General features: G+C 46.7%; 2 protein-coding genes and 1 non-coding gene across 3 annotated transcripts; 2 read left to right on the forward strand and 1 right to left on the reverse strand.

The window, feature by feature from the left end:
• Positions 1-1,974: 1,974 nt before the first annotated feature.
• On the reverse strand, positions 1,975-40,518 carry CAT (catalase). The gene is made up of 13 exons (XM_074372181.1): positions 40,359-40,518; positions 26,697-26,868; positions 25,525-25,635; positions 24,114-24,244; positions 23,505-23,609; positions 22,798-22,923; positions 19,680-19,871; positions 19,070-19,222; positions 15,922-16,060; positions 13,034-13,164; positions 6,189-6,296; positions 3,012-3,095; positions 1,975-2,692 (listed from the first exon to the last, which is right to left on the reverse strand). Exons 1-13 carry the CDS (start codon positions 40,422-40,424, stop codon positions 2,627-2,629), a joined length of 1,584 nt encoding a protein of 527 aa, XP_074228282.1. The 5' UTR covers positions 40,425-40,518; the 3' UTR covers positions 1,975-2,626.
• On the forward strand, positions 21,756-21,828 carry TRNAV-AAC (transfer RNA valine (anticodon AAC)). The gene has a single exon. It is a non-coding gene; the product is annotated as a tRNA-Val (tRNA).
• Positions 40,519-69,394: 28,876 nt separating the features above from the next.
• Positions 69,395-241,881, forward strand: ABTB2 (ankyrin repeat and BTB domain containing 2). The gene is made up of 17 exons (XM_010964694.3): positions 69,395-70,710; positions 197,371-197,517; positions 203,968-204,181; positions 223,463-223,615; positions 224,866-225,031; positions 227,887-227,976; positions 228,542-228,643; positions 230,560-230,656; positions 230,913-231,048; positions 232,897-233,126; positions 234,509-234,687; positions 235,123-235,228; positions 235,445-235,547; positions 236,096-236,186; positions 239,386-239,454; positions 240,107-240,220; positions 241,546-241,881. The coding sequence occupies exons 1-17, from the start codon at positions 69,828-69,830 to the stop codon at positions 241,741-241,743; spliced, it is 3,078 nt and encodes a 1,025-aa protein (XP_010962996.2). The 5' UTR covers positions 69,395-69,827; the 3' UTR covers positions 241,744-241,881.
• Positions 241,882-246,696: the final 4,815 nt, after the last annotated feature.

Consider the following 246,696-nt stretch of genomic DNA (forward strand, 5'->3'; position numbering starts at 1 on the left):
AATGGTTTTGGGAAAACTGGACAGTTACATGAGAAAGAATCAAACCACACTACTCTCTCACACCATGCACAAAAACAAATTCAAAATGGATTGAATATTTAAATGTAAGACCTGAAATCATAAAACTTCTAGAAGAAAACGTAGGCAGTAAGCTCTTTGACATTAATCTTGGTAATATTTTGGGATATGTCTCCTCAGCAAAGAGAAACAGAAACAAAAATAAATGGGACTATATCAAACTAAAAAGTTTTTGCACAGCTAAGGGAACTATCAACCAAATGAAAAGGCCACCTATGCAATGGGAGAAGATATTTGTAAATGATATAATCTGACAAGGGGGTTAATATCCAAAATATACAAAGAACTCATACAACATTAAAAAAAAAAATAACCTGATTAAAAAGTGGGCAGAGGATCTGAACATACATTTTTCCAAAGAAGGCATACAGATGGCCAACAGACACATGAAACAGGCTCAATGTCATTAATTATCAGGGAAATGCAAATCAAAACCACAATAAGCTATTACCTCACACTTGTCAGAATGGCTATCATCAAAAAGACAACAAATTGCAAGGCTTGGTGAGGATGTGGAGAAAAGGGAACCCTTGTGCAGTGCTGGTGGGAATGCAAATTCGTGCAGCCACTATGGAAAACAGTATGGAGACTCATCAGAAATTAAAATAAAAGAAAATCACCACATGATCCAGCAGTTCCACTCCTGGGTATTTATCCACCAAAATTCAAAAGATCCATACATCCCTATGTTCACTGCAGCATTAATGATTTACAATAGCCAAGATATTTACAATAGCCAAGCTGTGACCTAAGTGCCCATCAACAGATGAATGGATAAAAAAAGATGTGATACATATAATGGAATATTATAAGCCATAAGTAATAATGAAATCATGCCATTTGCAACAACATGGATGGACGTAGAGGGTTATTATGCTAAGTGAAATAAGTCCGACAGAGAAAGACAAATACTGTATGATTTCACTTATACGTGGCATCTAAAAAACAAAACAAATAGACAAACATAGCAAAGTTGCCATAGGGGAGGACAGTTGGGGGCAGAAATAGGTGAGGGTGACTAAGAGGTACAAAATTCCAGCTGCAAAATAAATGAATCACGGGTATGAAATGTACAGTGTGGGGAAGATATTCAATAACTATGCAATGTCTTTGGTGATACATTATAACTAGACTTATAATGGTGATCATTTTGAAATGTATGGAAATACTGAATCACTATGTTATGTAACAGGAACTAACATAGCATTGTAGGTCAATTATACTTCAAAAACAAGCAAACTCATAGAAAAAGAGATCAGATTTGTGGTTACAATGAAGTGGGGAGGTAAGGGGAGGGGGGAATGGGATGAAGGCAGTCAAAAGGTACCAACTTCCAGTTATAAGGTAAACAAGTACTGGAGATGTAATATGTAACACAATAAATATAATTGCCACTGCTGTATGTTACATATGAAAGTTATAGAGTAAATCCTAAGAGTTCTCACCACAAAGAAAAAATTTTCTATTTCTTTAATGTTGTATCTGTACGAGATGATAAAGTTTCGCTAAACTTCTTGTGATAATCATTTCAGTGATATATGAGTCAAATCATTTTGCTGTACACCTTACTTATATAGTGCTGTATGCCAATTTTATCTCAATAAAACTGGAAGGAAAAAAGAAAAAATTAAATAAAACTCATAATCAGATAAGGAAATGAGCTAATGGACAAAAGATCTGAGGAGTTTGCTGTTTTCCAGACGGAATAAAGTTCAGGTCCCCTGTGCCTCAGAGGCTGTGTCTAAAAGCTACTGCTTTTAACAAATAACATACTTTCCTTGTGAAATTGGCATTTTCAATTTTAAGTGTATACATCTGATAGCAGATGATATGCAGATTAAGAGTCTCAGGACAGTCCAAGTTATATATGAAGCCTAAAAAAGTCAAATATCAGTCTTCTATTTTATGTATAGATCACTTTATTGTAAAAATATAAGCAAGTACAAATCAGTTTGTTGCAAAATCAATGCTGCATTAGCATAAGAGCAATTCCAAGTTTTAAAATATCTCATCAGTTCCAAGCAGGAATAAACCTTAGGCCATGATACTGAAATTATTTTCAAAAAACACCAATGCATTCAATGTGTTTTTCCTATAAGGAACTTAGAAAAGCTAAAATTCCTGATTGGATTTTTATCTTCTCTTCTTATATCATTATAGCCATATTTTAATATAATAGGCCAGGAGATGATACATAAACATTAATTTCATCAAGATTTTCTTCTTATCAAATAAAACCATATTTCTGCTAGAAACTTTCATTCTTAGTCATTTTAAGTGAATAATCAACTGTCAAAGGCAAATACATGTTTCCTTTAAATAATTATTAAGCCTTAACCTTCATTTATCCCTAGGAAAACAGCATTAAAAGCCATTATTATATTATTTGCTATAGAAATCTGGATTATCATTAGACAGACATAAGCTTGATTTTGCACGGCGAGCACAGGAGAATCTCCCATCCAGCGATGAGCGGGTATGTGTGTGAATACCATGCTTGGCCTCATAGGCAGACGGCAACGTGGTGTAGGATCAGGGCCCCTGACCCTCACAGGTTAGCCTTCTCTTTTGCAGACAAGTGAGAACCAGCCTGCGTAAAGGTGTGAATCGCGTTCTGTTCAAAAAAAAAAGACCAGCAGGTTAATTAACTCACTCAGCAGTAGTAACTTAGTATTTATCTTAGCTTTAATCTGTGCTCAAATCAAAATCCAATTCAGAATGTGTTCACCTTAAGCTGTCTTATATTGCCCTGGGATGAAATGAAGAGTATATGCTTTGCAGGTGAGTTAGTTCTTTACATGCCAAACGAGATTCTGAACAGCTGCTGAAGAAATCTAACAGTTGTCCCCAAGGAGACTCATCATAAAAGGAAACCCAGCTCCGCCCATCCAGGACACACATCCTCCGCCACAGCCGGGCTGCTCTGGGCTCACCTTCGGCTTCTCATCGTTGTATTTGTCCAGAAGAGCCTGGATGCGGGCCCCATACTCTGGGTGGACATCGCTGAAGTTCTTGACCTGAAATCAAGTGAAAATAATGTAAACACTACCGCAGCCCCTACGAGCCAGTCCCCGGTGTCTGCTCCACGGTGTTTACAGGGGAAGAAGCACACATCCACGGAAGCTCGAGCCACAGTGTTTACCTACATGAAGTAAGACCTGAGGGGCCAGTGAAAACCCAGACGCATACTGGCTGAGCAACCTTGGGTAAGTCATTCAGGCGAGCTCCACGCCCCATAAAAAAAAATGAGATAATTAAATCTGCCCCATGGAATATTGTGAGAAAAACACATTATGAGATGAGCTGCATCTACTGCATGTAAAGAGCTGACCTCAGAGTGACTCCACAAGTTATAGTCATTTGTACTAAGAAACAGGCCCATCAGTGGGATCCCTATCAAATTACCCAGGACATTTTTCACAGAACTAGAACAGATAATTCTACAACTTATATGGAACCACAAAAGACCCAGAATCGCCAAAACAATCATGAGGAAAGGGAACAAAGCTGGAGACATAATCCTCCCAGACTTCAGACAATGCTACAAAGCTACAGTAATCAAAATAGAGTGGTATTGGCTCAAAAACAGACATATGGATCAATGGTACAGATGGTCAATTAATCTTTAACAAAGCAGGCAAGAATATGCAATGGAGAAAAGACAAGTTCTTCAGCAAGTGGTGCTGGGAAAGTTGGATAAACAAGTGTAAATCAATGAAGTTGGAACACTCCCTCACTCTATACACAAAAATAAACTCGAAATGTCTTAAATATTTAAACATAAGACAGGACACCATAAAACTCCTAGAAGAGAACATAGGCAAAAAATTCTCTGACATAAATCTAGCAATGTTTTCCTAGGTCAGTCTCCCAAGGCAATAGAAATCAAAAATAAACAAATGAGATCTAATCAAACTTATAAGCTTTTATACAGCAAAGGAAACCATAAACAAACAAGTAAAAAAAAAAAGGACAACCTACAGAATAGGAGAAAATATTTGCAAACAATGTAACTGACAAGGGCTTAATTTCCAGAATATACAAACAGCTCATACAACTCAGTAACAAAAAAAAACCCAATCAAAAAATGAGCAGAAGACCTAAATAGGCATTTCTCCTAAGAAGATATACAGATGGCCAACAGACACTTGAAAAGGTGCTCAATATCACTAATTATCAGAGAAATGCAAATCAAAACTACAATGAGGTATCACCTCACACCAGTCAGAATGGCCATCATTAAAAAGTCCACAAATAATATATGCTGGAGAAGGTGTGGACAAAAGGGAACCCTCCTACACTGTTTGTGGGAATGTAATTTGGTGTAGTCACTGTGAAGAACAGTAGGGAGGCTCCTTTAAAAACAAAAATAGAGTTACCATATGATCTAGCAATCCCACTCCTGGGCATATATCCAGAGAAAACTCTAATTGAAAAAGATATACACATTACAATGTCACAGCAGCACTATTTACAGTAGCTGAAACTTGGAAACAATAGCCAAGACATAGAAGCAACCAAAATGTCCATCAACAGATGGCTAGATAAAGAAGGTGTGATAGATTTATCTGATGGAATACTACTTAGCCATAAAAAAGAATAAAATCATGCCATTTGCAGCAACATGGATGGACCTAGAGATTATCATACTAAGCAAAGTGAGTCAGAGAAAGACAAATACCATATCACTTATATGTGGAGTCTAAAAAATGATACAAATGAACTTAATTTCAAAGCAGAAATGGATTCACAGACATAGAAAACAAACTATGGTTACCAAAGGGGAAGGCGTTGAGGAGGGATAAATTAGGATTTTGGGATTAATAGATACACACTACTATATGTAAAATAGATAAACAACAAGGTCCTACTGTATAGCACAGGGAACTGTATTCAACACCTTGTAATAACCTATCATGGAAAAGAATATGAAAAATAATATATATATACACACATATCTGAATCACTATGCTGTATACCAGAAACACATTGTAAATCAACTATACTTGAATAAAGATAAATAAATAAACAGCGACAACAAAGAGAAACAGTCCCAGACACTGCCTCAACTGAAAGTGAGGTATATGAACACCAGCACCTGCTGGGTAACTTGACAGACTTTCCAGCAGGAATTCTGGCCATGGGCTGATCCCAAGCATTCGAGAGGAGACAGGGCACCAAGAACTCACAGAAGGCCTTGCAGCGTCAGCATATGTGAGAATAGAAGGCCAAGGGTTCGAGCCCAGTTCTGCTACTTACAAACTGTCTTATTCACTCTCATCAGTAAGATGAGAAGAAACCTGCCCCCCATATCACACAGCAGTTGTCAGACTCTGCCCGAGACAGCAAGAAGTACTAGCACCAGACGGACTTAAAGGGTTATCTTTCCTACGCACACTTGTTACGTCATGTCTATAACATCACAAGGGAGACAGTTACAGACATGGACCTCTGTGCACAGAGAGAGTGCCCAGCCTGCTGGTTACCTGTCTCCAGGCCTTAGAACACATGTCAGACAGCTGCCCCTACGAACAGCAACTGAGTCAAGGAAACAGCAGGCGCTCCTAACTCTACCAGAGTGACCCCCGTGGCTGGCCAGAAAACCACTAGTGAGCACACAGCACAATGAGCTGCCACTGGAAATACCCTGGCACCTCAGCTCAAATTTCAGCCTGAGTTTTGGAAGCAGCTCAGTTCTCATCCCAGAAAACACAAGTTTCAAGTTGTTTCAGATGGAGGGTGTCAAAACATCAAGTAATCAGGTACACCTAAAACCACAAAAATGTACTCTGTATTTTTTATCATCTAAAGTCTAAGCAAAATTTTGATGGACAGTACTCTCTTGCACAGAACTTGGTTACAGTCAAATTAAACAGCAGAGGAGACAGCTGACCCACTGGACAAACAGCTAAAGGTCAATGGATATGGCATATTTACTGGTGATAAAATATGGAGAGAAAATAATCAGAGGTTAATTTGTACTAATTTTCTAAGTCTCCTTAACTCAAGTACAACAGAAAGAACACTTCCTTTGAAGGGTTCTCTCACACAACTGTAATCTCTTCTCCTGCCAGCAGGTGGCACCCTTCAGCTGACAAAGCACCACTCACCGCTTTCTTCTGGATGAAGAGCTGCGCGTCTTTCAGGTGGCCAGCAATGTTCTCACACAGGCGTTTCCTCTGCTCCTCGTTCAGTACTTTCAAATAGAAATCCCGCACCTGCTCAATGAAGTTAGCGTGCAGAGACTCAATTAACCACTTTACCACGAACAAAACTCACCCAAAACGCCACTTTTGAAATGAAAATGTGAGATTTGTCATTGACATAAGAATGAAAAAGAATTTAAGAATAATTTTAAAATTACAGGTGAAACCATCACATGCTGAGTTCCTCACTTTTTATTTTATTTTAAGCAAAACAGGAAGAATTCAGTTGTTGGTAATAGCTCATAATTTCTTTTTAACAATGTCCTTTGCAGTCAGTTTATAAATCTATTATCAATAGAAGGCAGTGTAGCTTACAATTAAAAATACCACTAAAGAGTGGGGGAGGGTACAGCTCAGTGGTAGAGCGCGTGCTTAGCATGCATGAGATCCTGGGTTCAATCCCCAGAATCTCTGTTTTGAAAAAATGCCACCACACCTTAATACTGACAAGTACAGAATGTGCAAACCGTCGTCAAATGTAAGCTTAGCACAATATATTCTCTTTTCAATTCATCCAGAACCAAAAGGAAAACACTCTAATTCATTAATCTATGTCCTTAGTTATTCAGAAGCCAAGATTTCTTGGAGAAGACAGACGTTAATAGTGATATTTTGTTTAGCTTATTTGGCTTAACTCTAAAGTGATTATCAATAGGTTAAAATGAAAAATAAGAGCTTAGCATTAGGTCTATGAGTTCTAATGGTCCCTGCTTAATTCTGAAATCAACCATTTCCAGGTTACAGCTATGATTTTATTCTATCATTTCTTTCATTCATTCATTCAACAAATACTCATGTACCTATAATGTACCAGATGCTACTCTGTGTACTGTTCTATTAATGTTTATAAAGTCCAAAACTATCCAATGATCCAAAGTAGCAAATTCATAAAATGTCAAATATTCGTAGCTTTTCTAAGTTACCAAATATCAAAACAACATTTTTTAAAAATTTGAGCAAAATTTAAATCTTATGCCAAAGTTAAAAAATCAGTCTTTCTATATCAATGCAATCCAATCAAAGTACTGCATTATTGGGGTTCCTTCAGGTTTATCTTAAATTCACTAATTCTCTCTTCAGCAGTATATAACATATTGTTTAAACATCCACTGAGTCACTCTCACTGTTGGATTTTTATTTCAAAGACTGTATTTTTTTGTCTCTAGAAATTTCTATTTGGTTCTTTTTCAAATCTATCTGGCTTTGTTTTCTCACATTCTATTCTTTATAGATAATATTCCTTTCTGTATCTCCTTGAATGCTGCATACACGTCTATTTTAAAGCCCCTTTTAGATTTTCTATGATGCATAGATTCTTCCATCTACTGCTTGTACAGTTTCTCAGGGCATTGAATTTCCTTGCATGTATTGTAACTTTTCCCTGTGACTCATCTTCAACAGGAGTCATTCTGCAGAGGTACCAAATATGTCCAAATTGTGAAAGTTGTCTTCAGGGGGTGATTTTTTTTCATCATCTCTGCAGAGGACTAACAGGACTCACTGATTCACTTGTTTCTCAGCTTCCACATAATTCTAAGTGGGAGAAGGCCGCACGGACCTCATCTGAACACAGCATGGGAAAGGAGCCTCCGATTTCTCAGGCTTGACTGCTTCCATCTAGAACCCACATGCTTTCAAGCTGCATTCTCAGTCTGGTAGGTAGTAATTCAATGGGGTACGAGTTCCTGATTCTCATCATTATGTCAAGAGACCAGTTCTAGCTCTCTGCAACACAGGAAGCCTATGGCCTCAAACTCCTAGCCCCTCGGACAAGGCATAAAATCTTAATAAGATATAAACAGGGTCTGGTTACCCCCGTGAAATAATATACCTTCAGTGTTCACGCATTACTGTGATTCCTCTCTTCATTTCTGGGACCTGGAGATTGAACTTTCTTGTTAATTAGCTCAACTACATTCTTTCATTTTAAAATTTCTTTAATCTAGCATGTCTATGTGTGAGAAGTAAAAGAAAGTCCTTCTATAGCACCTCAACCTACTATCTTGAACTAAAAGGAATTTGGTCCTGCAATTCCACTGGTGTGCCAGAGAGAGCTTGCTCGTAAGAGCAGACTGTCAAGTTTTTAGGAATTTTGTGAGTGAGCTGTTAAACACAGTCATTATTAAAAATTAGATTATATAACAAATGAACTTAAATATAAAACAGAAACAGACTCACAGACATAGAATACAAACTTGTGGTTGCCAGTGGGTAGAGGGGTGGGAAGGGACAGACTGGGAGTTCGAAATTTGTAGATACTGACAGGCATATGTAGAATAGATAGACAAGATTATACAGTATAGCAAAGGGAAATATATACATGATCTTGTGGTGCCTCACAGTGAAAAAGAATGTGACAATGAATATATGTATGTTCATGTATGACTGAAAAGTTGTGCTCTACACCAGAAATTGACATAACATTGTAAACTGACTATAACTAAATAAATCTTTTTTAAAAATAAAATAAATATTTTTTAAAATAAAATGTTTTAAAAATTTCAAAGTTTAGCATTAAAAAATTAGATTATGTAAACTTATAATTAAATAAATTAATTACAAACAAAAGTAATAAACCCTTAAAACGTATCACTTCCTAATTAATACATATTACCTATGTTCGTGAAGCTGTCTGTGAGTATTCTGTCTCTGTGGTGGAAACAGATACAGCAGTGTGATACTGAACCACGTCCCAGTGTCACTGGTTCAGTGACATCATGTTGGTAGCTTAAAATCAGCCCTACGGAGTATTTTCATCATGAAAATCAAACACTATAAACCAGAGCTCTTTCCCCAGGGAGCCAACTGTTAAATATTTATCAATAAAACCCATATAAAACACTTGCTCTGGGGGAGAGCATGTGCTTAGCGTGCACAGGGTCCTGGTTTCAATCCCCAGCACCTCCATTAAAAAAATAATTAAAAAAAAAAACTCGCTCTGCCAGAGATTTAATTAATACACAGTTTTAAAAGGTTAGGAAAAAAGCACATGTACGTACACAAAGATAAACCACATGCCTACTTCAGCACATGACACAAGACGACCACAATGTCAATAGCTTGTAACCCTTATCCCCTAACTGTAGCTTCAGCTTCACCACCGTTCAGGAAAAGGCAGTTTGGGACTTTGAAGGCAAACTGAAGAAGTCTCTACAGAGATCTGAGTTGCCTCTTCTCATGCCTGGCTAACAACCCCCACCTATAGACAGCTGGACTGCTCGCTACAGGAAGGCATGGACTCCACACATGGGACGGCTGTTCCATATGATTAACCAGATGAAGATGCTGAGCTGTTTTATCTGCTTCAACACACTAACCACCTTTAGGAGTGGGACCAAATTCCTTTGAAAGGAAAGTCACATTTTTACTGGTCTATATGAAGTGAGAGAATGATTTTTTTTCTTTTTCAATGTAACATGCCTACAGTAAAGGGTACCAAACGTAAGTGTGAAATTCTATGATTTTTCAGTGAATATCAATGTGTCACAATCACCCAGATCAAGACAGAACATCACTCACACCTCAGAAACCCCCCTACCACACCCCACCACAACACGGTCATTATCGCCTTTCTCCAACTGCCTCCCCAAGGATAATTTTTTTGACTTCTAATACTATAAATGTGTTTTACCTCTTTTTGAAATGTACACAAATGGAATCATACAGTCCATATTCTTGTGTCTCGTTCTTTTGCTCAGTGTCATGCTTGTAAGATTCATCTATGTCACTGCTCCTTGAAGATGTCATTAATTTTCATTGCTATACATTGTGGGAATATACCACTGTTTATTCATCCAAGTTTTGTTGATGAACACATGGGTAATATGAATGAACCGTGCTGTGCATGTCCTCTGGTGCTCATGTGTACACATTTCTATTTGAGGATCTACATAGGTGTGCACATACGAGGTCATACAACACGTATATGTTTAGCTTTAATGGATATTGACAAACAGTTCTTCAAAACGCTTGAACCAAATTACACTCATATGAGAGTTAGAGTTGTTTCTTGTCCTCACGATACTTGGTACACAGTCTTTTTAATTCTAGTCACTCTTGGTGTGTATGTAGTGGTAATTCTTTGTAGTTTTATATTGCGTGTCCCTGATGACTCATGAGATAAAACACCTTTTCATGTTTTTCAGTCGTTTGGATGTCCTCTTTTGTGAAGTGCCTGTTCAAGCCTTTGCCAATTCTTCTATTCATTTGTCTGTCTTCTTCTTATGCTCTGTAGGAGTTCTTGAAATATTCTGTACATGAGTTGTTAGAGAAATTTCAGATCTCTTCTCCCACTCTGTGGCTTGCCTTCTGAGTCTCTAAATGGTTTCTCATAATGAAGAGAAGTTCTTTCTTTCTCTCTTCATGAGCTAGTCTTGATAATACCAACTGCTCTATCTGCCAATTCAGTAATCCTCTCTTCAGCTGTATTTAATCTCCTTTTAAGCTGATTTACTAAATTCTTAATTTTAGTTGTTGCATTTCCCAGTTCAGTATGTCCATTCTCTTTTTTTATAGATTGAAATTCTCTTATTAAATTCTACATATTTTCATCTATTTTCCTGAACATATTATTTGCAGTTATTTTAAAAGCTATATCTGACAATTCCATTATCTGGATCTCCAGTAGGTTTGTTTCTATTGTCAGGGTTTTGTTTTTTTCCGCCTTCTTGGTTTTCAGTTATAAGGTTTTATGTACTGGGTATGCCTAACAGTGTATTCTGAAAGCTGGACATTTGCATATGAAAAAACATAGAGATAATCTGAGGTTCTATTTTTCCTCCATAGACTTTAGTTTGCTTCTGGCAGACAGTCAGGATAGAGGTCGAGATCGCCTAAACCCAGTCTAAGATTACGCTGGTGCAACACTGGATTTGTTTTTGCGAAGGCAAGTTGATTTCAGGTTTGCCCTTATTTCTAGGCATGGCCCTTCAGGGTTCCAACTGAATGTCTGGGATGTTAACTGGAGACCCTCTTTCTTAGCAGGCCCTGAACTCCAATTTTTATCCCTCCAGACCCATGAAAATGCTGTAAACTCTGCTCAGCATCTTGGTCAGCACTTAACAAAGTCATAAATGCCTCATGAGAAAAGAAGACCAAATGTCAAGCTCATACCTCTGCACTTCTTTTCTGTCCAAAGTCCTGTCCCCTCAAATCCTTGGTGCTGCTCAAGCTCTCCAAAGCCCTCAAACAGATGCTTTTTGTATTTTATCTAGCTTTCTGACGTTCTCATGAAAGGACAGACCTGATACAAGCTAGTCTGCCGCAAGTCAGAGGCTTAGTCCAAGTGAGTCATTTTTAAGAGTATAAATCTGGACCTACTTATTTATATTTGATGTGACTCTTATAGGATTATGCCATGAAGCTCTAAGCAGTGTCATGGCTGCTTAAAAACTTGAGTCCTATATAGTGATGAGAAAATCTCTCAAAATAAGAATGATCATATATATAGTAAAATTCAACATGTCAGCAACAGCCTCGTTGCCTAAGTTAATTTTTGCAGAGGTTGTATTAGCTGCTTTAACATTGGAATAGACCTCATGTAGGCAAAACTCTCTGAGAGGCAGGGCTTGTATTGTTATATACTTGGTATCACTTGCATCACCAAGGATAAGGCAGTTACTATAAAAGGCTCTCAGGAGACGTTTAATTTCATCTAAATATGGTTTACATCCTACAATAAAGTAATTTCTTTTGTATATACATTTACACACATAAGTGCCTTACAAATAAAGATAGCTTCACAGTGAATTAATTCATGTGTTTAAGTATATTTTACTTGGAACCCACATTTACAAATTGAGAAGCCAGAATAGGTCCTATTCTAATTTAACTACGTTTACCACCAACTACCCAAGCAGAGCCCTAAGACAACTACACTTTGTAGCTTTATCCTCTTCCTGTGTGCAGTGTAGGCTGCACTGAGCACATTATGGAGGCAGCTGCTTTTAAAAGTCAGAGGGCCTCTTCCACTGCATCTGCTAAAAGAGCAGCCCTCAGGCAGCCGCAGGTGACTGAAAAGAGGGTGGGCACTTGACCCCGGGCAGTTAAGTGGCCAAAGGCCAATGAAGCAACCTAGAGTGAAAAGCTCAATCAACTCAATCCAATTTCCTCTCCAGAATCGCATATAGAAGTACTGAGAGAAGGAGTAAAAAGGCTCCCCCCCCCAAAAAAAGTTAACACATGGAGAAGGAAGCCATAAAGAAGAAGAGTTCGGCCATGGGCAAAGTAAAGCTACCACAATGTTAAAACACAGCTATGAGGAGAAAAGAGGGGGAAAGAGGGGAGGACATGGTAAGAATGAGCAGCTGGTGCTGGAGAGCAGGGGCAGAGTCACGTGAACGGTGTGCCCGGCACCGGAACCACCCAGACTATGGCCACTGAGGCTCTCAGAGCTATTCTGAGTCCAGTTCTAGTCCCTGAAACCTGGACTGTCCTCAGATCCTTAGATTCGGCTGTCCTTAAGCTTTACTTGCCCGTTTCTTAGATTTCCATGAGATCGCTGCTTCTCCAAAGGCCTCCATTTATACCCCCTCAATAAAATTTGGGAGAACGGAAATGAGTCTCCATACCTCATACCAAAGAGCAGAGTAACACAACTCTTCCACTCCATCTAATACAACAGGGACTGACTTATGACTATTAGAGGTGTTGCCCCTGCATTCAATTTAAGGCACTTTAAAGGGGGGAACATACGCAGACACTGACAAGAACGAGCAAGCGCCAGCCAGAGCAGACGAAGGAGCCATTACCTGAGTGACATTATCCTCATTGGAACTGTTGTAGCGCTGCACGTCCCCAGAATAGCGGGTGCTGTGTTCCAGGGCAGAGCGCTGCTGTTCCGGGGCACTAAAGCTGTTGGGGTAGTAATTTGGAGCCCCACCTTTAAAGGAAAACCACACAAATTCACTTGGGAAGATGAAAAGTGAAGCAAGTCTGCAAACAGTCAACAAAATAAGAAATAAATTCAAGTGGCAATTATGTATACATGCATATGTATATGCACACACACACACACATATACATGCCACGCACATATAATTTTTAACGCCCCATAGTTAGCTAAGGCAGTACTCAGATCCTTAGAGAACACTGCCATCTGCCAAATGCTCGCATGGACTGTCTCACTCTGCATCTTAATGAAGAGATTTCAAATTTCCTTTGAATGCTTCAGACGGTCTCATCTCTACAGTCTTCTGATGCTTATCAGTACAAATACATTTATACAGGTTTGGTTTGGCCCCCATAAAAGATGAGGCCCGAAGACATTTCAAGTTGGAAGGTTTCATTTGGGCATGGGCTCAATTCAAACATGGAATCTCAGCATTCTTGGGAGCAACTGAAGGTTCTAGCTCTGCTCTTCCAGTGGACACGTGAACTACACCTAGAGATGCTCACTGACTGCTGCAAGGTGACGTGGTGGTCAGCGGTGATCTGGGATTTTTGTCTTTTCCCTCCCAGCATGTACTACACTCCTATCACAGACCTCTATTCGCTATTCCTTAAGGTGTTTTAAGGTTCTCAGGGCATCTTCCTTTTACTGACCAAGACTTTATCCAATTCCAGCTTCACTTTCACTTTCTTCTACAGATAAATTTTCAAAATATTTTTCTGAAGTTTGATATTTCTAGTATGTCAGCATTCATTTATCTGGACTTACAGAAAAAAATAATGACAAATACAATCAAAACATTATTATGACTTCTGGAATAAGTTATGAGGCTTTTTTTTTCCACCTTGGCATGTTTATTTTCCCATCTATACTCTGATTTGGCTGATATTAGCAGAAGCTTGAATGATCAGAGCACATGCTGCCTAACCAGAAAAGGTAGCCTGGAAACATAGTAAGTGGCTTGAACAAACTAGTCTGGCATTAGAATTTCACCCAGCTCGCTGCCAGAATAGATTATCCAGGGTGAATAATCAGGAGATGCCTGTGTATCACACTGATCAAGGTACCGAGTGCATGGAGGAAGAGAGGGCACTACAGTACCATGGAGTACAGGCATCAGCCTAAGAAATTCATTGTAGGTCAGCCCCACCTCCATGAAAAGCAGAGTGCTCCAATAAGGAGCCACCGCAGTAGTTTTCTGAACGAAGAATTAGTTCTTTGAAACGTGCCAATTGAGTAATTTAAAAATTCTGTTCTCATAAGCTCTGACCTTTACTCAAAGTTGTCTTCAAGTCATTGACTACCTGAAACAATTAAGCTTTTTCATCAAACTGCAAGAGCACAGCCCAAATGTTCTACTTTTAAAACTAGGCAAAAGTGTGTCAAAGTAGTTTTTTCTTAAGTATGCCACTATCATGGTAAACATGAAGCAATTCCTTATTAATGAAGTTCCAAAATATACATGAACCTCTCTGATACAGCCACTCTCAACAACAAAAGGACCAAGGAATATAAATGAAAAGAAATCACTTCAGAATAAAAATGCAGAAGACAGACATAGCAAGTATCGGTTACTTTGAGTAATAACACACCTCATACTTCTGTAAACCTCAGAGAGCAGAAATATTGCAAACACCTAACACAGTTAGTGAGCATGTCAACTTAAATACTTACAAAAGGCTTAATGATAATGGTAGCAAATGCAAGACACAAACTTATATATACAAATAATCTTAAATGTACAGAAGTATTCACAGAAAAGACTGTCAAGAAATACAGCAAAATGCAACAGTTCTGGCCTCTGGATATTGTGACTATTAACGAGTTTTTCTTCTCCCTTCTCTTCCTTCCCTTATATTTTCCACATTTCCTTTAGGGTACATGTACTGTTTTTATCATAGAAAAATAAACTTTGTTTGAATATAGGTATTTATAGCTATGAAAATGAATAACCAGTAAAACTTCTGAAGGGATCAGATGCCTTCAACAGGAAAATAAAAAAAAGGAAACTGAGATCTATGTTAAACTGTGGAATATTAAAAGGAAAAAAACATTAATCAAGCATTCTCTAATTAGAATAAGTAATCAGAGACTTTTTGAACATGGCCAAAAAAGAGTAATGAAAAGAAAAAAATCAAATTTGACAGATGAGCTCCAAAGGACAAAAGGCAGTGGAGTCTCATCTCACCAGTTTCTGTGAATCAGAGAGGTGGGGGGAAACCCCTGGATTTACTCTCTCTCCCATCTTCTAACTCCTCTCCCCTCCCCCCCCACCCCCCACCCCCCCCACCCCCCCCCCCCGACTTCTAGCTAGACGTGCTCCTTCAGGGCCCCAGCAAAGCACAAAGAGAAACAAAAGATGCAAACTCTTAGCTTTTGCACTTCCAAGAGTCCTGGTGACTTGAGTGATTTTAGAGATTGTCTGCTTTGAGAAGAGGCTTTAAAGCCTGCTCCCTAGGTTGGATGATACCCTATAACAGCCAGTGTGAAAGCTCTTTCTCCCTGCCTTTCACTGTCAGATGGACAGCAAGTAAATCTGAGGTGGGAACTCTCAATAAAACATACAAAGTAGATAAAAGGACGGAGAGTCCTCAGGCAGTGTAAACCTTCAACGCTGGGCAAAAATACGTGGTTGGCAGGAGCACCCGTGGGGCAGCCTGGAAAGCCCTGGGCTGGTGCGGCCGCCGGCCCGCCGCCTGCTCAGCAGTGGCCCCGCACCCGCGAAGTGAGCTGCGGTCCCACACCTACCCTGATTGTCCAGCATGCACATGGGGCCGTCACGCTGGTAGTTGGCCACTCGAGCACGGTAGGGACAGTTCACAGGTATCTGAAGATAGTTGGCTCCCAGGCGGTGGCGGTGAGTGTCAGGATAGGCAAACAGGCGGCCCTGCAGTGATAAGTGAAACAGACGCTGTCTGTGTGCAGTAACATATAAAAAAGGAAAGGTCCATAAACTGCATTGTCAAGGTTCCAGCACAAAGCACCACATAACCCTGCCCATCCCCCCAGTAAAGGGCACAATCTCTTTTCTGTCATGCAGTGAGTTCTCCCTAATTGAACAGTCCTTAATCTTCCGTGCCATGTGGCCAGACATCCACACATTTTCACATATGTTCTAGATAATAACTCCTTTTTCCCTCAAATAACAAGTTAGTGCCCCTCTTGCAGTATTTCCTATTCACAAGGACATACTACACTGTAAGATAAATTTGCAAGAACCCAACTAACTGGAACCATGAACTAATTCCACTCCTCCCCACTTTCTCACTCCAGGGATCAAACTTTTGCTCTTAACAAAGGAGCAAATTTCAACAAAACCAACTGTAAAGACTAAGCTGTGCTCTAACTTTACCAACGAGACAGAAGATTCCCTTGAGCCATAGGCAACTCTCGGATATGGCCTCGTCATGTATTTCTGGTTTTGAGTCCCCTTATGGCTTATAAGGCATCTCCACTCCACCTGCAGGTCAAGACTGGGAAATGGGCCCAGCGAGGCCATACCCTGGCTCCAGCCTGAATGGAGGCCTTACCCAAGGCCTGAGCTCCTTGCTGGGCCAGGGTGAGAAAGCAGAACAAAGCTCTCCCACCCAAGCAGTCAGGCCAATTTCTTCGCTCCTGGTAAACTGCAGAGTATGGGAGTGAAGAAAGGCTGCGCCTGCATCACCAGTACTCAGGGGACAGTCTCAGTGACTTTTCACCGAGGTTGGGCTTACCGCTTTGATTACAAAGTGTTAATATTTAATGATGACCTTGTTGAAAGGCAACTGGAACATGGTCTGTTACTGTAATACAGCTACCACCCAGACACTCATTAGTTCTCATCAGAGTGATTTCCAAGTCCTCCCAGCTGGCCCTCCACTTCCAGCCCCTCCTCCAGCAACAACATCCTATACGTTCCCGCTGAAAGACGCTTCCTAAGGTCCCATGCAGGTTATATTACTGACCTACTCAAAAAGCCTTGAACAGTTCCTCACTGGTCATCAAAGGGCTAAACCCATACTACAGTCCTTCCCTGATGTGTGGCCCCTAACACGCTCCGGGGTATCAAAACTCTCAGCGAAATGACCTAAGGAGTTGTGTGGAAAACTAGGCTAGGAACTGATAATTTCCCTGAACCAACTAGAGCTCCTTCAAGCAATCTCAACAGAATGCCTCATACATTCATTTTCTCTTATGGTCGAGAATGGGTCTTTGCTTTGGGGTCCTTCTCCCCGGGGCCAGGCCTCCACCCAACACTTCAGTGCTCAACTAATTCTATTAGACTTGGTGTTGCTCAACGCCTCCAGGTCACACTGTGGTCCCAGAGACCCACACTTACCTGGATTCTTGTGAGAAGACTTTGGGTGACCTTTCGTCCCTCAACCTGTATCTTTAATACCAGGGTTTTGCAGCCTTGGCTCTGCCCATGACAATTTTGTGCCTTTTTGCAGTTCAGCTCCCTCCTAACCCCAGGCTCAACGTCACATGGTCTTGGCTTCCTCTGCTCCCTGGTTTCAATGCAAGAGCTTCTGCTTATCCTCTGTAATCTGCTTGACCTCCCTTTTCTATTCCTAACCCCCAGTTTCTTCTTTTCTATTTATCACCAACAGGAGTGATTCTACTTGATATATATGAAGAAAACTTTTCCTAGAAAAGACAATTGTACAAACTTCTCCTCAAGCATTAAGGTCCCCTCTGACATACACTCAATGTACCGCATCTTGGTTCCTCTAATTCAGGAAAGAGTGACTGTTTACAGTTTAAATATACCCAACACGGTCCACCTTTGTGTCTACACCCATGTCCCTCTCCTGCTCCATTTCACCACTGTTGAAAATAGAAATCCTATCCATTCTTCAAAAAGCCATCTCAAATGCTACCTTTCTCAAAATTTTGTCATCATCCTCCTATCAGACAAGACTTCTCCTTCTGAGTCACCACAGCATTCCGCCTTACATGAGAGTTATCTTGTGTTTTTATATCTGTTATTAGCAGCCAGAAGAATCTACCAGTAGACAGGTATTCAATTTATAGTAGTTAAATTGAACTAAAGACTAATTAAAACTTATTTTCTATAAGCAGTTCAGATGTTTCCAATGACAAAGCAAAAAAGTTATTTAAAAAACAAGGGATCTTAGGTTGGCTCCATGGAGAGTGACACGTGAACTGGAATCAGACGCTTACATAAGAAACAGCCGTCAGTCCCTGTGGTCTGATCCAGGGTATAAACTTTAACCTTTGTTCCATGGTCATAGTCCAAGAACACAAAAGATGGATTTATTCAATAATTATTAAGCCAGTTGTTTTCCTATTAATTTCTGATCCAAAGAAGAATTTTTCACTCTTTGTACTCTTGAAAGAGCACATTGGAGAGTGATGGAAGAATATCGTATGCCTAAGAACATTACCAAGACAGTTAAATTAAGCCACTGCCTTTAATCAATGGAAACATAAACTGAGTTTGTAAAAATCATCTCTGGGTCTCTTTTTGCACGTGGAAAAATTCAAGCATCACCATGGAAGAGGCAATGAAAAAACCTATGCTGACCAAGTGCTATAATCAATTAATGATAGTCCCTCTTGTTGACTGCAGACTGAAAAAGCATACTTGACCTGAAAAATACCTACAGCATTTCTAACATAACCTCTTCTAAATTAAGAGACTAAAGATCAAAGTCTTAACATATTGAAGGATGTAGTATGAAATTTGTTTTATGCTTTAATGCTCATTTAAGAATGTTTCAGTTAGTTCCACAGAAACTAAGGACCTAGATGAAATTTTAAGTGATGTCCTCATTAATTCTTTATATAAAAGATCTGCCAAATTATACTTGGGGTGTGTGTGTGTGTGTGTGTGTGTGTGTGTGTGTGTGTGCGCGCGCATGTGCCTCAGAACATCTCAATCCACCAGGTTTACCTGAAGCATTTTGTCAGGGCTAGGCTCAATGCCGGGTGGCATGTTGCTTGGGTCGAAGGCCAACTGTTCAACTTCAGCAAAGTAATTAACTGGATTCCGGTTTAAGACCAGTTTACCAACTGGGATAAGAGGATAGTCCCCGTGAGGCCAAACCTAAAAATAATATGTTCACAATTATCAGACTGTCAACAGAAGGAAATTAAAGTACCCATAAAAATATCAGCTTTCAAATACAATGAAGCCAATGATAATAAGTGAAAATAATATTTTTTAATCCAATAAAATAAAAAAGTAAGGTGAGCACATTGGTTGAATCTTTCACAACAGTAAGCAGTAAATATTGATACTCTCCCTGGACAAAAGCACATCTCCTTATCAAAATTTGCTTCCTGCTAATAACAATATACCAGGGCAACCAGATGAACTCAACGAACTCATCAAACAGGAACTGGAAGGAAGACCTCACTAACAGGCTAGAAAACTCTGAAGTGGTACGACTGTGTCTTGCACTTGACTTTCTTATCCTTATGAATGCCTGACTGCAAATTTTTTTTAAATTAGGCATGAAGACACTTTAAAAAGAAAACAATTTAGTTGTTAACTGACTCACCTTGGTAAGATCAAATGGATTAAATGGAAAGTTTTCTGCTTCATTAAATGTCATGACCTGGATGTAAAAGGTCCAGGAGGGATAGTTGCCTGTGGCAATGGCATTAAAAAGATCCCGGATGCCGTAGTCGGGATCTTCCTGGGCAAGTCTTGCTGCTTCTTCAACAGGAAGGTTTTTGATGCCCTGGTTAGTCTACAGAATGAAAGAAAGAAGCTCAAACTGAAACTTATGATCAAAATTATTAACCTTGAATCAGTAATTCATTGAAGCATTATGAGTAACACTACCCAAAGACTGGATTTTCCTCGTAACATGAATTCCACGGTTCAAATCTGATGCAAGTAAGAATCTGTCAACAAGAAATTCTGCTTGATTATTCTGATTCTTTTCATTGTCCAGGGAATCTACCCACACATTTTATATTTAAAATTAGCCCTATCCTTCCCTTTCAGTATTCTATATTATTTGAATTTTTAATTGTTGACATACAGTTTTTTCTCAATTTTTCACTCATATAAAGAATGCTGCACTACTGTCTTCAGACAAGCCGAAACATTTTGCTATAAAATATACATATATAATATAAAATTCACCATTTTAACCATTTTAGTCTCCAATTCCATGAATTTCTTTGAGTGTCTGTCTCAAAATGGAGTTGCTGGGTCATATGCTAATTCTATGTTTAATTTCTTGAGGAATTTCAAAACTGTTTTCCAGAGTGACTATTATTTGAATTTTTATACTCATGCTATACTTTTCAAATCAGAAAAAAAATCAAAATATATTTTTAAAATAAGCAAAAAACTAATAAAATTAAAGGATTTCCCCTGTTTTTTGCATGAAGTAATTTTTTTTATTACCTGTTTTATAATAGCTCAAATCAATTACTGAGGTTGTGCTCAACTAGCATCCCTCCACCTCAACTTTCTTCCTTTTTCTTTTTTAAAGAAATCATAGAATCACAGTTCATAGAGCTGGAAAGAACTTCAGTGCAGCTGCTCTGAACCAGTCCTCCAACTATGAGGAGCCAATATTAGTTTTCTGAGTTTCTGAACAAGCCTTTAAGACCCAGAGAAGTTGTCACTTTCACAAGTGCTCCTGTTGTCATCCCATCCTGCAGGTCAATAGACTTCCCACCTGCACCTTATTCTAAAAGACCTCTCAACAGGCCAAGCACATGGAAAGATTTCCTTGGAAAAAGTCAACCCTGGAAGGCTGGCCTACGTCTACCACAGAACAGCTCTCTCTAGCCACTGCAGGAGTTAAACCCTTTTTATTATTAGATCTTCAGGATTAAAAAACGGAGGTCACCAACTGCAGATCACCCAGTTAATACCTTAAATTGTGCAATAATATTGCAATACCTTTCTGACTTTAATTGAATCCCTTAGGCTTAGAAAAGAATAATCTTAGGCCAGAATAATCCAAATCGATGAATCGATGTAGATTTCATGCTACCTCAGGGCCCTCTGCTGAACAGACCCATAAGCAATCTGATCTTTCCAGGACCATAGACTGCTGAGACAATTATCCCACGTCTACAGAGACAGAACTGGAGCTCAGGGAACTTTTAATAATATACCAAGTCACAGTTATCCAGAAGAGGGAAGATCTGAGTTCAGATTGTTCTGTCTGCAAAGCCACCAACCATGCCAGCTGTCCCAGATACAATCATTTAGTCCTGCTCTAAGTGACACTACACTGCTTCCTTTTGGCAATTACAAGCCAATGGGTCAACTGTTTCCTACAACTGTTCCTTGACAAAGAACGTAAGTATAAAGTCATAAATATAAAGAGGGTGACAGTTTTCCTGTTTGAAATACCCATGTAAATTGTTCAGATAAAGATTAAGACAGGACAGAAGAAAACAGGTTTGGGGATTTCATTAACAGGAAAACTATACTTGTCATCAGTCCATTTCTGTCTCTGCTTATTTTAGCAGCAGTATTTGGAAACAAGTTCTTAGGCAACCAGGGGGTTTTTAACAAACTTCTAGAGTTCTCTGGCAATATTACTTATTCTAACTAATGCCAAGATCATACTAAGAGAGAACTCTTTAAAACACCTCATTTGGGAGGAGGGTATAGCTCAGTGGTAGAGTGTGCGCTTAACATGCACGAGGTCCTAGGTTCAATCCCTAGTACCTCCATGAAAAAAAAGTGAATTAAAATAAACAAATAAACCCAATTACCTCTCTCACAAATAAATGAAATTTCTAAAGAGCCTTGGAGGAAAAACACCTCAGTTAATTAAAAGGTTCACAAAAGCTTCCCCAAAGGTAACTGATCTACTCTGATGTGATTGTATGAAAGCAAATGGAAAAGCCAGAATTTTTGTTTTCTGACATTTGTAACTGATTTTGCATTTGCCTTGTTCATAATATACCCTCAATAAATGCTAAATAAATGGAGGGATGAATTAGAAAGTTAGGAGAAATGTTTTTGGAAAGATAGCATCAGATGCTGAAAATGAGAGTGAGGTTGGTATTACAGACAGGAGTGCCTGATTCTGCCTTGGTCCCCTCCTGGATCCCAAAAGTATCTGTGCTCAGAGCAGTGACTCCAGGCTTGGGAAGGCACAGCAAGACCATCCTTACTGTTTGCTAACACTTGACTCTAAAGTCCAACAAAGAACCCTAGGCTAAACCAGGTAGGAATCTCCTTTGCCTAGCTTGGAGGCCTGTATTATCTCATGTTTGAGCCCAGACCAAATCTTAGATCTTCCTTCTCCAGGGAGAAGGAAAAAAAAACATCAATGTGCCCCTGCTAGCACCAGAAACACTAAACCAGAGAGCCAGCACAAAATGAACATTTTTTCCAAATATGTATGGCAGAGCTCCCAGGATCCAAAAGAAGAAAGCTTGACTAGTGACAGTAGCTTTGTGCTCTTATTCTCCTGCCACATGAAAAACGACCACACATAGTTCTAACTGGGCAGCGTGAGTCTATTCACTTGGGCAGTGGCCAACAAAACAGTCATGGTCCTTATCAACTAGATCAATACTTATCCCTGAGGTCAGCGAAAGGTGGGAGGCCTTGATGGCTGCCCAGTCCTCAGGAAAGTTAAGGAGACATGGGTGGTGGGAGCCCTCCACCCCCTGCCCAGAGGCAACGCATACCTTGTAATGAAATTTGCAATAAACTGCCTCTCCATTCGCATTAACCAGCTTGAAAGTATGCGATCCGTATCCGTTCATGTGTCTGTGACCGTCTGGAATCCCTCGGTCACTGAACAGGAAGGAAACCTGAGGAACAGAAAAATAAAGCCTAGAAATTTTCAGTTTAAATCAAAACATCTTCTATCTTTAAGACAGTCCTAAGCTTCCAGGAAAATCACAGAACGTACTAGCCAAGTGCCCATAGGAAGGGTTACCATTTATAAAAATTAACAAACAGAACAATTTTAAAGCAGAATGATATACCAATCACTAACCTCATGGCTCAAAATTCTATAAAGAAAAGCTAAAACAAACTAGCCTAACTTGTTATTCAAATTTTAATTTAATAGAAAATTTGTTTGGTACTACTTTCTCCTCATTTCCCTAATACAAAGAGCTTTACTTCCTACTAGAGACTTTAATCCTTAATATTGCTTAATTTCAATTGGTGATGGTTCTAGCATCACATAAGGTCTATGAATGGGGGAAGATTTAAAAAATCAGTCATTATAAAACTCTTCAAGGATCAAGAAATCTGAGAAAGCCTCCCCCTCAAGAGTCAAAAAAACAATATAATAAAATAGCCAAAACTGGAGAAAAACTTAGGAGGCATAATTAACAGTTCCATATCCGGTGATACAACGCAGGGAAAAAAGAAGTGTTCCCACCTGATGCAGAGACTCAGGGCGCAGGCTCCAGAAGTCCCAGACCATATCTGGATCCTTTAGATGCGTTTGAGGGTTTCTCTTTTGGCTGTGGATAAAGGATGGAAACTAAATGGAAAAAGAGAGGAAAAAAAACAAAAATTGAGTTTACAGGAATTATAATGTCTTATATTACACATTGCCTATTACTAGGTTTATGGATTATAATTCTGAACAATATAACCCTAGAATTTTAAACTGCAAAATCCTAAAATGAAATTTACCCGCTACATGTTTCTAGGGCAAATTGCCTGTTTTTATTCATCTTCCATGCTCTATAAGGAAGACTGGATTACTCCCATTAAGTCGGTGAATCCTAAAATGCCAAATCTAAGACCAAGATAACTGTTGTTACTTGATCTTGTAAAAAGATATTAAATATAGAAAAATGTGTTTAAAAAGGCAATCTCCTCCCCCCACCAAAAAGAAAAGAAAAAAAGGCAATCCAGCCAACCAAATTCTCATCTTTCCACCTTTCCCAGGGCTTTTCCTCAAATACCAATCTATACATAGTATTTGAAATCAGTTTAAATCAACAAGTATCTGTAGAGTACAAAATACTTCATCACCTACCAACATGGCATCCCTGATGAAGAAAATGGGGGTGTTATTTCCAGTAAGATCCCAGTTACCATCCTCCGTGTAAAATTTCACTGCAAAGCCACGAGGGTCACGAACGGTGTCAGGTGAGCCTGATTCTCCAGCTAGAAGATTTAAACAGGAAGAATGAAGCCTACGCCAGAGTACTCTGCATCCAAGAAGCCTAAAGTCATAAAGAAACATTGGGATCTAGTCTTTCCAATTCATTTTCTAGAAGTAAATTAGGTAGTTAAGCACCTGGGCTATTATTTCAACCACCACCAGCTAATTCTAAGCCTAAAAAGTGACAGAAAAAAAAAAAAAGGAATTAATGGAGAGTAACTAGAGAATATATAAACAGCTGAAAAGATTATCCATTTAACATAATAAGATAGCTTTGTTCAAACAGGTAATTCAAATTTAAATTAAAATAGGGGAAGAGAATAATTATGAAGATTGAGGTAGTGAATAATGAACAGACGAGCTGTCAAAATTATGAGGTTAATATTAAGAAAATAAGTCAAAACATAAGTTCTTATTCTTAATTTCACTTATTTTTCCATTCCACAGTATTTTTTTTTATTGAAGTATGGTTTATTTATAATATTGTATTAGTTTCAGGTGTATACAAAGTGATTCAGTTATACATATACATATATATATACATTTTCTTTTTCAGATTCTTTTCCATTATAGGTTATTACAAGATATTGAATATAGCCCCCTGTGCTATACAGTAGGTCCTTGTTGTTTATCTGTTTTATATATAGTGATGTGTATACGTTAATCTCAGAATCCTAATTTAGCCTTCCCCAACCTTTCCTCTTTGGTAACCATAGTTTCCACAGTATTTTTTACATGCACAAATACAGACTCACGCAGAAACAGAATTCATCAGGCACTGTGGTGTGTTGAGATCTAATCTGACAGATGTAATTCTTACTAGCTCTGTAACATGAGGAAAAAAACACTAACTCTCTCTGAAATAGAAAGAATCCCACCTTGCAAAGTAGATCTGTGGATCAGAATTAATGTCAGTAAGGCACCAACCATGGACGGCACAGAGTTAACCTCAATAAAGGGCAGCTGTTACCGTGGCTATTGAGTAAGATGCCCACTCCATGCTTCCGCCAGAGGGAACAACTTGTAGGAAAAATTCTTTCCAAATGTCACAGAATTGCAGAGGCAACCTCTGCATAAGTGTGATTTCCTAAGACTTCAACAAACAGAACTGTAAGTAACTTCCTACATGTCTTAAAATATTTTTTTCTACTGTAACTCCTTGCTACTATTTGGAGAAGTGCTTGTTTCCTATTGTCTAATAATTTTTCTTAAATTCTAAGTGCCCCAGATAAGATACAGGGTTGAGTTAAGCAACACCAGTAATGCAAGCAGACTGACTTACCAACAGTGGAGAAGCGAACGGCAATGGGCGTCCTCTTTCCAATGTGCTCAAACACCTTCGCCTTCGAGTATCTAGTAATGTCATGTGTGACCTCAAAGTAGCCAAAAGCCCCTAATGTGAAAGACACAGAAATCCTCATTACAAGACCGTCACTCAGGCCGTCAGGCCCTCAATAGGCAACTGAGTGATGAGAGAAAACTGTGGTCTAGCACTAGCCTCCTGGGAGCTTCCAATGTGATGGGAGACAGGGGGACATCCAAACACAAAATGATGAGAGCAAAATGCAAAGACCTACGATCATTCAGCGCTAAGCTGAGCGCTACACAGCTGGAGCCAAGAGGAGAAGATGAATGGGGCCGGAAGGAGCTAGTCAATGCTGCCCCAGTGACACGGGGGCTGAGAAGAACTTGAAGGACCTACAAGACAAAGAACGGGGAGGAGAGAAGGAAAAAACACAGAGAAAGAAAGATTAAACACTGAGGAAGGACAACACAGAGCCAGACAACATACTTAACAGCATATCAAAGTCACGATGGAAAAGCCACGGGAAAAAAGCTGGAGAAGATGGAAGAAGAGGAAATGAAGACATTAAGAAGTTCTAACTGGGAGTGCAAGTAAGCAGGTTAGACAAAAACTTTTTCTTCCTTTCTATCAAGCTTTCTTTTTCCTTCTGAGTTTTCAGCTTTCTTTAAACACCACCCCAGTCTTTTATTTCTGTAATAAAAACAAGTTAAAGTTTTACAGTTTGGGACAAAAAGGAAAAATCGCCACAAACTCACCACACTAACACGACCATCCTAGATTTTGCCAAGTTCATTCCAGTATTTATCCAGTTACGTACGCCATCTAAATCTATTACAATTACAGCATGTCTGTGTCTGTATTTCCATATTTTTACTTTTTCACTAAACTACATTTATAAAATAATATAAATGGAAGATTACTTCTACTTTTAATAAAGCAAAGTATTTTACATATAAGGTCCAATCTGGGGAAATAATCATCATTTAATTACTGATTCCTCTACTGATGGACATTTTTTTTCCTCTCTCCTAGGAATGGAGACTTGGCACTTCTATTAAAGGAGAAAGGAGCTCCGAGCCACTGAGAAATAATTTTTAACCCAGGTGCTATGAAACAGTCCTTTCACAGCAACTGACAACAGTTCTCACCTGCTCCTTTAGCGTGCACAACTCTCTCAGGAATTCTCTCCCGGTCGAAGTGAGCCATTTCATCAGTGAAAACCACATCCTGAACCAGGAGGGGCCCGCGGGGCCCTGCTGTCATAACATTGAGTTTGTCTCCTACTGGATTGCCGCCCCCGGTGGTCAAGACATCAGGTTTCTGAGTGAACACGAGAGGAAAAGTGTGAGAGAGTCAGTACAATCACACCCTTCATTTACATGGCCATCTTTTTGCATTTTTTAAATCTTCTGTCCAAACTCTTTTTTCAATTTCCTGTGTCCAAAGTACTGAAATACTACAAAATATCCCACTGCCTGAAATTCATAGTCAGGTCTCAGAAATGCTAAGAAATGCTAAGAAATCTGCTCTAGGCTGTCCCTAGAGCAGGAAGATGGCTAAATAACCTGCCAATTTGCTCCCCTCCTGCTCTGGGGACAGCCCTTGGGCTCCAGATAGGGATCACCTGAAAAAAGACCACATGTGCTTAATACGAATGTCCAGACTCACAGTGAGAAGGTGGTCTCCAGAGAATCTGCCTGCTCATGCTTTACTCAGAACTCACAGATGCTGTATGACTGCTCTAGATGTTAAGGCGGGTCACTCCATACAGTGCATGCATTTCTCTCAAGCAGTGTACACCAGCTATTTGCAACGTCTTTTCAATTCCACCATCCCCTCTCCCCAAAAAGTCAATAAAGTGGCTTTTACTGTCACTGAAAATAAATGGGAACTGGTAAGATGGATGCTAGTATTAATTTTCTAAAGATGTCAGGTGTCTCTGAGATGGGATAGGTTGTTTGATGGTAATAATTAGTTTTAATCCACCCAGTTCTCCCATTTCCATTATATTGGAAGCCTCTCAGGGGGAAGGTGTAGCTCAGTGGTAGAGCACCTGCTTAGCACGTCTGAGGTCCTAGGTTCAATCCTCAGTACCATCTTTAAAAATAAATAACCTAATTACTTTCTGCCCCTCCCTCACAGAAAAACATTTAAAAACCCCACAAAACAGCCTCTCAGCTGTCCCTTATCTAGGGTAGGAGCAGCGTCTCTAAGCCCCTGATTCTGGGCAGCTCCCACTTCATCTTGTTCTGTGGTCACACTCTGCTTTTGACCACAACCAACTGCCTCTCCAAAGTCCTCCCCTGCTCACTGGGAAATCAGAGGAGCTATGTGGGTGAGGCAGAGCTAAGCCATCTCCATCCTGGGAGAACAACACAGAAAGGTCTACTGGTGCACGTCAGCGGTACCAACTTCACGTACCCAGAAAAGTGTTACAATCAGGATTTCCCCAAACCTGGAACAGAGGATGTAACTTTTACTCTCCATGCACATCTGTTCTGAATATTAAAATAAACACAATAGCTGCCTCTTCTTCTCTAGAGAGGATATGGCGGGGGAGTGGGGGAGTACTTTAAAAACTATAAAAGTACCATGAGCTCTTTGGGAAAATGCACCAAATAAAAGAGATCTTGGAATTTTCAAAATTAATAAACAAGAAGCTTTCACACACACCAGAGTTCTATCCACATCAGAGTGAGGAAAGGCCAACATGGCACCGTGGAGAAGCCATGAGTGCTGGCACTGCAGAGCCTCTCTCCAACCCCCATCTCTGTCACTTACCAGATGTGTGGCTACCAGCAAGCTACTTCCTATTTCTGAATCAGTTTTTCATTTGCAAAATGGACAAAAAAGAACTACCTCCCATAGTTAATACATGGATTAAAATAACTAAACGTGTGGAAAATGCGGCCACACATTAGGCACACATATGCTACTGTGGCCAGAGAACAGGTTCTTGCCTCCCACAGAAAAGAACTCAAGAATGAAGCATAGTAAAGTGAAAGCAAGTTTATTTAGAGATACACATTCCACAGACAGTGGTCCATCTCACTCGGAAGGGAGAGCAGCTTAGGAGATACACACTCTATAAGCAGAATGTGGGCCGTCTCAAAAGGTGAGAGGGAGAGAGACCGAGAGGTGTGGGATGTTTAGTTTAAAGTAAAAGTAGACACACACTCCATAGACAGAGTGTGGGCTGACTCAGAAGGCAAGAGAGTGATCACGAGGCACAGGGTCGTTAGTTTTCATGGGCTCGGTAATTTCATACAGTAATGAGTAGGAGGATTATTCCAACTATTTGGGTGAAGGAGCAGTGATTTCCAGGAATTGGGCCCCTGCCCACTTTTTGACCTTTCATGGTCAGTCTAGGCACTGTCACGGCACCTGTGGGTGCGCCATGAGGTTCAAGGTCTACTGGAAGCCGAGTCTTCCGCCATCTTGGTTCTAACTAGTTTGTCCTGTTCTCAATTGCTGTGTCTTTCCTTCAGTGGGTATGCCCTGCCCCCTTCCCTCCTGTCTCACTACCACTTTTACTAGCCATGAGAAAGCGACCTGACAGCAGAAGCAAAGCATTTTAGGTTTTATTTTCCTAGAAGCCACGACAAATGTGTAGGCATTCATTCAGTCTCTCTCACCAGATCTCACCAATCCAGTAACAAACCCTTCCAAACTGCACAAAAGTTTAAGGGTCTAGTTAGGAGCTCCCACCCAATCATACCACTCTCTTTTGAAGTTCCACATGTGATACATGTGACACTGTATACATTTTTTCATCTAAACCAGAAAATCAATAAGAAAAGAAAAGATTTAGTTTAAACCTAAAATCTTTATTTTTCAACCCTGGTTGTCACTGGAATCACCTGGGAGCTTTTCAAAGCATAAGGCTGCCTGGTCATCACCCTAGAAATTACTGATGTAATTAGTCCAGGTGAAGCCTGGGCATCGTTGGGATTTTTTTGAGCTCTCCAGATGACTCCTAAGTGAGGCCAGGATTAAGAACCACTGACCTAAAGCTTTTGGATGATCCACAATTAAAATCATAAAAAGTATGAGCAAACTAAATCTGTCTACCCTTTATATGCTCTTTTCATCCTATCAACAAGGCACTAAAGGAAAAATTGAAAAAAAAAAAAAAAAAAGGAGAGGGAAGAACATCCCATAAAGGAGAAGAGTATGAGAGAAGCACCAAGCTCAGGAAAAGGAAAGGTAAACAGGTCAGTGTGTCATTTACATCCCCGCATCCCGAATGCAGGAAGGAGCTGCGCTGAGAAATGAGAACACATCGCATGTCCCCTCCTCAAGACTAGGTCAGCATGACCAAGTCAAGAATGAAAACCATGCCCAAAGGAGGCAGATGCAGAGTAAGCTGGATGAGTGAATGAATGAGTGACGAACTAAAGAGTGAGATGGTCTCGCCTGATGACACTGAATCATGGAAACTTAGCGTGGCCAGGCTGCAATGTTGCCACCAGTGGGCCTCCCCTGACCCATCACAGGAATCTCCTCCATAATACCCATCCCATCAAGAAATGAAACCTAGGTTTGTAAGTTACAAATACAGCATTAAGCATTTCTTCTAATTCCCTGGTCTAATAGACCAATTGCCTTCATTTTTAATACCTTTCCTCACACAAGCTGATGGATATGCAATTTGCCTTTAAAACAAGTGTGATAGGAAAAGCTTCAACACAGTCAGCAAGACAGAAGGGAGGCCAGTGGGCAAAGACTAGGGAGAAAAAGAACCCCGACTTGCGGGGATGATTAGGGCAACATCAGATAAGAGAAACTGACCTGAAGCAAAAAGAAGAGTATTTACTAGAAGATGAGAAGGATGCAGTATATTCGCTGAGATGGAGCGAATTAATGCAATGAAGCTTTACCAAATAAAATGAGGGTGGGGCTGGGAAAAAACATGGAAAGCACATTTTTAAAAATCATTTCTGTAAAAAGCCAGTTGTGGGCAGTGAACATTGTGATCAACCCTAGGGAAGAGACCATTTATTTTCATTTTTGAAGTAGGAAGCAGTGAAAACCAGCCCTCCAGCGCTGAAAGCAATGACAGAAATATCCAGGAATGGCAAAACTCGGAAGATGATACCTATTTAGATGAGTACAGTCTGATGAAGCCACTCTCTGCACAAGCTGAGAAGGGCAGGGGTGACAGGAGGGAAAGAGAGGAGGGAAGAAGAGGAAAAAAATGAAAAATGCACAAACAGCAGAGGCAGCAACCACCTGGCAACAGTGAAAGACTAACAGGAGCTGGGAGAGAAGGGGCTGGAGGGAGAAATTAAGTCAGAGCTTGTCTGCAGGTCGAGGGTATAAAAAGCAGCCATAGCACCCCTGGGTCACGTTAGAAGTTCAGCAGTCCCAAGGTGGACCCCTCTGCAGGCTGGACGGTAGGGCCCAGGGCGGGAGGTGGGGCATTTAGAACAAGGACCCCTCAGGTGCACTCATTTCAACACTCACTCATTCACCAGGCATGGTCCCTGTCCTCCCTGTCCCCATGGACCATGGAGCCTAGCAAGAAGCATCCCTCTGTCTTGCACACACCACGGTCTAAGTCTGCCGTCTTGGAGGAGAGTGGAAACAGTGGACTCCTGAAGATAATGAATGCCAGTAAAACCACAATACAGCCACACCCTGCAGCCTGCACCCCTGTTTTTCACAAGCATCAGACAAGCTCTGGGCTTTCTCTAGAGGTATGATGGAGGGTGGCTATGCGGGTCCAAAGCTAATCAGAAAGGACAAAGACAGAATCAGTGTGGTTGAAAGAACTGTACATAGCTTCTCATTTACCTCTGAAAATGCCATTTCTCAAATACTTGCCACATGCAAGATCTTTTCCCGACTACCTTCTCTCTAGCCTCCCAATAACTCAGTGAGATAAATGCTCTGATTCCCATTTAACAAGTGATGCCACATGCTCAGACAATTTAACTTTATGCAGATTTCAGCGTGGTGGCACAAGTTTACCTGCCACATGTAACAAGTGTAGAAGGGCAAAGGTATGTCTTACAACTTCTGATTATAGGCTTGTCATTTTGTTTTTTTTTTAACTCAGTGTAAGATCACTTTAGAACACGAATTTTTTTTAGACAGAATAGTTTTTCTGTTGCCGGACAATTCTAAGAGCTCCGTCTCTGGAAAAGCAGCACTTGTACCTGTTAATGTGCTTACATGTTTCTGGCTGCTGATTATTCATGACCTTCTCACGTGCTTCTCCCAAACTGCTCCTCCGGCCCGCACCCTACACCACGAGGAGAAAGAGAGCCGGGAGCCAGGTCAAGGGCATCTTCTTGGGCCCAACAGAACAAAGTATTATAACTGCCTGTTTACAGCACGGTTTTTCCTCTCTACACAGTAGCCTCCTTTGCATCCATAGGCCTGACACCCACCACAGTGCTCAGTTACCAACAAGTGCACAACAGATGCTGTGGATTCAACGTGTGAGTGAATTAAACTATGGACCAATATGTAATGGTCTGTGCCACTCCGTGCGTCTCCCCTCCAAAAAATAAAAGGGAAATATTTGAATTTACAACTTCAAATTCTGATCAAACACCTTTCGACAAACTTATTATAAAACCTGTCACAGAAATTGGCAAAGAAGTAACCTGGCCTGGCTAAAAACTGGCACCATGATTAGAAAGAGGGACCCAAAGTTAAATTCCATTTTGGCTTTGCTGTTTGTATTTTTTGGCTCAAACTAAGTTACAGAAGAAATTTTCCTGGGAGGACTCAGGTTGGCTTTCTCTGGTGAAATACTTAATCAACACAGTTTCTCCACTAATTAGTGCCCTCTGCTCACAGAGTTTTCAAAAACTTATTAACCATCTTAGTCTTCCTTTTTTAAATTGAAAGAGTGGTAATACAAACCGTCCCTAACTTTCAGTCCTGGCGGGGTCATGACAACAGCGCTATACTCTGGGATCAATGCTGAGCACACCTGGTGTTCTAGCAAATCACTGCCTCACACACTTACTCAGCAAGGCTTCATCGAGTGCCCTCGATGCACACCCATACACAGACAATCAAAGACTGCCCTGGCCCTCAGATTTCTTGGAGGTGGAGAGATGACACTGGGGTACTCCAGGCCTCTGGTCCTGATCAAAGGAAGGGGAGAGTTAGGAAAGGGGCCCAGGCCACACAGGGCCCCCACAGCCTCCCCTTTAGAAGCCAGTGGCCACAAGCAGCACCCATTCCTCCCAAGGGGAGGCCTGATAATCTCCAGAGTTGTCTAAACACAAGGGTAAATAAATTCAACTCAGGGGTGCGGTCTCAGAAAGCCCTCTTGGCCAAAACTCCTAAGCCACATTCTCCAACCAAGCCTCTACCAGTAAGAAAGGTGAAACTTGAATCTCCTCTCATCCCATAGACTCCCTGCCTCTCTCTCAGCGTAGGTATGTGATGTGTGTGTGTGAGAAGCACTCCAGCCTCAAAATTAACAATAGTATCAGCTTGCTATGCAGGCATTGTTCTAAACTCTTTCCTCGGGTTATCACATTTAATCCACCTCTCTGAGGTAAGGACTATGATCATCTCCACTACACAGAAGAGGAAATTGAGGTGTGGAGAAGTTATTCAGCCTGCTCAAGGTCTCACCCACCAAGAATGAGGCACAATGAGAATCTGAACCCAAACAGACTGGCTCAAGGACCCAAATCTTAACCATATATTATCACCTCTCAAAACAGCGCAGCCAGCATATCCTGCACATGTTCTGTAGGCTGTGTAATTGACATGTATCAATTTACACACATGTTTTATTCAAGTGAATTCTCACAATAATACTGCCAGGTAAGAAGAATTATTATTCCGTTTTAAATACGAGAAACCAAAGGGAAGGGGGGTGAAGTAACCTGCCCAGTGGTGAAGCCTCATTTTGAACCCTGCTTGACTATAAAGCCTGACCCTTCGCTGATTCACTAAACCATTATAAACTTCGTTTACAACCGCCTTCGAGAAAAGAAAGATGGGCTTAAGAGACATAAAAACCAACACAATGTGTGACCCTTATTTGCATCTGGATTTGAACAAAATGTTAAAAAAAAAAAAAAAAAAAAGAGAGAGAGAGAGAGAGAGACAGTGTCAGGGGTCTCCAAGACCAGGTCCAGTTTCGGTGACTCCCTAAGACTCACGGCATCTAGCTATACTCAGGCCATAATTTATTACAGCATTTTGATACAAAGCAAAATCAGCAAAGACAAAAGGCACATGAAATCCAGGGGAAACCAGCACAAGATTCCAAGAGTCCTCTCCTGGTGGAGTCACACAGGACACGCTTAACTCCCCCAGCAAGTTGTGGCAATGCATGTGAAATCCTGTCTAGCTGGGAAGCTCATTAGGGACTCAGCGCCCAGGGTCTGTATTGGGTGCTGATCATGGAGGCACCTTCTGACTCCCAGAAGGAAAGCGTAAACCACACCGTTTGCACAAATGACTTAGGCACCGTGAGCCACTCTTATCAGTTAGGGTCCAGAGAACCCTCCAGAGATCCGAGGTCTGGACGCTAGCCAAGGGCCAACCTTGCAAGTGGGCCCTTCTAGGGACAGCAGACTCACTCCTGCATGCAAACTCTTTTCTGCACAGAGACAGTCTGGGAAAGCGAACATGCTGCCTGGATATTTGAGGATATTAAGTATTATTGTTCATCTTGTAGATGTGACAACGGTGTTATTAAAGAATTCTTGTCTTCTGGAGAATATTTACAGATAAAATGAAATAAGATCATTATTAAAGCTGAGAGACAAGGCACTTGGAAGTTGATCACACTATCCTCACTACTTCAGTTCTGGTTTGAAATTTTCCACAATATAAAGGTTTGGGGCTTTTTTTTTGAAGAATCAGAGAGAAATGCCTCATAAAAGAAGTAAGGGAGTTGTTGAAGCAAGGGAGAGAAACACAGGACTACATTAATAACACTAATACAAGAGTGGTAACTCTGACCAGGCTATGTATTAAAACCTTTTCATATATTAACACATTCAGTTAAGACAAAGAGCAGATGAATTCAGCACTGTACTTAAAATATACAATGGACCAGGTGATTAACACTGGCTCCTGCCCAGAGAGGGCTTATTGTGACTAGAAAAAGTGGAAAACCCCGACTTCTATATAGGCCATTTACTCCTCAATTCTGGATTCAGTTCTGATATGTTTTGTTTTCATCTCAAAACACTGTAAGCATCAGAGAGCGACCCACCTCAATACCACATCACACTAGATGGATTCTCAAGCACAAAATCAGTGAACTGACAACACTGGGAAATTTTTCTGATTTTCCTTAAAGACTGAAAACTATGCTTTCTGGGCCCCAAACGGCAAATTCATCACTGGAACGTACATCATCTTGTAAGCTGACTTCATCATGGTTAAGCCACCAAGTGCCCCAGGGTAAGTCAAGACCAGTGGGTCATTCTAAGCTCTGGAGGCGAGCATGAGTTTTCACTCTACTTTACTCATTGCCTAAGTTTTCCTATACCATCTGCCTAGGGAACTGTCACTCAATAAAATATTAAGTAATCTATAGTGGGAAAAGTGAAATCCGGTAAGTGTAAGAAAAAAATCAAACTGTGTTTGTCATCAAGAACACAAGTGGATCCTGTTGGTACTGAACAAAGTACACTGAGTGAACGCAACAGGACATCTCGGCTTATGGGACCCGGAAGTATTATGGCCTCAGGCTGACAACCATGCAGTAAGCCAGGAACAATAAGAAGCAACAGGCATGCAAAGAATTGCCTGTCCTTGGTGTCAAACTCCATCAGGGGAAGGGGAGCAAATGCCTGAAGAAAATCAAAAGAGTCCCAGGATCCCAGGGAAGGGAACGAGTGGGCAGTTTTAATTCCAGGGGAAACATAAAACAAAGGTTGCCTTTTACAAGGAAAATAAATGACAGGCTTCAAAATCACATGGCTGGACCTAAACACAGACTGACTGACAGCACCTCCTCCCTCACCCAAATGGGAAATGTTTGCTTTTCAAGTCCAAGGCTGTTTCATATTATTTTGTATGAGAGCAAACATGTCACAGTAGTTTCTTCTTGGTGAGTTGTCCAAATTTCTAGCAAGATATGATCAAAACACATTGCTACTGGTTTTCAATAATTAGCAAACACTTAGAATAATCCCACCAAGAATAAAACCTTGAAAATACACAGAATAGCTATTGCAAAAGAGGTTTTTCTCTGTCTTGAAAATGACTTTACTAAATAAGTCTGATAAGCACTGAGAATTGACCTAGTCCTTCGATTTTTTCAGAAAAGGGAATAAGAGAAGAGAAGGGCTCAAAAAATGAAGGGTAATTGATCTACAAATGTAAGAGTCCTTTACTCCCTGCAGTTGAAACTACAGTCGTCACAGTACTCAGAAAGAAAATAAAGAACAAAAATGAAAAAATAAACAAAAATAAACATTTGCTTGTTTTACATTTGCAATCAGACTCTCTTCTTACCTGGGAAAAGAAATATGGGGTGGTCCAGACATTGGCTAATAGACGTGAATGCTTAGAAATTTTGATTCAACTTTTCAAAGTGTCTGTCTCTCTCCTCCTGCCACCCTATGTCCCTGCAACTCCACTTCAAGATAGTTCCCACGAGAAATGAAAACACATGTACACAAGAAGCTACTCGGTCACCCCTTCCCCAGCCCGAATGCTGGCAGTGTTACATCAATGCAGTTATTATCAAGTTACCCCAAAACATACATAGACCCTCAAAGGCACTGTCTTATGACTCACTGATGGGAACGGACAGGCTAAGACCCAAGCTCTCCCCCAAGTAATAAGGGAACTGTTAAAAAAAAAAAAAAGGTAAGGTTTGAAATGCTCAAATTTTCCAGTTTCTAAGGGATCAGAGACTACTAATTACAGTTAAGTATCCCAAAGGAAGAACCAAGGGCATTCTAAGCAATAAACAACAAAGTTCCTGTCTAAGTTCCAAAGTGACTGGGAATATCTGCAAAACCACCTCCCTCCCCTCAATGTATTTTGAGAGAAAAAGAAATAGATTTTTAAGAAGATCCAAGGCATACCTATGAACATATCTGATTCACTGTTCACTTGTTAAAGCTTACAAAACTCCCAATTCGCTTGTCAGCAGCAAAATATGCCCACAAGGAGAGACGCCCAATAAATTGCTCTCACATTGGTTGACACTCTGGTTCCAAAGGAGGAGACACCCAGCTTGCCATGTGGCATCTGGCTCTTGAGGGAGGAGATTACAGGGTGCCCTCCGACCGAAGTTCCATAACTTCAAGTGCTCACAGTTCAGACAAAATAAAAACAAACTGGTGTTGGGGGTGGGGGGGAGGATACTGATACAAGGCTGCCCACTGCCCACTTACGCAAGAGGAGATTTAAACAATATATATCATCCTTTACTGTCATAATTCTCTAACAGAAAGAATATTTTAATGTCAGAAAGTAAAAAGGACATACTCTTTTGAAAGAGTTTACGCCTGTTTGCCCATCACAACACCACAAGAAAACAGCTAGAGATTTTCAGCACATGGAATGTATGTTTGAATACTGTAGTAGGGTTGGCTATCTACACACAAAGGTAGACTGCATTTCCTAGCCTCCCTCAAAGTTAGGTGTGGCCATGTGACAGAGTTCTAGCCTAAGGAATGTGAGATGTGACCTACACCACTTCCAGCCTGGCCTCTAAACCTCCTACCTACTCTCCTCCAAGCTCTTCACCTTCTGTGACTAGATAGTGATGCTGAAGGGGAAGCCTCGTTCAGCCTGCAGCCCTCAATAACTGTGAGCTACAGAGTACTCACTACCCCTTTGGCTAATCATGTAAGAGCAATACATTTCTAATGTGTTTATACCATTATACACTTTGGGATATATTATTACAGCATTTAACCCACACACGATTTTAAAATCATATTTAAAATATGGACTATGAATCAAAAATAATAAGATAAACAATCCAATGTTTTGAAGGACAAAAGATTTGAACAGATCTATCAAAGCAGCATATACCAGTGGTCAAATAAGCACATGAAAAGATGCTCAGCCTCACTGGTCATCAGAGCATTGCAAATACCACTTCCTACCCACCAGAATGGCTAAAATTAAAAGAATGACAATACCAAAAGATGGCAAGATGTGGAGCAAATGGAACTCTCAAACACTGTCAATGGAAATGTAAAATGGTACAACCATATTGGAAAAAGACTTAGCAGCTTCTCATAGAACACTCACTTACCTTATGACTCAGCAATTCTACTCGTAGGTATTTTTTAAGAGAAATAAAAGCATATATGCACAAAAGGACTTGTATAAGATCCCTTATAGAAACTTTATTCATTCTAGCCAAACACTGGAACGAGCCTAGGCGCCTGGCAACAGGATAAACACATGGTGGGATATTAACACAATGGAAAACAACTCAACAATAAAAAGAGCTACAGATATATGTGACAATGTGAAAGAACCCTGAGACATTTTTTTTCAATCTTAAAACATATTTGCTGAATGAAAGCAGCATTACGCAAAAAGTACAGGAATCAATGGATAAAAAAGTAAATCAACAGCGGCTGCCTGGGGCAAGACTGAAGAGGTTGCAGGAAATGCCTGGAAAACAGCATCAGGAATGCTCCAGGGTGATGAGGCTTCTATATCTCAATAAAGGAATGGGATTCACAAGTGTCTGTATTTAGTACACTTAGTATTTGTGTATTTCCCTGGATGTAAATTTTACCTTAAAAATACAAATAAACACTGAGTTCTGTTCATTTGCATGCTTAGTGTTTAGGGGTCAAGTCTATTGATGTCTACAACTTACTCTGAAATGCACCCCCAAAAAACAGGTTAATGGATGTATGAAGGGATAGTCAGCTGGAATAACATGTTATAAAAGATATATAGCAAAAAAAAAAAAAAGTGGTGGATAAATGGGTAGGCACTACACAATTCTTTCTACTTTTCTGGACGTTTGAAAATTCTCAAAATAAAGCACTGAAAACTTAAAAAGACTATGTGACATATGCAAAATTCCTTTGGGGGTGGTCACCTCAAAGAAATAAACAATATTGACTCAGAGCAGCTGAAAGCAAGGAACAAGACATCAACGTGACCACCAATCAGGACAATGTAAACAGTACACTAAGATGCTCGGGCAGAGGAGGCAGCAGTAGCTCAACTAGGAGTCCCCAGATTACAGGTGTGCTCTGTGGGCCCGCTGTTTCTCACATGGGCAACCATCTAGGGTAAGCCACCAGCAAGGTCTTAATGATTTAACAATAGTTAATGATTCTCCCAAACAATGAAGAGGCAAGCTAGTTGCAGGGGAGTCCTTTAAAGATGAATAAATTTTGTTTTACGAAAAACTTGCTACATTGTCCATATTTTTCTCAATTCACTGAGTAGTCATGAAAACCTCAGTGTGAACCAGGATGTGGCAACCCCTGGGTATGGACAGTCCTGGCCCCAGGAAGCTGAGTTCTAATTCTGACTCTTCCACTCACTAGCTGCTTGTCTTTGATTAGTAAGATTACAAGTCTCTCTCGTTCACTTTGACTAAGAACTCATGAAAAACTAAATACCCTAGTGGCGTACGATACAGGACAGAATGAGAAAAGAGGTTTTCCAGGCCCTTAGAGGATGGCTGTCTTCTCACAAATAGAGAACTCTAAGACAATCCACAAGCACTTGGCATTCATACCCCAGTTCCTGAATACTAACCTGGTTTTGAGAAAGAGCACGAGGCAAGAAGAGGCAAGATAACTAAAGGACTAGAGGCATGACTCTAGTTAGTACTCTCTCTGCCACTAACCAGCTGCCATGGGAACTAGGCAAGGACTCTGGGCCAATTTGACAAAAGAAGACTCAGAACAGATGTGCCCTCATCTAAAGATGCCCTTTAAGACTCTGCACTCCTGGGTACAGGCCAGGAATGCCTGGCCCACCACCACTGGGCTGAAATCCTACTCATCTTTAAAGCTCTTGTTCAGATGTCACCTGCTTTGACAAGCCTGTCAGCCCAGTCCATCAGTCCCTTTACACTTTACAGATAAGCTATATTAGAGCCCTCACCACGCTGGAAGGTAATCATTTGTTTATCTGTCTTGTCTTTCGGACTAGACTTTGAGCTTCTCCATGGCCAATTCTGGCCTCATTGGAATTTGTACCCCTCATCCCAGCCAGTGCCTAGCACATGCAGGCACTCAAACCATACCTGTGGAATAAACGCATTAATTAATCTGAAATGTCGCTTCCAGCTCTAAAATGCTAGGCTTGATGTTTTTAAGTGCAAAAGAAATCATGGATGTAAAAATCGTTTTATTTAGTCGCTTAATGCTGTGTGTACGGTGCTAGGGACACTGAGATGATAAAACACGGTCCTTGCCCCCATGGCGTCCCGCAAATATGAAAGCTGGTAGTTACTGTTTGAGCGGGCAAAGCTAAAGCCTGTTTCCACTCCCCCTCCCACCCAACTTCCCTTCTTGCAGCTGCAGCTCTCTGCCTCGTTCCCCGTGAGCCTTCACTCGTGCTTCCAGCTGCGACCTCTGTCCCAGATGGCAAGAGTGCAAAATTATGATCCAACAACCCACGCCCTGCGGCTGACAACAAATCCTGCAGGTCTGGCTGCCCCCGGCCCCAGAACCCTCTCCCCTCCTCCCCGCGAATGTAACAGTCCAACCGGACCGAAAGGCAGCCCCACCCCGGTCCCCGATCGGTGGTACAGTCCCCCCCCCCGCCCCGCCCCGGAACCGCCGCTCTGGAGAAACAGGGGCCGTTACTCGCGGTCGCCCAGCTTTGTGCGAGGACCGTAGGGCCGGCTCGGAGAGCGCAGGGTGTACCTGCGCGGCCCGCTGCTCCTTCCAGCGCTTCATCTGGTCGCTGGCTGGATCCCGGCTGTCCGCCATGGTGTCTGACTGGAGTCGCAGAACGTCGCAGGCGGCCTGGGCTCGCGCGTCTCCAGCCGCGCGCCTGAAGTAGGCGACTTGGGGCTCTGCCGCTCAGCTCCGCCCCTCGTCCCGCCCCCTCAGCAGGGCCGCCTCCTGATTGGCCGCCCGAGCGCCAGGCGAGATAGGATTGGAAGCCAAGTAGGGGCGGGGTTGAGGAGCAGGGACTCCTGGAGGAGAAAGGAAGGGGAGGGAAAAAGAGGCGAGATCAAAACCCCTGGATCGGTGAGCCTAGGACTGGGCTCCTAGTACCGGGACTTGACTTCCCGCCTCGGCTTATCAGCATTCCTTCAGGGTGCCCTGGGACGGGGCGGTTGGTGGCCTGCCAGTTTTATTGGGGGAACGCTTAGGCCCTGCTCAGTGGGGCATTGAACTCCTTAAATATGCTGTCAGCTCTTAAAAAGTCCGAAATCCTGGGCTGAATTCCTCTGTGCAAAGTGAAATTTTGTTATACCCTAATGTTAGCATTGTTTACAACTGAAGGATTGATGGAATTTAGAATGAATGCAAACACTGATTTTGCATTTAAGTATAATCAGTAGTCATACTCTCAAACAGTACTTTGTTTTTTCTTTGTCACACAGAAAAACGTGCCGTTTTAAAAAACATAGAAAAGCAAAACATTGACATTGTTCTAAATGATCTTAATACTCTGAAATACATAGAAAGAAAAGTCAGCCTTTAAGACTCCCTTTTTGACTTAGAAGCTCCCCTTTTTGAGTGTCTACTATGTGTTAGACACTGCTAGATGTTTGCCAGATTATGTCACTTAATCTTCACGACAAAAAGACAATAAAGGTAAATGAAGTCTCCCCACCATGACAGAGTATAAGCAGACGTCAAGAGGTTAGTTTGCTCCTGATGTAGAGTAATTTAAGTTAACTAAGATGCTCAGACCCACTGTTTATTAATAGAAATGCTGCCATAGAGTTTGGAATATGTCTTCAACAAGTTAATGGGACTAATTTTTGAGGGTTTTGAGCAGTGCAATATAATAAGTGAAATAGACAGAAATAGAATTGTCATATTCCAGAACAAAATTGCCCAAGAGCTCAAATATGCAAAAAGTTCTATAGCAAAATATCTTCAGTTGGGGTATGACTCATCTCAAAATGCTTAATCTGATTAGATGAAAAAAGAAAAGGGGACTTGCTGGTCCCCAGCTAGAGAGATTGTATACAAAGTTTGAAACAGTTGCCTCGCCACAATAAAGCTGGGGAAAATGGGACTCCTAGACCTCAACAGAGAACTGGATTCCTACAACTTCTCATCCTGAGGCCACACCAGGGATCTTTCTTCCACTCTGTTAATCTCCCACTCCTAGGGCATCATATTTACTCTTTACACCTTCCCTGCCCTTGATTGTTTCCATCCTTATATGGTCAGGGATTGTCTCTTTCCAGACAGGCTGTCACTCTTTTCTTTTACTTCTGCGTTCATATCACTTTTTATGCTTGGGGTTGTCTTTGAAATGTTAGCATACTGTTAGAACTCTAGTTTAGTCACATTTGTATGAAAAAGGATTTTTGTCGATGGATCTAGAAATCTGACCACTGTTTATAACATTATTTGCATGGGAATACGTCTTTCAAATTTCAATATAAGTGAAAGGAGCTAGGGAGGGCTACCAGAGATTTTTGCCAAGTCACATTATGATCACCAGACCTGTTAGAAAACCCTAAAGAAGAAACCAAAAAGTATGAAAGAAAAAAAAAAAAAAAACAATGCCCATAGAGAGATTTCAAGTATTCAATAACGCACATGATTTCTTCAGTGGTTCTATGTAAATCACATCTGCTGAACCCTGTTGCAGGTAACTCCATATCGTAAAGACTCTGTTTCCTGAGCCTCTGCTACTCAGTGGTAGGACTTCTGATTCTTTCTAGTTTTCCCCATGAGTCGGATCAAGTGCAATATCTCTCCGGGTCATCACTTAGCTTATCTGTGTCATTTGAAAAGTAGGCATTTTTGTTTGCTTCTCCAAATCCACTCTCCACCCTTCTCGATCTAATCTGTATGCCAGGAATCTTGATTTTATCACCCACTTGGCCCCACGATTCCCCGCCTTCTTGCTGAGTTCAGCCAATAGCACGCTAGCATGAGACGGGGCTCGGGGTAGGGGTGGTTAGGAAGAGAGAGCGGTCAAGGTATTCATTACATCAGCACCAAAGCCAGATTTACCATGAAGCTACTGAAGCTTAAACTTTAGAGTTCCCACCTACACACATTCCTTCTAAACCACTGGGAAGAGTCCTCACAATGTTTACATGCAGTGTGTTTTCATAAAATTAGAGTAAGATATTTAACCACAATTCAATATGACCATTGTCTCTTTCTATTCTGAATTCCCCTCTGTCACACTTCTTCTCTTATCAGGTGTCCCTGGAGTGACTGTGGTTATTTTTGTCATCAGGCTGAGGAGACATTGAGCTGGAGATTCATTTAGTTGGGTTTAGTGGAATATAATTATGTGCCTTTGTTCTGTGTACAGTTAGGCTATCGTTCATAAGGTTTCACAGGTGAGAAAAGGGCAGAGTTATGTCTGACTCTGCTGCTGAGTATCTGTATGGCCTTTTCTATGTCTGGTGATCATCACTGAGCTTTTGCTTTCTCTACCTAAAGGCATGGTAGCCCATCCCAAGCCTCCTGCCAACATTTGGCCCTCTCTTCTCACCTCCCTATCAAACTCCAGCACATTTTTGTTGTCTTGTCGCTTGGTCTTATCCCCCACTACTGCCCTGCCTGTTCTCCTTACTCCATTAAGCTAGGATTCTCAACTCTGCTGAACCTGGTATTACTCACCCTCTTCTCTTGGCTGGAAATGGTCTTTCCCAATCATACTCACGTGGGTTCTTACTAATTTCTAGCTGGCTTGACATAAAAGAATAATGATGATGAAAATAACATAAAATTCATGGTACAGTATCACAGCAAGAATGGTTCATACAGATGATCAGTTCAAAAAGTATTTGGGAGTAGACAGCACAAAACATGGGAAATGCCCTGACATCTTACAACTCCTACGTGAAAGCCAGTTGGTATTGATTTCCCCAAATTTGACAACTCATAAATTTTAAATTGCATCACCAGTAGTAAGTTGAAAGCAAAGTTGAAATGAAACTTTTCTGAGCAATCAATAACAAACACAAATTTTGATAAACTATACTAGAGGGAAGACTGAATGACCTTTCTATTCTCTCCATTGGAAAGTATGACCTTTTTGGTATATGAAGAGGTGATCAAAAACTATGCAGTCAAAATCCAGAAAAGTTTAGAGATGTGTCAAGCAGTTAATAAAATAGTGTGCAATTTTTCAGTAATTTGTGACATGTATCGTACTTGTCAGATTCCTCAAGTTTGTAAGTTATGATTTCTTTTACCATTGTAAATAAAGATTGGGTTTTGTGCCTGATTATTTTGTTCTTGTCCTTAAAGAGGTAGTGCAAATTATATAAGCTTTGGCTCCCACAAAACCTGGATCCACTCCTACCAAGCCCACTCCTCGCCTCCCCTGCCATGATTCCTCCATTCCTTGGAGGCAGCCGTTTTCTACAGCCACAGGTATAACTGGTTCCAGAAACCACTCTTTTTCTTTGCCTCTTCAGACCCAAGGATGGCACAGCCTGACAGTTACAGGTGCTTCACTTTCCCCCTGGTTTCCCTTAACCCTGCTTACTCTTTTTTGTATAGTCCCTTAAAGAAATTTTCCACAATTGTCCCTTCAGTGTGTGTGTGTGCTATATTTTTGCAGGGATTCTGACTGATACAACTCATAAAAAGCAAAATAACTTGATGCTTTTTTTTTTTTTTTTTTTTTTTGTGGAGGTACTGTGTATTGAACCCAGGACCTCATGCATGCTAAGCATGTGCTCTGCCACTAAGCTATACCCACCCCCATGATGTGATGTATTTTAAAGGTCACTTTCTGGAGATATTGCAACCCTGTGTTCCTCAGTGCTTGTCCTAACCAGCATGGGGTAGGGCGATAGTTCTCAAACTTTTCATCTCGGAATGCATTTACACTCTTAAAAAAGTACTGAGGACTCCAAAGAGCTTTATTTTGTTAATGTTGGAAATGCATATAAAATATATAGTTAGAAATTATAACTGAGAAATTTTAAATATTTAAACATTTATTTATTTTAAAATAAAAATAATAAGCTCAATGTATGTTAACATAAATGACAGATTGTTATGAAAAGTAACTATATTTTCCAAAATATTGGAGCAAATAATGGCATTGGTTTACATTTTTGCAAATCCTTTAGTGTCTGACATAGAAAACAATTGGATTCTCCTATCTGCCTTCACATTCCATCTATTGCAATATCACATGTCACTTTTGGAAAACTCCACTGTACACTCACGAGAGAATGAGAGCAAAAACATAAATAACATCTTAGTATTATTAACATAATTTTGACCCCGTTGACCCCTCCAGCTGGGCCTTGGGAACCAACAGGATTTTCTGGACCATGCTTTAAGACTCCGGTAAAGAGAAATGGACCCTGATTTGGGAGTCAGAATCCTTAGGTTTTAACTCTGCCATCTCTCAGCAATGTGGTCTGTAAGAAATCAGTATTTAACTGTTTAAAAATACAGTTTCCACATCTAATAAGTGAAGCATCCAAACAGAAGAACTAAGAATATTATTACTGATACTAAAATTTGTTAATTCTTTACTCTGTAATTTAATGTTTACTAAAAGAAACAATAACTGTCTTCGAGTCACTTTGGAAGTTAGTGAATGAGAGGCCAGTATGGTCCATCTGTTAATGGAAGCCAAGTGGATGGTGTTGAACTTTACTGCTGAAGACACGTATCAGAAAAATAAAGAAGGAAAAAATTGTAATATATCTAATTATGAATTATTCTGTTAAGAAGTTAATATGCATGTTGGAACTCTCAATCTCAACCTTGCCAAACATCATTTAAGATAGAATGTGATTATGATGAGGCATGTTAAAACTTCCTTGGAAAATTACAACAATGGTTTCCAACTTTCCATTAGCTAGAAGCTGAAAGGATTGCAAACAAGTGATCAACCTCAAAGATATTGGGCATAAATGTTTTGAGCTCTAAAACTGTAAACTGTGGACAAAACTATTATTAACACAAAGTGGAAGTGCTCATATCTTAAGAACTGAATTTAGGGAATTGCTGCTCACTGGCTGGTTTGGGCTAAGGGCAGGGATGGCTTTTGTAACTCTCCCCACCCTCTCTGGGACATGACTAGCTCATTGGGCAGCCTTATTATAGAACATCCAGTTAAACTGGCTCCCGGGGGTGAAGCTAACATTGCACTTGGACAATTTGAGAGCAGTGTGCACCGACAACACAATCTCTGCCTTTCCTTAATTTTTCCTGGGGCTTGATATTATAGCAGGACCCACAGAAAACTGCCACTGGCACATGGGAGTGGTGATGGTGGTAGATGCCTGGCAGAAGGGGGAAGAAAGAGTGTCAGGATCCACTAGAAAGTTAGTTATTTTTAGATGGGACACCATCAATACAATAGGCATCTGTTCAGTTGAGAAAAGACCTTTGTTTAACTTAATGGAGCTTTCAGTATAAATCATAAAACGATCTAACCTGTAGATGTGAGGCTGGAGTATTGGAATCCTCAGCCCTTACATCAGTCGAAGCTGTAATTGCACAATCTATATCCCTTTGTGGATCCCTCAGATGTGCACTGCTCATTAACTTTTAGAGTCATAGCTTAAGAGCTGTATGTAGAGTTGGCTCTGAATTGAATATCATTCTGCTGGCTAGTCAGCACTCAGTTGTTCAACATTCAACAGGTTTTTATTGGGGATCAACCTGTGCAGGCTCTGGGGATCAGCAATTAATAAATAGTCATGATCCCTGGCCTATGGACCTCATAATCTAATCTTTCTCCAGTTGGCAATATCACAGTTTCAGGATTTAGTCAATCAACTATTCCCAAAGGACAACTGACTGAGCTGGAAGGAACCATCCAACACCCTCAAATTACTAATTTAAAAATAAGGAGTTAAAATCCAAAATGCATGGAATCTAAAGAACAAAAACAAAAACAAACAAACAAACAAACAAAGCATAAATACAGGACAGAAATAGACTCATAGACATAGAATACAGACTTGTGGTTGCCGGGGGGGTGGAGCGTGGGAAGGGATAGACTGGGATTTCAAAATTGAAGAATAGATAAACAAGATTATTCTGTATAGCACAGGGAAAGATACACAAAATCTTATGGTAGCTCACAGAGGAAAAAATGTGATAATAAGTGTGTATATGTCCATGTATGACTGAAAAATTGTGCTGAACACTAGAATTTGACACAACATTGTAAAATGATTATAAATCAATAAAAAATGTTTTAAAAAATCCAAAATGCATAAGGAACTCCTACCATTCAATAGCAAAACAAACAAACAACCCAATTAAAAAATGGGCAAGGACTTGAATAGATGGTTCTTCCAAAGAAGACCTACAAACAGACAACAGGTATACCAAGAGGTGTCCCACAACACTAATATCAGGAAATAAGCATCAAACCCCACAGTATCACTTTACACCTTTTAGGAGGGCTATTATCAAAAAGACAAGATAATGTGTGATGATATGGAGAAAAGGGAACCTTGTACACTGTCGGTGGGAATGTAGGTTGGAATAACCATTGGGGAAAACAGTATAGAGGTTTCTTAAAATATTAAGAATAGAACTCTCATATTATCCACCAATCCCACTTGTAGGTGTATATCCAAAGGAATTGAAATTAGTATCTCCAAGAGATATCTGCAACCCCATATTCATTGCAGCAGTATTTACAGTAGCCAAGATATGGAAATAACCTAAGTTCTGTCAACAAATGAGTAGATAAAGAAAATGTGAGCACTGTGGAATATTACTAGCTATATATATATATATTAAAAAAAGAAGGAATCCTGTCATTTCCAACAACATGGATGAACCTGGAGGACATTAATGCTAAGTAAAATAAGCCAGATACAGAAAGACAAGTATTATATGATCTTACCTACATGTGAGATCTGAAAAAGTCAAACTCATCGATCCAGAGCATAGAATGGGGTTTCCAAGGGCTGAAGGGTGAGGGAGATGAGGTGATGTTGGTCAAAGGGTACCAACTATCAGTTATCAGATGAATCAATTCTGGATATCTAAAGTACATCATGGTGACTATAGTTAATAATACTATATTATACACTTGACATTTGTTAAAAGAATAGATCTTAAGTATTCTTACCACAAACAAAAAATGGTAACTATGTGAGCTGATGGATGTGTTAATTAGCTTGATTGTGGTAATCATTTCACAATGTATGCATATATTAAATCATCACTGGGTACACCCTAAGTATTACAATCTTTAGTTGCCAATTACACCTCAATAAATCTGGAAAAAAATAAACAACTGAGGTCCTCATAGATCATCATATCTGTGTACCTGGTGTTTAAAGCTAGTTGGAAACCAGAACTAGAATCCAGCTCTATGGACTCCTAGACTTTCCTTCCCAGTTCCACACGCACACAAAAAAGCCTAGCTTCACATTTTAGAGTCCTCAGACCAGTAAATATCTGCTGACACACGCAGGAATCAATGGCCATTGACTCCTGACTGCGTTGCAAAAGCAGTATATTGTTTGCCTTGTATATTTGCCAACTGCTAGAGTACAGTTGTTACATAAATTTGTTTTGAAACATCTTTATTTTTAAAACCAAAGTCCAACAGAAAGCTAATTATATGAGAAGAATTTCACATATGACTTTGATAGATCGATGGATTTAAATGGTAAACATTAAATAATGGCATTAATCTCTGCTATTTTATGTTTCAATAAAGTCTCATCAAAGCTTACTTTTCATAAACATGTAATATTCCTTTCAGTTGCCTTTTCAGATTGCCACAAGGATTTAGCATAACCCTTGTAATAGTGATTTTTAAAATATGCTAGACTGAGGAAAAGTTGTGAAATGTATTTAGGAGTGAAAAGGCAAAATAAACTTTCCTGTTTCTTTCTTCTCTTCTCAGGCACCCAGTGGGTTCAAGTCCTTTAGCCTAGTGTATCAGGTGGAGCAGTTGAAAATTTTTCCTAAGAAAATTTTCCAGTAGTTAATGTTCTAGTTGTCAAAATTTTTTTTATTTAATAAAGAAGATCCAGGAAAAACACTATCAATACAAAGCATCAAATGCTCATAGGAATTTAGATAACACCTAGAGAGTGTATTTTGCAGGAGTAGGGGGGTTGGAGGGAGCAAAGACAGAGAAGTAGGGAGATGGGAAAGCAGTAAGGAGTAAAGGAATCTAACATATGCACAGCACTGGAGTGACTTCCACACACTGTCGATCCAGCTGGGAAGAATACTGATAATTTCCCTATATCATGGACAAGGAAGACCAAGTTTGCTCTTGTCAATTGCCCAAGGTCACAGGACCAGAAGTGCAAAGCCTGATCTGATATATATTCTCTTTAGTACAAATCCCACATGCTTTCCACTACCCAGGTATTGCTGCTCTATCCATGTGCCAGGCACTACATATCCCATGTTATGTTTAATTCTCACAACATCCCTGTGAAATAGATCTTATTCCGAATTTCAAAATTAAGAAACTGCCTCAGACCGGTTAGACCATTTTGTTCAAGGCCCCACAGTAAAAGAGGGATCATTTAGTAAGTAGGTAAGTACAAAGCCATGTCCTATTTCATGGTTTCTCAAACAGACCCTGAGAGTCTGTGGACCAATTTTTAGAGGCCTGAACATCCTCTTCAAGAACCTTTAAATTTTGTATTTTTATTTTGAAGATAACTTTTAAAATTTAATAGCAACATATTTTGGATAGCCAATGTAAGGGAGGAAAATTTTCCCTTCTTCCTTCTAGGTTTTTTTGGCCAGCCTGATAATTCAATTGACATTAAACAGATTAACAGGAGAAAAACAAATTTAATTTCATATGTACGGGAATCCCAAAGATATGAGGCTCCCCAACAGTCTGGCAACTGAGGTTTCTATGACATCCTGAGCTAAGGAGAAGAGGGTAGGGGTCTGGGACTTCAAAGGAGGGGAAGGCAGTTCACAGAAAGATGGGAAGAGCAAATGTTTGATAAACAAATGTTTTGCTGGGCCATGCAGAAAAGTCTTTGTGATGAAAAAATTCTCTCTGCTAATACTTCCCTTCCTGGTATCTAAATTCTCTAATGAATTAAGGGAGGGATAAATAGGCCTCCTTCAGTCTGTTTAGACTTGTCTTCAGCTCAGAATTACCTACATGCCCAAGGTGACACTTCTGGGTGGCCAGCCCTGAACCCCATTACCACATAATGCAGTGACATTTCAGGGCAGACATTTGTGTTCACATTTATAATCATCATAACCTTTAAAGTCTTGGCAAACATGCTTGATTGCCACTGTGTTGGTGTTTCCTCTTGTCAAATGATAACTCTCTTTCATTTGTACCTATAGTTCATTCTTTGCCAGTTGTAAGACCAAACTTCTCTTCTGCAGTGATCATTTATAACTGAAAAATTATTAGAATAGTAGGTTATTTAATATATCAAGACAGTGGAAGCTCTGGAGTTTCTAGATAGGAGAGACTTGAGTGGCTTTACTGGGCTGAAATTAGGAGCAGCAAGAGTTGTCTTGAAGCTTCATTGACAAAGGAGTGATTTTCTACAAATAAACTGAATCCTCCACAAAGCACAGCTCTTTCCAAAAACTCCTTTAACACTTTCGTAAAATGATCATTATTCAGTTACTACTTAATCTCTTTCACTCTTGCACTTGTTTAAAATAAAGGACTTTTCACCCAGAGCCTTTTGTAATTCCTTCGCTCTAGTAACTTTGCGCCTTTCCTGATAGCTTAACTTAAATGTAGGAAACTAAAAATTCTTAAGCAGGGCACATGGCTGTGGTGCTGATTAGAGCTTTGCCCTTGGGAGTTAAATCAACACTAAGTTTGGACTGCCAAATGGATTAGGACTAGTATGGATTTTAATGGTTAAAATCACAGCTTACTATATAGAACTTTTGATTTTACAGCTATAACACACAACTGGATGGGGAGTGTTAGTTGGCTGGGTCCAGCTCTCTCCACACTGCCAAATTCCAGGGATGAACCGGAAGTCCAAGAATTCTTAAGTTCAACCTGGCCTACCACGTTGTTATTAAGGTATATTTGTCAACATAGGAGGACAGCACAAACTTTACTTAACTGTTTACTATTTTAATAGTTTGTTAAATAGCCAAGACATGGAAGCAAACTAAATCTCCATTGACAGATGATTGGATAAAGAAATTGTGGTGTATTTATACACAACTGAGTACTACTCAGCCATAAAAAATGAAACAATGCTATTTACATGAATGTACCTACAGACTGTAATACTAAGTGAAGTAAGTCAGACAGAGAAAGACAAATATCATATGATATAATGTGGAATCTTAAAAAAATGAGTCTAGTGAACGTATTTACAAAATAGACTCACAGACATAGAAAACAAACTTAGGGTTACAAAAGGGGAAAAGGGGGGAGGGATAAATTAGCAGTTTGAGATTAGCAGATACAAACTACTATATATAAAATAGATAAACAACACAGTTCTACCATATAGCACACAGAACTATATTCAGTATTTTGTAATAACCTATAACAAAAAAATGAAAAAGAATATGTATATATATACGTGACTGAATCACTATGCTATACACCAGAAACTAATACAACATTGTAAATCAACTATAATTCAATAAAAATAAAATAAAATAGTTTGTTAAATATTTAGACAATTGCTATATGAGCTTCCCCTCTTATTTCTGCCCTGCCCTGGGTTTGCAAATGTTAGGGGCAGAGTCCTACGAAGGACACATGCCTCAGGCCAGAATAAGCGTCCTATGGGAGCTGGATCCAGCCAGAATAAAATTTCACCAGAAATGTGCAGAAGTGCTGGGAAGGATATGCCTTGGGAGGTTTGAGCTAACTTCTGGATTACATTTAAATGTTTGAAAATTATCAAAATATGATAAGGCTGTACTCGATAAAAAAAAATGGCCTCTTTGCCAGAAAACTTACAATAACATTAAAGAACTTGTAAACAAAGGCAAGTAATACACTAGCCACAGTTTATTTCACATCTTGAAGCATGAGAGGAACCAGCCAACATTCAAGCAAATTAAATAATACCTAAAATGTTGAAGGTATTGCATCGCGCCTAAGTTTTCCAGCTAATAGAGAAATGGCAAAAACTAGAGAAAATTACCAAATACATTTCAGTGGTTCTGTATTTGAACTTTCAATGTGAAGGATTACAATAAGGTTACAAAACCACAGTCACATTTCTGTGTACACAGAAAACCACAGTTCCACTACTCTTTTCTTCACTAGGCCATAGGAAGTCCTGGCTAGTTAAATTCACAACATACTTGTTTTTAATGCCCATCAGATTATCTTTCTTATTGGCTTAGTGGCTATTAGAGCCCGAGATCGGCCAGGTTGATTAGGGGCAGCATGAAGTGTAAAGAACACTGGCCCAGGAGTCGGAGCCCCTGCTGGCTTTTAGTCTCAGCTCTAGACTCTAACAAGCTGTGTGACCTGGGGAAGCTGTTAAACCTCTCTGTGACCCGTCTTTAAATTAATACGACTATGAGGCCTGAGTGCACACATTCTATGAGGTCTATGACCAGACTATTATTTTCACTCTTAAATTACTGCTGCTGGTAGCACTATTTTCTACCACTGGAAGAAGTGACACATATCACAGAGTGAGAGGAGACATAAAGCAAATCTCATTTTACTGGTGAGAATATTGACACTAAAGTTCAGAAAGAATCTATATCAGTTAAGGCTCACTTAAGCAGAAAGGGGGAATTTCCTGACTTGGCATTAGAAAGTCTGCTGATAGACAAGGTTTTCAGATGCACACCCTTCCAGGTTCAAGTTCAGTGAGAGGAACTGGGAGGACTTCTCAGCCATCCACTCTGCATTCCAGGATCTTGTTTTAATTTCCCAAGAATCCCTTGAAGTAGGTAATATTATTCCCTTTATTAAATATGGATACCTACTTCACGGATTTGTTGTGAATTAAAAATAAAATCATGCATTAAAATAGTACTCAGCACAATTCCTGGCACAGAGTAAGAGAAATAAATGTCAGCTAGTTCATATACATTTATATATTTCATATTTTATTATACATAATAGACCACATATATTTCATTATCTACACTAGTAGGTTTTAAATTGTGCTCCAAGGATATGAAAGGCTCAACTAACAATAAAATATTTCTACCAATAATGAGAATTACTAAGTGAGGAGACCATTTATAGTTTTTTTTTTTTAATATATTTTATATATTCCTATGTTCCAGGTAAGACTTTGCTTGAAAAATGGGTTCCACTGCTAAAAATAGATTTAAAAAACCCTGATAAATTCCAATTCATTTATTTTACTGATGATAAAACTGAAGCACAAAGAGCTGAAATCCTTAAATTCTCATCTTTGAACATCTTCATACATCAGTTAGGACATACACAGTTGCAAATATGTAATAGAATAATCCATATTAACCGGTCTAAATAATAAAGGGAAACGATCAATCACATAACTAATAGGAAGGCCCAAAGTGCAGCCTATTTCAGGGTGGGTTTGGTTCAGCAGCTCAGTGATATCATCACTGCCTGTTTGTTCTGTTTGCTTTCACCCGTTGGTTTTATCTTGCACCTGGCTTTCCTCATGGATGCAAAATGGCTGCCATTGTTCCACACTTGAAGACCATCCAGCCCATTCAGAAAGAGAAAGAGTGCTTGAATGTCAGCATTCCCAGTGAGAACACTGATGGTCACCCTCCCTGGACTAGTTGGGGTCGTGTGACTACCTCTGAGCCAATTACATGTCCTGAGGGACTGACTATCCCATTCAAGGTATATTGTCCCCTCCCCCTTTGTTTTTTGTTTTGTTTTGCCAGGGGTTGTGGGTCAGGTAATTATTGATTTATTTTTAATGGTGGTACTGAGGATTTAATCCAGGACGTCGTGTGTGCTAAGCACTCAGTCTACCACTGAGCTATACCCTCCCCCAACCAAGGTACACTCTTGAAGTTGACTGGAATGTTGTTCACTTCTCTCCAGAGCACAGGCTCTCCATAGATGGGGTAAATGCTCAAAAACCTGGATACCATCAGGAAGAGAGGAAGAGGGAACAAATTTTCAGTGGGCAACCAAAAAAGTGCCTTAAACTGTGTAACTGAGTAAATTACTTCCCTTCCTTTATAGAATAAGGTGTTGGACTTGATCAGTGATCCCAAATTTTAACATGCATAAAAATAGCCCAGGTTACTCATTAAAAACTGCCAATTCAAAAACCCCATGCTAGGCAGTTTACAGTTTTTAATAAGCACTGTGGATGACTCTGATGTAGGTGGTCCACAAACCACACATTGAGAGACACTGGACAAAACCAGGGCTGTGCAAAGTGAGGGCCAAGGACATGTGTCAGTTCGTGAACTTTTACAGCTCTGGGATGAGGTAAGGAGATTGCCTCAGAAGACAAATCAACTGAAATCAACTGTGACGCTCAGCACACTAATTCAGTGGTTTTTTGTTTTCCTTTTTTTTTTTTGAGTACCTATTATGTGGCAAGAACTTGGCACTTATGGTACACCAGTTTTGAAAAAAAAGTGGAAAAAAAAAAACCCCAAAACAAAAACAAAAAACTATAAACTATGCCCTTGCATAGTTTGTTCTAGCACACCTAAATGAACCCAATTTCCCGTCATACTACATATACAGAATAGCAGAAAGAGTGAATTGGAGACAGGAAATACAGCAGAAGTGAGTTTATTTTAGCTGGAGCACAACTTCTTTTTTTTTTTTTTTTATGTAAGACTTCCTTGATGAAAGAAGCAATGCATTGATAACTGGACAGCAGTAGAATTTCATTCTCCCATATAATGGTTATCAAAGGGCAGCGTCTTTGCAGATGCTGACAACCAGGGAATAGAGAAGGTACATCTCATTGGGACATATAAGGATCCAGTTCATGGGGGTCCACAAGGCACTAGATGCTGCAAAATCCAGCACTTCAAGCAGCAGCATGGAAAGCATGAGGACAGGAACATTTTACATGGCCTTAGGGAACTTTTATCCTCAGTGTGCCACTGTCACCAACCAGACAATGTATTAACTTCTTTAATGTGAAGCTCTGGGATTAGGCAGCTGATTCACAAGGAAATGAAGTTCAGAAATGGCCTCATGCCACCGATGAAGGCTGGGCGACAGGTCAAGTCAGTACTAATCCTTGTGTTAGTTAGCTTTCTCATTATGCACACCTTATGTAACAAATTGTGGTTCCTTCCACTTGTTTGTTCCTCTGGGGTATGTTAAATTACAAAAAATATTCAGGGATAATATTTTTAAAGTTCTGTTGAAATGAGGTAAAGGGTCTTAAATTTAGAAAATTAGATTCACCAATTTCAATACCCTTATATCTCAGAGTTAGGTGATTAGAGAAGCAGTGTTGGGGAATGTAAAAAACCCAGACCCTGCAGATAGATCAATGTAAGTTTCAATTCCAGTTCTGTCCCTTCAACTGTGTCACTTTGGCCTTACTTTATAAATGTGGGTAATGTATATACCTACATACTAGGGTGGTTGTGAGAATTATGAGTAATTCATCTAAAGCTCTCACAATTCCTAGCACTTAATAAATCAAATTAAATTACACAGACCAAATAAACCAAATAAAATTAGCAAAGTAAGACCCAGCAGGGTAATGGTAGCAATAAAGATCTAGATTAGTGTAGGAGACATCCTTTTATGCTAATTCTGGTAACCACATTCCAGTTTTTCTCTGGAATCACCTACATCCTGCCCCTCTTGCCACCCACCACTACAGGCTGAGTTGATGTGGTCTCAGGCTACAGGACTGGACAAGCAACTAAAGCCTAAGCAAGCAGGTCATTGTATTCCACTGGCATAGTGATGGCTTTAGGGATGGGAACATGACCCAACCACAGCCCGTGGGATACAATAACAGTTTTGCTGGGAAAGCTGAAACAAAGAAGCCTAACTTTATTCTGTTGAACTTGAAGCTTGAAGAAGGTGCCCTGTAGCTTTTTCAGTCATCTTGCCCCAGATGAGGGGGGGAAAGCTGACACAGAAAAAAGCAGACACAGTGATGGCAAGAAACAGAGTCCTGATGACATAATTTGATGCCTAACTTCGCCTGTGCTGAAATTATGGTTAAGTGAGACAATAAATTCCCTTGTTGGCTTATTTATCTTTGCAATCAAAAGAATCTAAACTGGGGGGGGGGGGGGAAGGTATAGCTCAGTGGTAGAGTGCCTGCTTAGCATGCACAAGATCCTGGGTTCAATCCCTGGTATCTCCAATAAGAAATAAGTAAATAAAATAAATAAATCTAATACCCACCCCCCCCACACACACAAAGAATCTAAACTGATAAACACAGAGATGCATGTCTCAAACTATTTGTATTAGAAAATAGACTGGCAACTGGCAACTCATTTTCTGAGTCTAGTATGTAAATAAATTAAAGAGGTAAAAAGCACAGGACATTTCAATGGATGCAAAAAAAAAAAAGGGAGTTGATAAAACTTAATATCCATTGATGATCTTTAAAAAGTAATAAAGAACGCTTAACAGACTAGGAATAGAAAAAAAAATCTTCCTTAGTATGTTAACAACTTTGGTGGCAGGGGCAGGGGTGTGAGGAGAAAAAGAAGTTTTCCCTATTTTGGTAAAATGTATGGAGGGGGAAAGCAAATAATCAACTGAGTGAATTGGCAAAGTCATTCCCTTAGGGATTGGAAACAAGACAAAGACAGTTCCTATCACAACCTTTACTTAACATTGCTGGGTATGCTGAAGGCCCTAGATGGTGTGAATAGGGGGGAGATAGATATGCAAGATACAGCAAGTGAAAAACAAGAAAGAAACTGTCATTTGCAGATTATATAATAGTGATCAAACAAATCCAGAAGGCTCTACTTGTACATTATTAAGGCAGTAAGGGATTTTAGCAACGTTGCTAGGAAACAAAGTCCATACAGGAAAATCAACAGCATTTCTATGCAAAAAAAAAAAAAAAAATTAGAAAATAAAATTTAAAAAGTGATACTATAAGGAGGGAGGGTATAGCTCAGTGGTAGAGTGCATGCTTAGCATGCACAAGGTCATGGATTTGGTCTCCAGTACCTCTGTTAAAAATTTAAAAAAACAATGATAATAATAATGATAATAATAATAATAATAATAATAATAAATACATAAATAAACCTAATTACCTCCTCCCTAAAAAAAACAAAGAAAATCTTTTTTTAAAAACTGATTCTATAAACAATAGCATCAAGAATTCTGAATAACTAGAAATAAATTCTTTTAAAAAGGTAGAAGACCTCCACAGGAAGTGATAAAATTATATTGAGGTACATTGATGAAGACTTGATTAAATGGGAAAATATACCATATTCATTAACTGAAACACCCAAAAGAATTTGGGGAGGGATTGTTTTGTGTTGTTTTGTTTTTAGAACTTGGCAAGCTAATTTTAAAACATGTATGATAATGCAAAGGGCTAAAAATCTCCAAGACAATCTTAAGAAAAATGTCAGAGGATTTTGCTACAACAGATATCAAGCTATGTTGATATCAAAGCTATGATTATTAAAACAATGTGGAGTTGATACAGTAATAGACAAAAATACCAATAGATAAGGAAAGGATATCCTAAAAAAAGGACCCACACATATGTGGACCTTGATTTAGACAGATGTGGCAATAAAGAACATAGAAAAAGGACAGCATCTTTAATAATGATGCTGAAACACTTATCTATATAATATATGTAGGGAAAACGAAATTGGATCTGAAAGGTGCTGACCTCATTGGTAAGCAGGAAAATGCAATTGAAACATCCCAAGGAGATACTGTTACACACTCATCAGAATGGCTGAAAAGTAAACATCTGAAATACCAAGTGTTGGTGAAGGCATGAAGCAACAGGTATTTTCATGTACAACTGATGGGAGTGTGAATTGGTTCAATTACATTGGAAAACAGATTGGAATGGTCCATTAAAGGGAAAGAAATACACACCTAATGACCTAGACATTGAATTCCACTCCAGGAATGTGTGTCTTTGTTCACAAGCATCCAGCAACAGTAGAATGGATATCTTTTTAAGTGTAACATATTTGTGTAATGGAATACTTTATAGCAAAGACAATGAACAAACATTAGCTACATACAACGAGCAGCTGTTCAAAACAGTCAAGAAGCAATACAACAAAAAAAATGCTTATAAAATTACATTTTAAAGTTGAAAGTAGGCAAAATGAAACATATTGTGTAGCAAGCTTATGAAGGTGGTAAAATTATAAAGAAAAGCAGAGATGGAATTACTATCAAAGTCAGAAGCATGATGGAGAATTGGAAGTCTGGGGATTGTCAAGATTCTACCAGTGCTGTCCAGTAGGACTTCCTGGGATGACAGAAATTCTCTGTATCTGAGCTGAGCTGATCCGATTGGTATGATGCTTTAATATGTGCATGTTTTTTGCTAAAGTCTTCCTCTTCTTCTTCTAAGAGCAACACAGGCTTATTCCAAAGAACCCAGAAAAAACAGAGAAACAAAAGGAACTTTGGACAATCCGTAATCTCCTTCCTTCAGAGAAAATCACTACTAATTATATTTGATCCATATGTATTTTTTCACTTACAAAAGTTAGGTCTACTTTGCATACTGCTCTGGAATATGCCTTTAAAAAAAAACAAGTAACGATATATTCCGAGTATCTTTCTGTATCTTGAAATATATTTGTCCAGTATCCAGTGTCTTTTTAGTTGTCACAAGGTGTTCTGTTAAATGTGTATTCCATAATTATTACCCTTACCAATTCTCTGCTGCTGGACATTGATATTGTTCATTTTTGTTTTGTTCCTTTGTTTATTTTTGCTTTTACAGATGGTTCTGTGTTGAGCATCTCTAGAGCTGATTTCTTGGGCACATCCACAATAATTTCTGAAGGATAAATCCTCAGAAGTGAAATCGTTTGGCCAAAAGTTGTGCTTATTTTTAAGGCTTTTGACGCGTATGCCTCGATCTCCAGAAAAGAATGCATTCAAGTAGATATTCATTTCCTTATCCTTGAAAGCACTGAATATTATCAATGTTTGTTTTGTTGGCAGTTTTTCTGTAATACTTTCTAAGATTCCCTAAACTTGATAGGATATTTGATGTAGCACCCACAACACAGCTTGTGGTTTCTATGAATTATTTACCGTTAGCCCTTGGTCTCTGATCTTTTAACTTTGCCTCAAAGACTTCCTATGGTGGATTTGATTTTTGCCACAATGATATTTACAGTGGGAGGATTCTGATTTGGTTGTTTGGGAGTAGAGTTCCTACATATTTTTGATCATCATCTAGGGGTGAGAATTACTGCTTTTTTCAAATCAAAGTTTGTTGTAATACTAGTCAATACATCGACTACATTCCTATGTCAGAGCAAGACAGATGGCATGATTGTCAACATCATGCCTTGAAACTAAAACTGAAATCTTTCAACACTCTTCAGTGTGCTGTTTCTCAATTATTCAACATTTACTCATCACCTACGAGATTCCTGACTTACGTGCGAGGCATATAATGATAAATAATAATCCCAGCTCTAGAGGAGCTTGGGCTGAAGGGGAAGTGGATGGGTAAACAGATAATCATAGTGCAATATGAAATATGCTATTGAAACATTTTTATTACATGTCAAATAAAGAGTAGCTTGCTCCCTGTGGCTTATATTCTTATTCAAAGAAGCAGGCTAGCAAGGCAGGAGGTTCTTTCAATGAGGAGCAATGAGCCCAGGACTCTGTGGCAGGTTCTACGTGGGCACAGGGGTGCACTGATTCCAGCACAGCTTGCCTGGCTCTTCTGGTTTGCAGAGTTCCTGGGGCGTTACTAGATGTAACCCAAGACCCCAGTTATAAACTCTTAGAAACAACCAAGGAGTCAGATTACAGAGAACTAAAAGACATGGCCCCCAAGATTATACCCCAGGAGCTCTACTAGGTCCCCTTAGGTCATCAGTTTCCAAACTTTGTCTGAACAACAGCCAATTTTATTCCTCTCCTTGATGCTCTGAAAAGGCAGATGAATTCCAACCACAAGGCATTCTGGAAAAGGCAAACCTATGGAGACAGTGAAAACATCAGTGGTTGCCAGGGGCTAGGGGAGAGGGGTGAAGAATGAATCGGTGGAGAACAGAGAATTTTTCAGGGCCGTGAAACTCTGTGTGATGTTATAATGGTGGATACATGCCATTGTACATCTGTCCAAACTCATAGAATGTACAGCACCAAGAGTGAACCACAATGTACACCATGGACTCTGGGTGGTAATGATGTGTCAGTGTAAGTTCATCAATTGTAACAAATGTACCACTGTGGTGAGGGATGCTGATAATGGGGGAGGCTATGTATATGTGGGGTCACCAAGTCTATAGGAAATCTCTGTACCTTCCTCTCAGTCTTACTGTGAAACTAAAACAGCTCTAGAAATCATCTTTAAAAAAGCAGATGACAGAAAAAAACAAAAAAACAAAACAGAGTTCCTAATAGCATTATTACATCAATTGTTCCTGCAGAATTTCAGAAAGCAGGTTGTTACAGACTCATGAATGTGGATGACTCAAATGGCATTTACACTTATTAAAATGCCAGGATGGATGCTAAGACAGTCACAATCTGAATCATTGCTTTATACAATTGTCACTTTAACAGTAAGCAAGAATAAAGAATATTCATTCTATTTCATCTGCTCCCTGTATGTACAACTTTTGTGTGAGGTTGTAAGGTAATTGGAAGAGCTACTTTATCAAGTTATTTTTCAATTGTTGACTAAGAGTTTGGGGTTACTTTTCCCACTTGCTGGCCTAAATGATTTATTTTGTTGCAATCCTGGTTCCTTTCTAGCTATCTACCTGAGCTTGAATCTTTTTTTGTTAAAAGAGAAAGCATGTTCTACAGGTTCTAAATTGCAGTGTTTTGTGAATATTTACAAACCCTTTGCCACACAATCTTAACAACCAAAAATGTGTGTAGCCCTACAAGGAGATAGAGCTTTCTGGTTTGGAGCAATGTGTGTTGCACAATTCACTGTAACTCGACTGAGTTTAAAGCAACACGTACTTACGGAGTGACTGTTTTGGGTTTAAACTGTGCTCTGGAGGGAAAAGGGTGTGGAGTAAGAAATATAAAACAGAGGCTTGCCATCAAGAAACAGGCAATGCAGTTGGAAAGAAAAGACGTAACACCCATGAAAGAATTCAATCATATTATTGGGCATACATGAGAAATGTCATTCGTTTATCCGTTCAACAAAACATTGAATGCTTTCCATGAGCCTGTGTTAAGTAGGAACTGGGGATACACAGCTAAATGAAATAAAATCCCTGCTTTCAAGGTGCTTACAATAAAATGGGAAAAATCAGACAAGTAAACAAGCATTATATTGCACTGATGAGGGAAGATTACAGCAAAGTTGGGATTAAGGGGTGGGGTGGGGTCTGAAGGTTTATGGAAAGCTTCATGGGGGAGAAGCCTCCTTGAGGCCCCACTGAAAGGAACCAGGGATCTCCAGAGAAATGGCCGAGCCAGGTCTGCAGCAGGGAAAGTATGAGATGAGCCTGGGGCCGAGGGCACAACGTTTATTCATTTGATCTCTCTAACCAAGTACATTGTTTTAAGAACAGTCATGTATGAAGCAGACAGGGAGCACTAAGCTGTAAATTAAAATGGGTTAGATTGCCAGGGACAGCGTCATGGAGAAGCCAGGAGCAGGAACTCCGCTGAACCTTTAAGATACCTAGGATTTGAGAAGGCAGCATGTAAACTGGTAGAACATTTTAGGGGAAATTTTAGTGATGTATCTTTTTTAAAAAACCAAGAGCATATCCTGTGACCCATAATTCAACTTCTAGAAATTTAGTATTTGGGAACAATTGACTGGGTAGAAAAAGATTCATGAACAAAAAAGTTTATTACAGCATTGTTTGTACAGCAAGAGAAGAGAGGGCGGGAGGGAGGGAGAAAGAAAAGAAAGAAATAATGAGAAAGAAAAGAGAAAGAAAGGAGGGAGTGGGTAGGAATGGAGGAAGAAAGAGAAAGGAAGAACACAAATTCTTCGATAAAAGGCTAGCTGAAGAAACTATAGTACACCATGCAGTGGAATGCTATTCAAACATTTTTTAAAAACTGCCAGAAAATATATTACTAATTTGGAAAGATGTCCATGATAGCTTTTCGCATGATACCTTGCAGAAAATATGTACTGCATAAACCCATTTCTGTGAAAAGAAAAAAAGTATTGTGTGTGTGTTTGTGTGTAAACAGATGTGTGTCTGCTAAGCTTAAGAAAAAATTCTGAAGGCCCAACAGTTAAGAGGCATGAGCTTGAAAGAATAAACAAAGAACTTTCACTTCCTACTTTGTATACTTTCAGTGGTGGTTTTATGATTGTTGCTTCTTTTCTTTTTTTTCCCCCAAATATAAAATTGAAACATAGAAAAACATATTATTAAAAACAAAGTTGCTATCCTAGATTCAACATAAACTTTAAAAGTATCTTTACTTTCTAGCTTTGTTTGAGGATAGTGATGATTTAAAAACCAAAACTCACACACGGAAAAAATAATTATTAGACAGTTACTCCTTTCAATATCCCACAGACAGCTCCTTGATAAAAGTTTGCATGTATTGAGTTCAATTCAGAAATTAAGAAAAGAGACTCACGCTAATTCTTCATATTGATAACATGGTGATTTTCACATCGGAGGGGAAACAAATACTTTGTCAAGTGCGCCCTGAATCGCATAACCTAAAGTAGAGATCATGCTTGCAAGTGTCGTCTTGGTATTAGGGGTTGTATTCTGTGACCCTGAGAAATATTTCTTTTTTTTTAATTAAAATATAATTGCTTTTACAATAGTGTATACATTTCAGATGCATAGCAAAGTGATTCAGTTATATATATATGTATTTTCAGATTATTTTCCATTATAGGAAATATAGAAGATATTGAATATAGTTCCCTGTGCTATACGGTAGGACCTTGTTGCTTATTTATTTTGTGTATAGTAGTGTGTATCTGTTAATCTTAGCCTCCTAATTTATCCCTATGCCCTCCCTTTCCCCTTTGGTAACCATAAGTTTGTTTTCTATGTTTGTGAATCTGTTTTTGTGTTGTATATAGATTCATTGTGTTATTTTTTAGATTCCACAATAAGTGATGTCTTGTAGTATTTGTCTTTCTCTGTCTGACTTACTTCACTTAGTACATTATTCTCTAGATCCATGTTGCTGCAAATGGCAATACTTCATTCTTTTAAAGCTGAGTAATGTTCCATTGTATGTATAGACCACATCTTCTTAAGCCAACTGTCTGATGATGGGCACTTGAGTTGTTTCCACACGCTGGCTATTGTGAATTGTGCTGTTGTGAACATTGGGGTGCATGTATCTTTTTGAATCAGAGTTTTCATGTTTTCTGGATACATGCCCAGGAATGGGGTTGCTGGATCATATGGTAGCTCTATTTTTAGTTTTTTAAGGAACTCCAAACTGTTTTCCATAATGGCTGCACGAATTTACATTCCTACCAACACTGTAGGAGGGTTCCCTTTGCTGGGGGTTATTTCTGAATGTGAAACTTTCAGGATTGTTAAGAATGGTCCCGTTAGGTCCCAAACCACTGAGTCAGATAGCCCAGCAGACCAAGACTTAGATGGGCATTATTCAATGTTATGATATCAGAGATTTGCTTAAAAAATACTGGAGATGAGGAATTAAGTGGGTGATAGTGTAAACAAGGTTGATCATAAATTGATAATTATTAAAGCTGGGTAATAACTATAAATTCATTATAAAATTCTGTCTATGTATATGTTTGGAAATTTTCAATAATAAAAAGGTTTTTTAAAGTGTGTAAATAAGATCATTCAAATAGAAATCAACACATCTTGGTCATTAATCTTGGTTATTCATTAGATGTCTGATCCTGGCTTGTCCACCAAATTGAGGCAAGAGAAATTTATGCACTCCAGTGTTCACCTGTAATACCGGGGTCATCCTGAACACCCACTAACCTCTTCAATTCCAAGTTGATCTTTACTTTGATTTGGAGTGATTTTTAAAAGGACTAAAATATGGTTTAATTTTTAACCCTTTAGTATTAAATTAACATATTCTCATCATATTTGTAGCCTTAATTGTCTTCAAATGAATTCAGTATTAAAAAGCCTAAGGATACCACTGTCTGAACTCTGAAAATTATTTACTCTAGTTCCTTTGCAATTCAGCCCTCCCTATGCTTGGGGATGCCTACAATCATAACCATCTTTTCTTAAGGGCAGACAGAAACATCTTGAAACTTCGGAGGGAATTCATCAATAGGAATATCTGTTTGGTCCCAGAACTATTCAAGGGAGATTTAAAACTTAAAAAAAATCCACCTTGTGATTAAAGAATTAAACTTTTTAGATGCATTTTTTTGTTTGTTTTTTTGTTGTTGTTGTTTTTTTAGCAAAATGAACGAGAGCGCCACCTGCTGGGAACACGTGAACTTCCTCACCGTGCATATTGAAGAGCAAGTTTCCCGGTCCCCACGCATTTGAACTACGGGAGACCCGCTGGTTAAAAACGAAGATTCATGAGTTCCTGGCCTGTTGTGTTAGACTCTCTGCAGGTGGAACTCAAAAGTTAATATTTTTAAACAAGTCCTCATGGACTTTGAGGTTTAAGAGACAAACGCCTTAGTTCCCAAACTTGCCTGATAAGAATCACCTGGGAATGCTTGTTTAAAATACTTTTATCTGGCTCACCCTCCAGGCTTATGGAATCAGAACAAACCGGGAAGATCCTGATAAGAGTTGTCTGGGGTAGGAGGGAATGCATGCAATAGGTGAGGGAGCTTAAGAGGCAAAACATCCAGTTCCAAAAATATATGAGTCAGGGGGATGAAATGTGCAGTGTGGGGGATACATTTAGTAACAGCCTAAAACTTTGTATGGTGACAGATCGTGGTGATCATTTTGTGATGTACAGGAATGTTGAGTCACTATGCTCTGTACCCAGAACTAACAGTGTTGTTGTAGGTCAACTGTACTTTAATTCAAATACATAGGTACAGACACAAAAGGAGGGCTGGGGGAGGGGGAGGATTCCCGGGGAATGCTTGTTTGCGATACTTTTACCTGAATCACACTGAATCAGGACCTCCAGGAAAGGGGACTGGGACTTTAAATTTGTAATAAGAATGCTAGATGAATCTTAAAAGATGAATGTTTAGTAAATATTGCCTTAACATCATATTTAACTCTAGGTATTTTCTATGCCAAGATACAAAGGCATAGCTGCAGTTAACTGATAACGCATACACAGAGCGTCCAGATGTGGGGATTTGGCAACAGTCCCTGGGTTTTCTGTCCTGCCGTTTTAATTCAGCTCTGTAGCTTTAAATTCCAGCCCATCCCTTAAAATTCTTGCCCTTAACCCTAGGCTTTTGATGGCTTCATCTCTAATACCAAATAAGAAATCGATGAAGGCAACTGCCTAGTAGGCAGAACTCCCTTCTGGGGAGACAACCCACTCCCCCACCCCCATCTTCTTCGCTCTGTGAACCTTTTAACTTGTGCCTGCACCTCCACACACTCCACCTCCTTCTCCCCTGTGGATCAATGTCCTAGGTTTACATTTACCTTTGGAGTAATATTTGTGTCCAACAGAATCACCAAATTCCAGCTTTGTGCAGGGGCAGATGCTGAAGCTTGCCATGTTCTGAGAGTACTCCAAGTTCCTTCCAAGAATCCTGGCCTACCACCACTAACTGAGCAGCCACATAAACAATGAAGTTGTCTTTTCTGCTTCAAGTTAAATAAAAAGTCCCAATTACTTTACAGCAGCCCTGTGGGGAGTGGGGAGAGTTCTCTGCCCAGTTAAGCCTGAGACATACTGGGTCAAAAGAAATATACACAGAGCTTTAAATAAAATATTGCATCGTGAATATACTAGAGGGAGAGACAGAATGCAAAATTTCCCAAACCTAACCATTGGATGCTTTTTCACAGACCATCTCATGAGACTATTCTGCAGAACATGCTTTGGGGAAATGTATTTTTTTTTTCCCTTAGTCCTCTTGGGGGCTCTTCATTTCAAATGATCTGTATGTCTCTTTAGTCTTGAGGTCTAGCAAACAATACCTGTGTCAGGAATGGGCTACCCTGGGTTGCCTAGAAGGGAAGAACGACCTCAGTTTCCACACCATCGGTGCTTTTTCAGCAGCTGAGTGTTCTGCTTGATTTTGAGCTGCAAAGCAGTGCTGCTAACCACAACACACTTATCTAGCAACCGGCACCCTTGTCGGCTCTCCTGGCATTCCACAGAGTATGTCCTTCCTTGCCGTGTACCATTCCTCCTCTAGATGTATCAGCCTGTGTGGTGAGTCAATGAACTGGCAATGGTCCTTGGTCAGTGGCTTTCAAGAAGCTCAGCAAAGCACCTTTTGCAGAAGAATTAGTCTCATATGCCCACTTGTATATGTTGGCCCTGCTTTTTTTTTTTTCTTAATGGCTGGGACCTTATCTAACGCACCTCCGTGGCATCTAGCACAGTTCTAGACCCAGTAGGTGTTCAATAAATGTTGTTGAAAGAATGTACCAAACATGACCTACAATCTAAAATTTGGTCACTCTACATAGTCAAGGTCACAATCTACCTTTCTCATAGGAGAGTTCTGTCTGTACTTAAATAATTGGAGTTATTAACCCCTTCTCTTTCAAGATAAATTCTATGATATTTTGCCCCCCAAACTTCAGATTGTTTTTTTGATTTTTGTAAGAAACTGTATAACAAATATGAGACTTTGCCCAAGGTAAAATTTCTGCATTTTATCTCAAGCTCTTCCCTTATATAATTTTGGCATGGGACATCCCAGATCTGTTTTTTAATTGCTCACTCCACTGGGAATTCTCCCAATATTTGCTATGGTTTCATCATGTTCTTTTTAACTTGTCCAGCAACATGACACAGTTGTTTTTCTTCAAAGATTATGTTTGGGCCAGGCCTGAGTTAAGAAAGTCGGGACAATTTCTCTTTTTCTAATGTAATTTGCATTCCTAAGATTAAACACATTACTACCAGATTGTCTTAATTAAACACACACATGTGTATATATGACGTCATGTCCATCCTTTCCTTGATCCAAATTTTGCACTTTATCCAACCTGCCAAAAGAGTAACTGAAATCAATCAGTTGGTTCATTTTTAAGATGGTTCAGAGTATCTTGTCCTCGATCACTCTCCCTCTTTTTCTTTCTCCCCATCACACAGAAGACAAACACGGACACGCTCTGGATTTACTTTGTACCTCCTGTTCTCAAGCAGGCTACAGAAGACTTTGCAGAATATATGAAAGAGTCTTAATTGTCTTTCATAACTTTTCTAGTCCCTCTACCAGATGTTTCCATGAAGATTTTCCTTTTTTAAAAAGTGGTTAATATTACAAAATACATTTCAATGTGTCTCTATAACATAAGAACATTTAATAAACATGACCACACCACCATTACCACATCGAAAAACTAACAATGATTTCATAATAGCAAATACCCAGTGTTCCCGAGGTCCACTTGTTTCATAAGGTCAAATGTTTATTGATTAAAACACACACATACACACACACAAACCCCAAATAAATTTCACACCTTGTGATTGGTTGATTTGTCTTCTAAGTCTCTTTCAGTGTATAGGTTTCCTCTCCATCTCTTTCTTTCCTTGTAATTTACTAATGAAACTCAGTTGTTCGTCCAGCAGCATTTCCCACAGCTGAATTTTGCTGAACAAATCCTTGTAGAGCTATTTAACAACCGCAGGATTCTGAAATTTAGCTGTAGGCATGTTTGATTATTTTTACACTTCGCGTCATCAAGTAACTTGAATATAGTATGATCAATCCCACCTGCTCTTTGCCCCCAAGAAGTATTTCAGATAGTTTCCCAGATAAGCTTTTCATTCAGTAAATTCCCTGCCCTAAATTTCCAGTTGTCATTTTCGTTATTTTTTAAGCGTGCTCACAACAAAATGAAAAAAAAAAAAAAAAAAAAAGGAAAACAAAACAAAAAACCTTTGCGGAATTTATTTCCTCTAAACATCCATTAGAGGGCGACATTTGTCCTAATATTATATTTCCCCTAATGCGTTTAAAATCGCATCAAATTTGTTTTCGCATTTTTATCAAATTGGACCTCCTTACCTATTTCCACTTCTTATCTCCCTTCTGCAAGATGTAGTCACATCTTGTGTCCTCTCTTGATTTGGTCTCTGCGGACTTGTATGGTTCATATTACTACGTCGATCCTTGACGCCGTTCCCAGTTCTAAACATAAGGTGGCAGTATTGCACAAATAAAGACCAACAGGAAGGGAAAATTAAGCCAAACTGCCAAAGAAAAAGGAGTTTCACAGGGAAAGGGCCATTAATTTAAGAAGGAAAGAGACAAACCAGACATTTCTAGTTTATACCCAACTCACGGCCCAAGGTCAGGACCGTGTAAGATACAGTACAAAGGAGCTATTCAAGAGCGCAGGAGGAGGGTGACTTGGGGGAAACGCGTGCACAATCTCCTCGTTGATTTTGTGGTTCCACTGGAGGAGGCATATGCACTTTGTGCACGTGTGTGTGATTAGTTACAGAACAGCTGCGGGACGCAGTGGACCGGGCGTGGATCTGCTAAGACCAATAGAACTCTGAATGACCGCCTCTGGACACACGCCTGACACAGGTTTACAACGGTGCTTCTTGAAGGTCAGCTCTCATTTTACCCCGGTTGGAAAATGAGTCTTGAGGGGGTATATATACATTGCCCATGGGCACACCGTTAGGAAGAGGTGCATTCAGCCAGGTGTTCCAAGCGCAAGCCTGTGCTAGGGATGCTTCTGACCTTCGCAGTCTTCCTGTAGTAACCCTACGCACATACACACATACTTGGACACTGGTACTTTGGACAAAAAGGATCCACCTTACAGTAAGCGGTGTCGTACAGTTGTAACAGGGAAGTCAGGAACTCTTGAGAATCTGACCAGTTGGGGCCCTTTTCCGAGAGTAAGACTCAGACTACTGCGTGTGTAATTTCGGGGGGGGGGCAGGGCGGGATCTCAGGCCTCCTGGAGCCCGTCCATTTATCAGATTCCAGGTTAAGAAGAGTTGTGTTCTGATTGGAGCCTAGATAGCAACATAAAAAAAAAAAAAAAACCAGACGGATTTGGGAAGAGAGGCAAGCAGGGGCGTTCCTCCTCCCTCCAAACACAAGTGGAGTTTCACCTCGGAAGAACGGAGGGGCTGGGCAGAAAGTCGTAGGAGCGAGGTGGAACGCCCGGCTTGGGCCCCCTCTCCCAGGCCGCTGTCCCCTTCTCCTCCACCCCCCGGAACCACACTCTGCTCGCCCGCGTTGGTGTTCGGCAACAGGGGGCTTGAAAGGGAGCTGCGAAAGCCCAAAGCCTGGACCGCGGGAAGAGGGCAGCACACAGTGGCTTTTCCTTTACATTTTTTTTTAAATCGTCAGCTCCCCAGCCTAGCGTTTCGATCCCTCCTTTCCCAAGTCGCTGCTCCCCACCTCCCAGCTCGCTCACTCGCCTTCTCTTCCCCCTCCTCCACCGTTCTCCCGGCGGCTTCATCCGACCCTCGGCCTCCAGCCCCGCCTCCGCCACCGCGGGGTTTCACGCGCTGCGGAATGAAATCTGCATAGTGACCGCCCCTGTAGGAGATCATTGGTGCAGTTCCTGCCCGTCGCAGCCGATGATTGGTGGGCCTCCCCGGGTTATTTGCATGCCGGCGGCGGCTGGGTACCCAGCTGTGCCGGCGGCCGGCGCCGCACAGAACTTTGCCGAGCGCTTTCTCGAAGGCAGGTCTCGGACTCGCGCAGCTCCCAGAGCCGTCTCCTTCTGCTGCCGCCGCCGCCCTGTTCTCTCGGGATTCCTTTTCTGCGGAGGGTAGACGTTCTGCTTGAGGGAAGTTGAGGTGGGCCAGCGGGAGTGCTGAGGAGGAGCGACGGGGGTGGAGGGGGCGTTCCAGTGATAGCTTCAAGTCCGTACGCGGGGCGCGTGGGGCTCCGGCCGCAGCGAATCTCTCCCACCTTCCCGCGGCCGCCGGGCGGGCGGGCGGGCGATGCGGCCGCCGAGCTCCGCGGCGCCAAGAAGGAGAGCGCCCGGGAGAGCCTAGAGCTTGTTTCTGCCCACTTGGGAAAGGGCGCATGGAGTTGTGAGCGCCCCTCGCTCGGCGAGGCGGCTCCCGGCAGACTCCCCATGGCCGGGACGTACAGCTCCACTTTGAAGACGCTGGAGGACTTGACCTTGGACTCCGGGTATGGGGCCGGGGACTCGTGCCGCTCGCTCAGCCTCTCGTCCTCCAAGTCCAACTCGCAGGCGCTCAACTCTTCGGCGCAGCAGCATCGCGGGGCGGCCTGGTGGTGCTACTCCGGCTCCATGAACAGCCGCCACAACAGCTGGGACACGGTGAACACGGTGCTGCCAGAGGACCCCGAAGTGGCTGACCTCTTTTCACGCTGCCCGCGCCTCCCAGAGCTGGAGGAGTTCCCCTGGACTGAGGGAGACGTGGCCCGGGTGCTTCGCAAAGGTGCTGGAGGCCGGCGGTTGCCCCTGTTCTCGGCCGAGGCGGTCAGGCGCCTGGCCGGGCTGCTCCGCCGGGCGCTCATCCGTGTGGCCCGCGAGGCGCAGCGCCTGAGCGTGCTGCACGCCAAGTGCACCCGCTTCGAGGTGCAGAGCGCCGTGCGCCTAGTGCACAGCTGGGCGCTGGCCGAGAGCTGCGCGCTGGCCGCTGTCAAGGCGCTGTCCCTGTACAGCATGAGCGCCGGCGACGGGCTTCGCCGGGGCAAGTCGGCGCGCTGTGGCCTCACCTTCTCCGTGGGCCGCTTCTTCCGCTGGATGGTGGACACCCGCATCTCCGTGCGTATCCACGAATACGCAGCCATCTCGCTCACTGCCTGTATGGAGAATCTGGTGGAGGAGATCCGAGCCAGGGTGCTGGCCAGCCAGAGCTCCGACGGAGGAGGGTCCGGAGGCGGGGAGGTGTCTGCTGAGGCCCTGGAGATGGTCGTCAACAACGATGCGGAGCTTTGGGGCGTCCTGCAGCCCTATGAGCATCTCATTTGCGGCAAGAACGCCAACGGTAAGCACGAGGGTCCCGGGCCCGCAGACCGGGTGGGAGAGAAATCCGCCACGGGGTGGGTTTCCTAGGACCTGAGAGAAAGCGTTTGGTCCATAGGTGGAGGAGTTCATCAAATAGCTCTTGCCCGAGGTTGTTCTTTCTGGGACTAACTTTTGGAGGGCAAAGTCGTGGTTGATTTTCTGCATCCTGTTCTGCATGGTGTGGTCTCTATTGGAGGCTGTTCACTGATTGAACTGATTGACCAAGCCATCCCTGAACCTCTCGTGGCGTGAAGCTTACTGCCCTGTTGCTCTCTGCCTGGCTTGACTGCATCTGTAGTTGGCGTCTTTCCCCACACTGGGCAGATTGACTGTGGTTCTGTCCCAGTACTCTCCAACCCAACAGCAGCAGCTAGAGGGCCAAAAATCTTAAGACCTGAGCCTTGGGTAAGTGGAATAGGAGGAAGGGAACAGGAAGCCCAGCACCTGGTGCTGCCACCTTGGGCTTTGCTGGATTGAAGGATGCCTTTCAGGCCATCTGCTGGAAGATGGAGTGGTAGTGGTAAGTTCGTAACTCTGTGTGTCCAGCATGGTGGAACTTGGTGACCCCTGAATCCCCTTTCCAGAAAGGGAACCACATACTAGCTCCCAGGGCCTGACTTTCCAAGCTGTCACCAACCAAGTGAGCAATCGATTAAAACCCTCTGTTGTGTTAAATGCATAACCTTCTGGGCTTTTCTGAATGAAATGATGACCCAGTCAGTAAACCACACTATGGGGAAGAGGTATGGGGGGATGGGCAACTGCTTCACGTCAAGTCCGGAAAAGAAACAATTGGGTAGTTGCATTTCTCTGAAGGATGACATGGCTTCAGTGCAAAAGGTGGTGGGAAGTACTTGACCTGCTCCTTGGAAGGGTGTGACATACATTCAACAGTAAACTGACTACCAGACTCCAACTTAAGTAGTCAGCAGACCATTAATTATTTAGAATGGTGCTATGGCTAATATCCTTGCAGTCTGATTGGAAGGCCATTTTGGCAAATAAATAGTCAGTGGAAGAGGCCAGGTGGGTACTGAAAAGGCATAAAGGGAATCAAATTTAAATGTGGTTTAACATAATCGTAATAGTTAAAATTTAAAATTAGTACTTGACAGTGTGTCAGACACTGTTCTTAGCACTTTATATGTCAACGCAAGTAATTCTAGCCACCCTATTAAGGTAGGTACCTAAGGTATTATCCCCATTATACAGATAGGACAACCGAGGTACCCAGCGGTTAAGCAGTTTGCAAGATCACACAGATATCATCAAGTGACAAGCTGGAATTTGAACCCAGGCAGGCTACAGAGGTCAAGATTTTAGCCACTGGAGGAGAGGAAGCACCTTTGTTTTCATGGGTCCAATTTCCAAGGATAGCAATTGACATCTTAAGCCTCATTTTGAAGACAGTCTGTATCTATCAACATGATTGACTCTGACTTTCCTTGTTTTTTTTTGTTTTTTTTTTTTTTTTTAATTCTGGCACTGCCAAAAGGAGCTGCTTGGAATGGAAGAGCATTTGCCTTTTAATTTTCCTCCTCTTAGGTCAGAGTTGAGGTCAGTTCAGAATCTCAGTTGATGATATCACAGCTGATAATTGTGCTTTGCGCTCCAGGTATGTGGCATCACCCCCGGGAACATGAGCTCCAGGAGAGGAAGTGGAGGGCGAGGGGATTTCCAGGCGGTTGTCATAGCCCAGGGGAAGCGTTCTGAACTTTTGGCTGAGGGGAGGCCCAGACTGAACTCAAAGACTCCTAGGAGAAAGAAAACCCAGGCTCTATAACCGTATAACCCAAACTAGAATAAAGGTGGAAGGAATAGTAGGTGCCAAACAAAACAGAACATGCCCTTCATGCTGGTGCCCAGCAGGTTGAGGACCTTCTCCGTGTTTCTAACTGCAAATCGAGTCTAGTAAGAGTGGCTGCCTCTCCAGGGTCCCCTGCAAATGCAGAGTGGCCAGAAATTGCTAGAACACAGGTGTCTTCTACTAAAGAGCTTATCCTAAAGGGCCTTTTCTTATCCAGGGTCATCATTCCTTGGGATTTTCTTTGCAGAATGCGTTTTTGACCCCATGATTTGACCTCCTGCCTCCCCTCTCCCACCTCGAACAATCCTTCTTAAGCTGTGGTAGTCAAGACAGCAGGACTCTATGTGACAGGCGGCAAAGCTCCTGGGATATTCTGAGCCAACGGGTCCCTCTGTGCATTCCTTGGTCTCCAGGGAGCTCTCTTGCAGGAGAGGTGACCATTTGCTTCCACTGAGTAACATGGATGCTCATTTTTTATACATGAAAACCTGAGGGTGGCCCCAGTAAACAATAACCAGGCTGATTTATTAAGTCTCTTTAGACAAAGTGAAATGTATGTTTAGTAGAGGAACAATGAATTACTTACGCCTGAAAGCTGACTTCAGAGGGAAGCGTGAACTGCTTAGGAAAGAAATGGAGAGATCCTAAACCTTTGTTATAATGAAAGAAGCCAAGGGCCAGCAAGGTGACCATTTACACAGCCAAAGACTAAGTGGGCAATGGCTCACACACCGGAGGGAGAGTGCTGGCTCACAGTCTTGTCCTGCTGGCTTGCCTTTAAATTGCATATTTATTGTTGTTGTGCCTGCTAATTATACAGCATGCGCACATGCATTTGAGTCAGCTATATAGGGCTCTTAAACTTTTAATGTTTTCCAACCAGGAGTTTAAGGGCCCTCATCCATCTATTCCCATCCATTACTCAGAGTGCTGGGCAAATATGGTTTTGCTCAGCCCGAGATGGATGATAAAAGTTCTATGGTGTTTATAAAACATGATCTCAGCTTCACAGAGCAGCAGGAATTATATACTGCTTGCTCATTTGGTATTGATGTCCCTGTTCCCAGGGCAATGTCATTAAGTGATGGTATCTCCATGGCTTCCTTATGGGAGGTAGAGAAACCACTTTAATAGAGTAGTATTTATAAAGGTGGAGCTGGCAGAAAATAGAAACTTCCCTCATCCACTCGTTCCTCCCTCCCCCTGCTTCTCATCATTGTATGTCAGTTTGATGCTGAGCATCACTTCCAGGTTTCTTCTTGGCCATTTTTCTTACTAAGCTTTCCTGAAGGTCCATGCTGTCTGAGAAAAATCCCATTCCGTTTTGAGACTCCGGGTTAAATGACAGGATTTTGGTGAGACTATTCTTCCTCCAAAGCAGTAACCAGGATGTACATGAAGGTAGCTCTGTCATAACGGTAGAGAGCAAAAACTTTGGAATTGCGTGTGAAGCTCACTTCTGCTGTTTATATGAGTGACCTGGGGCATATTTCTTAACCATTCTAAGCCTCAATTTTGCTGTCTGTAAAATGGGGGAATAACAGCACCTAAACTCATAGGGTCAGTATGAGGATTAGGTGATATCATAGATTTAAAGATCTTAGCACACATACAAGTTCCTGGGTTTAGTCCCCAGCACCTCCTCTAAAAATAAAACAAGTAAGTAAACCTAATTACCTCCTTCCCAAACAAACAAAAATTTTTTTAAAATAAAGATTTTAGCACATATTAAATGCTTAAGAAATAGTTGCAGTTCATTCAACAAATAATTTCTTGGGCACTGACCCTGCCCACACCACTGTTAAAAGTGCTGCTAGGTGGTGAAGGGAGAGGATCCTTCTGTCATGGTTCACAAACTAATGAAGGAGACAAGAAAAAGTCAACAAATAGGGATTTACTTTTTTTTTTTTTTTTTTTTTGCAGAGATGGTTTTGGCAGTAAGTGTTATGAACAACAACAAAAAACAAAGTAATGGGCTAGTGTGACTGGGGCTAATTTAAATGATGGACTAGGAAAGCCTCTCTGAAATTTCATTAGTAGTAGGTAGTAGTAGGTAATATATCAATATCACTGCTGTCTAACAACCTCTTGGCAAAAAAAAAAAAAATGGTGAAAACTTTTCTGATTATCAGCTGAGGCGAGTCCCAGCGATCTCATTTGCGGTCAAGAAATAAAAGGGCTGCATCTACAGCAGGGATGAAGTCTTCTGGTTGTTGGATTCATTCAACAAAGAGATTATAGGATGGATTTCCATTAAGATAATCAACTCCAGGAGCGAGGGTTAATTGAGCTGCTAGTTGCTGTTTAATCAGTTTCCACACCTGGGTAGTCTGGGGTGGGGGACTTCCCTCCTCTTTGCGTTATTGAAACCAAGGGAGCTGGTAAAACTGAAACAAAGCAAGCTTTGGAAATGCAAGCTTATTTTTTTTTTTTTGTTTTCCTTGAATGCTCAAGGAGCGCAGCCCAGCCTTAAGTAGTTAGAGGAATAAGGTGGGGTTGGTTGTTCTGCTGCTTTCTCCTGAAGGTTTCACCTGACTCCACCCCTGGCTAGAAGAGCGACCTCTCCTTGAATTTCCACAACACCCAGGGCAGATTCTTGAATCATTTCCTGCTTGTGTCTGTCTCTCCCAGCACACTGTGGGCTCACGGGCATCGCTGCTCCCCTGTGCCTTGCACGCACGGGGTCTGGCACGTAGTAGAGGCTCCATGCATGGTGGGCAGGCAAATGATTGAAGTCACCTGGGATGAGTTCATGTAAATGGGAGGCATTTCAGGTTGGGAGGATTCCTTCAGAGTGTGGTACCCAAAGTGAGGGTTTCCCAGCAGAAGTCTAATGGGCAACAGATCCACAGGAGGACCGAGTTGAAAGACAGAGGCAGTCAATTCCCCTAAGAATAGCAATACAAATCCCCCCCTTGCCCACAGAGCTGCCCTAGAGGGCAGTTTGTTGATGACCATTGCTCAGAAGAGTTCGCGTCTGTGTTCCCCCCACCTGCCTCCAATCTGAGGATGGCACTAAGGCAGTCAACTACTGAGACATTCCTGAGTTACACAAGCAACACCTAAGGTTCTGAAACAAGCCAGAGACACTGGGCTGCGGATCCTCAGGCTGGTCCTTGTCCCGCCTCCCCATCAGTCCCTGTCCTTTGCCAGGTGGAGCAGTGGGTGAATGCTTTGGCCTATTTTCACACTTCTACAGCTGTAGTAATAGGTCTGACCTTTGGCAGCTCCTTAAAATGTTTTCCTCTGGGATCCTACCGGGTGCCCATACAAATCCATCGAATGAGATGCCCTTTCACAGAAGGGTCTCCGGGAGCCCAGGATCCACAGCTTGGTAATGGACCAAGCCCCATGTTGCTCAAGCCCTAGACCTGTGCTTTTTCTGTGAAGAATCACAGAAACAGAAGTAGTGAGGAACAGGGCAGTATTTGATCCTCTGCCAGTGGCGGCGAGGGTGAGACTACTAGCTACAGCAGTACCTGTTTGTTAATACCTGTTGCTTATTGGCCTGCAGTGTCCGGACACTTCAGATCCATTAGGCCAGAGAATCTTCACAAGCAAGGTGAAGCCCAGGCACTGAGGCCCAGATATGGGTGGTTCTTCCTCCAGAGGATGCTGTGTTAGGCTGTTTAAATGTTGCTTGCTGGCGGTCCCAGGATGTATCCTGCAGGGGCTATCAAATTTAAGGAGCCATCCTTGCTACTCACGAGGGGTGGGGAGCTCTGCCATCCAGGGAGGGCCTTATAGTGCCAGCTGCTGGGTGAGCAATAAGCTCAGTCAGATAGGAAAGCTGCCCCTTCTACTGCGTACTTGTCTAGCTGCAGGGTGAGCCAGCCCAGGGAAGGAGGGCACCCGGGAGGAAAGAACCCAAAGGGGGCCCGTGTTGAGGCCACTGGCCTCTGGGCACTCAGTTCACTTTGATTTCCTCTGAGTCCACTGCTACGTGTCGGGCTGCTGGTGAAATCTCAGTGCCAGGAGCACAGGGAGAGAAGGAATCAGGGTAGCAAGCACTGAAATGCTCTGGCTTTGAAGTCTGAGTTGGGCCCCAAATTGCCTCGCCTCTTACCAGGGCCTTGAGCAAGTCACTTTAGGTCTCCGTTTCTGTACCATAAAACAAGGGCCCAGCTCTTATACATGGGACAGTTGTGTCCTGTGCATACTCAGCACTCCCAGGATGTCAGAGCTGCGGCCTGGTTGAGCTGAGCATTGAGAGCATGGCACAGGGTGGGGCTGCCCAGGTGTAATTCCTGGTGCCCTGCTTGTGAGCTGTGTCGTCCCGGGCAGGTTAACTGCTGTGCCTCATTTCTCCCCTAAAACAGGCTTTCTCAGCCTTGTCAGTGTTGACACTTTGGACTGGGTAGCTTTTACCGTAAGGCTGTTCTGTGCACTGTAGGATGCTTAGCAGTATCCCGGCCTCCACTCACTAGATGCCAGTATCACCCCTCCCCCCAGCCCCTGCTGCCAGTCCTGACAATCAAAAATGTCTCCAAACATTAGCAGATGTCTCCTGGGGGGCAAAACTGCCCCTGGTTGAGAGACGCTGCTCTGTAATAGGACTGCACAAAGTGCCCAGCTCAGAGGATATCTGTGAGGATTTACCAAAAGTCTCTGTAAGGGGCTTTGCACTGTGCCTGGCACATAAAATATTAATTCTAATCACTGCTATATTTTTGCAAACTTGTGTTGGCGGTACCGGTCGTGTTCACTTTTGCCAGAGTCGGCGTTTCTAGCGCAGGGGAGGATCGTGACCCAGATCCCAGGGTGACGAGTGTTAGTCACAAGGCTTTCCTTGGTGACTAATAGGTAGGAGGAAGTTACGGAATTTGGAAAAAGCTCCTTTGCACCCTGCTCAGTTAAGGCTCCACTGCCCTCCACATGAAGCGGGCTAGCAGTGAGATCTGAAGCCCTCCCTCTGAGCTCATGACCGACCTGCCAGGATGACAGCCATGGTGCAAACTCAGAGCTCCAGGCCCGGGGGAGTCGTTCTGCTGTGATTATTGGACCCTGCTTGTTGCAGCTGCCAAGTCATGAGCCACAGGACAGCAGGTGTTTTGTGTTTTGCTGGCCTGTCATGTAAACATACTTTGTGGTCTTCTTGCTTGTTTTAAGAAAGGCCTAAATGGTTTTGCAGCTCTGGCGGTAGGCTTAGAGCTAGCTGCGTGCCGAATCGGAAGGAGAAGCTTTGGAAACAGCTCATCTCCCAGCCTGAGCTTACGCCGGCCTCATACATTAACTCCATGCCCAGCGCCAGCTACATGCAAGGCCACGGAGATGGACGGGAGGAGGACAAGAATTGATCTTGCCTGTCAAGGAGTTTAGAATCTAGCAGGGAAAGCAAAGCAAGTCTACGGATCCTTACGAGGAAGTTTGGGGTTGCTGCATTCAAGGGACAGGGTTGATGCTGGAGCCATCTCTTCCCCACTGCTTTTCATGAGCTCTTTCATTTAATCCTCCCAAGACCCTCTGGAGAGTAGATATGCTGTCCATCCCATAGACGGGGACCTTGAGGCTTTTGGTGACTGAAAAGTTCAAAGGCGAGAGATGAGTCCTGGCGGGGGTGGGGTGGCGGGGAGGGCTGCTTTGTGGAGGAGGTGGCGGGTGAGCCAGGGGCTTTGGGCAGGCGGAGCTGTGACAGGGACGGGGAGGTGGTGCAGAGAGCACGCTGGCTTCCAGGCAGAGGGAACGGAGTGAGCAAAGACCTGGAAGCCAAAGTGTGTGCGCTGGAAAACAGCGAGGAACCCTATTTGGCTGGAAGGTTCAGGCGCATGGCAAGGAGGAGCAGTGCAGATAACATAGCGAAAAGGAAAACTTTCCCACATCTTTTATCCAGATGTTAAGAAGCCTGCCAGAGTGCAGGGAGAGAGTTTTCCAAAACTCATTTTTATAATGCAGAAATGGAGTGTGTCTGCTCCCCAGCGCATCTTAACCACAGCCCCAGATCTCCCATTACCCTTCCTGTTGATGGAAAGCTCGACCTCACAGATGCCCCGGCCGCTGTCCTAGTAATGAAAGAAAACTTTAACCAAGCAAACTTGGGCTGAGGGGGCACGAAAAACCAGGCTGCTATCAACCTTGCTTCTCCCATTCAGTTTGGCTTCTGACTCTCAGTGTTTCTTCCAGGACCCTGAACAAAGCATTTCAGGCCAAAGCAATCCCATTACGGAATGAAGGTCGGGGCTGGCCGACCCGTTAAATGAGGCTGTTTGACTGCCTCTTGCCAAGGCAGGATTCTCAAATGTGGGGGCAGAGAAGGACATCAAACAGGATGAGATAAAAGGGTCTCAGAACTTTGGTTATCAGCCTGGCTTGATATGTTCAATGTCCAGTTCAGAGTTTATCCTTCTTCAAAATAACAGCTCAATTCTCAGAGAGGTTGAGTCACCTAACTCTTGGTGAAGGTGTTTCCAGAGCCCTGATAATGAAGAGTTCAATCATGTTAAATGTCTGATACTGTGGAACCACCTTATACCTCAGTGCCATCTGGACTGGACTCCCTAGGGTCCCACTGAATTCCTCTGACAGTAATAAAATGTAATTGAGCATCAATGGCATAGCTGATAACTCAGGTGTTAGTCCTTTTCCTCACCCTGGTGTTATAAAGGAATTCGTCACTTGAAAGAGAGAAATATCGTGAATGTTTTGCAAAAAATACATATGTGCTCATTTATGGTTAATGATTTGAGGCAGATTGTTTACTTTCTAAAAGTGAACTGGCGGGGGCACTGGCGGTGGTGGTCAGGCCCAGGGTGGAAACATTAAACAGGAAAGTTGAACTTAGAAGTACCAGAGTTACAAGGTTAGGGATGGGGAGAAATTCCACTGGACCACAAAGAGGGTGAAACAGATCTTTGAGTGACTGAAATCATCCCTAAAGAGGAGGCCAAGTTTTGTTGAAATTTTTAAAACTTTTTTTTAGTCTGTACCTTTTAAGATATGAAAATCAGTATTAGCTTTGAGGAGAGCTGTTAATAGACACAAGCTGACGCTCACACACCAAACAAGCATCCAGGACAATCCAGTTCAGAGAGCGAAGGATTCGCATCCAGAAAATTCTGGGCTGGAGCTTGGCCTCTTCGTGACCTGGAGTGAATCACTCCGTCTCCTTGGCTCTTTGCTACTTTATCTGTGGTGTGAATAGGGTGGACTAGAGCCTCCAAGGGCCCTTCTGTCTCTGATAGTGTTTCTAGACCCCTCACTGACACTGTGAAATCACTCTCCTAAGGTCAAGCCCTGTAATTAGTATCCTTGGGAGAGAAGCAGCTCAGGATGGGGCTGGCCGTGCTCTCGGAAGACAGGCCTAGCAGTAGGACTTTTTATACTGGGATTAGCTGTGATTACTTGATTTAGAGTTTTTCTTCCCCCACTTTTCCGCGAAGGATGAGTTCTGTCTACTCTTGGCTGACCGACCACTTGAGCAGCGCCCCGCAGCTGTGTCCAGGCCCTGGCAGGCTGTGTGGGGGTGAGCTCGGCCCGAGGTGACTTCATCCAGCCGGTGTTTGCAGCCTGCCTACCCAGCCTCGGATATTTATAGCAGAGGAGTAGCTAGGGAAAAAAATTTCAATATGCTACACCCTTCTTATGCTATGTGGGACAGAGACAGGCATTGTGAGGAATTTAGAAGGCAGGGCAGTATAATCCAGCAAGATATTTTTAAATGCTGTTTGTTGCAGTTGGCAGGGCCGGCTCTTCAAAGACGAGGGAAAGTGAGAGTCAGGGAGGATGTCAGGCTGCCAGGAATTCTGAGGCTGAGATACGGGGCTCGGCCCTTCCAAGAGTACGGGTTCTGAACCCCAATTTACTGCACAGCATTTGATCAGGGCTCGGGAAGGTCATCACGAGAGGCTGGGTGAGTCGGGGCAGCTTGTCCCGCCCCGCCAGCCCATCCATCCTATGAAGCCCCCAGCTGAAGATTAATAAAATGTTCTGGAGAAGGCAGAACATACAGCCAAAAAAAGAGTGGCTTCTGTGGGAACAGAGGCCCAGTGCTGCTTCTTTAACTCATCTCAGCAGCTGGGCGAACCAGGTTGTACGTGGGGACCCCATTTGGAAGCAAGTTGCTTGCAGCTGTTCTTCTGGATGTAATCTTCCCAGGACAAGCTGGCCAGGCCAGAGCTGTGCTGGGACCCCATTCGGTAGCAGGTGAGAGGGCCTCCAGGGTAGAGCTGCCTCTGAGAAGGCATTACACCTGTCCAACGGATGCCTGTAAAGCATCCTGGGAGAGGCTGCTGTGTTTTCTACCATGTTGGTCTTTGAGGAGATGGATAGTGGTTACAGTGGGAGGGTCTGGAGATTAGGATCCAGGGTGAAGCTAAGAGCTTAGTTTGGGGTACACGCACTGGTTTGTTCAGCAAATATTTATTGAGGACTTAGTGTGCACTGGTGATAGAACAAATGAATGTAAGAGATATAAAGGAGGGGAGGGTGCAGGCCCAGGGGATCATGAGGAAGAGTAAGGCATGCTGGAGGAATCACCGTGAGGCCAGCCAGGCAGGGGAAGACAGATCCGGACAGAGGGAGCAGCGAGTGCCTGGTGGGTTCAAGGAGACCGGTGGGGCGAGTTGGGGAGCAGCAAGTGAAGGAGGAGATGCAGCTGGAGAGGGACAGGAGGGGTGGTTAGGCACGTGGGCCTCGGAGGCCACTGTGTGGTACCCTGGCCTTCAATTCTGAGTCCGCTGGCAGCCACTGGAGGGACCTAGGCCCACGAATGACACGATCTGATTTGCATTTTAACAAGATTCCCCCTCTCTGCTGTGTTGGAAATGGGCTATAGCACAAAGTATGGAAGCAGCATGACCACTGAGGAGGCTTTTGCAAAAATCCAAGTGAGAGAGGGTGGTGGCTGGGACTGGGGTGTCAGTGGAGGAGGTTATGGATGTGTTTTGAAGTTCGAGCCAATAGGGCTTCCCAACGGCTTGGATGGGAGGTGTGAGAGAGGAACCCATATGACACCAAGGTTTATGGTCTGAGCAGCTGAGGAGGGAGTGGCCGTCAACTGAAATGGGAACGGCTGTGTATGGAAGAAGCAGAGCTGAGTGTGGTTTTGGTTACTTGTCTCAAACTTAATATACAGAGATATCAAGCGGGAGGGTGGCCTCCAGACCCCCCTGACTGGGAGAAAGGGCCTCCCGGAATGTCCTTGACCATTTGATGGACTAACATTGCCCTCCTTTGCCTTCCCCGAGGGTAGGCACAGCACAGCAGGGCTGGATGGGGCCTCAGGCAGTGGAGATTTAATTTTCAGTCTTATACTTCTTTGGTTGATGGCCTTAAGAGGCCCCCTGAATTTTGCCTTCTTGCTTCTTCACTGGCAGCGGGCAGCCTTTAATGAAGATTGTGAAATCTGTTGTCCCCTGTCATTAGCATGGGGTCTGCTGAATGAAGTCCAGTTGTTCTTGCATCTTCATGACCTTGTGCATCTGTCCTTCAATTGTGGGAAAGTGAGACTCCATATTCAGGCAGCTTTGATTCCTGAAGGTCAGGTCTGGGTCTGAAATTTAGTCAGAAAAAGAACATTCGTGGGTGCTTTGAGAGGGCACAGGGGCCTGGAGGAGTCTCAGAAAGGCACCAGGAGTCTCCAAGTGTCTGTGAGATGGTTTGACCTCTGCTGCTCAGGAGGGGCACGTAACACGGGATGGCTAAGAGATGGAATGTGGGAGTTATCTCTGTCTGACTGCCAGCCAGTTACTTGGTCTTTGAACCTCAGTTTTCCTCTTCTGTTTAGTAGGTATATCATGGTTCCTAACTCAGAGTTGTTTCAGTGGCCCTTAACCCTGGATTCACTTTAGAAACCCCTGGAGAGCTTTAAAAAAAAAAAGAAGTGAGTGTGTGTGTGTGTGTGTTAAGGCCCCACCTCCAGAAATCCTGATACAAGTGGTCTGGAGAAGGGCCCAGACCATGTGGGTAGAGTTCTTGGGAGGGTCTGGTTTTCAGTGAGCACTCAGACATTAGCTGTTATTCGTGGTAAGAGTCATTGTTCTGGAGCAGTCATTTCTGCCCCACCCAGGATGGCGACCTGCCTTCACCTCACAGCCAAGCTGCTTTGCCTTGCACCTCGGGAGGGATCGCCCAAGAACACGCAAGAGAAGCTTGCATTGCTAGGCTTGCGTGAAAGGGTCAAAGTTAGATCCAGAATGGCAGTGGCACCGTGTAGTAGTGGTACTACTGATTCCATCTTGAAGAGGAGACTGGGGCACAGAGAGGTTAAGTCACTTGCTCAAGGTCAAACAGCTAATGAGAGCTGGAGACTAATCAAACCCAGACAGCCTTCCTCCTGATTCCCTCTCAACCACGCCCTGTTTCCTCCTTAGCCGGAAAAGCTGAGACTAACTTCTCAACTCGGATCCCTGCACATACCTACCCGTCTGTTGAGCGTTAGAAAGTTCCACCCCAAGGCCAGGTGTTTTGCATGTCTATTGTGTGTTTTCTATAATTGTCCAATGAGATATGTATTCTTCTTAATCTCATTTGACAGCCAAAGAAACTGAGGCTCTGAGAAGTCAAGGTGGCATAGCTAGTGCAGGACACAGCGGGATTCAAACCAGGGTCGGCCGGACTCCAGAGTCCTCCCCTGCTTCTGTCCTCGGCAGTGGCCTGGGTGGGGAGGAAGCACATGCAATGATTTCCAGAGCAAAGAAATGAATGGGTTGGTCCAAGAGGGCGAGAGGAAAGGCATCCCTCACTGCTTCTGAGCAACTGAGCCACTTAGGGGCCTTAAAATAGTAACATCGCTCAGCCCGGGGTCCAGCCTGACAGGCCTGAGGGCTGTGCGGTAGGTATTTGTTTCCCTGCGTGTTTAAAGCTGTATATTGTGAAGCACGTTGCTCCCCTTCTGTTGGTGTGAATGAAATAACCTCCAAGAGATTGTGTGTTGGTTGCTTAAAATAGTTCCAGAGGAAGAATGTTTGGAAGCTGTTAGCTTCTTTAGTCTATTTCCCCCTGATTTATAACACCGTCGAGAATGCCTGGCCTTCTCTTGTTTACCCTCTGGCTTTTCCTTTCTTTCCACTGTATTTTAGCCCTTGTGTCATCAGAAGCCAAAGAAGTTTGCCACCTGAAAAAGTGACAGCCTTTCTAAATAATTGAATTGGGGGCTCTCTACACATTTCATTTTTCCCTTTTAAAAGGAAAAAAAAAATGAGACGAGGCCATTTGTTTTGGAATCCATCATTTCTCTCTTCCAGCTGCAAAGGTTCCAAAATCACAGTGATGGTGTTTGCTCTGGGGCGGGAAGAATTTATTTTATTCATTCACACTAAGGCCTGCTCTGGGAAGCGTGCGTTTCCTTACAGCCTTCCTGGCGTGGGAGCCGGGAGACCTGACATGCTGTGAGTGGGAGGAGCGGCTCTGTTCACAGCAGCCACTAGCCTTGTGAGGCTATTGAAATTTAATACAATTCAATAAGGTTAAAAAGCCAGTTCCTCGGTCCCACCCATGACATTTCTAGTGCTTACTCGTCATGTGAGGTTGGTGGCTACCAGACTGGACAAGGCAGATGTGAAACATCTCCGTCACCCCAGACAATTCCATGGGACACGTGGCCATTAGCATGGGTCACCAGTTGGTCACTTGGGGCCCCCTCTCTGGATTTTCACAGGTCTCAAGATTTTAACCATTCTCCAGTCTCTCTAAAGCCCTCTGTGTGCAGAAACAGGAAGATTCATGGACGTGGAGATTAAGGCCATTGATTCATGTGGCTGTAACCTCTGGACCTTTGACACAAGGTCACATTTTATGATTTCCAAGCGACATGGCCTAGAGCAGGTCACTTTGTCTCTGAAGTTGTCCCTTTTCAGCGAAATGGTGATTTAAAAATACCTCACAGGGATTTTCGTGAGGGTTAAACAAAATGACAAAGTATGTATAAAACACTTGGCAGAATGTTTGACACATGGGAAGAATTTATGTATGTTACAAAAGTTTTCTTGGGTTTTCTCAATGGAGCCACACAGCAGTCCTCGGGAGGAAGATTTTGTTGCCATTTTGAAGATAATGAAACCGGTTTGGGGAACACTGTTGCTACTGTCTCTGCGCCTGCCCCTTCTGCCGGGTAGTAAAACTTGAACTTGAGTTCTGCTGTTTTCCTCCAAGGCTCTTCTTTCCACCTGGGCTGGTTGGATGACCCCTTGTTGTAAGTCAGAGGCTGTTTGTTCGAACTAGAAGCTCTTTGGCGCTCACTTTCGTTCAAGAACTGCCTGTTCCTTCCACCATTCGAAGTGAGCTCTTTTCAGAGGTGTTTTGCCTGAAGCCGGCTCGTCAGTGTCCACTTGGAGAGCTGCCCCCAGGAGAGCTCCTGCCAGAATCTGGTTCCTTGGAACTTGAAGTTTACCTGAGAGGTTAAGGTTTTTAGTGCTTCACATGCTCTGTGGTCCTTTTGCATCTTTTGCTGTGAAGACTGAGCCTAAGAGAACCCTCCATGGGATCCCAGCAGAGGGTGGCTTTGAAAGGAGTATCCCTTACAACGAATAGCACCAAGAGAGGCCGCGCTGATGGGTAGAGGGCTCTGAGAGGATGTTCGCTCACACCTGCGGCCTGGGTTCAAACCCTGACTCCACTACTCACTTGCCCAGATCATACCCAGATTTAACCTTTCTGTACCTCACTTTTCCCATCTGTAAAATGGGGACAATACTAGAGCTTACTGGGCATGGTGGTTGTGAGGATTAAATGCAAAATAAAGCGCTTGTCCTAGTGCCTGACACATGGCAACCACCAGGTGCCCGTGGCCGCTGCCACCTCATCACTGTTGCTTCCAGGCAGCGGCATTTGGTGCACTTTCACTTTCAGGTGGTGTTGGCATTTTTCTACTGGGGGATGTGTTATCTGTCTAATCAGAAGTGGTCCAGAGGATGTTAGCTCCTTAAGTGAATGTCTAAGTTAAATTTGTATATCTTTGGCCTCCATGTGGTCTTTCTTTTTCCTTTTCCTTCCTTCCTCCCTTCCTCCCTTCCTTCTTCCCTCCCTCTTTCCCTCTCTCCCTCTCTCCCTCCCTTCATTCTGGAGGGTGCTGGGGGTGAAAAGCATGACTGTGCAGTGGTCATCTCAGTCCCTCACATGGGCTGTGTAACCAGCATCACCAATCAAAAGGTGTAATCAGACAGAGCTGGATTATTTCTGTAGGATTAATGTGCGGTGTGAAATGCCCAGATAGATATGCAGTTGCCACTCATTTACCCACACCCAGAGGTGCTAAATCTGCTTGTAATGAAATCTAAATGGCTTGGAACCATATGTAGGAAATCGAGTAATTTTCGTCACAGTTGTTACCACAAGTGGGTTTATATCAGGTGGATCCTAATGTCACTGAGCAGTGGTGATGTCCCCACTTTCCTTCTGCATGTGATTCTGCTAAGGAGGCAGCACTCTCAACAAGAAGCTTCCAAGAGAAGAAAGGAAGGACAGGGGCCAGGATATTGCATCACTGTGTTGACATACATGTAACATGGGTCCCACCGTGGGGCCTCCCGGGCTGACCAAACCCTTGTCCTTTGTGTGGCTCCCCTGGCACTGACAGATCACCCCTGGTTAATGGATAATTCGGACTCCTCTTGGCAAATAGTTGCTCTGTTAGTTATCTGTGCTGTGGTCTCCTCCATTATCAGTGGGGCCCGTCAAACCTCAAAAGAACCCAGTAAGGTGTGTACATGTGTGTACCTGTAACACAAGCCTACACACCTTCCCCTCCTTCCTAAAACACAGGAAACCCTTAAATCAGTCATTTCCAGGACTGGCTGGTTGCTGAAAAGTCTTGAGGTACTTTAAAAAATTCATACTCTGAGACCCACCTTGGATATATTAAGTAAAAACACCTCTAAAAGTGGGACCATATTTTTTAAAATGCTCCCCAGGTGATTCAAACCCCATCCTCTACCACTTGGATTTGAGTTTTGACTATGAGGCTCCTTTGAGAGTACGCACTGGGCAGAGGTCCCCTTAGAGAGAAGTGGCATAGTGTGAGGTTGGTCTGTGAAGGTCTCCTCTGTGCTCAGTGGGATGGAGACTGCACTGCATGGGAGGAGGTGGAGAAGGATGTTGCTTTGGAAAAGATAATGTTTATTGGATACTATATTGTTTAATCCCTTCAACCAAACTGTGAGGTGGTGGAGATCAGAACACAGGCTAGTATTTATTGACTGTGAGGTGGGGCAAGATTCTAAGTGATTTGCATGGAATCCCCACGACAGCCTGTGAAGTGTAGGTACTATTATTTATTCCCACTTTACAAATAAGGTAACTGAGGCCCGGAGACAGTTAAAATGACTTGTCCAGGGTCACGCCCAGCATCAAAACCCATGACTTCTGTTTCTGGAAGCTGGCTGGAGTTTTAATCACTATCTTGGGAGTAGATCAGATAAGAATCTTGTAAGTGGAATGTGGGAGTTTTCCCAGAAGGGTCCTCTGTGCCATCTTTCTTCAAGGCACTGTCCTTTGGCCATTCCAGCCCCGGTTTGCAGAGCCTGGCCATCATTTCCCTCCACAGGCCGGTCAGCTCTGCTGCTCTCATTGAGGGTGGCTGTGTTTCAGTTTGCCATTCCTTCCCCCTCTCCCCCTTCCTCCTTCCCTACTTGGCCTCTGCATACATCTCAGTGCCAACTCAGCCCAGGCCTCATCTTAGCCAGCATCTGTCATAGTCGCTGTACTCAGGTGATTGTCCACCTCTGTAGACCGAGAGGCATATAATGTTGTGATTGAGGGTTTGGTTGTATAGCTGGACTGCCCAGGTTCAAATCCTGGATCCGCTGCTTCCTTGACAAATTCATACCTGCGTGCCTCAGTTTACTTGTCAGTAAAATGGACATAATGCTACCTACCTCATCTGGTAGTTATAGGGACTAAGGAATTAGACTTCTAAATTATACCTGAAACAGTGCCTGGCAGAAGTGTCCAGTATGTGAGCCCTGATGATGATGGTAACAGTTTGGGGTGGGGGGGGTCCTTGGTGACCCTTCCCATAGTATGATGGGGGAGCCCACTCATGTGAGCACATCCTGAGTTTTATAGTGGGAAGATCCTGCGCTTTGGAGACAGTTCTAGGTTTAATCCCAGCTAAGGTGATTGTTTTAACATGAAGGTCCTCCCCTGGTCTATTTTGTTTTTTAATCTATAAAGGAGGGCTGACAGGAGCACCTGCCTTGGGCTGTTGTAAATGTTAAATGCAAAAATGGAAGCCAAGCTTCTGACAATGAGCATGAATTGAGCTGGCAATGAATGGATAGAAGGAAAGATAGGAGGCGAATGAACCTTAGGAATATAATAAACAAAAAAAAAAAATCAGTCTCAAAAGATTACATACAGTGTGGTACAGTTTTTACAAAGTTAAAATTTTTAATGTACTGAAAGAGTTCATCACAGCCATAGTAAATGCTGTATAAAGGAGAAAGTGAGGGATGGTTAATGTGGATGATGGCTACATTGTGTGGGGAGACAGGAAGGGATGAACTGGGGGAGGCAGACAAGCTGTTAAGGTGCCAGCTTTTGTTTGGAGGTGAGTTCACGTTATTATAATGAACTAAAAATGACCATGAACCAAGGATTATGTTATCTCCAATTTGAGCACCTGAGGCTGAAAAATTCGTGGATTCTCAATAGGTGGTAACTGTTTATTACCGTGATCTCGTGAACCACCTGGGCCGCGCCACAGGCCACCATTAATACCGTCTGAGATTGCCCATCGTCTGTGCAAAATACCCTGAGAACCACGTTTTTCCGCCTCCAGCCACAGTGGTTTCCACATGGGAACACAGAACAGTGAGTGTATTTAAGCTGCCTCGTTTCTTAGGTTTGGGGCAGGTCTTGGGCATAAGCGCCTGTGTGTGTCTTAAGTAGCTGGACAAAGACAGGGTTGTTTCTGTCCTGGCTGGGCCAGATATAAAGGCATTCACTTGAATCACTTGAGGAGCACTTATGTTAGCCAGATTTTCTTTCCAAGGGAAGGAAACGTTTGGGTTGGACCTGATGTTATTTGCCTTGGTATAATCTGAGACCTCTCTGCTTCCATTGCCACCACCAAGCATTGTGACCTTTGCTTGTGGCCTTTCTTCACCTGCAGTTCCTTCCTTTAAGGGAAAGGAGGAGCGTGGAGGGCATTTGAGACACCCCCGCTGTGTGCTTTTAGGTCCATGGCCTCTGAACATACAATGATCCTCATGCCTTGCCTTTCTCCTCTGAATTTGACAAAGTAGAGGACATCAGAACATAGGTTTTTTGGGGTAAGGAGACTTGGTCTCAATTTTGGGACCTTCACTGTGCGATTTGAGGTAGAGGCATTATATTTTTTCCTTAATTTTAAATCAAGGTGCATGAAGGGCAGACTCTTAAGTGTACAACTTGATGAAATCTTAACTCAGGCATATACCTGTGTGAACTATCCAGGTCAAGATCAAGATGGAAAACACTCCCACCCCAAGAGGTACCTCGTGGCCAGCCCTTCCCTGACGGTCCCCATCCCCTACCCCGAGTAACCATGATTCTGCCTTTTGTCACCATCCTTGAGTTTTGCCTGGTCTTGAACTTCTGGGGAGTGGGCACACTATCAAACCTGTCTGAGCCTCAGCTCAGTTTCTTTATTTTTAAAGGTGAAATTGTAGTACTTGTGTTAATAGCCCTGAATGAAGAGAATCAGATGAGACAACACACATGAAGCCATTAGTAAAATGTTTGTAAAACAGCTCACAGGTAAAGCCGTTATGGTTTATTCTAGCCGTGGTTGCCTTAAGTCTTCGCCGGGTCCTCCCCCAGGGACGCAGACCTTACCCTCGGTCGGTGCTCACCGTGATCCCTGGTTCCCATGCGCATCCACACCCTGTGAGCCTCTGAACACACTTCTGAGATTGTTGCCTCTGTGGCTTTCAGGGTTTCATCTTAAAACCAGTTCTCTCTTAATAAGGCGGAGGAAAGGAAATGAGCAGGAAAGTTCTGCTGCTTCTGCCTCTTTTTGAAAGAGGGTGTGTTTGCTCTAATAGCAAAATCAGCAGAGGCATTGCTGGGGAGGCCAGAGCTGGACAGACTTCCCTGGGGTGGGAGGGTAGTCCACGTGCCAGGCGTCAGTCATCGTGAGGTTTCAGGGGCAAGAGAAGCCACCTCTTCCAGCTCATCCTTTAAAAAAAAAAAAAAAACAAAGCAAAACAATCTACTTCGGTGATTGCCTGAAATGCTACATTTATTGTTTAATTCCTTAGGTCAAGGGGCTGGGGGACGCACCAGGATCCCGGTTGAGGGGTGGGGAGCCATTGTGTGTGGTGGGGCGCATACTTTAATGCTGTGTGATTCCATCTGATCTTAACCTGAATGTTTTTTATTGTGTCATTTCCTGGAGGGCGGAAATGAAGGAAAAGGTAGAATCGTGCAGTTGGTGGGGTGCAGTGAAGCTTCAGGAGGCAAAGAGAGGTTACGAAGACAAATTCCCTGAATTTGTGGTGTGGTCTAGGGTTAGGTCTTCCCACGGGACACTCACACAGTTACAGAACACCCATGTGATGTCAAGTGTTGTGTCAGAGTGCAGGTGAAAAGTTACAGTCCCTGCCCTTTAGGGAGAAGCTTCAAGCAGGAAAGCAAGAATTTTAAACAGACATTTGTGACGCAGTCTGTTCTGTGCTGCACTTGAAAGACCATGGCCCCTAAACCAGATTGGGGGCACAGGGTTATTGTGGTCCCAGAGGTGGTGTCATATGAGTTGAGATCTGAAAGATAAATAGAAGTTAGCCCTCAGACATCTAAAACATGTGACCCACATCAGTGTATCCTTGAGACTCTCAGGAAATACATTTCCAAGGATAACGTCTGCCCACCCCATAAATGAGATTTTATTTTTACTAAACTGCTTACTCTGGCTAGTGGCAAGCCCATTGGTTCCCGCCACCCCCCACCCCAACCCCAGCAACCTTGTAGCCCCTGTATCCTGGGCAATGGGATTTTGAATCCACAGGTCTTCTGATTCTGCAAAAGATTTTCATTTCCCTGTGAGGTGGGTGAGAGAGGCTGGTTGGGGAGATCCATTTATAAACTGAAGACTTTATTTGTAAGATTTTATGAGTAAGAGAGTAACTCTGCCACAGAACCAGAAGAGAGAGATGTTTGTTATGGAAGAAGATACCCACTTGGCATCCCTCGAGTGGCCAGTCCTTGCAAACAGGGCCAGCACGCCGAATTGCTCCAGTTACCATGGGACCCAGACTTAGACAGGAAATCATGGCAGGATGGGAAAGAGGCCAAAATACACACGGCTGGTATACAGGCTACAGTTAGAAAAGAGAGTCAGAGAACAATCTATCTATTTTCCTGAACGAGTACTGCAAAATCAAATGGGGTTGTTTTTTCAAGACTCCTTACATTTTATGGACCTGATTTTCAAGCTTTAATTTTTTCCACATTAAGCAACACTTAGGTTATTTGAAGTGACCTTTTTGTATGTTCATGGTGAGCACTTAGGCTTTTTTTTTTTTTTTTTTTTTTTTTTTTTAAGCTTCCAAACTGAAAAAGAACCAGTGTCCCTTCCATCTGGGGGGATTTCTTCCTCCAGCACCTGGAAGGTGTATCTTTTCAACCACAGCTGCGTCTTTCCTGCGAGCAGCCCGATTGAAACCCAGCCCCCACTTGTTGTACGGGATGTGCCCAGGGGAAATAGGAGGGGTCCTCTGTAAGGCCACACTCCTCACAGTTGGGTTTCTTGGAAATCAGTGCTGCCAAGTCCAGCAACTGAAATTTCTCATTCATAAAGAAGCACATTTTCATCCTGCCTGTGAAGCTGGTAAAAGAAATTGAAAAATCAGGAAGGGGATCTTACTTGTACTTTTGCAGATGGAGCTCTGGAAAAGTTCAGAACGGGCCAGACTGTTCATAGCTTGGGAACAGTTCCAGGCCTCCAGAGGAACATTTAACAGGTCGCTGTTGATTGCATTTTCCATGAACTGCCCTAATCTATTTCTTGGGGTGCATGCTACACACGGTGGACAAAAATGACAGTTACAGCATGGGGTTTGCACCCTGGTGCCCCACCGACAACTCTTTCTCTCTCTCCTCTTTGCTGGATCGGGTATAATTTATCAGTTGAATCCATTTCATTGAGTTTATTGCCTTCACCCCACACTGTGACATAATAACCACGGCCAGTTCAGGAGTGAGGAGAGGTGATGATAATCCCTAATATGGGTACAGCGCCTTATGGTTTTTACGAAGTACTCTTGCATTCTTTCTCATTTGATCTCACAGCTATGAGAGCTCACATTTATTGAGTCTTTCCTATATACCTTTAAGTTCATCGCTAAACACTTCACAAACTTTATCTTATTTAATCCTTAAAACAACCCTGTATGATAATACTGATTATTTCCCTTTTACAGGGAAGCCTCTTACCTGAGATCACCTAGTTAGTTAAGAGTGGACTAGGGATTTGAACCCCAGTTGTCCCAACTCAATGCCCATGTTGTTAAGTACCACGTGGTGCTGCCTCCTAGTCTCCCCGTGTTGGAGGCAGATGGCTTCATTCTCCTATAGGAGAGACTGAGGGTTCGTTGGAGGTCCCAGGGCCAAAAACGACCCAGCAGGGACCAGAAGTCAGGTCTCCTGAGGGACCCCTGCTTTGTCATTACCCAAGACCTGTTAACCTGAACAGTTTTACCCAGGTGAGGCCACCAGCGTTTTCAGGTCAGCCACCACTTGGTCAGAAATAGCCAGTCCTGTACTCATTCTTCAGGGCAGGCAGATAGGAAGGAATTCTGGGAATCCAGTGCATTATTCTCACGTTCAAAGTAGTTTGAGTAAAGCTAAGAAGCCATAAAGTTGCCACTTATAAATGCACTTCTGTTTAAAATTTCTATGTCAGGACTGCACGCTGCAGGCACATTTCAAATCGATTAAAGCCAAAGGACACTCACTGCCTTATTTGAAAGTCCTGAAGGTAGGGTTAGCTACAAGGGTGTGTTGGTTCAGGGGTTCAGTGGTGTCTTCCAGACCCCGTTTCTTCTTGCTTGCTGGCTCCTCTGGATTCTGCTCCTGGGTTGGCTCCACTATCCAGCAGCTTTTCTCTCGTGATTAGAAACTGCCTGTAGCAGCTTCAGCTTTCAAGTTTAATAGCAAAGGGGACAAGTCAGCTTCCCTGACAGCTCAAACAAAAATCCTGCATTTGAGTCTCATTGCCTCTGATTGGCCTGGCTTGGGTCACATGCCCACCATTGACCCAATCGGCCGTATGCTGCTCCCATGCTGGGAAGGAGGGCTGGGAGCCCTCCTGGTCCGAGGACCGTAAGTGGGCTATGGAGGAGGGAAGAGTAGATGTTGTGGAGATGAGATGTTGTGGGAGACCTGGGGGTAGGATTGGTGGGGGGAGGTGAAAAGCAGAATGGAAAAACCAGTCTTAAAGAAAAAGACATCTGCTACATTAGGCTGGGGAGGGTACATTTTTATTTGAAGAGAGTTTCAACAGACCATTAATGAGAACAGGAAGCTCACAAGTATCTTTTTGTTGCAGCTATTAGAGCAATTATTAATTATTATATTCACTGACTTCAGGGTATATTTGTTCTAATGTAACCTTTCCTCTCTGGAGGAAAAGCGCTTCTCTGGAGTGCCTCTTAAGTATTCAGATTATAGGTTTGAGGGAGAGAGCCATTTAGGTCCTGAATAGCTGGTGACTGGTCTTATTTCTGTCTCAGTGGTATCTTAAATCATGCCAGATGAGTTGAAGTGCCACTTCTCCTCTTCAGTCTGTCTCCAACTCGATGCCACCTTGACGTGCTTCATATGTTTTAGTGAGAACGTTTGGTCTGAGTTGTGTGTTGTCAATCATTACAGGCAAGTTCATCTCACAGATCCTTGTTTTTAATCAGCTGCAGATGCAAATGGAAGGTGTGATAATATTACAGACCACATGTTTTCAGAATCCTGGATGGCTTGGTGGCTAATTTGCTTTCCATTTCAGAACTAAACCAGACTGGAAGGGGTGTTATTAAATGTTCCTTTTGAAGTACCTACAGCTAACTAGATCCAGAGAGTGCGAATGTTTAGCCAATAAGTGCTCCTTGAGTGCCTGCCCTGTGGCCAGCATCATGGAGGGAGGACACAGAAGGAGTGATTTCTGCCCTGGAGGAATGAATGATCCTGTTGCAGTTATAACAGGAACTGTTTATTCAGCAGTTACCCTGGACAGGCCCGGTGCTAAGGACTTTGCGTACACTGTTTCTTTCAGTCCTCACAACAACAGTAAGAGGGCAGATGCTATATCCTTGGCTTGCAAAGGGAGCATCAGAGGCTTGGGGAGGTTAAGCAGTCTGCCCCAAGATGCACAGCAAGTGAGCAGCAAAACCAGCTTTACCCTCCTCTCTCCAGCTGCGAAGCCCAGGTCCCTCACCCCACTGCCGTGGACGGAGACTGTTGTTGCAGGATTTCTCACAGTTAAAAAAAAGAGTTCTCCCCTGATAGCAGATTTCATCACTCATGAAACTGCAGGCCTGGGAAGAAAGAAGATTGCCTCACGTCCGAGGCCAGTGCCTTTCCAGAAGGAGGATCCTGGGTGGGCCTCCTGCCAGCCTGTCTGACCCACGTGATACTTCCATCTGTCTGACTGCTGACTCTGTGCTGCCGGTCCAGCCTGTCTGCAGCCTGGACAGCAGGACAAGTCTGAGCATGAACTAAATCTTTATTTTTGGGGTTGGGTGGAATCAGAGTTGTCCAGAGCTGCTGAGGCCCACATGATCTCTGTGTTTTCACACACTGGACTGGATGACACATTGGAGATTGCGGGCAGTGTGGAGATGGGAGGTGTTAAACAGACTGTGAGGAGTTGGGTCTGGAAGGCCAGACGGCAGACAGCGCATCCTAACCGTACAATACACTGCCAGGGGCTTGTTTTAAAACAGACCCTGCCAAGGTCATGGAAGCGGAAAACATAATCCAGAACCCTTTCTCCTGGGCAGGATCATTGGGTTTTGGGTTTTTTTTTTTTTCAATTGGTTTTCTGTTTTTGTTTTTTTCCCTATCTAGTTTCTCTTGGAGAAATATATCTGGGAGAGGGGGAGGAGTGGAAGTGAGGGAATTTTTTGCCCCCATTTCTTATCTGTACAGGTGTAGTGCCGGATGGATAGTATGATGCTGTAGGGTTGAGAATTTACCACAAGGAATGAGGGTGTAATCCTGGGGGTTGGCATGGCTTTTTCAATGAAGTCACTGATTCCTGTCCCTTTTGGGGTTGTTTTCCCTCAAAAGCTGTTTGAGGTTGGAAGGGAATTGGAGATGAGTGAAGATAACCTGAGGCCCGGGAGGGAGAGCCAGTGCCTTTTCTGCCCCTGGGCCATCAGGGAGCAGAGAGTGGAAGTCTTCTGTGGGGAGAAGAGGGCCTTTCTGAATGGCTCCCACCCCATCCTGCTAGAAACTTCATCTCTCTGATGTGTTATATAAAAGCTAGCATTAGTGTTATGTCCTTCTTTGTTCCTAATAATTAACTTTGCTCTGAAGTCTGCTTTATCTGATATTGATTATACCCACTCCAGTTTCCTTTTGGTACGTTTGCCTAGTGGATTTTTCCATAGATTTGATTTTAACTGGTTATATCCTATACCAAATGAGTTTCTGGTAAACAACATATAGTTGCATTTTGTTTTTAATCTACTCTCACAATCTCTGTCTTAATTGGTACATTTAGACTATTTACATTTAATATAATTACTGCTGCATTTGGATCTAGGTTCTACCATTTTATTTTGTTTATTTGTTCCCTATTTTTTGTTCCTCTCTTTCCTCTTTCCTGTCTTTAGATTATTTGAACATTTCTTAGTATTCCATTTTAACTTATCTATTGTGTTTTTTACTATATTTTATTGTGTAATTGTTTTTCTTTTTAAGTAGGAGGTCTAAGGTTTAAAAAATAGGCTTTCCCAGTCAATTTGGAATCAGTATTTTCCTACGTCAGGTGCAATGTGGAAGACTCACCACTGTATGGGTCCGTATAAAATCTGGCTCTGGAGAAAATCATTCTAACCCATCAATCAGTGTAGAGAAAGGAGGAAGACCTGGAAAGAATGAAATTTGTTTTTATGTCATTTATTCCTTCACTTAGTAACATTATCCGGCACCTGACTGGGCAGCAGAATCCTCGTCTTTCTGGATTGGATAATCTAGCATCTAGTTGGAGTAGTAATAGTGTTGACAAAAAATTAATCAGTCGATCTAAGAAAGAAATGGACATTTTTGTTTGAGCCAAACTGAGGATTATAACCCTGGAACAATGTCTCAGAAAGCTCTGAGATCTGTCCTGCTTGTTAGAGGTCAAAGCACAGTTATGTCAGTTTTTGAGACAAAGGATTATCCATTAAATTATGCATTATTGGTATATCATTGATGGTTTACACAGTCCAGATCCACATTTACAAAGGGACTAGTGGGCCTTGGGTCATCGTGGCCCCTTACAAGATTAAGAAGGAAGGTTATCTCTGAGGGGTTGTGACCCTGGATGAGATGAAGAGGAAATGTTATCTCCTAAGGAGGTCTGGTTAATGCAGATGCACAAAACACACTAACGGGGAAGGTAGAGAGGCCCAAACAGGCAAAGGAAAATTTTAAGTTTTTCTTGTCTTGCCATAAAATATGAATTTTACTTTATTAATAGTAATAGCTAGCTTTGAGGACTTACTGTACATCATGCACTATGCTAAGTCCTTTACAGGCATTTTATTACCCTTCTAACAACCATATACTGTAGGTACCATAATTATTTGCACTTATAAATAAGGAAACTAGGCCACCAGGAGTTTAACCTTCCCAGGGTCACCTAGCCAGAAAACCACAGACTTTGGACCCATTGATTTTATCCCATTATCAGAAGGTCTCCATGGGGGAAGAACATACTGGAAGGTATGTGAACTCCTCGTCTGTCTTGAGGATCTCGTACTCTTCACCGCCTTAAGAACTTCTGCTGGGACCTCAACAATTTTAAGAAGATAGAAATTATCTCAAGCATCTTTACTGACCACAATGCCATGAAACTGGAAATCAACAACAGAGAAACAAAGGAGAAAAAAAGGGAAGCATGGAGATTAAACAATATGTTATTGAAAAAACAATGGATCAATGAGGAAATCAAAGCTGAAATTAAAAAATACCTTGAGACAAATGATAATGAAAGCACAACCACTCAAAACCTATGGGACACAGCAAAGGCAGTGCTAAGAGGGAAGTTTATAGCGATACAGGCCTTCCTCAAAAAAGAAGAACAATCTCAAATAAACAATTTAACCCACCACCTGAATGAATTAGAAAAAGAAGAACAAAAAGCCCCAAAAAGCAGCAGAAGGAAGGAAATAATAAAGATCAGAGAGGAATTAAATACAATAGAGATTAACAAGACCATAGAAAAAATCAACCAAACCAAAAGCTGGTTTTTTGAAAAAATAAATAAAATCGACAAACCTCTGGCCAAACTCACAAAGAAGAAAAAAGAGAGAGCACAAATTAGCAAAATAAGAAAGGAAAATGGAGAAATTACAACAAACAAAATAGAAATACAGAATATCATACGAGAATATTATGAAAAACTATATGGAACCAAACTGGATAACCTAGAGGAGATGGACAAGTTTCTGGAAACATACTGTCCACCAAAACTGAATCAAGAAGAATCTGAACACTTGAACAATCCGATCACTAGAAAGGAAATAGAAATAGCAATTAAAAACCTCCCTACAAATAAAAGTCCAGGACCGGACGGCTTCACCGGGGAATCCTACCAAACATACGAAGAAGAACTCATACCAGTCCTTCTCAAACTCTTCCAGACGATTGAAAAGGAGGGAATACTCCCAAACTCATTCTATGAAGCCACCATCACCCTGATACCAAAACCAGGCAAAGACACTACAAAAAAAGAGAATTATAGGCCAATATCACTGATGAACATAGACGCCAAAATCCTCACCAAAATTTTAGCAAATAGAATCCAACAACACATAAAAAAGATTATACATCATGACCAAGTGGGGTTCATCCCAGGGACACAAGGCTGGTTCATCATACGCAAATCAATCAATGTAATACATCACATCAACAAGAGAAAAGGACAAAAACCACATGATCATCTCAATCGATGCAGAAAAAGCATTTGATAAAATTCAACACCCATTTATGATAAAAACTCTCGTCAAAGTGGGTATAGAGGGAACATATCTCAACATAATAAAAGCTATATATGACAAACCTACAGCCAGCATAGTACTCAACGGGTGAAAAACTCAAAAGCTTCCCACTAAAATCTGGGACAAGACAAGGATGCCCACTATCACCACTCCTATTCAACATAGTCCTGGAAGTCCTAGCCACAGCAGTCAGGCAAGAGAAAGAAATAAAAGGGATCCAAATTGGAAAAGAAGAGGTAAAAGTGTCATTATATGCTGATGACATGTTACTATATATAGAAAACCCTAAAAGGTCCACACAAAAGCTACTAGAGCTGATTGAAGAATTCAGCAAGGTAGCAGGTTACAAAATTAACGTTCAAAAATCAGTTGCATTTCTTTACACTAACGATAAATCAACAGAAGAAGAAAGTAAAGAAACAATCCCCTTTAAAATAGCACCCAAAGTAATAAAATATCTGGGAATAAATCTAACCAAGGAGGTGAAAGAATTATACACAGAAAACTATAAACCATTGATGAAGGAAATTAAAGAAGACTTTAAAAAATGGAAAGATATTCCATGCTCTTGGATTGGAAGAATCAATATTGTTAAAATGGTCACACTGCCCAAGGCAATCTACAGATTTAATGCAATCCCTATCCAATTACCCAGGACATATTTCACAGAACTAGAAAAAATCATAATAAAATTCATATGGAACCATCAAAGACCTAGAATTGCCAAAACATTACTGAAGAGAAAGAAAGAGGCTGGAGGAATAACTCTCCCAGACTTCAGACAATACTATAGAGCTACAGTCATCAAGACAGCATGGTATTGGTACCAAAACAGACATATAGACCAATGGAACAGAATAGAGAGCCCAGAAATGAACCCACAAACTTTTGGTCAACTCATCTTTGACAAAGGAGGCAAGAATATACATTGGAATAAAGACAGTCTCTTCAGCAAATGGTGTTGGGAAAACTGGACAGTAGCATGTAAAACAATGAAGCTAGAACACTCCCTTACACCATATACAAAAATCAACTCAAAATGGATTAAAGACTTAAACATAAGACAAGATACAATAAACCTCCTAGAGGAAAACATAGGCAAAACATTATCTGACATACATTTCAAAAATTTTCTCCTAGAAGAAATAAAAGCTAGAATAAACAAATGGGACCTAATGGAAACTTACAAGCTTCTGCACAGCAAAGGAAACCAGAAATAAAACAAGAAGAAAACCTACGGAATGGGAGAAAATTTTTGCAAGTGAAACCGACAAAGGCTTGATCTCCAGAATATATAAGCAGCTCATATGACTCAATAAGAAAAAAAAACCAACCCAATCCAAAAATGGGCAGAAGACCTAAACAAGCAATTCTCCAAGGAAGACATACAAATGATCAAAAAGCACATGAAAAAATGCTCAATATCACTAATTATCAGAGAAATGCAAATCAAAACTACAATGAGGTATCACCTCACACCAGTCAGAATGGCCGTCATTCAAAAATCCACAAATGACAAATGCTGGAGAGGCTGTGGAGAAAGGGGAACCCTCCTACACTGCTGGTGGGAATGCAGTTTGGTGCAGCCACTATGGAAAACAGTATGGAGAGTCCTCAAAAGACTAGGAATAGACTTACCATATGACCCAGGAATCCCACTCCTGGGCTTGTATCCAGAAGGAAATCTACTTCAGGATGACACCTGCACCCCAATGTTCATAGCAGCACTATTTACAATAGCCAAAACATGGAAACAGCCTAAATGTCCATCAACAGGTGACTGGATAAAGAAGATGTGGTATATTTATACAATGGAGTACTACTCAGCCATAAAAACTGACAACATAATGCCATTTGCAGCAACATGGATGCTCCTGGAGAATGTCATTCTAAGTGAAGTAAGCCAGAAAGAGAAAGAAAAATACCATATGAGATCGCTCATATGTGGAATCTAAAAAACAAAAACAAAAACAAACAAACAGAAACAAAGCGTAAATAAAGGACAGAAATAGACTCACAGACAGAGAATACAGACTTGTGGTTACCAGGAGGGTGGAGGGTGGGAAGGGATAGACTGGGATTTCAAAATGTAGAATAGACTACACTGTATAGCACAGGGAAATATACACAAAATGTTATGATAACTCACAGAGAAAAAAATGTGACAATGAGTGTGTATATGTCCATGAATAACTGAAAAATTGTGCTGAACACTGGAATTTGACACAACATTGTAAAATGATTATAAATCAATAAAAAATGTTAAGAAAAAAAAAAAAAAAGAACTTCTGCTGGGGCTCAGTGATGGTCCACTTCAGAGGCTCCTTTGTTTCCAAACTTTCCCATCCTCCCGTAAACGTTGATACGGGACCTTCTCTGTGCCAAGGGTTAATGCACATAATACCAAAGCTCTGAAGATGGACCTTGAATCTGAGGTTAGGACTGACAGGGACTCTAAATGTGGCCTAAGTGGTGCCCTTTTCAGATGTGGAATCTGAGGTGGGAGGCGGCAAAGCGGCCTGCCCAGAGGCACACCAGGAGAGGCAGAGCCGGGGCTGGATGTGGGCCTCCTGACTCCTGCTTTTGGTTTTTGTGCATCCGTGTGCTTTTTTGGCAGGGTGCTGTGGGAAGCTGAAGAGTAGCAGAGCTGGAAATTCTGATCTGTAACTGACAGGGACAGCCAGTGGTCCCCACCAGGGAGCCCTTCCTTGCATGCCAAGCCTCAGAGGACATTGGCAGCTGGGCTCTGCTATTTAATAACCTTCTGGAGGCTGATCCAGTGGCCTGGCAGTATCACTCACCCAGGCTGAGGTTTATTTGGAGCCTTAGGTTTTGCATTTCCTAAAGAGGCAGGAATGGACCCCAGAGAGAACTATTGGAGGAGTGACTGTCACACAGGCACCTGCCTTTTAATTACAAGACCTAAGTGGAAATGGCAAGTAGATACCACCTCATGGACCAAATCTAATCTAGTGACAATCACTGCCTGGACCACTGTGTTGAATCCAGTCTTGGTAGAAGGAATTTGGGGATCTACTGGTGATATCTGTCATGGGTCCAGGGACAGGCTGGAAGCGGGTCTGTCAGGTGTGTGTCACCTTGGATGTAGAGGTTAAACAAGCCTTGGATTTTAACAGTATTACCTGCCCTCATAGGATTATTGTGATGATTAAATAAGAATATATGGACATTGTTCATTAAATGGTAATCGTTCTGCTCAGCATTGGTAAAGGTTTTTAAGAAGAGAGTTCAAATTCAAATAGTTGAGTACCTTCTCTAAGCCTGGTGCTGACTTGGCCCTGGGGAAAGATTGTACAGATATATTAGGTCACTCTTATGGAGATGTTCTAGATGCAAGGAATAGACAATAGCTAGTAAAGAGACAAGTAAGCTAACCTCAGGGAGTGGTGAGAGTGTTAAGCCACCACCACAACAAAATCAGACTGAGTTAGAGAAGGACTGCAGGGCAGGTTAAGCCGATGTGAGAAGGTGACATGTGGTCAGAGGCCTGACTGTGAGAAGGAGCCAGTACAGTCGTCCCTCAGTGTCTACAGGGGGTTGATTCCAGACCCCACCGTGGATACCGAAATTTAAAGATGCTCAAGTCTTTTATACAAAATGATGTAGTATTTACATATAACCTACCCACATTCTCCAGTGTACTTTAAATCATCTCTAGATTACTATAATACGTAAAACAATGGAAATGCTGTGTAAATAGTTTCCAGTGTGGCAAATTCAAGATACGGTTTTTGAAACTTTCTGAAATTTTAATTTTTTTGAACATTTTTGATCCATGGATACTGAAGGCCGACTGTAATGACAAAATTGGGGGAAAACAGTCCAGGGAGATGGAAGAAGAGGTCCAAAGGGCTTTGGGGAGGAACAGCTTAAAAGTATGGTAAGTGTTCAGAGAGCAAAATCAGGGATATTATACCTTACTTACTAAATACTTCTAAAATTAAAAAAAAATTTTAATTTATTTTATTTTACTATTGTTTTTTTATGGAGGTACTGGGGATTGAACCCAGGACCTCATGCATGCTAAGTATGTGCTCTACCACTAAGCTATATGCCCCCCTCAATTTTTTATTTTGAAAAATTTTCAAACATTAAAAAAGGTAGGGACCTATGTAATGAACAACTATATATCCATCACTCAGATTTCAACGCTTGACTCTTTCTTCATCTCTTTATTTGTCTGAAATAGGTTAAAGCAAATCCCAGATGTCATGATATTTTACCCCCTGAATACTTCGTGTGCATCCTTAAAAAAAAAAATCAGGATTTCCTTACATGCTAATGTAATTTCTCACATTTATCACAGTGCCCTTTTCATAATGATAATAATTCCTTCATCTAACTTAGGACTTAGTCCATATTCATATTTATCTGCTTGCTTCAGAACTGTCTGATATGAGTTGGTTAGTTTGAATCGAATTCCAAAGGTCCACACGTTGTAAATTGTTGTTAACCCAAATGTGTTTTCATGATGAGCACAAAGAGAAAGGTATTTGACATCAGACCTGCACTAGTGGGATGGTTTTCGCATGCCTTTCTGGCCCGGTATGTAGTTTAAATTGTTAGGAGCCCCAGAGGACCGTGAACTACTGTAGATGTTGTTGGATTGTCTCCCAAACCGACATCTGAAACCCCTGCCCCATCCTTTGTTCTTGCTGACAGAGCTATAGCTCTGCTCAGGAGTCAGAAACCATGTGCAGTATGAGTCCAGGCTTTCCCTCCTGGCCCAGCAGTGAGTCCTGACTGTCCTGCCAGCTGTGGCTCTTGTCCCCCTGACAGTGACTGACTGAGGGATGGGCCTGTGACCCAGTTCAGGCCACTGAGGGAAGCCTGCTGGGTGGGGTTTCTGGGAAGGTTTTCCTCTCTTAAAGGAATGACCCAAGTTTGGGGTCACCTTTTCAGACTTTTGGATGTCACAAGGGGGTGTCTGGAGCTGTTGCAGCCACCATCTCATGACTGCAGGAAAAAGAACCCACCATCCTGCTGCAGACCTCGGGGTAAAAAGGAAATAGCTTGGGTCCTTGATGACAGTGTTGAGTCACAGAACTAACCACGCTGAAACCACCCTCCCGAGGATGACGCTTTATGCGATGATAATGCCCCGTACTGTTTAAGTCACTCTGTGAGCTTTTTGCTGTTGTTTTACACCCAGGAGCATCCCAGTGATACCTACATCCAGTTCACAGGCTTCTTTCTAGAAAAAGAAAAATCATCCCTAATAGCTTTTAATTTTCTTTGCAGCAGAAAAGGGGAATTGACCTCCATACTCTATGCTTGTTCTCCTGCTTAAACCTCTCTGTCTTTGTTTTTTCAAGTTGGTTGGTTAATATTTCTCCTTTTCCTTTGGACTCCTGACACAGTGCTCTCTGTGATTTGTCCAGAAACATTTATGAAGATTTGAATTCTGTGGAATGGGAAGCATGTTCCTTCTCTCCTTGCAAAACTTAACCCAAGGTAAAACCTCTCTAAATAGCGCAAAGTAAAACTTCAAGGGAAGATTTTAGTGCACATAGCTACAAGAAAGATAAAAACTGTGTTAGAGACTGGTTAAGCTTGCATGTGCCGCTTGCTAATGGAGTGAGGTGTCCTCAGGAGAGGGAAGGCAGCAAGCAGGGCTTGCCCAGGGGAAATAAAGGTAGAACTTGGCCACCCCCTCATGTGGACACATGGTGTTCGTGGAATAAGTACTTGGTGACAGTAAGGCGAGTGAATGGGAAAAGGACTCAACTCAATCTACCAAAAGTGACCCCTTGGGTTTCTAGGTTGTACTCTGCTTTGGAGAAAAGACTGCTGTAATGAGGCATATCCGTTCAAGTGACCTATTGTCATCAGTCTCTACACCCACGGGGAGGATAGATGGCCCATGGCCTTTCAACTTGGGTATCGTCCAGGGACAATTTCTCACCATCCGCTAGACTGCTGCAGCCACTGAGTGCATTTCTAGGACCCTGTCTTCTGACATGGCTTGTCCAGGATATGTTTCATTGTTAGCCCATGTCTAACATTCTTAAGAAAGAAAATCTCCTTCCTCAGATGAAAACATCAGTGTCTTCCAAAGCTAGAACGAATTCCTGTTTGGATCACCTTTGCACATTCACAGGGGAGATTGACATTGAATCAGGTCCAGCTCTGTGGATAGAGATCTCAGGGAATGAGCTATGTGTTAAGGATAAAAATAAAATTAGGTAACATGTATTAAAAGATTACTATGTTCCAGATGCTGGGCTAAATTCTTTATACCTATTAACGTGCTGTAATATACCTGTTGTCTAAGAAGAAGTGGTGTCTCATTTTCCAGATGATGAAACTGAGAGGTTAAATAACTGTCATTAAGGTGATGAGTGATGGTGAGGGGGTTCAAACCCAGGTCTGGCTAACTACAGAGCCCACCATGTTAATGACTTCCCAAAGATGGCAGCATGGCAACTACCTGGTGTGTATTGGTCATTTGCTTCTTGCCCGCAGCCCATCCTTGCCTTTGAGCTGTCTTGAATTTGTTTTCCCTGCCTTGCCTCCTAGACACTGGCCAGCCCAGGCATCAGCTGGTCCTGATTGGGTCTGCTCCTCTGTGACAAGGATGGAAGAAAGCTAAAATGAGCCTCGCTGAGGACTCTGTGACCTCCATTTAGTGGCAGTGGAGGGACCACCTGAAGTCAGTGGGATTGTGGCAGCTTGGACCAAGGCTTCCTGTCTGCCAGGGTCAGGCAATGGAACTTCACTGCACTGTGCTCGCCTGTCGCCTGCTCCTGGAGTTCGGGGTGGTCTCTACTCCAGTGCTGATCCTGTTACTCTGCGGGGTGACAAGATGTTCCCAGCTGCAGGAGCCTTTGCTGTTCCTCTTCCTAAGGCAGTGCTGGTCTTGGGCTCTGGAATGTTGGGTGGAAGAGAGGTGCCTTTGGTGTATAGCTGACTCAGGCTAATAACTGGGGCGGTCCTTTGAAAGTCATGCCAGCTTCTTTCTTTACCATGAGATGATACTTCTTGTTATTCCTTCATCAAGATGCCTTGTTTCTCTAAGCAGTGGGTTTTATGGATGACTTGGAAAGACCTGAGAGTGGCATGTTGGATCCTTATCACATTCTGGGTCACCTCCCGACTTAGAACACCGAGTTCTGACTCCTCAGCTGGCACTAGATAGAAAACAATCCCCTGGGCTTTTGGACTCTGTATTTACTTTGTGACTCACAATCTAGTAAAACCGCCTTCTTTTGGACTGCCCAGAAATCTAAGTTGGATTTTGATGACTGCTTCATTGTGTACTTAGAGGCTGAGACTCGGAGTCAGGTCCTGGCTCTGCCAGCAGCTGGCTGAGTGACCATCACCAGCCCCCTGACCCCTCAGAGCCCATGTTTCCTTCTTGGGAAAGTGTTGGGGTGTGACTTCTCAGGGTGGTCTCTGGTTGTCTTTAAAATCAGAGATTTTCTTTTTTTTTTAAATGGAAATGCTGGGGACTGAACCCAGGACCTCATGCACACTAAGCACACGCTCTACCGCTGAGCTGTACCCTCGCCCCAAAATCAGTGATTCTTAATCTTGCTGATGAATAATTCCCCTTACTATTCCCGGCTGCCTTTGCTCTCCTAGTCAGTGCCTACTCATCAAGCCATCTGTGGGCCGCGTGCTGTCGTGGGAGGTAGGAACGCAGTGTAGGGGAGAGGACACACGTCCCAGCTCCCTTGCCCACAGGAAGATTGCAGTTTCCAGGGTGGACAGGCCTGTGAGCAACGCACTGGTGACTGGAATGGTGGTCTGAACAGAGGGAGCTGAACAGAGGGCAAGGATCACCTGAGCTAGGCCTCCTCAGGCCAACGCAGAGCAGAGACAAGCCTCACATGTTTAACCTGCACAGGACAGGGCGAGTTTTTATTAAACATCCAAAAACCTACTCTGAAGCACCAAGGATCCTTCTGTGCATTTCTGATTGGAGTTTCTCTGGGGTCGCCTGCTAGGGGTGGAGATGCAAACAGCCTTTTATGCCTCTCCTGCGGTGAATTCCTCCTGCATCAGAATTCTGGAGTTAATGCTGATCGGGCCCGAGTGTTCTGCCCAGCTCTTTCTCTCCCATGTGCCTTCCTGAGCTTCCCCCAAGGAGGTCATCCATGTGTGGAGAGTGGACACTGTGTCATAATCTGCTCACATGTCCTCAGCCCCACTGCTGCCTTAGGCACACCTAGGTCCTCAGTCTGCCCGAGACGTAGTCCAGTAGGACAGGCCCAGCCCAGCTTTATTCTTGGAGATTTTTTGTCTGTGGTTGTTACTGTTATAGTTTTATCACATTTTGTCACATTCTAGTACACAGTATATTTTCTTAAAAAAAACTATATATCTGTATCTATATGTCTGATGTATATCTGTATCTATGTATCTGATATACATCTGTATCTATGTATGTATATTCTGAAGCTCACAGATGGTCTGTAAAGCTGGGTTTCGGTGGCACCAGTGGAAACAGTCACTTGGTGGTGCTGTTTTCACCACCCCCCCTGGTATGTTTGTAGTTGATGATGAAATATTTGTGGCAAACACATGTTTGCCCTTGGTCACTGACTTAAGCCTGTGGGTTTTGGGGGAGCAAATGAGCAGAATGTAGGAGTTAATCCAAAGAGTATCCTTGCTTCCCAAAAAGGATAAAAGGGAGCAGTTTTCAACTTTTCAAATACCCATGTGACAAGCGATGGACAGAGTCTGGGGTTGACCGCAGGACACAGCCTCGTGTCGGATGCCCTCACTGAGAGTTGATTGCATGCCCTGCCCCAGGGAGCACCCTTCAGAGTCTGGAACAGTGTTTCCATCCTCCTGGGCCGGTAAAGCAGAATGACAACAACATTTTTAGCCTTGTTCTAACAAATGTGGCCAATTGGTCCCAAAGTTGGTTCTGGTGACATCAAGTGTTAGGACAAAGTAAGGCATTTCTTTTCTTCCCTTTAAATTTTCATTGCAAATGTTTAACTAGCAGCTTGACATTGGGTGGTTAGAAATTGCTGTGTAAGCTGGCCTGGGACCAATTATCTTATGCCACTGCGGGTCCCTTCTCTGGAAAGGGACTGACCAGCCCTGGCATTTTAGGATTCTGTCTATGTGTCAGAAACACTGAGATCCCATCATGAAAGATGATCTAAACCATGAAGGATAGCTGCTCCTGCCATTTCTAATATGAAAAGGGAAATTGAATTCGAGGACTCCTGGGCACTTCAGAACTGAACTCACGGTGAGGAAAAGGCGCAGGGCCTTGGCCGGCCTGGGTGCACCTCCGCCTCCCTGCTGCGGCTGCCGCGGCTGTGGGAGACCTGTGACTGGGGCAGAGGAGCCGAGATGGGGGAGGAGGGCGCTGAATGGGGAGAAGGGGGAGAACAGGAACCCAGAACTCGTCCCTGGCATCAGCCTAATTGTTTCCACTCCTCTGCATGAGTATCTGGGGCTGTATTCCCCAGAGCTTTCTGGCCGCCCCCAAAAGTGTTTATTTCACAGTTTCCCAGGGATGGGCTTTTGAACCTCAGGGAGCCCAGTCCCAGACCCCTCAGAGCCTGGGTCAGGAAGGCCCTGGGCACAGGTGATTTCAGATACTCATTTCTCTCCATCAGCAGAAATCAGTCAGCCTGAACTGGGTGTGTTTACTCAGTGAAATCCAGGAACCTCAGGCCAGTGGTTTTAATCAGGACACTCGCTCTGTGGTAATTGGGGCTCCTCAACCAAGGATCTGGTCCCACTTAGGTTTCCAAATGCCAGGCGAGCCTGTTTCCACAGATAGAGTGTCTGCCTCTCACGTGGCCTCAAGCAGATGCAGACTGTGTCCAGAAGACAGACTCGCCCAAGTGCAGGCCTCCTTTTAATGTGGAATTTCGAAGTCTTCTGGCAGGGAATTTTCCGGCCTTCTTTTTTGAAAGGAGGGTAAGATAATACGTGGCCGCCTTTCTGGAGAAGTCGTTCGGAGAGATGGGCTGGAACTTGGCAAAAGGAAAGTTGGGACCATTACAGGGCTGATGATGCCTTGTCAGCTCCGCTTCGCCCTTGGCTTCTCGGCATCAGCCCCTGGAGGCAGAGCCGGCCTCACGGGCATGCCACCTGTGGGGTCTCATGGGGATCTTAGCTCAACGGCCTGTTGTCACTGTCTTGAAATTCTTAACAATTTTTGAATGATGGGCCCTCCATTTTCATTTTGCCCTGGGCCCCATAAGTCACGTAGCCAGTCTCACCAAGAGGATTCAGGCACCAGGGATGGATATCTGGGGTGAAGGCTGGGCTCCGCCACTACCAGCTAGGAGTCCGGGGGCCGCGGAGACACTGCCGGCTTAGCCTCAGCGTCCTCCATTCCAGTGAGAACCATCCAGTGGAGCACAGTGTGCCACACATTACAGGCCCTTGAAGACTCACACATCTGGATGGCTTTGTCTAGTCACTCCTTTCTTCATGCAACAAATACTATTGAACACATATGCTATGGACTGAATTGGGAGCCTCCCCCCGCCCCCACCTCGTATGTCGAAGCCCTAACCCTCAGTGTGACTGTGTCTGGAGATACTGGTCTTTAGAAGGTTGGTAAGGTTAAATGAGGCCATAAAGGTGGGGCCCTAATCTGATAGGATTGGTGGCCTTATAAGAGGAAGAGAGAGAGAGAGAGAATATGAGAGACACACAGAGAGGAAGAGAGAGAATGAGAGACAGACAGCGAGAATGAGGCAGAGAATGAGATCTGCCTTGTGAGGACACGGCAAGAAGGCAGTCACCTGTGAGCCAGGAAGAGAGCACTCACTAGAGACCAAACCCTGCTGAGCCTTGCTCTTGGACTTCCCAGCCTCCAGAACTGAGAGGAAATAAATTTCTGCTGTTTAAGCCACTCGGTCTGTGGTATTTTGTTATGGTAGCCCCTAGTGACTGCCAACACACTCTGTGCCAGGCCCTGGACCAGACTGGAGCATAGACACTTCATTAAAAAAAATACATGGGGGGTGGCTGGTATTGCCCAGTGGTGCAGCATGTGCTCATTGTGCACGAGGTCCTGGGTTCAGAAAAAGAAGCAAAACAGGGGGGAAACAAAAAAAGAAAATACATGGTCCCTGACTTCACTGAGGTTGAAGTATAACCTCAGATCCACTCATCACTCCCTGAGCAGATTGCAGAAGTCTCTCTTCTGTCTCAGTTTATCCAAGAAGAACAGCTTCAAAGTCTGGTGGGATCAGCTGGTCCATGAGACCTCAGGGCATGTGGAATACTTGTCCATCCAGTCTTCCCTGGCCCTCTAGGGTGCCCTTGCTAAGTTTGGGATGCTAGATATCAAAGAATTTAACAAAGCCACATGCATGAGAATATCCCAGGCAGTATTTTCCATCATCACTCTCACTGGCATCAGCCCCTGCCTTTTGCTGTTGTAAATTTGGGGACCTCAAGCCCTCTCTGTTTCTGAGCGTGTTTAGTCAGTCACTGCCGCGCTGGCCGTGCCCCTCACCCCAGCGCTGTGTGGCGGCCAGGTCATGCCCTCGTGGCCTGCCCCCAGCTTGGAGGAGAACTCAGCTTTGTCTTCCGTAGGCGGTGCTGGGGTAAGTCCCTCTCCGAGGCCAGTGGGGGTTGAGGTTTTTACATAGTGAATCTATGAATTCTTGCTCCTCATCCTGGGGCAGTCATAGTAGTAACAATAGCCAACAGCACTTGATGAGTGTTAAATGTGCACAGGCGCTCTTCTGAGGGCTTTGCACATATTAACTCATCATGCTATAGATGTGCAAAGTCCCACTGTTAACCCTGTTTCACGGAGGAAGGAATGGAGGCAGGTGAGTCCTGACAGTGGCATCTCTCCCACTTAACATGGGACGGCTGATACCACTGCCCAGGTCTGTGAGTGTGGTACCAACCTCTGCTGTCTCTCTGGGGGTTTGGGATGACTTCTCCAGACACTCACTGGTCAGATGCTCCTGGTTACAATGACTAGCTTGTTTACAAGGGAAGGCAGGGCCTTGACTTAATCAGGAAGCGCTGGCCCCACTGGGGCAGGGGATGGGGCTTCTCCGGTGAGTGAGTGTGACACAGGCTGCCGCTCAGGTGCTGGCTCTTTTACTTTGGAGCTAGGTGGCCGGCAAGGAGCTACCAGACACTTGAAAGAATGTGGTTAGACCACATCCTCCCCAGGAGACAGCTGGGGTGCACAGGAGCCAACCAATAGGGTGATCTGTCTGCGAGCCAGCCCTCTAGAGTGCCTGCGAGGAGGTCTGATCACCCTCTCACTCCCCTCCCACTGCCGGCCGCTTGCTCTCCAGATGCCGACCTCACTCCGCAGAAAGCTCCAGAATCTCTCTAGCAAGAAAATGCACAGGGGCTCCCGTACACATTACCCCACGGATAGCGAGCTCTTGTTAACCCTTTCAGCCCCTGGAGCATTCCAAATCAAGGATACAGATTTGATTTTAAAGTGTGTATCTCACTAAGAAAATGTTGTTGTTGTTGTTTTAAAGAACGTGGGTTTTAGAATCACTTACACTTGTGTTTGAGGCCCAGCTCTGACACTTGCTAGTTCTGCAACCTAACACAAGTTACTCTCTGTGGCTGTTTCCTCCTATAAAATGAGAAGAATAGAAGCCGTGACACAGGACTGCTCAGGGGACTGAATGTCATGCACAAAACACACTTACATAGCTCACGGCATATGGTAACTGCTCAAAACATGTTAGTTGCTACTGCTATTAAGCATAGTCTGAGACAAAGGAATATTTTGGGGGAGGCTTATTTTTCATAGATCAGTTGAAAGAACTCTGAGGACTGCAAACCAGTTGGGTATAGGGAACATTTTGGAGTGGTCTCTTTGGTCTAGAAATTGTAAGGTACCAAACACTCTATTGGAAACCAAAGCCAGAGACTAGGTTCCGATGCAGCAAATACCTGTCCAGCCCTGTGCAGTGTCTGCCGTTCATTTCCTGTCTTCCCCATGGCAGCCCCCTCCAGGTGGTTACCACCCCCGGTCGGAGTTGAGAAAGCCTGCCTCATTTTGGAGATTTGAACCAGAAGCTTCTGACCGCAAGGCCACTGTTTCTCACCTCAGAGACCCTCTGGAAATGGGCGGAGAACATGGGTTCTCCTGGGATTCCAGTGTTAAGTTAAACAGGGGACTGTTTGGGGCCCATCTGGATGTGCTCCGTCTGTTTGAAGATGCGTTTCCAGGCAGAACCAGCTTGTGAGTCACTTTCTCTGCGTGAACGGCCAGCGGACCCGTCTCCGCAGAGGGTGGTAGTAGACTGTTCCCTCCTTCCCGCTTCCTCCCAAACCAGCAGTAGTGGACTCACCCTGAGGCAGAACGCTAGCAACCAGGGCTGTGTCTCAGTAATGGCCTCCCATTGAAAATGGATACCTTATTTAAAAACAAAAAAAATTTTTTTTTAAATACTCAGCCCGAGAGAGCAACCTTAGCCACTATCCCTGGAAGAAATGTTCTCTTTCTCAATTAAAATGTCAGTGCCAGCTCCCAAATTTCTGCTTAGTTGAGGGTCTTGGCTTTAATCTGGTTTCAGGGAGAGGCTGAGAAATTGGCATAAAGCTTCATGTGCATTGGGGACGTAAGGTTTTCTTTTACAGTAAATTGATTTGGGTTGGTTTGGATCAAGGGGGAACCATGAGGGCCGAGGAGGTCTTGTCCGAGCCACTCTGGTACTTGCAGGATTCAGCGTCACCTTCGGTATTTCTAGACCATCCGGCGGCAGATAAATTTAGAAGCACTTGCAGCATGCCTCTCTGGGTTTGGAAGTGCTGTGTTCCTGTCCAGACTCACCTCGATGGTCGCAGCTCTCAGCAGCCCGAGGCAGCCCTTCCGGGGCCTGACAGAACAGGGTGTGCGTGAGGCCTGCCAGGAGCCATTGGGATGAAGTGCAGGGTCCCCGAGCACGCTGGCAGGCAGAGAGTTAAGAAGCAGGACTTCTCACAAGACACAGAAAGTCAGAAACAGAGGGCAGTGGGAGGGGTGTGTGCAGCCCTTGGGAATGGAGAAATGACCTTTCCATGTGGCTTCCCTCAAGACTGTGTCATCCTGAGTCAGACTGGTATCCTCCTTCAGGACCTGGGCTGAAAAGAGGGCCCATGAGGAATTGCCTCCCTTCCATAACTATTACACCTCTGAGCACGTTTGTTCTAAGAGCTATCTTTGAGTGTTGTGTGTGGGGAGCTGTGCTAGGGACTGCGGATGTGGAAGGGCTGGATGACAGTCAGCAGGGTTAATGGTGGGGACGTGCATTTAACAGCATAACCACAGTACGGCCCTCTCCCTGGAGGAGAGCCACATGCCATCTGAAACACGGGAGCCTGACCCAGCAGGTTCAGGCAAGGGTCCTGGGGCCAGACTCTGAGCAGGAGGACTTGACTAGGCAGAGTGCTGGTGCTTGAGGGGAAGGGTGTGCAGGGAAAGGGAACAGCATGTGTGAGGGCCCTGAGGCACAAAGAAGTCAGGACTTACCGACTGGAGTGGCTGAAGCTGAGTGCAGGATTCAATCTTCTAGGGAGATAGGCACCACTGAAGATTGTGGTATTTACCCCGAGGGAGAGATTGACGTGCGCAGAGAACTGCCTTGAAGGAAAGGCTTGCTCTGGCTGGAGGGTGTACTTGGAGGGGATGGGGGTGTGAGAAAGAGACTGTGTGTGGAGACTATGGGGTGTTCCAGGTGAGGTGAGCAAGCTGGGACTAAGGTGGCATAGGAGGTGTGAGGTAGAGAGGTAGGTGGTTTGAAGAACACCACAGTGACAGATTTAGGATTGGATGCTGGAAGTGTTGAGAGGGGAAGGACTGGTCAGTCAGGACTTGGGTTTCTGGCATTCACATAAGGGTAGCTGTGGAAACTTTAATGGGTTGGTGGGGGTGCACACAGGGAGAGAACAAGGGTTGGGACATGCCAAGAATGGAGTATCTATGAGATGTCTAAATAAAGTTGTAAATAACAAGTTGGATAACCGATCTGAGGATAAGGACTTGAAAATCATCAGCCGTGTTTAAAGGTACTGCTTCACAGTCCTTCCTGGCTCTCAGCCCTTTCTAGACCTTCTTTCATTTCATTGACAAGCATGAGACACACACCGTGCTTATCCCTCTTTTAGGGAGGAGAGTAGAGACACAGTGGGGTGGAGGGAGGGGTTTCTCAAACCACGCAGTTAATTCGTCTCAGGATCAAGCTCACACTCTTCCATGGTCAGGGGCAATCCAGGTTCTGTGAGATCTGAAGTTTATCCAGTTAAGAAAAAGAATCCAAAATCACAAGTGAAGATTTATTTGGAATGAGAAAAATTGTACAACACATTTTCAAAAGCACACATGTCACAAAATCCAGAAAAATCATTTCATTAACTGCCTGGCACACCTTGACAGTACTTTTCCCCACATTTTTTGGTTTCAGTAACCTTTTCATGTGACAAGGATTCTATACTATTTTCTATGGGAATAATTTAGCCTTTTCTTTAGAAGAGATCATCAAAAATTTGTGTTTTTCTTTTATCACTTTATTTTGGCTTTGTAACTCATTGTCGGTGGTGTCCAGGATTTTATAGGATTATTGTCAAATTTGGGGACATGGTGATCACATTTCTTTCATTTAAGGAGCGGTGAGATGTGGAAGAATTTTCCGCAGCCGAGCTTGGCTCCCTGTGTTCTGGGCTTCATTCCTTCTCCACTCCCCACGTGCTTCTGGTGTGAGCACTGTAGCAGACATTTGTGTCTTGATATGACCTGTCCCCTCATGTCAGGACACGTTTGACTTCTAGGTGTCATGGGTGCACTGGGATGGTTAGTGATATATTAGCTGTATGTGGAAGTGCCTGCTTACTAACCACTAAAACCAACTGACTGTACCCCCAATTCAACTTCCCTTCAACCAACTCCAGAAATGCCCCCCTAACACCTGGGGACGTGTAAAGGAGGATCATTTGGAGTGGGAAGAGATAGGAGTTCCTACTGATGTGATTAATCTTTGGTCAAATTTTATGAAAACACATATCCATCTGAACACATTGCTGGACGCCCAGGGGTTCTGGAAGGGACCTCTATAAGTGGCCTGAAGTTTAAGCTTCCTTCGCTTTGCAGTAAATCTCTCTGAAGCTTGAAATCTCAAGCCATCAGACCATAGGGGCGCGGGTCGTCCAGGATAGCTGCACATTCGGGCCCTGTAAGTGCCCACGCTTTGTCATTACACGAAAACTTCTTAAGTATTTTAAAGCCTTTCACACAGTCCTGTTTTCTTAAACACAGTGAGCTGAGCAGACGCGAACGTGTTCCTGATGACTCAGGTAGTCACATGAGTGCTTGTCCAGCACTGTGCTTGTCCTGAGGGAGTGATTCACCCAGGGACCCCAAGATGTGACCGGGAGTTGATCCCAATGCTGAATGAGCCCACACTCAATCTTGTTTTACATTTTTACACCTGCTTCTCTTTTTGTACATTTTTTGGCCCTTCTAAAGCTGTTAGCTGTCATTTCTTGCTGCTTTAAACATTCTATGATCTGCAAAACAAAACTGGACAGCCTCCTTTCAGCTAATAGACTCTTCTGAGTATCTGTTCTGTGTCTGGTGGTGATGAGTTGGGAACTGCCCGTATACTGATGATGGTGGTTAGTAATGATGGGCATTCATGGAGGGCTCGCTCTACGTCAGTGCTCGAATCTCATCATGTGTGTCCTCCCTATAGTCCTCATGGTCGTCTGTGAGGTAGGGGTGTTGTTATCCCCATCCTGCAGGAGAGGAGGCTGAGGCACAGAGAAGTAGAGTGACTCGTTCAAGATCACAGAGCAAAAGATGCATGGCTGGGATTCAATCCTGGGCAGTCTGACTCCCAGAGCCACAATCTTAATGACCCTGCTGCTCAGTATATAGTCTCTTGTTACACCACACCCTCCAAGAAAGTGTTTTAGGCTGTGTTTTAAGAATAAGGAAGTCAAAGCTCAGAGAAGTAAAGTAACTTGCCCAAAGACACTGACTCCAAAACACTGACCTTTTTTGTGCCACTATGTTGTAACTCTTAGAGAGTCGTCCACTCTGGGGCCAGACTCGTAACCATCGATAATGTAAGAATCAGACCCAGATGGCATGATCAGTGTCTGCAAAGAGAGGATGAAAGGAAAGCCTCTCAAAGTGTGTCTGCGTCTGAAGAGCTTTCCTGTGAGAGCCGTGAGTGAAGTTCATGGCGTTTCTGTTGATGGCTCAGACGTTTCTCCTTCATTTCCTGATTGTAGCTGAGTGCTGGAAGGTGGAGATGGCTGGAGAGTTGGGTTCTGGGTCCAGGGAGTGTTGAGGTATCCCAGTTTTAGGATGTAGTGGTAATGCAGGTTATGCCCACAAGATCAGGGGAGACCTGAGGATAAACACGTGATTCGGTTGAGAGAATACGGTTGGTCATTTCTTGGTCCTGATCTCAGGGGTATTTTAGAGAAGTGACCTTGTTGTTCTGGACATGTGCTGTTTGTGACCAGTGACAGTTACTTTTTGAAGCACTGCAAGCATTGGATGCTGTCGAACAATTCTGGTGGCACCAGGAGGGAGCCTGGGTGATTTGGGGCATCATCATATAAGGGTTCTTAGGGTACCAAGTTCCAAGTGATTCATTCAGGGAGGCCCCACACCGAATGGCCCCCTAGAGTCTTGCTTGAAGTTTTGTTCTGCCTTTTCCATTTTTTTTTTTTTAAAGTCCCCTGTCACGCTGTTAGCTTGTTAGCTGCCATTTCTTACTGTGACTAAGCAAGTGTTGACCGAAAAAAAATATGCACAACTAGAAGTTGAGAATTATGCTTTATTCGGCAGACATTCTGAGGACTTCAACCCCGGGAGACAGCCTCTCAGGTAGTTTTAAGAGGTAAGGGAGGAGCCAGGACATATAGGAATTCACGTAGTTGGAGCATCAAAAGGTTACTGTTAATTAAACAAAATCAGATATCTCAGGTTAAAGAATTTAGTGCTCTTCTAAGTATGGGAAGATACAGGAGTCTTGGTTCATTGAAATCATCCCTTTGATATGCACTAGCTATCTAGGGCCACTGTCCTGTTCTTTCCCATTCCAAGTCGCCTCAGGATGCACCCTTGGGGGTGGCTGTGATGGCTGAGGGCTTGATGGCAGGCACCCTGTTTCCATCCTGAGTTCCCTGAGGGCTCACTGTCTAGACAGCTGCAAGGGGATGTTGGCTGCAACATCCTTTGTTTACCGATATGACAGAAAACATTTTCATTCATATAAGCAAGTTTTGATTCAGTCATTAAAGCACTTTTGAGCACCTCCTATGTGTTGAACTCATCCGAACTCTCAAATAGCAGAATTTTCTAAATATTATAAATAATACTTGTTTGTAAAAAGGAAAAGATGACAACTCAAGAAAATGAGTCACCTTCCAGTCTTTCTTTTCTTAAAGCAGAAAGACTTTCACTGCATGGCAAAAGGCAGGAACACAAGCAGATAATGGAATGCCTCCTCCCAGATGTGTAGTGGGATCCGGGTTCTTGGAGCTTCTCTCTCCGGCCAGGTCTACGGTGTCGTATAATGAGAAATTTGGTTTAGATTCATGGTGCTGAGACCTTGCAAATACTTAATCAACATCTGAAAGTTACTTTCTTCACGGCACTGTACTTAGTGTGCTCTGGTCCATTTTAGAATTATTTTTCCGTTGAACAATTTAATTGAATCCAGGTTGTATCATTTTATTTAAATGAAGTTTTACTGACTCTTAGAAGTAAATATAATTAAATAATTATATTCAAAGTACATATATTTACATTATAATATATTAATATATTATTAATTATAATTGTATCAGAAGTAAGAAAATAATGTAAAAATAAATATTAGATAATATTTTTGTGTCAATATTCACATTCTTGAGAATGACAGTGTTATATAGAAGAACGTCTCTCATCTTAGGCGATGCTTGCTAAATTATCAGTTGAGGAGGCTTTGTGTCTGCAACTTCCAAATGGTTCAGCAAAAAAGAGAGAAAATAAATATGGCAGCATGTTAATAACTGGGTGAATCTAGGTGATGAGTACATGGGCTTTCATGGTACTGTCCTTTCCATTTCTCTGTAAGTGTGAACATTTTCAGAATGAAAAGTTGGAAGGGGAAAAAAGTAAAGTCCTAGTCCTTTTGTCCTGTACTTTAACCGTCTCTGAAGGCGGAAATCATCATGAATGAAATCTATTGAGATGTCGGGTCTTTATCATAAACCTCCTATTCCCTTCCTCCACTCTTTTCCTGCCAAGCTTCAAAGCCACCAGTAGAATATTCACTTATACGATGTGCAAGATTATTTTCAGCCAGAAGACAAAAAAAATTCAACTGCCTGGTTGACTCAATTTTTTTGGTTTGCTGGGAAAGAGGTGCATGCAGTGTTACTGCCCCCCTGGTGATGCCTCAAACTGCAAGGTTTTCTTTTTGGGAGAGAAAGCGGCCGGCTGTGTGCGGGGGAGGACGTGTGCAGTAGTGAGCAGCCTGTCCTGCAAGGGCTTCCCCACTCACACGCCCCAGGAAAACACCACCAAGGATTCACCCATGGGCCCCCAGACGTCTCTCGGGTGTGTTGCTGAGTTTAGTGTGGAGACCCAGCTTAACATTTTGATTTTCAGCTGGCAGATGCAAGGACCTCTTTTTAAAAAAAAATTGTTATTAATTTTTTAATTTTATTGTTATTTTAATGGAGATACTGAGAATTGAACCCAGGACCTCGTGCTTGCTAAGCTTGTGCTCTGTCACTGAGCTCTACCCACCCCTCTCAAAGACCTCTTCTAGATCAAGGGCACCTATGTGGAGGCTTCACTTAGAGTCCACATTTTCGGGAGCCTGAGATGTGTGCTCTGATGTGGATGGTCTGCACTTATGTGCCGTCCCAGGTGCTGCTCCGAGGAGTCCTAACCTTACTCAGGAATGAGGCTGTTATGTCAGCGCACACAGCAGAAACCACATATGGCCAACACTTCTGCTGAAAACCTCTTGAATGGCCTGCAGAGCATATCGTGAGAGGCACCCGGGGACCAAGGCCAGCAGGGAGCAAGGTTCGTGACTCTGTCCCACGTTTACTCTGGGTCCACGCCACTTGAGGGGAACGGCAGTGCAGATGCCAGTCGGCAGGCCACGTGGTCGGCGAAGAGCCCTCTGCAGTTGGATTGCCTGGGTTCAAATCCTGGCCTCAGCACTTCCTAGCTATGTGTCCACGGACAAGTTTCTTGACCTCTGTGTCTATTTTCTCATCCATGAAATGGGAATCATACCTACTTAACGAAGATTAAATGAATTCATTTATAGGAAGTGCTTGCAATAGTGCTGGCATATAAATTAGTTTTACATGTTTACTAACAGTGATTTTTCTTTTCTTCACGTGTTAATGTTTGCTTTCATGTGTGTTAAATGCATTTCCTCCACTGCAGAGGGTAGAGTGTGAGCTAGTGTTGGCAGTTTAAACAGAAGACATTTGATCTCTTCCTCTTCTAGTCAAGAAGCTTCCACACTGTGCCACTCACGTATTCCTTTCGATTGATCCAGATCGCCTTAGATGTGGGGGAGCCGTTTCTGATCCTCTTATCCTGGTGTGAAGTAACACGTGCTTGACTAGTTAGTAAAAATGGAAGATGGAGTTAGAAAGGACGCCTTTGTAAGCTGTCAGTGGCTGATGGTTGGCTGACCTGTGGCTGCTGCTCCGAGGAAGTTCTCAGCGCAGGGAGTGACCTTTGCACCTCTTCCTGGCTCTCCCTCTTGACCAATGGAGTGAGTCGACCACTGTCATCTTCCTAAGTACTGCAAACCCAATAGGACTGTGGGGAGAGGGAGATGCTAACTGTGTGGTCTCTCTGTTTGGTTCCCTCCTGAGAAAGTGTCCTGAGGCCTCTGCCTTAAATCAAAGGACAGGAATGTTGGGAATGAAACCCATCAGGAATAAATCCACCAGAGGCAGGAAATTGAATCGGAGGTGTCTTATCAGGTGCTGATCTTAACCCTCAGAGAGAAGCACCAACAACCCAAGTTGCAGATCTACAGGTAAGGTTCCGTTGACAACTGGAGGCTTGACAGTTCCAGACCCCTGGGTAGCTCAGAACCCCCTGGTGAATCTGTAATGCCTTCTGGGCAATGAACCAAACTGCCAGGAGTGTCCCAGCTCTCCTTATGACTGTGACTTCTGGTGCCAGGATTCAAGCGGTCTCATTTCTGAGGGCTGCAGGCTCCTTAGCATTAGCTGGTCACAGGGAGTACCTTGCTTTGTTTGCTGCTCCAAGGTTTTATCAAGGACACGAACACTGGCACAAGTTGGTGATGAAACTAGCAGGCAGCCTAGTGGTTGATTTCAGGCCGTGGTAACCTTTATGACTGAAGCTTGAGCCCCTCTGTGACCCAGCAGGCCTTCTCATACTGGGGACTTACACGCAAAATTCCTGCTGTCAAGTTTCCCCAGTAGAATGTCCCTTGACAGGCTTGAATCTATCTGGTCATGGATTTCAGACTGGAATATAAAAGTTTAATTGAGTAGAGAAGCCAGGGTGAGATTAAAGTCCTATCACCATCCGAGCACGGTTAAGTTAATCATAGCACGTGGCTATGGGGAGATTTATCCAGCCATCAAAGACACATTTTCAAAGGAAAGGTGATGGCAGAGGAAAATGCTCACAAACTATCCAGTCACGGTGGGCAGGAGAGACAGGGAACTGCTGGTGCCAGGGCCCAGTTCCAGAGACACCGTCATACATGTCATGTGTGTGTGAAAATCGACTGTAGGTTACTGGTGATTATCTCAGGGCAGTGGAAACACACATGATTTTAGTTTTCTTCCCTATACTTCTAATATTTGCCAAACTTTACGCCCTGAGCATAAAAATATGTTGCAGTGTCTCCTAATGTGAAGTGTTCTGCAGTGAGGAGAGGCTGAAGAGCCCTGAATCCTCAGGGGTGGATCTTTCTTTGGACTGTACGCGGGGGCGGGGCTGAAACAGTGCAGAGCTCACAGGCCTCGCCCTCTTCTCTTCCTTTCAGCTCTGAGGCTGGGCTTTCCTGCTCTGTTGGTAGATGTGATTGTACCAGTTTGCTTAAGCTTGTTGTTTATGCTAGCTTTTTTTTTTTTTTAATTGAGGTGTAGTTGATGCACAATATTATATAAGTCACAAGTGTACAACATAATGACTTAGTTTTTAAAGGTTATACTCCATTCAGAGTTATTATAAAATATTGGCTATATTCCCTGTGTTGTACAATATATCCTTGTAGCTTATTTTATGCTAGCTTTTTGATGGGCAGGAGAAGTACACATTCATTGATTTAGATTTTTTAAAATACTTGATGAACTCAAGATGATCATTGGAAGACTCAGTTCAGATCCAGAGACCCTTACATATAATCCTATTATATGAAAAACTCTGAAAACGGTTTTTGTCTTCAACTTATTTACTGGCATGATGGGGTGGGTGGGTGGGTGTCCTTTGAACAGCAGTAACCACAGGCAAGGAGGTGTGTTCAGGAGCATGTGGGCAGCTTCCTCTTCTCTGATGTCCTGTTTGCCCACGAGTGACCCAGGTGAACCAGGACACGGTCAGAGGGCTTCAACTCTGTGAGTCACTTTTCTGTAACACTGAAGGCTGGAAGGCTATAGAAATACCCTGCAGTTGGCCAGAAAGACCTGTGACCACAGAGATGTAGACAAAGCTGCTCCACCTTCTCTTCTTCCCTCATGCCCTCTCATTACTGGCAAAGATTGGAGACAATCATATCTACCCACTGGGATAGAATGGATTCTCCCCTCCTCCATTCCCAATAAATGGAGTAGATAGATGTTTAAGTAAAGTTAACCGAACTGGAAAAGAGTTTATGATTCACATTCATTTCATGATAAAGAAACAAGAAATACAGAGCAAAGAGAGGAAAACAAAAGGGTAGAAACACTCACAGTTCTTAACCAGGTTGTTGCAACTTACAGCCTCTTCTTGTTGGGTACCCAGAGTTTGAGCTCATCCCCTACCCCCAATTCTCTTGTTCTGAAAGAAAGGATGAAAAAAGCTATGCGGAGATGTATGAGCTCTGATTTTGCCCAATTACATTTGGCAAGCCCAAGACAAAAATTAATGGGACCAGATTATTCTTCTGCACGAGACGTCGTATTGCCCAGCCTAACGATTTTAGCTCTTACCATGCCATAGATCGTCAAACAAATTAATAGCATGCTAATGGTGCCTTTCAGGCTTCTCGTTTATATTAATGAGTTCCACTCCATCCGATAACCAGTGATTTATAGCACTGGAACTTGGAGCCAGGCCATAAAGATTGTCTTTTGTCACTCTTTTTTGGGGTGGGGCAGCCAGCCTAACAAGCTAAATGGTAGGGTTTTGTAATTGAATTCTAAAATGTGAAACGCCTGGTGCGAGAACATTTCATTCTGATCATGGCTCTGGAAATTGAAAGGCCTTCAATGTGTCTCCCACTACCCAAAGCTGAATGCAGTCTGATTTGGGTTTCCGCGACTTGTGAAACAAGAGTGTGACATGATTCTTAATGTAGAGGTATTCATGCTGAGCTAGCATGGCTGTTAGATGCAGTGGGCTGTATAATAGCTCCTCTAAAAGAAAACAATGTATTTTTAACAGCCATACAAGAAACCCTTTCCTTAACCTTAGCAGTGCTTGCATCCCTTACCTTCATCCCTCCCCCCTCATGAATAAGAGGCAGAGAGCTCCGACTGGGTGCCAGGCTCATTTAATCTATTTTATTCTGGTCTCATTTAATCTTCTCAATGGTTCTAAGATGTAGGTAGTAATACTACTCTCATTTGACAAAGACCAAACTGGCATACAGAGAGGTTAAGTAGCTCATCACGGTTCTTAGAGCTGCTAAGTGGTGGAGCCAGGGTGCCAATCTCGGCCACATTCTGCTGCCCCACCCAGATGGTTCCAATGTAAGAGCAACGCAGAGTGGGGGCCCCAGATGGGCAAACTCAAAATGCCCTTGGCATGGGGACCCAAAATGTACTTGCTGTCAGTTTGAGCCTGGGGAAAAGTGCCCTTTGCAAATGGGAAGGCCCATCCCCCAAAGGCTCAGGCAGGGTTCATTTGCTGGCAGCCGAAAATGCCCCATCAGGAGTGATGGGCGGGCAGGTCCCTGGTGGAGCAAGATCTACAGAGCTGAGCCTCCTCGGGCTTCACAGACAACTGCCTTAGTTGTTTTCCACGAGGGCTGTACTGTCACGACTTTGCAAGCACACAGTCTTCCTAAACCAGGGAACCCAATACCCTTGGAGATCTTGGCTTAAACATCATAGGAACATCTTGCTTAAATGATTCTTTTTTCACATCAATTTGGATTCATTTTCTCTGGTCTGTGGCCACCGTGTGTAGCTGTGTCCTAGAAACGATCTGAAGCAATAGTCTGGAAATTTAATTGACATGCCATTTCTGCCTCCCAGTCCAAACCCCTGCCCAATCCATTCTCTTCATCGACTTTGATTTTGATTCTTTTACAATCACCAGCCATTCCAGAAAAACATCTGCTAAAAAGATCCATCCCCTGTAGTGGGAATTAAGTACATATTTTAACTTCAGACAATTTTACTTAACTTTTTCTATGTTGCATGGAGCAGAGGATTAATGCAGACGTCCCTGAGAAGCTCCTATGAAACCTTAAGCTGCATCTTCAATCACTCCAACTGTTCAAGGGCCAGAATTTAAAAGAGAGTGAGGAGGCCTCAAGAATGAAATTAGAACAGGGATCTTTATTAACTTAAACATTTATGCAGGCCCAGTTGTATGTAGGAAACACTAAACTCTTTTGCTTTGGCATACCCAAGCTGAACGCTGGTTTTTAATGGGAAGACCAGAAAGTAAATTGGCTTTTTAAAGTAATTAATTTAAAAGAAGAGGGGAGAAATGAGATTTTCCCCCCAAGTTTTTTTTTCTTCTGTAAACTTCGTTTGTTTATTGTTTTTATTTTGTGAGGGAGTTAATTAAGTTTATTTATTTACTTATTTTAAGTACCCAGAACCTTGTGCATGCTAAGCATGCATTCTACCACTGAGCTATACCACTCCCCGCCGCCCCCACCATAATCTCCCCCTTGCATTTTAAAGGTAGAAATTAAGACCTGAGTTTTATGCCAAAGTTACACCATGAGTGATTGAGTCTGGTTGGTAATGTTGCAGCAAAGTGTGGGCATGTATTTTGTGATGTATGTTGGAGTGGTGGGTAACTGAGAGTCCTGGGTTCTGGTTCCATTTCTTACACACCATGTATGATCTTGGTTAAGTCACTGAGCCTCTCTGAGTCTGAGTGAGATGATAAAAATAGGACAAATTTTCTGTTTACACTCAGCTTGAAAATTCTCTAGTGTGGTTATACTTTCATATTCAGATATTCTACCCTGCAGCACATTAGAAAATGTTAACCAGAACTTGGCTGGCATTCTTTACATTAACTACTTAAAATGTAAGTAGTTGAAAAGGCTGGAGAGAGTAAGCATAAGACACAAAGGCCTCCGAGAGGCAGGGACCTTTAAGGAAAAGCAGATTCATTCTGAAATTCAGAGTATCTCCTGTGTGCCAGGTATGAGGCTCGCAAGGAGGGATATTAAGTGAATTACACATTCATTTTGTGTATGAATATACACAAATGGCCAAAGCTAAATCTGTCTTCTTTAAAGTGAAATACTTTTAAAAGGTGGAGGGGATCTTTTTGTTTTGTTTGTTTGTTTGTTTTTTGTCATGGTAAGCCATATACATATAGCTAAATTATATAAATGAATAAAAGCCTAACTTACTGGCAGTCTTCTTCAAACTCATTATGGATGGTGGTAAATTTTTCTGGATCTTTGAGCAAGTCATCCAGAAATCTATGCTTTTTTTTTTTTTTTTTTTAACCATTTCTTCACCATCTTGCTGTAATTGAAATCTGCCTGGATCTGGAGGACATTACTGTCCCTGCAGCCTTCTCAAGCAGTGGCTGTTTATTTCTCCCACATCCTGTGCACACAGGGCCTGGATACAGGTCAGGACTCTCCCTTGCTCCTTATTGTCATTTCCAGAACATTTACCCCTGTTTTCTCCTGAAAAAGAAAAAAAAAAACCCAGTTTCTTTGAAGCATACAGCATTTCAGATTATGCCGCCTGCTATCCCTGCTTATTTCAGTCCTCTGCATGTCCCCAGATCCCTACCCCCACCCCTTTCCTAGGCGATTTTGGCCCCGGCTTCCACGGTGATTCCTGCCTCATTCTGTGCAGCATCAGCATCCACAGAGAACACTGGTCTTTGGTGCCTTTACCTCCTCATTTCTGATGGTCTTGTCCTTTATCTGACTTCAGCTACCTGCTCCCAGGGTCATATCCTGAGCCCTGTTATGACCAATGACCGCATCATCTCTGAAATCACCTTTTTAAACTTCCTTCTCTCTGACCACCACCAACTAACTCTCAAGTGGTTCCTCCATTCCAGACAGCCCTCCAACCCATTGACCGGGAACACTCTCCATCCTTCTCTTCCTTCCCTTCCTGCCCACCTCAGGCTTCATGGCCCGTCACGGTAATCACTGCCCTGCTTTGCACTTTGTCTTACACTCTCTGGAAATTCTAACCTTGGTTAAACCCAGCTCTGCCCTCTCCATGCTGGCATCCAAGCGGCTCAACGTGGCAGAGAAGAACAAGCACATGACCATGCTGCTGGGAATCGCGTTGCACGTATAGCCGCATACCTCTCACCTGAGCCTTCTGCCGTGCTTGGCAAGCCCACTGCATTCCATAGTCAGTTCACTCTCATTTTCCCACACCTCCTCTTCTCTCTGAACCTTAAACACCTTCACATTTAACTGCTCACGTTGTCTTATACAGCACTGACAAGACAGATGCGATCAGAAGGGAATCTCCATACATTTCCTTTGCCAAATTGAATATTCTTCCTGCATCTGAATCCACATACCTGCCACCCTCCAGTGGCTGACCAGTCTCTCCCCTGTCTGTGGTCAGCCCACCACTTGGACCTCCACATCCCACCACCTCTCAGCTCCCTCAAGGCCCTGCTCCCTTAGTTCTCCCATCTCTGCTGGATCATTCTCATTAGCAGACAAATGCACCATCTTACATAAGCACCATCTTAATTTCTTTTTTTTCTTTCACAGACGCCGTGCTCACTGTCCCCTCCCATTCCTGTGTCCCAGTTTACAGTGAAACCTCCAGAAAGCGTTGTCTATAGTCAGTGTGAGCGTTTTCTCACTTCTTGTTCTCTCTGTAGGACCATCAGCAATTGAGATTTCACCTGCACCCCTCTGTGGAAGTTGCCCTTGTTAGGGTATCAGCAGCTTCCATCTTGTCAGATATTCATCTCTTCCCCAGGTCCTCATCATACTGGCCCTCTCAGAAACATCATTCTTGTCTTTTGACTTTTATTTTGAGGCAACTTCACATGTAGGTGCAAGAACAGAACACAAAATCTCCCTGTGTCCTACATCCAGGTCCCAGCTATTAATTAACATTTTACCGTGTCTGCCGTACCCCCCCTCCATCCGTCTCTCATGGTGTGTGCGCGTGCACGCACAGATTTCTCTCCCCACCTTCTGAGGGTGTCTCAGCAGCATTTGACACAGCTGGTCACTCATTCCCTCTTGGAACAGTTCCTTCACTTGGTGTCTGTGGCCCCACACTGTTGCCTCACAGTCCCCTTTTGTGAGTTCTTCCTCCTCCTCCTTCTCCTGAGGGCTGAGCTCCCTGGCACCCAGCCCTGAGAGCTCTTCATCCCTGCTAGGTCCCTGGCCATCTCATTTGGCTCTAAGGTCTCACTTTATGCCTCTAGCCCAGACTGCCTCCCTCAGACCCAGCCTCTTCTCTGCCTCCTTACGTCTCCATCACACATCACAGGCCCAGAATGGGGTCCTGCCTTCACCTGCCCAAACACTGCTTCTTGCCCAGTGTCTCCCCATATCAGCAAATGGCACATTCTGGTCACTCTGCCAAAAACCCAGCAGTTCCCCTCCATTCTTCTTTCTCACATCGCACACCCCGTCCGTTAGCCATCCTGTTGGCTCTGCCTTCAAAGAGTCCTCTCTTTCCAGCACTCTTTCTCTAATCTGAGCGACATCTTCTCTCTCCCCCTCTCTATCCTCCTCACCCGTCTCCCTGCCCTCACTCTTGCTCCCTGAAAACCAGAGCGTACCGTGCCCCTCCCCTGGCCAAAGGCCTCTCGTCACACTTAGAATAAGAGCCAAAATGAGCTACATGCCCTTTGTGAGCTGGCTCTGGCCTTTCTGGGTGACCCCTTTGTTACCACCCCTCAGGGCTTTGTACCTGCTGTTACCTTCACCCAGGTGGCCCTGTCCCAGGCTCCCTCGCTTGGTGCAGCTTTCAGCTTCACTGTCACCTCCTCCAAGAGGCCTTCCCTGACCTCCCTTTGAGAGAGCTCCACCCTCCATCCGTTTCTGTTCTTTCTTTGCTTAGTGTTTCTTCACATACACAACTGCTGTCTGCCATATATATTTGCTTATTGTCTATCAGACCCTTGAGGCAGGACTTCTGTTTAATACTAAATGCTCTGGCAGATAGGAGAATTCCATAAAGTATTCTATATTCCAGTGGGACAAAGGCAAAAAGGCCACCTGGTTTCTGAGAAGAGTAGACTTTCTCCGTAGCCTTGGCCAGGCTGCCATCTTCACAAACTATGACTAAAAAAATCCTCAAGGAAACTGGCTGGTTTCAGGTCGAGGCCAACATTTTACCAATTTGCAAAGTAGGAAAGATCATCTTTGTGCCACAAGGCATGTAGCTCCTTGCAGCTGTTTTAAAAGTTTCCAAGTACGTCTTTGCTAAATTGTTCCCAGTCCTCTCTTAGAACACTGTTGCTTTCCCTTCCTTCATTACTGGGGAGGGAGCGGGGTTATTGGATGAACAGAAGGAATGCAGCCTTGGTGCTGATCCAGTGGACTTTAGACCAGGTTGCACACAGAATGAAATATCTGTTTGATTTAAGGTCTACTTAGACGTGCCTCCCACCTTCCCCAGTTCATTAGCTCTAGAAAATAAATGGGCTGGGTTTGGGACTCAGCAAATTAATATTTATGGCCTCTGTTTTAGAGGTGTCAGTCAGTTGAGCTCAGATTCCTAGTGCATTCATTTAAATGTACCTTTGTATTATTTGTGTAAGCCACTCAAAACCTTAAAAAAAAAAAAAACTCTGACTGGTTACAAGTGGGGATGGTTCTTTGCAGATGGTTTTGCCCAACTAAAAGCCCATTGGCGTTAAGTAATAATATTAAAAACAATTTTTAAAAGAAATGTAATCAAGATCAGCTAAAGGAGCAGTTTTCAGTGCTGTGTCCCGCCCCCAGAGAGTGTAGAGCCATCTCTGTCCCAGCCTGTGATCTGCAGAGTAGAACTGCCAGTTTTACAGCCCACGTGTTCAGCCAACAAAGGGGTCTCCGGCTCTTGCTCCTCCAGGCTGGGAGTGTGTTTTCAGACCCCGCACCCCCGCGTGAGAGGCTGGCCGGGAAGCAGAAGCTGGTCCACTTGGGATGAAGACATCAAAGCGGATTCTGATCCAATTAGAAAAAGATACTATTGTCCTCTGAATTCCCAAAGTTAGCAGGCTGTTAGAAACACTTAGCCAGTTTCCTTGGGGATCGCTGTGGCATTGACTTAGATCTGGAGCTCATTGATATGCACACATCTCGACAGACCCCAGTCTCTCATAAGTGCAGGGAGCCTGGGAAACCCGGGCACCACTTGCTTCCTTCCCACTCTGCAGATGAAGATTTTCAGGGTTTGAACAGTGGCTGTAAAATGCTGTTTTTCCTCGCTTGGTCTTAAGCGAGTGTTAGTCTCTTGCGTCTTAGAAAGAAGAATATGAACACTTTATTGGGGAAAAAATTTTATAACTGTTTCCATTTATAGCACTTCAGAGAATGAACACGGGAAATAGTTTAAGCTGGTAATTTTAGCCATTAGTCCTAACTGTGGAATTCCCGGAGACACTTATCCATCTGTGTTCAAGTCACAATTATTCTGTCCTCTTTGGCACACACTTTCCTTTTGTTCTACTTTTTTCCCCTCTGAAGCTTTTCTGAAGGCCACCTGTCCTTGATGATGTATAGATGATTTTCATATCTACCATATGTGGCTAATGAGCTGCTTAAAATATCTTTCTTTGACTACTGCCTCCTATTACAGAGAAGATCACTTTTAAAGTTTAGAAACTATTTTCTTGGGGTTACTTGGATTGGCATGGACTGCTGAGGTCAGGGAGGAATTGGATATAATAATCTTGACAAGAGAAAACTGAGCCTTGTCTGCTCCCAGTGTACAGTGTGACTTCTAACTCCAGCTACCAACATGAAAATGCAGAATACTGATCTCGGATGGGACTGGGAGAGGGAGGTTAGCTACTTCCTCCCAAATCCAATCCCACTCTGCAAAGACACATGCCCTAGTCCAGTTGTTTCTATGCTTTAATCCTTTAATGATTTCAAAACCATTTCATCTTAGAAGTTTGAGATTTGCAAATGTTAACCACTGTGTATAAAAATAGATAAACACATTTCTTCTGTATAGCACAGGGAACTATATTCAGTATCTTGTAATAATCCTTAAAAGGATTATGAAAATGAATATATATATATGCATGACTGGGACACTATACTGTACACCAGAAATTGACAGATTATAACTGACTATACTTCAATTTAAAGAAAAGAAAACCAAAACAAAATCATTTCTTGATTTTGTCTGTATCTAAATACAGTTTGACTATATCATTCTCAATATTTCTCTTGAAATCAATTTTTAAAAATTTAGCCTTGTTCTGAGCAATACTATCCATAATACTGAGTTTTTGGTGGGCTTCTTGTTTTTTCCTAACACATTATACACGTTACTATTAAAATTTTTTTAATGTTAATCCAGCTGCCACTAAATTTCCCAGCGCTGCACTTAAGAGAATTATTTCTTTAGTATAAGTGCCATTTGTTTGAAATAACAATTTAAACATTACTTTGGAGGAGTCAGAGGGCCTGAATTTAGAGTATACATAGATGAGAAGCCTCATTCCGATTTCAGAAATGCAAAAACAAGGGGCCATGCATAAGCACACTGTGGTTCTATACAAAAGTTGGGAATTTGCAAGACTGTCTCTGAAGGTAAAGAAAAGAACGTTTTAAAAGCATGGTTCAAGGTAGAACCAAAATAAAGATTAGAATGGAATCTTTAGGGTTCCCACACCATTTAAGATGTTTAGTTGTTTTTTTTTTTTTTAAAAGAGGGGGAGGTTAAAAAAAAATCTAAAAAATAAAATAAAATAATTTTTTTTCAAAAAAGCGTGGGAGGGCTAAGAAATTGCTTCGTTCAGTCCAACAACCTGCTACGTGTCCCGGCTACTGAAGTGTACGCACACTTGGGCGCATGTATTTGGATCTCTCTTGCACTCACTGTCTTTCAAGTAAGCATAACTCGATGGCCAGCCCTCTGGCCCAGATATCTCAGATGGAGTCCCCTTTGCCAGCTCGCCTGAACAGAGCAGTACCTCACCCAGGTAATCCTCATTATGCTACAATCCCACGTCATATCTTTAGAACCCTGCAAAACATGACATTCTTTTTTTTTTTTTTACTTATTTTTGTCTGATAATACTCAATCATTGTAACAAATTAAAAGAACCCAAGGAGTACAAATGGATTCCATGATCCTACCCTCAGAGATACATCCAGACTTTAGCAGTATTACCTTTCTATCTTCTACAATTTTTTTTCATTTTTTAATATATTTTAGTGTGCAACTAAATAACCATTTTAGTGTGCAACTCAGTAGGCTTAAATATATTCACAGTGGTATAAAACAAATCTCCAAGGTTTTTCCTTTTGCAAATCTGAAACCCTGCACTCATTAAATAACTCCCCTTTCCCGCTCCTCCCAGCCCCTGGTGACCACTCTACTTCCAGTTTCGATGAATTTTACTGCTTTAGATCCTTCATATAAGTAGAATCATACAATGTTTGTCTTTTTGTGACTGGTTTATTTCACTTTGTGTAATGTCCATAAGGTTCATCCATGTTGGAGCATGTAACAGGATCGCCTTCATTTTTGAGGCTGAATAATATTCAACTGTATGTATGTACCACATTTTATTTATCCGTCATCCACTGATGGACATTTGGGTTGCGTCAATCTCTTTATTACGAATAATGCTGCTGTGAACTCGGATATGCAAATGATCTCTTCTAGACTCTTACTTTCAATTCTTTTGGGTACATACCCAGAAGTGGGATTGCTAGATGATATGGTAGTTCTGTTTTTATTATTTTGAGGCATCTCCATGCTGTTTTTCACAGTGGTTGTACCATTTTACCATCACACCAACGGTGTGCGGGGGTTTCAGTTTCCCCACATCCTCTCCAGCATTCGTCATTTCCTGATTTTCAGATAGTACCCATCCTGACAGGTGTGGGGCAGTACGTCGTCGTGTATCCGTCCTGTCTTTATATGGTCTATGAAGACGCACCTTTAAAACATAAGTGCGATCGTAGTATATGTGCTTTCTTTATAGAAAATGGCTTCTCTCTCTTGCTGTGTTTTTGTAAAAAGCTATTAATGTGCATAAATATTTTAACTCTTAGTGTCAAGGGAAGAAAACAAGCCAAAGCAGACTAGGTAGGGTTTTGTTTTGTTTTGTTAGACTAGGTATTTTTTAACAACTGTGACAATAAATCCATTTGGAATTATCTTTTAATTCTGTTTTGTGTATGAAAATAATTTATAATAAAATAAATAAAAGTTTATAATAAAAACTTTCAAGGAGGGGAGGGTATATAGCTCAGTGGTAGAGTGCAAGCTTAGCATGCATGAGGTCCTGGGTTCAATCCCCAGTACCTCCATTAAACATAAATAAATAAATCGAATTACTTCTCCCCCCAAAACAAACAAAAAAAATTTTTTAAAGAAACATTAAAAAAACTTTCAATACCCCAATGTTTTTCTTAATTCACACTTTTTCTGACTTTAGGATAACAAAAATGGAATGAGCTAACTTTCGTGTGCTCGTTTGCTTACTCTTAGGGAGGTGTTAGCTTAGAGAGGTGTGAGCAGATGTGGAAATTGGTGTTCTGAGGAAGTCCAGGGTGAGGGCTTTGGGGCATGTAAAAATCCAAGGCAGTGGGAGAAGCATTTGGGGGCCTGCATCAAATTTCCATTGTAGGGTCAATACAGCTGGATTTCCTGCCATTTCAGAGTTCCATTCAAATGTCTTCAGTGGCTAGGCCATTCATCTTTGTTAATTTGTTTTAATGAAGATGTTGGAAGCAAGGCAGTTGGGAACAGTGAGGACTGTAGTCAGCTGCAGGCCTTACCTGAGACTCTTCAAATTTAACCTTTAGCAAAAGCAAAGCTGTGTGGGCCAAACAACACACATCTAGTTTGAATTGGGCTCACGGGTGCAATTTGACATTTGCTGTGGCGCTCTGGTTCTTTACGGGATATTCTTTGCCTTGGGGGTTGGTTCACCATCTCTCAGGTTTTGGTTACCTGCCCCTAGAACTCCTTTGTTCAGGCCCTAGGCTGTCGTGCTCCTGGCTCATGCCCAGGGCCCGATCTGGCTCCTGCCAGGAAGGACCATCTCATGAGTTGACTTTAATAAGCCATTTGGATGGGCAGGAAGACTTGAGGTCAGGGTAGCTTCAAGTTATGGCCTGAGCAGTGTTGGTTTGTGGGGTCCCAAGAATGCCGTGAGTGTCCTGGTGGTCCTGGAGTCAGGCCTGGGTGGATTTCAGCTCTACTGCTTACCAGTCGTGTGGCTCTGGGAGGCACATTGCTTTGCCTATCTAGACTTCATGTTCTGCCCCTGAGAGTGGGATAATGATGACAGTGACAAAGGGGTTGTCATGAGATTGAATAAGACAGTGCAGGGAGTGCCCACCACATGGTCAGCCCTACATTAGTTAGCATTAACCATGGCTGTTGGGACTTAGAAGCCTTGTGGATGTGCCATGGTGAACACCTAAAATTAAATGCAGAGTGTTGCATTGATGTGCACTTTGTTTTCCCTGGTGAAAGAGTCATCACCTTTCATCAGATTCTAAACATCAACTGTGATAACGTAGCGACCCCACGTTCAGGGATGCCGAGGAAGTCGTCCCAGGACTCAGATGTTGGAGAACCGACGCGCAGGCCCTCCTGGACCTGGAAGCACAGAGTTGTGTTTGGTTGGCTCTTCCCAGCCCCGACAGAACTTGACGGCTCATAGATTTATGCCATTGACCCACTTTCTCCAAGGGCAGAGCCAGTTTTCCAGGCAATGCCGACATCAGAATTGGAAAAGCAGATTCTCAGTCTGCCGTTGTGACCTCCATGAAAATGGCCATGCTGCTGGGTTTCCATTTGAAGGCAGGGGTGGGGGCATGTGATGAATAACCCCAGAGGGACTGTGAAGGTCACTGCTGATGTTATGACCAGATGCCAGAGTGTCCAGAGGAGGAAACTGTGCTTGGTGTCAGGGCTATAAAGTGGGGCGTTGCCCAGTATATTCTGCTGTGACCCTCCCTCCACCTTCCTCATGCACCCGGGAAGGGATTTCTGCAGCAGCGCGGACCCCCAGCTTCTAGGGCAATGGCCTTGGACACATGGCTGAGGGTCATCCTTCATTGTCATCTCCTGTAGACCTGTGAGTCCCTAACCGTCCTCTTTCACCTCCCCCTCTCCCCAGGCAGTAGACGAAACACAGAAGACTGATGAGGCAGTGAGAAAGTAACGCATCTAGTGCTCTGTCCTTCCGTTCGATTCTTTCAGACCTGATTCAGAGTGCTCACAAAACTTGGAAGGGGTGCACAGCTTCAGGAGGCCTGGCTGTTACTGGAAATCTCTGATGATTCTTGCACTTAGGATAGCCCCAAAGAGTGTCCTCATCCCTGGTTCATTTGCTTTGTTGATGCCGTGGGTGTTTTTAGATGATTGAATAGAAATTGGTGGAGAAAAAGTCAGATGGGAAAGGATGGATAGTGGGACAGACGGATGGATAGATATGTGATAAATAAGAATAGCAAAATGGACGCAGTAGACTCTGGGTGGTGGCCGTGCAGGTGCTCACTGTGAAATGCTTTCAATTTTGCTATATGTTTGAAGATTTTAATAATCAAATATAGGGAATGAGATGCGATATTTGGGCATAAAATGTTTGGAAAATGACAAAAGAGGAAATTAATCGATTTGGAATTTCTCCTCTCCCCCACCCCCACCCCACAGTCGTTTCCCCATTTTGTTCAAGCTCTGTCTTTTTCATGGCCTATTCAGTCCGTCGGGGGCACTTGGGAGCATGGTCTAGGTGATGTAGATACAATAGTGAGCAGGATGGTCCTCTGACTGCGGAACACACACCCTTTCATTCTTTTGTGGGGAGGAAAGACAAGTGAGAGTGAAAAGTTTTATAAAAAGAAAAATTAAAAAAACATGGAAACACAGAGTGAGGCGGGGGCTGAGCTACTGTGTATTGAGGGCTCAGGAAAGGCCTCTCCAAGGAGGAGGCATCTGAGCTGAGACCTGGTGAGCAGAAGGCCGGGCAGGGATGAAGGGTGGAACAGTACAGGTGGGGAGCAGCTGCTGCAGAGGCTTGGCAAGGACACCTGCTTGGTGGACTGGAGGAAATGGAAGAAGGCTGGTGCAGGAGAGAAGAAGGGAGTGTCTGAGAGACAGGTCGGGGAGGTAGCCAGAGGCTTACAAGGTAGGCCTAGAATGTTCCTCTAATTGCAGGAGGCAGAGAAAGCTGGGGATGGGGGCATCCGGCAGGGCAGCTCTCTGGGACCACTTGCATTGCATATGATGAATGGGGGTCCTCAAAGTCAAGTAATGCATGTCGAAGCCCTAGCTTGGGTAGAGAGAATACATGTGTTGTGTAAAAAGCTATCTTCGAAAATTGGAAGAGTTTTGAAGAAGTGAACCTATTTAGTGACTAGGATCAGTTGATCATTCATAACTGCAGAATTTTCCCACCTGCATCGCAGGAGTTCAGTTCTGTTGGTGCATGTAATTCTGTATTTATCGTAGTTGGTAAAAATGGCCTTTGGGGATGTTGATACAGTTCTGTTATATACATTTGGATAACCACTGCCACAATCAAGATACAGAACAGTGCCATCACTCCCCAAAGCTCCCTGCTGCTATGCTTAATAGTCACAGCATCCCCTCCCCGTCCGCTGACAACCACTGATCTGTTCTCCATCAGTATAGTTCTGTCTTTTGAGAATATACACGTGGAATCCTGCAGTATGTAACTTTTTGAGACCGGCTTCTTTCTTGTAGCATAATGCCCATGAATATGTTCTTAAGCTTCCAAGGGGACATGTTGAGAATACTGGTCAAATGGCTTTTGTATTTCTGGGAGTGAGGGAAAGGGGAAGAAGCAGCATGCAAATGGTGATGGATGGTAAGAACCAAAAACAGGAGTGGGGGACCTGGAGGTGAGCACTGGAAAGGATGGTTGGGGTACAAGCACGGTATGTAGCAGTAGAGTGTATCCGGTTGTCTTCTATAAAAGTGTAGTGTAAATCTCCTTTGATTTTTCCCAAGAAACCTTCAGTCCTGGAGGGTGGGTTATGATGTTGAATTTATTGGAGGATGTGCCAAAGGCTGACTCCTGCAGGGTAGATGTGAGCCAAGAACAGAGGCTGCCCATCAGTTCTAGTCCATCCAAAATACAAGCTGCAGGGGGGCAACTTTTGGCTTAAACAGGACACAGTGGAGTAAAAGGATAAGAGAGTGGTTGCTTCACTGCGTCCTGGGTCCATGACCTGAAAAGCAGTGAGAGGCCGGCTGGCCAGAGGCTGGGAGAGGGGCCAGTGAGTTCTGCCCAGTTCTTGACAAAGCTGGAATCCCTGGGTAAATCTAGCAGTCTATGCACATATATGATGGGCTGAGGGTCACAGGACCAAAGGGTGGGGAGGGGCGGGGGCGATGAGCTTCTGTCTTCCCAGCTACTCCACTCAAGCCTCCACCCGCCTCTGGCCTCCCTGAGATCACGTGTGGAGAATGACTTTGTAAACGACAAACCTATTGTCTTTTTATTGTTACCGTGCACTCGTGCACCTTCATGGTCAAGAGGCGTGCAAGACAGTTAAAAGATGGGAGTGGAAAAAGAGCCAGTCTGTTTTTCCAGGAGCAGGGGTGCGTTGCTGTGCTCCTCTGGTTTCGGCCAGAGCAAAGCACACACCAGGGCCTGCTGCATAATGGCAGGTACCCAGAGACCCCGCTGGTGATCGATAGCGCCCGCCTCGCTCCGGGGCTCGCATAATGAGCTGTGCAGCCCCGCCAGAGTCACCGGCCAGCCTCGCAGAAACCTCCCCTCCCCCACCATCCACTTCTACAGCAAATGTCCCCTCCCCGCCGGCCACCGTGGTCGGGTTTCCCTTTGATTGGCAGAGGCCCTGTTATTTCCGCCTGGGCTGCCTGACAGCCTCTCCGCCTGGTCTAATTACGCGGGGTCTATTCTTGGGTCCCGGCGACCCCAGGAAGGCTTTATCAGATTGTCCAACTGACCGTGACCAGATCTCCAGCACCTGCCTCCCTTGCCGACTGAGGATGGAAGGTGTTTATACACAGCCAAGCTAGGGGCTGATTGACTGGCCAGGGTCCTGGGATGAGGCCCGCCCGTCTGAGTGTCAATGATGAAAAATGGAGTCGGCCTCACCACCCAGCCTCATTAACGCCCCTCGGGGTCCAGACGGGATCAAGTGGGGGTGTGTGCGAGCAGGCGCCTGCTGCCATTGTGCAGGGCCCTGGGGGACAGGTTTCCAGCTGCAGTGGTGTTACTTGGGGCCATCTCTTACCATTTTTGTTGTCCTCTGCTTTCTCCACCTTTCCTGTTCCAGTGACTTATTCCCTGCTTCCTGTTCATCCTTCTCTAATCCATCCGAACTGCAGCCTCTCACATTTGCCTTCCACCCTCACACCTCTCTTCCAGTGTCAGTTTTTAGAACAGCCAGTCGGAATTCCTGTTCGGGGGTTGATTTATTGGGGTCTTGAGTGTTCTGTTTCTGAAGAGAATCCTTGGTGTTGCCTATTTTTCAGGCACCCAAGGGTGTTTCTGCTTATACATAGAGTTCCTGGGAGGCAGCCCAGGCATTGGGGCTGCTCCCTCTGGTAACTGAGGTGCACAGCTCATTTTGATAGGAACGTTAAATCAGCAAGGTCCTTTAGGGTTCCATTTGGATCGTTTGCTTGATTGATAATTTGATTGATAATCACTAGTAGCCTGAGAAGTAAGAGTTTTCCAAAAATCAAGCCATTTCTGCCCTCTTGGATGATAGGGTTTGGCCCATTGTCTCATTTAACCTCAGCACCCCTGGGCCGAGCCAAGTTCTCCTGTCTGAGGATCACGGGGAGAGCTTTACTGCTCCAAGTGTGGTCTCTGGACCAGCTGCCCATCACCTGGGAGCTTATTAGAAATGCAGAATCTTGGGCCCCACCCCAGACCTCCTGACTCAAACTCTGTGTTATGATAAGATCCTGGGGGTTGTGTATACAGTGCGGTTTGAAAATCTGTACCAGGACATGAATCTGAGAGGGGAGCCTTTTTTTTTTTTTTGATTTGCCAAGAAGTAAAAGAACTCAGCAACTTCCATCAAACCAGTTGAAGCATGTTTTCCAAGATTGAGGAATCAAATGTGGGTCTTAGGCCCCTGGGACTAAGTTTCTTGGCAGCGGCTTCTCATTCTCGAGGAAATGTTTTGGTGTTGAAAGACCACGTGGAAAATAGTACCTGCTATTGGATGGTATCTTCTAAGTTGGCTGGTATTTAATGACAGTTTTCCATCTTCAGCCATGCCCTAAATTACTACTACTTGTCTTAGGTTAAACTTGAAACTTGGATTTATGGGATGGTATATATTTTTTTCTCTGTGTTTTCACACTTGCTAAATGGACATATGCTGCTTTCTTCTTAAGTCAAAAGAAAACTTTTTAAAATTTATTGTACAGTTAATATGTTAAATGTAGACACAGGTTTAAAATATGGATCATCCAAAAAGGAGCAGACTAAAATCCATAATCTCACTGTTTGGAGATCGTGGTAGATGTATTGTGTCTTCAAGATGTTGACACACAGATTTTTTGTTACAAAATGTGATCGTACTTTGGACATTGTTTTATAACCTGCTTTTTAATTCAATATTTTATCAATATCTTTCCCAGTCGATAAATAGAGCTCTTCTACATATTCATTTTTAATGCCTTACAAAGCATTTCATTCTATGGGATGTTCTGTGTAATGGATTTATGTAATACATCACTTATTTCTGGGCATTTTGGTTTATAGGCTTTCTGCTGTATCAACATTGCCATGAACTTCATCTGTGGCAAAAGATTTGCACATGGTCTTGATTTATTTAGAATAACTTTTTGAATACATATATAATGGAAAAAATATGAAAAAGAGTATATAGGTGTATCTCTGAATCACTATGCTATATGCCAGAAACTAACGCAACATTGTAAATCAACTACACTTCAATTTAAAAAAAATGACAACTTTCCAAGAACGAGAAGGTTGACTGTGAGTGTTGATTCTATCCTGGGATGTAGCTTTGTGCCTGTTGATAACACCATTAGGTGAATAAACTGTCAATGTGCTGCCACGAGGTGGTTCATTCTGGCAAATGGCTCTTAGGAATCATGTGGTTTTTCTGACGAAAACAAATGATTTAGATCCTCCAGCTCAGAGACCAGCCTAGCAGGCAGCCGCAGAAGTCTGTGCTGGAATTTCAAAGCCTGCCTGGCAAAGCACTGGTGATAGTTACAGGACTGTCTCAACAAAGGGCCCAGGGGAGGTGCAGAGGCTCTTGTAAGTGAGTGGGAAGCATGACGCTGTCTGGATGTATCAGGCCACACCCTGGACTTCGTCAGGAACCAGAAGAGATCCAGGGCCTGGGTGTGGGCAGCTCTGCTAAAAGGGGAACTGGAGGTGGTTTCTGGCACAGCTGGGAGCCGGGGGAGTGGCCTCAACACGAAGGGCAGATAAGGGTTTGAGAGGCAGCCAGGGTAGAACCATCCCAGATAGCAGGTGACGGAGAACTCCTGCTAGGCGGACACGGAAGGGACATCTGGTCCTGGCTGCGCACTCCTGGTCTGGGGAAGTCCGCTGGGTGTCACACTGTTCCTGAGACTGTAGTTGTGGGTGAAGGTTCTCGTTCCTGGAGTGCCTAGAGCTTAGCGGTTTGTCACAATATGTTCCCCCATGGAAGGCAGCTGTGGCCCCTTAAATGCGACCGCCTCCTCCTGGCTGGGAACAACCTCCCAATGTTGCGTTATCTGTGTCACACCAGGGCCTTTCCCATTTTCTTCATTACCCTGTAGTTGGTTGCATGCAGGTCTCAGGAAAAGCAGTGTGGTGTGGGGAGAGCACTCAGGGATTAGGAGTCCGCCCAGCTCTCCACTTAGTTTTCTGCCTCCTCCAATTACAGGGTGACCCTTGGGTAGGTTACTTAGCTTCTCTGAGCCTGAGGGTCCTCATTTGTAAAATGGGGTGGTTGCAAGGATTAGAAATAATGACATAGAAAGTACCCCCTTAGTAGCTGGCTGGATAGCAAGTGCTTAAACTGTCCATTTTTACTGAGGACTTAGTGTGGTCTAGTCTATAAGGGTTGATGGATCCTTGTCTGTGGGCAGATCCCACTAGACATGCCTGTTAGGTTAACAGCAGGGCCCCTGAGGTCAAAAGGCTTAGGGCAGCTCTGCCATCTCTCAGACCCAGGCTGGGAAAACAGTCACTGCAACAGATTATTGAGCTGTGCCTTTCTGACGAGGCAATGCGAAAGAAAATGGGGCCCCTGGGCAGCTGTGGGGACCAGGAAGGTGCTGGGTCGCTGAAGGCGTGAGGAGGGGGTTTGAACCGGCACAGGGAGGACCTGTGAGGTCCTCCTCTCCGATCTGTATGTTGGAGCCAGAGCAGCCCAGCAGGCGGGGAGCAGAGTCACCGTCCAGGAACTCGGCCTGGCCTCACCATCCTAGCTCCAGGCTCACCCCTGGCCTTCCTTTGCCAGGCTGTGCAGTACAGTGGTCAAGCCTGCACGTCCCTGGGTCCCATCCCAGCTCCATCCTTTCTGTTTGCGTGACCTTGGGCAGGTTCTTAACCATTTTGTGACTCAGTGTTTTCATCTGTACTATGGGGATAGTAGTACCTACCACATAGGGTCTTCATGAGGATCAAACAAGTTTATTTGTAAAAGCACATAGAATAGTGACTGCGTATGGAAGGCATTTTCTTTATAAGTGCTTGCTGATGCCTTCTGCCTCAGGCCTTTCAACTTAACCTCTTGTTTCTTTTGGAGAGCAGAATCCCATCTGATCCATTTAACCCCCACAAAGTAAGGATTCCTAAATATTTGTTGGATGGACTCGGGGGAGACTCAGGCTGTGATACCAGATAGACCTGTGTTCACATCCTGACTTTGGCCTGTCTGTGGACCTGGGACTTCACTGGCCTCATGGCCTCTTTTGTGAAATGGAGTAAAGTAGACCCCTCCTAGGGTTGTAGCGAAGGTTACAGAACACGTGCAAAGCACGCGGCAGCAGTGAGCTTTCAGGAAGTGGTGGTGTGGATGCTGTGAGTGGAACAGTGCCTTATAACGCCCATTCTACTGCATTAAGTAGGTGGTTCATGCATGCTTTTTAGGTTTCATTTTGAAGTAAGAGGGGGATTTCTGGTTTCACTTTAGTTTTCCCTGGTGACTGTCAGAGCACAGGAAGGAAAACAGGACCCCTGGGCACAAGGCCTCCTCCCCCACCACACAGCCACATCCACAGAGTTGCATTTCTATATGCACTTTCACATACAAGCCAGTATCAGACAGTGGACCCCAGGAGGTTAATTGTGGCCTTTGGAGTCCGTAGTGGCAGGGACCATCGGGCATCTTTACAGCCTCTTTGTGATGGTAGCCTGACTTGGAACACGTCTCCCATTTCCAAGTTGGTGCTGAGTCTCCCTGCCTGGGAATGCCAACACGTGACTTGTATGTCCAGTGAGTTAGTTCTCATGAAGTTGCCTGTGCCACATCCACTCCCCCCAAGGTGCTGGACATCTGGGGGACCTGGCGGGCAGCATGCTGTGTTACTGACAAGCCCAGATCCTACAGGGTGCTGTGGGAAGTCAGAGAGAGGACATGATTTGGGCCATTGTGTGTCCACAGAGGCTGGTGACACTCATTGCATTCACTCCCTCAATGCATCAAAACGGAAGCCAGCACATTGGGCAGCTTTAGTTTTCTTATCTGTGAGTTTGGGGTGAAGATTATTAAGTAGAGGGCTTACTTAAGTATCAAATAATCCCCAAAGTAATTCTCAGAATGTTGGTCATGTGAAATGCACCCCAGGAGAAGTTTCCATGGCCAAATATGTTTGGAAAATGAATTACACTAGCTTTTCTTCTTGGCATTTTATAGCCACACACATTTGCATATTCAAGGCTCTGAGAAGCCCTGCAGTAAAGAAACACTTAATATTGTTTAACCCACTAGTGCCCAAATCAAATTCACCATGAACACAAATACTTTTTTTTTCATATAACATCTATTAACATCCCCAGGGGCTAGGTAAAAACACTGAAGATACCTGATTATCCTAACAGAGTTTATAACAAGTGATATGTGAATATTAAGAAAGGAGAATCTGTTGTTTTCGAATGAGACATTCAGAAAATGATAGAATTAAAAGTATTTGGCAAAAAAGTACTTGTTTTTTTGGTTCTGGTAGCAAATCACTTTTAGATTTGATCAGAAAATACTCAATGTCTCACCAACCCACAGCCCTCTTGAAATACCAGAGTCATTACATGATAGAAGATGCCTCCAACTGGGGATAAGACTTGAATAATAGAGGTAAAATTTGACATTTCAAAGATGCTCTTTATGGATTAACCAGGGTTGTTTCATTTGACCCTTTAAACACACATTCTCAGCCAAGTGGGGATCTCCTGAACCTGCCTGTGGCCCAGCTGTTCCAGCTAGATCAAGCAGTATTAGATTGGAGCAATATGAAAGCTCTAAGGTCATCGATTTATCCTGAAAAACAGTTTTCATGTACTTTGTGTCTTTGAGGATAACACTCATCTACAAAACTGCCTCGTGGTGCAGTTGCTTTGACAAGACTCATTTGAGAATCCGGGTGTCCTCATAATGCTGCATGGTAGAAATTGGATGGATGACCAGACCCCCACCCACTCCATCCCCCCTACCCCATTCCAGACATCCCCCCCACCCCCACCCCGAGCTTCACTGCTCACTTGCTCAGACTGTTCTAGTAAGGACTGGAAGTGTGGATCTGCGGGTCAACCTTAGCCTGGATCTGAGAGTTCGTTAGGTCACCTCTGAAACCTCTGTGCCAACTCAACAAGGAACAGTGGGCCCGCTGCAAGCCCTTGTTTATTATTACAGTCCTCCAACGGTCCATCCTTCTCACCCCCTCTCTCCTGTGGCTGGTCAAGCTAATTTGATTTGACATCCTGGCATTTGAGATTTGTCAAGTATTGTAACCCTAAGCGGCACTAATATTGAAAACCATACTTGAAATTTATGTAATCCAGATGTGCATGCCAAAGAGGCAGAGAGATGAAATGGCAGGCTTGGGCAGGGGAGGGGGCTGGGGGGAGGGCGTGTGAGTGGAGGAATCCTGTTGCCCTGTATTCTTTCCACATGGTGAATATAGCCAAGAAGGATTTTATGTATTAATATTTTCCCTTAAGAATAATAACTGGATTATGAAGTATAACTTTAAGTAAGTACCAGCACCAGTTTTTTTTCACAGCCAAGAATAACTGATTCAGTTTTGGGGAGCAGGAAGGCAATCTATTCTAAGTACTTTTCAAAACTTTTAAATTGGCTGGGACCCTTCAACGGTGTGGTCTGGGGAGCTAGGCGTCACACTGAGTCAGAATTTTTGTCATGGCTCTCTTTAATATCGAATTTTTTCTATTTTCTAATTCTATAGAAATAGAATTTTTTCTATTTCTATTTCTATACCATCTTTCTCATTGGAGGGCCTTTGGTGTCATTCAGAAGCAGGCCCTCCCTCCCCCAGAAACAATGGCTTTGACCCCTGAGTTGTCAGTTCCAAGCCCTCCCAAGTTGGTAATGCCCCGTTGCCGTTTCTGTTTCCTGGAAGCTCAGAGAGTAGCTGAGTGAAATGTGGAAAGGTCTCTGTTCAGATACTGGATGGCGGCCTTGCTTGGAGTGCTTGTCCAGCATCTCCCTTCTCTACCCCTCAGCCGTGGCCCCCTGTGCCATCTCCAGCGGGACAGTCATCTTCTCTGCCCATGGCCTTGCCCACCTGTGAAGTCGTCTGTGGGGTTTTGTCCAGCTGCCCTGATAGGAGCAATTCACGTCGCTCACCTGACAGGGAGTTCTGGGTGGAAAGTTCTGGTGTTCTTGACATGAAAGCGTGGCAGAAGTATTGTTAGTCTGAGCTTGCGGTGAGTAATTAGCAAGCACCCTTAACTAGACCCGAAAGCCCAGGGAAAACCGGTCATACCAGCTAGTAAAAGCAGGTGACAAATGATACAGGAAGAGACGCGCAGAACTGGGACCCACGGAAGTGGGGTGACTTCTGCAGACCTGGCTGTTCACAGAAACTATGGCTGTGGCTGGTAACACATCAGCCATGGTTATTTCTAGGCAAGAAATCCAAGACCAGGTTGGTATTTTAGCTCCCTTGTAGGGCAGAATAAAAGGAAAATGATGTCCAGTACTCAGGGGAGCCTGTGACATGCCGTGGCCCCTGCAATTTCCCCTTAGCTAAACAGCTCTGGAGAAAGTCTGGTGTGTACTATTCCTGCCATGGGGTGGAACATTCTTCACTGGGTGTTTACCAGCTTTACTTTTGTCGTAACTTACAGCCCTGATTCCAAGAGGGTGAGAAGGACGATGCCGGCATCTCAACTCTCCCTCACAGAGCCTCAGCCCGTGGGCTACAGCCCTGTTCTGACTCAGATCTCGAGTAAGGAATGCTGTCATGGCTCCAAGCCAAATAGATTCCAAATGATGGAATCTGATTTTTTCCTTTTGGGTTTTGAGGTAAGGGAGTCGGTGTGATGTGATTAGACCCACATGATTTGTTTACCTAATGTTCACTGAGGGCACAGGCATGGAACGAGGGCGCTGGACTGGGCTTGGCCGGCATGGAGCGCAGGTGAGTCATTGCCACCAGGAAACGTCCGTCCACTCTGCTCTGCCAGGCTCAGCAGCGCTGGGCCTGGGGCCCCAGGCAGGAGTCAGACGGTCAAGGCTGCTGGTCCAGTTCTCTCCACTGACATCATCACCCCACATAGTCTGGAATGACTGGCAGCCTCTGCCTGAGGATGAGAGCGGGCTGGAAGTGGAGAAGCAGGAACTTTCCAGGGCAGAAGCGTGCTATGGATTTTCAAGGCACATTTGCACAAGATGGTGCCAGACCAAGCCAGTGTGGGCTGACCCCTGTATCTGGTGGGGTCCCAGGACTGAGACAGGGTACTGCTGAAGTTCTGGTCTGACTTCATACCTCCCAAGTAGAACAGAGTGAGACCTGCTTGGCCAGAAGGAAAAAAAAAGAACATGTTCTTTTCTCTTTTTAATGTTGTCCAGCTGAGGTGTGCTTTTTGTTATTTGTTTTAAGTATTTAGTATGACCATGCCAGTGCACTACTTAATGCAGGGATGTGTAAGATCATACTGGAAGGGCTACAACCAGAACTGAACCATAGCACTGATGAAGGGCCGAATGAGAGCCCAGCGAAAGAGGAGCTATGGTCATGAGGTAGGGAGTGGGGCTTGGTGGCCAAGAGCTCCAGCCTGGGAGTCCACGAGCCTGGATTTGTATCCTGGCCCTGTGGTTTATTAGCTGTGACCTTGACCTCTCCAACCTTCTGTCTTCTTACTATACAATGGGGAGATGGGGGAGAGGAAATACAGAGGAGTAAGCGGTACAAACTATTAGGAGGCAAATAAGCTACAAGGATATATTGTACAACATGGGGAACAGAGCCAATGTTTTACAATAACTATAAATGGAGTATAACCTTTAAAAATTATGAATCACTGTATTGCACACCTGTAACTATATAACATTGTGCAACAACTATACTTATGTAAAAAAAATTTTTTTTAATAAAAAAATACAAATAAAAATACGATGGGGAGATGGTACCATGCCATAAGTTGGCCTAAGAGCTGAGTGTGCCTAACATGAAGTAAGCGCTCACTGCCGAGGAGCTGTTAGCATGGTGCTTGTCATCCCTTCTCCCATAGCAACAGCCTGTTTTGGGGTGATGCCTCCATGCAGCTGAATGTGTCTGATTTCCTTCCTCTTTTCTACATTGTTGTGCTGATACCAGTGCATAAGACAATGTGAGTTCTTAGGAGCTTTGACCTTGAAGCCAGACCTTGTGGTCACCATCAGTTCTCCTCCCGTGGGCTGGTTGTCAGGGTCAGGTCCTGTTTCATCTGTCTCCTCCAAGGTCTGCTAGCTGTGAAGTCCATCTAGGTGACCACATTCAGATGGACGGAGGAATCCTTCAGAGAAAGTGTAATAAGCACTCTGGGGTAATGTTACCTGGGGTCAGGCGCTGGCCTTTATGGGGTGGAAAGGCCAGCAGAGCCACCCAGATCTGCCCCTCTCAAGTCCCTTGCCAGCTTACTCTCCAAAGCAGTGAACCTGGAGTCAGTCAAGGATCCCCAGCCAAGACCCCAGGCCTTCGAAAAGCAGGCTCCTCAGACCTAGACTGCCAGCGTTTTCTCTGCAAGTTGCAACATAGTTTTATTCCAAAACAAAACTGCAAAAGCAGGCTCACTTCTATAAAGCATCGTGACCATCAACCAAAAGAAAGGAAGGTCTGAGCCTTGCGACAGTCAGAAATCAGACAAAATTATTCTCCCCACTCCCTTCCTGGGTCCCAGGAATGGTGAAAATAGTGAACATAACAGTAGCTAAAAATCATGGTGTTTTATCAAAGTGCCTGCCTGCTACTGTTTAAGCACTTTACATATATTACACTATTTAATCCTCTAACAACCCTGTCAGAGAAGTTGCTTTCATTGTTGCTCCCCTTTTACAGATAAGGGGACTAGGGCACAGAGCAGTTAAGTAACTTGCTGAAGGTCACACAGCTAGTAAAGGCCAAATTGGTTTTAGAAACTAGCCTGGCATTAGATACTGCACATGTAACCACAGCCCTGTACTGCCTGTCATGATAGTTATCAATGATAAAATGGTTATAATTATAAGAATAAACCATACACATATGTGATAAAATGGTATAGAACTATAATACACATTTTCCAGTGTCAGTTTCCTCATTTTGCTATTGTGCTGTGGTTATGTAAGACGTAGCCTTCCAGGAGAATTAGGCAAAGGGTACACAGGACCTTTCTGTACAATTTTTGCAGCTTCCTGTGAATCTATAATTATTTCAAAATAAAAGGTTCCAACAAAGAAATAAACCATGGCCAACATTGTACTGAATTTTGATTATATGACAAGCACTGTGCTAAGTACTTCATGCTTGTTATTTTATTTAATCCTCCAGCAGCCCAGTGAGGTTTGGGAGCTTTATTATCTTCAGTTAGAGATGAGGAGACTGGAGGCTGGCAAGCTTAAATAAGTTGTATGAAGTCAATAGGAAGTGGTGAGGCTATTGGGTCTTTCTGACTCCAGAGCAGGAGCTCAGAGTGCTTTTTTGGAAGTAAGAATACTTCGAAGGTGTATGTGGGGCTGAGCTCTGTGTCAGGCTCAGCTTAGAGCTGGTCGAGTTCCCCAGGTGACAGGAAACTCTTTCAAGCAGCCCCAGGACCTTGTTTTGTCTGTGGCAGACCTGGGATGGAATTGAACCAGTTGGTTGCCGTCATCTTTTCTGTCTCCCCACCGTTCCTCCTAGCGGTCCCTTCCTTTCCATGGAGGATGTGCTTGCCATACAAGCTCAGTGACCCTGGGAAGTATGTCTTTAGGGCTAAATTGCAAGTGTGCCTCACATCTCAGTGGAAGAGCAGACTTTGGGTTGACTTTGAGTTGAGACCCAGGTTCAAATCCTAGCTTGCCATCTCACTAGATTTTTTACCTTGAGAAAGTTACTTAAACTACTAGCACTTTTCTTTTTAACCTGTAAAACAGGACTAATAACAGTACCCATCTCTGTGTTTTATTACAAATATCAAATGGGATAAAGCCCCTGGTGCATGGATGTTTGTAAATGTTGATTTCCGTGTGCTTGCTTAGCAAACATGGAGCCCTGCAGGGTGCTGCACACAGTATTGCATGAGCCAATTGAAGCCTCTGCGGAGATTTGTCACAGAGCTTCCCGGGGATACAAGGACAACTACCCGGTGGTACTGCCATCAGGGAGCATGTAATGGGTCATGGTGCAAAAAGCAAGTTACAAGTATCTACAGAGTGTGAACTAGGAGGAGGGTATCCACCCAGCCTAGAGTGCCTTCCTCTGGATCCAGAGTCTGGGTGTTGGACCCAAGCCAGGCACCTTCCTGGGATTCAAGGACATCGCTGCAATTTGGCAGAGGGGACATTATCAATCACCATGTTGGATGGCATCTGTGATTATCATCTTCATTTCCATCAAAGGTGTCTTGTGACAGGGCATCGTCAAGTCCAATTTAGTCTGAATCAGGACACAGGAAGGATTTATTTTCTGTTTCTGCCCTGGGCTGAACCTGTCTTGAATAATTCAGTGTCCATCTACTTCTAAGCCATGCTTCCCCGCCCCCTAGCTTCAAACTGCTTTATTCAGGGTCATGTGGTTGCTTGTTTCTTCAGAAACCAACCCACCCCCACCTCTGGCTGCCAGTAATGAGCCTTTTTAGGAAATAGAATCAACTTCTTGTATGTACTACAAGGTGGTATCAGCTGCCTAAAGTCCAGAGACAGGCCTCAGGCAGAGGCTGCACACGGTGGCCCGTGCATGTCTTTTGACCTAATACTCTTAAAAATTCTTATTCTATCATTAAAAAGTAGGCGATTTCCAGATCTGGCAACAGTTGGCTAAAGCTGAGTGGCATCTGCCCCCTTTGGATGGAGCACATGTTCTCCAGTTTGCTGTGAGCCTCTATCCCCCAAGGTCACTCATTTACATGCCTGGCCTCCGCAAGCATCTGGTTGTCAACTCCTGACGCAGATGAAGAAGGAACTCTGTCTCTAAAGGTGCAGCCTATTGATGCTTCAGGAGCTAATTTGTCCACGGCTGATCCTGAGACTCTGCTTCTTACTGTGTGTAGATGCAGCAAAGGCAGTGGACAGCTGCTCATTGTCCATCCGTCTGTTAGGTCAATGACACACCTGGTCGCCTTAGTTAGGAAGCTGGGATTCCCAAGGAGGATTCTCAGCTCTGTACCAACACCCTAATTGTGGAAGAATTCCTGGGAAAGTGATCTGGAGGATGACACATGCTGGTACATACCTGCACCCGTGGGGAAGTAGTTGGCTCGGAGGATAGTTGCATGATGTGGAATGTTAGCTGGGGTACCAATCAAGGAGTCCGAAGACCTAAGTTTCAGTCTTTACCACTTGCTAACTGGGCATTTGATGTCTTGGAGTCTATTTTCCTATTGATAAAAAGGGGATGATGTCAAGTGTGCCTCCTGACAAGGTAGTTAAGAGGATCAGGTTACATGATCCTATGAAAATGTTTGAAGTGTAAGCTGTATTGAAAAATCAAGTGGTGGGGATAGCTCAGTGGTAGAGCTCCTGCTTAACATGCACGAGGTCCTGGGTTCAATCCCCGGTACCGCCGTTAAAAATAAATATATAAACCTAATTCCACCCCCAATACAATTTTTTTTAAATAATAAAAACATTAAAAAATTTTTAAGACTCAAGTTTTATGACAGCCATGGCACGCCACAGAAGAACACACAACACACAACCTCTATGCTGTTTGGTAGTATGTAGATCAGGGGTCAGCAAGCTGTGGTCCACGGGACAGATCCTGCCCTCTTTAGAAAGGTTGGAAAATAACCAAAGAACAAGTAGTGTTTCATGGTGCGTAGAATTTCTACGCGGTTCTAGTTTCTGTGTCCTCATGAAGTTTCATGGGACACAGCCACGCCCACTGGTCTAGGTATTGTCTGTGGCTGCTTTCACGATGCTATGGCAAAATTGGGTAGTTAGTTACGCCAGAGACCAGATGGCCCAAAAGCATAAAACATTTACCCCCTGACCCTTTCCAGAGGGTTGGCCAACCTCTAGGGTAGGTCATGGAGGGGCGGTGACACACTCCCTCCGCCTCTTTTTCTTCATTTCTTCCACCACCCAGACTCAGGTGCTGTTGCAAAGAGGTGGCCCAAGGAGTATTTTCAGATGTAAGACCAAGACTTTCCTTTTGATTTAAGTCCAGTGGAGAAACACTGCCGTCCTCTGGGCTCCAGCTCGGGGCACTTCCTGATGAAAACCACAGCCTTTTTTTTAAGCCAGGCCCCGCTTTTAGCGACAACCAGAAAAAGAGAAGAGGCTGTTCCTGTCACAGTGGGCGTGTCTCCAGCACAGTAACCATGAACAGGCCTGGTCAGCAGAGCTTCCCCCAGCCTTGGACTGGCAGGACACACCCAGGGCAGCTACGGCTCCGATAAGCGTGTGAAGACAGTGTGAGGGAGGGCTCAGTTGCGTCCCTCAAAAGATATGCTGAAATGCTAACCCCTGATACTTCAGAATGTGACCTAATTTGGAAATAGGGTTGTCGCAGGTGTAATTAGTTAAGACAAGATCCTACTAAGGTAGGGTGGGCTCCAGGTCCCACATGACTGGCGTCTTTATCACAAGAGGGAACTTCACACACGGAGTCAGAGACACTCGGGGGAAGGCAGAACCTGGAGTAATGCATCTACAAGCCAAGGAAAGCTAAGGACTGGTGACCACCATCAGTAGCTAGGAAGAAGCAAGAAGGGGTTCTCTCTCCCCAGGGTCTCAGAGGAACAAGGCCCAGCTGACACTTTGACCTCCAACTTCTCGGCTCCAGAAGTGTAAGACAATATACCTCTGTTGTTTAAAGCCACCCAGTTTGTGATATTTTGTTACATCAGCCCAAAGAAACTCATACAGGCGGCTCACCCACCCCTGGTGCAGCTTCTCATGCTCTTCAAAGCGCTCGGCTCTCTCCCTGACCTACAAATGAGGCCACAAGTAGAGGTGCCACAAGTTTCAGTGACCTGCCTGAGGTTTTGGCTCGTGGTGGAGTAGGATTCAAAGCCAGCCAGGCCTTCTGATTCCAGGCTACTACGATGGATTGTCCAGGGGATGGTCTGCCTCTGGCTGGTCCCAGCCTCCTCTGGAGGGAAGGGCAGGTCTCAGAGTGGTGGTACCTCCTGCCTCGACTTTGTCATTTCAGGAGCTCTGCAGAGCGTTTATCTTTCCTGTGGTCATCTGAATGTGTTTACTTGGGCTCTCAAATGGGTAGGAAAAATTAGTCACTAACTGAAAAAAAAAGGGAAAAAGGGAAGAGTATGTTGTGTGTACATCTGTGTGTTTTTTTGCGGTCATAAAATTGAAGGAGGAGTGAACTGTCGTTTGTCAGCTTACAGTGCATCTGAGGAATGCCCTAAGAGATCCTTGGGGTGCTACCCCACATAGAACTCCAATGTGGAAGGCAATGATTAAAGCCTCCAGTGCCTCCTGGAAAGCATAAGGACACTGACACTTCCTTCTTGGGTAGCACCTGCTTGGCCAAGCTCATTTGTGTGGCAGACGAGTGAAATCAGCACGCAGAGCTCCTGAGATGCTGCGCGTGTCTCCACAAGGGCAACTCCTTGAAAACTCCCAGCTCACGCACTGGTGAAGAAACGCAGGTGGCAAGGGAAATCTTATCACTGAAAGGCTGGGGTGTCATTTATGGTGGTCTTTTTCTTTATTAAGAATAGTTTGAAGTGGACAGATGAGAGTAAAGAGTTGCATGAGGAACTCCCACACACCCAGGACCAAGGCTCAGCAGTCATGGTGATTTTGCCCCACTTCCCCTCTGGCTTTGCCCTTCTCATTGCTGAAGTATTTGAAAGCATATCCTGTATCTCAGGTCATCTTACCCCTCCTACTGTAGTACACGTCTCTTTAAAAATTCTTGTCTTTTTATGGCCGCAATGTCATCATCGTGTCTAAACACACTAACTGGGATTCTTTGGTGCCGGTGCTACCCAGTCCACGTTCAAAGTTCAGGTTTAGAGTTTTTAAACTACATGGATGGAAATGGGAGCTGAGGGGCAGGGAGTAGTGCCAAGGGGATGGGCCAGAGGCTGGGGTCAGGGTCCAGGAAAGAGTATTTGAGGAAGTCCGCTCGGACCAAGAGGGGCTTTCGGAGAGTCAGCAAGGCTGAGGCCAAGTGCTGCGTTCCTGGCCACTTGGGTGTCTGCCCCTACACCGTGGTGACCCAGGTCTCTCCGTGGAATTCTGCCAGCACTGGCTGGCTCTTCCGAGGGCCGCTGCCTCTCGGGCACCCAGGAGTTGGATGCCCAGCCTCAGCTTTGGAGGACTTGATGTTGGTGACATCTGGCTGGCAGCGCCCACTGTGCATTTCTGCTGGCTGCCCAGGAAGAGAATTGTTTCTTTCTCTGAATAAGGTTCTTTACATCAAGAGAATTTCCCTCTCCTCCCCACCCTGCCTGAAAAAAAAGAGGGGAAAAGCTTTTTTGGAATTTGTTTTTAGTGGGCTCACTCAAAAGGAGCTTTATGTTTATTTTTTGAGTGGCTCTCTGGACTGTTCTGTCCATTTATCATGCCTCACCGCCAGCCCTCCCCCGTCCCTCCTGTACTCTGCAAACCTAAACTTCATCAAACTGTTCCTAACGACTACCACATGTCCACGGAGGGCGCAGGGGCTGGGGAGGGGGGAGCTGGGAAACGAAGGAATCCTCCAAGGAGCACAGTAGCATATTAAAATTCAATGGCTTAGTCATCAGAGTTTTCAGCCCAAGCGCCGAAGAAAAATAAATGAATGTTCTGTAACAGTCTTGTGGATCTCAGAGGAAGGGGGTGGCAGCGGGGAGGGAGGGAGGGGAGAGGCTGTGGTTTTTAGATAGAGGAGCTCATGCCGTAGAGAACAATTAGGGCCTTTGCTCAGAAACAACAAGACACACCACTGTTTTCCTGCTCCACAGAGGAGCGCACAGTGTCGGGGGGGAAGGGATCGTTCTGATCAAATAGCTCAGCTCACAGATGGGGAAACCGAGGCCCAGGCAGGGGACATGACTTCTGCATCATCCTGGGGTGAATTTGTGGCAGAGGTGGGACTAGATCCCAGGCCTTGGCACCTCGCAGGCAATGTTTTCTCCTCCCCACTTGAAAAGACCATTTTCCTTTTGCTCATAGGTCTGCTTGGAGTTCCCGGCAGGAGGGACCCCTCTGGGCTACCTCTGGATTTTAAGAGCTTCACTGCTGGGAACGGGACCTACTGTGATGTCCCTGAGATATCAGAGGACTCACCCAGTGCTTTGTAGACTCTGTAGAAATGCTGGTCTGGCCTCTTCCCTTCTGTCCTCTCTCTCTGCTGGAGGGGAGGATGGAAGGTGAGTGTGGGAGCCCTTCTACGCAGCTCAGGTGCTGAGATGGAAAGGGCTGCCTCTGACGCTCGTTGCATTTGCATTTGTTCTTTCTTGTAACCTGCGTCTGCCTCGAGAAGAATAGGTCAGGTAGCCCTTTCCTTTGTTCTTAGGTGAAGCACCTGAGTTGAGTCATCGGGAAGTAAGATGACTTGGTGCGAGTCCTGGGTCAATCAGTGGAAGGATGGCTCTGCGATGCTCATGACCTTGTCCCCAGCCCTCTGTGCTGGATTAAAATCCCCCCTTTTGGTCACCAGGGACACTGAAGGGTGGAACCTTTAGGCTTGAAGATTTAGAGGGAAGCGGAGCCAAGCCCCTTACTCTGAGGATGAGGGAACAGGGCCAGGGAGGGGAGGAGTCTGGTCCAGGGCCTTCAGGTCAGCATCCCTTAGTACCAGGTCTGCCCAAATTTCACATCCGCCAGGACAGTAGCCCTGGGACACACTTCGAACAGTCCAGTGCCCTGGGTGGTCCATGACACCCACCACTGGTCCTGTTCAGGGAGAGCATTGCAGCTAGCTCTTGGCTTTGAGTCTCTGTTTGGGTTTCTTCAATCAGTTTTAGGGGGCAAAGCAACCAGCCAACTCAGATAAATGTTGGTGGCAAAAAGTCAAACAAAATTAGATTTTTCTGAGCAAGTTTGAAAGATCTTGGAGTAGCTGGGCAAATCCCCATGGATTCAGGCCATGAAGCATACTTTCCAAGGGCCCCTGTCCACTCTTGCTTCCCCTGCATGCTGTTGACATGGTCATGCTGCTTCCTGTCCACAGTCCTCGAAGGAGCATGTCAAGTGTGCTCTTCGTGTGCTAATTGTGAGGGGCAGCATAAATCGAAGCTCTCATTTCGCAGAGGATGAATCAGGACTGAGAGAGATGAGGAGAAGGGTACCGAGGGAGAGCCTAGGTTAGAATCCCAGCCTCGGGCTCCCTGCCTTGGGCCCTACCCACTGTGCTCCCCTCCAAGCTTCTGCTGAAAGATCAGGTAGGCATGGAGACCCTTCCGATGGAGCTGGGACTCCCTCCCTTCCTGTCGTGCTGGAGAAGCCTGGGAAGGCCTGGGTCACTTCGCTCAGAGAAGATGCTGGGAGACTTTCTCTAACAGACTGTTGATCTCACAGAGCAAAGTGCATCAACCACCAGACTCCATAAAGATGTCAGGGTGGACAGGAGAGCGCCCCCTCAGCAGCCTCACAGCAGCCTTCCTGGCAGGCGGTTCCACAGTCGCCCTCCCAGGCCCCCAGCTCATTGCCTCCCCCACCCACCACTGATGTCAGCAGGAGGCTGGGGTGGAGCAATGTGGCGGCAGGGGTGTTGTCCATGTCAGATGCACCTCGGGTTTCTGAGAGTGATCATGCCCTTTGGACTTGGAAAAGAGAGCTCCTGGGGTCAGATCTGGCCTCCTGTATCTTTGCTTCCTCACTGGGCCTGGAGTTGAACTCTGTCCACAGCGGGTGCGCAGGACCTCCTGGGGAGTGAGCAGGAGCGTGCAGTCCCGTGCGGGTGTGCACCCCATCTGCCTGCCTTTCCAGCCTCTCCAAGAACATGTCAGCCACACACGTGAGACCCTCAGGAAAGGGCCAAGCTCTTCTGTCCCTGATAAGCTTTGGTTACCTAGGCCTGCCCAGGTGACGGTAAAACTAAAGACCTTATGTTTATCAGTGTGGGGTAGAGGTGAGTACTCTGGCCCCAGAGGTGTGCTAATTAAAAGCTGAGAACCTGTGAAAGAACTTTCCTTTGAACCCCACCCCCTCTCCACATTCACCCTGCCTCATCCTGCTGGTTGCTTTTGTGGCTGTAAAGCCTCTTATCTCCCACACCGAGCCTTTGTTAATGAATTTCTAGCCAGAACCCCAAGGATGAGCCTGGCTTTCATGCAAACATGTGCACACGGGGACCCCCATGCGTGAGCCTCACAGCACACGGTGGCTCTCCTCTGTGTCCCCTGCCTCATCACAAGCAGCATGTCTCAAGAGATGAACCCTTAACTTGTCACAGCTTCCACAGGCCCAAAGTGTCTAATGAAAACCAGAGCTCCCCTGGAGTGTTCCTGACGCTAAGCCCATCCCAGAGCTGTTTCACTCTAGGCCTTGGCCTGCAAGTGAGTTTGGTTCAAAACAAACCTGGGGCCCATTATCTCCTTGGCCTGGTTTTGTCCCCTGTGGCTGCCTCATCCATCCTCTGCCGGCCTCTGGTGTGCTGCGCTGGGCCCTGCTCCTCTGTCCAGTTTTCAGGGCCCTGGAGAACCTGATGAGATGGAGTTCAGGCAACACAGCGTGGAGGGCAGTGCCAGGTACCAGCGCCCCAGGGCAGCTGAGGGTTCGCGGATGAAAACCGCCAACGAGAGGCAGCAGGAAGCAGCGTGGTGTTGGTCTGGCAGGCCCTCGTGGGGCCCTTGAGAAAACAGTATTGCATTATTGTCACTATTAATAATGGCCCTTTATTTGAGCCTGGCTAGGACAATGCTCCAAACAAAGCTGAGAGGAAGAAGCAGTCCCTGCTGTGGGGCCATGTAATTCATCAAGGCTGGTGGAGAAGGAGAGGCCACAGGGGGAGGTTTTGTGGGTGGGTTGGGACAGACTCTCGTTACTCGAGGTGTAACTGGAAGATGCCTGCAGCGCTGCATCGCGTTCGCTCCGTTGTCAGAGTGGCTCCAGCCCCTCCTTTGTCTTGTCTGTTTCACTGGACATGAGCCCCTCCAGGGCTCTGAAACGAGAGAGAATAAAAATAAAGTTCGGCCAACCCAGGTCTAAATCTTACCTCTGACACAGCAGTGTGATGTGGGGCAGTTTCCTTTATTTCCGAGTCTGCTTCCTCACCTGCAGGGGAGCGCCCGGATCAGAGATCATGGGCGGACAGGCCCCTGGCATTTCTCTGGGAATGATAGCTGCCCAGAGCAGGTGGCAAGAGTGTTATGGAAGAAGACTTTCTGGAACTGCTTTGCAGCCCTTAGAGGGAGGCTGCAGATGCAATGCTGGGCCCTAACTGAGGCCACCGCTTACTGAGGGTCAGCTGTGTGCCAGCGCCGAGCCTGTTGTGTTTCTGGACCACACTTACTTCTCGGGGAAGGGACATCACAAGAATGATGGCCTTCACACTGGTTTGGATGAGGGTGTGAAGCTGTGATGTTTCCTTGCTGGGCACCGGGCTCACCGCACCAGGCGTCTGGTGGCATTTTGGGGCTGGATGGGCTCTGTGAAAACGAGCAGCCCACCCTGCCAAGTTGGAAGCTCTGCTGTCCTCCAGAGACGCTGGCAGCCAGTCGCTGCAGCTGTGTGGCAACAAGTCTGATTTAATTTTGGGGGTGGTACAGACAGCACTGCGCGGCGTTTGTTAAAAACCAAAAGAATGCAGCTTATTCACCAATCTGTGAAAATGGCTGTGCCTTGGGTGGGGGGAGCCAGAGGAGGCTGTGTGATAGCATTTTAAAAGAGTGAAAATGCTGATGATTATAAATGTATCGTAATGCTCATTGTGCATGAGGTCTACGTGGATTAACTCATTACAGCTCTGTAGGCACCAGATTTTTTTGACGCCTCTTCTCTCCCAGGGTTTATAATTCTATCCTGACCTCTCTACTCATCTGAAAGGTGGGAATCTAATCATCGCTGTCAGTAATCCTCTTCCTCCTCTTAGTCCTTTTATCACCACCTTGGGTTCTCAGAAATAAAAATCAAGCAGGAGAACAAAGTACATTTTCCATATAATACAATTGGTATAAACCCAAAAAAGTTGGAGGGGGAAAGATTTTTGTATGTTAAATCCTCTTTCAAATGCATGAGAAAAGCAGGCCACTTACTGGAATCCCACAGTAGAGTTTTGTAAAGCAAAGAAGCATCTGTATCTTTATTTTTTGGGTATATCTGGATTTTTCACACTCACAGTTACTACGCTGTGTACTCAGGCAGATAGATCAACCATTCTGGCAGTATTTCTGTTTTCACATCAACTTACATCCTTACAACTTAAAACTTTCAAGTTATTAAACCTAGGTGAAAGTGACTGAGACAGATGTGAATTGCCTTATGAAGTGTCATTTAAGTGCCAGGAGACAGTGAACCCAAACCCGACAGGAAAAGGCGTTTGGAGGAACCGTGACTGTGAAGCAGGGTGGCAGGATGCCTGGAGTAAAAATTGTGAGCCTCAGGGTCCCCTCAGCTCTGTCCTCACCTTTTGTACGACCTTGGGTGTCAGTTTTTATATCTGTAACATGAGGGATTGAAATATTTAAGAAAACCCATGAATTAAGTACCTATTAAGGAATTCTTCCAATGAGGCAATGCTGGGCCGAATGTCCCTTTTAAAAAAATGTTGCTCCCTGGTTTTCAGTACAGGTTTATTCCTGGAAGGACACAGGCGTGTTTCTGGAGCACGGTCTGGGGAGAAATTGGACCTGGGAAGTCTGCCTTCCCAAGGCCCCAGGACCTCGGTGCACACTGGTGCATCCTCTTCAGAGACCCATCATCGAGTTACACCGCGATCAGCAGTAAGGGCCTTGTGTATGTATTATTCAGGAGTCAGTACACCGCCCTGCCAGGGCAGGTACTTTATCAGGTGCGTTATTGAATTCGGAAAATCCTCATTTCATATTCAGCTTGCTTCTTTTCCTGCTCCACTTGGCCTTCGTCCTCCTCGGCTCCCAGCGCCTCTGGGGAAGCCTCAGAGGCTTTCTGCAACCAGGTGTTTGAACAGATAGTTGTGCCTCCACACACGTGACAGCCTCCTCACCAGAGCAGACACACCTGTAGTGCTTTCTGTGTGCCGGGCACAGTTGTCAGCACTGTCCGTGTTCTAACTCACAGTGACCCAAAGAGGCGGGCTCTACTTCTTCCCATGTGACAGATGATGCTGAAGCACTGAGAGGTTGCTGCCTGCCCAGAGCAACACCAGACTATCCTCCGTCTTTGGCTGGGTCGCTGACTCCACCTCTGTAAACCCTGAATGTGTGTGCTTCTCTTCTATAAAATGGGTGTGATGGGACCTCCCTCTGCCTTTCTCTCACTGTGAGGAGTAAATGGGAAAAATAATAATAAAGTGAGAAAGAAGTCTGTAAGTTATCCCTTATCCCAGTGGGTTGTGGGGAAAGCAGGTGAGGCGTATCCCGTAATGATCAATGCCTTCTGGGGTGAGTGGCGCAGAGCTCACAGGCCAGTGTGACAGTCTGTGGGACTTCATCTTTAACCTTGAGATTTTTATGGGACAAAACAGGCTGGGGTTTCTGAGGGGAGCCCTGGCAGTGGAGTTCCGGGGGTTGTTAGAGCAGGTGGCCTGCAGGGCCCTTAAGGGAGCTGGTGATGCCCCTGTTCCTGCCATGCCTCCCAGAGGGGACTCTGGAGGGGGAGTGGGGAGAATGTCCTTTGGAGAGATTTGGTGGCTTCATGTGATTGGTAACAACCCTCAGGTGGAGAATGTCTCCTCTGGGGACGTATGTCGGGGTTGGTCTTGGCTGGAAGATGGCTTCTCCTGAGCCGGCCTCCTGGGTGTTGTGGCTGGGTGTCCTGGTGTTAGAAGATGCGAGTTTGAGCCGACCTGAAGGCCCAGGGGCCCAGGGGTTGAAAAGGAAAGAAAAAGAGTCACCATCAGACAGGTTTGCTGGAGACGGTTCTTGGGCTTTCTCATGGACAGTGATTTGAGGTTTGGTTTTATTGTGCTGTCCATTATGATAGCCACTCACCTTATGTGACTGTTTAAAATTATATTTTAATTAATATTAAATAAAATGAACATTTCAGATCCTCAGTCATATGAGTCACATTTCAAGTGCCCGGAGCCAAACGTGACTAGTGACCCCACGTCGAGCAGCACAGATGCAGAAAGTTGTCATCATTAACTAACTGGTTCTTCTGGGTATATGACAGCAAGCCTGCTCTTTCCTAGGCTGGGTTCTGTGGCCCCTTCTAGTCTGGAAACTCTTCTTCATCTCTTGGAATCTCAGAGGCCTTCTGGGGACTTAATTCCTCTGAGCTGCTTTTGACAAGTACCAGTTCTAAATGTTTCAGCCATGTGTTTTCTTGTCTGATGCCACTGAGCCAGGTCTTCCTGAGCCGCACGTGGCTCTTGGGTTCATTTTCTTTTAATTTCTCCCTCCCGTGTGGAGGGTTCCAGGGGTTTTAGTTCCTTCTGGAGCAGCTGTTCTTCCTGTGTGCTCAGAACGGACTCTGCTTACTCAGGTTGGAATTCAGAGATCAGCCTCAAGACCTGTCTTCATGAAAAGCCAATTCAGGGGACCAGGTCTTGCTGTCCTTCATACTATCTCTTAGGGATCATTTAATGTGTGAGGCATAATGGGGTTTTATTGTATATTTAGAATATTTGAACAAGTTTGTGTTTAAGCAGCTAAGCCCCTGAGAAGGCATCTGAACACTGTGAGCGCACTGTATCTGGGCGAATGGTGGCGTTCTAGTGATTCAGAGCAATCCACAAACTCCCGGGCTGCAGACAGGGCAAGTTCAAGTCCCATTCTTGCAGCTGCCTGGGTCCGATAGTCCACAAAATGGAGAACTCACCAGCCAGATTTTTCAGAGGGTAATTTTCCCTTTGGAGAGCCCATGGCTCCCCCATACCATCTCCTCTCCACTGAGTGAGTGAGTGTGGATGTGTGCGTGCGTGTTGTGGTTGGAGACTGGGAAAGTAGATTTCTTGAAACATTTTTCACTTGGGAAAGAAAAAAAGGAATCGTTGATGATTTTTCCCTGAGTGTTTGGAACCTGACACCAGCCTAGTTTTCCTCCGCGAGCCTCCAAACGTCACACTGTGCAGGTTGCCGACACTGTGTCTCATTACTGACTTGATTCTCTCCCCGGCCTGGTCTCCTTTCCCCAAACAAACCCCTTATATCCAGAAGGTCAGAACCCCGGACAGCTTTTTACACAGCCACCAGATGGTGTTTGCTTTAGCATAGATCCACAAATGATGTGTTATTATAGTAGAGGTGCAGAAAATTACATGACAAAACCGGGTTTGTTTCTCTGCTCGAAACCCTAGGCTGAAATACTGCAGTATTCCTTCAAGCCTGACTCAGAAGACGAAAGGGAGCCTTTCCCAGAATCAGGGGGTATTCACCAGGGACCAGAGGGAGGGGGGAGAACATTGCACTGGTCACCAGTGGCTGGGCTGCTGGTTTATTTTCTGTCTGTGTTTTATTAAATCCGTGTTTTCCTTGTGACTTTTCCGCGTGTGATTTATTTCTGCCTCTAGATGCCCCCTGCCCCGCCTCCCGCCAGGAGATTGTGAACCCACAGTAGTGTGTGGGCCTCACAGTTAGCTGAGACTCATTAGTTGGATTTCACGAAGACACAGGAATGAGGAGGAGGACTGGGTTAGTGCCAGGGTGTTTGGTAAGGACTTCATGCCCACCCAGTGCATTATACTGTTTTTGGCAGAATGGCTGTATCCTGAGGATTGGATTGATCCTAAAGGAAATAATCAGAAATCGAGTTTTATTTCAGGGCGCATTGGAATGTCGAGGCCAGCGTCTTGGGGTCATCCACTTTCTCCCTGCCTCCCCTTACATATGGCTCCTGGGACGATGTGCTGGTGGAGGAGGGAAAGAACTTCTCTAACTTCTGCCTCACTGTCCTCATTTTTAGAAAAGTAACTTGGAACATCACAGCAGCTTAGAAGGATCCTGAATCCTGACCACCTTGTCCCTCTGGTCTGAGGAGACCAGGCCGCAGGCTCTCTGGAACCCTTCACCATGCTCCTTCTCAGTGCAGAGGAGGGAAAGGTGAGGAAAGGATGTGTCATGTTGATGGTGGAGCCAGAGCGGGGCTCAGTCAGGACCGTCTCCCCTGGCCCTCCGGTCAGAAGTCAAGTTCAGGTGTGAAGGTCATGTAATGGAAATAGTTTGGGAGCTTAGGAGAGCATGAAGTGTTCAATCCAATTTAACTTGAGCAAATCTCTGGGCTTCAGGTTTCTCAACTGTAAATGGGGTGAATATTACTGGCCCTGCTTGCCTGAAAATCGAATAACATGGTATGTCTGGAAGTCCTTTGTATAAAATGAGATTTCATACCTGTGTTGTCTGGTGTGGTAGCCACTCACTGCATGTGGCTATTAAAATTTAAATAGTTAAAACTAAATAAAAATAAAAATTTAGTTTCTGATGCTCACTGGCCTTATTTTAAGTGCTTGGTAGACACACGGGGCGAGTGGCTACCCCATTCACTAGCGCCGTTGCATAGGAGTGTGAGGAAGCAGGTGGTAAAAGCAGCTTCCCTTCCTTCTGGGGCCAGGAGGAGCAGGGGCTGGGAGCTAATAGGCATGAGGAAGGTTCAGCCTGGGAGATGGGGGGTTTGATTCCAGGTCACCAGCCGTAGGTTTTGGGACGTTAAATCTCTCTTCTGAGCCTCCGCTGCCTCCTGTGTAGCACAGATGTGATGGTCCCTTCCTCCCAAGATGGTCCTGAGGGTTTAGGGAGACCATGTCTGCCCAGCAGTCAGCTCAGTACCTGGCATTTCATAAGTGCTCAGATGATTTCTTAGGTCACTTAAGTCCTGCCTTGTTGGGCTGTGGGCGCTGCTGTCACTCTGCTGCTACAACATGTGGGAAAATACAAGTCTGCACGCTCACTGCCCTCACAGTCGGCCGGTGGAAGAACGGAGAGCTTCACTGTGAGAGTGAAGGGGGCAGCGTGGTAGTTTAAGCCTAAGGGGGTGATGGCCAGCCAAGGCAGTTTTGTCTCAAGAGCCCTGCGGGCCATAGAAGAAGCCCCTTCTTCAGAGAGTAAAGAAAGCATTTAACTCCCTTCCAGTGGGTGGGGGCGGGAGGAGGGGCCTGTTCCCCTGGCAGGAAGACGCTGAGATAACCCGGGCTTTTGGCTTCCTCTGTGGCTCCTCTGGAGTGAGCTCTGGCAGCGGGGGTGGTGGTGAGGGGTGGGCGAGGTGGGGGTTGCAGTATCATACACAAGCAGTGCTCCCCATCTTTCTGAAGGGAGGAAGTGAAGAGTCCCAGGCATCTGTGTCTCCTGGCCCAGGTGAGGCCTCCAGGCCCACGAGTGACCCGGCTGCAGGTGCTGAGATGAGAGGCCGTGGCAGCAATGCTGCCAGCCTGGAAGGAGCCAGGGCAGTTGACTTAGCCGCAGGCAAGCCCTGCTGTCATCTGGGAAGAATGCTGAGGAGATAACGGGGCTGGGTCTTCCCCAGGAAGGACGTGGGAATTAGCTGGAGAAGGGAGCAGGAGGGCTCCGGGCCGGCACTGATAGGGGTTTTTTCCACTTGTGGCAGCTGTAGAAGCGGCTCTTGCTTCTGCGGGTGGAGCGATGGAGTCGGCCCCGAGCTGTGCCTGGGACAGGTGACGGCCACCTGGGCTGATGCAGGAGAGGGCCAGGGCCAGGGCCAGTCACCCGATGGCTCCCTGGAGATCACCTGGCCACCTCTGGCTCAGCTGGTCATTTCATTGCCCTGGCACTAGGTTAGCGAGGACTCTTGCGGTTGCAAGTTATAAAAACATGTTGGAGTCTAAGGTGAAGATTAAAAAAAGGAGGATTTTTAGAAGCAGGTGGAGCCCAAGAGCAGGAGAACCTCCAGATGGTGCGGGACCGAGGATTGAGGGAATGATACACCCCCCCTCTTCTACTTTCTCCTCTTCCACAGGCTTCTTTGTAAACAAGGGCACATTGGGGATCAGCTGTGGGGGGAGGGGGATGCCCTAAAATGCACTGTTAGGAACCCAGTCTCTCTCCCTAGGTCCCCGTTCCACATTCTCTGGGAAGGAGTCAGTGGCCCATCCATGGTCCAGTGGGGCTGGGGTCCTGCACTCTGAATGGCACCTTCCCACTGTGACTGAGGAGAGCTAGTTACAGCAGTTGTTTGAGCTGCCCACACACCCCAAAAGGTGCTACTCCTAAGGGAAGTCAGCCCCAGCAAGGGGACAGATGTGGCCACTTCAAGGAATAGACAAAAAAGAAGTGGGGAAATGTGAGGACTCAGGAAAGGGCCTGTGTGCCTGGCCCCTCGCTGTGGCCCCAGTCATCACCCTCCCAGGTGTGGAGTTGGGTTCCGGCACAGGGGCCGGGCCACATCAGGTGGCTCACCTCCCTCTACCACGCCCTGAGCCTGAACTCGGAACCACCACCAGGGACTGACTGTCAGTGTGCTTCTCTCCTGAAAGTCTCCCCTTCCCCAGCTGGGCTGTGAGCCCCTATGGGAGGGAGCTGTGGGGGGATAACTGGGGGCCCCTCGATCTCCAGGCGCCCTGCACACCACACTCCGGGAGCGCTCAGGGTGAGGGAAGCCTTCCACCAGCTCCCCAGTTCCCGGGAACACACACAGAACTACCATAACGAGGAGCCAGTTCAATCTTTCTCCATCTTCCCAGCTACAGTTTTTTCAATCTGCAGTGGGTCACTTCTCTTTTTCCTGTAGCTGTCCTCGTATTGTCCTTCATTTGTTTCCTGGGGGACAGTTGTGTCCTCAACTCCATGTGGTGTATCTTATTTCTGTGTAAGGCTGGAAGAACATTTTAACCTGTTTGCATTTCACTTGGTCCCAGGGGGAAAATGAAAGTTAAGGAGTCTTAAAAAGATTCATGTAATAAGGGATAAAGTAAGTAAAAAACTTTACCCCTCCAGCACAACCAGGTTTCTTAGCTTAGAGAGGTGTTTGGCTTCCCCCAGAGTCCTGACACCCTGCTGGGCGTGGGCTTGGACACCCGGTCAGCAGTGACCTAGGGGAAGGAGGCGGACAGGGTCCTCATCAAAGCCAGTCACCCCAACATGCCTCTGGTGCTTGGGGAAAGGTGTGTGTGTTTGGAGGGGATGTGGTTCTGGCTGTATTTCTCTGTGTATCTTCTTCCCTTTGTCAAACAGCCCTGCCCCTCACCCTTCAGCCCTCACTCTGGCAGAGCAGAAGTGTCGGCTGTCGGAGCAGACACCTCTCCCTTCATGAGGCTTGATTCATTTGGGAATGATGTACTCCCACGCACCCCCAGCAGCCTCGCCCCATCTATTTTGGTGTGATTGTCATAGAAGAAGGGAGGAGCCACCCTCCTTGCCTCAGAGAGGCCCCCTCCTACCTTCCCTCTCCCTGGCTCTTAAGCCAGTAGGGAATGTTCATCTCTTAGCTGCAGGCTTCTCTGCCTGTTCACGGCCCCCTGCCCTCCTTCCCTTCCGCCTTGGTGTATTGTCAGAGATTCAGGAGAGGTGAATATATAGATTAAGGACAAGTACTTTGATGTCAGACCGGTATTTATGGGTCCGGCTTGCCCCTAACCAGCTGTGTGAACTTACAAGCTACTTAACCTCTCTGAACCTCGGTTTTCTCATCTGTAAGATGGGAATGAGTGTATCTACCTCTCCACATCATCCTGAGGATTGAATGAGCAGAGGGTGTGCACAGTGCCTGACACATGGTGAGATCGCAGTACTGGCAGCTGCAGTTTTATTAAGTGCGACACCTAATCTGCGTGCTGCAGAAAGAAGCCTGGGCTTGATGCTGTCCCTCTTTGAAGGGGAATCTCAGTCAAGGCTGCTGGGTTTGGGGAGGAGCTGGTGTGGAGACTGGAAAGATGCAGGTTCTTTGCGCCATGACTGTTCTCTTTCCATGTCCATCCCTCCTCTCCCAGAACTGAGTTTCGTCTTCACGGAGGCAGGAAGCTGACCCTAGAGGCCATCCAAGAAATTGTGTCAGTTGGCCAAAACCTTGTCATTTGAGGTGTATAGAGTCCTTCTTTTCCTCCTTGGGCCAGGAGGGAAGGGATTCTGGATTCACATTTATGATGACTTTATTTAGCAAGTCATTACTGTATATGCACCACGTGCCAGGCATTTTCACAGGTGCCGGGAATGCACCCCTCAGCCCTCTGGAACTCACAATCTGGTATTGCTGAAAGCCTGGAAAGGCCCTCGCAGAGGACTAGAAACACTTCTCTTGCACCGAAATCCTCAGTATCTCCGTTTCCCGTAGATGAGATGCAGGCTCCTTGCCGCCCTGGTACCCTCCGCCTCCACGTACCTTCCCAGCATTCCCTGCTCGACTCTGTTGTAAACACTCTGCTCCCCGAGACCCCTCTTCTTTCTGCCCCAGGGCAGCTGGTACTTTGCCTTCACTCCTGTCTCTCTGCCTGAGCTCCCAGCTCTTCTTCCAGGGCCAGCTCAAGTTGTCGCTAAGTCCCCATGAAGCTGTCCCAACCACTGAGCACCGTCGAGGTTATTCGTCCGGGGCCACATATACTCCCTGACACCAGTGAGGTCATTTCTCACCAGCCACACTGCCCGCTTTGTGAGCACAGGCCTATGGGCTGGGCCTCTTCGGCTCTGCTGATGGTACGCAGTGACGGTGCTTAAGAAGCACTTCCCCGAGCAGGACAAAGCTCTGAGTTACGTGTTCAGGTGGGATCAGGCTCAAATTGCCTTCCCTTTGTCCAGAAGGTTGTAGAGTGGCCTGCCCCCTTGCCTGTGTTCTGGGCCGGAGCAGTAGGGGATTCCTAAAGTGCCTCTGACTCCCCGAGAAGCCTCAGGGGCTTATTTTTGTCAAAGACATTTTAAACTGGTTGCTTCTGTAAATCTGATTTAAATTTTCCCCAGGGTCAGGGAGGGTGTAGCTCAATGGTAAGAGTGCATTCTTAGCACACAGGAGGTCCTGAGTTCAATCCCCAGTACCTCCATTAAAAGTAAATGAATGAATGAATGAATAAGTAAGCCTAATTACCCTCCACAAAACCCCCCAAAACAAAACAGACAAAAACCAAAATTTCCACCCAGCTCTGGCTAGTCTGGTATAAAGCTAGTATCTAACCGCTTCTCCCCAACTTTTTCAGTTACTCACGGATACCTACCTATATAATACTACACCAGCCCCCGTTGTAATTCAGCAGCCAAGACTCTGAGGCGTGCAAGTCGTGGCCACCTTTGTGGTGAATTCATGTTGCAGGCGTGTTATATTTCTATAAACTTCAGAGTTTTTAGGGTTTTAAGTAGACATCCTATCATGACCCCATCAATGGATTTGCAGTTGAAATACCCCCCAAACTAAACATGTCCTTCTTTCAAAAGTTGTACATTTGCGCTCATTCTGCGTTCCTGTGCGGACACCCCGCTTGTGAGCTGATTCACTTACTTCGCACTCTTCAGTGAGCTGAGGGGAGGGTGTCGTGATCAGGTCCGGGGCCTGAGCAGTGCCTCAGGTTTCCCTCTGAAGGTGGAGCCACCTCCGAGGTAGACTGGGCCACGATTCTGCCTCACATTCTGCTTTTTAATCATTCCTGCTTTGGGTCACCGCTGTCCTGGGGTCTAGGAATGTGGAATGAAAATGGAGTTATAATTAAAGGTCGTGAGGAAGTCTCTTTTTTTTCCATGGGAAATCTGCAGTTAACCCTTTTAAGGAATGAAGCATTCCTCCTTGGCATTCCCTATGCATAGATTTGGGTTTTCCCACAGCGGGTTCATAGCTGAGCGGGGCCCCCAGCCCCGCAGGTACGGCTCTTTCCCCCCGTGCTCGTGTTCACACTCAGCACTCACGTGCCCTTCACTTAAGCATAAAGCACTGAGATGCTCCAGTTTCAGTGTCCTTACCCCCTACACCTCTGAACCCGTTCCTTCATGCACAAAACAGCACCAGTAATACTTTTCCTCATTGAGTTGTCGGGAGGTTAAATGAAATGATGCGTGTGAAGTGCTTAGCAGGGTGTCCGGTTCGCAGGAAAGGCATAATCTCCATCGGCTGGTGCTGTGACTGGTGGTGAGAGTCGCTGGTTTGCTAGGATTTCTGGGGCTGCTCTGCTGTGGAGGGGGCTAGGGGAAGGGGGCAGCCTGTGATGACAGTGGCCACCGCTCCAGCTGGTCCTGGGCCAAGGAGGATTCACACAGGAGGCACTGGCCCAGCGTTTTACGAAGCTGAACTTGTGGCAGAAAGTCATCTGCTCAGCCTTCTGAGGCTCAATACAAAGAAACTCATTTCTGTCATGTGGATCTGAACTTTACAAAAAACACTTGAGTCCAGTGAGGACACAAGGCAGTGAGATCTGAGTTCTGGGGCAGCCTTGCAGGGCCTGAGACGGCGTCTTCAGGACTCGCCTTGGACTCAGAGAGATGGGAGCCCTCCAAGGGCTTTGAGCAGAGGGATGACGGGAACTGAGGTATTTATGGAAAGGACACTTCTGAGCACTGTGTCAAGTCTAGTTGAGGAATGACCTCGTTGGGTTTCTTGATCCATATCTCTTCCCCCTTAGATTGGAGACTTCCTGTGGCCACGAGCTGTGGTCGTGTTCCGCTGCTCTGACATCGGCAGCCGGCTGACCGTCATTTGTTTTGAGTGAATGAATCAGGGGAGGCTGTGCCGGGGCCTCTTGTCACAGGTGTGATGGTAACGGGAGGAGGGGTGGGCGGCACTGCCACTTTCCCCCTTAAGGACGAGGCTCTGGGTTCCCCCGGTGGCAGCCAAGACGTGGCCCAGGGCTCAGGGTGGAGGAAGCAGTCCACAAAAAAGCTTCTGTTTGTCTCCACTATGAGACTTCGTGCTTTGGAAAGGAGCCCAGGGTGTGTACGAGGAACCACAGGGAGGGGCAGCCCTGTGGCCCAAAGGTGGCCCCCTTGTAAGGAAGCCAGACCCCAGCTCCTGCTCACCCCGCCCTCCCCCAGGCCCTTTGGATCAGAGGAGGAAAATGAACAAAGAGAAACCAGTACCACTGGAGACAGATTGCTTCCTCAGACCCTGCTGTGCCTCAGGCCTCAGCCCCTCAGGGACGCCTTCCAGGACTGTGCCTCACACCTTGAGAGTCCAGCCTCAGGCCTGCCCAGCACGCATTTCCGGTGGTTGGTTTGCCATCTGCTTCCACAGACAGGTCCCCAGGTGGGTCTCCATTCCTGGAGGGCTCGCTTCAGGAGGTAATTTCCGAATGGGAGAACTCAAAGAATGGCAGCCTTCCATCTTCAAGGAGGGTTTTGAGGGAGGTGGCCTCAGCGGTCTCACCCACTGTCTGCAGGGAGGCAGGGTGCTGACCTGGGCCCAGGCGTCCACAGCCAGAGGAGGCTGCTTGAGCCTGAGTGGGCTCTGAACTCAGCAAGTTTCAGTTTTATCATGTGTGAAAGAGATGACACATGGTCAGGAGGCAGTTTATGGTTCATCGGAATCACCAACAGTAGGTAGCATTTGTTGAGGATTGTGTCCCAGGTCCTGAGTGAGGTTCTTTGAATTTATTTATTTACTTCATGTTTAAAACAACCCTCCCAGGTAGGTTCTAGTGCCCCCATTTTATGGGGAAATTGAGGCCTCAAGGAATGAAACAACGTGCCAAGGTCACCCAGCCAGGAGAGTGGGGTGGGGAGGGTGAGTGGGAGTGAATATTCAGAGTGACGCAGCCAGACTGGCTCTGCACCCAGCTCGCCCCCACTATGGTGAGGACTGGGTGGAATTAAGTGAGATAGTCTGGGTGAACGGCTTACTCCAGGCACAAAGCGCGCCTCACTCAGTTCTAACGGGGGCCACTGGATACCCTATCTCCTGCATGCTTGATTAGCCTGCATTTTATGTTGGGGCCCAGCTGTGGATCATTCTAGTCACAGGCTAAAAATGTGCAGGGGTTTCAGTCTCTTTGTTGCCGGTGAAACTGCTGGTTATCTGCCTTCCCCACCGCAGGGCAGCCGAGGCCCGCTGGCATTTTCACTTTGAGCTTTCAAAGGTCAGGGAAGTCCTGATAGCGTCCTCTTATCTCCCAAGTGTTTTAGAGCTGTTTACTCATTTAATGACTGGAAATGACTTTTTTAAAAAAGAGAAAGGGAGAAAGCACCTCTTTTGGTCAACAGTAGCATCTCCAGAGGCCAGCATCTGGGTTCCCAGGGCAGGCCTGCTGTGACCTGCCGGTACCTGGGACGGCTGGTCTGGTTTCCCCTTGTCTCTCCAGGGCTAGTGCAGGGACAGGCTCAGAAAGAAACAGAGGTGGTGTGTGAATTACAGCCCACATAGCAGCCTGAAACTCAGGATCCAAGGCTTCAAATTCCATCTGTTCTCCAGACACATCCACTCCTCTCCCAGGGTATGGGAGGCTCTTGTCCATGGTCGGGTGGGGTTTTCTGGGACAGTTTCATACAAGGCAGTGGAATGCCCTCTGCTGAGTCACTGCACAGATACCTGGGGCTGGGTGTGTCCTTGGAGAAAGAGCCCTGCTCTGGACACCTCAGGGCTCCATTCTGGTCCTTAGGGCTGTCCCTGAGCTTCAAGTCTTCACCTTTCAAACACTGGGTGTGTGCTAAGCACATTCTGTGAAAGATCCTATCGGATCTTCACAGGAGCCTAAAAGAGAATCAGTATTGTTCTTATTCTCACAAATAATAACAATCTCTAAAATGGGGATAAGATTAGGACCTATCTCCTTGGGTTATTTTTGAGGATTAAATGAGATACCAAATGGGAGGTATTTAGCAAGTGTTCTAGAATGGACTAAGTGCTCATTCAGAGTTAGTGATTTCTGTTGTTGTTGGGGGCAGCGGGTGGTTATGGGTGAGGCAGGTGGGATTTAGAAGGGGTAAGTGACTTGACTTTAGCAGAAGCAGGATTTGACAGGGGCTGGATCTCACACCTCTCTTCCCTCTTCCGTGTGGTGATAACAGCCTCCCTGCCTACAGCGGCAGTGTCCTGCAGAAGCCAAGGTTATCTTGGCTGTGACAGGGCCTCCGAAAGGTAAAAAGTTCCACCAGCAGTCATTTCCCTCCCTGGGCCTCTGCTTCCTCACCAGGCTCCCTGAAAGTCACCTTTGAGCTGGACGGGGCGGGGGGAGACAGGAGAAGTGAAAGGGGAAGGCTGAGACGGGTGAGAAGGGGCGTCCCAACCCCAGAGAAGCCCAGCTCCTCTGGCCTTGCTTCTTGGGGCCACGCCCAAGGTAAAGCCCTCAGTAAGTGACCGGTGCCCTCCACTCAGCAGCTGTGACTTGGAAAGTGTACGGTCAGGCCATTCAGGATGGCTGTTCTCGCACTCTTTGTGCATCCCCTGCTCGACCAGTGCCCGCTTCACCTACACCCGACTCAGGACTGACCTTCCCACATGCTTGCCCCTGCCCCAGCTAGTGACTCTTCTTATCGAAGGGGCCTTGAAGGGTGTGCCCCTCTGCTAGTTTCCCTGGTAACCAAGAGCCAACCTGACCTAATTCCCCATAACCTGCCACCAAATCCTGCCCACCATCTGCCACGCACAGTGGGGTGTCACTCCATTTCCTTGCTTCAGACATGTAAGCTCCCCCATCCATTAAGCCATTGATAACTCGGTCGCTGACTCTGGGCTCTTTTTTTGGTCTCGAGGATGGGCAAGTACAGGCCTTGTCACCTGCAGAGTGCAGCCCAACAGAAGGTTGTTGGACTTCTAAGCTTCAGTTCTCTCTTCTGGAAAATGAAGACATGGTGGTGCCCATCCTGTGGAGACTTCGGTGAGGGGTCACTGAGGTGATGCGCATGTCAACTGACTCCATTAACTGCAGCAAAGCCAAGCTGCTGACAGGAGCAGCTCCAAGCCTAGAAGAAATGAACTTCGGTGCTCAGAAGCCCGTGGTGATAGCTAGCTTTGTCACACACCTTATGACAGAAGACCCCAGCTGGTCATGTTTTCCCACAAGTCCAGACCCCTCCTCCCCTAGGACACCCATCCCTCCCCTTCCTTCAGAGTTAATACAGCCTTCTTACAGTGTTCCTCCTCCTCCTGCCACCTCTCACCCCGGAAGGAAATGACACTGCCCGGCAATAGCCCCCGCTCACTGCACACACTGTGGGGAAGGGCCTGACAAGCACGATTCAGTGTTTGCTTCACACCGTCACCAACATTGTCATCATCACCACTACTGCTGTGTGTCAGACACTGTGTACTAATAACCTGATAGTCATCATCTCATTCAAAGACCAGGCCACACCATTTCAAGAGTCATAAGCCTGGGAGAGGATGAGATAATGCCAGAGACCTGGAGGGCGTGGCAAGGTCTGACTCATGGGTGACACAGAGGTGCTTCACAGACCTGCAGGCCTAACAAGAAGGCAGCATCACAGAGCCTGAATGGATCCTGGTTTCATTTGTAAAAGGCAAAGCCCACTCTTTCTGTGCAGAGTCGTGGTGTAGTCTCAGAGCAGGGATGGGAGGGGAACTCCAGAAGCATAGTTAAGGCAAATAGTGATTCTGCAGAGAGATTTCCGATGCCAACCTGGGAAAGTGTCCTCTGCTTTTCAGCCCTTTATGAGGGTCCGGGAGGCAAGGTCAGCCTGTGGAACCTTCACCAGACACCTCAGAAGGGTTTAGCTCCCACAGCAGCCTTTTGGGGGCTGTGGCCTGTTTTGGACTTAAACTCAGCCTTGGATCCTAAAAGCTCACCATCATTTGGTAATGATGAGGGGGTGGGAGGGGGATGTTTACATGTTAGAATAAAAGATAACCAGAGTGACATTCTAATTAAAGATGAATGCAAGCCAGACATGATCTTTTAAAAATAACGATCAACAGTGGAGCTTTAGACGCAAGAGAAGTCTACTGGGTTCTTTTCCCATCTCAGTCCTGGACTCCTGGAGAGAGACACCTCTGTGGTTTGTGGTGCCTTCCAGTACCTTCCACTCTCCCATGACTTCACCCCTTCCATGGTTCTTGGGCAGCAGGGGTGTCATCTGACTGGAAATTCAGAGGAGGAGGTAGGCACCCTTGGACTGTGAATGCCACCTCCTCTCCCCACCTTCCTACCTTATCTCAGATGCTTAATTATATCCTCCATTTCCTTTTTGTTAGGCTTTAGAAGCAGAAGTATTAACTCACGTAACCCTCACAATACCCCATAAAGGAGGTTACTGACTGTTATTCCCACTGTACAGATGAGGAAACTGAGGCAAAGAGAGGTTCAGTAATTTGCCCAAGGTCACACGGTAAATGGCAGAGCTGAGACTGGAGCTCAAACCAGCCAGCTCTCAACTCCTTCTTTTAACCACCATGCCATAATGCCCCTCTTCTAGAAAAAAGGCAACTCTGACTGAAAAGTCTCCAACTCCCCCTCCCCAGAACCTTGCAAACTTGGCCTCTGTGAAGAGTTAAGCCCAAGCAGTCCAGCACAGGCTTCTCTGAAGGGACTGGGCACCGGAGATAAGTGACTCGAACCTCTATGGATGCATCATTAGTTTATTACTAGAAAACCTCTCCTGTCTCTGATTACTACCCAGTACTGATGGGGGGACTGTGATTGGGAGGTGATTGGCCATGAAGGAAGCAGAGCTCTGTTTTCAGGACCCCTCAGTGGTGAGGTCATCCCATCTGCTTTGGCCAGGTTGCATCATCAGAGATTCCCCAGAATCGTGGCTTCTAGCCTTTGAGCTGTTCCTGTCAGCAGCTTGGCTTTGCTGCGAGCTAATGGAGTCCATTCATCAGATGGAAACATTTTGGAAACGGTGGGAAGGAGGGCGTCCTTGGAGAACTCTCTTGGCTTTAAGCTTTGGAGGGGATGGGTGAGGGGCACACACAATGTTTTTCTTCTCATCTGTTCTCAAAAGCCCCCCAAAAATGGGCTGTAATGAGTAGCAATTGAGGTTAGGATGATTTTCGTATGAATTGTCAAATCTTCTGCATCCATTTAACTGTCTTTTATGGTGAGGAAATTGATTGTGTAACTGGAATGAGGAACTCCGCCTGACTGCTAAGTGATAGTTTAGTCCCCGGGGAGGCAGGTGAGCCTTCGTGGAGGTAGACTTCTCTTTGAAAATGGTCAGTTCAGACAAGAACGTTTTCCTGCCCTTGGAGGGCAGTGGACCTCTGCTGGATCCTTGCCAAGAGGTGGGGAGATGGTGGGGGAAGGGGACCAGAGCCCTGTGTTGGGGTAATGACAGCTGCAGTTCGCCACCCGAAGGTCAGTTCTTCCCATAGACTCTTGTCAAAGAGACTTACCTTGTACTACTGTAAAGTCAGTTACAGGAAAAGGCCTGTCTTCCAGTCTCTTTGGGTGCTTGTTCTTTGCTGGCAGAAAGCCCAGGGTTGGGGGTGGATGGGATAGGAAAGAGGTAGAGGCCTGAGAGTGAAATCTTGGCTTGACTCAGCCTCAGGGTAAACTGCTTTACATGCTTTTGAAAACCTCTGTAGGTAAGAAGGCAAACCCAGGAGCCAGCTATTGGGCAGGGCAGTGAATCTCCCACCTCTGATTGAAGGGATTTATTCCACAGGTACTTACTGAGCACCTCCCGGGTACAAGGTGCTGTCCTGAGCACAAGGGACACAGCGATGAACAGCCCAGACTCAGCCCTGGCCCTCGTAGCACTTCTAGTCCAGCAAGGAAAACAGATGCCAATGACCATGATAGGATGTGATGAGTAATGAGATCACACAACGGAAGAGAATAGCCCAGCTCAGGCCGGTCACTTAGCTTCCATGTCTCAGTTTCATCGTTTATAAAGTAGGGGTCAGATCTCCCCTCACAGGCTGTTGCAAGGCCTACTGGGGTTGCGTATGTTAAGTAGTTGGCATATGATAGGTACTGGATTCATAATTATACAAATGCGTGAATGAATATGGATATGGTCATGGTAAATCTTCATTCAACAATACTTACGAGCACCTACTATATCCCAGGCATTGTTCTAGATGTTAAGAGTATAACAATGAATGAAAGAGACAAAAGCCCTGCCTCGTGGAGGTAATATCACATTCGGGAAAGACAGACAATACAATTAAGTAGAATGCATGGTATATTTGATGGTGAGTGGTGTTACGGAAACAAATAATGCAGGGAATGTGAACAGGGAGAGACGGAAGTGGGTGTGTAAAGATAAGGGAAGACCTCACTGAAAAAAAATTTGTAAAAAGCCCTGAAAGAGGTGAGGGAGCTAGCCAGTGCAGACACCTGGGAAGCATTTCAGGAAAAGGAACAGCAAGTTCAGATGCCCTGTGGCCACAGCATGCCTGGCATGTTTGAAAACAGAAAGGAGGCCAGTGTGGTGTGACCAGAGAGGTAGGGGTGTGGGGGATTACAAAGGGCTTTGAGGCCAATTTAAAGACTTACTTGGATTGCCATGCTGGCTGGGGGGGGGGGGGGCACACAGCGGGTGGGCCACTGGAGGGCTTTGCATTGAAGATTGCTGTGATCAGACTTTGCTTCCGGGTTTGGACTGGATGCCTTCTCTTTCCTCTATTGGGAATGGAGTACAAAGAGAGAAGCAGCGAGAGCCGCCAGGTGAGCAGTGATGGACTCTTGGCCCAGGTGGTATCAGAGAGGGTTGGAAGATGGATGCTGACCTCGTGGGGAGGAAGTGGCCTGCTCCGGCCCATCCTGACCTTCCTTCTCAGATGCCAGAGGAAGTTGATGGTAACCACAGCGCCCCAACCCTGGGGTGCCCTGGCTGCCTGCCAGTCCGCTTGAGGAAGTCAGAGTAGCTCAGAAAGTCAAGATGAGACTTTTCTCTCCAAATAAGAAAAGAGCTACAGAATTACAGGTGGGCTGGACCTGATCTGGCCTGGGAAAGTGGGTGTTGCCAGGATTTTGTTCCTTTGGCTGCAGCTTTGTTTTCATTGGAGCTTCTTCGAGCCTTCCCAGTTGTTTGTGCCTGTGGTCACATCCTTTCCCCATAGGTAGGTGTAATTTAGGGAAGAACCAGTAGATCCTGAATTACTTCTAAGGGGATCCCTGTCTTCTTTACTGTGTGGCCTCTGGCTTTTCTTGAGTTGGTTCCTCTTTTCAGCCAGCCTGAGCTGGGCAAGTTCACATTTACACAAATGATAGATCAGAAAGTGAGACTAGCCTTTACCAAGAGCATATTCTGATCATAATAACAATTATAAATAATCTGGCAGAGGGATTTATAGAGATAACAGGAAAACTATTTGAAATCAGAACATGCAGAAATACCAAGAGGGTATAGTCAGAGTAATCATTATAAATGCAGTCAATATAGAACATTTACTCATCCATTAGCATAGTTAATCTTTCTTGTGGGGAGGTAATGCTGGGGATTGAACCCAGGACCTCGTACACACACACACACACACACCCACCCTCTGAATAATTCAGAGTTTTGTCCCCAAAGTCCCTGACCTTGGCCACCACTCCTCTAATACCTGTAAATAGGTTGCTTCCTTCTTAAAATTTAAATGATCTTCTTTTATATTTATGTTTATGTTCAACTTTCTCATAAGGATCCCAGATAATAGTTGACAAAACGTTCCCAGGGAACCGAGAGTCTGAATCTCTGAGGGTTCCCAGGTGGCTCCTGTGGGCCCAGGATGTAGAGGCTGTCTGGAATGATTAGGGCAGAGGAAGGTGCTAATCCATCAGGAGAGGTTCTTTGCAGCTGATGTGAATTCACTTATCCTTCTCCTCCTCTTTGTCTCTTTATAGTCCTCTTCCCTCCTAGTCCTGCCCACAAGCCTGATGTATCGGCATCTCAGTCACTTCTGCTTCCCCTAGAGACCAAGGCTTGGCCTTGGGCCCTGAGAGCCCCCGCTCCCCCCCACCCCGCTCCCCGCCTCCCTGGAGTAAATCAGTAAATTGGGGGGAGGGTGCAGAGAAGGGATCAAAAGAGAATGGGGTCCTCTCTGCTTCCAGCTACCTATAATCTGGGGTTTACCCTGAAGACAGGGGGAAAGTCCCCTTGCAAGGAGCTGCCCTTAGGGAAATCTGGAGAGAAAATGCCGTTCTCCAGCCCTAGAAGTAAGGTCTCTGAAACCCATCAAGTGAACCAGCCCAAATCAGAAAGAATTTTTTTTTTTCTGAAAAAGCATATTAAAATGTGTTTTCCGTCCTTCACACAAGGCCAGAGGTGGAAGACAAGTGTGAATTCTCTCAACTTCTACTACAAGAGCGAAGGAAGGAGAAAATTTCCATTTTCTCAGCTATTTCAAAATGCATTTTTCAGATTAAGACTCTTTTCCAAATGACCTCTTCTTTCAAGGGAAATAACTTGCTCTGTTTTGATGATCCTTTTCTCCAGGCTGTCTCTTTTTCCATGTTTAACTTCCCTTTCCCAACAAAAATCTCCAGGGCCTTCTCGCCAGAATCTCTTCTCTCCCGTGCAGAGCTGTCCCCAGGAGCTCTCAGCATTCCCAGCACCTCTTTCCCTCCTAAAGACTGAGCTGCTCTGGGCCTGGCTGGGCTGCAGAGAAACCAGGTGACTCTTATTACCACCATCAAACAGCTCTCTCTCTCTCAATTTAGGGCTTTGCTACCTGGAAAGCTCATATCAAGGGGAGACGGGCTACTCCACCTTCCTGGCTTTGTCTGTTACCTGGGGCACAAAGGCTGCTCAGTTGGCTAACGGGCTGGCCCCCTGCAGCTAATTTGTGCCCCTAGCTGGCCTGAGCAGCCTGGATCAGGAAAAGCTTTGCAAAATAACAGTTAGTTAATGATGGATTGCTTGTTGCTGCTTCCTGGGAGTGCTGTCAGCAGGGCCCGTGGCTTGTGGCTTACCAGCCAAACTGCAGGACCCCAACTCAGGCGGGGTCCTGGATGACTCTGATAGGCAAATCCTTTTAGGAAGGTGGGGTCGCAGGCACCAGTTCCTTTTGATCTTCCCTTCTGCCATCTCCTTCCTGTGAGGCTGGTTGAACAAAGGCTAATTCATTAAATACTGGAGATGTGGCAGTTTACTGGCAGGTCCAGGATCTGTTCCTTGCCTCTGTTGATGATGACAAAGAGAGCCTGTTTATTGGTTTATTGATGATCTCTTGCCACGTGCCAGACATTGGGCTTAGGGCTTCCTGTGAACTTGCCCTTTTCAATTTTCACCATAACCACCGGAGAGAAGAAACCACATGTATTTTACAGATGAAGAAACTGGGGTCTAGAGATCAAATAACTTACCCAGAGTCATGGTCAAACAGCAAGTTGATGGCAAGCATTTTTTCCAAAAGACATTTATTGAATATCTGCTATGTGTCTGGAGTTGTTCAGGAAACCCTTGCCAGAAGGAGTTTGCACTTTGGAGGGGAACACCAGACATTGAACAGCTAAGCAAAAAATAAATAAATAAACAGCAATCTCTGTATAAATGCTTCAGGAGAGCTAAAAAGTCTTTCTTCCATGGCAGAGCCGGGATTCCCAGAGCTCTCCGAGGCTGGCAAGAGCAGGCACATCAGCTTGTAACCTGGGGGCCTCACCAGGCAGAGTTAGTCACCTGAAAGTCCCTAGTGCTTAACACTGCCTGGTAGCCATGCGTTTGCATTAGGGAACGATTATGTACAAGGCACCTTGGCCTTGTTTTGTGAGAGGCAGAGCCAGAGCGGGCACTGAAGGTTTTCCCACGATGCACTTAGAATTGCATCTCTCCTCGAGGCAGAACCAGTCCTGGCACCTCCCTTGCCCAGCCTCACCCTGAATGTAGATGGTTAGTCTTGTTATCAGTGAGAGTAACCCAGGAATCCCCCTGATGGGGAAGCCCTGGGAAATTTACTGTGGTTCTGATGCTCTGGTTATAGCCTTTGCTCTAAAAAGGCCAGGGAGGGGAGAACCCAACAGTTCTCAGTTCTCAGTAGTTGCCCATTCCCACTTGAGATGGGAGCCCCCCTCCCTTCCCTCCTGCCTCACTGAGTCAGCGCTCAGCTGGCCCTGCCAGGGTGTCCACTAATAGCTCCCTGGCATGATTTCACTCCGGAAGCTCTTCTGCCTGACTCATGGCCTGCTTTGGGCATCTCCCCTGGGAAGAGGCGTCTACCTCTGCCCCCACCCCCACAGGGGACGGGCCAGGACAAGGGGAAAATCCCTTACTAAGGCACCTGCTGTGGAAAATACTTGCAGCTCCAGCTTGGCCCTGCGTAGGTGCCCTGGAGCTGACAGCTTCACTCAATATCTGAGAGGCAGGTGCCAGCTATGGGCACAGTTCAAATCTGGGGAAGCAACTGAGGCAGAAAACTGTACAGATCTTTTTATATATATAGCCAAGTCTACTGATCTGAAAAAATGTCCACAAAATATAGGATTCAGTTAGGTGAAAAATAATGTCATTATAATGATATCTGGGAGGGGGAGATGTTGATATGGTTAATTTATACATGAAAAAAAGCTGTTAAAAGAAAAAAATATATACTGTGTGTGCGTGTGCGTGTATGTGTGCACGCGTGCGCGCACGCATGTTAACAGTAGTTATCCCTGGAAGGTAAGATTACAGGAAACTTTTTTTTAATTCACTTTGCATTTCTGATTTTTAAATAATGATCATATTTATCATTATAATCAGAAAAAAAAAGATTTGGGGGAAAAATCCTAATAAACCAAGCCCAAGTGTCCTAAAAGGTGTCAGCCTCATTTAAATGCCTAACAACTGCTCAAGGGTGACCGTTAAATGCAGGTGACTGGGATGGACTTAACACTCACCCAGCAAACATTAGCCACCTCCCTAGCCTCAGAAGAGACAAGCTAATTCCACAAGGCATCTCCCCGCACAGCCTCAGCACAGCAGATAGGGAAGAACACTTGTTCTCTGGACCAGTGCATCTTTGGGGCCTTGCATGGTGCCTGAACCCCAGTAAGGGCTCAATTTAAAAAAATGGATGTGAAATGGATATGTGAATAAACAGTGTTTTAAAATGAGTAAAGACAATTTAGGTGATAGAAACAATATTTAACACTTCATGAAGCAGAGAGTCTCCTTTTGGAGAACTGCAAACTAGGACCAAGGCAGGAAGCTCTCATAGAGTCAAGAACCAAGAACAAGGAGAAAAATAGAAAATATCTGATTGGCCAGGGCCACGTGGTCAGCCTTGTCTCAGGTGAGAAGGCCCAGAGTTCGCTTGGCATTTGGGATCGGCTGACTGGATAGACTGTGTTTCTGGTCAGGCTGAGGACACAAAAGTTATCAAAGTTTCAGTTCGCTGACATGGCTCCCTGGGCAGGAGCGGCTCCATCTTGGGCCTAGAAAGTCATTTCAACAATAGATATCCTGCTCTCGGGTGTTACACGTGCCGTGTGAGATGCGTGTCTGCAGATTTCGGTGGGGCCTCACAGGAGAGATCACCTCGTTAGGACTTAGGAAAGTCCATGTGAGGCTGTTTCTGGGACCTTTTTTTTTTTTTTTTAAGGATTTACTTATTAATATTTAGTAACATTTTTTACAATAGATTTAGATTTAGATTCAACAGAAAAGTTGAAAAAGTAGTAATACAAGTTCCTAACGCCTCACACCCAGTTTCCCCTGTTGTCCTCTTACATTTGTTACACTGTGCATTTGTCACACGAATAACTGACACGAATGCAGTGATGTTAACTGACGACCCTACTTCATTAGGGTTTCCTTAGTTTTTACCTAATGTCCTTTTCCCGTCCCAGGATCCCATGTTACTGCACTTAGTCATCCTGTCTTCTTAGATCCTTCTCAGCTGTGAGAGGTTCTCGGCTTTTCCTTGCTCTCGGTAAGCTTGATCGTTAGCAGAATACTGGTTAGGTATTTTGTAGAATATCCTTCAGTCTGGGTTTGTCTGGGGTTTTCCTCCTGATTAGGTTGGGACTGTGGGGTTTGGGGGAAGGAGGGCCACAGAGGTAAAGTGCCCTTCTCACCATGTCCTATCAAGATTACACACTGTCAGCGTGACTTATCACTGCCGATGTTCACCTTGACCACCTGGCTGGGATGTGTGTCAGGTTTCCCTACTATAAAGGTACTCCCTGCCCCTGCTCTCTGCCTTCCGCTCCCTGCCCCCAGCCTTTTCCATATTGCACTCCTTAGAATGAAGTCACTATGCACATCCCACATTTAAGGGAAAGGAAATTATGCTCCAACAACTACATAAATTAGTTGGAGTTATTTTGTGTGAAAGATTTGTCTATTTTCCCCTCAATTATTTATTCAATCAGTTGTTGAACCATGCATCACTATTAATCATATGGATACGTGAACATTTAGTGTATACTTTGGATTGTAACCCAATACTACTGTATTTTATTACTCAAATTGCTCCAGCCTGGGTCACTGAGAGCTCCTTCGGTTGGCTCCTGCAGCCTGTTAACATGCCCCATTATTTCGATATTTTTGAGCCTTCTCTTACTTTCTGGCACTACAGAATACAGAATATGCCCCATTCCTGGAATCTGCCATTTCTCCAAGGAGCTCTGGGTCCTTTGGTTGGAGAATGGTATCAGAAACCTGGATCTGTGTATGGGAAGTGCTCATTGCAACTGGGTTGCCTGGGACATTCATCTTGGAAGGTTTTCAGAAACTAGGGGAAAAGGAGTCAAATCTGTACAGAAAGTTTGTGATGAAAATAAGAGGGAAGGGGCTGGAAGAGGCAGTCTGAGCCTCTGACCAAATCAACAGCTTTAGGTGGACACCATGCAGGGCCCTGTGGCCCCTGCCTTGGGTTAGGGGTGGAGGTGGGGGTTATAAGCAGACAAGTAAATGGCCACAGATGCTTTAAGGAGGGGCCACCGTCATTCAAGGGACCTGAGGGGACAGGCTTTCCTCTTGCCAACTTACTAGAGCCTTCCCTGCCCACCCCTGACCCCAGGGACCATTTTTAGCCTCCCCTGTGTTCCAGGTACTGCCCTAGGCTCTCCCTAGACCTTCACAGCACCCTGCAAGGTCCTATAGATATTGTTGGCCCCATTTTACTGCTGAAAGAATGAGGATTTGTCCAGCATCCCTGTTAAGTGACGAACCTGGCATTCAAACCTCCAAGTGGCCCTCAGATTCTCTTTCACTGAGCTGTGCTTCCCCTTAGTGTGGTTTGTGAACTTACTCACTTCTAGTGCAGGAGTGGACTGTGGTGCCCTCAAGTTCATTGGTCCCCCCTCTCTGCTTTGATCAGAGTGGTCATCACAGGGAAATGGAAATGCTGTTTGTGCACGGGTGTGTTTGTCCATCCCACAGGCTTCACAGGTTCCTGCCCCTTCCTGGCAGGTAGGTGAATTCAGCCAGAGACCCTGCTTCGTGGGCTGAATGATGGGGGGTTTTAGAAGAAAGAAAAATGAATACACATAGATGAGCAAAAGCTAAGCTGACAGTAGAACATGAAACAGGTGGCAGTGACTGGGCGGACCTTTAAAGGCCTGTTTCAAAGATATTTAATGGCATAAGAAAAATAGTGTGTAATAAGTGACATGATTCAACACTGTATGTTTAAAAAATGTATCAGTACCTCTCTTTAAGTGATGGGATTATGGATTTTTATTTTCTGTCTTGCATTTGACTATATTTTCTTTATTCTTCTGCAGTAAGCATGCATTAATTACTCTTATAATAATAAAAGTAATTTAACCTGAAGCTCATGAGGGCACTTCATCCTCATGGTCCTTCTAGTCTCCTGGGGCTGATTTCTTGTTAAATGTGTGTCTTATTTTTCTATGCACTTCTTCTGTGTCTTTGGTGATGGTGCTCCTTCTGAGGAAGCCCATTCTAGAATAGAATCATTGTCAAAGAATAAATAACTTAAAAAAAAACAACCACATAATGAGATACTGCATCATGCACACTAGGATGGTTTTAACCAAATTGACAAGTGTCGGTTAGTGTGTGGAGAAATCGAAAGCTTCTGTACTGCTGATGGAAACATAACAATGCAGGCACCGTGAAAGGTGTCCGGGCAAGTTCCTCAGAAAGTTAAACATAGAATTACCAGATGACTTAGCGATTCCACTCTTAGGCGTAGACCTAAGAGAAATGAAAGTGTGTGTGCTCACAAAACTTGTATGTAAATGTTCACAGCAGCATTATCTATAATAGCCAAAAAGTGGAGAGAATCCAAATGTCCATCGACTGGACTCTGAAGGGACAAATGAAGTATGGTCTGTCCATACGATGGAAAATCACTCAGCCACAAAAGGGAGTAAAAGTACTGATACAGTACAACATGCATGACCCTGAAAACCATTGCGCTACTTACGTGAAAGGATCCAGACACAAAAGACTGCATATCATGTGGTTCTGTTAATGGGAAATGCCCGGAGAAGGCAAATTCATAGAGACGAAAAGTAGATGACTGGCTGCCAGGGCTGGAGGAGGTGGGGTCGGGGGAGACAGAGACTGGAGTGTGGCTACTAATGGGGACGAGGTTTCTTTTGGGATGATGAAAATGTTCTGGAATCGAATAGTAGTTGTGGTTTTACAGTTTTGTGAATATACTAAAAACAACAGAATTGTACATTTTAAAAGGGTAGATTTTATGATATCTCTGTTTTTAAAAATGCTCCAATTTTGATTTATAAATGCTGGGCCCAGGTTCCCTACAAGGGAGCAGTGAGGAGTGTGTGCTCTGCTGCCTCCTGGCTGTGTGACACTGGGCAAGTCACTTAACCTCTTACAGTGTTGGTTTCTTAGGGTAAAATGGGGGCTGTTACATTACCAAGGGTCATTGGGCAGTTTGTTCCGACCCCATACTCCTTCTGCACGTCTTCCTCCAGTCTGCAGCTGTTCAATGCTCCCTAAGCGGGTGGGTTTGTCATTCATGTAAGGGGAGCCTGGTTTTTGCTTCCTGTTCCCATAGGAAAACTCCTCCATTAAAACCACGCCTTCCAAGAGACTGGGCTTCTGGGTGGGAGTAATGGCTCATCGTGCCAAGCCGTTTCCAGTGTTCGTTTGAAGAAACAGAAGTCAAATAGGCAGTGGCCTCTTCCAAAACTTGTAGTTAATGCGAGTGTCACAGGTCTTCTGAGCTCAAAGCACTCATATAGCACATGTTTTTTTTTTCAGACATGCTTTCTTCTCTCTCCCATCCCCCTCTTCCTTCCTGCTCTTTCTTTTTAAGGGAAAGGAGTAGGAGAGCTCAGAGCTGAGGCTGGGCTCTGCAGTCTGCAGAGCGTGGAATCAGAGCTGCTGTTGAGAGCTGGCAACGTCACCATCACCAGGCAGGGCTTTGCAGACGGGCCTCCCTGCTCCCTCCAGCCCGTCTGTGGACCAGGGCAAGGCTGGGGGTGCTGAGGGTGGAGGCCCAACTGACCTGCCCACCCTCTTTCCCTTCTGGTCAGCACCCAGCAGGCCTCTGCCCTCTGACGTCTGCCTCCAGACGGCTGTCTCCTCACCAGCCAGGCAACTGGAGGAGACACAGATAAGGTTTTTTTTTTCTTTAACTTGTAATGTCCTCTGAAGCCAAAGCCATTCTTTTGGTTTGCTTTACTATTGAGAATGTCCAATATTTTTAAATTAAGGCTTACAATTAAAATAAATTTGTGTTCTCTGGGTTTTTCATGCTTATTAAGCATCTGCCATGTTCTTGGAACTGCAGAGACGGCAGGGAGAAGGAAGGAGTAAGGCGTAAAACAGAGTCTGTCCTTCATAAGCTAGCCGTCTAGTTAAGAGTGTCATCGCTCTAGCAGATAACTCCTATCTGGGGCCTGAGAACCCTGGGAGTGCACTGGTGATTAGACACCGCATGAGCTGATGGGGACAACGGCACAGACAAGGACACTGTCCCTCTATTGTGTACCTACTTGGTGCCTGCCCAGAACTATGCATCCATGTCGTCTCAGGTGAGCCTCACGCTCACTCTCTGAGAATAGGTGTTAACCCCCTTCTACAGATGGGGAAACTGAGGCTAAGAGAAGGTTCCACATGTCCAAGGCCACATGGTGAGTATGTGGTAAAGCCAAGATTTGAGGCTGGGTCTGCCTAACTTACGAGCTTGTGCTGGTAGCCAAGGGAAGGCTCTAGGAAGAAGGCAGTGACCAGTCACTGGGTAGGAAGAGGATGGACAAAGGTGGACCAGTGTGGAGGCTGCCATCGTAAGCATTTCAGAGTCTGGAAGGAGGGGTGTGGACCACCCTCCTCTCTTGTGAACCAGTCAGGATAGACACACAACACAGACTGGGGATGTACGTGAGCCCTGGGCTCCCAGAGTTTAGTGTGGTGGAGCCACGATGCATGAGGACCTGTGACGGAGGTAGGGGCCTCACTGGGGGAAGGGGGCTAGGTCTACTGGTATGGATACAGGACGAGGGATTAAAGCTGCAACAGGACAGGTTGCATGAAATAAAAACGTTCCGGTAGTCGGAGCTGCACATGAGCTCTCTGAGGCGGAAGTGAGTTCTTGGTCACTGGGACTGTGCCCTCAGGCAGCCACTTATAAGGGGTGTTGTGCAGGAGTGTCGAACAGCAGACGTACTCAGTTAGCGCCATGTGTACTGGGGATGTGGTGTGTCGATAACACAATGCCAGCGTATTAAACAGCGATGGATCGTGGGTGAGCCCAACGGGGGTTGGAGGCTGTGCGGTTTCTGTCATCTCTCCCAGCCTTGGCTGTATAAGTGTATGTCCTGCTCTTCTGGGTTTTGGAGGGAGGGGATGCTGTTTGTGTGTGTTTTAGTAAAGCCCTGGGACAGAGAAGTGATCTCCTGAAACTTAAAATATTTTGATGCTTTCTCACCTTCACCATCTGGCAGGTGGCATGGAGGTGGACAGTAAGATCTCCGAGGTGACATTGCTTCAGCCTCCGAGTGATTTGGGGCATGCTGACTGGTCAGTGATTCGAGTAATGAGGTTCATGCTGGGGAGCAGAAGACCACTTTGCTCTGCTCTCCATTCACCCTGGCCTCCCACCTGCAGGGCGCAGCCCCTCCCATGGGCATGAGCTGCAAGGCAGAGCTGACTGAGCTAGAGCAGGGGCCACCAGGGAGGAGTGACATCCCACAGAAAGACAAGGTTAATTTGCTTAAGGCGTGAGTGAGAACATAGCGGGTTGTGTTGTTGGCAGCAGCCTCTGCCGGTAATCATGATTGTGGAGGATGTACACAGAGCTGGGGTGCTGCACATAAAGAAGTGAGGAAAAGCCAGGCAGGGCAGAAGGTGTCAGAGCGGCTGGTCATCCCCCACCATCAGTTATGCTGCTCAAATCCAAGAGAGACCAGCCCAGCTAGCCTGGAAGGACGTCGGCGGTCTCCCTCTTCTCTGGCCTGTGGCCGACACAAGTCTCCATCGAGGAGGGGCTGGAGAAGGGGGTTCTGCCCAAGCAGGCTGATTCACTATTTCCACTGGGTCCATGCCGTCTTGGTGGGCAGATCGCATGCCAGCCTCGTAAACTCACTCTCCGCTTGTCTATGTGACATTTATAGCCCCGTGGGGAGCTGGCTTTTTAATGAGCCTAATTTGAGACTCTAAGTAGGAGTTTGTAAAACAAACAGAGAGGGACTCGGGCCAAAGCCCAAAGTTGCCATTGAAGCGCATGGGGTCACGAACCGCTCTGCAGGCGGGCTGAGACTCCCCACGCCCAGGGCTGCCGAGTGGTGGTGCTCTCCAAGGACAGGCCTGCCTCCCAGGACAGCGGGCCACAGACCTCCGGAGACTTAGTAAAAGACCTTCTTGTATGGCTTCTGTGTGGAAAGCACTGGAGGGCCCTGGCTTTGCCGGTGGGAGGAAAGGAGCAGGCCTGTGTGCAAATCCAGGGCTGGATGTCAGTGGACCAGACAGCCTGGGCACTCCCTGCTGGATGACAGCCACAGCCAGCCCTTGGAGGCCTCCGGGAGCGAGGGTCTGTGATCCAAAGACACCTGCAAGGAAACTCCGCATCTTCTTGTGGCTTTAATTCCACTTTTTGTGAGACCTGGTTTTCAAATTCCAAATGAGATGGAGGTGCTAATTTCTGTCTGGAGGCCCTGTTAGGGTTACTTCTCTCTAGCAGGTCCTGGATGGGAGAGGGTGGGACCTGCTCACCCCTCACATGGATGCCCAGGGCTCGCTTCCAGGGCTGGGACAACAAGCAGGGGTCCCTTCAGTGCCAGAGCACTGGGGTTTGATGCGACTCAGAGGCCACTGCCTACTGTGAACTTATATTGGGGGGTCCCTCCTGACTCACCCCAAATAATGGCAGTAAGTACTGGGAGCCTTTAGAACGGAGTGTTTTGTAGCCGTTGAAAGTAATGATGAGAAACAGTATTTGGGGCCATGGAAGGATGTTTGTGAAATATTAAGTGAAAAAGGAGGTCATTAAAGTATTAATTTCTTAAAGTTGAAAGTACGCACGTACACTCAAAACCAGAGACATGTATTCAAAAGTCAGAAAGGGTATTAAACCGTCATGTCAATGGTGATTATCTCAGGGTGGCAAAATTACTATTTTTATTCTCTTCTTTTTGCCTATCTGCATTTCCAAAATTAAAATAAACTGAGTGGCATTCTGCAGACACTTACCCCAGCAGCAGCCAAATGGTCTGCCGGGAGGATTCCCCCATGAAGGGAGCTCCCAGGCCTTATGTTGAGCAAAATGAGAGCTGGAGTCACTGCTGTCACCCCAAGCCCTCAGGGAACTTGCGCATCAGAACTGCTCTGTTCTCATCAGAGTCCGGGTCTGGCATGTCCACGGCCAGCCGCCATGGAGAGGGGGCTGTGAGCACACATTTTCAACCTCTGTGGAGAGGTGGGGGCCCTGGCAGTGGGAAGACGGCTTTATCATTAGACTCTCCATATGATTTCATTTGAACAGAGGGTTTCATGGTTTAAAAATTTTTTGAAAACTAGCAATTTACTGAAACCATCTTGTGTCAGAGAAGTCACTTCATCTGCAAGTTACAGAAAACCCGGCTGTTGTGGTCTCAATTGTGACCCTCTAAAGTCCTAACCCCCAGTACATCAGAATGTGACTGGGTTTGGAAAGAGAGCCTTTTAAGAAGTTACTAAGGCAAAATGAAGTCCTATGAGTGGGCCTGAATCCAATGGGACTGGTGTCCTTATAAGAAGAGGGGATGAGGACACAGACACAGGGAGAAAATGGCTGTCTGCAAGCCTAGGAGGGAGGTCTCAGAAGAAGCCAACCCTGCCAGCACCTTGATCTCAGACTTCTAGCCTGCAGAATTGTGAGAAAATTAATTTCTATTATTCAATCCACCCAGTCTGTGGCATTTTTCTCCTGTAACAAGAAAGTTCAGGGATCAGCAGTTCCTGGTGGTGGTTAGCTGCTCAGTGAGACCATCAGAGACCCAGGCTCTTTCTACTTTCTGCTCTGCCCTCCTTGGCGTGCTGGCTCTGGTCTTGCCCTGGTCCCTTCCTGTGTCTCCACTGTCCACTGCAGCCCTAGGGTGCTCTGGCCTCTGCAGCAGGCAGCCTGCCTCTTGCTGACATAATGGCTGCTGCTATACCTTCCACAGACAGTGTGTCACATTCAAAGCACTAAGAAGAGCAAAGGACCTGCCAGCTGGACAGCCTGTCCCTTTAGATCAGGAAAAGCAACATTTTCCAGAACCCCTGAAGTCTTAAATTTATGTCTCATTGTTCAAAACTGTGTTGCACACAGCTGTAAGGGAGTCTGGGGAGGCCGCCTCCCCCGCCAGCCTCAGGACTCATATTGCATAGCCATTCCAGGCAGAGTTGGAGCTCTGTTAGCCAGGAAGGAGAAGGAACTGCATCAGATAGGTCACTGAGAGTGTCGGCACAGTTTGAAGCATCCGGTGGCTGGCTGTTTTCGTACATCTTTGCAGAGAAAGAGCATGGTGTCCTGGGAGTGACACAGTGAGGTTTGGGATGTCCCTATCCTGAGAGTGAACATTCTATGGGGACTGCCTTTCTGCAAATGAGGTTCCTCCCCTGCACCTCCTCCCCACCATCAACCCCCTCCCGTGTTGTTGTGACCGTTGCTCAGCCATGAGATGACCAAGGACTGTTTGCTTCACATAAAGTCTGTACATTCCCTTTGGGGTTCTTGGAGTAAGCGGGGGCTTTCTGAAACATTCTGTTATTTTTCCTCCCTTGCTGATGATGACAGCGCATAGCAAAAGCCCTCTCTTCAGACTCCTGCCAGGCTTCTAGGACCTCCTGCAGACCCCTCCTCTAGCATTTTATTATGGTGCTTTTTAATTCTGTCCACATACTTTTCCCCTCCTCTAGAGCAGGAATCTGGGTCTTACCTCTGTGTGCCTAGCACTAAGCTCAGTGTAACTAATGGGCATGTGATGAACATTTGAGTAAGAGGATGAGTGACGGGAACAGCACAGTGCTAAAATTCCCTGAGTTTACTCAGATACTTACTCCATATTTGAAGCCATCAGTCAACCTTGGGACAGAAGGGTCCTACGGCCTTAGAAACTATGCTGTCTGTCTGTAGGATTTAACTGCCTGCAAGCAGCCCTTTCTCTGTGTGTGTGGTGGTGGGGAGGATGGTTCATGGTTATGTATATATGTGCCATACGTGAGTTATGAAGGGAGTGACTTAAACTCTGGGCTTTGGTGTCCCCAGCACACTTAACATTGGGGTGTCTTTGTTTTGGCTCAGATTTCAAGACGCACGTTGAATTCTCCCATTCTTTATGAATTACTTTTTGGAGCCATAAAGACGGGTAAATTGAAATTTGCTAACTGCTTTAAGTTGATCCAGGAACATCACCAATTTTAAAAGTCGTCAAACACGGTTCTCACTTATTTGGGCTTGAAAATGATCCTTGATGAATTTAGCTCCGAAAAACAAAAGCTTTGCTACCTCTGTCTTTGATGTTTAAGTGCTCAGTTCAGAAGCTAAAGGGAACGAGCAGCTTCATTGAAATCAGAGCCCAAGCAGTGGCCCAGGTGGATTTTCAGATTGTGAATCCCTCGGCAAAGAAGATGTTTTCAGCTAGCACTGGGGCTCTCTAACCTAGATTCTCCCCTCCCGTCCCTTTCCACACGGCTGCTGGATCTGTGTGAATGTGCCAATGACCCTTTCACTCAATTGCTTGAACCCCTTCAGTGAGTCCTCATTGCTCTCACAACAGAGTCCCAGCCCCTTAGACTCCTGTGGCTGGTGCCCACCACCTCGGTCCCTCCCCCGGAGGCCTGTCATGCTCGCCCATCACTCCGAGCTACTGCTCAGTCCTTCCGAGGGCCTTTGGATTAGTACAGGGGTCAGCAAGCAGGGGCCTGGGGCCAAATCCCACCTGACACCTGTTTCCACGTGGTCTGCAAGCTAAAAGTGAGTTTTACACTTTTAAATGGTTGAAAAGTAGTAAAATACTAGTTTGTGACATGAAGGTGATACAAGGTTCGAATCTCAGCCCATTTGTTTATGAATTATCTGTGTCATGTTACACTGGTAAAGCTGAGTAGTTGTGACAGAGATCCACAAAATATTTACTCTCTGACCCCTTACAGGAGAAGTTCACTGATCCCGGCTTCGTAGTGGCTCCAGAGGTGGGTGGAGAAAGGGCAATGAGAGAGGGCAATGATCTCCATTAGCCACTTCCCAGGCTGCCCCAAATAAACACATAGTCTAAGTATAAACACAGCTTCATGACAAGCCACAGGGGGCCCCTCCCCAAACTATCACTGTCCCAGAACCTCCCTACCCAGACTCTTCCTCTGCTTGGAAGACCCATCCAACCCTTTCGCCAGACTCATATCTATCTACTCACCAGCTATGTCCCTTCCCCCAGGAAGCCTTCCTTGACTACTAGGCCTAGGTAGCCTGGCTTAGAGACCCCACCTCCTGACTCCTTGGCCCTGCACCATGCAGCTGTTTTCACACATTTTTGGCTTGGCTGGTATACTGTCTGCCCTCCTTCACTAGACTGCAAACATCAAGAGGATCAAGACCATGCCTGTTCACTTTTCTATCCCCAGAGCATAGCCACTTCTGGCAGATTATTAGGTCATCAGTGAACAGCTGTTGAATAAACGAGTGAATGAATGCAGAATAAATGACCATCTGTGGTGAATAAAGCATGATTTTTTTTAATTGATGTTTACAATGTGGTTTTTCTGGTGTACAGCATAGTGATTCAGTTATACATCTATGTATTCCTTTTCATATTCTTTTTCATGATAGGTTTTTATTACAAGGTATTGAATATAGTTCCCTGTGCTATACAGTAGGATCTTGCTGTTAAGTTATATATATTATGTATTTTATATATAGTAATTAGTATCTGCAAGTTCCAAACTCCCAGTGTGTCCCTCCACCCCTCCTTTCCCCACTGGTAACCACAATTTTGTTTTCTGTGTCTGTGAGTCTGTTTCTGGTCTCATTTTTTTGTCTCATTTTTTTAGATTCCATTTATAAGTGATATCATATGGTATGTTTATTTCTCTTTCTGTCTTACTTCACTTAGTATAACCATCTTTAGGTCCACGCATGTTGCTGCAAATGGCGTTATTTTATTCTTTTTTATGGCTGAGTAGTATTCCACTGCACGTGCGCACACAAACACAATACATCTTGTGTGTGTGTGTATATATATACACACACACACACACACACACATCTTCTTCATCCAATCATCTGTCTATAGACATTTAGGTTGCTTCCATATCTTGGCTGTTGTAAATAGAAAGCATGGTTCTTTATCAGCATTGACCTTTAGGAAAATATTGGGATTGATTGGCCTTGGGTCCATCCTTTCCTTTTAAGAGTGATAAGTACTTTTACATGGTATCTGATGGCTTTATCCCAAAGCCATTGGCCCTGGGAATCAGTGAGGTCATTTATAAGAATATTCCCATTTATTACGTGCTTACTATGTGTCAGGCATTTTGCTGAATGCTTACTTATTTAACTTCTTTTAATTTTCAAATAATCCTGTGAATTAGGACCTATTGTTAGGCCTATTATACTAATGAGCAAATTGAGGCTCAGAGAGGTTAAGTAATTAGTTCAAGGTCACACAGCTAATAAGATTCAGTGCTGGGTTTTGAACCTTCTTCCCTCTGACTCATGCTATTAAGTCATCTGGAGGGTCTAATAGCCAGAACCATTTGGAATGGGAACCAAAGCCAACTGAAGCAGGTTAGATTTGTTAGAAGGACTCTAGCACAGTACATTTCTGACTAATACACTCGTGTTCTATTAATAAATATCTTGGCCATCTTCCCTGGACCTTGTGATATTTGCCTCTTTTTTTTTTAAAACCCCCAAAGAGTGATGTGTGTGTTACAGGTGCTTGGGCTCATTTATCCGGCTCCTTGCTCGTGGCTGACCCTTGGAGACTTCTCCCACTCCCCTCCTTCTCCTGCCGGCAGCACTGCTCTCACAGGGATTAGCTCAGGAACCACTCCCAGCACAAGCTTTGCCTTCTCTTCCCTCCCTGGCCTGCCTGTACCCCCACCCCAGCATTGGCAGTGGCGAGCCTCTCTTTTTGCACTTGGCCATGCAGTGTGAGCATTTGCCCCAGCTCTCCCCGTCCTCAGTCCTAGCACATCGCAGGCTGCACTGGCTGTGAGTACTGGGTTCCAGGCCACCGTGAGGCTATGTCACGATCACACAGGCTCAGCGCAGTGGGTACAAGTCTAGGCCCAGTGTCACAGGATGGCACAGGAAGTCCCCAGGGTGAGGTGGCCCCTGAGTCACCACCACCAGGCCAGGTGAAGGGGTTGGCTCTCAGAGGGGCCGATTCTTGGAATGAGACATGCAGACAAAAATCTTACCTCCTGGTTAAGAATATAGAATAGTTTCTGCCTGAATTTCTTCCCCTTTTCTTTTTTAAGAAGTAATATTTGTATAAAACAACCAGGTAATTTCCCTTTTATTTAAATTGGTTTTTTTTTGCCTCCGTGAACTCACAGCAGTTATAATAGTGATTTTATTTTTATTAGGATACATATGTTCATTATTTAATCAGTTGGAAAAAACATATGAAGAATAATGGAAACAAAATCATCTAAAGTTCTTCCATGCAGAAATAACCCTCTTTTATGTTAGATGACCTCCATTCTGGGCTCTTCATAGGTGACTAGATCATAGTATTTTTTTTTAAAAATTCACTTGTTTTCTTACATAAAAATTTCATTTCAGATAACTAATTTTCTGCCATATTTGAAATGATGGACGCTCCTATGTTCAGAAGAAACATTCTCTCACCCTCTTCTCTCTCTAAGTACATCTCCTCCCTGGGTCCCACCCCCCACCCACCCAGTTCTCTTATAACAATCACTTTTTTCGATGGCAATAAATCATATTCACTGTAAAAAGTTTAGAAAACAGTAGTTCAAGACATTTTTATGGCCCCAGCGTAGAAAGAACCACTATCACTTTGGTGGTTGTGTGCATGGGTTGGGGGAAAGGCTGATTGATATTTTAGAATGATGACTGTGTGTGTTTGTGTTCGGAATGTGTGACCCTTATACAAAAGTGCCTTGATGTTGCCCTTGGCCCACAGGAACTGGCGTGCTCGGCCACCACAGGTCAAGGACGGCATTTGACAATAATAGACCATGGTCATGTGGTGGATTTTTCTTTTTTTAAGAGACGGCGGTTCCAAGACTCACACTTCCTGGGTCACTCAAGTTTTTAATGTGTTACATCAATACTTTGGAGAGAGGCCACCCAGAATCTCTTAAAAAGTCTTCTAAACACCACGGAGATCTTTTTCCTCAGGAAAAAGCTCAGTGGGCCACGTGTGAGTTCTCTGCCCCGCACTGCCCAGTGTTGTGACTGTTGCTGGGTTTCCCAGAGTTCACCTTTAGGTTTAATTTCCTGAAATTGATCTGCTTGGTTACTCTGGCTTTATTTTATTCTCTTAAGAAGAGTTGGGGGGGGTGGCAATGAACAGGCTGCATTTTGTTAGGGTTTTTTGCTTCAGAAAAATTAAGCAGCAATCCATGATCTCTCCTAGTCTGTTCTTTTCCTCATCCTCTGGTTCTGTGACAGAGCTGATATGTTCCTTAATTAAACAAATCACCAAAATGCCAGTGAGCCAGCATCCCTAGTGGAGACTCCGGGGTCACCCCCACTGCTTTGTTGGGCTTTTGTTTTATGGTGACCCCTCCCTCCCCCTCTAAATTCTCACCCTGCTTGGATCCCCCTGAGAACTGGGTGAGCGAGCCCTGAGGTCAGAGGCACGGCTGCCAGCTGGAGGGAGAAGAGGCAGCCCTGGGCCAGCTCCCCAAGCAGGTCCACCACCAGCAGATCAGGGATTCCAAAGAGAGATGAATTCCAGCCCAGTCTTCACTGTGAGGTTTGCTTTTTGCCATCTTTTTTTTTTTTTAACCATCTTTTAAAGGGAATTGGGGGTGCTGGCAATGAGCATGCTGTACTTCAGCGGCCTCTGATCTCGCCCTGGGTTCTCTGGCCCCTGGCTCCCGGGGCAGTCATAAACCTGCATTATTATTTCACTGTTTAATGGTAAGCTCCCGGCCCCTGGGCCTCCTTTAACCGGAAGACCACCTTCAGCCGGTGGTGTTCTGCTGACTTACTCAGAGTGAGGTGTTAACCAGAGCATGATCGTGTTTGCTTTTAATTTCCTGACCTTGAAGAAGAAGGGGAAGGGGCAGTGCTAACTGGACTGGTGAGTGGTGGAGGAAGCGTTCCGTCCCTGGGCTTGAATGGGGACAGCCCGGGTGAGAGGCGGTGTGGACTCCAGCGTGGGACAGGCTGGGTCTGAATCCCCGCTCTGCCGATTTCTAGCTTTGTGTCCTTTGCCGAGTGACCTGGCCCATGTGAACCTCAGTGTCCCTCACTGATAAATGGTGCCAGTAATGGTTCTGACTAATAGTAGTGAGACCACTGCTAGGCTCTTCACATGGGCTCAGATGCTGCTTCAGCCCACACCTGGCACAGAGCCCTGCTCCATATATGATAGCCTGTCTCTGTTCACTAGTTGTTTTTTTTTTTTTAATTTTATGCCATCTTTTATTTTTTGTTAATCTTTTTTTTTTTTTTTGGCAGGGAGGGTATTTAGGTTTATTCATTTTTTAACAGAGGTACTGTGGATTGAACCCAGGACCTCATGCATGCTAAGCACGCCCTCTGCCCTTGAGCTATACTCTCCCCCCAACTTTTTTTTTCCATCCCTGTTCATTATTAACCCATGGTTCAAACCTACTTCCCAAACTCAGTTTAGACCCCCATTCTTCTCTCTTCCTGTCTCCCAGCTCCTCACTGGAACACGGGCCTCATAGTCTAGTGGTTTCATCTTTAGATGGATTCTGGCAGAGAACTGCATGAGCTTTCAGTTACTCTTAATGAATCATTTTTACCTGGATGATTGACAGCTCATCGAGTCAAGCAACTTTCATTCCACTTCTAGGTTTTTCTCATTTCCTTCATCTTCCCCTTGCTTCAGCACCCATCCCCCAGCCTCTTTGGACTTAAAATGTCAGGAGACATACCATTCAGTGAAGCGGGTGTTTTGTTTTGTTTTGTTTTAAGGATCAACTATCCTTATACTCCATTTGGGGCTCTCTGAAAAATATTCATACTTTAACTCTTCAGCACATTGTCTCTGTATGACTAATGCACAACAACTGAGTATTAAACGTACTATATATAAAACTCCAGATCAGAGAATGGAAACACTTCTTTAAAAATAAAAAGGGTTGGATTATGTGGGCTATTTGGAAACTGTTCAGTGGGGCAATATAATTTTTATTTTCAGAAGCTTATGGATTGAACCCCACCCAAGCTTCCAGCGCCTATGAAAACTGGCAGAAGATGCTGTGCCAAGTTTCCCCCTCAAGGGCAGTAAAAGAGTAATCTTCTGCATCCCGGGTTTCATTTTAAAGAAACAGGAGACAGGCGGTGGCCTGTGCCGTCTTCACAAATGAGCTTCCCTGAGCCGGGTGGGTGGCTAGTGAGTCTGGTGCGGAGTGTCGGGGAAGGGGACGTGGAGAGGATGCTAGACATGTGGGCTGGCACAGGGCCCACCGCAGCCACGGTGCCGGGAAAAGGACACCTGCAAGCCTGGGGAGAGCACTGGGAATGGGTTGTTGAGTTGGGGGGAGGGGACAGTTATGTTACAGTCTTGATGGCCTTTTGATGAATGGTCAGAAAAGCTGAACTGTAAATCTATCTAGTTTTCACACAAAAGGGACAACTTCACATTTACAATTATGGGGGGGGGGGTGTTATTATAATTGGGGGGAAATGAAACCAGGAAAATAGTATTAACAGGGCCTATTTGTTTCCACTGTTGACAATTCAGAAGTTAAAATAGTGGAATGAAGGTGGGAGGACAGGGTTTGAAGGGTACACTTTGGTGCTTGAGGGGCCAGTTAGGGTGCAGGATCCCAATGCTGGATCAGACTTGAGAGGCCATCCAGTTGACCCCTGTGTTTTACAGAGAAGAGAATGAAATCCCCTCAATTTTGGCCTTTGGGCCAAGCCCTGCTTCTGAAAAACCGTAGCACTGCACAGTTTGGTTTGCTAGTAACCCAGTGTGCAGCCCACCGGCTTCTGGCTCGTTGCTTGCTTGTTTGGAGGAGCTGCACCCCTGCAAGCTGAAACCCAGGTTGAATTCCTGGTTGGCAGCCACCAGCAAGCAGGCGGGGTTCCCAGGCTTCTGGGCACTGGGTTTCCCATCCGACTCAATGGCGCCCTCTCTGGGCACTGGTGGTGAATCACCTGGGAAGAAGCCCAGGGCTGGAGCAGAGCCCAGCGACCAAACACGCAAAACAGCTTGTAGAAACCTGGATCAGGTGTGCGTAGGCTTCTTAACTCTGCTGATTTCTCGAGAGGTGCTGGGAATTTCCCCATTTACTGGCAGAATTATTTTCATTCCTGAATTTCAGAGAAAGAAAGAATATGATCTATTCTTATCTGTGGAAAGGTATATGAACCTCTTGGTGAGGGCGGTGGGGAGTCATTGAAGTGTCCCAAGCCAGAGTAAATATGAGTGCATGACCAGAGCTAGGGATGGCAGGGTCCAGGTAGAACTAGGGGAGGAGACAGGCGAGGGACTGCTGCAGTGTCCAGTGAGGGAAGACGCTAGCTTGAACTGGCAGTGACAGATTTCTGAGATACTAAGGTGGTAAGAGCAGCAGGGCTTGGTGGGTGATTGGACGCATGGGGGAGGAGGAGAGAGTTGACAAGTATGACTCACAGGTCTGTCCTTGGGCAACTGGGTGGATGCGGTGCTCAGAGAAGGGACGTGGAGGAGGCGGCTTTAGGGAACGAGATAATGAGTTCCGAGATTCACGGGTTGGGCAACCAGGTTGAGAAAAATTGAGTGATCGAAGATTATGGTGCTGTGTATAGACTGAGAAATGTAGAGACTCACATACTGTCCAGGCACACTGGAGTGGAACATTGTCTCAACAGAAATGCTGGTTTTGTAGAAAAGAAAGGCATCCTGCCTACTGCTCCCCCGGCCCTGCTCACACTCAGTTGTTCATTTCACAGCAACCGACTGATGCCTGTGGGTTTTCCCTGCAACTTTTACAGAGTTCAGTGAGGGTTGATTTGGGGTGTCTTGATTAACTAATGAAGGGATAAAAATTTTATTCCAGCATGCATTCTTTTCTTTCTGAATAGTGAAATAAACAGTTTTTCTTACAGATTTTAGTAAAGGAAGTGGGGTGAGAAGAGAGGTGTCTTTTGTGTTTTTGGAAATCCCTCTTTCCAGAATGAATGCTTTTGCCCTGGGCCCATCTCGTAAAGCTGGGAATTTGTGTTCAGGGCCAAGGAGCCATTGAAGTGTTGAGAGAATTTAAGGCAAATATTTTTGGTCTCCAATGAGAACTACTGAGGAACAGGCTTATGTGGGAGAGAGAAGAATTTCGGATTGACGTTAAAAAGGTCTTTCTTAAGAAGCAGATTCAGAAGACAAGTTGTGGAACTGCATTCTGGAAAGATCAGAGGGAATGAGAAAGACAGCCTTCTGTCTGTAGAGTTTCACAAGAGGCCTCCAGGAATCCCTGACAGGCGGTGCCTGGAGACACATTAAAACGAAAGTCATATTTCTGGGTCTTTCTTTATATTTCCTCCTATCAAACCCCAGGCCCAAACAGAACTGAAGCCCTCTTCTCGCAAATACCCTCATGCTCTTTAGCTAAAGGACAAGGTGGCCAAAGTTAGGACGTCATTTCAACAGCTTGAGACTCAAGAGATTGCAATTCCAGCCCCAGTTCAGTTTTCTGTTTTGTTTTGTTTTATTTTTTTCCCAGTTCATCTTTTGATCCTCAATAATCTTGGGCAAGTCACTTAACTTGGTGGGGGTGGAGGGCATCGATGTTCTCATCTAAAAGATGGGTGCAGATAGTACCTCATGGAGTCTTGGGAATTGAATGTGACCACGCACATGAAGTTATCACAGGCCTGGCACACAGGAGCCCTCTGTGAAAGTCAGCGTGGCTATTATCAGTAATGACTGCCCTGCCTCCCTTGCTGGGAGAGAAAATTACGTACTCGGTGTTAGAAGTCTCTTAAAAGCAAAAAGTACTATGCAAAAGCTGTGATGCTATCAATTACTATTATTAATAATAGGCTCATAATTACTTTTGCCACAGTATTAAGTGAAAGCTGCTTTGGGTGGGTGATGACTGGGAAAATGGGAACTATTATTAATGGAGCTGCCAGCTCTTGTTACTAGATCCATTGACATAATATTTCTCTCTGGGAATCCTTTGACAAATCAGCTGAATTTCCTATTCCCTTGCCCTAAGCACTGTAAATCTGATCCACATGCCCCAGTGTTGTTTCTGGGGATTAATGATGGGGAGAAGAGGAAGAGCGAGGCCTGCGCTGGGACCTGTAGGTGCCGAGGAACCCGCCTAAATGTGGGGGTAGGAGTGCGGGTGGGAGGGTTGTCTTTTGTTTTACTCATTTTAATGCTCAGAGCCAGCTCTTCCTAATGTGTTGGGTCCTCAGCTGTCAAGGAGAGGTTCCACTTTGGGAAACAGGGCTGGGGGCAGGGGGAATCCAGTCATGCCCTCCTCCTCCTCCCACTGGAAACAGAGCTTTGAGGAAGTGCTTTGATGCCCTGCTTTGGGAGTCAGCACCCAGATGTGATGGGAGGGGCCTCTGCCATCCTGGAGGGTCAAAAGGAGATTCAAGGGAGGGCAGGTCTCAACCACACGGCAGGGCAGGGAGGGTGGGTCGGGGAAGGGCAGGCTCGGAGGGCAGGGCTGACCGGCAGCTGCACCTGCAGAGTGGTCAGAGAACGCTGCCAGGATCTGGGCAGAGGAAGCCGGCCGCTTGCCCCGTAAGAGTCACACCAGGCCCAGCACGGGGCTTGCATAGGTGAGATGAGTGGTGGCAACACTGTAGCAGCATTGTCACTTGCACGAGCCACCAAACCGGAATAGCCGTAGGTGAGCTTGGTGATGTGTTCATTGGACCTGGGCTCACAGAGGGGTGAAGTGTGTACACTCTAGAGCCAGTCAGACCTGGATTTGAATGCTGGCTCGGCCACTTAGTAGAGCAAGTAATTCAAACTCTCTAAACGTTAGTTCCCCGATATCTAACATGGAGACAGCAATGCCTATGTTGCTGAGAGAACAAATGAGACAGTGTAAGTAGAGCCTGCACTCCCAGCACAGAGTGAAAGTAATAGCATTAGCATCCGAAGAGCACATACCCTGAGCCGTGCACCGGTCCTCGCGTTCACATCCAGCAACTCGGTGACTCCTGGCGGCCACATCGTGAGCCAGGTAACTTCGTTATCTCTAGTTAACACAGGAGGAGTCTGAGGCACAGAGAAGTGGAGTAGCTTGCTCAAGATCATACTGCTTGCTGTGACAAAGCCAGAATCAGGAACCCGCAGGTTCCAGCTCCCGGCTCTGTCTTACCCTCTCTGCTGCGGGTCCTGGGACTGTTGTCATCCTTGTGACGTTTCTGTGTTCAGGATGGGGAATGCTAACCCCGATTTGGCCACATCCCAGGGGCTCTCCCGTTATCTCAAGGAATTTTAGGAGATTTTCTCCAAAGTGACTGATTAAATTCCTGTGGGTGTTTTTCTTTAAAAAAAGAAAGTTCAAGAGGGTTGGACAGAGATGCCTTAATCAAAGAACCAGCAGTTACCAAAAACTGGGAATCTCTTGGCAACATGCTCTTAAGAACCAACATGTCATTGTAAGTCAGTCTGATTTTGCTTTTCTGGTGCTTTCTAAGAAGCCACACAGTGAGTTGGAGAAATTTACAGGCTGTCACCCTTTGGGATTGATTCTGACAGCTCTGCTCCTCTGTTGCTGAAGTGCTAATGAAAAACACTAATTGGCCTTGGCCAGTAGCTGGGCTGCGGCTCCTTCCTGGAGTGGTGAAGGCAGCATCTCTTTCTCTGTGGCTCCTCCTTGTCCCGTTCTTGGCTCAAAGAAGGAAAGAGGAGAGCATGAGGAAGTGACAGGACTCAGAAGGAGGTACTGCCCTTTAGGTGGGCAGGACGGACGTTTGCCTCTGACATCCCATCCCCTGAGCTCCACAAAGACAAAGCCAGTTCTCTTTGTCACCCCGGAATCCAGAAGGCACAATGCATGGGCTGAGTGAGAGGCCCGGTACATAGTCAGTGAATGAGGAAGGGAGAGGTGAATGCGTTCTTACATGGCCCACAGCCTCTGGAGGCCAGCTCCTCGTGCTGCTCCAAGAAAGGATGGTCGCCACTTGGTTAAAGCCACATCTATAGGTGGGCCATGCCTCATTCTGGCTCCTGTAGCACCGTCCACAGTAAAAAATCAGCTGTCCTGAGTGGAACCTTGAGACTTGCCTACCGACCCCACTCGACCAGATGAGGAGCAGGGCTGTGGCCTGCAGACCTTTGCTGCCTCCTCTGCTGACCTGTCCACCTTGTTTCCTCACAGGTGTCCTCTCCCTCCCCGCGTACTTCAGTCCCTACAACGGCGGGTCCCTGGGCCACGATGAGTGCGCCGACGCCTACGCGCAGCTGGAGCTCCGGACCCTGGAGCAGTCCCTCCTGGCCACGTGCGTGGGGAGCATCTCGGAGCTGAGTAAGTGGGGCACCCGTGCTTCATGCCTTCTCTGAAAGCTCCAACCAGCCTTCAGGGCCAGAGGTTGCAAATGGGTGGCCCACAGGCATGTATGGTTTGGCCAGCAAGTGCACTTCATCATGTCCAAATCCAGATCTCTGGTTTCTCTAGAGAAATCAGATACTCTGGCACTGCTGAGCCCCATTCCTGCAGGACAGGGATCAGGGGAGCTGAGCAGCGGCTCAGGGGACACCACGCACTCCCTACATTGTCACATGCCTCAGTATCTATAGCTGGCCCATCTCATTCATTTATTTTACCTGCCTGGCACCAGAGGCTCTGAATTTACAGCCAGTATTTGAAAGAAAGCACCTCCTGAAACCTCAACATAGAAAAAAGTGGTGCTTTTCTGGCCGAAGGAGGGTGTGGTCAGTGACCCTCAACCCTGCAGTGCCCTGGGCACCTCCCAGAACCTCAGGGCTCTCTGGAATGCAGCAAGACACCCCTGGGTCTAAGTCATTACTGTTTGACAGCTGCTTCAAAAGAGAGTGTTAGGAGGCGAGAGGTACCTGCATCTCCCAGTCTCTCCCTCTCATCAGCCCAGTTATTTGAGAAATCAAACCGCTCACTCTTCCTCCTTAGTTCCCCCTCGTGGTGTCATGAGACCACCCAGTGGCGGGCGGGGACACAGGCCAAGGGTTGTAGCACATGGTGTGGAAACAGATGGAGTTTCACTCTGCTGCAGCCTTTTCCGCTTGTGATTTCTTTGAGTTTTCTGGCCCCTGAATAGTGAATGGCAAATCTTTCTGTTTCTGCAGGACACAGCTTCCTCCCTTCCTCCCCCGAGTCCTCCTCCCCTTCCCAGGACAGGAAGTCAAAGTGCCTGGTTCAAGGTCGGATTGGGAGTAGGGCTGGAGAGAAAGCAGGACTTGGGGCCCTCTGTCTCTGGGGGGCCTTGCAGCATGGCCACCTGAGTCCCCTGCCCCTTAGAGACTCTTGGGTGTACGGCTTGATCTCCACTCCTGAATGCCTTCTGGACAGCGGGCTGTCTTGGGGCTGTTTGGTGAATTCTCCTGCCTTAGAGGGGAGGGGCACACTTAGCCCTCAGTCTACTGGAGAGCACCTTGGTTTTGTTTTGCATTTTGAACGTTAAGTGTTCACGGCACCCTGTGAAGCACCTTAATCACATGACCTCATTTACTCTGCAGGACAACTCAGTGAGGTTTGTCCTGATGACGGAACTGAAGCTTAGAGAAGAAAAGTCATTTCCCCAAGTCTGGCTGCTTGGACTATGGGCTTCCTAGACATGGCTAGCAGCCCAGCCTCCAGCATCTAAGGGCAGCTGAGGTCAAAGTTGGAACCTGATCCTTTGTTTTTTATCATAGAGGCCTCTGTGCCCGTTACAGTCCACAGTCAGACACAAGGGGAGCTTTTGAAACTTCCCTCAGGAGAAGGGCTTGACATCATTCTGTCCTTGCCATTCAGCCCAGGGACCAAGTCCTATCGGTTCTACCTTCTAAAATTATCCCAAGTTTTTGCTTGCCCCTTTCACCACCTCCACTGCTACTAACTCAGCCCAAACGAGGATATTTAAAACCCAAATTGGATTATGTCACTCATCTGCTCAGTATCCGCTCCATTACCCCCTTGGCTTCCCAACACTCGGTGAAACCCAAGATCCAATATATGATCTGGTTCATTGCCTACTACTCTTCTCTTGTTGACAGTGCTTCAGCCACCGTTGCCTCCTAGCCAAGATCCTCCCACCCCAGGGCCTTTGCACTAGCCGTTCCTCTGCTGGTGACCTTTTCCCCCAGATGCCCAAACATGTTGGTCCATTCTTCAAGTCTCTGCCCAAATGACACTTGCTAGACACCCCGCAGAGAAGGATTCTACCCTCGTTCCTCTGTCTTCTGTTATGGCTTTGGTTTATTCAAAGCACTAATCGACACTTGACATTTGTCATGTATTTACTTGTGAATAGATGGTCATCTCTCTCATATGGTTAGAACATCAGCTTCATGAGAACTGAGACTTTCTCTGTTGTGTCCCCTGCTGTGCTGTATTGCTAGTGATGAGAACAGTACCTGAGCTGTGTGTGTGTGAAGGAAATGAGTTCTCTCTACTGTTCAGTTTTTGCCTCCTAAAACCCACCTAGAACTGGTCCTCATCCTGGCCCAGGCACTCCTCAGGCCAAAGGGAAGACGCCTCCCCATAGCATCCTTCACAGACAACCCAACAGGCGGTGTCATGTGCCAAGTTGCTTGAGCTCCCTCGCTCTGAAACCAGAGATTTTGCTAACTATTTTGAAGGAGGGAGGAGACGAAGGTGGAGGCAGATATTGCAATTTTTTTCTCCGAGACTAAAGAACTTAATGAGGCTAGTGATACTTGGCGCTGAGCTCCTCATACTTAGAAGTTTACCTCGAGTTTAACATGCACTCACTGCCTGCACCTCGCCAAGACCAGCCTGCCAGGTAGGTTAAGAAGTTTCATTCTTGGATTAGGTCCAGCTGCACTGGGAGCTCGGGCACTTCCTCTGTCCCTCTCTACCCATGGGAGTGTAAGTGAGAGGGAATGAGAAATAAATAAGACACTTCTTTTTAAAGGGAGCCAGATGATGTAGGCCTTATTTTGAAGACTGTGCTGAATTCCAGGCTCTCCCCTCCTGGTTTTATTCTGTGGCTCCTACTGGGGCTTGGACAGACCCCAGAGGAAACCTGTAGCACGTCTGATCCAGGCTCTCATGATTAACAAGCAGGGAGGGCTTACTTTTCCATGCCTCGTGGGTGTTTCTGGGCTTCAGATTGAGGTCTCATTGAACGTCAGATCCATTGATTCTCACGTACAAGAACATTTCGGAAGAAGCTCTGAGTGCCCAGCTGGACCAAACGAAGAGCACGGCCCCATTAGGGCCACAGCTTCCCAAACTTGCTGTGTGATGGGTCAGGGACGGTATCCCCCAACCCTGTTGCAAACTGAAACTTTTATAAAATATAATAAAAAGGAATGTCTAGAAACATGAAATAAAGCACAGGTACGATGCAAGCCAATTTTTTAAGAAGTTACTAGATTCAACAGGCTCGGGAAGATTTTTCAGGCTCACTCTCAATTCTGAAATGAACTTGTGAACCAGTAACCAGCAGTTCGCAGACCACACGTCAAGTAGCAGTGACACAATGGTCAATGGCTGACAGCATGTGTTTGGGACACAGGGACCCGAGTTCAAGTCCTGGCTGGCTCACTTACTGCTTGTGCAACTGGACAGATCATTTAATTTCCTTGAGCCTGTGTCCTCGTCTATAAAATGGAAATGGCTCCCTTGTGGGGTGGTTGTAAAGGCTAGAGATTTTGTCTATCTTTTCATGTCTATCACGAAGCCTAGAAAATAGAAGGTGGCAGCAGGGAAACCACTCTGGGAGGACATCCAGGGCAAGCGGCTGTCTTTGGCTGTAACCAGGTAGATTTTAGATGCCTGATGGGAGTTGTCTGCAGGCATTTGTCCTTCTGGTCATTTAAAGAGACTGACAGCCCGCAGCTGGGCTTCAGAGAAGCATCCAGGAACTCCACCTCCAGTCACCATTCTGCTGCCTTCGTGGTTTCCTGAATCTTCTTTGTTCCTGGCTTCCCTTTTAGGGAACCCTTCAGAGGCACTTCTTTTCCTTCCTTGAGTTTCTTGCCTGCATTCTGGCTGGAAATGTGCTGCTAAGGGTTCTCCACCAACAACAAGGAAACAATCTTAGGCATAATTAATGCTAATGACTCTACCTTGTTGCGCTTTGGAAATGATATTTCAACAAGGTTTCTTTGATGCTATCGGGAACTCTTTGAATTCTCCTCCTTGTGGTCCCGAAGTCACGCCAATAGTTATGACATTTAGATCTGGAGAAACGGGAGCCAGGTTTCAATTTACTGCAGTCAACTCAGTTCTGGGAGGCGGCTTGGCCTGGGGGTTGGTGCCAGTTTCTACCACCCAGGAGCCTGAGGCCAGGGCTGGGATCTGGCATTTCAGGGCTGGACTCCGCCTGTCCTGGGAGATTCAGGGCAGTGCTTGACTGCAGGCAGAGGTCCTGGAAGGAAGAGCACCACCGGTGGCCTGTAGGATAGAGGACTAAAAACAATAGGACGGTAGTAACAATGGTGTTATATTTAACTTTTACGAAGTACTTACTCTGGGGCAAGCAGGATGTTTAGTGTTTTATGTTTATTATTTGAATCCTCAGAATTTTTAGGTTGGAAATGATTATTTCCATTTTACAGAATAGGAAACCAAGGCTTTGATAACTTCCGTGAGGCACACGGGTTGGAAGTAGCAGAGCCCTCATTTGAAACCAGGCAGCTCTGACTCTGGAATCTGTGCTCTTATCCATTTACCTGGTGATTCTCAAACCTGACTGGACATAAGATTCACTGAGGGAACTTTTACAAAATACAGATGCCTGGGTCCTGCTCCAGACCTGCATGGGAGCCAGGTGACAGGACCTCGCTGCCCCTGGCCCTCCTGGCCCTGGGGTTTGTCAGAAGGCCCCCAGGCAGCTGAGCTACAACTGCGAGATGAGCAGAGGCCGCTGTGTAGACAGGAGTGAGACCCAGGAGTGGGGGCATGGAGGGCTCTTTCCCAGTGGAGATCTCCAGTTCCAGGGCTGTCGCCGTCCCTGCTTGAAAGCTAGATGTCATCACTGTGGCTGTGATGGCAGAACTTGGCAGCCAGTAAGCTCAAGTCAGCCCCACTGGAAGTTGTATTTTAAAATGAAATGAATGCAAGGGGGAGGGTATAGCTCAAGTGGTAGAGCATATGCTTAGCATGCATGAGGTCCTGGGTTCAATCCCCAGTACCTCCATTAGAAAAAGAACTAATTAAACAAATAAACTTAATTATCTCCCACACCAAAAAAAAAAATTAGAATGAAAGCATAAGGCTCCTTTTTTTTTTATTGAAATATAGTCAGTTTGTGATGTGTCAATTTCTGGTACACAGCCTGTTTCAGTCATACATATACATGCATATATATTTGTTTTCATGTTCTTTTTCATTATAGGTCACTATGAGATATTGAATATAGTTCCCTGGGCTATGCAGAAGAAACTTGTTGTATATCAATTTTATATATAGTGGTTGGTATCTGCATATCTCAAGCTCCCAATTAATCCCTTCCCATTCTGTTTCCCCTCTGGTAACCATGTTTATTTTCTATGTCTGTGAGTCTGTTCCTGTTTTGTAAATAAGTTCATTTGTGTCTCATAAGGCTACCTTTTCATTCTCCACATATTTGCTGAGTTCCTGCTGCACAGTAGAAGCCGTGCAGGGCTGGGGACGCAGTGGCACAGAGTATGAGACTCAGATGCTGTGTAAGGCAGGTTGACGGAATAAGTGAATGCTGAATGACAGGTCACTTGTCATATTAAAGCCTGCTCATTTCTCCCACCTTAGGGTCAGCCTTGTCCAGAGGCTTTCTCTGAAAGGGGCTATCTGTTAGGAATCGCCACAGAGAAAGGGAGCTGACCCACCATGGACGCCCCCCTGACTTCTCAGGCCTGAGAAGAACGGAAGGCGCCACTTTTCCTAGAACGAGGGGCCCGCAGGTGCCTGGGGCCGTTTCACCCATCCTTTCTCAGCATTGTGGCCTCGCACAATGATGGGATGTTTCCTGTCCCGGGCTGGTGGGCTATTGAAAAGACCTGACTTGGGCAGAAACAGCACAGGATATGGGGACCTGAGGACCCCATGGCCTAGATCACAGTTCACTTCATGGACGTTGGAATCACATCAGTCTGGATTCAAATCTAGACTCCACCATTTACTAAACCTCTGGGCACCACGGCATACCTGTGACCAGGGAAATGCATGGAGACAGTAAACGTTTGTGTACCGAATAAGCCTCAATTTCTTCATCTGTAAAATGGGGATAATACCTGGGCTCAGCATTGTAAGGATCAAATGAAATCCTACTTCTAGAAAACAGAACAGTCGGCACCCAGTAAGCATAGCGGGTGGTGGAGGGGGCGGTTCTTACTTGAGGCCATGCAGAGGAAGTTACCTTTTCTGCAGAAGAACATGGGCTTTGCCCCAGAAAGCACGGGGGAGAATCACCGTGCAGCCTGGTGCTGCTGGCGGAGGCTGGGAGAAGAGGCCTGGAGGCTCCCATGGTCTGGGAGCTGGGGGAAGGCCCAGGGTGGTGGAGAGAGTGGGGATGTTGAAAAAGAAACCGCATTAACACAAGTTCTGGAGAAGCGGGCCCTGCCAAGTGTTTCATTCAGTTGTAAAGGCCAGACTTGAAGTGAAAGGGAATCTGAATTGCTATTGTATGTCTAGGTGACAGCTTCCACCTCTGCCTGTTGCCTCTGGGTAAACAGTAATTACCACTCTGCTCAGGGAGCTGCTTCTCTTTAGCTGGCAAGTATCCTAATGTGGGCCTGAAACTCAGACTTTGTTTTCTCTTTTTCTCTCCCTCCTTTCTGCCCTTCCTGCCAGGTGACCTGGTCTCCCGAGCCATGCACCACATGCAGGGGCGCCACCCACTGTGTCCTGGCTCCAGCCCCGCCCGCCAGGCCCGCCAGCCGCCCCAGCCCATCACCTGGTCCCCTGACGCCCTCCACACGCTCTACTACTTCCTGCGGTGTCCCCAGATGGAATCCATGGAGAACCCCAACCTGGACCCCCCCAGGATGGCCCTGAACAATGAACGGTAGGGATCTGCCTTGGGCTGGTCACCTGGTGGGCCATGCTACCTAGTGTGTGTCAACTGACTGAGTGACTGACAAGGTGGAAAAAGAGCCCTCACCCTGGCCTGTGTGCCTGGGAGGAGGCGGCCTGACCTGGGCGTGGACTGGGATCAGATGTATGAAGGCCTGGTCTTGGAGTGCAGCGGGATTTTTTCACCCTGGGCTGAATGGTGTGAGGTCACTGAGGCTCAGAAGGTGGGCTTTGGCCTCTGTCTCGGGGCTGCCAGCTCTAGCACTCACTACCTGGGCTCTCTGAGGTTCAGTTGCCTCTTTTATAAAATGAGGTATTCATTTTAGAATGAATGGTTGTAAGACTTAGAAAGGTGGTTGTAAGACTTGAGTGAGCTAGTGCCCTCAGAAAAAGCACTAAGGACAGTGGGTGGTAACTGGCCCTCCATCAGTGGTAGCTGTCACCTCTTTTGATGACAGCAGTGTCACTGTTAGCATTTTTGTTAGGGATCTCAGGCATATTTTGCCCTGTCCACTCATTTTACAGATGAGAACATCATGGCTCTGGCAGATTATTTGATCTCTAGCAGGTTAGTGGATGAATAGCTCCAGGATCTCAGGCCTGCTGGCCCCTAGTCTACTGCTCTCCACAGGGTCTCAGCCCTTTCCCAGCTGGGCAACGGGCTGCTAAGAACAGATGTGCAGGTTGTACACTGCACAAGGGGACCCAGTGAGGGGCATGAGTAGGGGACATACATGAGGTCATGTCAGCTTGAGGACAGGATACCCATTCTAAATGGTCTACTCAGGGGGTCGTCACCTTTTAAAAGTTTTCTGTCCAGGAAAGATGCTTTTTTACATTTTGTCCAATATGTATGCTGATGTGAGCCTCAACTGGAGGCTACCGTATGGCCACCCAAGGCAGGGGCAGTCCATGGGCTCAATCAAGAGTGGTGTAATTAAAGGTCCAGGGGGTGGGAAAGACTTGCCTTTAGTTTAGGAAGCTCTGTCAACGAACATTACACCTCATAGCAGGGCCTAGGAGAGGGGCGGGGCCTAGGAGAGGGGCAGAGCCCAGGGGGTCTGTGCCCCATGGTGGAGGAAGGTGATCTGAGACCTTGATCCAGAGAGTGCCACCGCTATCCCTGCCCCATCCCCGGCTGCCCAGTGTCTTTGGTATGCACTGAGTCTCAGCAATTTTGTGGTCCTCATACCCGCTCCACAGCCAGGCCCCCCTCTTCAGGGCCTCCACAGTCACGAAAGACAAAGGTACAAAGGTAGATTCCCATACTAGCTCATTAAAAACAGCCGTGAGGAAAACCCTGGCAATCCTGTGGACACATGACAAACACTGGGAGCGGGGGATGTAGTGGCTCAGGAGTCAGATGGCCTGGGCACAAACAGCAGCTCTGGAATTCATGAACCTTGAGACCTCTGCAAGGTTTCAGACCTCCCTGGGCCTCAACTTCCTTGGCTGTTAACACAGGGCAGTAACAAAGCAGCTGTGTGACGTGCTATTTCAGTGATGATCGGCAAGAGTTTATTGATCATTTGCCATGTGCCAGGCACTGTGCTGAGCACTTTACATGTGGGTGCCCACTTACAGGAAATAGGTGCAGCTCCATTTTACAGATGGATAAGTGGAGGCACAGAGAGTCAGTAGCTTACCAAGGCCGCACTGGCTCTGCTCATAACCATTATACCATCCCATCTGTCGTTATGAGGGCAATGAAGCAGTGGTGGCCCAGTGCACACATGTAGTAGATCCCAGTAAACACTAGCACTGCTGCTAGTGGTGTCATTATTAGATCACTGTTGTCTTATTTCTCTGGGAGCTGGACAGTGAATGAGGGCAGAGGCAGGTCACCCTGGGCCTGACACAGAGCAACAGGGCAGCAGGTGCAGGCCTCAGGTTTCCTGAAGGAAGCACCCAGCAGGGAGGGGGAGCCAGAGCACAGGCCCTGCGCCCCAGCTGTTTCTGCTCTGGGGAGAAACTTTTGTGGTTACCAGAACCAGCTGAGGGGGAGAAGGGGCAAGGTAAACATCTGGAGGGAGGGGGGAGGGGAGGGGAAGCTTGCTTGTTGCTTGGTGAGGTCCCCAAAGGTGCTAGACTGGGTCTAAGGCCGGGTCACCCAGGCAAAGGTGGCTGGGAGAGGAGGACGAGGAGCCTTCCCTGGACCCGCTGCCCTGGGCTGGCGTGGCCCTCCGGCTGTGACGGTGGCTGCTGGCGGTGGCGCTGAGCAGGGAGGTGCTCTCCTGCGAGTGCTGTGCCCGGAATCCCTTGGATGTCTTTGTGGCTACCCTCTGGCTTTTCCCCCGGGAGGATTCCCAGCCCCTGATGCTCTGAAACAGCATCAGGGTTTCTGTAAGCCCCAAGCTGCTTGTCTATATGTGATCCTGATAGCTGAGCTTGAATGGTAACATAACACACGGGATGTGTTTAGATACCTCGTTATTTAAAAACCACACTGTCTTGGCACCACTTGGCGGCACCAAGAAATTGGTTGCAAAGGCATCTTTCCATGAATCATTTTAAATGAGTATTAGACACATGGGAAATTGGAACCACCACTAGGAAAACAGAATCCCCAAATTTCAGATTCGACTACTGAAAGGAGGACACCTAATATAACCAGGCCAGCAGACAGCCCGCTGGTGGCCGAGTTCCTGGCGGCTAAGTGGGTCCTGCTGAGCTTGGACTCACTCACCCTGGGGGCCTTGGAGAGCCCCCTGGCCTTTCACTGCAGGCTGGGCTGCGTGTCCCCGCAGTCACTGCCTCTCTGATACCCTCCAGAGCTCTGGGGAAGACCTTCTCTCCTGGGCACAGAGGAGCTGAAGTTGGCTAGGGCTCCAGAGTGACACAGGTTTGCTTTTGTGAGTCTGAGGATGTCTGTCTGTCGCTTTCCCTCTCCTCCACTACTTCATTCCCTTGAAGTTGCTCCCTCTGTCCCATGTCAGGAGCATGGGAGTCAGGTCCCCCAGCCAGAATTGGACAGAGCCTCTGGTTTCAGGTGTGATGGTGGGTGTATGGCCCGGAGGCCTTCCGCTTGGGGGTTTGATGGTTTGGGGATTTCTGGGTCCGTTGGGACTAAGGAACCTCTTTCCATGGCCTCGCACACATGGGTGGAGGAACTCAGTTTGGTGGCTTGGGTTTGGCCCATGGCACCACTGATGGCAGGGCCACCCAGTCTGCGCTCATAGATTTCTGCTTTGAAGAAAGTACCTTTCTTCCTTCTGGTTGGAGGCTGTGTGTGACCACAAACGTGCTGACAAAGGGCAGGCAGGCCATGCGTTGCTCCCTCTGTGTGAAGCTCATCCCGGGGTCCCTGCTAAGTCACGCGCTGCCTTTGCACTGGTTACCAGGCCCTCAGCATCTCTCCGCAAGGACCTTTCTCCCCAGAGCCTCCTGCTCTGGGTTTGGGAGGAAGGAGGGGGTTGTAGACAGGAGCTCCAGGTAGCATGGGGGCACTGTGCAAGGTACAAGAAGGCCCTCTGACGTTCCTCCATCTGCTGCCACAGAGAGCCGGGCCACCCCAGAGAAAAGAGCACAGGCTTCAGAGCAGAGACCTGGTCTCAGATCAGCATCTCATACTGGCCCCTCGGGCTCCTCATCTGTGAAATGGAGCTGAGTGACCCCCTCAGGGAGGACAAAGTAAGATACTTGTAAAAGGAGCCAGCTCTTCCTTTTAAAGGGCAGTTCTACCTCCTTCTGTTTCTTTTGTGCCCCACGACGAATCAACAAGGTAGGTGCTAGCATCGCCTACATTTTACAGATGATGGCACGAGGCCGGGGGCGGGGGGAGCGGGAGCACATCTAGCTGCTGAGTTTCTGGGCAGGGATTCGACTCAGGTCTCCCTGACCTGGAAGCCGTCGCCCTTCATCGTGCCAGCCTACAGCTTTCCCACCTGGCAGCTAAGACCCAGTCCTAAAGCTCTAAGACAGTCTGGGTGGATCCTGGCCCTTGGGGCCACCCCGTCCGGGGCCATTCCAGCCCCACCTGCCTCTCCTCTCCCAGGATGCCTCCTTGCCACCCTGGGAGAGCCTCGCAGCTGGAACCGCCCTGCACCCTCCCCAGATCCCTTTCTTGCTGGCAGCTTGCATCACTGGCACCAGTGAAGCACAAGGCAGGGTCTGAGACACAGGATTAGTCACAGCTGCTGCCCTGCGGGGCATGTCATCACCCGGGACCCAACTTAGAAAGTGAAAGGACTTGCTGTGAGAGACCAGCGTTACCCAGGGAGATGGGGGGAGCCTCCTTCCTGCAAAAAGTCTGGAGGAGAACGGTCAGGCATCTGGCTTGCTAGTCGTGCCTGGAGGCAGAGGGATGGGTAGCTGGAAGAGCATCCTGGGCAGAGGACGTCGTCATCCTGGGAATGAGGAGTTGGGGGAGGTGGGAAGAAAGGCTGTGCAGACATGCAAGAGCAGAGGGAGGTCCGCCAGCTTGCCAGCAAGCTGCTGGAAGACAGCATCATGAAGCAGAGCACATGGAGGGAGGCAGATACAGCTGGAGATGCAAAGGAGCCGAGGTGGACAGGGCGTGATCCGATTTTCTGCTTCAGAACCTCGGGCGAGGCGGGGCTCAGGCTCACCAGGCAGTGTTCCCAAGCCCAGCAGCAGCAGAGAAGCCAGACCCTTGAGGAATATCTGGGAATACTGGGAACGAAGTGGGGCCCCTTGTCCACAAACCAATCCATTTGCTTAAGCTTCAAGCCCTGGCTTCTTGCTTCCCTTTCCTCAGCCCCGCACGGTGCACCTTCGTGGAGGGCCACACACTCCGTGGACCTGGGGCCTGCTGGTGTGCAGAACGTTAGGCCAGGAGGGGTGTCTGATCTGGGATGGAGCCTAGAAACATCTGCTGTCTTGTGCTTAGCCAGCAGAGCCCGGTCTGAGGGGGAGCCTGCTATTCCAAGACGCGTGTTTGAGATCTAACTTATCACTCTCTGATTTTAAAACCTTCAATCTGTCACTCAGTCTGTCCAGAGCCCAGGTTCTGCGGACAACTAACATTTAGACTTCCTGGCCACCCGTAGGGGTATGAGTGCTCAATGCGTTAACATAGCGCTTTTAGAATGGTACTGGGACACAGTCAGTGCTCAGTGTTCGCTGCCATGATGGTTAGCATCTGGCTGAGACCAGGTGGCAGGATGAAATGTGGGACCTGTGGGGAGAGAAAGGAGCAGTGTGAGAACGCGGAGACACAGCCTGCAGGGATGCCGGAGGGAGCTGGGACCTCGTGGGCCAGAACAAGGGGAGGGCTGAGCTTGTGGCCTAGACTGTCCTGCCCTGGCTGTCCAGCTTGGTGGTCTCTGTGACTGGCTGGTTTTTATTGGCCCTCTCCCGACCCATCCCCTCGCAGGGCCTGGGCCACTCTGAGAGTGAGGGAGCTCCAGGAAGCCCTGCCCACACTGCTCCCTTGATGCCGTGAAGAGAGGTGCGCCTAGTAAGATCCCCTCCATGCTGTCTGGTGCGTTGGTCCTGCACCCTGAGGCAGGTTCGGGAGGGACAAAGGGCCCGGAGTGAGTGCTGGTTTGACACTAGTCTTAATCCCCAGTTCCTGTGGAGCCGTTTTCACTCAGGCTCGGGTCTGCTCCGAGCTCGAAGCTCTTGTCCAGGTGAGATCCTGGCGGAAGGTGCTGTGTGTCCAGCTCAGCCCTTGGCTGCCCTGATCCGTGTCACGCTGGCCACGAGGGCTTCTGCAAGTGTGTGAACAGAACTCAGAAAACCTGGAGTTAGCAAAGGTGCTAACCTTACGGTCCCCCCCACCCCACCCCGCTCCACTTGAAGTCCGTACCACGGCCTCGGGTCATCCTGCAGGGATCATCTCTGCTACCTTCTAGCAGCGTGACTGGGCAGCCCATCTTTCTAGGCCTCAGTTTCCTCATCAGCAAAATGGTGAAGATGATAAGATGGTTACTCAGGTTAAATGAGAGTGTCCAGCGAAGCACTCAGCTCAGTGCCTGGCACATAAAAGTACTTGTAAATGGTGACCGCCACCCACTCCTCGTCACTGTAATGGTCAGAAACGTGCTTAGATGACGTGTCTGACACTGAGACTAGTCTCCTTCCCTTGACGTAGGATGATGTTTCTTAAAACATGGCTCTCAAGTGGCATCTGGGTTAGTAATATGACTACTAATACAATTACTATTACTACTGATGTCACTACCATAACCACTGTCACTACCAATAATAATAATTAATGAGACAGCTTCCAATATTACCCTACTTACAAACACTCCTGCTAATTCTAGCTGGCGTTACAGAGCACATATTAAGTGACAGATACCATCTTACATGCTTTGCTTATTAACTCATATTTCTCGCTGTACTTCTCTGTCCATCAGCGGGAAGGGGAGAATTATAAAGAGAATAAGAGAATTGTGAAGAGTGGCTTATGAGACTGAGTCTCCTGCCTAATGAGAGAGGCAACAACAAGACAGAAAGGGGGAAAACTGAGCACAAACCACCAGATGGTGTGAGAGGAAGCTTGGTGGGATGGTACCATTACGTTGGCCCCCAGGCCCTGCTGCTGGCCTGGATTCCATCCCGGCTCCGCCGGGTATGAGCTAGGTGGCCCTGGTCATTTAGCCTCTGGCCTCAGTTTCTTTTTAGCCCGGGCCTAATAGTGCCAGCCTCATAGTGGTGTTGCGGGGATTGAGTGAATATACGTAAAGCGTGAGTGCCTGGTCCATGGTGTGTGTCAGTCATCATCACTGTCATCACCACTGTCCTCCTCCCCCTCCCCCTTCCCATGTTCTTCTTCCTCTTCATCATCATATCCCAGAGGATCTTTGAGAAGCCTGGAGTCGCTGAGGGGTGGCATCAGAACAGCCTGGGATTTTAACTGGGTCTTAAAGGACAGCTACCCGACATTGGGACAGGTAGGGTGATGTGGGCAGCAAAAGTCACAGAAGGATTTTGTTGCTTCCAAGTGCATGCTTCATGTCGGAAATGGATCTACATTTTTTTGGAGAGTGGGTTACCAAATTACTTTATTTGAAGGAATATAAGTAGATGTTTTGGTACAACTTATAGGAAAGGTAAAGATATGGATCTACATTTTCAAAACACAGAATTAAGTCTTTGTTTTTGTTTTTGTTTAAAGTCATCGCTGATTGTTGTTTAAGTAGCTAATGCTTCGAGGTGGGGCTTGAGGGGTTTTCCTGTGGAGACCTGTGTCCTCAGAGGTGCCTGTGCAGAGGGGCAAAACCAGCCCCTCCTCTCCAGCTGTGTGGTCTGAGCAAGGCTCCTTACCTCCCCAGCCCTGGTTTCCTCCTGTGTAGAGACAAGATCCAAGCAGTGCCTACTGCCTGGGGGCCCCCCAAGTTCTGGGGCAGTGCCCCCGACACAGGTGAAGTGCATAGCGAGGAGAGGCCCCTCTTTGTTCCAGTCCAGAGGCAGGAGGGGAACGTTCCCCCTCAGATGAGCGCCCTTGGGTAGGCTGTGTGCTTAGTCTGAAGAAGTGGGCTCGTTAATCTTTTGCTCAGCTTGCGAAAGTGCTTTCTTATCAAATAATAGAGATGATGGCAGTGGTGGCTTGATGCTACTGACTTGTGGTTCCCTTAAATACCATTTCAAGAAGATTTGCAATGTTAAACTCTTTTCTCTTTCCACTCCCCACTTTTGTGCATTAAATTTCCATCTGTTTACCCAAAATGGAACTAAAAGAAACAAAAATAGCTATTGGGTGAATTAAGTACTAGTTTCCATGTATTCCCCAGGCTGGTGCACCCAGTGACCTCTGAAGTGACTTGTAAGTGACTTGCCTGTGGTCCACAGTGCACACAGGGAGCCACACCTCCCACCCCCAGTCACTCTCCAGCATCTCACCTGCTTTTTCTTCCGAGCACCTCCTCTGTGTGAAGTTCCCTTGTCTGTGGATGTGTTTGCTTCCTTTTCTGCCCTCCTCACCCCTCTAGAAGGTAAGCACCATGGGCTGGCCCTGTTCCCACTGTGACCCCCAACACATAGAACGTTTCCTGGCACAGAGTAGGCAGTTAAATATTTTGTCCAGTTAATGAAATAAGCTGCAGACCCTAAAGGCTAGACTTGTGTAGTCAGACCATCTGCAGGGTCTCTGCTCTGCCATTTTCTGGCTGTGGGACTATGGGCAAGTTAATGTCTCAGGACTCAGTTTCCCCAGCTTTTCATGGAGAATGGCTTGATCTACTTCCAAAGATTTTTTGAGGGGATCAAATGAGGTAATACACTGAAATGACTTAGCCCAGAGTAAGGTCTTCACACATGGTAGCTGTTATTAGCAAAATTACTGTTTTCATAAACCTGTGAAAGGACTAGAATAACTAACCTGTGTTCAGTGCATAAATAACCAAAAACACTGCTGAATTTAAAAATCACATCTACTCAAAATGAGTGTTTTCTTTCCCTCTCAAATGTACCTCTTTCAGTCCCTGACTGTAATTCCTTCTTCACCCACCCCTGACAATAGCCAGGGGCCCAAGCAAGTGACAGAAGATGAGGTCGACCAGATGTCACAAAGGACTAATTCAGTGAGAACCATGTCAAACAGAGATGTTGTACAAACTTTGGATTTATCTCATCCTACCACCCGAGGATCTCCAAGAACTCTAAAAACTGGATTTCACCCACTCACTGGTTCAAAGACCGAGCAGCGAGTCACACACTCCAAAGCGGAGTACTCATGTCCTGGGCCGCTCGCTTGCTGGTTTGACCGCCACGCCTCCATGTAATGAGCTGCCATTGTCCAGTGTAAAGCATGGGAGGGATATGATCTGATTTATTTTTACATGGGCTGGAAGCATCTGGACAAACCTCTACAGTTTATCAAGCACTTGAAACACCCCACTCTCTAACAGACCCTCACAAGCTCTCAGAGGAAGCCGATTCCACTCCCATTTACAGGTGGGCACACTGGGGTCTTGGGAAGGTGAGAGGGGCAGCCAGGTTCACAGCTAGAAGGAGGCGGATCTGAGTTCAGGCAGGGAGGTCCAATGGTAAGAATGCAGTGAATTCAATGTCCGGCGTGATACCTCATTCCTGCCTCCCAGGAGAAAGGGCAAGAACCTGGGAGCCGGTCTCCCAGTCAGCACCTTCTGCCCAGTGTGACTTGAGCAGCTCACTCTCAACTCCTTGGGGCCTCTTCCCCAGCAGATTGAGTTCGCTGGCTCTGGGTGGCCAGCTGAAGGTGGGCATATGTCCAGCATCTGAGAAGGAGTGAGCCAGGGACTGGGGGGCAGACAAAGGAAGTGGCAGTGCCAGATAACAGGGCATGGAGACAGAACAGGATCCTGCCCCAGCTGTTGACAAGTGCCCCAGGGGCGGCCTGTTGTGTATGACTTCCTGTCCTGTTGTTGTGCCCACCTGTCCCCACAGAGGAGAAGACTGGGAACTGCCAGGCCCAGGGGCCTCCTTCGTTAGGAGTGTTAGGAGGGTTTTTGTAACACGGCAGCCACAATCCCCTTTGTCTAGGGTATTGCCAGGATCCCAGAGAGCGCCTTGGTGCTGGGAAGTCCCAACTCAAAAGGGAATGAAGTTTACTTTCTTGAAGAAGGGGGAGGTGGAGGGGCGCGTGGGGGTGGGGAGGTGGAGGGGGCAGCGTGGCTGGGCAGGTATAGTTCAGCGGTAGAGCATGTGCTTAGCGTGCAAGAGGTCCTGGGTTCAATCCCCAGTACCTCCATTAATAAATAAATAAAAATTTATAAACAAACAAAGAAACCTAATCCCCTCCCCCCAAAAAAATTTTAAAAAAGAAGATGGCTTCTGAGGCTGAGCTGTGGACCTTCCAGACACTGAGGACGTGGGCAGGCTAGGAGCTCAGGCGATGTCTGGAGTCAAGCTGGGCTGCTTTCTGGCATGCTCCTACTTGCCTGCCAACCAGCTCTCCAGATTTCCCTCCTCCCACAAGACTGGCTGCCTCTGACAGCCGCCTCCTTTGCTGCTTTAATATTTGAGATCTGGGGGAAGAAAGCTCTTCGGGGGTGGAGTATAACCCCTGGCACCTTGGGGCCCAGCCCGGCATCCCCTTGCCTGCTGCCTTCAGGGCTAATGAGGCGGTGGATGCAGAAGCTGAAGTCTGGGCTGGGCGCTGGGGCAAGCCTTTCCCCCTCGTGCCTGCCTTCCAGTTCTCCTCCGGCCAGCGGCTCACAGCATTGTGTGTGTGGCAATTTGGTGTCAGGAAGGACCCCAGAATCTTTTCTGTTTAGAGCTAGGCAGATCACCATTGGCTAGCTATGTGACCTTGGACATGTGTCCAAATCTCTCCAAGCCTCAGTTTCCACATTTGTAAAATGCAAACTCATAGTTATACCTCCCTTGCAGGGTGGCTGTATTAGAGGGTAACGTTTGCAGAACGGCCTCATGCTTCCTTGGCATGTAATAGGCCTTCAGCACATCATAGCAATGTGGCTTTGCAGCTCAGAAGCAAGTACCAGTCTTCCCTGGGGCTGCAGTTTGGCTGTGGGTGCAGAAAGCAGGTGCTGGGAGCTTCTTTCCCTGGCTGGGTTGGAGTGCATTGCCTTCTACAGCTCAGCTCAAAGCCACTAGCCAGTCAGGAATCTCCCCCTTACACAGGAGTCCCATGCCTCTACCTTCTCCTGGAAGTTTCTGGAAACTGTGTCCAAAAGTGCAAGGGTCACCATGTTGCCTTAGACTGTGGGGGATGGGGAAGGCCGGTGCTGTGTGATTATACTCACCTGAATCTAAACAGGTATACCTGTTCAGAGAGTCTAAATACAAGACCCATCCCCGCCCTGCTGCCCAGCTGGTGTCTGTGGAATAATAAATGGAGCAGGACAGCTAAGCCCTAGGGTCCTCCCAAGCTTGCCTTCTTGGCAGAGGCTGGTGGATGGTGGCAAGTGCCCTCACTGTGCTTTTGAAAGTGTTGTATTCAGAAGGAGGGGCATGTGTTTGAACGTGTTGGAAGCCCTTGCCTGTCTGGCTCCCACACGGTGAAAGAGCTGTGGTCTCTTGTCACAGATGCCGAGCCCCGGTGACTCTGAGTCTGTTGCACCTTCATGGCAGCTGTGAGCCCCGTAGGGGAGGTGTGGCCAGCAGGCCAAGGGAGCCGCGCCGCAACCAAGTGGAGAGCGACCTGCTTTCATGCAGCTCCTTTCCAGGTGTGTGGGAAGCAGCAAGACCCTGTCCTATTAGACCAGCTGCCTGCCGGCCAGGCCACCACACAGGGGAGCCCTGGCCTGAGAGATGGGCCAGATCCCCCGGGCCTGGCAGCACTCGAGCCCTCCCTGCTGTGGGAGGGAGCGTGGAGGGTGGCGGCCCGCATGCAGTCGCCACTGAAATCTGTATCATCCCGCCCACATAAGATGCCACCCTGGAGTCAGGCCCAGTTACCAAAGACAGATGGCTGTGTCCTGTCCAACGAGGCTCAAGGCCACACTGACATCTGCAGAGCCACGCCTGCTTTTTCCCTCCCTGAGGAGGCCCCGCCCACCGTCCTCGCTGCCCTCCCAGAAACTGCCCCAATCAGCCAACTCCCCAGGAGACTGCTCCCGGGTAGCAAGTTCTCCTGTGAAACGGTTATCTTTCTACCGAGGAAATATTTTCTTTTTTTCTGAAAAGAACCATTTGTTAATACCCAGACCTGCTCAAGCCTCCAAGGATGGAGGACAAAACCCTTCCCCATTTCATGTGCTCACTTGCCAGACTGAGAACTCTGGAGCCCTGCACAGAGTTCTGGATTAAGAGCAGACCCCTAAAAACGTGTTAGCAGCCAGAGGGGTTTGCATCCAGGACTAAGAAATGTGCGGGGTATTTCTAAACTCAAAGGTTGAGTTTCTAATGTGCGCTTCTGTGCTGATGGGGGAGCAGCGTCACTGAGAAAACAGTCTCTGCCTTCAGAGAAGTTATAGTCTGAGGAGAGAGCCAAAGAGAAAACCCTCACAAGCAGAATGATTGCAAATGGGGTAAGTGCTGTGAGGATGCAGAGCTGAGGGCAGAACAGAGACCAGGCTCAGGGCCAGCGGGCCGAGAGGGCCTCCCACGGCCTGGCAGGGACGCTTGAACCAGGTGGAGGTGCTTTACCCAAGTGCCGAATGCTTGGGCGGCCAGGTGTTTGCATTTGCCTGAGACTCTTCTGGTTTGCACCTGCTGCCCTAGAGTTGCTGGTAACAGCACTCCTGTTCCCTTTCAAAAATGGTCCAGCTTGGGTGACACATTGCAGGGTTCCTATGCCTAATACTCATCACCCCTAAGATGAAGGAGGTGGGGCAGGGTCCAGAAAATGGAAGGCCAGGGCCAACTTACAGAGCAGCGGTGGAGTGTACTATTTGGGAGCTTGGATGTTGGGAGTACCCTGCCTGGGACCACATCGCAGCTCTGCCACATACTAGGCACGTGACCTGGGGCAAGTTACTGCAACCCTCCAGCCCTCAGTTTCCCCACGTGTAAAATGAGGATCATCATAGTACCTGTTTCATAAAGGAGATAGGAGGATTAAGTGAGTCAATTGATGTAAAGGGCTTAAAACAGTGCCGGGTGCTTAGCAGATGCTCTGTACATGTTAGTTGTTAGTGTTCCCTAATATTCCTGGGATGCCGTGGGAGCCAGGCCGGGATGCCCTGTTTGTCACCCAATCAACCTTCCATCCCACTGCTCACAATTAGGCTCCCTAAAGGGCAACCACTGGAAAGAGGCAGGGAAATCGCTCACGGCTAATCCTGGCTGGTTGTAATCTAAATTTATATCCATGTGCATATCTGAGCAAATGGAGGTTTTTCTCATGCCTCTAATCTGTACCAGATGGGTTCTAATAAGCAAAGTGTATTCCCCCCCAGGAAGCCCTAAGCCCCACCTCTAGCACAAGTCCCCTGACCCCACATGGAGATTCTGCCAGGGGTCAGCTGCAAGGGTCTGAGGCAGCGAGGTTGCTGGAGGAGATAGGCCTAGGGGTCAGGAGATGGCTGCCTAGCTCTGACTCCAAGCTGGGCCAAACCATTCTGGTTTACCAAGCAATTCTAGAAAAAATAATTAGTCCAAGATGTGAACGGGACTAGAATCACTTCCTTTGTGCTGGGAGTGGAATCTGACTTCGGTGGGACAATGTTGGTTTCATTCTCCATGGACGTTCTGGCTTGGTGTTAGGCCACCGTGGCCCTCCAGAAATCGTGGGAGACTTGTGGGGAGGGAGGGCCTCAGAGCTGGCACCACAGAGCCGACCTTGACCTTCCCAGAGCAGTCCCTGCTTGAGGAGCTGTCACTTTACTGGGGAAAGCTTGGCATCTTTGCAGGTTCCTGCCTTGCCAGACCCAGCCAGACAGCACGGCGGGGAGTGTGCTTCCCAGCAGGATCTGTGAAAAGGATGGATTCAAGGGAAGGTCACCCCGTTCAACCTCAGTGCTCAGCAGTGGTCCCCGTGAAGGTGGGGCAAAGTCAGTGGAAGAATTTAGGGCTGAAGGTGGGAGACATTCAGGCCCACCCCCTCCCTTGACCACCACCTGCAGCTCTCCGGCTGGTCCCTGTGAGACTGCCTTCCTAGACTAAGGGTGCTCACAGGCGGGGTGGGATGGGCTTACAGGGTGATGGGGGAATCTTAGGGAGTGACCCTAAGGCATCCTGGACCTCCCCCAAACCCTCCCCACCCCGGGAGCCAGGCCCACACCCCAGAGCCCTCTGTGCTCCCAGCCAACAGTGGGAGCCCAGCTTTTCCGGGGCTGAGCTCAGGCCGGGTCTCGAGGCCCTGTCCAGCCAGTGGGCACTTCCAGATCTGCCTGCCTGAGTACTTGTACTGAGTCCTCATGGGTGGACATAGTGGGGACATACCTACTGGCCCCAGAGTTGGCCTGCCAGTTGGGGACAGAGGCACAGGCCTTCTCATGCCAGGGGCTCAGGTGACATGGCCTCCAGCTACAGGCTTGTACCCCATCTGCCAGCCTGGCTCTTTCCCCAAGGCCCCTGCCCACCTTGAGGAAGAACAGAGCCTGCTTTGAGCTGGAAATTGGAGGCGTTTCCTGTTTCATGTTGTTAAGACACTGCTTATAGGACTGTAATCCCAATAAATCATACGCTTGCTGAGTGGGGCAGGGTTTTTTTTTTTATTTTTTTCCAGGCTGCAGGGACCTCTTAAAACCAAAGCCTTAAGAAGTTTACTCTCTTCCATTTTTTTTTTTTTTTTTTTGGCAGGATAAAATGGCTTTTGCAGGCCTGGTCCAGTTAAAGGGCCTTGCCAGTCCTTGATACACTCAGGCTCACCTACGTGATTAGCTTCGAGACAGGAAGAGAAACTGAGTCACACCCCGTGGGACTGGTCTTCCTGTTGCTGCCGAACAAAAAGCTCTGTGACCTTGGACCCGGCACTTGGCCTCACTGGGTCTCTCTTTCTTCCTCTCAGCCCCTTTCCTGTTAAAGTCTCGTTTTCTTTGGTGTATTTTATGGACTGCCCCACATGACATTAGTTGTTATTTTCTGCACACAAAGACAAATGCTCCCAGTCGGTGACCCTTTTAAGTGGCTTTGTTTGTCACAGTAGCAGCCTGCCCGGATGCGTTCACATGCACATGCGGTGTTTTTGAGGTTAGGCCGCCAGCAGCACTTAGGGGTGCAGGTCCCTTGCAGTAATTCTGTGCCCACCCCACTCACCACATCACACATTCATGACCCCGTGACCCCTGGGTCTGTGTTGCCATTGCCCCTTCCCCTGTTCAGGGTTCTTGACAGCCAAGGCCAAGGGCCTGCACTGCCAGAAACAGTTTCCAGATCACACTCAACATAGTGGTTGCATTTGTTGCTCTGTTTTATGAGCTGGGGTGGAGTGGGTGGTGGGCAGCCCGCTGGAAGGTTTTGCAAGCTTTACATGTTTATACTTGCTGGAGGGCTGGGAGGTGGGGGGAGGGAGTTGGCTGGACTTGAAGAAGGCTGGAGCTGAGGCATTTAATAGGACCAGATTCCCTTAGCCTTTTCTGCTGTTGGGTCTTTTCTCTGTCAGTAGACACTGAACAGTGGTAGTAGTTAACCTTTACCAAGAACTTACCACATGCCAAACGCTGTGCTAATAAGCACTTTATGTACATATATCAAGCCTTCTTGAGAAGTGGTCCTATTATTTATACCCATTTTGCTGATGGGGCAACTGAGGCTAAGGGCGATAAGGTAACTGCACAGGATTACAGTTTAATTCATTGAGGTGCACTGGATTCCAGCCTAGGGCAGTCTTCCTCCAGAGCCCATGCTTTTGCCCACGTACAGTAGGTACAGCTGTTGTCAAGTAGAAGCTGTGAAATAACAGCAAAAGGGGTGATCATGATGGAAAATGTCTAGAAACCACTGACCTAACTCCATATCTAAAAGAAAAACAGGCCTGAAGAAGGTAATAATCTGCCCAAAGTTACAGAGCCAGTTCACTTGCCTCCAGAACTTTCTCCCAGTGAGGATTTGGTATAGGATCCTCAGACACTTAATCCAGGAGCATGCATGCAAACCACACTTCAATCTAGAATTGGCTGGACTAGGGCAGAACCCCAGCCCCACGCCCCAGAGCAGCCTTGTCTGAGGGATCTGCTACATTCATCTGAGGTAGTGGTTCTCAAAGTGTGGTCTGGGGGACCCCTGGGGTCCCAGAGACTTTTCAAGAGACCACAGGGTCAAAATTATGTTCATAATATCATAAGGTGTTATTTGCCTGTTCACTCTCATTTTCTCACACGTGTCCAGGGCAGTTTTTCAGAGTCTGTGTGACATGTGATCACAGTATCACTCTGATGGCTGACAGGATGTGAGCTTGTGTATTCAGATGTTCTAACATTTTCTGTTTTAATTTCTGATACAGTAATTAGTGACAAAATAATACACACAAACAAAAGCTCTTTTGGGGGCCTCAGTAATTTGTAAGAGTACAGAGGGGATTCTGAGACCAAAGCACTTGAAAACCACTATTCTGAGGTGCCAGACCCAGCCAGGGGGGGAGTCAGTGGCTTGCAGCCAAGCTCAGCCTAAGGGAAAGGCAAGAAGAGGAAAAGAGCCTTTTTCTTTGGGAAGGAACCAAGCAGAGAGCCCCTGGGAACCATGCATCATCAGTCATTCCCAGTCTCCCTCCTCTGGACCCTTCTCACCCTGCAGTTAGGACATAGCCGTGGCCTGTGCAGATGGGAGTTTTTCTAGGGATTTTCCAGAATATCCAGGAATGCAGGCCAGCTTCTCAGCATCCCCAGTGGGCTAGATGAATTACCAGAAAGGAAGTAGTGGCCTGGAACCCAGAGGCCAAGGGAAGGATGTTACTGAGAAAGTCCACGAATTGCTTGTCATTTTACCTTCCTATGGACCACAGGCCAGGGAGGTGGGTAAGCCAAGGAGAAAGGCCTGAAGAGGCCATCTGGGGGCTACAACAGCCTTATTTGTGGACAGGTGGCCACCAACCACCTTCCCAGAGGCAGAGGGACAATCTTAACCCTGGAGGATTTTTGTATATTGAGAATATTAATCAGTGTGCAATTCAGGAGACAGAAACCACCCTAGGTGTTTTAAGCGGGAAGGGATATAATGCAGGGAATTAGGTGCCAACAGAATCACTGAGGGCTCAAGGAGCATGTTCAAAGCTGAACCTCTGGGAATGACTGCAAGGACAATACAGAACTTGTCATCAGGGGGCTACTCCCTCTGAGATAACCCTGGAAGTTGCAATTCAGGATTGATGCTAGAGTCCAGCAGTCTTTGCTGTTGCCTTCAGTGAATAGCGCTACTGCTGCCTCTGAAGCACTCAGGAAGGTGGGAAACGTATGCTCTAATTCTCTGTAGGGGGTACAAAAGACCTCATATTTTATGACTCGGCTTGCTAGCAGAAACAGGCCACAGGGGCACAAAGGTGGCCTCTTACCTCACATCCATTTACCAGAACTCTTGCAGCTGTAGCTTAATGATGACGTTCAATTTGCAAAGCAGTCTGGGAAATGTAGTTTTCAAATTTCTACCTCTCCAACTAAGATGGTAAAATGGAGGCCGAATGAACCCATCCCCAGTATCTGCCCACCAATTATCAACAATGCATTTTTTCATGTGCCAAGTTGTAAGAGGCACAAGGCAGAAGAATGAATCATGACACCATCTGATTAGATTTCACGGTCTCCTGAGTTCCCTCTTGGATTTCCCCTGGTGCAGCTGGGAGATGCTGCTTGGAGGTTTCATGGCCACACTTAGCTGTCTGTCTTGGCTGTTGGCCATGATAAGGAAGAATGGCTGGCAAATCCACAGACTATCTTTTTGTTTATACTTCAGTCTCTAATGCTGGTGATTTAGATAAATCCTTCCCCTTGGATCAGAAGGAGTGATGTGTAGAAGCATGATTCTGAGCTTGCCTTATAGCTTTGTAGTGTAAGAACTGTAAAACTCAAAATATCTGGAGGGAAGTCAAATGGGCATTCACAGTCAAGATCTTGTAAACATGCACAAATGGATTGTTGTTCCTTATTGGTTTCTACAAGCTCCCTGTAGAGAGTCCTGGCTTCCCACTCTAATGTGTCAATGCTGTGCCCTTGAAAAGTGTATGGCATTCTTTTCTGGGCAGAAACAGGATGTGGTCCAGAACTGAGAACTTGGGTGCATTATGCTACATTCCTGATGCCTAGCCATCCTTGCAGTCATTTGGTTTATTGAGGATCTGTTGCGTCTAAGCCCCGTGCTGGGCATATTTTGGAAAGTGAGAGATGATGAAGGTATCACTCTAGTCCTGAAGATGAAAAGTCTAGTTGGAAAGATGGAATGGAGTTCTAAGGGATCTTGGAGAAGGAAGAGATGATTTTCTTCGGAGAAGGCATCTGAAAAGGCTTCTGGAAGGAAGTGGCATACTAAGCCTTGAAGGATAACTAGGATCTGGACAGGCAGAGGTGAGCTCCGGTTCACTCTGATTTGTCCTTGTGTAGAGGTGGGATTGGGCAGGGTGAGCTTGAGAACCGCAGATGTCTGGTGGCCTGGTGTGTCCTGATGATGGGTGCATGCCAGGGCTGGGAAGTAGGTTGGGGTGAGGTTCTGAGCATCCTTGAAGGCCAAGGCTACAAGGCTTCCCCAGCCTGTGGCCTCCTCAACGCCACAGCAGTTGGTACGCTCAGTGCACCAGTGAAGTGACTCAAACCTAGGTATACTTTCTGAAACATCAAAATAACTTCCAAGTGAACCACCTTCAAGAATCCTGATTATTTTGTTTTTAAAAAATAAATAAACAAAAACATCCTTTGCCCTCAAGGAGAGAAGCTTTTAAAACTTCGAGGATGAGCTAAACTTTTGGAGACCTGAGGCAGGTCACCTGTGGGCCGTTCCCGGTGATTGCCTGCAGCTGACTTGCTCAGGAGCTGGGGAGGGAGAATGGAGGCCTTCTTCCTGGACAGAGTACCTCTCTGCGTGACCAGGGGAAAGGTGGTGACAGCAGGGGCCTATCGCACACATGGAAGTGGGGCGTGGAGGGGCAGCCAGCACGAGCCAAGACCCTCTGTGGCTTGGGCCCTGCTGGACTGTAGAGTGGTCTTCACTGTGGGAGACTCGTGAGGACTGGTGGAGAACAGGGGTCAAGCTTGGTGGGGTCAGGGTGGGAGGGCCTGGGGAGGGGAGGAACGGGCCCTTAGTGGCAGAGTCACAACTTTGCTGACCACCAAGGCACTAGTCACCTTCCTGCAAATGGCGCCCCCTGGTGACGCACAGAACACCTGTGACGGGTGCCCCTGAGTTTGTAACTCAGAGGCCTTGCTGAACCCCCGCTCCCTGCTTCCTTCTGGCTGCCCCACACCGTGGCCATGGGTTCTGGGTGTGACACAGGCCCCGGGACCATTCCTCCCTGGAGGACTGGGAGCACCAGGCTGGGCCACCCTGGCCTGCCACAGGAGGTGACGCAGGCCCACCTCAGCCCGGGTGCCAGTTAAGGAGGGAGTGGCTATCACCCCCGCATAACAGTGTGATGTGGGTCATCTCCTCTGGCCTCACGAGGACCCTGAGGAGTGGGCGCTGCCCTGTCTCACCAGTGAAGAAAACAGCCTCGGGGTGTTGTCTGCGGTGATGGGGCACAGCTGGGTTTGGAGCCCAGGTCTGTTCGACTCTTTCCTCTGCAGTCAGCCTCTCCCCTCCCTGGAGACCGGAGACCCCATCTGAACTCTTTGGATGGGGCAGGAGTCCCTAGTTCCACGTGCTGGCTAACCCCTTCTTTCCTCAGGCTCTGCTGAAGGCCCCCAACAGGAATTCCTTCCTACTCATGAATGTCTGTGCACTGGGATAGACTGGGGTCTCCTCCACGGCTGTCCTCTGAGAGCCGGTGCTGAACGGGGCCCCCTCTGCACTTCAGGGAGCACCCCGCCCAGGCTGACCCTCTCTCTCTGCTGCCCCCCAGGCCCTTCATGCTGCTGCCGCCGCTGATGGAGTGGATGCGTGTGGCCATCACCTACGCGGAGCACCGCCGCAGCCTCACCGTGGACAGCGGTGACATCCGGCAGGCCGCCCGGCTGCTGCTGCCCGGCCTGGACTGCGAGCCCCGGCAGCTCAAGTATGGAACTGGGGAGGGGTGAGGCGGGGGTCCGGCTTCCCCACCCAGCCCTGGGTAGACCCTCTGCTCCCTCCTCTTCCTGGATCCGGAGGGGCAGCAAGCAGAAGCTGCAGCCCGTTCACTCGAGCTGCTCTAAGGCATGTCCTGCACAAGCCCACCTGTTAGAACCGATCTACTCCGGCCCCCGGCTACGCTCAGATGCGTCCTCTGCAGCCGCTGGTCTGGCACACAGAGCGGACTCACATTTGGATTTGGGCGGGAGAGCTCTCGCAGTCTGACTCTTTGGGATATTTGGGGGTACACGGCAGAAGTGGGTCCTCCCTTCCTGTGATCACCACCATTTTCCTGAGCACTTCCTAGGTGCAGGCTAGTCCTGAGCCCTTCCTTTTTATGTGCATTTCCTCATCCTCATGACAATGTCAGAGGCAGACAGGCTGAGATGCCCACATTACAGATGGAGAAGGTGAGGATCAGGAGGGATAGTAACTTGCCCACAAATACTTAGCGGGTTACGTGACCGTGTTCAGATTTGAACCCAGGCCCCTATGGTGCCAAGCCTGGGCTGTTCATTTCCTTGCCAGTGTGCCTCTCTTGTATTGGACTGGCTTCCCGAAGTTGTTCCAGAGAGGGCTTTCTCTGGCTGCGCTTGACCTGGGAGAGAGTTAGTTTTTTGTTTTTTAACCTCTTCTCTCTCCATGGCAAATAGCAGGACCTCGTTCTAGGGGCATGTACTTTTTACTCTTTGGCTCAATCAAGGCTCCAGGCAGCAGCCAGCTACTGGAGGCCTGTGGTGTGCCCTCTGCAGACACAGGTTTTCTCTGTGACTCTCCTTGGTAGGTTGGCTTGGTTGCCACAGAAGTCTGGGCCACTCTCTTTGGTGCTTCTGGGCCTCACCAGGAAGCGCTGAGGGGAGAGCATGGAGAGCTGAGACCTGGAACTTGGCCTTGGCTTCTTCCTCCTCGGGGTGGTCCCCTGAGAGATCATTTTAGATGGGCCTTCATTTCTGACAAGTGATAGCTCCCAAGTGCTCAGAGCACTTGTTTAACGTGTTTCTAGAACAGCCGACGTGTGTGCTCCTTATGTCACTGAGCATGACAAGGCCGGGCACTGCTGATTACACAGTGCTTCCCAGTGCTTCCCCACCCCGTCCTCACACCACGTCCGCCTAGCGCAGCTGTGTCTCCTCTCACTGGGAGGCAGTGTCCCAGCAGAAAGAGCCATGCTCACATGCCCCGCTCTCTTCTGCACAGGCCCGAATGCTGTTTCAGTTCCTTCCGGAGGCTGGATGCGCGAGCGGCTACTGAGAAATTCAACCAGGACCTGGGTTTCCGCATGCTCAACTGCGGGCGGACGGACCTCATCAGCCAGGCGATCGAGGCCCTGGGCCCCGACGGGGTGAACACCATGGACGACCAGGTGCGTCCTGAGCACTCTGCCAGCCAGGCTCAGGGGCCAGGGGCCATGCACAGGGATTCGTGATTGCCAGAGTCGGTGGCACTGTTCCTTCTGTCCCAAACCTGAGAGACCCACCCACTCAGCTCTGTGCTTCTAAGCGGAGCCCTGCTGTGCAGGTGGAATGTCAACCCAGAGACGTCCCTAGGGCCCCTGGGAAACCCTTTGTAACGGGGATTCTGCTTCCCCTCACTGGAAGGATGGAGGCTGTCCCGGAGGGTGCAGGGCTGGGAAAAAGTTCAGAAAAGTTAGCTTGACAGCAAGCTATGGATAATAGTCACTGAGACTTGTACCAGAGCATCCTGTGTGCCTGCCACGTGCCAAGCCCGCACACATCCTTGCCTTCATGGGTTAACGTTCTAGAGGAGGATACTGAGAAGCATGAACACATAAAATACAAGAGTATGTTAGTGAAAAGTGCTGAGAAGTTAAGTGAAGCCAGAAAAGGGGATAGGAGGTGTTGGAGGTGGTCGACAATTTTAGGTAGAATTTAACTTGAATTTTTTGGTTTGCTTTGGTTTTTGTTTCTACCGTGAACAGCTACCATTCATATAGCACTGACTGTGTTCCAGGCATTGTTCTAGGCGCTTCTCACAGATTAACTCATTTAATCTTGACCACGGCCCTGTGATGTAGGTACTGTTCTCACCCCCTTTTAAAGATAAGACAACTGAGGTACAGAGGTTCTCATTTACTTAAGGAGCAGAGCTGGGATTAGAGAATCCGAGCAGTCCGACCTGCTGTGGAAGACCCAGTTTGTTTCTTTGATGCGGTTTTGTGAGTGCTTGCAGTGTGGGTCGTGGCCCCGTGGTCTGGAAGACCACACAGAAGCATGGGGGAAGTGAAATGATAACTGAGGGGTCACATAGCGCTCTCAGATGAGGTGACAGCACAGAAGAAGGCGTGATGAGGCACTTGGCAAACCCAAGCCCGAGTGGACCTGAGGGGTGCGGCAGGAGCAGCCAGGGAGGGCTTCCTCCTGGAGGACCTGAGCTGAGCTGGAGGGAGGGCAGATCGGATGCAGCGGAGAAGGGGGCAAGGCATTCCAGGGAAGGGAGATGCTGGGAGCAGGAGCATTGGGATGGGACAGGCGGGCACGCGCTGGGTTAGGGGAGACCACGAGGCTGAGGGGGATGCTTCGGCAGGGCTACAGGGGCAGCAGGCAGTGTGTCGGGTCTCCCTGAGGCACCTGCCAACGCCGGCCCTGGGCTTTGCAGGCGCATTCGTCCCGGGGCAGTCGTCCTCCCCCAGCAGCGCGGTGGGGAAGCCCGTGGACCCTGGCTTCAGAGGGACCTGGGGCTTAATCCTCCACGCTGTAGCTGTGGCATCTTGGACAAGCTCCTCTACCCCTCTGAGCCTGTTCCCCCACCTCCAGCACAGCGGGGTGCCAGTGAGGTTAGGAAACTTCTGAGTTGGGCGTGTAGTAAATGCTCGGTGAATGTTCGTTCTGGTTTTTGTCGTCCACGTGGTGATGATCTCTGAAATCTGTTAAGTGGCCTCTTTCAGTTTAGCCTCTCTAGGTGCCTGCAGTGGGGAGGGGCCAACACACAGAAAGGAGTTTTTCCTCACAAGGCTCGTAGCCTGGTGGACACTCAGAATCGTGTATGGATGTGTGGCGGAAAAACAAGCCAAGGATGTGCCGAGGAGAATGAAACAAAGTCAGGTCCTTGCTCGGTGGCCGTTGGCTTTTCTCTAACTGCTCGGTCCTGTTGGTCCCCTCGGCCTTGGTGTTTGTAGAACGATCTGGGTACACGGGCCTCTCACCCATAATTCATCTCGGGCCATTTCTTTACTCTGGGCACTAGGCAGGAATTTATGAGGTAAGGAGATCTTGTCTACACACAAATAACCTAATAAATAACCTCGCAGGGCTGCAGACAGACCCTTGCCAGGATCCAGCTGTGGGATAACACTTTCCACAGCTGCCTTTGCTGTTACTGGCCACGGAGAAAGATTCCCAGCCAGGGAGGCAGCCCCGGTAACCGCCCACCTAAACTCAGGGAGGGATTGGGCCTCAGCTTTCAGAAAAGCTCAGAACTGCTCACAGCACGAGATGTTAAAGTCAAGCACCTCTCCACCCTCGTCACCCTCGTGAGATGCCTCAGAGGGAGAGCTTCGCAGCTCAGGCAGACCTGGGTTCTGTTTGAGTTCATCCTCTCAGTCCTTGTGTGACTTGAGCAAGTTAACCCCCCTCTCTGCTTCTCACCTGTAAGGTGGGGATGATAACAGAACCTCCCTAACAGGGATGTCATGGTCATTAAATGAGGTGATGCATGTGAATCACTTCACACGGTGACTGACAAGCCTGGGATGGGTCCGGGTGTGACGGTGTGACAGTAGCAGTGGTGGTGTTATTGTGTTATTGTAGTTAGTTAGCTCGACCAAGGTAAGCTTACTCTGTACTAAGCACTTCATACACAGTAACTCATACTCTTTACAACAACCCAGTGAGGTAGGTACTGTTATTATTCCCATTTTAAAGATAAAGAAACTGAGGCACAGAGAAGTATAAGTAACTGGTGCAAAGTTTACAGCAGAGGTAGCCTTTGTACCTGAGTCTGGCTGCAGGTCCTGTGCCCCCTGCCCCTCTGGTGACCTGCAGTGCTTGTGGAAAAGTCCCTACGTATCCTTCAGGTGTCATGTCCAGTGGCCCTACAAGGAGCAGGTGTCTTGTCCAGCACAGGACACAGGATTGTTCAGGATGAGCAGCTGGTTAAGCAGGAGACCTGTATTTGTGGTTTCTGGAGCAGACGCCTATGGAATATGTGTCTTCATGTTCTGTTTCCAGACAGTTTAGCATCTGCCTTTGGTTCACACAGGGTATGACGCCACTGATGTACGCCTGTGCTGCTGGGGACGAAGCAATGGTTCAGATGTTGATTGATGCTGGAGCAAACTTGGACATCCAGGTGAGAAAGCCCCACAGGGCTGTACCGGGCCCCTGTCCCAGCAAGAGAACACCCCAAAGTCTTCATTGTACATGCTGGGTGCGATATTTTGGACAATTGGATAGATGTGTCTCAGGGGACTGGAAATATGAGATGCACAGAGATCACAGTTAGCAAAGAGGGTTTTTCTTCAAGATTTGAGCTTTCTATCAGAGAAGAAGTGAGCTCAGGGGATTTGAGTGAAGAAAATGGCATCATTCTGTTACTGTAGCACCTTTCCCCTTTTACCAACTGAATCCCTGGCCATTCCTACCATCCCAGATACTTCTAGCTCTACCTCCCTCCGACGCATAAAGTGCTTTCTATCTGCCATCTCTCTGTCCAGGGCAGACATCACTAATTGAACATCTTTTTGAGCCTTATCCACATAGTGCTCCAGGCAGACATTACCAATCAAATGTAGAAAGCACTCAAATTGACTCCAGGTCACTGTCTCTGCAGGGTTCCCTTAGCTCAGGCACCTGTGTCACCGGCCCAGGAATGTCACTTACCAAGGAAACACTGATCATCTGTGGTATTTTTCTAGGTTCCAGGCAACTCTCCCAGGCACCCCTCCATCCATCCTGACAGCCGGCACTGGACCTCACTGACATTTGCAGTGCTGCACGGACACATCTCTGTGGTCCAGGTGAGTTCCTGCCAGGTGTGCAGGGTGCCCTCAGCTTGCTCACCTGCGTGAGTGGCAGCCTGGAATCAGAGACACCAGAGGCGCTGGTGAAGTTCGGCTCACTTGGTCAGGAGGGCAGAGACCCACAGGATTTGCTTTAAGGAGCAGGTTTAGGTGGGAGGAGACGTGTGGGGCTTTAGGGAGTAAGATGCAGGCCCCAGCAGTACCAGGCCTGCCTGGCATCTCTGCATCTGTTGCTGGAGTCTGTGCAGGTGTGCTCCGTGTCTCTCCTCCAGCCATCTTCCCGACTCTTAGCTTTATCTACTCATGAATTCTCTCTATCATGCTGTCCTGGTTCTGCACCTCCCTGTTTGCAGGCTTAGTCTCTTAGCTTCCCATTTCCTGAGAGAGGACTCAGACTGGCCCAGCTCACCCATCAAGCCAAGCCACGCTGTGCCCACCGTGGCCCTGGTAGCTGTGGCTGGTGTGAGGGTGGGGTTCAGGCCTAGAAGTGGAAGCTGTGGACAGGGCACCAGCTACACTGCCCCTCAACTCCTAGACTCCTCTCCTCAGGCCACGGGTCCAAGGGTTCCAGCACCCCTTCCTGGGAGTTGGTATTACGCCCTTGCCGTCTGCTAGATTTCAAGTCCTCTGAGGGCAGGGGTCACATCCTCCCTCTTCACCCCTGTCCACACAGCCCTAGCCTAAAGGAGGGACTCAGTAAATGAAGGTCACTGGCCTGGCTGCCACCTCCTGCCTGCTTTTTGGTGACTGCCCTCCTGAGGACCTGAGCAGAGTGCCACCCTAGCCCAACTGGCCTGCAGGGCTGTGCCCTGGACTGGTGCCCAGTTTCACCCCAATGGGCAGGCCTCTTCCTCTGCCGCCTCGGTGCCTTGGCTCAGGCAGCGGTGCCACGACTGGTTTCTGACTGACAACAGCCTCTGGCTGGCAGCCGCCCTCCCTACATGCTGTAGGGAGGCTGAGAGGTCAGCCTGGACCCCTCGCACCTGGTCTCAGGTGAGGGGCGGGCGGGTTTCCAGACTGCCAAGAGCAGGCTCTGAGGAGGCTTTGGTAACCCAGAAACCTAGGGGGCCTCTCCCTCCCTCCAGAGCAGCCCGTCAGGAAAGGTGAGATGGGACTGAAGTCACCTGTCCGAGTGGTGCAGACACCACCCCTGCCCCAAGGCAAAGCCAGCCAGCTGGGCGGGAACTGCTTGGTATCTGTTAACCCTGCCCCGTGTATCCCCTGCAAGGCCTGCCCCCGCTAGAGTGGGGAGAGGCCACCTGGTTTCCCAGACAGGGAGTCCCTGCCCCGGCCCCGCACCTCCCAGCCTTGGGTAGCTCACCAGGCCTCTCTGATGGGAACCCTAAAAGCCACTAGGTATTGAGCCCCTGTGGAGAGCTGAGCACCATTCCCCTTAATCCCCAACAATGCTGCTAGGCAGGTCTCTCTCCCATTTTCCAGATGTGGAAGACGAGGCTTGGAGAGTTGAGCTACCTGTCCCAGGTCACCCGCTGGCCATGGCCAGCCCTGGCACTCAGCTCTTTCTGACTATAACACCTCTGCTCCCTCTGGAGCCCCAGTTTCCCCTGGTTGATGGGGGGGGGCGGTACTTTCTCTTCTGCTCCTCTGCACGAGTTCTCAGGAAGATCACAGCAGCCAGTTTGTAGGGAACTGTTGAAAAGAGAGAAATAGCTCAGAGGTCCCCACAGCGTAGGGGCTTGGTCCAAGGTCACAAGAGTGCAGGTGAAGAGTCTAGACACGTACTGCCCTGAAGAGAACCTGGAATTCTAAGGTTCTGCTTCCTCAGCTGCCCAAGGTAAGCCAAGTCTTGGTCACATGCCTGGGGGGACCTAAAGGTCCCTCACCAAAGCCTCCCCTGCACATACCCCAGACACTCCCTGCCACACTGAAGTACCCGCCCTGTGCCCTGACAGTTGCTGCTGGATGCTGGTGCCCACGTGGAGGGCTCGGCAGTGAGTGGCGGCGAGGACAGCTATGCAGAGACACCCCTGCAGCTAGCCTCTGCAGCTGGTAGGTACTCCGCTGCCCTGCCCACGAGGGTCCCCGACTGCCTTCCAGCTCTACCTGCCTCTCCCCGCAGTGTCACCCAGCCTGGCTACGCTGCACACACACAGACCCCTGCGGCAAGCCTTGAAAACCCTCCTTCTGGGCCCCTGGGGGCTCCCCTCACTCCACTGTCTGTTTCCACCATGCCCAGTGCCCCGGCAGGCCCAGCAGAGGGACACAGTGAGTGGTGAGAGCATCCTTGATCCACCTTCTCTTTCAGGGAACTATGAGCTGGTCAGCCTGCTGCTCAGCCGCGGCGCTGATCCCCTCCTCAGCATGCTCGAAGCCAATGGCATGGCCTCCTCCCTCCACGAGGATATGAACTGCTTCAGCCACTCGGCCGCCCATGGTCACAGGTACCCACCTGGGGTCCCTACCCCGTGTGCTGTGGGGGCATGAAACAGGCGCTCAGGGGCCTTGATTCCCCAACAGGGAGTAGAAGACTGAGGCCTGGAGATCTTTCCAGAGGTGGCAGGGGGCAATGGGGTGGCTGCAGGCAAGCCAGCCAGAAAGAAGATACAGGTCTTAGGCCAGCATGGGGGCCCCAGAGGTTGGAGGCCCAGAGGCGCTGGGTGGTAGATGGCTTAGAGGTCCCATGGCCACTTCCCAGCAGATCTGGGACTGGAGCCTGGGGCTCCTGATGCCCAGGGCAGGCCCTCCTATTTCCCTGTAAGACCGTCTACCCTGCAGCCACCCAGGGCCACCTCAGGACCATGTCCCTTCTCGTGCCCAGGGTGTTTGCTCCAGGGGCTTCCACACCACATATGGCTCCACCACAACGAGGTTCCTGGTAGCTCTGTGGGAGATCATGTCCTGCTCCAAGGGCAGATGGCAGACCTTGCTTTGTGGGGGCCAGGCCTGCCCAGGGGTGTGGTGGGGCGGGGATGATACCAGAACCATTAGGTAGCTCTGCGGCGCAGAGGGAGGCAGAGGTCAGTAAATGGCAGAGAAGGGCAGGTGGGACACCTACTTCCTGTTCCCCAATGCTGTTCTTAAACCCAGACTGTGCCCTTGCTGTGGTCCCCTCCCTAGAAAGCTTCTCCACACCGTCTGTCCCCCTGCCCCACACCCACCCACCTCCACCAGCCTCGCCCTCAAGCACCACCTTGCAGGTCACCGCCTCCAGGCCTCTCTAACCCACCCAGGGCTTGTATTTTCCCCCGTCACGGCCTCTTCACCCCACGCAGTTTGCCCATCTGCTTCCCGCTCTCCCTCGGGAACACGGGATCCTCGGGCTTCACGTGCCAGTGCACACCACAGACTGGGTGCTCCATAAACTCACTGAGCTAACAAAGCTCAGGATGGCCCCAGATCCCTCAAGGGGGTCTCTGCATGGCACAGCCTGGCCTCCATCATGGAGTGGACGCGGCGGGCAGGGCTGTGGGGAGGAGGCTCCCCTGCCAGGTGACCTGAGGGCCTGCCCTGCTGCAGCCATCCCAGAGCCCCAGGCCATAGATGTGACAACGAGCCTGGGACTTGGAGCCCTGGGTCTGAGTCTGTATTCTGCTCAGCGTGACCTTGAGCGAGATGTATTCATCCCCCGTAAATGGCGAGGTTCCTGGGCTCTCACAGGGTTAAATGCAACCATACATGGGAACGTGCTCCGGCGAGCATCCAGTGTTCTTCACGTCCATATATATGAATGAATTCTGTATTACATGCACTTTCACTTCACTCTTACTAATAAAAGGAAAGGAACAAATGAGTACAAGCATGTCCCGTGTCGCAGACACGTTCATGTGGGTAAAGTTGGCTGCTATAAGGGGAGCTGCTGTGTGTCAAGCTCTGCGTTTGATATCATCACACTGGCCTCACATTAACTGGGGGAGGATGATGCTGACACCCTGTCCTACAGATGACAAAGCAGTCAGGGCTCAGAGAGGCAGAATAAACTGCCTGAAGTCACACAGCATGGCGGAGCCTGCTTTGCCCCAAAGCCCCAGAGCCTGTTACTTCTCAGCAGTACTTGGAGGGCAAAAGGGAGAGGTTCCCTGCAGCCTCCCTGCCTCACCCTGGGGACTGGGGATGGGAGCTGCTGGGAGCCCTGGCCCAGCCTCCCTGGGAGGGGAAGACCATGATCCTTTTGTGCCCACAGAAGCTCCACAGCTGCCCATCCGGGCCACGGGTCGCTGGGAGGCAGCTAGGCGGGCACCATCTATGGTGGGGGCCTCAGGCATCCCCTTTGTCCATCCCTTTTCCTACAGGAATGTCCTGAGGAAGCTCCTGACGCAGCCGCAGCAGGCCAAAGCAGATGTGCTGTCCCTAGAGGAGATCCTGGCTGAGGGCGTGGAGGAAAGCGATACGTCGAGCCAAGGCAGTGGCAGCGAGGGGCCTGTGCGGCTGAGCCGGACGCGCACCAAGGCCTTGCAGGAGGCCATGTACTACAGCGCGGAGCACGGCTACGTGGACATCACCATGGAGCTGCGGGCGCTGGGTGAGGCCCCGCGGCGTGCGAGTACACGCGCACATGCACACACGTGCACATTCTGCGCCTCCTGAGGCCAGCAGAGGCCCAGGCCCAGAGGGGCAGATAGGCAGGAGGCAGCTGAGCACAGGGTGGGGCTCAGTCCACCCTGTCCTGGTGGCTGATGGCCAGAACAAGAGGCACCCTGAGCCTCAGACTGCCCCCAGCAGGCACACATCTCGAGATGCTCACACCGGCTCCCTGCCCTCAAACCCCCCACCGTTCCTGGTCACAGCCTGGGACGTGTAGCTCTGGGACGAGCTGTAGCACTAGGGGTCAACATTTCTGGTCAGCTCTGTGCTCTCCAGTCCCTAGGCCAGCCTCCTTCCCTCCCTCCTTGGGTCTGCAAGCCTGCAGATCTCTTTCGTCCCAGGACAGATCTGGGTGAGATCCTAGGTGTGCCACGTCCGGTGGTGCTGATAATCCTCCTCTAAGAACGTGATGTCGCGTAAAGCCCAGGGCCCCGTGCCAGCTCACCGTGAGCACTCAGTGCACGATGGTCGAATTGGTAGTCTCAAGCCTCAGTGTTCTTCTCTGTGAAATGGGAATATGACTCCTGTATACACTCAGTAAACCAGAGATGCAAATGCTACCTACGTCATCAAGTCCCCAGGGAATGCCGTTGGTCCTTTTTCTCAATCCACAGTGAGGCTGGGGGGGTGGGGGGAGAAGTAACCTAATTATCAGGAACATTGCTAGTTTTTGTCATGACCTTTACAAAGTAGTTTTAAATTACTCTGTGGCCCCACCAACACACTCCAGGGAGCTGGTAAACAGTAATTACATGGCACTGGATGTACACAAACAGACCAGTGAGCTGGGCATTGGGAAGAGCCCTCCATGATAGGACAGGGTTCATTTCAGGCTTCTAGACAGGCGTGGGGCCCTGCGTCCTCAAGCACCCTGCATATCCTCTGGGCCTCCGAGTCTCCCCGGCCACCCTTGTAATTAATGGGTCCTCTCCTGTAAGTAATTGCAGGGCCCAACAATCAGTGGGGCCAGTGTGGGTGCTGGGATGACACTTGAAGTTTCCCAGACTGAGCTATGGATTTTCAGAGCTTGGGCTCCCCATACTTGGCCTCCCTATACTTGGCCCGGAGCCATTCCTCCACCTCATCTGATGGGAACCTGGGACCCCCTCTGATCTCTCAGGGAGGCCCGCCAGGGTGAACGAAAGCTTTCCTTACCGACACGCAGCAGGCAGGGCGCGGTTGGGGACAGGGCTGCTTCCTGCTCTACAGACATCGGGCTCATGGCAGGAAAGCCTGCCAGGAAGGGGCCGTTGTGGGGTGGGGTTGGTGGTCCCTGCGGGGAGCGCTCTGCCAGGGGGATGACTGCCTGCCCGTCTCCAGGTGTGCCCTGGAAGCTGCACATCTGGATCGAGTCCCTGAGGACGTCCTTCTCCCAGTCCCGGTACTCGGTGGTGCAGAGCCTCCTGCGGGACTTCAGCTCTGTCAAGGAGGAGGAGTACAACGAGGAGCTCGTGACCGAGGGCCTGCAGCTCATGTTCGACATCCTCAAGACCAGCAAGGTGAGTGTCGCCAGGCAGGTCCCTGCCCCAGGCTCAGAGAACCCCAGGTTCTGGAGCTCGGGGCCCCGACCTACCATGAGACGGCCACATTGTCTGATGCAGACAGACACGGGACCTCCACCCCACTCCTGCCATGGAAGGACACAGGCACCCTCACACACGCAGGTGGACGCCCACCCCACACCCAGATGTGCACTGCCTGGCTACAGGGGCTGTGGGTTTGTCTGGGCTGGAGCCTGGCCAACAAAGCAATTTGGGGAATCAGTGTCAAAGGAACAGGCATCCCTTGCCAAGTCAGACCCAGAAGGAACAAAAGGCAGCAGTCCCTCTGATCCTGGCCTGGACTTTGGAAGCTGGCCTGACTATCTGGAGTGGTAAACAGATGGCCAGGGGGTACAGGCGAGCTAACGGCCATTCCCCACCTCTCCCCCACAGAACGACTCGGTCATCCAGCAGCTGGCTGCCATCTTCACGCACTGCTACAGCAGCAGCCCCATCCCCAGCATCCCCGAGCTCCGGAAGACCCTGCCAGCCAGGCTCGGTGAGGCCCTCCCCGCCCGGCCACCTGCACTTTCCAGCTCTTCCTCCCCTCCCTCTTATTCCTCTTTCTGTCCTCCGTCCCCTTTCCAAGTGCCACAGCCCAGGCCTCAGTTTCTCCACTCTTCACCCTATCCCCCCCGGCCCCACCCCCAACATACACTTAAGAAACCTCCAGAGGCGGGCTCTGTGGTCATCCCCTTCTCCTCCCTTCTGGCAGATCCTCACTTTTTGAACAACAAGGAGATGTCGGATGTGACCTTCCTGGTGGAAGGAAAGCTGTTTTATGCACATAAAGTCCTGCTGGTGACGGCTTCAAACAGGTAGGCAGCCCCAGATAACAGTCTCAGCCCACTGGGGGTAGGGCAGCTTTGTCCAGATATGAGGTGACAGACATGCTGGAGAAGAGCCTCTGGCCCCGGGGTTCCACCCTACAGCCTCCGCCCCTCAGAGGGAGCAGGGGATCCCCCGACCTGCCCCACAGCAGGCATGAGGCACATTGACAGAGAGACCATCACCATGGAACCCAGGGTTCTCCAAGTAGAGCTCTAAGGCTGTATTCCTTCTGGTCAGGTTATTGCTTTTGATTATTAGAAACATAAATGTTCTGGTAAAGAAGGTCAGTTTCCTGGCCACAGGCATCTCGGTGACTTACCTGGGGGGCAGCAGGGACAGAACAGGGCTCAGCCCAGCTGTCAGCCCAGGATGATGTAAAACGTCTCTTGCCAAGAATTATTTGAGAGCATGGCAGTAATTTTTCAAATGCTTCCATCTCCTGGTGACGGTCAGGTGATGGATGGTGTGATTGCCACACAGCAGTGGAGTAAAAGTCATGTTCAAGACCTGCCTTGTCTCATCTCCTTTGCTCTAGGTTCAAGACACTGATGACCAATAAATCAGAACATGATGGTGACAACGGCAAAACCATTGAGATCAGCGACATGAAGTACCACATTTTTCAGGTGCGTGGACCGTGGGGTGCTGTACTCCTCGAGGGGTGCCCCTCCCCCAGAAGCCCCACCCTGCCTGGCTGGTCTGCCTGGGTGGGTGGGGGCAGGGCAGGGGTGAGAAGTTGCGGTCTTCCACTCCATCCCCAATGCCTTCTGTGTTTTGCTGAATCAGTGGTCAGGTTGGAGCATCTAGGTTTTTCCCAGGCCAAGGTAGCCATTCTGTTGTGGGTTTGTAGCTTCAGGGCTTTTCTCATGGGCCCTGAGCCCTAATCGCTGGATGAGGGGTCTGGGCAGATTGACAGATGTGTGATTGTCAGATACTACACCCGCAGCGTGAGCCCTGGTTCCCCAGAGTACAGGCATTGCCTGAGTGCCTGATGGAAATTCGGAACCTCGGGCCCCACCCCAGATCCTCCGCATTTTAGCAGGACCCTGGGGAATGGGAGGTGATGGGTGCACGCGCTGGGGTAAGCCACATCCCTCCTCCCGAGCATCAAGGGAAAAAAACTACGGTGAGCCCATCCTGGTTGTGGAAGATCAAGGTCAGGGCTTTGGAGGTGATCAGAGGTCGTGTGATGGCACCTCCACAGGCTGGGCGCCAGCAGTGGCAGGTGAGGTCTGGAGGAGGTGGTGGCTGGGATCCCAGCTGAGTCCCCATGGGGAGCTCCTTTCTGGAAAGTGGTCTCCAGGCTGCAGAGATGACCCTTAGGAGCTGAGACTGAGGCCAAGAGGCAGTTAGTGTGTGGGTCCAGGACCTCATCTTGCACAGGAAAGGCTTGTTACCTAATGGGTGAGATCAGAGCCTCACAGAAGCACGAGGAGCCACCACCTAAAAGGGTTTTGTCCCCCTCTCATGTTCCCTTTAGTCACTTGTTAAGCATGTAATCACTTACGGGTACTGTGGAGACGGCAGTAAACAGGACAGGGACCCTGCCCTCCAGGAGACAGGATTGTGAATTCGTGTTATGGGTGTGGTGGTGGAGATACTGGGAGTGCAGGAAGAGGGCATCTAACTCAAAGCTGCAGAGGAGGAGGCTTCCTGGAGGACGAGGGCAGGTAGCCAGGTGTCGGAGCTCCGGGTGGAGGGAGCTGTGCACACAAGGCCCAGAAGCCAGAGACCATGACCTGTTCAGGAGATGCCTTCTGGTCTAGTCCTGGCAGACCTCAGAACAGCCAGGAACTGCAGCGTGAAGGGCTTGAACTTTAACCCAAGGACCACTGAAAGCTACTAAAAGGTCACCATCCTCACTAACACTTAGCCAGGCAAGATTCCAAGCCTCTGTTCATCAGTTAAGCTTCACAGTATCGTCCTGGGAGGTGCACATGTATCATTATTCCCTCTTGGTAGGTGAGGAGTCCCAGGCGCAGAGAAGTTGAGTAACTTGTCCAAGGTCACACAACTAGGAAGTGTAGAGCCAGGATTCAATCTTAGGATGTGTGGAACGGTCACGTTTGCACTTACATAGCTCACACTTGAGGGCGAGGAAGGGGTTGGGGGGCATTACTGCAGGAAGGGGACCAGCTAGGAGGCTGTTGAGAAATCCAGCTGAGTGCCGATGGCCACCAGGTAGTGGCAGTTGGACGCAAGGAGGTGGATGAGGGGAGAATGGATGGGACTCGGTGATGGACAAGGAGGCGGAAGTGAGGCCCAGGGTCCGGCACAGGCTGTCTCCCCTTCCTCCTTTTCCCATCCCTTGATCCAAACTTACTGGGAAGGGGAGCAGCTCTAGATAGTTGCTTGGTTAAGAAGCCCAAAGTCAGGTGATTCAGAGCACGAGGTGGGGTCACAATCAGACACCGAGTCTGGGGTTGGGCAGGAATGAGGGGCAAGGGCTATGACCCACGTCCTGCTGGGGGCTGCCAGGCTGTGGGAAATTTACCCGCCTCCGCCTGTCAGCAGCCCAGCTCCCTCCATTAGGCTCCAAGGGAGCAAATCTGGTCTGACTTCTGTGAACTCGAATGCATTCAAGTGACCTCAGGGAGCTCTTACACGCCACAGATGACTGGGTCTTGCCAAAACCAGCACCCAAAATGGGAGGCCGCTTTCTAGGCCAGGAAGCTGCAGGCTGTCACCTGTCTCCCAGCCCACACCCCGGGGTCCCCTTCTTGCCCCTGATGGTCCAGGGCCATCCTGCTGATGCTGTGCCCAGCACCGACTCAGCACCCAGCATGGGGGATGGCAGGGGAAGCCAGGCATGGGCCCACCCAAGGCACCTACCACCTGGCGTGGAGGGACACACGAACATAAGATTGCCATGTGAGCTCCAGCAGGGGCTGCAGAAGGCCTGTGGGGGAGAGACTGATGACTCCGGGACCAGCCTTGTTCCTGGATGAGGCTGGCAGGCCCTCTCCCTGCTCTTCTTCCCCCAGGGTTGGGCTCCTTCCCCTAGACCCTCTGGTGCCTCTTCCAGCCTGGGGGCCAGTCCTAACAGAGCCTGACTGTGCCGGCTGGAGCCGTGTTTACTTACACACTTGCCAGCTCCTTGCTGGGGCTGTTTCCTCAGCCAACCAGGGAGAATTATTTTTCTTTTTCCAACTGGGAACCTCTCCAATCTCCAGCATCACGGCAGAGCGTGTAGCTTAGACCTCAGTAGAACTAAGTGTACCCCGCCTCCCCCGGGCCACCTCGTGTGATGTCCCAGGGCCTTCTGCCCCCGAGGACCCTGAGGGGTCTGGCCGGTCAGCGAGGTGACCTCTGGAGCAGACCCCTGCCCCAGCTCTGCACTTTCTTCCCAAGGGAGCAAATCCAAGAGGAAGCTGGGCTGTGGCTTTCGCCTCGCACAGATGGGGACTTCGGGACTTCGGGCCAGTTAGACAGGCGCCCCCTTCAAACCCCACCTTCTTCCCTCCCTCCCAGCCCCATGTTTAGAATTTTGGTAAAAGGAGAAATGAGCAAGATGGTGCCTGATGTGTGGAAGGGCTCTGCGGAGGGGGTCAGCCCCCCTTCCAGAACTCAGTTTCCCCAGCTGTGAGCAGCACCTTCCCTCCTGGGCTCCCAGGACTGTGATGAGCATGGAGGTGAAACCATTCTGTGGAAGGAAGCTTGCCACACACATTCCAGGGGAAACACAGTTTGCGGGGAGCTGGCGGATCTGCCCACAACGTCAGCACTTGAGGGCCGGGAGCGGCTGGAGCGCGCCCTGCAGGGCTGGTTGAGGACCTCAGTGCTGTGGGTCCATCTGGTGGTCATGCGGGCCTCTTCTCCCTGCAGCTGATGATGCAGTATCTGTACTACGGAGGAACAGAATCCATGGACATCCCCACCAGTGACATCCTGGAGGTGAGGGTCTGCTCGGCCCCCAGCTGCCCACAACTCCCCACATCTCCCTGCAGCCCCCATTCCTCCGTGCCTGTGTGTCTCCAGCCTGAGATGTCAGCCAGGTCTCAACCCCACTCTCAGAAATGCAGCATTTAGAAAGAGGAGGAGGGAAGGAAGGTGGCCTCCGTGAGGACTTCCTGGTTCCCTCTGGTCCTTTCTCTTCATGTGCCAGGAAGGGCCCTTTGGAGAGCGTGGGAAATTGTGCACCTACCACACCTGGCCTCCTAGGCAACCCCACTGGGGTTAGAAAGGGCCGCCCCAGTGGGGATGGAAGGCACAGGAGGAGCAGAAGGCAGCTGGCCACTGCTCACCAGGTCACTTCTTAGAGAAGGGACCTGCTGCTGGCCAGGCCCCTGGTTAGCAGGTCATGTAGATGAGCATGTAGCTTATGGTTGAAGGCCTCCTGGTGTCAAACCTCAGTCTTTCACCCCTCTTGTGCCTCCCAGAGTGCCCCAGCAAATACGTAGACAGCCTAGAGCAAAAATAAGTCCAGGCCATCAGACTTGACCAGTGGAGGGGCAGCAGGGCCCACAGCAGGAAGCAGCTCTCTGTCCCATGATGCCTGGGCCCTGCCTGGCTGTTGATACCCACAGTCTCCTTTGCCTGCCTCCAGCTGCTGTCAGCTGCCAGCCTGTTCCAACTGGACGCCTTGCAGCGCCACTGCGAGATCCTCTGCTCCCAGACCCTGAGCGTGGAGAGCGCCGTGAACACCTACAAGTATGCCAAGGTGAGGACCCCAGCTGCCCACCGGCCGCCTCCCGCCACGCACTTTGCTCCGCTGTGGCCTGGCAGTGTAAGGAGCTGAGGGAGGGTTAGTAACTCCCTCTGGAGCTTGGGGTCATTGCCGCCCAGCGGGGCAGCTTTGAGCCGGGTGGATCCCAGGTCACATTCTCGCTGGGCCGTGCCAGGCTGTGACACCTGGGGCCCAGAGCTGAGCCTCTCCGAGTCAAATCAGTTCTACAGGAACTCCTTGCTTTTTTCCACTTGGTCTTCTCCCATCTCAGCAAATGCCATGGTCATCTGTTCAGTTGCTCAGATTCAAAACTTAGGATTCATATTTGATCTTTTAAAAAATTCTCCCACATCTGCACTTAACCAAGATAGCAGCAGCCCCTCCACTTCCCCATCCCCACCGTCCCCACTGTCCCCTCCTGGTGACTGTGTTGGCCAGGCCTCCCCATGTCCTGGATCCCACCCTGCAATCCACAAGGCTCTTTGAAGAGTGTAAAGACCATGTCACTCCCCTACTTATGCCCAGCAAAGGTTTTCCACTGCTTGCACACTAAAGAAAATCCAACCCTTATCACCCGTTACAAGGCCCCTGGGACGCTGCCCACATCTCCCTTCCAATGCCTCCCTTCCCCTTCACCCAGCCACGCAGCCCATGTTTCTTTCTCAGCTCATTCCCACCCCAGGATTCTTGTGATCATCGTCCCCTCCTCTGGTAAAGCTCCTTCCAAGTCGCACTGATTTCCCCAGGCCTCCCCCAAGTCACATGCCTCTCTGCCCCCTCACCCACTCTTACTCCCTCACAGCACTGACCACTGTTGGCGGTCGCCTGGCTGGTTCCTTGGTTTCTCCGTCTCCCCGAACTAGAACATCAGCTCTCAGAGAACACTGCAGAGACCTCGGCCTCGGGACCTGGTGCCCAGTGCTTGGCCCACTTGATACTTGTTGAACTAAAATAGTTACTGAGCATCTGCCACGTGAACACTCGTGTGCTGGGCCCGCTGCTGGACATCCCACAGGGACAATCCCTGCCCTTAGCAAGGGAGCTTCCAGTCCAGTGGCGATAGCTGGCATTCAACAAAACGTCAACAGTGGGACGTGGATCAAGAACAAGATTTCAGGGACGTTCCTGGTAGCACAGCTGGGATTTGAACCCAGATTAGTCTAACCCCAGGGAGATGTCTATGGAAGGAATTCAGACAAGGGGGAGGTCGCCCCAAGACGCAGAGACAGGGCATGTTTCCTCCGGGCCGAGGCTCAAAGCTGGGCCTTGGCCCATGGGTACTGAGGCTGTGGGCCTCACCTGCTCTCCCTGCCCCACAGATCCACAACGCCCCCGAGCTGGCCCTGTTCTGCGAAGGCTTCTTCCTCAAGCACATGAAGGCCCTGCTCGAGCAGGACTCTTTCCGGCAGCTCATCTATGGCCGCAGCAGCAAAGTGCAGGGCCTCGACCCCCTGCACGACCTGCAGAGCACCCTGGCCGAGCGCGTGCACTCTCTCTACGTCACCTCCCGGGTGTGAGGTGGGGGGGTGGCTGGTCAGTGGACCCAGCCTGCTCTGGGCCGGGTTGTCTCTAGGCATCCTAGCATGTGGGAAAGGCTGGGAGCAACTGCTTCCCGGGTGTCCGGACCAGCATGTAGCCAGAGCCTGTGAGCTTGCTGGGGCCCTGCTGGGCAGAGGCTGGTTCTAGGCCCTCCTGGAGCCAGACTTGGGGAGGCAGATGTGCCCCAAGCCCACCTGTCACTGGGAAACCCCAGAGCTAACCATTTGCTCAGTGATAGGCTAACGGCAGATGTGGCTGAAAGGTGGCCCTTCCCTCCCCACTCCTCGCTTGCACCTTGAGGGCTGCCGTGTACTCACCCTTGTGTGCCCGTTCGCCCCTCCTGGAGGTCACCTCTGCTCCACAGAGCTTCTGATTGTATCCTCCAGGCTCTAACCCCCACCCACTCCGGGCCTCAGTCAGCTGAGGCCGTCCTAAGTGGGGCTCTTAGGGATGTGGGCATCCTTATGAATGTATAGAATGTATGCTGTCTGGGCCTCGGGCCATTTCAGTCAAAAGCTGGTATTTTTCCTCAGTGTCACAACAGACCAAACCCTGAACTTACTCCAGGCCGTGCCTTTGGAAGACTTGATAGGGGCCTCCGGGGGCCTCAGGCTTCTACACACAGGGTCACTTTGAGTCCATTTTCTTGGTGTCCAGGCCTGCGGACACCGCCAACCTGCACAATTAGTGGTAGAAGGCAGTTAGTACCCACCCCCAACGCCATCAGAGCTCTCAGTCTGAGCCAAGAGTGGCGCGGGGTACAGTGGGGGAGCCTGGGGGCCTCAGCTTTGGTTGTTGCTGCTGTTTTCAGGGCCCAAGTAAAGGGGTGGGCTCTAAAATCCCAAGCCTAGATTTAGGCTGCCTCTGTGGACTGAGGAAGCGGAGCCCTAAACATCCCCCTGGTCTAGTCTCTCCAGTGGAAGATGCTTTAATTTGGTTTGGAGAGAGGGGCACACTCTTCCCCTTGGGAACTGTGGGCCTTGGGGATTTGAAGGATGGGCATGGGTGGGAGGGAAGGACTGGGAGAAGAGGCCCTTCTACTTCCTCCCCACTCGCTGCCCTGGACCCCTGTAGACTCTGGACTCTCCCAGGATGGAGAGCAGCATCGGGCCTGGACACTTGTATTTATGGACCAGACCCTCTGGACAGCTTGCGCCAGATGTAGCCTTCAGCTGTACCTTAAACTATTTATTCACCAGAAGCCCTGGGCAATCCAGGAGTCACTCTGGTCATCTTGAAAATCCCCCGGAGGCTTGCAAGCCTGGAAAATATTTTTGACTAGCTGCTTAAGCTGGATGTACAAAGGAATAGGCTGTTATTTTATTGCTGTAATATTGTATGATACTGTAACTATACATTAATGTTGTCACATTGTAAATGTACCATGGTTTTATTAACAATAAACACTCGTTAACAATGACCTTGGCCTCATGGCTCCTGGTAGAGTAGAGGGTTACTCAAAGTTCAGAGTTAGGGAGGAGCCCATTTAGGACCAGGAAGAGAACCCAGAGCTATTCCCTGGTTACTTAAGACACCACTATCTCAGAGGGAAGAAACTTCTGCTGGAAGTTGGGCTGTGCCCACTCACCACCCACTGCCCCGCCTCACCCAGGACCTCAGGCTGGGTCCAACCTGTGCTGGGCCTGAGTTTTCCTCTTCTGATGTGAAGTAGTTCCCATTTGTTAAGCACCTCCCTGCCCCTGAGCTGGACTGGAAGGACTGGAGTCCAGTGACCAGAATAAGCCCGCCATCAGGGGCTTTCCTGATCTTCCGTGAGCCCGGCCCCCATGGCCCTGACATGAGAGCTGTGCTTAGGGTTTTCTGAATAGTTGTTTGCAAATCCTCACACAGTCCAAACCTGTGTGGCCCAGCGAGGGGGAAAGGGGCGCTGATGAGGGCCACCTATCCCTTGGTGGCTCTTGCTTGCAGGCCGTGCTTAGCCTGAGCTGGCTGTGCCACCTGGTAATGGAGGGAGGACTGTGGGCCTGTGACTCAGGCCCAAGGGTTTTCTGGAATCCTTTGCACTTTATTTTAGGTGCAGACTCCAAGCAGACATCAAGGTGTGGTTTTTTTGTTTCCTGCCTGAGACAGGAAGATAAATTCCTAAGGTCACTGAGAACACTGACTGGAGTAGCTGTGGTTCAGTGACCGACAGGCCAGGACTCAGGAGCTGGGGGACAACATGAAGACCTCACAGGGTCTGTCCAGGGAAATTGCATGTTGCAGCTTTGGTGGGTGGGGCCCAGGCGGGCAGGCTGAGGCTCAGCCTGGGGCCCTGGCAACTGAATGGAGCGGGCCAGACATGAACCTACGGCGCCCTCTGGGGGCCGCAGAGAGACACGCCCCTTGGCACCATCCTTCTGGGCAGAGGCCTTGTATTGTCCCTCCCCAGCACTGGCCATCTGCTGTGGCCACCCTTTAGGGGGTCTATGTCCACCTTGTCAAGTTCCCCCACCCCTACAGGACATGCCTCAGTCAAGTGCACAGCCTAAGGGGCAAGATCTAGTCACTAGCTGGCTCCAGGTGGGAGCTCAGCCGTGCTTTCTGCCGGGCAGATGTAAAAGAAGGTGCTATAAGGGAAGGACAGGACCCCTCTGAGCCCATGTGTAACAGGACATACTCTAAAGCAAGCAAGCACTTAAATAATTAGAAAAAAGAAATCAGACATTCTCCCCAGGGGCCAGGAGGACCAGAGTGGAAATGAGGGTGTTTTGTCACCTTACCTTGCCCCTTTGCCCCTGGCAGCCGAGCCCTGTCCTCAGGCCACTGCTCTGGAGCTCCGAGGCAGTCCTCCTCCCGCTGCCTGCTTCAGGCGGGTCGCAGCCAAAGGCAGGCTGGGGAGAGGCTCGTGAACTTCTCAGCAGGAGTCTCTGGGAAACAAGGGGGATGCCGTTCTACTCCAGCTGCTCAGCAGGCAGTGATAAGCTGGGGTAACTGGGCTGCAACCTCCAAAGGAAACCCCTCCAGACAGGGGGAGACCGAGTCTGGCCAGGCCACCAAGGCTAATGCAAAGTCTGCCTCCCCCCCACGGTGTCTGGTTCCCTGCTTTTCTCCTCCAGGAACTCCCCTTTCCTTTCTGCTCCTGCTGGCTGCAGCCAGATGCAGGGATTATCAGTTTTCTCCTCGGCAGACCACTGGAAGCACCGCAAGAAAGCCTCAGCATCTCCCTTCCCTGCCGCCCCCACCCCTTTGCAGAATCCACACCATCTTTCAATGTTCACCAGTTGTTCATGGAATCGAGGGCAGCCCCTGCTCCCAGGTCTGAAGCCTGAACCGCCTATTCAGGCCCAGGGGATGCCAGCCCTGCCCCCTCCTCCAGGCCTCAGATAATGAGTACGTTTTTCCAAGGTGACGGTCACTCATTTCCTCCCCTCCCCCAGCCTCAACAGCCCCCTTTGTGTCTCACTTGGAGCCCTCTGGGACTGCAGGGGACAGATGAGCAGTGGGAGCACGGAAGCAGGCCAGCGCCAGCCCCTCCCAGCTGCGGGATGGAGACCGTTGAGGAATCCTCTTTGTTCAGGCTTCTTCAGCCCCTTCACCACCCTGGTGACAGCATTCATAGCCAGCCTATCTGAACTCATTTTGCAAGTGAGATTTCCTGAGACAGCGAGCTTTACAGATGTCACTGTCTGGGGGCCAGATGGTGAGGTCTGGGGGAGGCGTACTTTTTCAGGTTTGGAGAACCTATGATCACAAAGTGCAGAGACCTGTTTAAGACACTCGCTTTGCAAATAAAAGGGCCAGGATTGTACACAGTAGGCAAAGTGCTCACTTCCTTTTTGTGTGTCAGAGAAGTTAAGAACAGGCTTGTCGGAGGATACAGAGCTGGACAGGTCTGATTGCAAAGCGCATGCTCCCTGCTGCCCAGGTAGGACCCTTCCAGCGCAGGCTGTGGTTTTAGAACATCTTCATGCTCATGGATAAGGGAGCAGCTCCCAGTGACCTCTGACGAGCACCACAGAACGCAGAGAGACATTGCGTGCGGCACACCAGACACTGTTCTCAGCTCTTTACAAGGGTCCTGCAAGGAGGTGCTGTCATTACCACGTACCTGTTAGAGATGTGGACCTGCGCGGCAGGAAGAAGAAAGAAGTGTGCCCCAGGTCACAGCAAGGGCCAGGCAGAGCCAGTGTGTCAGGCCAGAAGTCTGGCTTCAGAGTCTCTCTCTGCTCCCTGAAGCAGAGCAGGGACAGGCTTTGGGGCTAGAGATGCCAAGCACAGGCTCGGCCAATCTGGGTCCCTCATCTGTGGGATGACACGGCTGGGAAGTTTTAAGATACAATTCAGCTCTGACCATTTGTGATTGTGACTTTGCCTTGGCCACTCTCCTTAAGAAAACCTTCTTTGAAAGGCAGGCTAAGGCACTCACCTGAAAAAAATGGATCAAAATACTTTTTCATCTCATTAAACTTTCCCACAGACTTAACAGGGGGTCTGCAGTCAAGAAGCTGCAGATCCAGGACATGGCACAGCAGTCTTAGGCACAGGTGGTCGGAATCTGCTCTTCTCCCTGTGGGCATCCATCCTGAGAGTTGCAAGTTTAACCCTTTTTGGTCCAGAACCTCCCTTTTCTTCCTGGTCCACGTGCTAGACTGCTAGGAACCAGGATTACCTCTCAGTGCTGGGGAAAGAATCTATTTTTGGACTCACAGATCAATCCTTTTAAAGTCTATGAAAAACCAGGGAGGATCAGTAACCAAAACCACCATATGAACTTTTTTGATAAAAATAAATACAGAAGTTGAAGTCTGACGCAGTCAGGAAGCTGCGAAGGAAAGCCAACAACTCACATGCGAAGGGGAGCAGAAAGGCGGATCAGAACAAGACTTCCACGCTGAGCTTTCCTTGCACTTAGTGACGTGGATAAAAACAACCCTACAGAACCAGCAGAGGACCTGAGGGGTCAAGGTGTCAGTAACACGGTATCGGGC

The sequence above is a fragment of the Camelus bactrianus genome, chromosome 10 (genome assembly GCF_048773025.1).
Source record: "Camelus bactrianus isolate YW-2024 breed Bactrian camel chromosome 10, ASM4877302v1, whole genome shotgun sequence".
Classification (NCBI taxonomy): domain Eukaryota; kingdom Metazoa; phylum Chordata; class Mammalia; order Artiodactyla; family Camelidae; genus Camelus; species Camelus bactrianus.

Bases quoted from the DNA above. Each gene is read 5' to 3' on its own strand.
- CAT (XM_074372181.1), bottom strand. From the start codon at position 40,424: ATGGCGGACAGCCGGGATCCAGCCAGCGACCAGATGAAGCGCTGGAAG. The intron at 26,869-40,358 runs GTACACCCTGCG...GTGTTCACTCAG, and splicing joins AGGAGCAGCGGGCCGCGCAG to AAACCTGATGTCTTGACCAC. The intron at 19,872-22,797 runs GTATGCGTTGCC...TTCATTCTGTAG, and splicing joins ATTGCAAATTTCATTACAAG to ACTAACCAGGGCATCAAAAA.
- ABTB2 (XM_010964694.3), top strand. From the start codon at position 69,828: ATGGCCGGGACGTACAGCTCCACTTTGAAGACGCTGGAGGACTTGACC. The intron at 70,711-197,370 runs GTAAGCACGAGG...GTTTCCTCACAG, and splicing joins TTGCGGCAAGAACGCCAACG to GTGTCCTCTCCCTCCCCGCG. The intron at 233,127-234,508 runs GTGAGGCCCCGC...GCCCGTCTCCAG, and splicing joins CATGGAGCTGCGGGCGCTGG to GTGTGCCCTGGAAGCTGCAC.